The sequence below is a fragment of the Acinonyx jubatus genome, chromosome B2 (assembly GCF_027475565.1).
Source record: "Acinonyx jubatus isolate Ajub_Pintada_27869175 chromosome B2, VMU_Ajub_asm_v1.0, whole genome shotgun sequence".
In the NCBI taxonomy this organism is placed as follows: domain Eukaryota; kingdom Metazoa; phylum Chordata; class Mammalia; order Carnivora; family Felidae; genus Acinonyx; species Acinonyx jubatus.
Genome location: NC_069385.1, coordinates 14,067,698 through 14,356,055, shown reverse-complemented (window position 1 = coordinate 14,356,055; position 288,358 = coordinate 14,067,698). Strand labels below are relative to the sequence as shown.

General features: G+C 38.2%; 3 protein-coding genes and 2 long non-coding RNA genes across 11 annotated transcripts; 1 reads left to right on the top strand and 4 right to left on the bottom strand.

The window, feature by feature from the left end:
• Positions 1–19,106: 19,106 nt before the first annotated feature.
• LOC128315799 (uncharacterized) lies at positions 19,107–24,568 on the bottom strand. The gene is made up of 3 exons (XR_008298873.1): positions 24,234–24,568; positions 22,448–22,622; positions 19,107–21,065 (listed from the first exon to the last, which is right to left on the bottom strand). It is a non-coding gene; the product is annotated as an uncharacterized LOC128315799 (long non-coding RNA).
• Positions 24,569–31,538: 6,970 nt separating this feature from the next.
• On the bottom strand, positions 31,539–42,679 carry FBXO5 (F-box protein 5). 3 transcript variants are annotated; one of them, XM_027056595.2, is made up of 5 exons: positions 42,541–42,679; positions 36,240–36,960; positions 34,965–35,055; positions 33,594–33,776; positions 31,539–32,472 (listed from the first exon to the last, which is right to left on the bottom strand). In XM_027056595.2, exons 1-5 carry the CDS (start codon positions 42,641–42,643, stop codon positions 32,221–32,223), a joined length of 1,350 nt encoding a protein of 449 aa, XP_026912396.1. In that variant the 5' UTR covers positions 42,644–42,679; the 3' UTR covers positions 31,539–32,220. The 3 variants fall into 3 exon arrangements, with proteins under 3 accessions (XP_026912396.1, XP_026912397.1, XP_053078049.1); XM_027056596.2 differs by having other exon boundaries at positions 42,498–42,623; XM_053222074.1 differs by lacking the exon at positions 33,594–33,776.
• An 8,909-nt stretch (positions 42,680–51,588) lies between these two features.
• MTRF1L (mitochondrial translation release factor 1 like) lies at positions 51,589–66,038 on the bottom strand. 4 transcript variants are annotated; one of them, XM_015073670.3, is made up of 7 exons: positions 64,876–66,015; positions 59,598–59,677; positions 57,131–57,314; positions 56,479–56,642; positions 54,655–54,772; positions 53,170–53,306; positions 51,589–51,960 (listed from the first exon to the last, which is right to left on the bottom strand). In XM_015073670.3, the coding sequence occupies exons 1-7, from the start codon at positions 65,132–65,134 to the stop codon at positions 51,763–51,765; spliced, it is 1,140 nt and encodes a 379-aa protein (XP_014929156.2). In that variant the 5' UTR covers positions 65,135–66,015; the 3' UTR covers positions 51,589–51,762. The 4 variants fall into 4 exon arrangements, with proteins under 4 accessions (XP_014929156.2, XP_014929157.1, XP_053078050.1 ...); XM_015073671.3 differs by having other exon boundaries at positions 51,670–51,960; positions 57,131–57,289; positions 64,876–65,014; XM_053222075.1 differs by lacking the exon at positions 51,589–51,960 and having other exon boundaries at positions 53,270–53,396; positions 64,876–66,038.
• Positions 66,039–66,868: 830 nt separating this feature from the next.
• RGS17 (regulator of G protein signaling 17) lies at positions 66,869–103,266 on the bottom strand. Of its 2 annotated transcripts, none has more exons than XM_015073672.3 (4): positions 103,134–103,266; positions 85,200–85,289; positions 82,623–82,857; positions 66,869–73,725 (listed from the first exon to the last, which is right to left on the bottom strand). In XM_015073672.3, exons 1-4 carry the CDS (start codon positions 103,250–103,252, stop codon positions 73,537–73,539), a joined length of 633 nt encoding a protein of 210 aa, XP_014929158.1. In that variant the 5' UTR covers positions 103,253–103,266; the 3' UTR covers positions 66,869–73,536. The 2 variants fall into 2 exon arrangements, with proteins under 2 accessions (XP_014929158.1, XP_053078051.1); XM_053222076.1 differs by lacking the exon at positions 66,869–73,725 and adding an exon at positions 76,551–79,267.
• Positions 103,257–196,820, top strand: LOC128315470 (uncharacterized). Its single transcript, XR_008298257.1, has 5 exons — positions 103,257–103,302; positions 156,340–156,441; positions 159,959–160,121; positions 193,697–193,766; positions 196,260–196,820. It is a non-coding gene; the product is annotated as an uncharacterized LOC128315470 (long non-coding RNA).
• The last annotated feature ends 91,538 nt before the right edge of the window (positions 196,821–288,358 follow it).

Genomic DNA, 288,358 nt, shown 5'->3' with positions numbered 1-288,358 from the left:
TTAGCGCTGTTAAAAATCTTACTTGCAAGAAATCTAATTTCTGCTTTTAATGACTTGCCTTTTAGATTGGTGGAGAGTTTGAGCGGCCAGCCTCTGAGGAAGAAATTGCTGACACTGTTGGAAAAATGACTCTGGAGCATTGACAGGAAGACAATGGTATGTGTCACATCTGAAGGTGAAGGTCTCTTGTGTGTGACAAAAGTGACTAGCAGTAGTCTGTCCAATTGGGATATGGAATATGCTCTTTACTTGTCTATAACTTGTAAGTTAAACTCTATATCAAATCAGATAACCAAAAAAACTCTCAGCCTGACTATACGTCTTTATTTCCTGCAGCAACATCTTCATGGAGATACAACACAATATATGATTGTATTATCAACTATTGTCAAGTATTGATTTTAGAAAAACACACTATTTAAAAAATTTTGTATATTTATTGGTATAACTACATAAGTAGTACCAGTTTTGTTTTGCATTGCACTCACAGAAAGACAAGCATGATAAATTTAGTGCCATAAAAATAAGATAATTCTCCTAAGAAAATCTTATGATTCCCCTTATTAGAGGAGAGCTCATTTATACCAGTGTTCTATTAGCCCAGGTTTTTGGGTTTTTTAAATTAATTAATTAATTTTTAAATGTTTGTTTATTTTTGAGAGCGAGAGAGCACAAGCAGGGGAGGGGCAGAGAGTGACAGAAGATCCAAAGCAGGCTCTGATCTGTCAGCACAAAGCTCCATGTAGGGCTCGAACCCACGAATCATGACATCATGACCTGAGCTGAAGTCTAACGTTCAACCAACTGAGCCACCTAGGCACACCAAGGCCAGGTTTTTCAAATATCTGCCACCACCCAATGCAAGACTCTTGTTGTTTTATCAGAATTGTAATGATTTTCTGGTCTTACTGCACTTGTCTTATTGCATCAGAGCACTTTGCTCAGATTACCTCTGCAGTACTGATCGCATGAGTTATAGTTAATTGCTAGCCTCCAGAAGGCAGTGGGCTCCTTGGGTGCAGAGAAGACCACATCCATTCTGGTATCCCCATCACATCCTGCTGAGCCAGGCACACAGAAGCTACCAATATGTTTTTACTGATTTGCTTCAGTGAATTGTTGTAAAGCTTCCTCAAGTCCTTTTTGATAGTAAGTTATATAAAATATAAGTAGTAGAATAAATATTTTACTATCATTCTTCTAGTAGAATATAGGAGCCTATACTATTTTTTATAACTAAGAATTTCATAAAGAATACTAAATGTCAATACATACTCATTCCCTCAACAAAATGTGCTGAAAATCTACTATTTATAAATGACTATTGTAAGCACTAGGGGGAAACGATAAATATGACAAAAGCTTAAGGAATAGTGAGAAAGAAATAATTGATCATATCAGGACTCTATTGATTGGCTCTGACTTTCCTGTGCCTCCTCAGAGTATGATAAATCAGAAGAATGGTAGTGAATATGGTCACATTCTTTGTCCTTTAACTGAATCTCTTCAAGCACCCAAAGGAGGCCTGGAAATAAATGCCATTTAGGTAAATAGAGGTGAAGGTTGGAGTAAAGCACAGATCTATTTCCCATAATTAAAACAACAACAACAACCTCATTTTGATAGTAAGAGGCTTATGAAACTAAAGCCAGAGTTATTAGGGATCATGTAGAAAGTCTTTATTCAGGCACTAGGTTTGACTGGCTCCAGAAAATCTAGAAGATTTCCGGGAATTCATGATTCCAGGGTTCCAGTCCATGTACCCCCCATGACCTCAGGAGAGTCACTCTTTCTTGGTATTTTATGTGAAGCTGTAGACAATGTGCAAAAGAGATTGTAAGCACTAATATTTGGTAACCCCCTTCTTCTTTCCCTACCTTACTAAATATTAAATGATTATTTCATATCCATACTTTCCTACAAAAGGTACAGATTCAATACCTGATGTTAGAAAACAGATTTACACTGAAAATAAAATACAGTAGTTTTACTCAACGTAATATTTAGTATTACTCACAAGGGAAAATTCAACGCCCAAATCATATTCTCTCTTATCTTAAAGCAATGGGAAATAGATGGAAAACACTGTCTGGGAATGGTATTTAGAAAAGATATCTAACTAGGCTCACAAGATAGCCAGATTCCTGTAGTCTTTTCAGACACAACATTTCTTTAATAGACTAAGGTATTGTTTTTAGGATACTGAATTTAGTTGGGGACAACTAAATTCTTCTACATCTAAATTTAGAATAACTTCTTTTCTATGGAAGAAAAACAACTTTTTTTTTTAAAAACCAGCCTTTGGGTTGCTATTCTCAAGTCACAGTGGTAAAGCCAACTGAAAAGCCTGCCTATCCTACTTCTTTGCCCCGCAGCCACCCTGTAGCGCTCCTCTGGGCTTGGAATTGCAGACAGGTTGCAGAGTCAGCCTCAACCACCTCACCCTTCCTTCCTCGCCTCCCCTCCTCCTCCTTACCTGTTCTCAGCACACGCAGGCCTTCTGCCTCCCAAGAGTCTCCTTTGTTTAAGCCCACCTCAGGGCCTTTGCATTTGCCATTCACCCTGCCTACACGCTTTTCTTCTAGATTTTGCACGTCTGTTTCCCTGTCATCAAGTCCCAGTGCCAATGTTGCCACCTCAGAAGAGTCATCCCTAACTTGCCAGTCTGTAGTACAAACTCCCAATGTGGCCACTTTCTTTCCATTGCTTTGTTTTGTTCCCTTCACGATACTTCCCAAGATCTGAAATTCTTAGCATATTACTTTATTTACTGTCTATTTCCCCTGCTATAATGTAAGATCTAAGAGACCGAGGATCTTGTCTATCTTGTACATTAGTTGCTTTTCAATAAATACTTGTTGAATGGATGAATGAATGAACATGATTCCATCTTACTTTAAAATATCTCCAAAAAAGGATAACATTTTAACTGTCTAGTTGCACTAATTGTAAGGAAGTTTTTTTAAAACAATTTTTTAAAGTTTGTTTATTTATTTATTTATTTATTTATTTATTTATTTATTTATTCTGAAAGAGAGAGAGAGAGAGAGCGTGCACGTGCACAAGCACGGGGAAGGGCAGAGAGAGAGGGAGAGGGAATCCCAAGCAGGCTCTGCACTATCAGCACAGAGCCTGACATGGGGCTCCAACTCATAACCTGGGATATCATGATCCCAGCCAGAACCAAGAGTCAGGCACTCAACCAGTTGGGCCACCCAGGCACCCCAGGAAGGTTTTTTTGTTTTTGTTTTTTCCCAATACCTATTTCAAAATCTTTTTAGTTATTGCTTTTTTTTTCTTATTCTGTTCTTAGAGAAAATATCACATATCTGAAAAATTTTTTCCCAGATTAAGTAATTTTAGTTTCTTTAGTCTCCTCTCTTGGGATTTATGCATTAATATTCTAACAATGCAGATGTCTGTTCTCCCCCGAATCCTATTCAAGTTTTATATCTTGCTTTAAAATTTAGAAGCCTGTAAAACTAGCCATTATATGAATAATGTTCTGACCAGTGTTGAATGCATACAAATTGTCATTTAATACACAAAAGGGGTAGACTGCTATCTAATAGCAATTTGTTTCCTTCATCTTTTTCTAGTAAAAATTAGAATTTATTACTACAGTATACTTTCATGTCAAAATATTAAAGTTGTATTCCTTATAGTAATAATTTCCTATTGTCCTCATTTTTGAAAAATAAGGAATGCTTAATATTTCCAGACTTTTAGAATATAACTAAGTAACCTTTAAAAATGTGAGTAACCATAAACAAATGTTTTCTTCAGATCCTAATTGACAATTAATCCCCTTTTGCCCTTCCTTCTTTGTCATGAGCTTCAACAATATTATGTTCAATTTGTTGAATGGTGTCTGTCATCTGGGCTGCACAAATCCAATCAACGGCATTTGACATTCTAGAGATGCTTTGTGGCAAGCTAGACTCCATATCACCTTTGGAGCACAGTCTCTTAAAGAATCCAAAAGAGATTAAAGTCTCTGTTCATGAATATGGTTAGAAAGTTATTTGCTCTGCATGTGGAAAGAATATCATCATGTAGTAACAAGACCTCTGATAGTAGCCACATTCTTTCTGATACTAAATAGATTGCATAGAAAAGAGTGAAAGGTTTTCTGAGAATGGTATTTCATTTGTCCCATTTTTTTGTTGAAAATGAGTATCTGTCCTGCCTTTTATATTTTTATCAGTCTTTACTGTATAATGCTTTTTAAGCGACCAGAATCTGAAGACTTATGGGTAAAAAGTATATAAGGCAGAGAGAAATCTTCCCATTATGCAAAAAAAAAAAAAAAAATGACTATCACCGATGCATCTTAATACGTGATTATTATTTAATGACATCTTTGCTCTTTTTCTTTGTTTACATGGAGGCTGTGTGTGTGTGTGTGTGTGTGTGTGTGTGTGTGTGTACACAGGATTTCTGAGCAGATTCAAATGAGAAAAGAGAATGGCTCCCAAATGCAATCTTCCTGGTTGTATTTATTTGAACTACCATTGCGTGATCCACCTTGTTTGAACACAGCCATCAACATTAATCCATCTCACACCCTCTGTGTCTAGCTAAACCATTTATTTACTTGGTTTCCAGAGTCTTTCATACTTGGGCCTTAAAGTATCCAAATTTAATTTTCCAATAAACTCACAATACATATTCTCCAGTAGTGTGCTGCACTCTGAGGTGGTCATTCCTATGAACATACTTCTTACTCCTTCTTTCTCCCCTGCTCTCTTATATACACTTCCCCCTCTTGCCCAGAAAATGTCTCCTTCCCATCATGGTTCCCATCCCTCAAATTCCAGACCATGTTTCATTTCTTCCCTGATTTGCATCCTTCTCACTCCTAGTAACCCAACATCCTCTATCCAGATCAAGTCCCTGTTAGTTTTCCTCTTCCTAGAATCTCAGAATAGTTTAAAATTCAGCATTTAGGTACATGTGTACTATTTGTTATTTCATACATACTATTCATATTATTCATATCCCTCAAATTTATCTATAAATTCCTAAAAATCAAAACACCATGTCTTAAACTTTTTCTCTTCCAAAACATACAACACAGGATGGCTTTTGGCCTGGAATGTGTAGAAGGGGGATCCCAAGCATCTCTCAAGCCTATTAGTACTATATAGAGAGTTGGTGGTAAAGAATGCATCTGTTGATCGATTTGTTATAAGTACATTTTAAATTATTACATTTTTAATGTTTACTTATTTTGAGAGAGTGCATGTGTAAGTGGGGGAGGGGCAGAGAGAGAGAGAAAATCCTCAACAGGCCCTACACTCAGCACAGAGCCTGATATGGGGCTCGATCCCATGAAATGTGAGATCATGACATGAGTGGAAATCAAGAGTCAGATGCTTAACCCACTGAGCCACCCAGGCACCCCTTAAATTATTATGTTTTAGGGGCACCTGGGTGGCTCAGTGGGTTGAGCGTCCTACTTCGGCTCAGGTCATGATCTCGCAGTCTGTGAGTTTGAGCCCCGCGTCGGGCTCTGTGCTGACAGCTCAGAGCCTGGAGCCTGCTTCGGATTCTGTGTCTCCCTCTCTCTCTGCCCCTCCTGTGCTCATGCTTTGTCTCTGTCTCTGTCAAAAGTAAATAAACATTAAAAAAAATTATTATGTTTTAAGTGATGAAAAGAAATGACAACAATGGTGTGGAGAGAGGGGACACAGTACTTTGGACACGGACATGGCAAAAATACAGAAGCCCAAAGTAGCAATTTTGGGGGCTTAATAATTTTTGAAAGTATTTGCAAGTATATAATGCGCTATATTATCTGTTTAGAAACATTTAGTGATTGGTATAAATCACCTCCACAAGCCATTTATAAGCCTGCAAGCCAATGGTACGTGGTTTGTCTGGCCATGAGATGAAACGTTGGATATTAGTCCTCACCAGAAGGACTAGCATCTCCTGAACACAGCCCAGCCAGAGCTTGTCACACAGTTATTGTCTAATAAGTACTTAGTGAATTAATCAACTAATGAATTTCTAAATATTTAAACTAGGAGCATTGATACTGAATTGGTGCTAGCTATTTAGGCTTAATTTTATTTATTCTTTTGTTTTATTTATTTATTTTTTAATGTTCATTTTATTTTTGAGACAGAGAGACAGAGCAAGAGTGGGGGAGGGGCAGAGAGAGCAAACAAACAAACAAAGTTTCCGTTAGAAGAAATAGTGACTCATTATCATTTAACACTGGACAACAACTTGAGCCTATGGTACTGTTACTCCAGAATGGACATGTCAATCGATAAGCCTGGGAGGCAGAACCCAAATTAAGAGATGTGTTCAAGGACAGAACGTTAAAAATGTAAGTGATATGAGCCAAGTGGTACGAGTAAAGGTAATAGCAGCTGATAAGGATAAGCTTGCAGTATATAATTGCTCCTCCAGCTACCACCATCATCAATATCATTACCACGTGGTTATCAACCATAGTGTCTATCTAAGTGGTGGACAACTGACCACTGACAGAAAACCAAGGCACTGGGAAGGTTGGGGGTCCAATTCTTCAAGTACAAACCAGGAAATCCCTTCACCAGGACTCACGGTACCAAGGACAGAGCAAGAGCCACAGCAAGATAGAGTTACTGACCCAGGGGTCCTCAATGCCCAGCACAAGGGTCCCTCCTGTAACAAATGGCATGATTAATTCTGTGGGAAGAAGGGAATGCAGACATGGGGTTGGAGGTTAAATAGGCTCAGTGGCCAAAAGTTTTAGAACTGTGAAGAATGGCAAGTTGGGCAGGCCATTGCAATAAACAAAGTTATATGGCTGAGTTTAACATTTTTAAATTATAAACCTCTTGGTTCACAATGTATAGTCTACAAATTCCATGAGGGCAGATACCACATCCATTTTGTTCACTGTGCATCCCACGCCCAGAACAATGCTAGGTACAGAGAAGACATTAAATAAATATTTGTTAAAGGAATAAATAACCAACTGTTAATAATCACTGATTAATTCAACTCTAGTTTTCTTTGTACTCATATTGCATTGGGTATCAAAAAGCTTTAAGTTTAGTATATGGTGACTGGTTACACACAGCATATGGTTGTTTTTCTGAAGCCAATGCTAACATTTCAAGTAGATCCAATTTCCAATCATCCTAGAGACGTACGTTCCTGGCATCTTTTCCTCTTAGAAGAGAAAAAAAAATTGTTTTGTTTTTTTTTTTTTTTTTTGCCTATTCTTTTGGCTTCTTTTTATTCTCATTTTTACAATAAAAAAATCTAATCTACTCTATATAAAGCAGTCAGTACAAATCTACCAAAAGAGCAAATCTAACCTCACCATTTTCCTGTTTAAACCCTTCTGTAAAAGGTTACCATTGGCATTTGAATGCATCCCATATGCAGAAACCAGAAACCCCCACCTCCCACCCCGGAAATGGAGAATGAGTGCCCAGCCTTACCTACCACTCTTGGTTCCTCTTACCATTGTGTTCTTTCTTTCCTCTGACCTTTGAACATATTCTGTCTAGACAACATTTCCTCTTTCTTTTCCATCTACCAAACTCCTATATGCTCTTCAATCTCAGATGAAGGGAAGGCCTTTCTAGACTCTCCCCTACACTAGGTTATGTCTCTATCTTAGTCTGTTTTCACTGTTATAACAAAAATACCATAGACTGGGTGGCTTGTGAACAACAGAAGTTTATTTCATACAGTTCTGGAGGTTGAAAGTCCCAAGATCGAGGAGCTGGCAGATTTGGAGTCTGGTGAGAGCCCACTCCCTGGTTTACAGACGCCTCTTCTCACATGGCAGAAGGGCCTAGGGAGCTCCCTGGGGCCTCTTTTATAAGGGCACTAATTTCATTCACAAGGACTCTGCCCTCCTGACCAAACAAACCACCTCACAAACACTCCATCTCCAAATATCATCACACTGGGGTTTAGATTCCAATATATGAATTTTAGAAGACACAAAAATTCAGTCTATAGCAGCTTCCTTGATATTTCTACTCATGGTCAGGTATGGTGGGGATAATGATCTATAAAATACATCACACTTGATTATTCTTGTTTAATTCTCTGTTTCCCCCACCGACTTGGTACTGTAGGTGCCATAAGAGGAAGGCCTCTATCTGCCTTCTTCATAGATGACTCCCCTGTGCCTAATAGAATCGGGCAACTTGTATAAAATAAACTCCTGAATAAATGAATGATTGATGTGTGACATCACTGGGGCTGCATTCTCCCAACCTCTATTCTGCCTACTTTTTCCCCAGCCCTCTGTATTTTGAAGCCAAATATTTTGTAAAGGTCAATTTGTATCAAGTTAATAATCTTCCCTGTAACCATCTAACCGGACACTCTAGTGCTTATTATTATATTTAAAGCTTTTTATGGTCTTTATCTTTTAAACTAATTTTAATATTAGAAGAACATTTCAAAACAGAAATATGTGGTCACTTCTAACAACTAGGAACATATGATTTAAAAATAAATGTATACTCAACATTCAGGAAGAAAAAAAATAACACAATTTGGTAGATTATTAGATTACTAGACTCCATCTGTTTAAATAATGCTTGTGGATAATATTTGGTCTATCTACTTATTTATTACTTTCCAATTCTGACTTTTGTGATTAATGATGTGATCTTAATGAACACTTAAAAATAATAAATGAAAGTATTTAATAATGTATTTTTGTTACTACATTATAATCATAAGAGAAAATCAGGCTAATTAAGAGTATTCTAGGATGTTAACATAATTTTATTTTTCTTTCAACTTTAATGATAACTAAAGTCTGAATTATTCAAAGATGTATTATCTCATAAGAATATGCACAGATCTCATTCATGCTTGCATTATTCAATCTGCCTGAATTAATTTGTCACTTTTAATAATATGCTCAATATTTCAGCATCTTCAATTATTTCCACCTAGTAGTCTTTTGCCCTGTAAGTTATTAAATCAATAGTGTCTTGCAGCAAAAGATTATACTAAACACATTTTGAATGAATTTTAAGAAAAACTGGGAAAGCACTTAAAAATATGAGATAGACTTAGTATAAAATGAAAATTCCAGAAAAAATGAAAAATAGACATTATTTCTCCTAAATTGACACATAGTTCTTATGTGTACATATGTGAAAAAGAGTTATCAGTATGGAAACCAATTACATGATGCTAAATCACATTTTAAAATATAATTTTATCTGACATGGCTATTTCTTTTAAAATTTTGTTAAAAAGCTATCATAAAAAATTTCTGAAGTACATTATGAAGTATTTGAAAAAGCAATAAAAAATAACTCTGTCTGCACCCTGTATTTTGATGAAAAGTAGATTATCCTAAATATAATTGTCATCTGGGAATAGATACATAATCATTTCTTCCTATGACTCACTTCTGCGTCATATGTGGCCTGAGTTCTTTTATTTTCTTTTTTCAACTGAGATGGCACTCATGGCCCCAGGAGTGGAAAGCAAAGAAACCAATAGTCTTTATTAAAGGTCAGTCTTAGTCATAGACAAAGGAGATGGACATCCGTGGGGTATGATTTCAGAGGCATCAAGCAAGGTTCCTGTTCCTAAAATATCTTCTCATCAATTCCAAAAATGTATTCCACAAGATCTATTATTTCAGTTAGGGTTAAGACCAAAAGTATGAGTTCTCCAAAGACAAGACACTTTGACTTAAATTGATGTTTACTGTCAAAGTGAACCCTTCTGGATAGATGTAGATAGTTTGTATTAGGAAAGGCAGAGAAGAGAGGGAGCAGGATATAAAGATTGTGGGTACCCAACATGGATAGAGCTGGTCGGAGGGTATCAAACCTAACAGTACTGTCTGGGAATCAGACACACCTGGGTTTAAGTGACCTAGCCTCTGTGAGTCCCAAGAAAAACATTTTTAAAATGAGAGTCAAGGGGCACCTGGGTGGCTATTTGGTTGAGCGTCCAACTTCGGCTCAGGTCATGATCTCCCAGTTTGTGAGTTCAGCTCCACATCAGGCTTGCTGCTGTCAGCCTGACAGCACAGAGCCAACTTCCCATCTTCTGTCCCCCTCTTTCTGCCCCTCCCCTGCCTGTGCTCTCCCAAAAATAAATAAATATTTTTTTAAAAAATGAGTGTCAAAAAAGTACCAGTTTTTGAGGGGCTTTTGGAGGGGAAAAGGGGGTTAAATGGTTCAAATGAGTCTATACCATGTAAAATGCTTAGTTTACTGCCTAACATACAGAAGGCACTCAGTTATGTCAGTTGCCATAATTATTCTCATTTCTTAAAGTAAAATAGAAAAATTCTCATGGCAGATACATCAGGTATAAATGACTATATACCTAGAAGAATCATGAAGGAAGGTTAATCAGACTCGAGAGCATTAAAGATTGCATCCTGTAAGAAACTCTGGTTCTATGATGATTGTTCAACTAGCTCTTCACCTGCTGATACCTCTGTTCACATATCTACTCCGCATCTATTCTGTGGAGAAAGCGACTTTTTATGTAACCTGCAGAAAGTTTTATTCTTACAGCAATTCAATTCAATGAAAGTTATGTTTGACACCAGGTATAGATTATCAGGCAGAATATGCTAGATCCCAATAAGTAGTGCTTTCATTGATAAGTCCATAGGAATAAAGCTTTTAATTAAATAAATCATACCTTAGGCTAGGATTGGGGAAATAAATCCTGAAATAACATATGTAAAGAGAACACTGAAAGACAGAAAAAATAATTCATTCTTAGAGACGCCAGTACACGTATAACTAATGTGACAGAAGCCCTCTCAGAGAGCCATAGGAAGGGAACTATACCATGAGGTAAACTGTGATACATAATGCCAATTAGTTCAGGAAATAGGCTGCATGAAATATAGGAAAATATCCAAACAATAAGAATTAGACCATTAGGTATTTTCCATGTCCATGGAAAAAGCACCCAACTTCCCAACAGTGTAAAAGCATGAATCAGGCCCTCACAGCTTAATACCAAACTTAAAATAATCACAAGCACCACCACACCCCCTCTTTTTTTAACCAAGTTCTATGCCCAGTGTGGGGCTTGAACTCACAACCTTGAGATCAAGAATCACATGCTTTACCAACTGAGCAAGCAGGTGCCCCCACAAGCACTCTTTTGATAATAATTTGGTTTCTCTAGAAGGTTTTCCTACCTTGGAGGAATGTAATAACTAAGGAAAAAAGTATTTAATTCAGTTAACAGTTTATTTTTTAAGTGAAGTGAAAATATTCACACCCAACTCACCTCAAGGAAACACATTATAAATGAAAAGAAAACAAACCACAATTTGTCTTTAGTTGAGTCTTGATTCCCCAAACCTAGACATCTATGAAGTTAACTAGACTACAAGGAAAGTACATGATTGCTACATCAGGAAACCTACATACTTAAAACCAAAATAGAGAAGACTGATACGTCTCCCACTCCCTTCTCCAGCCCAAATTCCAAACCCAAGTCTTGAAATTACCACTTTCCTACAGTAAATAAACAGGAGGAAAAGAATACGAGAAAGTAATTGCTGAGAAATAATTGTAGTCTATATAGAATCTTTTGGTTAATTCTAAGGTAAATAAGATTGTGGTGTTCACATGATAATCAATTTTTTTTTGTTCCATTCCTCTCAGGTACAATCTAGTTGAATCGGATGGTACAGTGGGTTATGGTAACATCTGAGGATTATGGTAATATCTGAGATAATGTTTTCATTGTTTTTTTCTTCTTGGATATCAGGCTCCCCAGGCAGGCATTTCACACTGTTTTCATTGTCCTTAGAGCTTCTTGAGTTGCTACAGGGTTGGTTCCCTCTACCTTGCGCCCTCCTGTACTTAACTCTAATAAAGAGAGACAGACACCTTTAAGGACAACATCATGGGGGCTTACTTAGAGGAGGAGTCTTTCTACAGAATCGTCATTAGAACTGTGTATTTTAACTATATTGGAACATATATTAGAACTAATATTAGTAATATATATGTATATATGCACAAGCATTTCATACTTATTGGTAGGATTTTCCACCTTCTCTTGAGGTGATATATATTTTTAAAACTATTCTACAAGCCTTATTTATACATCTAGAGATGCTCAACTATTGAAGTTTTCTTTTTTACCCCAAGTAATATAGCAAACAAAGAACTGGTCCATTTGTGAGGATTAAAAATAGGCACTTTTAAATAAATCTCAATATCTCGATTCTATCCCTGCACATACAGAATTTTCCAGTGTTTGTATATAACTAAATAACGAAATAATGCAACTTTAATATTTAGGTGCAAACACATTTTATCCTTTGAGATTTTAAAAGGTCTTCAAGCCATCATGAGTACCTGGACATTCATGATTTGATTCTAGTATTATTTACTGGTTCCAGAAGAGGTTACTGAGAGGTTGAAAAACTGACTAGAGATTTTGGCAAACTTAAAGAGACAGGGTCAGTAGTTGGTGCTCAAGTTCTGCGAAAGAAGCTTGGGACTTGTAGAGTCAGGGGACCTATATCCTATGTGTAAAGATAAACCAGAAATAGACGGGAATTAAGAAAAATTAACACTCAGCTTCTAATCCCATCAGTCACTAGGTGATAAAAATAAAAACAATCGGCAATAAAAGGAGACTCACAAGAAACATTGATGAGTTATAAAATTGGATTACATATTAGTCCTCAAAGCAAATCTCAAAAAAATCAGTCTCATCTCACATATGTACCTTTTCACTATATTTTCTATTGTAAAATAAAGTTAAACATGAGCAAAAAGTTAGACTCAAAATTCTATTCATTTAGAAATGTTAATGTATTTATTTGTAAATAATTTGTGGGTCTAAAAATAAATAGTAATGGGAATAATAAAACATTTAGAATGAAACAAGAGTGACAATAATATATATGAAAACTTTTGGCCTATAGCTGATGTGATAGTGAGAAGAAAATACATTGCCCTCATTGCATATGTTAAAAAAAAAAGCAAAAAAAAAGATTGAAATTTATTTCTTTATTTAACTCAAGAATATAGAACCAGAATAGTGGCAGAGATGCAAAGACATATAAGAATGGAAATTGTAAGGACAGGAGCAGAAATTAAGATAGAAATAAAAGGAAAAGCTCCCAAAGTTAAAAGCTGATTATTTGCAAAGGGTGATTAAGTGATTAAAAATTTGTTTTCAACAGGATTCTTAAAGACAAAAGGGAGTTCTCAAATAAATTATGTCAGGACTGGAAAAGAAAAAGAACCGTAGATAAAGCTTAAAAAAATTAAAAGAGCACATCATGACTCCCTTTATGACAATGAATTTTATTTTAAAGTTTATTTTTTTATTCTGAGAGAGAGAGAATGCAAGCAGGGCAGGGACAGAGAGAGAGCAAGAGAGAACCTCAAGCAGGCTCCACATTCTCAGCGTAGAACCTGACGCAAGGCTCGAAATCACGAATTGTGAGATCATGACCTGAGCCGAAATCAAGAGTCAGACACTTAACCTACTGAGCCACCCAGGCACCCCATATGACAATGGATTTTAAAACAAATAAAATACATACTATAAAATTGGTTCAAAACAATAAACTTAGAACAAATAAATATCTAAGTCCTACTGAAACCAAATCTGAGCTCAAATATCTATCCAGCAGGACTTTGATGGCAGATAATGGCACATTAGTAATTTAGATATTCTTGCCCACTGAAAACAAGTAAAAAAAGGTGCAGAAGATATTTTTGTAACCAGTTTAAAGAAATAAGACAGAATTGTCCCATTAGACTTCAGTAACAACAAGTAAATTCAAAGGTAAAATTACTAAGGATTTCAAGGGGTTGAGAACAGAGCATTAAGACATTCTAGATCTCCTGAGTGCTGAGCCCTACATGAATGCACAGATCAACAACACCCATGAACCATGTAGCCACAACTACAGAGTCCCTCTCAAGGCAATCAGTAAATTGAAACCTCCTTGAGGATGAGATCACTTTTTTTCGAAGATTTTTGTTCCTTGGGAGAATATAGCACATAATCTGATTGCTTTTTGTAAATTTCACTTTTTACACTTGGTGGAAATTTGATGCAAGTGGTAACAGAGAGTCTAGTTAAGAAGCTCTCTTTAAAAAAATTTTTTTTAAATGTTTATTTATTTTTGAGAGAGAAGGAGAGAGAGAGAGAGAGAGACAGAGTGAGAGAGGCGGAGAGGCAGAGAGAGAGGGAGAACACAGAATCTGAAACAGGCTCCAGGCTCTGAGCTGTCAGCACAGAGCCACATGTGAGGCTCAAACCCACAATCCGTGAAACCATGACCTGAGCCGAAGTTGGACGCTTAACCTACTGAGCCACGCAGGCGCCCCAAGAAGTTCTTAAAATGGTCTTACCGTTAGTGAAAATGTTCATTCTGCTCTGCTATTGATTTGAATATCATGAAAAATTTGTTACTAGAAATCCCTTGAAAATGCTTTGCTTACCAATCCTAAGAGATCAAATTCCCACAGAATATTTTTCACTGACAAAAATAACATCTAAGTGTGCCTTTTCTTGTGTTTGGTGTTCCCTTTTCTTACAGATATTGAATAATAAGATGAGCTCCTTGAATATGAATTCCATGCTTCACTGAAACCATTTTCAACTAAAATAAAACAGGAATATATTAAACATATGTATAACAGAAATATTGCTTCCTAAATATTTTCCATGGCTATTGAGGAAATGCTCCAATTTGACTACATTTCCAAATGGCTTCAGTAAGCACCAAACACTGCCAAAGATCCCTTTTAGTTTCTACGGACCCGGCATCTATAATAGTATACACGAGGGAGAGAGGAAGAGCAAATGGGCACAGCTGTCTTCATAAACAAGCACAAAACTATTTTCTGCAGAATAAAGCCCCCGCTTTATGGAAGTAAATATAAAATAGAAGGTCAAAGCCAGTATTTTTCAGGTGAACACATTGCAGCAGCTGCTGCTCTGTGTCCTTCCCTTTTCTTTTAGTAGAAGCGAAAGAGTCCTCAAGCAAACAATGAGCTAACCAATGCTGGTGTTTTATTCAATTAGATTTTGAAGGACAGAACGCTAGAGATATAAAATCTATGCTTCTGTGCAAATTCATAGAGACTTAAAGGGAAAGAAATGCTATCATTTGGGATTTGAACTCGAGGTAATTTCAGAGATATCTAATCAAAGCATTCTATATAACAAACGAGTTCATTTCACATCACAGAGGAGCTAGTGACTTATGGAAGGATAGTGATCAAGTTCATTTTTTAAAAAAGAAAGTGCTCAATTTTGCAGATGAAAAATATATGTATGGATAATTTAATGAAAGAAGTTGTTAATCATGCTTTATTACTATTACTATTCCTAGTTCATTAACAATTTTTAACAGTACTGGACTATACAGATGGTTAAATACTAAACAGGAAAAAAAATCTACCAAAATATTTCAGAGCTGTTACTGTGTTACAACTTTTTAAAGTATTTATAAAGACAAATATCTATTTTTACTATGACAAATTATTGTGCCTACAAACTTATGAAAAGATTTAAGATGATACTACAAACTTTCTAAAAACTGTCCACATTTAGTGGTGCTACATATAAAATATACTGTGTATATTAAATACCACTAAAGTGATATTTATAGATGTATACATGTATAATATATATAATATGTGCATTTGTGTATTATATAGCATACTAGGCAGAGATGTTTTTATAATATATTTACATATAGCTGAAATCTATGTATAATCACTGCAGATTTCTTTGCCTTTTCAGAAAGGCAGAAAAGTTGTATAACCTAACATGAGATACCTGTTACAAAGAATGACAGTTCCATGAATTTAAGCTTGGCTATCCATCTCTACCTTGGATTTAAGAACACATTTTGATGATTCATACGTAGAGTGTAAGCATAATATGGATGATAACGTGACTTCAGGCTATAGAAGCCCATAAATAAAAGGAAATGAAAACTTTCATAGAAGTAATCCACATAAGACATCATTTAGTAAAATTGCAGAAACTTACCCTAAATTTGTATGATGGGTACAATTCCCATAAAAGGAAAAATAAATGTTTGTAGTTTCCATTTTTTAACACATTTACACAGAGTTCTCCCTCCTTGCCTCAAAAAATATTTTGAAGTTTTATAGTGCCTGGCATAAGTTTTCTTCCAGTTCCTTGCATTTTGAAACATACTCAATAAGATGTGATTAATTAATTAGTTAATGGGAATCAATCATTTGTTTTCCACAATTAATCATATTGGCTAGAGCAACACTTCTCAAAACTTAATGTGTATATAAATCACCTGGGAATCTAATTAAAATATTGATTCTGATTCAGTAGGTCTGAACAAAGACTCTACATTTCTTTTTTTTTTTTTTTCAAATCACAAGATAACTTTTAATAGCGCTAAAGATAGGAACTGTAAGGAGACAAGGAGAAACATAAAGGCTTACATAAAATCTAATATAGGACTAGGGATAGCTGAAATATATTCTTCTAAACACTTCAGGAAAAGAAGACTTATTCCTATCTCTACAATATTCTTGTTTCACTTCCCCACCCTCCCATTTTTTAGTTTAGATACTTCCCGACTTAACAGAGGACTATGTTATAGGAGTTTCTGAGCTGGCTATTCAAAACCTTGGAATATACTTTCCAAGAGACAAAGCATCTAAATGGCACTCATGTTCCATGGCTAACCATAAACACTTGCGTGGTTTGTTTTTTAAGTGCGGCTTAAAAATAGGGCTTCATGTGCCAGCTTGAGGTCTGAGTTCTGGAGTCCATTCAATGTAGAATGAAAATGTTGAAGGACAAAGGAAATCACTTCCCATATTTCTTAATGTCAAGCTTGTCCTTGACAAACATCTCAAGAAGGAAGTGTTTGTTTGCCTTTCTGATAGGCAAAGCAAGGTTCTGCCTCTCCTTTCCCTGGGACTCAGTTTGGTGGGGTTAGTGAAGGATGTGGCTCAGACATTCACAGGCACATATAAAGACTCTACATTTCTACAAGTTTCTGGGTGCTGCTGGCCAGCAGACCACACGTGGTATACCAAGGGACTAGAATACTGAGTCATAGTTATTTGTTTCTGTTCCCTCCCACACACAGGCACTCGACAAACACAAAGTGAGCATGAACTGTGAACCAGCCACTGTGCCCTCCAAAAGGTAAATTTAAGTATAAATTCAGCATTTACAAATTTCTTGCAGCATTATTTAGGATAGACAAGGCACGGAAGCAACCAAAGTGTTTATCAATGAGTATATTTCTTCATAAAGAAATATAAAGAATATATATAAAAAATAAAGAAATTATAGGTACAATGAAACATATGTATAAAATGCAATATTATTCAGCCATGAAAGGAAGGAAATCTTCCCATTAGCCTCAACATGGATTAAACCTGAGGGCATTATGTTATGTGAAATAAACCAGGGGGAGAAAGATACATATTATATAATCTCACTTCTATGTGGAATCTTAAAAAACAACAACAACAACAAAACCAAAAAAACCCAAAACAAAACAAAGAAAAAACACACAAAAACCAAAACCAAAACCAGAAACAAGCTTTAGATACAGAGAAGAGATTGGTGGTTGCCAGAGGTAGACAGGAAGGGTGTGGAAAAAATGGGGGAAGGGGATTAAAAGGCACAAATTTCTTGGGGCACCTAGATGGCTCAGTCAGTTGAGCATCCGACTTCAGCTCAGGTCAGATCTCACAGTTTGGGGGTTCGAGCCCTGACAGCTCAGAGCCTGGAGCCTGCTTTGGATTCTGTGTCTCCCTCTCTCTCTGCCCCTCCTCTGCTCATGTTCTCTCTCTCTCTCAAAAAAGAAATAAACATTAAAAAAATTTTTTTAAATGCCCAAACCTCCAGTTATAAAATAAATAAGTCATGGGGATGTACTGTACAGCATGGTGACCATAATTAATAGTACTGTATTGTATATTTAAAAGTTGTTAAGAGGGTAAATCTTAAAAGTTCTCCTCACAAGAAAAAAAACTGCAACTGTGGTGATGGAAGTTAACTAGACCTACTGTGGGTGATCACTGTGCAATATATACAGACATCGAATCATGTTGTACACATGAAACTAATATAATGACATGTCAATTATATCTCAATAAAAGAAATAACGATTTTTATAGTAAAATTTAAGTGTAATCAGGCTTTTGAAGTTCTTTTTCCTTTGTATTTTGTTTATTCTATATCAGTTATGGAAAATAGGTTGAAAATGCCTTAGGGAAAACATGACTTAGGAATATTTGCTAGATGTGCTTGGGAATAAGTAATGGTCGGTAAGTTGACTTTTTGCTAAGCACCATTTAAATTCTGGAGGAAACAATCCTCATAAAGTGTTACTAAAAGGAATGTCTTCCATTTTCCCTGCTAAAACGGTATAAAAGCACAGCCTGGCAGTTCAGTTATGATATTCCACCAAAGTTCATTTTCCTCAAGACTTGAATCCTCTCATCTTTCCTTAAAGAAAACCCCATGGAAAGAGGATAGGCTTTGGATAGAATTGGGGTTTATATACATATCCCACTTACTTGTGTGATGGTAGAGGATGTACATCAACTCCTGAGGCTGGTTTCTTACCTATGATCATGGGGTAACAAAAATATCTTGCACTCATTTAAAACCTATGTATCGAACACCTCCAATGTGCAGGCACTGTTGTAGCCCTGGGAGTGGATCACTGAACAAATGGACATAGACTTCTCCTTCATTTGTCTGTTGGGTGGAAATAATGCATATAAGTAGGGCCTGGCACACACGACCTGACACTCTAAAATGGGAATAGTTAGCTTTATTTAGTTACCGTCTAGAGCTCTCTAGGAGCTCTAGATCAGGAGAGCTTCCATTTGCATACATTTTCCTAGTATCTGTCACTTCCATAACACTTAACCAAAGCCAGGCAGGGTGCTGAGTGCTTTATGCAGGTGTCTATACTCACGTAATCCTCACCACAAGCCTGTGAGGCAGGCTGCTCTCACTTTACAAGGATGAGAACCCTGACGTTTAGAGAGGAAATGAAGGCATTTCCCAGGCCCCAGAGCTGGTAAATGGCAGGACTGGGATCTGAACTCAGAGAGTTTGGTTGCAGAGACCCTACTCTTCACCACAATGCCTTAGAGTAATGAAATTAGAGCCATTTAAAACTAATTCAAAAGTTTCACTTCATGCATTAAACACGCCTATGTCTGGCTGTGTATTCGATAGGTTTATTATGCCCTCTGGCGGAAGACCAAAGAAAGGAAAGAAAAGGAGCATTAAGTGCTGCAGGAGGAGAAAGTAGCAAGTTTACTGACATTCTTGGCTCTTGAAAAGTTTACAGGCTTATGAAAATGGCAAGAAAATCTTCTAGGAACAAGACAAGAATGCTGAGTAAGACTCTGAGTAGTGAACACGATGCAGATCCCTCCCATCCTGGCTACACACAAATAAGTCTCCAGAGTGACAAGTGTCCAAAAAAATTGGGAGATAAAATTTCAAGAGATAAACAGCAGAATTATCAATTTTACTAGAAATAATTTCAGTTAAAAAAAGTATTTGTAGACAGGTCAAAAAACATGAACCTGAGGCTATTGCACACTATCTTGTCAGGAATGAATTGCTAATGGGAAATGTGGCATTTCCTTTACTGGACCACTAGAATTTTCAGTATTTGTGAATTCCTGGGTCATGGTCTCCTCAGGTGCCTCAAGGCTGCCTTTGCATCCCATACCCTTCATTCCCCAAGCAAATGCAGGTGCAGAATACATGTTATTTCTTTGCTTATCAGACTATACACTCAAGTAGTCAAAGCCAATAGGCCTTAAACGTAAGCTGACTGATGCAAATTGCCAACCACATGGCATTTTATATGCAGTCAGAGATGTTGACACCTTTGCTGTGCTCAGGCAGCAGAAGAGGGTGGGGAGTGTCGCCCTCTTATTCTCTCTTCCTTCAGTCCCAGCAGCGATAAGCACCTTGTTGCTGGAGGCCAGGAGATGCTCAGAAAGACTCTTAATTCCTGGTATTCTCTGGAGTGGTGAGAAACCACCGCCCTCAACCATGCTCTCTGCTCCTTACAGTTTCTCTCAGGAAGAAGGTGATGGTATTAAATGAGTAATTGTGCGTCCACATTCTGAGAATCTGGGACTTTGCGTGGATATTAATTTATCTAGAGAGAGAGAATATGATCTAATATGCTCTAAGACTAAAAAATTGATCCTTTTGTAGGCTGACCCACTGACATTACCGTTATCTACCCTTTTTATTTTCCTATGATCCATTTACCTCTCACTTAGAGAGCTTTTAACTCCTCCTCTGGGAAGAAAAAGAAATCGTTCTTAAATATCCTGAAGTATTTTTACTCAAAATTAAAAAAAAAAAGTTTACTTAAAAAAATAATAACTTAGTACTATTCCTTAAAAATAATGTGTCGTGAACTTAGGACAACAAAGCACGTGCTTTTTCGAGTTGTCAAAATCACTAATATCACTTCGTACTCTCCTCTTTTGCCGCCCTATTCTGACGTCTTTAAAAAACAGCTTCTAGAGCACCTGGGTGGCTCAGTCGGTTGAGCCAACATCTGACTTTGGCTCAGCTCAGGTCAGGATCTCACGGTTCTGGAGTTCCAGTCCCGATTCGGGTGAGCATGACTCCCGTTTCACGTGAGCTTGAGCCCCACATCCGGTGAACAGGAGCCCGGCTTGAGCCCCGCTTCTCTCTCTCTCTCTCTCTCTCTCTCTCTCTGTCTCTGTCTCTCTCTGCCACTGGCTCAACTTGGGCCCTCTACCTCCCTCTCAAAAACAAAACAAAGAAAAAAAAACAAAAACAAAATAACAGCTTCCACCGGATTTTTCCCAGCTCTATCACTTTTTCCTATTGTGTGAAGAGAACGGGGGATAAGGGTGACTTTATAGTAAAGGGACTTCTAAGGCTGTCCCGCATTCCCGCTTGGAATCCATACAGTGATTTGTTATTGTACCTCTCCTACAGAGCTTACCTCTGCTCCTGCATAAGCCCCGTGACCAGTTCTTTTCTGAATTCATCACAGGGCATGGCAAATACTTTCACCTTTTCACCTTTGGAAAAAGAAAAGGGGGGAAGGGAGGAACAAGAAAAAAAAGGTAATTCTTATTATCATCCAAGAGTTTTTCAGTATTTCCTTTGTTCTGATGCTTTTGTTAGAAGTAATTTTCCTTCCATTCTCTTGCTATATTTTGCTTACTTTGTATTTTTTTGTTTCAACTATAGTTAATTTAGTATTTCTTTTTCTTCTTACCCCTTTGACTTTCTCAACTGGACTTTGTGTTGTAGTCACAGAACATGAATTATTTGAGTGATTATTTTCTTAATTTCTACAAGGAAGATTCATACATAACTGGTGCCATTCTAAATGCCTAGGAGGAATGTTAATTTATTATATACAATAGATGCCTTAGGTTATTAAAACTCAATTCTCCCCTGGAACCCTAGTTGAGAAAGACTGAATTTGACCTCACCCAGCATACTGCCTTGCACATAGAAGGTACTCAATAAATGTTTTTTAATAAACAAGTAAATGAATAACTGTAAACTTCTGTGAGCTTTGAAGTCATATGAAATTTTATTCAATCCATGCTTTAACAAAATTATTTTCTACCAATAAGGTGACTTTGTCTGCTTATCTACTGAAGACAAAAGAAACCTAAATTCTCAAGAGTAAAAACTATAGGTGATGGAAAATTTAACATGAGATTATTCTCACCTTATCAAAATTATAGAATGATTTAGGAAGGACCTTCTTTATTTAGACTATCATAAACATCCAGTATTAATATTTTGGCCCAAATAAAAAAAACTACATTTGGCCCAAATTACAACTACATTTATTTATTATGTACCAGATATTGTATTAGAACTTTAACTACATTCTCTAATGTAATCATTATGTTAACAATATCAGGTAAGCATTATTACCTCTCTATAAATATGAAAACTAAAGCTCATAGATGTTAAAAACTTGCCCAATGTTAAAAGTAAGTGGAGAGTCAGGATTCTAAACCAAAAATGTCTGTTATTGTGCTTTCCACATTTTGGGACACAGCTATCCCATGGGTGCTTTGGACAAATAAAAGTTCAGGTTTATCTACTATATGACAATGTGGCCTCTTCTGCTTATAGGTGGAGCTTTCTTCTGCATACTGGCAGCATAGAAAGAACTATAGTAACAAAATACAGTGGGTGTTCAGCCATCAGCTGAAAGGGGATGGTTCCTTCCTTTCCACTTTTACCTGAATGACAGTAACTTCTTTTCACTGTCTATTCTATAATCCTTTTGAAATCCAATGACAAGGTACAGCTGGACTCTTGTGCTCTTTTTTTCATTCTCATCTGTGTCCAATATGTAAAGGGATTTGGGGCCAAAAAATAAACCCCAATAACCAAAACAAAAAAGGCATTAGCAGAATAGTATTTTACAAACCTCAGAGGATAGGTCCTGTCAAAGTTCAGGGAGAAAGGAAAAGCTTTGTCCTGAGGAAAGTGAGCAGGGACGCTTCTGAAAAGGGTCACCGCAGGTGCTACTGTTGATGTGGAGGCAAAGTACAAGTTCCACAGCATTCCCTTGACTAAGTCAGCCTGAATCCATCCAGTGGTTCCTGCAATGCATCCATTCCACAAATATGAATTTAGCGTTTTCTGGGTGATGGGAATACAAAGATCTGACCTGTGCTGGCACCTGACAGGTAACCAGGTACTTGGGAGTAAGGATGGGGACAGAGGTTGAGATGAGGAGCAACTTACCACAAACCCATGAGTGGAAGGCATTCTAAAAAAAATGATCCATGTCGATTTAGACCTCTAGTCTTTCTTTTTCTAGTAAATGCCCTCTCATCTCCATATCTAGAACTTAACTTACTAGAATGTATGGTGGATCTGGGTATTAGGTGACCTGTTTAGGTCATGGGCCAGAAAAGACTCCTCTGATACTTATTTGTTATGTGATCTTAGAGCAACACTGTTCAATAGAAATGTATTGAGAGCCACATATGTCATTTAAAATGTTCTAGATGCCACACTAAACATTTCTTTTCACAGAATTTTATTTAACCCAGTGTGTCCAATATATCATTATTTCAGTAAGTAGTCAAAGTAAAAATTATTAAGGAGATTTTGCTTTTCCTCATACCAAGTTGTCAATATCTGGTGAATATTCTACATTTACAGTAAATCTCAATTTGGATTTGGATGGGCCACATTTCAGTGTTCAATAGCCACACATTGCTACTGCACTGAACAGTACTGATCTAGGCTTTCGATATCAACAATGGATAAAGATGCTGAAGATAAGCAAGACCTGTTCTTACGACTCGAGACCAAAAAGTAAAGAGTTTATATCCACCTATCCTTGCTTAACACTATGTTGTGGACTTTATTTTTTAATTTGACAATACAAATTGCATAGAAGGACAGTCATATTATTTCATGCATTTTTATATTAAACTTCACGTGAATGAACAAACTCAAAAGTGTGATGTTGAAAGAGCACCATCTTGTGGCGGTGTGTTGTTTACGTTGTTGAAACAGAATCTGGGGAAAAGGAACAGTACCAAACAATCTGGGTAAGATTATGAATTTCAGAAACTACTCGGTGATAGTCAAGGAACTATCATTATTTCCTCTCGTATGCAGTCTTTTTGGCAGGTCCTCAAGATATGTGAACTGGGCATAACAGACTTCCCAGTCAGAGGACTTAGAAGTGCTAAACGCTGGGTGCCACATCAGTGCAACATGAACCTTGGCTAAAGGCAAGCTAGGATTCAGTGCTGATGTGCTATATATATCACAATATCACAATGTGTATATCACAATATATCACAATATATCACAATGTGTATATATACATATATCACAATAACCATGAAAATACTACATATTAAAGTGTGTTCATTCTCCCTTTTGTAGCAGACTTACAATAGTCCATTTTTGTGATCATACCAGTCCCAAACCTATTTTGGCCTGAGAGCATGGCTTCCTTCCTTAGGGAATATTCTACACAGCTGCAAGGTGGCCTATCATCCTATGTTTGAACCAGTATTGATTTTAGACCACGTAATTACATGTCTAAAAAAGGGTGTGAGAAAAGACTTTTTTTCATCTTTCTCTTGCCCAGTGCTCCTAAAAGGGTTTGCCCACTCCCTATAGTTATCTATGACTACATAACAAATCATCCCCAATTTTACAGGCATAAAACAACAAACATTTCTTACCCCACAGTTTGGGGGGGAGTCAAGAACTTGGGAGAAGTTTAGTACATGATTCAGGTTGCACTCAGCATGTTGGCAGGGACTAAAGTTGTCTGAAGGCTTGATTGGAACCGGAGGACTTGCTTTCAAGAAGACTCAACCTTAACAATTGGCAGGAAGCCTCAGTTCTTCACTTGGGACTTTCCAAAGACCTAAGTGTCTCAGAGTGTGGGCCTTTATGGAAGCTGCTCGCACTTGACCTTCCCCTAGTGAGTGACCTGAGAGAGAGAGAGAGAGAGAGAGAGAGAGAGGTAAAAAAATCACAATGTCTTTTACAACCTAGTCTCAGAAGTGACATGCCATCTCTTCTGCTGTTTTCTATTAGTCACAGTGACAAAACCTGATCCAGTACAGTAAAGCAAAGGTGCAAATATCAAGAAGCTGGAATCACTGGGGAACATTTTAGGGCTGACTAAAACAGTCCCATCCATTTTACATGAAAATTAACACTTAGTCCTCTCCACAAACTCTCAAAAATCTATTATGGCTTCAGCTGAAAATCCAGAATCTTATTACCTAACTCTGGTCTTGGTGTAGATGAGGCCCCTTAGGCATATTCCTGAAATACAGTATAGTTTTTCTTTTTCAATCTAAGCATCTGTGAACTAAAGGGATAACTTATCTGTCTCCTAAACCCCCAGTACAGAATGGTGACACAGGGAGAGGAATGTCTTCAGTTCATGAAGAAGTCAAAGAGGTCCATTTTTGTTATTTCTATTCAACACTGCACTGGAGATTCTAGCCACGGCAATTAGACAAGAAAAATGAATAGAAATCACCCAGACTATAGAAAAAAAAAGAATTAGTTCCTTCATCTATTGCTGGTGGGAATTTACAATCATGCAGCCAGCTGTTACGAAAAATAGTTTGGCAGTTCTTTAAAAAAATTAGACACAGGGGGTACCTGAGTGGCTCAGTCGGTTTAGGTGCCTGACTCTTGATTCCAGCTCACGTCAAGATCTCACAGTTTCTGAGATGGAGCCCCCACATCGGGTTCCACACTGACAGCATGGAACCCACTTGGGATTCTCACTCTCCCCCCCTCTCTCTGCTTCTCCCCTACTTGTGCTCTCTGTTTCTCAAAAATAAATAAATAAACTTAAAAAAAGTCTTAAAAAATTAGATACAGAGTTACCATGTGATTCAGCAATTCCAACCCTAAGTAAACCCAAGGTAATCAAAAACATATGTTCAGATAAAAACTTATATATAAATGTTCATAGAAGCACTATTCATAATAGCCAAAAAGTGAAAACAACCCAAATGTCTATCAATTGGTGAATGGATAAACAAAATGTGGTATATCCTTATAGTGGAATATTAAACAAAATATAATTATAGCTAATTAAGTAACAAGTTGGGATAAAATAAAATCATAAACATACTCAACCCAAAAGAAAGCAGAAAAATATAAACAAAGAACAGATGAGAAAAATAGAAAACAAATATCAAACTGGTAAAATCTAACCATATCATAATCACATTAAATGAAAATGGTCTAATTATTCCAATTAAAAGGCAGAGATTATTGATTTCTTAAAAAACTAATACTTGATTATATGATGCCCAGAAGAAACATACTTCAAATACAAAGACAAAAATAAGTTAAAGTACATGGATAGAAAAGATATACTAGACCAACATTAGTTAAAACAACAACAGCAACAAAAATCTGGAGTGCCTATTTAATACTAGACAATGTAGACTCCACAGTAAAGATATTACCAAGGATTTAAAAAGTCATTTTAAAATGAAAAGGGGAGTATACATTTTTTCTTATTTATTTATTTATTTATTTATTTACTTACTTACTTACTTACTTATTTTTGAGAGAGATAGTGCACAAGCAGGGGAGGGGCAGAGAGAGAGAGAGAGAAAAGCACAGAATCTGAAGCAGGCTCCAGGCTCTGAGTTAGCACAGAGCCTGACGTGGGGCTCAAACCCATGAACCAGGAGATCATGACCTGAGCCGAAGTCGAATGCTCAACCGACTGAGCCACACAGGTGCCCCAGGGAATATTTTTTAAATTTAATTTATAGATATATATTTTTAATTTAATATATACTTATATTTTCAATATATTCCCAGGTGCCCCAGGGAATATATTTTTTTATGTTTATTTATTTTGAGAGAGAGAAAGAGAGAGTGGATGCTAGCAGGGGAGGGTCAGAGACACAGGGAGACAATTCCAAGCAATCTCTGCACTATCAGTGCAGAGCCTGGAATGGGGCTTGAACCCGTAAGCCTTGAGATCATGACCTGAGCTGAAACCAGGTGCCTTAACCTTAATCAACTGAGCCACTCAGGTGCTCCAGCAAAGGGAGTATTTTACCAAGAAGGCATACCAATTCTAAGTGTCTATGTAGCTAATCAGAAAGCTGCAAAATACATAAAGAAAAAAAAAAGATAGATTTGCAAAAAGAAATAGACAAATCCACAATTACAATTGGAGATTTCAATACCCATCTCTCAATAATAGTACAAGTAAATAGAAATCAGAAAGGATATATAAAATAGAAAAACACTGATTGACATTTATAAGACATTACACCAGAGGCGCTTGGGTAGCTCTTGGTTTTGGCTCAGGTCATGATCTCATGGTTTGTGGGTGCAAGCCCTGTGTCAGGCTCCCTGCTGACAGTGCAGAGCCCGCTTGGGATCCTCAATCTCTGCTCCAGAGCCTACTTAGGATCCTCTCTCTCTGCTCCTCCCCTGCTCATGTGCGCACATGCTCTCTCTCAAAATAAATACACTTAAAAAAGAAATTAAGGCATTATACCAAAGAACAGCAAATTTTATCATCTTTTCAAATAGACATGAAACATTTACCTAGACAGAGCATATTCTAGGCCATGTTTGCCAATAAATTAAGGATTCAAGTTAAATAAAGTAACTTTGACCACAATGAAATCAGAAATCAATAAAAGAAAGATATCTAGAAAATTCTAAAATATTAAGTAAACAGCACACTTTTAAATAACCTGTGGATCAAAAAAATAAATAAAAAAGAAAATTATAATGCATTTATAAATGAACAAAAATAACATGTCCAAATTTGTGATATGTTGCTCAAACAAAACTTAGAGGGAAATTCATAGCACTAAACACCTGTATAAGAAAAGATCGTATCAATGGCCTTAGCTGCCATCTTAAGAATCTAGCAAATTAAGAGTAAATTAATTACTACTTACAGAACAAAGTAAACAAAAACAAATGAACAAGAAACAATGATATGGAAAGGAGAGAGAGAAATCTATGAAATAAAAAACTGATTATCTGAGGGGCACTTGTGTGGCTCAGTCAGGTAAGCATCTGACTTTGGCTTAGTCATGATCTCACAATTCATGAGTGAGAGCCCTGCTTCAAGTGAGTTCGAGTCCCACTTCAGGTGAGCTAGAGCCCTGCCTCAGGCTCCACACACTCTATCTCTGTACCTCATGGTATTCCCTCTCTCTCTCTGCCCCTCACTCACTCCTGTTCTCTTTTTTTCTCAAAATAAATTAAAAAAAAATTTTTTTTAAACCTGATTATTTGAAAAGATCAATCTAAGTGATAAACCTCTCATTAAACTGATGAGTAAAAGGAATAAGACACAACCAATATCAGCAATGAAAGAAATGGACATCACTACATATTTTACAAATAGTAAAGGATAATATGGTAATATTGTGACCAATTTATTCCAATAAATTCAGTAAATTAGATTAATAGGAAAATTCCTTGAAAGACATAAATTTCTAAAGCTCATCCAGGAAGAAATGGATAAACTGAATAGTCCTACATCTACTGAAAAAATTATATTTTAAACACCTTCCCATAAAAAAAACAAAAAACACCTACGGACTCAGATTGCTTCCTTGGAGAATTCTAGCAAACAGTAAAAGAAGAAATAGCATGAAATTTACACAAACATCCAGAAAATTGAAAAACAGAGAATATATCCCAAAGACATTGTAAGAAAACTACAGCTCAACATCCCTCATGAATATAATGCAAAAACTATTAATATGTAGTAAACTGATTCCAACAATATCTAAAAAGGATAACACACCATGAACAAGTGAAGTTAATTGCAGGAATGCATGGTTGCTTTAACAATTGAAAATCAATCAGTAAAATTCATGTTAAGAAACTCAAAAAGAATAACGATATGAGCATATCAATAGGTGGAGGAAAAACATTTGGCAAAATCCAACATCCAATCTTCCTAAAAACTTTCAACAAATTAGGAATAGAAAGGAACTTCCTCAACTTACTAAGGAAGATCTATAAAAACCCTACAACTAACATCAGTCTGAATGAATGCTTTTCCCCTAACATCTGGAACAAGGTTAAGGATGTCTCCTTTTTTATTTCTATTGAGTATTTTACTGGAGGTTTTAGCCAATATAATATAATATGGCAAGAAAAAGAAATAAAAAACCTATAGATTATAATGGAAGTCTATAGTACAGACTATATTCAGAAGCCAAAATCATCTACATTGCAAATCTAATGGACTCTCAGTTATAACTGAGTTTATCAAGGTTGTAGGCTACAAAATCAACCAACTGCATCTCAATATATTAACAATGAACAACTGAAAACTGAAATTAAAAATACCACTTACAGGGCTCCTGGGTGGCTCAGTCGGTTAAGTGTCTGATTTTTTATTTTGGCTCAGGTCATGATCTCAGTTCATGAAGACTGAGACCTGCTGTCAGTACAGAGCCTGCTTGGGATTCTCTCTCTCTGCTCCTCCCCTGCTCTCTCTCAAAATAAGTAAATAAACTTAAAAAACAAATACTCATAATAGTATTAAAATATAAAATACTCAGGAATAAATATGACACAAGATGTGAAAGACATATATAATTAAAAGATAAAACACTGCTAAGAGAGGTTTTTAAAGATACAAATAGTACTATGTTCAAGGGCTGAAAAACTCCATGTTAAGATGTCAATTCTCTCCTTATCTAACCCAATAGAATAATATTCATTACAATCCCAGTAAAAATTCCATTAGGTATTTTTGTAGAAACTGGCAAGCTAATTATAAAATATATGTAGGAATGCAAAGGACCCTAGAATAGACAACTTAAAAATTAATTTTTTTTGAAAAAGAAAAAAACGTCACTACCTGATTTCAAACTTATTTTAAAACTAGTTATCAAGGCAGTGTGGATTGGAACTCAAAAGACAAAGCTCAATTAAACAGAAGAGAGTCCTGAAATAGTTCATATTTATGTAAAATGGATTGTTACCAAGATGTAAGGCATTTCAGTAGAGAAAGGGTAGTCTTGTCAACAAATGGATACTTACTTTGGTCCATACCTCTTATACCATATTCAAAATTTAACTTCAAGTGGATCATAGACCTAAATGTGAAATTAAAAACTATAAACTTTTAGAAGAAAGTATAGGAGATCTGTATGCTCTTAGGTTAGGCAGGTTTTAGATATAACACTGAAAATATGATCCATAAAAGACAAATAATTGGTAACTTGGACTTCATCAAAATAAAAACTCTAAGACACAGCTAAGAAAATGAAAGATAAGCTATAACCTGATATAGCACTCCTATCCAGAATATATACCCTCAAATACCAATATTAAAACAAACTCAAGTCATTTGTTTACCAAAGAAAATTTATGGTTAGCAAACAACATGAAAAGATGTTAAACATAGTTATGAGGGAAATGTAAATTAAAACCATGATATACTACTACACTTGTATTACAATGGCTGAATGGCTAAAGCTACAAAGACTGATTATACCAAGTATTACTGAGAACATGAAATAAATGGAACTCCCATACACTGCTGGTGAAGGTAAAATGCTATAGCTACTTTGGAAAGCATTCTGATATTTTCTTAAAAAGTTGAACATACACTTACTTATATAATCCAAGCATTTCACTATTTAATAAAAGCATACTACCTATCTTACAAAGACTTGTATACTGTTTACAAGATCTTTAATGTTTATTTTTGAGAGAGAGACAGAGAGTATGAGCAGGGGAGGGGCAGAGAGAGGGAGACACAGAAACCAAAGCAGGCTCCAGGCTCTGAGCTGTTGTCACACAGCCCGACGCGGGGCTGGAATTCATGAACTGCGAGATCATGACCTGAGCAGAAGTCGGATGCTTAACCGACTGAGCCACCCAGGGGCCCCAAGATCTTCATTTCTAATAGCAAAAAAACAAGGGGGTGGGGGGTGGTTGGAAGCTAATGTCCATTAAAAGGTGAATATATGAACAACCTGGTATATCCAACAGGATACTGCTTAGTAAGAAAAATGAATTAACTACTGGTACACACGAAATGGATGAATCTCTAATGTCTGGTGAAATTAGAGTACACACTTTGACTCCATTTATAAAATGCTAGGAAAGGCAAACTAATCAACATTGACAGATCAGCGATTACCTGGGGACTGACAGGAGGGATTACAAATGTGCAGAAAGGGGGTGCCTAGTGGCTCAGTTGGTTAAGCATCTGACCTCAGCTCAGGTCATGATCTCAGGGCTCATTTCCGACGAGATCGGGCACATTCAGGATGGTATTCCGTAGACTCTCAAGGTTCATTTTGACCCTTGCCTTGGGCTCTGTGCTGACAGATCAGAGCCTAGAGCCTGCTTCAGATTCTGTCTCCTGTCTCTGCCCCTCCCCTGCTTGTGCTCTCTCAAAACATGAACATTAAAAAAAAAAATGGGCAGAAATTTGGTTATACTTACATTCATTAATTGTGGTGATGGCTTCATGTGTGTATAGACATGTCAAATATATGTATATACATACACACACATTTATATACATATCAAAAGGTCAAATTATACTTTGAATGTTGTCTATTTTGTCAATTTTCCTCAATAAAGCTGCTTAAGTCACTGCTAATTTCATTGGAGGCTTTATTTTATTAGAGAAGACACACCCATAAACCCATTTAAGATAAATCCTCTACCTTAGGCTTCTGCAGAGATGGAAGGCAAAGGCCTTGAGGGTCTTTGAAGCTCTATTGAGAATCTGAGGCCCACCCTTAAATCTTTAGGACTTTTTGTCCGAGTTCAAACTCCTAGATTTCATCATATCCATAACTGAAACCAAAATATATTCAACTTTAGAATTAAGGAATAAAAAAATATGTATCTTTATCCTGGGCTCTTATTAGAACAAGTGTTCTGAATGCAGTCAAAGATAACATTTTTACTTTACAATGCAGTCTCCTATAGCTTCCTAATTTAGCTGTTTCTAAGATTAAAATGTTTATCAAAATAAAAGGTTCACATTATTTATTAAGCTTATAACAGTTTTATTCATAACAGGTACAAAATTTACATTTAGATGTATATGTATACAAAAGAGATCTTTATTTTTTTACTTTGACATAAAAAATACAGAAATATTTACATTATGTACAAAAATATTAAAACATACAGACTTCACAAATAGGAAAAAGCAAGATTTCACAAAGGGTACTTTTTTGGGAAATGTACACACTGAAAAAGAGGTTAAAGAAAGATGACAAAACACTTAAATTAACAGACTCCAGAAGTTACTGCAATAGGAATTAATTTGGTAGGGCAAATAAAATGTCTCAAATGCTAATAGATGGTAAACAAGATATCTATTTAAGATTATCTAGGTAAAATTACATGGTCTTCCTTTACCATAAAATTGAATCAATTTTATTTTATCCCTGAATTACAAACATCAGATAGCCACTTTTCCTTTTTTCTTAAAATATTTAAATTTTCTGATTTATACTGATAATTTTAAACTTTTTCAAATTAAATTGTAAAATATTTTAAGTTGTATATTGTCTTTACTCAAGGGGAGAAAAATCCCACGTACTACATTGATTTCAACACAAAATTGGAAATTACAATACATTTTACTTTTCTTAAATTAAAACCTAACATTTTCTAACTAACCTTCATAATCAGGTACAACTGATTGTTAACAAGAGATCACAATCGTCGTAAATTCTTCTTGCTTGTTTTGGTACCGGGCAGAGGACCTGTTTTATAATTGGCTTTTAGGGGTTTGCCATTTGAACATTCGTTGGTGGTATGATAGTTACACAGACACCTTGTACAATAATCAAACCCACAGCCTTCTCGTTTGCAGATTGCCCGTTGTAAATAGCAATCATATTTCGCAGGTGAATTACAGCGAATGCAGGCTTTGAGGCTTTCATTCTCTTTCAAAGTTTTGGCAACCTAGAAAGAAGAAAATCCATAAACAAATTTTAGTTAAGAATTGAATGTAATTTAGTTGGTCAAAACAAGAAGGGCATTTCTGAGGCTTCCCCAAAACATGAATAAAGGACCAATGTCACACATAAGTCAATTCCTGCCTTTAAGGAGCTCACTGTTCAATGAATGAGATAATATCACTTGTCAACTGGTCCAGTGGCTATTTCCTAATCCTACCTTTAAACATGTTCTTTTATTTCATGAATGCTACTTACATGTCAATGCCTGACTTAAATGTCACCTTTATTGTGAAGTCTTTCTAGTGTTACTAGGAGGTGGTTGCTCTTTCACTTCTAGCTTTTTTAAGGCACCCATCATGTTATATGGCATTTATTTTTATGTAGCCATTTTCCATTCTAGATTACAAGGCTATGAAGGGTACCATGTTTTCTTATCCATGGATTACCTGATAGCAGATGCTCAATAACTGCTGTTTGAATCGTTACAGGTTGTATTAGTCATTATGTAACGAACACTTAGAAAATAAAACTTAACTATAATTTATACTTATTGACCAGCATGAAGGCAGTCAACATTTCAAAGATGCACTTAGGTGACGTTATGTTTTTTTAAATTAAACTTGCCAAATTTTCCATGTGTTCAGTAGAACTTACAATACACATTACCCAATGATTTGAAGGTACAATAGGAGGGCTTCAATTTCTGAAAGCTGGCCTTTTCCAGTTTAGTTCTGGTCCATAGATATAAAAGGCAGCAATTGCAAAATGTAGTATTGAACAAGTTTGGTAAGAAATTTAAAAATCAAGGTTTCCTTAGCATTTCCAAGTTAGATCTCAACATCACTGAGTGGTCATAAACAATGTCAAATGGTAGCTATTATTTTTTGCATAGAAAGACATCTCTGTGTACTTTCCTAACTTGATTACTTGAGTTATAAATTGTTTCAGTTTCTAACATTTTTGAGACCAGAATGAAGGGGGACAGAAGATAACATCTCCATTAATAATTCCCTAGTAGTTCTACTTATGCTATAATTAAATTTAAAGTTCTCCATTTCCTACTCTAAATCCTTTTAACAATAAAGGCCCCATAAGTTTCTAGTTTATTGACAAACAAAAAATTACCTCAGAGAATTCATTGTGTCGACTGTAAGTAGAACCTTTCTGATCACCTGGATGGTTTAACTTGGTTTGAGCATCTTTTTTGGGGTGAGCCTGGGCTGCTGATTTTTGAACAGAAGCTAAAGCGGTTCTGAACATAACATATTCTCTGGTTGAAGCATGTGGTGAAAACTTAATGTTCTTTTCCTAATTAAAAAAAATATTTTAATAGGACTTAAAAATATCCTCCTATATTCTTAACAATCAGGCATTTTTATTGTTTGTACATGTAAAAAAAGGGCAAATGAGAATGTAAAAGATTTATCCCTATACCCAATTTACCTGCATATGCTTAAATATAGCCACATACAACTATTCACACAGATAATACTGACAGAAACTGCAAACCAGAAATTGTGAGAAAGCACTAAATACTTAGAGTCTATATAACATTTAATACATGATGTATTTAATTTTTTTTAATGTTTATTTTTGAGCGAGAGAGCATGCGAGCTAGTGAGCAGGGGAGGGGAAGAGAGAAGGGGAGATACAGAATCTGGAGCAGGCTCTAGGCTCTGAGTTGTCAGCACACAGACTGATGACTTGGGGCTGGAACTCATGAACCGCGAGATCATGGCCTGAGCCAAGGTCAGACACTTGAACGACTGCGCCACCCAGGTACCCCAGATACATGATTTATAAAGTACTGATGCCAAAACAAAAAGTCATTGCTTTTATCTTATCATCAATAAATGACAATAGTCATGTTTAAGTATCACTTCAATGTCATGCATGGTCAAAACAACCTTTTAGATTAGAAAACTTCTCATTAATACTAATCTTATCAATAAAGAAACTGAACTTGGAGAATTTAAGCAATACTTGTCTAAAGTTATACAGCTAGTAAGTAGCAGCACCAAAATTTAGACCCAAGTCTGCCAACTGCTAGGCCTGAAATTTCAATCATGTACAGATATTCTCAGAAACATCTTGAAATTTACCAAGTATTTTGGAAGGCAGATAAATTCTCTTCTGCATTAAGAATGTTTAATATGTTGATAACTGAAAAAATACAAATGGCAATGAAAATTAGCTATATGGTCAACTCTCATTAGAGAACTGACCAATTTTCCCTTTTGTACTTTTGGACATTCCATTTCTAGAAAGAATCCAAGAAATAATGGCTTACGTGGAATTCCTTTCCCCTTGTCTTTGAATTTTGCTTAATGAGTTCTAGTGAAAAGCTGAAATGCCTTGTGAATGTAAAGGATTTCCAGATTACCTGTTATCTGTCCTATTTCCCCCATTTGTAAAGGTAAAGAGCACGAGCTTTTATATTTTAATGTAATGTTCTAAGATATTTTTAAAATGAAAACATCAACTGCAAAGACTTACATTAACTCTCTCTATGGCTTTATTGTACAACTGCAATGCTCTCTTATCATCATCTAGGATCTTCTTCCAAGTTGTGCTCACTTTAGACACACTGGAAAAGTAAAAGGTTATAAAGGAAACAAGGCTTCACAAAGAGGTAAGAGGAATGAACATACTACAGAAATACTAACAGTGCAAAAAAGAAATTTCTATTAGCAGTGCTTCTCAAACTTGGTTATACATTAGAATTGCCTACAGCACTTAAGATTTAAGGATGTCCCATGCCTAGGCATTTGGGTTTAACTGGCTTAAAATGGGGGCCAGAGTCCTGTTTTTAAAAGCTCCCTATCAAGTCATTCTAAGTACATCTGGGCTTAAGAACCATTGCAATCATTCCTTGATACTTCATTTTTTCACAATATCTGCAAACATCAAATAAGTAGCCCCTAGTATATATATATGACACTATGTTAGCTATTCGATATCAATAAAAGTTGTAGACAAATTTCAAAGTATTCTAGGACATACTGCTATTAGTAGACATCAATTTCAAAAATCCATTTTTGTTAACAAAGAAGCTGTGATGCCAATTATCCCTCAAGAAGGTAGCCAACTATAAAAATTAATACTTCTATTTTGCTTTAGCTATTTTTCATAAAGACCAGTGATAAGTACCTCTAACAACTTTTCCAAAAATGCCAAAAACACACCTGTTTGAGTGGGATCTAATCCAATAGTCTATATTATAATTATCTTAATTCTGTCACCTCATCCTAACTCATATTTGGTAGAATGAGGAAGAAAGGGAAATACCAGGTTTCTAAGGAAACAGTAACAATCAGATGTGGGTTTCCCTATTTTTATCACTGTCAAACCTAGGGGAGCCCTACATTAAAAATGGCCTAAAAACATCAGGAAATATTTCATACTTTCAAGTGTGACAGAACTCATAAAGCCTACTGGACCTATACACCAGAACTAGGCTGTTGTTTTATAGTTAAGTAGGTATGATGTAGCTTAAGTATTAGTAATTTTCAGAAACAAAAATCCCAATTTAACAAAAATAGTTTGCTAATAGTATAAATATGAAATTTGAAATAACTGGATTAAATGCTTACTTTAAAAATCTTCTTTCATCTTAGTGGCATACAAGTGGTCAAATACCAGCTATCAGGCAGTCATTACCTCAAACAACGTAAAAGACTTCCCTCTGTCTTTGTATGAGCTGGTAGTGCTGAGCCATCTTAACAAAAATGTTCAGTGGATTATGCTAACACTCAAAGCAACCATACTTACTTGATTAAGTCCATATCATTGAGCTGTGTTAAAATGTTTGCTAGGAGATGTCTGAGTCCCCTTCGAAAGAGTTCACTGAGAATATCTACATATTCTAGGCCCATTTTCCTTCCAATTATATTCTGCAGTCCAAAATTTCCACTGAATATAAATTCTTTCAGTTTCTCCCAATCTATTTTAGGATTTCGTTTGGCATTCTTTTTTAACGTTGAACAAACCATTTTGGCAAAGTGAAGAGCCGGCAGCAAGTTTTTGCTGGGATATTGCTCTGGGCTTTGCATCTGAAGCAGGCAGGACTGTGGACTGTCACTGAAATTTTCCAAGGGAAGGCTATTCTCTTCATGTTCATTGAAGCCACTTTGCTGGGAAAATGAAGTATAGCCACTGTCTTCATAAGGTCCACTGGTCTCTAGTTCTTCGATCTCATTTGAACTATCAAGGATTTGTTGCACATGCTGATTTTCCTTGTTATGAAAGAGCTTGTTTTCGTTTTCAGATTCAAGTTCTACAATCCTGGGGCTCACGATTGGTGACCCAATATCTGATAACCTCACATAGTCTTTAATGCAATCTTTATAAGAACCTTCCAAATATGCAGGAGTACAGGAACCTTGTCTTCCACTATCATCAGGCTTCACTAACTTAAGTCCAGAATGAATATGGTTATAGCTAAAATCACATTTCATTTTGACAGAAAGAGTGGAACTTTCTTCTTTACAACCTATAAGAAACAAAACAAAGCACTTACTAAATGACAAAAATTTCATACATTTCTACTTCTTATATTGGGATATACAGAGGTTTAATTACTTTGCATTCTCTCAGCACTATATACCTGTGAAAGAATCCAAGTTTAATTACTGAGATGTGACAATGAATACTACTTAAATCTTTTAGTAAGTACATGTATTTTATTCTTAAAAGGGTACCTCGGAAGACTGCTAAAAGCAGTATAATTGTACAACTGTGTAATTGTAATATTTGGCTTTTCGAGTCTGTTATCTGAGTAAAAAATACTGGAAAAGGGGACTATTTATTTAATAGGTATCTGTGCTTATGGAACAAATAAGGAAATGTGATGCATTGAGTGGGGTCTGAAGTCAGAGAAATCCTTATAGTAATCACAAACACTTCTACAATCCCTGAACTTGAAATGGCATTAAAATCAGCTCTGACTTAAGCATAACCCAAACCAATGACAGTAAATATGTTTAAGACCAATGGAGAGGGGAAGTGTGTAAGAATCAAAATAATTTTATATAAGAGTGAAACACTAGCAATTATTATAAGCCTTACAATAATTACTCAAGAAAGAACTAAAGTCAATAAATTTAAATACCCTTAAGTTAAAATCTCCTTGAAGTCCCAGAGCTCTCATCTCTTAAGTTTTATTTGGATCAGTGGTAAGGGTGACAGTCTGATATATTTAAGATGTTTGTCTGCCCTACTGGATAGTGAACTCACGCACAGGGACATCTCCCTTTATCTTGCCTAGTATGTGCTAGAGACTGCAATCTTCAATTATTGAATGAAGATTTCTCATAACTAATTAACCAAAGAGTCAGAAGAATTAATAGTTCAGCTACCAATCAGAAGATCTGGTAAGTAAGAGTGACACTATAATTGGCGTAAGACAAGATATAAGAATGTGAGGGTGGTAGGGAACCAGGTGTGCATTACTGTTCAGCTGTCTTAAATAACTGGAGAAGATAATGTGCTTGTTATTTATAAGTAGCATAAGGGAAAAACAACAAATTATGATACTATTAACAAACTATGCAATTAGTTCAACTAATTGTTCAACTAAGAAATCAGCTAAGCTACAAATGAACAGGCAGCACTTAATATCTTTACATCAGCATTTCTCAATCTCTGCATTACTAACATTTTGGATTGGATAGTTCTGTTGTTGGGGGCTGCCCTCTACATTTTAGGATGTTTAGCAGGCTTTACCCATTTGATGTCATTAGCAGCCTCTACTCCCTGTGGCACAATAAAAAATGTCTCCAATCACCAGTTGCTGACAAATATTGGGTGGGGAGAGGCAGTGGTGTCAAAATGTCTGATTTCTCAGTTGAGAACTACTGCTTTAAAGGATAGCTAGGATTCTGTCAGGCAGTAGAGGCTGGAGAAAGCATTCACTGAAGGTAACCTAAACAAAAGCACAATTCTGGGAAGGAATACAGTAGATTGATTCAGGAACATTACTTAACATTATTGAAGGCTGAGTATATGAATAGTATTATGCTTCAAATGTATTCTACACCTACTATTACCCCTGCAAACCAATCATAGGTAGGTAACAATCTATCTTTTAAGTGTATGTACCAGTCAGATTGTTTAGTCTGTACTAAGTATTGGTAATCTGTCCATGTTAAATTTTACAGTTTTTATTTAGAGCAAAACCTTTAAGTACTAAAAGAACACCTGTAGGGAGGTAGTCTCTTGAAATTCCCAATGTTTAACACAGTGAAGGACACACAGTATATACTTCAGAACACCACTAAAACTTGGACTTGCCCTAAAAACTCATTTCAAACTAAGTTCAAGTATACAAAAGCAAATAAAGAACAAACAACATTTGCTAACACCAACATTAATCATAATGCTAGAATAAATTGAGGGGTTCTCTTTCACCTGGAAGATTAAAATATTCCAAGACAGACTGTTTTAATTTTTGCCTCAAGAATGAAGTATGATTTACATATGACCACATTTTATCTGAGGGCAAAGACACCTACAAAGACAAACCTTTTATTTTGTTTAGCTGCCTAAAAGGAAGAGGCATGAAAAACATACTTCAGAAACTCTTAATTCTTTTCAAAAGCATTCTTCCTCTGTTCATTTTAGTTAGCACAGTTGTTACTGAACTATCCCATAGAACCCTTCATTCAACACCACTGTTTGAACATGAAGTTCTTTAAAATTTAGAGCTAATGATGATTCACTCATCTTCTAATTGTTTTAATTTTTTTTAAGTTTATTTACTTGAGAGAGAAGAGAGAATCCCAAGCAGGCTGCAAGCTATCAGCGCAAAGCCCGATGTGGGGCTACATGGGGCGAAAACGCACAAACTGTGAGATCATGACCTAAGCCAAAACAAAGAGCCAGATGCTCAAGTGACTGAGCCACCCAGGCACTCCAATTGTTTTTAAATGCTTATTTACTTTTGAGAGAGCCCAAGTGGGGGAAGGGAAATGAGAGAGAATCCAAAGCAGGCTCTGCGCTGTCAGCCCAAAGCTGGACATGGGACTTGAACTCAGGAACCATGAGATCATGATCCAAGCCAAAGTCTCAGGCTCAACTGACTGAGCCACCCAGGTACCAAGCATCTTATAGTTGTTTAGAAGTTTACAATTCCAATTTGTTTTCAAACATTCGATCCTCACAACCTTCTGATGTAGGGTGAAGAGGTTATTATCTTAGTTTTACAAATAAGGACAACTGAAGCTCAGCTAAGTAGCTTGCCCACAATTTCACAGGTAGTTAAGAGAGACAGATTACCATTCCTGACTATAAATTTAGTGTCCATTCCATTACCTTATCCTGGAAAGTGAGATAAAAGTGTGTGTGTGTATATAAATAAAGTATACATATAGGCTCATAGTCTTTGGGTTATAATCCAATACTACATTAGGTTATTGCTCAAATTGTTTCAGCTTTCACCACTGTGTAAGTTCATACCCACTTGAAATACTTCCATTAGTTTGTTTTTGGAGCATTTCTTACTTTCTGGCACAAGATGCTCCAGGCTTATCTTCTATTTTCCCTGTTCCAGCCATAGAATCACTTGTTTCTCCATGGAACTCTAGTTCCTTTTATTGGTTCCAAAATCTGGATGCTGGTTGTAGGTTTAGTTTTAAAATGTGAAATTGTATAATATACTGTAAGGTTGGGAGAGTAGAATGGCCTGTACGATTTTAGGGCAGACCGGATCTTATTCATTGTGTAATAAAGAGCACTGAGGGGTTCTGAGTTCAGATATCTGGTTTACATTGTCAAAAGACTTGCAGCTGTAGAGAATGGACTGTAGGAAGGTACAAGCGGAAAGAGGAAAGCTAGTTAGAAGTGTAGATCACAGGAGTCCAGGCAGTTTGGGTAACTGATACTGGGATGACTGCAGTGGAAATGAAGATAATTGGGTGGATGTGAGATGTATTTAGGAGAATACAGTCAACAGAAATTATGGATGCTTTGGATGTGAATGAAGGAAAGTGTAGTAAAAAAGTACCCTGGGTTTAAGTCTTGAGCATCTAAGCTATAAAGTATCATTTGCTGAATTGGTGAAAAGGGAGGCAGTTAACTTCTAAAGCCTCTGTATTCTCATCTATAAAATGGGGTTAAGAATTAAAACTGGACTACATGTATGGCAGAGTCCCATCACATATGGTATTCTTATCACATTTTTAAGCCAAATCCCTTTGTAATCCTTTTATTGAAAATCATGAATGTTTTAAAAATAGCAAAATACGTTCCACACTATGTATTACAGATTACATACTTTTCCTAGGAATCAGATCCATCTTCAAGTAAAAATACCTCCTCAGCCTTGACTAGATTTGTGACATTTCATTTTTTTCTAAAATGGAGGTACTAATATCTGCCTCATGTCGTTGAAGACTCGATATACTGCATTTTTTAAACATCATTTACTCACTCACTGTCCAATCGTGCAAAGGTGGTATTGTAGTTAACTGCACAAAGTTTGACCTTCCGTTTTAACTTTCTAAGGCAGAAGTGACACTCCATACGAAAATACTATAAATAGGCTACAATGCTTAAAAAGTTTTACAACTATCCCAACGTTAAATGATTAAGTTCTACAATCCCAATACCTAGAAAATAATCACACGTGCGCGATGTTAAGCATGGCTATTCCTTAAGAATCTGAGACCCCCAAGGCTTGCAGCCACAAACGGGGAATCAGCCGTAATCTCTAAAAGAAAATTTTAGAAAAGCCTGCCTTCAAAAATACTTGGCTGCGTTAAATTTTTAATCTCATTTTCTCAAATCTGTAAACAGGAGATCAAACTCTTGGAGACGGCAAATATTCTGAGGAGCCAAGTGATAATACCAGGCAAACTGGAAGTAACAAAAAAACACTTCTTAAAGCCATCAAGCTTCAGAAGTTCACAGGGAGACGGAGGAGGGAGGATCTTCTAGAAATAGACCTAACCCTGTTAAAAGCCAGGTATTATTTTTTCTTCCAGTCTTCTAAGTTCCTTTTCTAATGAAAGCGGCATCTTGCAGGGATTGCCCAATCTCACAAAGTCGAACCAATTAAAAAAAAAATTGGGGGTAATTTCTGAGGCAAAAATAAATGCCTTTGGATCTCTTTTCAGATAGCCACAAAGAGGGTAAAAATAACCGTTCGAGGGCCTTCCACTCTATCCGAATTTTGGAATCAAGGGCTGTCCAGGGCTTCAGGAGCGCAGGAAAAAAAAGAAAAAATAACCAATTCTTCATTTCTCAGGTAATCAGGTACCGGAGGGCAAATTCACGGTTTTGCAGTAAAAAGTGCTTCCCGCCCGGACCCCAGCCAGGCCTGGGGAACGGGTTACCGGGCAGAGGGGAAAACCGAGACAAAAAGAAAAAGGTTTTGTTCGGACGTCCCGGTACAGCCCGGCCCGGCGAGGGGGTCCCTCCATTTGGCGGGAGCGGGCAGGGGGGAAGCCCAGGCGAAGCCTTGGGGGGTCGGGGAGGTGGCCCCTCAGGGCGCGGGCCGTGCGGAGGCGGGAGATAAGCCAGCAGGATCTCCCGCGCCCGCCAGCAAGGGTGAGGCGGCGAAAATCCGGGGCACTGGACTGCGGCCCCGAGGCTGCGGGCTGAATACGGAAAAGGGGCGCAGGAAGTGGGGCTGAGGCGCCCGGCCAGACCCCGGGGGCCGCCGGCTCGCGAGCCCTGTCAGAGCCCCCCGGGCCCCGGGCCCCGGGGTGGGGGAGGGGAGGGGCATTTGGCGCCTCTTCATGCCGGGTGGGGACAAGGATAGGTAGATCCTGCAAGAGGAGAAGGGCGCCCTCAAAGGCCGAGACCTTCACCTCCCTGGGCGCTGGCGTCCAGGAAGGCGGGACCCGGGCCCGCCACCCGCCTCGGCACATCTGGCCTCCCTTCCCCGAGCCCCAGGCTTCTTTCCCCGGGGCCGCAGGAACCGCCGCCTCCGCCCGCCCCGGCCGGGCCCGGCCCGGCCCGGCGTGAGGCGCACGCTAGGACTCGGGAGGGTGTCGGGTTCGGAAGCAGCCGCCCCCTAACCCCGCATACCCTTCCTGGAAGGCGGGCTCCCGCACCCTCTCCTCACACTCACTGTCTGAGGGCCGAGGGCGCCCGGCGGCTGTCAGGTCGCTGTAGCTGCAGCGGCAGGAGCTGGAGGGGGGCCGTGGAGAGCAGCGGCAGGGGCGCTGGCTCATGCCAGTGGAAGTCGGGGGCCTGCCTCAGGTGAGGGAACAGCTGCCGCAGGAGAGGACCAGGCCGTCCGCTTCACAGAGCTGTATCTCCTAAAAGGCGCCAGCTGGTACTTTTAAAATCTTTGAATTTGGTGCCCAAATCCGTACGGCCCAATGGGGTGCGTTGCTCGCACGCGCGCTCCAATAGGAAGGCGGTGGGAGGGGGCGCCCTCACCCACGCCCAATTAGAGGCGGCAGAGGCGGGGCCGAGCTCCGAGGTCCAACCTTCCTCCTTCCAGCCGGCTCCGCGCGTCCGGAAAGATGCTCCCGCAGGGGCCGGGCTTGGGGGCGGGGCCTCTGAGCGCGGGGAGGCCCCGGCCCGGCCGCACGTGGAGGTAGCCTACCACGCATGCGTGCACCCGCCACGCTTCCTTCCGTCTTGCGAGCGGGTCTTCTCCGAGTCCTAATTTCATCTTGAAGGCAGCTCCGGCTTCTGTCCGAAGATTTCCCATGGTTATATAGCGTGGCCGACTTTCTTCGAGCAGCACACAAGTGGGTGTTTGGTGAGCGGCGACTCCGGTCGTCCGGGAATCCAGACTTTCCGGAAGACAAGCCCTGCCCCCAGCCCTCCGTAGCCGCTTAGCCCGCCTCTCTAGGATTTAGGCGCGCTCCTCTCTCCCTCTCACTTTCGCCCCTCCCTCTGCCCTCAGCGTTTGCGCAGGCGCCTTTGGCGGGCGGTAGCTGCAGAGTTGGCGGGTTGGCGCCTGCGCGATTCTCTCAGGCGCAGGGGCGGGCCGCGGTGGCGCGCGCACTGTGGGTTTCGCACCTGCCCTGGCTGAAGACCTGGGGCTGCGTGTCCTCGTGGCCTTGCCGCGGTGGGACAGTCGCTTCTTTCTTGTAAGCGTATTTATTTGTCTTTTCTACCAGAGTTCTCCAGCCACCGCTACTTTGTACGGACGTTAAGTTTATTAGACTTGTATCTACGCTTTCCTGGGTTTTTGTTTATTTACCTCAGGGGCCAAGCGCGAGAGACAGCAGTCCTGCTCCAAAAATAAATGTTTATAAAACGTCTTGCCGTGAGAGCTTCAGTCCCCACACTCTAGAGCTGGAAGCCTCGGGCCAAGGGAATGATTTTCTAGTGATGTCAGGAATGGGTCGAAGTATTTATTAAGCTTTCGTTGACAACTGGCACCACAGTATTAGCCCTGCTGAACTTTTCAGCCCGAGTGTGCATTTAACTGGTGACAGTGCGTGCCTTGCCGTCAGCCTTTTGGCCACAGCGCGGTGAAGCTACAGGGTGTAAGCTCCAAAAAGTCCAATTCCTTGTCTTCTGGTTCTTCTGGGTTCTCCCTCTTGCTTTTCTGCAGCTTTAGAGAGAGTTAATACTCGATTTACGGTAATCGCTCAGTTATATCGGTGGCAAGTCCTAGTGAGGCAGGGCGGGGACTGGGGTGAATTTTGCACATGCTGGTTGGATCCCGTCGTTATGCATAATTATGATAGTTCGTCATGGTGTTTTACATTACTTTTCATCTTTAAGAATGTTGCTTTAAATTCATATTTTTCTGGGTTACTGGCATTTGGGCATCCTCTTAAATTTTGCATCTGAGTGATGTGTCCCACTCGCCTGCCTTAGCCCCGTCTTGGAGCTAGGTCCTGGAGATACATGGTTGGAAAAACAAAAGCCCTGATTTTCAAAGAGTTTTCATGCTAATGGGAAAGAAACTGACAGTTAACAATTGTAGTTCAGGAAAGAGCAATATAAAACTAGATTATGGGGCAGGGAGTGGGCAGTAGGGGCATAGATTAATGACTCTGGGTGGTCAGGAGGGTTTGGGAGGCTTTGGACCAAGATCTGTTGGGTGGGCACTGCAAAGATCGGCTTAATAAGCAGAGGGTAGAGATGGAAAGTGCGTGGCTTGTTCCAAGGAGATAAGGATGTCTAGAGCACATTTAGCAAGTGCTAGAGGAGATTAGGTCAGAGAGGTGGCAGCCAGATACTGTAGGATTTTGTAGGTTTACATGTGGACTTTAGAGTTTCTTCCGATTGCAGTGGTAGTTGTTGGAGGGATTTCAGCAGGGGAGTGAGTTATTTGTTGAATGGATGTTAAAACTATAGTAGCTTTTTGTCTTCTAGGCATTTTGTAAATGTTAGTCTTTAATTCTCACAATAACCTTGGCACTATTTAATTTTTCGGAAGTGGAAGTTAATTCTCAGAGAACTACACAGCTCATAAGCAAAAATTCCAATCCTGTTCTTTTTCTGTCTTCTTTCAATGTTTATTTTTCAGAAGGCACAAGTGGAGCAGGGGTAGAGAGAAGGGGATAGAGAATCAGAAGTGGACTCTTGGCTGACAACAGCTAGCCCGATGAGTTTGAACTCATGAACCGTGAGGTCATGACCTGAGCCGAATTCAGACCCTCAACCAGCTGAACCACTGAGGTGCCCCTGCAATCCTGTTCTGCTGGATAAGTCCTTGTACTTTACTCCTTTGCTGGGTAGGCCTGATTTTATAGTACATTTTCACATTACTTCCCCATTTGACCTTTGAGATCTTTACTCTTTTATTTCAGATGTGGACAAATGTATGAAATTTGAGGGGAGAAAGGGTTTTTATTAAACTAATTGAGCACCTGTACTATATTGGACCTTAACTACTGTTTAAAAGGTATTCTCCAGCAGTTACTGATCTTTTTAGGAAAAGGCTAAGATCTGTTATTAGGAAAATTAAAATTACTGTAGCAATAAAAAGCAATATACATAGCTAAGCATATTTTATTGTGTACTGGAATAGTTTATCACATTCTTTCTCAGCCTATTATTTAATGTTGATTTTAACTATTAGACTACTACTGAAATATTGATTATTTTGAAATATTTTTAACTGACAAATAATTTGTTCAGTAGGTTCATGAGCATCTGTTAATTTCATTTTTAGTGAGAAACTTAGGAAGGGCCATTTTGAATTTTACTAGATATCAACAGATGTATGTACCTCTTTCTTCCTGCACTTCAATTTCAGAATTATTGAGGTTTTAGGTACAAAATGAAGCATAGAGAGAGTTGCCCTCTTTCAGCAAATTTTTTTTTTTTTAAGTTTATTTGATAGAGAGCATGTGCATGCACATGGGGGAGGGACAGAGAGAGGGGGAGAGAGAGAGAGAGAGAGAGAGAGAGAGATAATATGAATCCCAAGCAGGCTCCACACTGTCAGCACAGAGCCCAGTGTGGGGCTTGAACTCAAGAACCATTAGATCATGACCTGAGCTGAAGCTTAACCAACTGAGCCACTGAGGTGCCCCTCAGCAAATTCTTATTTGCAGACCTACAACATGCAAGATATTATGGAGTATCTGGAAATAATTGGGACATGGTACCTGCCCTGTTCTTATTATCTGGGCCTGCCACCTAATAGACATAACAGATGCTCAGTAAATGATTAAAAGCATCATGAGCATGGAGGGAAGGAGATAAGGTGTATAAGATATAGCTATAATGCAACACTGGATAAGTCAGAGACATCTGGTTACACTGAGAATTTTTAGAGGACAGAGAATTTACTTTTATATACTAGGATAAGGGAATAATCTGTTAGACAGGTTTCTCAACCTCAGCGCTGTTTACTTTTTGGCCCAGGTACTTATTTCTTGGGGGCTGTCCTGTGCACTGTAGCATCTTTAGCCTCCAAATATTGCCAAATGTCCGCTATGGGCAAGCTTGCCTCTAGATGAAAACCACTGCTGCTGGGGATGTCTTTTGAAGGACTGGGGAGGAGGGTGGCCTGGCTTATAAAGAACATGATGGGGGAAAAATTAAATGCAAGTGCAGTTATCAGAAAAAATGAATTTGATGTGACCTAATGGGGGTAGTGAGTAAAACAGACCAATATGAAATAACGCTGGATGTGGATATGGATGTATTGTATGCACACTTAAGACATGGAGTTTTATTTGGAAGGCAGTAGGAACTTACTAAGTTCCTGCTTAATAAGCAAAAGCAGTGCATTTGAGCCAAAGAGTGACAAAATCAGAGCCTTGTTTTTTAGGAAGATGAATCTGGCTGTTGTGTTACCTGAACTAGAGAGCAGCTAGGATGGAGGGAGAAGTCAGGGGACCATAAAAGTAGTCCAGGAGAAAAGTAATTGTGGGCAAGAGCAGTGGTAATAAAATCTGTGAGGATTAGAGTGTTGAGGAGAGTAGGATTTAGCAATGAAGTGTATGTGAGGAAGAGGAATCAAAGATGACTACATTTTAAATTTGAGAGAGAGGGAGAATGGTAGTGCCATTAAAAAAAACAGAAATGGGTTATGGAGGAATATGACGTTGAATTTTAAACATAGTGATTGGTTATGCATCTTCAAAATTGCTATTACAGCTGAGTAAGTTTTGATTAACTGCTGTTCTGGGCCACTCTGAAATTGTTTTTTTCTGAATAACACATCAGATTTCTGGACAAATATTTTCGCTATAACTGCCTTTTACACACCTGTTTCGTGCCTGTTGTAGCATAATGTTTGGTCCTGAGGAGACAAGAATGAAGAAAACATATTTTTGTCCATTCCTGAGACAATGTGAGAGGTCTAGCGACACATGCTTATTCTAGTCCCTGACCCACTCTTTCCCGTTTCCTTATTAAACACAGTCCTGAGACTGGTGTTACCTTGCCATAAATGTTGTCATCCTGGGATGGTAAAGTACTGTGGAATTGCCAATGAAGGGCAGTTAATTCTGCCTAGAGGCTAAGGTGCCCTTTAGGTTGGACTTAGAAATCTTTCTGCTGAGGTAAGCCAAGAGTCTGTTCCAGGTGGAGAGCACAGCACATGCAAAGGGAGTGGGAGCAACAAAATGCATGGTTTATAGTGAAGATAGCTGTATAGATGCATTGTTTATACGAACAGCTACAGATTTGGAAGCCCTTAAATATTAGACTTAGGGTTCCAGTTGGCCTCATGCCACGACTGTTGCTCTACCCTGATCCTTCCCTGGGTTCCAAAAATTACACTTGTTATTCTGGTAGTAGCTATATTAGTGAGTGAAGTGGAAGCCAGTGTCCATTCATACCAGAATTTGTCAATTAATCTGCATGTGTTTATAATACACCTACTGATGCATGTGTTAAGCTTAACATTGTTAGAATTACCTAGGTATTATGATTTCTTCTCTAACCAACCAACCGTGATGTTCTAATGGACAGGAAGTTTAAAAATTGATCAAAAGTTCTTTTCCACCTTCATTAATACAGCTATCAGACCTTTTCCCATGGGGCAGGGAGTGAGGAAGTGGAGTGGGTTGGGGGGGTGCGGATAACTAAACTTTTAAGAGCTTCTCTTGTTTACAGAATGAAATTCAATAGTCAAGACTCTTCACAATCTCAGTCCAACTTTTCTAATTATCGCCTATTAGAAGAGGTAAAGAGAAATTAAGTAATAATATGTTGTAATATTCAGTTAACATAGATATATCCCTTTCATTCAAAAAGGAAACCCGAAAGACCTAAAAGACACAAACTGGGAAACACATCTTACATGGACCTTATGCAGCATTGCCTATGGTCTAATTAACAAGTCTTGGTGTATTCTTGAGTTGCATAGGTCATGGAAAGCTATTTTCATCAAATGTGCTTGTGAAGGTAGAGTGTCCTTCATGAACAGAATGTTACAAGGGAAATTCAAATTCTCTGATGTATTTGATAACCTTTGGCCAGTTTTAAAATTAATACCTGTCTTTACTGAGTTTTCTCAGTAAATAGTAAACCTGCTATTTCTTAAAGAATAAGGTGAAACAAATTACTCTGAAGGTTAGTACAAGCTAGGGCTCTAGAGGAAATTTGGCTAATACAGGTTGACTTAAGAAAGAGGAAACACATTACCTCACAATGATATACTTTTAAATTTGTGTAGAACATATGCTTATAAGAATTTAGATTACTGTAGGTTCAACAAATAGAGAAAAGCATGCAGTTTGGGAATTAATGGAATGTCTTCTAATTCTTTAACCCTTTCATCATATAACCTTAATAATTAAGTCATTTTATTTCTCTGGAAATTCTACTTTGTTGTAACTACTATAAAATTAACATTATCTACTAGATAGAGCTATTCTCATAATTGTAGTCCTTAGTTAATTTCATGTTTTCAAAAACTAGAATCAGCATTTCCAGCCTTTCTCTCTTTATGGGTAACTGACCTTTCCTGTAGTTCTTTCCCCTCCCCTACTCTCCCTTCCACTCCTTGTAGTTAAACACATTGAATTTACTACTCTTCCTTGCAGTAAGCAGCACATACACCATGGAAGAACCATGAGGATGTCTTCTGTTTTTTGTTTTTTTTTAATGTTTATTTTTCAGGGAGAGAGTGAGCATGTGCACACAAGAGAGAGGGAGGGAGACAAAGAATCTGAAGCAGGCTCCAGGCTCCACACTGTCAGCACAGAGCCCGACACACAGAGCTTGAACCCACGAACTGTGGGATCATGACCTGAGCTGAAGTCAGCTTAACCTACTGAGTCACTCAGGCGCCCCTCCTGTTTGTTTGTTTGTTTGTTTGTTTCTTTTTTTTAACATTTATTTATATTTGAGACAGAGAAAGAGCATGAGCTGGGGAGGGGTAGAGAGAGGGAGAGATACAGAATGTGAACTGTCAGCACAGAGCTCAATGTGGGGCTTGAACCTACGAACTGTGAGATATAATGACCTGAGCCGAAGTGAGACGCTTAACCGACCGAGCCACCCAGGCACCCCTCGTATTTCTTTATCAAGCACAGTAAGCACTTTTTAATCTCTGTTGCCCTCAACACCAAGAGGTCTTTCACAGCTGTGTAGCCTCAAGCAGACATTCCCAGGCTTTCTTCCCTTTTAGACCCCAATTCTCTGGAGTCTGTCTTCTCAGAAAAGAGCTGATCATAACCAGGACTCCTATGGAAAATAAGAGCCACTAAACTTCTTTTAAATCTTATGATGAAAAAATACTGATAAAGAACCTACTGATTTAGGGACACCTGGGTGGCTCAGTCGGTTGAGCATTGGACTGTTTGGCTCACATCATGATCTCCTGGTTCTTGAGATCGAGCCTCAAGAGTCAGGCTGACAGCACGGAGCCTGCTTGGGATTCTCTCTCTCCTTCTTTCTCTGCCCCTCCCCTGCTTGCACATGTGCTCACTCACAGTAAATAAACTTTAATTATAAAAAAAAATATTATACTGATTTAGCTTTAAGCTCACTTTCAACAATAAATTCTTCTCCTTTCACAAGGGTGAAGTCATTTTTCTCATCTGTGCATGTGTTTTAGAGAATCAAATACATCTCAGCACATCAGAGCATTCAAACTTGGCTTATTTGGTATATATTTTAATGACAAAAATGCTAAATCAGAGGAAAGGGAGAGAGTATGCAAAACTAGCTGAGTGTTAAGCTCCAACTTCCAGTTTGTAGGAAATACTGTGACTTGAGGAATTAAATGACACTGTAGTAGCCTGATCTTCTCAAATGCAAATTCATTGCAATGTCATGGAAAAAAGAGGGGGCAGCAGTTGGCAGGGCTATTCTAAACTTACACAATGTAACCAGCAGATTCCATGTGGGATCCTTAGTTGGATCCTGGTCTGAAGAAGCCAGTTAAGGCATTTGGGGGAGAATTGGGAGGATGTGTATTGGGTATTTGAAGATTTTAGGGAACTACTGAGAATTTTGTTACATGTGATAATAAATGATTAAGTAGAATATATTATAGAATACATATTAATAATAGAATATAATATCCTTATTTTTAACAATGCAAGTGGAAATATTTAACAATGTAACAATACTTGTAACTTCTAACACCAAGAATATATGAAAACGTATCTATTATTGAAACTAGGTAATGCATATGGGTATTTAGGTCAGTTACCAAATTGTTGCCTCTCAGCAACAAATTTACCCTTCATCACCCCACTTCCGAATACTGCAGCTGGACCTGTTTGGTACCAAGTTTTGTCAGTAGGGGGTGGTGGAGGGACAGGCTTCTCTCGTTTCTCATCTAGGGCACAGCTGCGGGGGGCGGGGGAGGAGGGTGCTCTTGGCCCATGTGTCAACAGGGTGCCAGGATACTTAGTCCACATTACCCTGGGTTTCTGTAAGGTGTTTTTACATGAAATTAACATTTAAATCAATGAACTTTGAGCAAAGCAGAATGTCCTCCATAAGGTGGATGGCTTCATCCAATCAGTTGAAGGCCTGAAAAGAAAAAAAAGACTGGCCTCCCTTGGGCAAGAGAGACTTCTCCAGCGGACTGCTTTTGGACTGGAACACAGCATCAGTTCCTGTGGCTGTCTCCAGCCTGCTAGGTCACATTGCAGGTTTTGGACTTGCCACCTGCCGTAATCACATGAGCCAGTTCCTCCTAATAAATCTCCCACATCCTACTGGTTCGGTTTCTCTGGAGAACCCTGACTAATGCAGACACAAACTGGTACTTAACCGTCCAACAAGTTTCTCTGACACCTTGGTGGGAGACTGCTTGTTTATCATTCCAGAGGGTTTGAGGTCCTGTTTGCAAGGCCTGATCCACCACCACCTGCAGACCAGCTCTGGCTCAGGGCAGCCCAGGGAACCTTTCTGTCATCAAGTAGGCCAAAGCTATGCTCTCTCCAGTAGTCCTGACTCTACCCTGGGGGAAGGGAAGCTCCTTCGAAGGGTGTTCTTTCCTTGGGGACTCTCTCTCATTCACAGTGCATGAGTTCTCGCTTATCCCCTTATAGCTTATCCTATTACCAGTTAAAAATTCTTTGTACCCAAATTATCCCTGTTCAAATTCATGGTCTGTTTTCTGTCTCTTGACTGGACTTTGACTAATACAATATTTATTGTATTTCTTTTATGTTTGATCATTTGCTAAACATTTTACAGTAAAGAAAACAAAATACTGTTTTTGCTTTGTTTGTATACTTCACATAAGAGTCCAAAATATATAAGCAGAGTCATGATTGTATTGTACATTTTTTTTACTAATATATTGAGAGATTTATATAAATTATGTCTTTAAAATACACACATTACTTCCAAATGTATTAACTCATGTTTTTTAAGAGAATACTAGTATTTACACACAATGTAATCTGCTGTGGTAGAATTTTTATAAGCTATAAGTCTTTAATAATAAATTAATTTATGTTCTGGAAATAATTTCTACTAAAGATTCATAATCAGCGTAGTCCTTCAATGACCGTACAAGTTCATCCAGTAGATATTCCCCTTGCATGAAAGTTTCAAGATCATGAAGTGACTTATTTATTCTGTGATCTGTGACCCGGTTCTGTGGAAAATTATATGTTCTTATTTTCTCTGACCTTCCTTTGGTTCCAACCTATACAGATATATATGAAGACATAAGATACAGTTAGATTCAAAGCAACTAAACCTACAAATTTAAGTTACCTGGAGATTAAGCTCTTTGTTTATAATCTGAAACACAATATAAGAACCAAGTTTCAAACATTTTGAATCCTCAAATAACATGGGACGTAATAGAAAAAGAAGAGTACTGGCTTTAAAGTGAGACAGATTTATAGCATTTGATCTTCTCTCTGCCATTTCAATGCTCTACAACTTCAGACATTTATTTAAACTTTAAACTTTAGTTTCCCCATCTATAAAATACAAATAATACCTACAACACAGTGATGACATAAACATACAGCCTAGCACAGAATTAGCATTCAAATGGTAGCCATATATATCTGTGAATTAATCTGGTCATTTTCAATGAGGACAGTGATGAATTCCCAGAAAAAGGAATTAATAAAGGGCAAGGTGGTTGTAAAATTAAATGCCAAACAGGAAGAAAATAAATTCAGTTTGCTTTCCAACTCCCATAATTTTCAAAGGATTCAAAATGGGGATTCCATATATCCTCTTTTAGTAACTTTGGTTAAAAATCTGAGAAAAACAGGGGCGCCTGGGTAGGTGGCTCAGTCATTTAAGTGTCTGACTTCGGCTCAGGTCATGATCTTGCAGTTCGTGAGTTCGAGCCCCAGGTCACGCTCTGTGCTGACAGCTCAGGGCCTAGAGCCTGCTTCAGATTCTGTGTTTTCCTCTCTCTTCGCCCCTCCCCCACTCTCACTCTGTCTCTCTCAAAAATAAATAATAAAACATTAAAAAAAAATCTGAGGAAACAAAGCCCTTGAATATAGAAACGAGGGCAGAGGTTTAAGATTATTATGAAACACCTATAACCCTCTGTTGAGCTACTTGAATTCTTTCCTTATTTTAACAAATACACTGAAATAATTTCAGCATATATAAAAACTGGGTTATCTTATTTTTATATTTTTATCCTTCAGAGCATTTTTTAAATTATTTTAGAGAGGGAGAGCACATGAGAGTGTGCAAGCGGGGAAGGGGCAAGAGGCAGAGGGAGAGAGAATCCGAAGCAGGCTCCAAGCTCAGTGCAGAGCTCGACACAGGGCTCAATCCCAAAACCCTGGGTTCATGACCTGAGCCTAAATCAAGAGACGCTCAATAGACTGAGCCACCTAGGCACCCCCTTCAGAGCATGTTTTAAATTAAGTTTTACCTGAATCTTTCTAGCACTGTATCTTTTATTTGTTTCTTCTTCTAGATGCATGCTGTACAGTTTTGCACGTAGCTTTTTCATAGCCATCTCTCTATTTTTCAGTTGAGATCTCTCTTGTTGGCATTCAGAAATAACACCTGAATAGTGTCATGAGAATTGAACAGTTTTAATAGGAAAATCTTCTTCATTTATTATCAAGAAATACTTTTTCCTTCTTTTTCTTCTTCCTTTATGAGGAAAAAAACAATTCTAATAAAGGAAGACTATAAACTAAACAAATAACTTTTACAGAGTTCTCAGAAAACTAAAAATTGAAGCTTGAGCTATAGTGCAAATACATTCATATTGAAGGCACACATACTAAACAAAAATCATTACTCATTTAATAAGGATTGTTTTTCCATACCCTTAACTAGCAACCATATATTTTTTTAAGTAGCTATTTGTCATCACCAAAACAAAAAAAAAGTTAGTCCTAATAGAGATAGGCACAATTAATATTTTTGTGAGGAGTTTCATCTAGTTTTTCTATTCCTGTTTATATAGTATATATTATATAAGACATCATCTTAAAGTTTAACTTGAGGCCTTCCTCAAATTTTAAAAAGGAAAAACCTACCAATCACTCCTGTTCAACACTACTGATCCATGGGAATTATGCCTATTTGAGATCAGTCACAGTGTATTCTTTCTAGGTATCTGAAGTTTGCTATCCATCTGCTCTTTATCACATGTAAATCACTGCAGTAATAATTGTAAATCACATTTAGTTCCACTTAAGAGTATATTGAAGACTTAAGAAGTATTTAGACATAGTTCCCCTGTGTATCTCCAGTAGAACTGCTGGAGGTTTGTGGATGGACTTCATGGAGCAGCAGCCCTGGAAGTTATGGGCAGAACTCTGCATATGAGCATGTTTCTGAGAAAGCAAGTCCAAGCTTTCATTTTCGCAAGGAAGTCCATGTCCTCCTCTCTTCAAAGAAAGCTAGGAACTAGTGATTTTGAGCATTTTCTGATAAAGAAGAACCCATGATAGTGACTTCATTCTGAGGATTTTTTTTATTTATTTAAATTTAAAAAATTTTAAAATAGGCTCCACACCCAATATGGGGCTTGAACACATGACCCTGCTATCAAGAGTCGCATGCTCTACAGATGGAGCCAGCCAAGCACCCTGGATTTTCTTTTAATAGTGACATTTACCAAGTATGAAGTTGAGGAAGCTACCTGCAAGACTGTCCACACCTTTTCCTCATCGTCACCTGTACGGAAATTCTCTGGGCTTAGGTCCCTCCGTCTTCCTGGCTTTTGCAATTATCCTGCAGAGTTTCATCTAAGGATTCTAATCTAAATAAAGTATTTAATAATAATCTTGAGTAGTATATATTCTGGTAACTGAGGATCTATTACAATGGAAAATCAGTCAAGTTAATCAGAATTTGTTTTCTTTCTTCAAAGTTTTATGTTGAAGAAATAAGGACATACCTGTTGGAAGATGAACTATCCGGACAGCACTGTCCGTGGTATTTACATGCTGTCCTCCAGCTCCACTGGCTCGTTTAGTATCAATTCTCAAATCTTTGGGATTAATTACCAGATTGATCTATACATAAGAGGCAAAGTTGGGATTTAAAAATATCACATGTATGTGAACTGTTCAAGGGCAAGAACTATCCACTTATGTGTATAATTACATGTCATAGAATTATAAGATTGAGAAGTTTTAATTTTAAGGATAGAAAAGTTGGAAGGATACCATTTTTTAAAACATCTCTTTTTTGGAAAAGTAGATCAAAATATAATACAAAACAAAAACAAACCCTCCCTAATCCTCAAAAACTGGACTTCTCTGTTAATTACCCTCTTCCTTAATACATGAACAGAAGAACTTAGCTAATACTAGAAATGTGAATATAAGGAATTAAAGTGAGCTTTTGTGGGTTATTTCTGAGTTAAAAAAGACTTTAACACAGGAAAAAAAAACCACTGCTAGCTTAAGAATTATGGGAAGGCTTATTTTGTTTAATTTTAAATAAAGGGGGACTTAGGACAGGCAGATGGAAACAGCAAAAGGCAAAAAAGCCAAGAAGTCATACATAGCTGGGATCTGACATCAGCATAATGCTCTGTCCTGGAAGTTGCCATTAGAAGCACCAGATTTTAAAAAGCTCTATTTCATGAACTACTACGGACCATTCTGCAACAGGTCACACCCTGACAACAGGACTCCTACTATTCACAGGCCCTCTGTGTCTCCCTATGTGCTCCTTGTATGGTTGCTAGAAGCATTAAATACGGACTTCAGTCCATCTTTTCCTGAACTACTCCTTCTGTCTTCAAAATACTTAAACCAAAGCAACTAATATCAGGCTCTTCCTAAACTGTTCTGTGCCTCATCTAGGCTTCATGTATAAATTAGATTAAAGAAAGGAACTTAAAGAGTCAACTAGCACCTTCCTCCAAGTTAAAAGAAACCTCAATTAAACTTTCTCCTCCTCAAATCATTCATACTTCATCCTGAAAAACAAGTCATATATTTCCTATCACTTTCATCAAAAGGGATGTAATTTATTTATTTTACAAATACCATATAGACTGAGAATTTGCTTGTGAGAATAAAGTATACTCATTATGAGCAATGTTACTCATAGCAATATTGAAGTAACAATATACTTCCATCTTTTTGAAGTTTATTTATTTTGAGAGCACGGAGGAGGGGCAGAGAAAAAGGGGAGAGAATCCTGAGCAGCTCTGTGCTGTTAGTGCAGAGCCCGACACTGGGCTCAAACCCATGAACCATGAGATCATGAGCTGAGCTGAAATCCAGAGCTGGATGCTTAATGCTTGACCGACTGAGCCACCGAGGCACCCGATGTATTTGCATTTTAATGCAACTGGGTTATGAAGTAGCAGTTCTGTTAACCCTTGTTAAAATAGAATTCTTCTATTTACACTCTGGGAAAGTCAGACAAAACAAAAATCATTATGAAGGGTAATCAGTATTAAATCCTATTTAAAGTAGGGTAATACTGTTTCTCCTACTGAGATGGTCTTAAAATAACTAAACTTAGTGGTGGACAAAAATTAATAAATAGTGCAACATTAGATCATTTATATATCTTTAACCGTTACTATCTATTGTAAGATATTTTTTTGGACTGAGATAAGAGATTATTAAACCCTCAAAATACATGATAAAGGCCAAAGATGAGCAAAGGAGTTATTCAGTTCAGTGAAGTGAGTTGTTACTCTGGGGGCAAGGCACTGTGCTGAGTGCAGGATTCCAAGGAGAGGAGACTGATGCCTTACCTCGGTCGGTTGGGGTAAGATTGCCACAGTCATGGTGCTGGTATGGATGCGACCTTGCTTCTCTGTTTTTGGCACTCTTTGTACTCTGTGTACACCACCTTCAAATTTCAGGTGCTTATAGGCCTCTACACCCCCAATGCTGGCAGACGCATGTCTAAGGCCACCTTGAAAATATTGAGTGAACAATTATTATTGCCATTTATAAACAACTGATCATCACTTCCACCATCTTGAAATATACTTAAAAGAGCTACAAACCAATATAAGCATGCAGAATATAAAAGCATTGAAATACTTTAGCAAGTCTAGATATCCAGTGTTTTAACACTTAATACCTTTATTGCTAATAATCACTAAACATAAAGTATTTATGGTATTAATGAATTGATTCAATAACGTGTAAAAGAGCACTTTTAAAAGATCATTAATCATTCAGTGGTGAGTAGTGAATGACTAGTATTTTATAGGCCCACTCAAAACAGGTATATTTACATTCAAAATTATTAAGTGAATGGTAAACATAAAATCAGGTAAGCTTCCTTAACCAATAAATTCTAAAGCTTAGTTATGGTCTCTCCAAACATCATCATATGACACATGTAGATAGATTAAATCTGTTCTTTCCCCCAAATGAATTAAACAGTGTACTTACCTATTTCACTTGGAAAATATTCCAGGGTTTCAAAATGCCATCTTTTAAATGCAGCATATTGCTGATACATATCGAACATCTCTGATGTAAACAACATTGCCTCCTGACCCCCAACTCCTGCAGTTACCTCCAGGATCAAATCATTTTTATCTGTTTCTTCTGAGGGAACCAAAAGTAAGATAATCTGTAAATACAAAAATATCACCCCTCCTATAATTAGGAATTATTTAAAACTTAAAAAAAAAAAAAAACACTAAATGATTAGATGCAGGATTTAAAAAAAATTTTTTTAATGTTTATTTTTGAGAGAGAGAGAGCATGAGCAGGGGAGGGGCAGAGAGAGAGGGAGACGCAGAATCCAAAGCAGGCTCCAGGCTCTGAGCTTTCAGCAGAGCCCGACGCAGGGCTCGAACTCCCGAACCGTGAAGTCATGACCTGAGCCAAAGTCAGATGCTCAACCGACTGAGGCACCCAGGCGCCCCAAGATGCAACAGGACTTAAATAGTGAATTACTTAAAGTTTCTCTAAACAAATATTGCTGATTACTCTTCAACCATCTTGCCAATTAGAACCATATAGTAATGCATAACTTCTAAAAAATATAATGTTACAACTATATTATAAATGCTATAAGGTCCAGATAAAACTTATGGGTCTAATTTGTTTATTTTTGGTGTTTATGTAAAACTTTATGTCAGTTCTGTCTGTTTGGTTAATAATTCAGAGCTTGTTGTGAGTAGGACACTATACTGTGTGCAGGATGCAAAAGAAGATCCTAACTCTTAGCCTAGTATGGCAGAAAAGAAAAAAAAAAGACTAAAATTGTATGTTTCTATTTTTTTAAGTTTCTTTAATTTGGAAGAGAAATTTGTAATTTTGGAACTGAAAAGGCCCTTAGAGATGATGTGTGATCTGGTCCTTTTGCATGTAAAGGAAAATGAGGCTGTAGAGACTAAATGACTTGCAAAAGAGAAAAAGGTTAGCTTCTGGCAGAGCAGGCAGAAGAACTCAAATCAAGGTGCCTAGATCAGTCCTCCCTCCCTGACAATATACCTTTCACACTTCAGTATGTACTAATTAAGAGGACGCAGAATAAAAGCTTCTTTCGTTAGGTGAGTTAAATAAGAAAAGCTACCAACATTTACTGGTCTCTTAGTATGTGACAAGCACTCTGTTAAGCACTTTATATACTTTAATTCTGAAATCAGTCTTGGGAAGATAGTATCTTGCTCTAGTTAAGATGTAAAAACTAAGTTTAAGCTTAATTTAGTTGAATAATCTCATTGCCCAAGAACATACAACTAGAAAGTGGAAGAACTAGAATTTGAACCCAGATCTGCCTGAATTGTGAAGTATCATACTTTATGTTGGTTGGGAGCTATAGTTGTTACTACTTTTCCATCTCTCTAGCCTATGCCAGTACATCATGGTCATTCAAATCTTGAGTAACTAGTTGAATTTATGTGTTTGTTAACTACTAGTCAATGAACAGAAACCTTTAATACATATGTCTTTGTATTTCACAAAAATATTAGAAAATGGGAAGAAGGCAAATTATATGAGACTTCACTTCATGGTGGAACTTTCCCTCTGGAATGGGTGGTAAGGACATTAACTTTTGACTAGAGAAGAAATGTAATCTTTAAATGAAGCACCCCCTTTTCCTGGGCTCCTTCCTCACCATAGCATGTTCTTTTACTTACATCCTCAGAGATAACTACTATAAATCTTTAAGCTCTGCTTTACAGAATCTGCATTAAAAGACTAGGTCTAATTTAAAATAATGATTACATTGGGGCGCCTGGGTGGCTCAGTTGGTTAAGCGTCCGACTTCGCTCAGGTCATGATCTCACTGTTCCCCAGTTTGAGACGGGCTCTGTGCTGACAGCTCGGAGCCTGGAGCCTGCTTCAGATTCTGTGTCTCCCTCTCTCTCTGCCCCTCACCTGCTCACACTCTGTCTCTCAAAATAAATAAACATTAAAATAATGATTACTCTTCATCTAATGCCTATATATTCTCCCATATGTAAAACCAAAGCAGTATAATTCAGTTCTAAAAGCCGAGGATCGATCCTAGGTCTGGCACTTTCATAGCGCCAAAGATAGGAAAAATATTTCTGCTGCCAAGGAGCTCACAATCTACCACCGCTCTGTAACTGTTTCTACTCACCATCTACCCCTCACCTCTTTTAAAAAACCAAAAGAGGGGAAGTAGAATACTGATATTTATCCCACTGCTTTTTGGAAAACTCGTATCAATATGGCAGTCACCTTTCTTTCCATAGCTGTCCGATCCTTTTATTATGATAAAAATAGCACCACCCGGAGTATACTTTTTCCTGCTTTAGAAAAGTTTATAACTCTAAGTACTAACAAGCTAGTTACTTCTTGAGTTGTTTTTATCAACTTACAATAAAATTCATTAGAAGTAACAGCACAAAATCTTTATTCTTTGCAGATATCATACCTGATGCTTCAGCTGAGTTATTTGTTTTTGGCATAAAGTTATTTCATTCTCTGCAAGTTTCCTTAAGTCTTCATTTTCATCTATGGAAATAAGGCAGTAGGTTAAGTTTTTCTTAATTAAGGAATTAAACAGAATTCAAGGTCTTCATTTTATTATTGTAGCCAAAGGGAAAAATGTCTTTCTTGTCGTTTTCATAACTGCCATTAATTAAAAGTAGCACTGTATGCATTAGTTTTCATTAGCATGTAGCTTAAAAGAAAAAACAACAAACTTTTTTGCTGATGACAGAAGCATAAGATTAAAAAGAATCTACAGATGGGGCGCCTGGGTGGCTCAGTCGGTTAAGCATCCGACTTCGGCTCAGGTCATGATCTCGCGGTCCGTGAGTTCAAGCCCCGCCATCAGGGTCTGTGCTGACAGCTCAGAGCCTGGAGCCTGTTTCAAATTCTGTGTCTCCCTCTCTCTCTGACCCTCCCCCGTTCATGCTCTGTCTAACGTTAAATAAACGTTAAAAAAAAAAAAATCTACAGAAAAATATAAAGAACCTATTGAACTATCCTATAATTCTACCCCCATGAAATATTCATGTTAACAAATATGGTTTTAGTTTTCCAACTTAGACTACACAACAACAAATTCACTGAGTCGTCAGACCGGAAGGGGAATTAAAGTTTCCATCAGTTAAACCAAACTGAATTAAAAAATAGAGGAGTGCCTGGGTGGCTCAGTCACTTAAGCATCCGACTTTGGCTCAGGTCATGAGCTCATGGTTCATGAGTTTGAGCCCCATGTCGGGCTCTGTGCTGACAGCTCAGAGCCTGGATGGAGCCTGCTTTGGATTCTGTGTCTCCTTCTCTCTCTTCCCTTCCCCTGCTCATGCTCTATCTCTCTCTTGAAAATAAACATTAAAAAATTGTATAAAAAAATAGAAATTTATCTCTTTACCTAATATTTCATTAATATAAAATATCCACCAAACATTTAGATCTTCCCTAATGTTTACAGAAGGTTTATATGAAGTACTCCCCCACCCAACTTGCTTTTACTTTCTTATAGTGTCTGAGTTTTCATCTTTACCTTACAAAATATATTTTCTCATTTCTCTATCCTATGGACAATATGCGACCTATAGAAAGGAGAGAAGGGAAATTTCTTTAGTTATTCCAAATAGCTTTCTTTGTTGAAAGATCAGGCTCTTCCAAAGTATCAGTTTGGAGGAACTGGAGATAATAATATGTAAGACCTGCCCTCAAGGCAGGATTTTAGATAATTTTAGTTTCTTTATATTTTTGTAGGGGAGAAAACTCACACAGAATTACAATCTAAAACACTTTGTGATTAAGTATTAAAATGGTAGCACACTAAAGGACTGTTTTTGCATTTACTTTTGGGATGGGCAGAGAAAGGAAAGAAGCATTAACTCAAGGAGAGAAAACGGCAACAGCAATAATGAGATAAGCAAGTATTCGGAGTGTTGGTGGAAAGGCAGGAAGTTATTTTGGTAGGAATTCTGCACAGAAAAATGTGGTGGAATGGCAAATGTGTTGAATTAGACAAAGGAAAAATGAATTCTAGTCCTAGTTCAACTGCTAGGATTCTCTCAGGGCAACATATCCAACTTCTCTGAATCTCTGTTATCTCAGCAACAGTGAAGGAGCTAGGCTGGATGACCTCTAAGGTAACTTTCAGTTCTGCATCTTCTGTAAGGCTAAGGGGATTAGAAATAAGGTCTTGAAGTAATTTAATTTTAATACTACATTTTATTTAACCCAGTATGTGTAAAACATTATCATTTCAACATGTACCTTAAAATATCAAAAATTATTTTTTATATTAGGTGTTTGAAATCTGTTATCCTTAACAGCATATCTCAATTCAGACTAGCTACATTACTGGTGCTTAGTAGCCTTGTGTGGCCACCGGCTACTATTACCAGACAGCATAGCTCTGGAGGGTTTAGACTGGGGTTATTCGTAGGCAGTGGAAATATACTAGTTCTTTCTGATTCACTGTTATTAATCAACATGTTCACTCGGCACCTATCACATGCCTGCCTTCTCCTCTGTCTACCAATATGTTTATGTTTTCCCTGCTGTAAAGGTTCTTGTTCTCTTCAACCCTTCAAGTGAACACTTGTCACCCCCCCGCTTTTCCGTCCCAAACTCCTGGAGATTCAATGCCAGGTTTACGATTTCTCGTGTTAATTCTCATTTAGTTCTCTAGTTGTCACACTGGATTTCATAATCATATTAATAACATCTTGTTTTTAAGTTTTATTTATTTATTTTGAGAGAGACAAAGACAGCATGAGTTGGGGAGGGGGAGAGAGAGAGAGAGAAACACAGAATCCGAAGCAGGTTCCAGGCTGTCAGTACAGAGCCTGATGCAGGGCTTGAACTCACAAACCATGAGATCATGACTTGAGCCCAAACCAAGAGTCGGACACTTAACTGACTGAGCCACCCAGGTGCCCCGACATCGTTTTTATTAAAATCACCCATGATAAAATTGCCAAACGTAAAAGCTTATTTCAGTGTGAGCTGAAAAGGTGAGCCCTTTCTAAGTCCAGTATCAACAATCCCTTGACATTTTAATTGGTGTTTACAGCTTCATTTATCTTGTTCAGGGTCCCAAAGCTCTGCCTTTTCTTTCTCGATCTTTTATAGCTTTGTCCTGCCTGCTCCTCCAATACTGTGTATTTCTACCTTTGTTAGTGTCTTGTTTCTTTCTCAACCACTTCTTCCTGAGTATTCTCATCTGCTTCTAAGGTTTACTTTGTCAAATATATGCTGAGTTCTCATACGATTATTCAGGCTCAGTTTTTCTCCTCTGCCAGTAGTGTTTTCTCTAGACCATCATCTTTATCTGAATTTCTTCATCTGAATGTCCTTACAGGTACTCCTGGCTTAATATGGCTGCCTGTTTGGCACAAAACATCTTTTTTCCTAAAATTTATCCAACTTTTATATTTTCATCTTAGTTAACAGTACCATTCATGTTCTGAACCCAGAAGCCTAAGACTTTTCTTAGAATTCTCTCCTTCACTCTTCTCGGGACGTAAGCCACCAAATCCTGACTATTGTTAGAATGTCTTGTGAGTGTGGCCCATGCCTATCACCACCTCTTTCTTGCACGGTTTCAACTACCTTCTCACTGGCCTTTCAGCCACCAGGGTCCCTGGAGAATACTCCAGTTCATTCTCAAACACTGACACCAACATTAATCTTTCAAAAGATGTCATTTCTCGCAGTGCCTGGGTGGCTCTGTCGGTTTAGCATCCCACTTCAGCTTAGGTCATGATCTTATAGTTCGTGAGTTCGAGCCCTACATCGGGCTCTGTGCTGAAAGCTTGGAGCCTGCTCAGATCCTGTGTGTCCCCCTTTCTCTCTGCCCCTCCCAACTCGTGCTGTCTCTCTCTCTCAAAAATGATTAAAAAAAAAAGTCACTTCTCTGCTTAAAAACGTGCTAACTTCTCACAGTCTGTAGGAACAAATCCAGTTTCTTTGTCATGCAGCGTTCTGAACCGTGTTTCTGGTTTCAAGTTTCTGTGACATTATCAACTCCCATACCTACTCCATGCTCCTGCTACATCATGTCTTCCAATTTGGTACTTTCTTCTTGCTGGCCACCTCTGCCTTCAATCCCCTTCTCGTACTGTTTGGCAACCTCCTGCATTCTCTTTGAAATCCACTTAAATGCCTCCTTTTGCTTTTTATAACTGCTCTTTATTGCAGAAATTAAAACGAGCACTTGTTCACATATATTTTTACTTCTTCCCTAGACTGCAAGCTCCTAAAAACTAGTTCTGTATTTTCTGGGTAATTAGTAGTGTCTGACATAAGGTAAGAATTCAGGAGTTGCTAAATGATATTTTCTATCATTAAGCTGAGTTGTGTTCTGCCAGTAACAATTTTCTAACATTCTGTTTACTTCTTTACAGCTAGGTTTTTAAAATATTTAACCCGTATATCCATTTGGTTTTTAAGCTTGGCTTAAGCTATGAAATCAATTTTATTTTTCTTGCAAAGTATTTTTCCTAGTATGGTTAAGTAATCCTTTTTTTAACCCCACTCTGGGAAGCCACATTTTCTCTTAAATCACCTGATTTAGACTCTCCTTAAGTCTCAACTAGACTTCAGTCTTCTGTTTTCCAAGCATCTGCAATCCCGTTCCAGGCTGACTTCCAGATTACCAGACAGAAAGCTTTCTAAGCAAGTAAGCCATTTCTGGCATTCACTCCCCAATCTAAAAGCTTCAGCTGGCTCCCTCTGCCAATAGGATAAAAATCAACCTTTTTAGGTTAGTATTTCATACCTTTACAAAATGTTTCAACCTGCCACTCCCCGTAACTTCTCTTCTTTCTTGGTTAACAAAGAGTACAGGGATTAAAAACATGAGATCTGGAGTCAGTCCAATCCAAACTCCATTCCTTAAAAGCTGTTTAGCCTGAGCAGTTATTTTACCTCCATGCCTCATGTTCCTTTTATGTCACATGAGGCTAACAGTACCTACTTCACAGTTTGATATGTGAACTGGGTGATTTAATACATAAAAATAGTTAAGCAAAGCCTGAAGTACGGTAAAATAATAAAGGTTAAACCATTATTAATATCCTCTAAGGGTGGAACTTTATCACTGCACAAGACCTTCCCAACAAGTTCTCCTTGCTTTCCCTAGGTGTTTATTCAGTTATCTGTTCTCACTTTTCAGCTGTAGTATTAATTTTCTCTCCTTGAATACATCTTCTCTAGAGTCAAGCTAGCCAAAGTGTGGTTCATGGGGGGGCTTGTAGAAATGCAGAAACTTAGGACCCATCCAGATTCGAATGCACACTAACCACTTGGGAAACTTGTTAAAAACGCATATTTCTAGGTCTCAGATTCTGAGTCCAAAGTCTAGTTTTAGCATGCACCTCTCTTGACACTATCCCAGTTGGTCCCTTTGAGAAACCCTGCTGTCAAGCACGTAACAGGGATGGTCCCTTATTTGTCCCTGGTAAGCTAAAGATCTTCGGCCAGTAGACAATCGATAAATTTAAATTTTGTAAAAGGGGGCGGAGCATCCTGTCCAGGGAGCACAAGGGCTCAAAAGGGAGAGGAGGGAGTCAGAGCGCACACAGTGATGCCTTGACCTCCGACCCAAGCCAAAAAGGGTTGCAACGGAGTAAAGAACTTCTAACTTGGGGAGCTATGGACACCTGACCAGCGGCTTAGTTGACGAGGCAAACTAAGAGTCAAGAATCGGCTTTGAATCCCGTTCCCCTAGGCCCGGCCCTCACCGTGTAGCAAATGCTCGGTCTCCTGCAGCTCCTGCTCCTTCTCGCTCAGCAGTTTGGCCACCGCCAGCAGCTCAGACCCCCCGAACTGCAACTGGGCTTCACACCTTGTCCGGCGCTCCAGGAAGGTCCGCAAAGGTCCGCCGGGGGCGAACAGCTCCTCCAGCGGCAGGCTGCCGCACTTTAGGTGCCGACGGGGTGGGCTAATAGCCCGGAGCGCCCGAAGACACCGGGCAGCACTAAACAGAAGCCGAGACCGCATAGCCAAGTTGCAATCACCGAGGCGGACTAGAACCGGAAGTTTCGGATAGCGAATCTCGCGACACTGCGCGAAGTTTGGAAACCCGGCGAGAACTGATCGTACCTACCCCAGCGCACGCGCCAGTTTTAAAGGGCCTCCCGAAAGCCTCGGTGGGAACTTGCAGGCAAGCGTTTAAATGTCGCCACGCGCGCGCCGGCCGGAAGGGGGCAGAGCGGGGTGCGATCGGAGTGAGTCTGGGAGACCCCTCCAAGAAGCGCGGTCGGAAATGTCGGATGTACCAGGGCGGTGTGTTGGACAGGAAGGGGATGTTGCAGGTTGCCACCCGGTTTTCTGACGTCGAGGATTTATTTTCCAAGCACTGAATGAGGATTTCGAGTACCGCAGCGGAGGGCAGTGTAGTCCGCTACCGGGGCTGAGAACACAGGCCTTTCGTCTCCAAGAGTGAATTGTAGGATGGGCATCGGTGTGTGTATGTGTGCTTACTCCTCTTCCTTCGTTTCTGCTTAATTTTCTCTTTCCGGCGGTGGGTAAAGGCTCGTATTAATGAGGACAGGACTAGTGTACTCAAAGGCAACCTGTGAAAGTGATTTCTCAAAATCTGCTTTCCTGTCCTCTATCTGCCATGTAACTTGCTTTCAAACAACTTCCTTCCTCACCCGAGTCTCCTGCCAGTCCGGTCTCACTCCTAGTTATCGCTAGCTACTTTTAAAAGAGATTGAGCGATTCTATGTTCCTATAAACCACAGCGCAGCAAAGCCTTAATAGTCCCACCTTCGGTAGCCCAGCCTCCATCTCTCTCTCCAAAAACCTTAAGATAGCGGATTGGTGCCAGGGATACTGAGGTTTATTGGCGTAATGCTCTGCATTTCTCTAAAGATCTTTCTACAACCCACCAGTGGGATGGATATGAGGGAATAAGTATAATCAAGACAGTCCTAGGGATACAAGGGCGGACTCACTGGGAACTCCCACTAACTGGCTTGCTCAGGGTCTACTGTGTTCACTGTTGAGAGAGCTGAAATACTGAAAATTGCAATTGATTTATAAAAAAACAAAAAAGGTAAATACAGGAGCCCTTGACAAGGTTAAGTCATTCTTAAGTCGTCTACTCAACACTACTGAGATGAAGTATAAAATTTTTGTAGAATGCGTTTCATTGCCTCTATTCATTCCGGAGCTCCACATACAAATATAAAGTGAAATGGAGGGATGAGATTGTCTCTCCAAATAATACAGACCAGAAATAGGTTTTGCTACTTAAAAACTCCAACTAATCATCTCAGTTATTCGTTTCACTTGGTGTATTCAAGCCACATTACTTTATAGAAGTGTTAAGATAGTGGGTTGAAACCCATTTTATTTTAATTCTGATCCGAGTATAGAACAGGACCGATCAGTTCATTTTTTAATCTTTATTAGAAATAATTATTTCCCAAATCTAAACTCAACTTTGAATTTAAAAAAAAAAAAAACACAAATGGTGGAAGCCATTTGAACTCAATGTGATAAATCTCTCAGCTGAATTCTCGAAACAAGTCATTTCAAGAATATACTTTATTATTTATAAAAGGTGAAAAAAATGTAATAAGCAATAACCTTATGGAACACTGTAAAGAATCCAGCCCGAAATTATTATATTCCCTCATAAGCATGAGCAATTTAGGTAATATAAATAAGTGTACCTTTTACTCCTATAGTGTTACACCAATGAGGAAACAGTAACTTGTCTAAGGATACATTGGTGAATTCTTTATTAATTCAAAACATTTTTAAAAAGTGTGATGCATGTGTATTTTACAATAATATCCATAGGTTTCCACTATAATAATCAAATGAAAACAGCTGTAGTTTGATTTACTTAGAAAACTCAAAAAGAAAAGGTTGAAACTTTTGAATTTTCTTACATTACTGTCATGCTCAAATTCTATTATTACATGTTGAAGATTCTAGCATTTTCAGGAAGTCTATTATTTGTACATAGGTAAAATGATAAAATAAATTCAAAGACGGGGGGAATAAAAACCCAAAACAACTTAAATTGGAGGAAAATAATCTGGATTATCTATTCAATTTATAAGTACTTACAATTATTCTGACATTGCAAAATAACCAAGTATGGTGTCTCAAGCTGCATTCATGCATTCAAAACTTCTTCATGGTCCACTAATATTAGTGAAGTACAAAATGTGGATATAAATTATTAAGTACAATGAACATGGTAGTAAAAAATTGCACACATTTGATATGATAAATTTTACAGAACCAAGCACACTGAAATTTTTTTTTATATTTAGCAAACATCCTAAAACCATATACAAGAAACTGTATGACAAATCGGTTAAAGCAAAGGGGAAAAAAATCAAGTCTTTTACAATATTTCAATAATCAGTGTTCATTATTCAACTGAGGGCAATATAGAAAAACACTCAGCAAAATGATTATTAATTTAAATTACCTCTTCTGAAGATTAAACTAAAATCTTTACTACCCAAAGATGTAGAGGATAAGGTGAAGGTAGTTCAAGGGAAAAAAAAATCACTTTCACCTCCATTAAGTGAATGTTCAAGCTAACAGTTTCAGAGTTTCATTTTTCCATTTCACTTTACAGTTTATTATAATTTCTTCATAGTATTTAATGGAACCTAATAGCAGTGCTGAAAAATCTGCTCAGAATTTTTTTTAAGCTCAGCGTTAACGTCCAGTGAAATTACCTCTAACATAACTTATTAAATAATGTATTGCTCTGTGGCAGTGAAACCTAACAAACACTACCTCAACTGAATGATCAAGGTCAATATGAACAGTGATGAGTCTTGATGATAGTAATATGGCATTTTACTTCTGTGGTCTTGCAAAAACTGGTAACACCTGTCTAATCATGGGAAAAACATCAACAAATTCCAGTTAAGGGACATTTTACAAAGTACTAGACCAGTACTCTTCACTACTGTCAAGGTCAACAACAAAAAATGTTTGAGCTTAGAGGAATTTAAGGAGACATGATAAGTAAATGGGTATATTGAATGAGATCTTGGAACAGAAAGAAGATATTAGGTAAAAGCTAAGGAAATCTGAATAAGCGTGACTGAATGCATCAATATTTCATGAGGTGTGACAAATGTCTCAATAGATGTGCAGTATATAGAACTTCTCTGTGCTATCTTTGCAACTTTTCAGTGACTCTAAAACTATTCTAGAATAAAAGGTTTAATGAAAAATTTTATGAACACACAACCATTTTTTTAATTTTCATATTTTCATGGTAAAATTAGTTACAAAATCATACTAGAATGCTTTCTATTCCAGTGACAGTATCCATGTTTTCTAATGGCCCATCTCTCATAACTTAGTTTTTAGCTTTACTTCCACATATTTATTTGGCGAATTATTTGATGTTTATATTCTTCCTGTCCTTGGGAATACTGTTTTTCCCCTTTGGAAATAAAATTTTCAAATGATTTATCTTATTTAAGCATTTATTTTAAGCATACAATTTATACACATACACACATCTATATACATATATCTGTGTATGTGTATCATTGAAAGAAACCTACTTCTTGATTGTAGATTCAGTGTGATGTTCATGAACTGAAAACTGAGCGTGAATCATACTACTGAACAAAGCAGGAACAAATTCATATAATCTTCCATCTTAAAATCAGCTTGGTTGCAGTTTTTTCTTTCTTTGTGATTTTTTTTTTTTAATGTCTACTTATTTTTGAGAGAGAGAGATAGTGCGAGCAAGGGAGGGGCAGAGAGAGGAGACACAGAATCTGAAGCAGGCTCCAGGCTCTGAGCTGTCAGCACACAGCCCGAAGCGGGGCTTAAATTCATGAACCACAAGATCATGACTTGAGCCAAAGTCGGACGCTTAACTGACTGAGCCACTCAGGCGTCCAGGTTGGTTTTTTGTGGTTTTTTTTTGGATGAATAATTAAATCAGATTTTAAAGTATGGTTTCAAAAGAATATGGGAAAAGTTCATTATAGTGGCATCTAATTCATAACATTCTTGAAATAGGAATAATTATTGAGCTGGAGAACACTGATAAAATAATAATGTCATATGTAACACTTCATTCTTTCCATGTTTACATTATTTAATTCTCATGCCTACCCTGTAAATAAAGTATTCTGTTTCTCATTTGAAGATGAGGGAACAGGCTCAGAGAGGTTCAATAGAATATTTGCCCAAAGTCATATGACACAGACATGTCACTTGAAATCAAATTTAAAATTAAAGTCTGGCATTTGGGAACAAAAAGATCAATCTGTGCACAATCGTGTGTTGCAAGGATACTATTAAGAATGTTACAGGGAGATGAGAAGTCAAGTTTTTGGTTATCAGTTTTATTGATAAATATTTGCAGTTGTAGCAAGTGAGGAATAACTAAAATTTCTACAGATTAAATACTGTTTTCTCGGAAGAATAAGCATTTTATATTGGTCAGAAATTTAAAAAGAATTGAAAAGAGCATGCAAATATAAATGCTTAATATTATTTTGAAAATTACGGTCATAAGCTGTCAATATAAATACACAGACAAGAAAATATCTTTACTACCTTTCAAAATAATTTGCCAATGTATCCAGTGCAAAGTTTTTAAAATTAATGTTTGATAGGGTTCTATATAGGCATTTTAAGATCTAAGAAACTGTAGGTGGCTTTTGAAAGAGTTATTTTCCTATTTCTGATTGTATTTAAAATTTCTTTCTTGTATATTTATTCCTCAAAGCATCTGATATGTTGTATTTTTTGCAAATATAATTTGTCACAGTTATGATATGACATTTTTTCAATATGTTAAAAGTGTGTAGAAACAAATGGGTAAGTTCAAAATTAAGAATTGGGTTTTATTTTAAATCAGCTTAATGGGGTGAAAATGTATTTTTGCCCCTAATATATAAATATTATTTACCTATTTCTATAGTCCTTTTGCAAAACTGAACTATCAGGTGAATATATGATATACATTTCATTCTGTAAGTAAGAACCTAGGCAGCATTAAAGGATACTAATAAACACCCATGCACCATGACCAAATATCAGAACTGGTCATCCTATGTACATATTTTAAGATTAAAAAAAAAAAAGAAGACCATATTATGGTCTTGAGTTTTGCGCTCCATAACGTTGATATCAAAATTGTGTTTTGCTATTGTTCATATGCCAGCGCACCCATTGTGCTTAGAGCTGCCCTCTAACTCTGTCGGGGCATCTTTATTACCTTTGGGTAACATAATAACAATTATCCAGAGTAAAGAAGAAGCATCATCTGGCCATTATTAGTGTGATCTATGTTACAAGATCCATCTCTGAAGAAGTCTGGCTCTCCAATTTAGTCACATGTATTTATATATGATCTATATCCTCTACTTTTCTTTCCATTATAGACACATCTGAATTTAGGCACTATAGAAAGAGCATTAAGCTCTTTCTGTGTGCATTAGCAGATTTTAACAGTACACAAAGATGTCCTGACGATCTGAAACACAAAGTGTACTTTCTAAAGTGCTAATTTTTCCCCTGGGAGGAATATATTCACTAGGAAAAATCAAATTCTACCATAACAAATATTGTGCTCTTGGAATGGTAGCATAGACACCAGTTGGGGGATTTTTGTTTATTATAGCTCTGTATTTAAAACAGAAGGAGTTATACCATATTTTAAAAATTGGTAGAGTTGCAAATATACATACTCTTAGATAGAAACTTTGAACGATTTGAAATTAAATGAGAAACCCTCCCCCCTCCATAGGAATTTAGCGCAGAAATGCTCACATAACATGGTTACCAATATCCAATGTGTAAATCTCGTCTAGAATCATTCTCAATGCAACTTCCTAATCAGGTTTTAAAAGGATACACTAACTTCAAAGTCTGTATTCTACAAATGCCCAGGTTAGAGATTAGGACTCTTTAGAAGGGTCCTTATCTTTTACATTTGGTAAAATATTAAAGGTATTGTCAAACAGACAATTCATCTAATAGTCCAAAGTATCTTATAAAGATAACTTATGACTAGCAGGTCACCATCATATATAGTAACAACAAGAATATAAAGTCTACATTTAAAAAGATTGACGCATGCTGTGTATCATAGTATATTACATATTTTCTAGTCATGTGCACCAATTTATTGTGCCTCAAACATAGCAACAAGTATGATATTACAACATATATGTGTATACATCATAGAAGCATAATAAACTGAATTCTAATCAAGAAAAAATTAAATAATTTAGGAACAATAGAACTTCACAATAGAAGTGATGATTCTTTTAGGTTTTTCTTCACTCTTTTGGAAAAAATAGGACTTTTTGTAAACATCTTCATAGCTATCTTTCTTTAACATATTACTGAAAACTATTCAAATAGTAAATATCTACTGACATTGATAAAGTATGTCTTAACACACTAACACTTTCAGACAAAAACAGGCATTTGTTAAAAGAAATGATTATTATAAATATTTCCTATCTTGTATTTTAACTACATTTTCATAAATAATGTATTTAAAAGTGCTGAATATGATAGGATAGTCAGCAACGCCAGTGTAAACAGAACATTTTGTTTTCTACTCTGCAAACTTTTTTTTTAATCCCATTTTGTCAAACACTGCAACAGTTAAAATATTTGCATAGGGAATAGATAATAGCCCTTTTAACCATATCTCCTGAATTCTATATAAATTAGAAAATCAAATTCACTTAAAAAAACAATTCTTGAAATGTTTTAAGTTTATGGAAAAAGAAACTTACGATGCCAGCTTTTCAAGTAAAATAAAATTTAAAAAGAAAACCCCAAACTTGTTTATTTTAAAAATGTTTAATAAATTAAAAAATGAGAGGTAGTTAAAAAATGGCAAAGAAAACCTATAATTTTAATATCATCCTTAATATAAGGCCCAGTATTCTCAGTGGATATAAATATTTTTAAAACTTTCATGTTAGGTTAATATTATATTTATTAAGTTTAAGATTAAAAAAATAGCCTCCAGGGGATATTAATATTCAAATGTAACACCTTGATATAAATATGACACTGACTTTTTGTGTGTGTGCATGATAGGATACTGTTTTCTTGAATGTCAAAAGTATAGGTCAATGTCAGGCAAGTATTTTGTCTTAAAGATTTAGTGGTACTTATAAAAAATAATATGGCAGCTAGAAGATTTGAGCACTGTCCTGCCTTTCAATTATGGATGAGTATTAATAGTTTGGTTTTAACATTTTTAAAATAAGTCATTCTGAAGATACTATGAAAACAGTTAAGGTCTGAAGTAGAGAATTATCTTCTGCGTAACCCTTACAAAACTTTTCTCAGTTAAAAACTTAGCTTTTCATTAGACTTTGCTTTCAAGGAAAATATGCCACAGGACAGATGCTACTCATCAAAATATTTTATGATGCTACATGTAGGCATTCCTTTATTAAATTTTTTTTTATATTCCAAAACTAAGTTATTGAGCTTACTATTTTTTTTCTTGCTGAAGTACATACTTTACACAACCATTTTAGAACTGGAGAGCCAGTCTTTAATAAATTAATTACAGTATTGGACATCTGATATATACATAGATTAATTGTGTTCTATTACAATTAAAAACAATTATCACTCTGATTTGTCATTGAGATAGAATATCTTCAAATTGTTTTGTGCTTTTTTCTCTTTTCTTCTTATTATTTGTTGTTTGTTGGGTTTTTTTAAATTTTGTTTTGTTTTGTTTTGTTTACATAGCAAACTATTCTGTAAAGAAAATGCCACAGTTTTGGCAGTGAACAACCAGAGGAATCCCCCATCAGGATTTCCCAACAAACATAGATAAATAGCTCTTTTTCCAAGTACAGAAATATCGGCTTCAAAATGAGTGTACTGAACACAGTATAGAGCATGTTTAATACCATTGTTACAACTAAAAAATTGGCTTTTTCTGTCTTAGATTATATTTAAAAATGCAAACCACAGCCAATTTTTTTGGCAATTATTTCTATAAGACCATATTGCACAAAAGTCCTTAAACACGGATATAAGTTATGCCATTGGATTAAATATTACAACAGCTACGTGGCAAATGAAGCAGCTCTACTTTGTACATGCAGCCTCGGGGGATACACTAGGAGACTGTTCACAGGACTACAAATACAGTTTGCTTGCAAGTAGAATGAGTGTTGAAGAAAACAAACAATTTGGCAATTCATTGTCTTATGTGGTATTTTCTCCAAACTTAACCATGGATAACCTTGATAAAAATGGAGACAAAGACCATATGGTTGTATTTTCACAGTAGCCTGAGGAATGCTAAACTGTAGTTCTCCAGGAACTCAGCTTCTGGTGTTAGTGAACTACTTTTATTTCCCATCCCAGCCCTCCAAAATGATTTTTTTTTTAAATGAAAATTAAGATTCAGAAGTAGAACTGGCAGTACTTTCAACAAATGACTTATAAATTTGAGAGTTCAAAAACCTTGGAAAAGAATCTCTGTGCATTAAGGTATATATCTGAAGTTGGGCATCTTCATACATGTGAGGATTAGGATCCAACAGATTTCTATTGATCACCTCTCTAACTCGAGAATCGAGACTGACCTAAAAAGAAATAAGAGCAGATACATTAAATAAAATTTTTTTTCAAAAGATCTCAATTAAGTAAATACAGGTGTGTGACATTTCAGAGAAACTTCAAAGAGTTAAATCTAACTACCTAAAATCTTGAGGTTACCTTCTCAAAGGCTACATCGCCTCGCATACTTTTCTTCAAAAGTTGAACTAAAACAAACAAACAAAAAACAACTTGTCTTTAAACCAGAAATTTAGTTCACAGATATCTTGGCTTACTTGGATTTATCTTTTCTATGCATTTCACTCGGGTTTTTTTTGACCATTTCTATTCATTGTTGAGGCCCTGGAGAATTCCCTAGCCAGAACAAGGATTTATCTCCTACTATGTGACTGCCGGGGGTAACTCTCTTGATGGGACAAGGTAAAAATCTGGCAGAGGGTAGTTCTCTGGCAAATATTAGCATGTATATCGAGTGCTGATTCCTGATCGTATTACATCCCAACAAGTCCTACTGTGGAAAAGTAAGAAACCCGGAATGTGGAAGGCTGTAGTGGAGCAAAACTACACCAAGTATTCTTCATGTCTTAGTGTACCTGGCAAGGCACAGGGAACTATATAGTCCTTATGTAGAAATACATCTGAAGATCTCTTTACTAAAGATTAAGTAGAACAATTGCTTGAAATAGAGTCTTTAAAAGGAGAAATACAAGTAGGAATTCGGAATACCCATACAAGTAATCAGTACAGCATTGTTTTTGAAGTGTAAATAAATTAAATTCTGCAAATGATAGTTGTTGTGGTTGTTGTTGTTATTTTTCCTCACTATATGCTGATCCTGTCTGTTGGAGCTGGTAGAATGTGCTGGAAAGGGAACTGAGGACAAATAAATGGCAATAAGGGCATGTTTGGGGAATAGAAGTAAACTCTGCTCTGAAATGACATTAGCAAAATCTGAGAGGCAAACCATCACAGACTTGTCCTGATTGGTTTCCTCAGTCCTCATAGTTGTACACGGACTAGAACATTGTGATCCATATTACTTGTCTCGTGACAAGTCTATACAAACCTTTTATAATGATATTTAAATGTTTTGTCCCAAGCATTTTGCAAAAGACTTTTTGGTCAGGCTTCTTTTCCCACCCACTCTTGGGATTAAGCCTGCGGTCTGAGATAGTCCTGGTGACTGAAGTAACTTATATTTCCATCTGGTGTCCTCAGATTCTTGAGGTCTATGGCCCATGTGAAATTGGGTTGATTGATACACCCCAAAAATGGTTGCTATGGGAGGATTTGTCAGGAAATGGTGATCCGGTATAATTTCGGTGGCATTACAGAAAAAAATTAGACATCTCTTGGCTGAACTATATTTATTGTCTTAAAGGAATTCTTAAAAAAAAAATGTTCTGGAAATGGATCATTTAGGTTTTATTCTCTGTGTTATTGCCTTCTAAGGTTATCATCAAGTACAGAGTAATAAAAAATAGATTTTTTTTCTAAGCTTTTGTTTAAAAATATTGTTGGTCTTTCTACTCAATAGTAATATGTTGACACTATTTAAACTGATCTTATACTGAAAAGTGGTGTTATGGTAAGGTGAAATCTTAACCAAATACACTCAACTGGTTTTGTAAATGTTTTTGCTCTTCCTTTCAAACTTAAGAACTTTTTGTTTCAATGGAGAGGGAAATATTAGTGATAAAGAAGATCATTTATTTCTTAAACAACAGCATAATTAAATATAGTTTGATTGCAGCTGGAAACATTAATCTTAAGACAGAGAAATAAAATACCTTGAATTATTAAAGGTCTTAAGTTTTCGTTGCATAGTTTTATTTTTTTGCAAACTGAAAACAGTAGTGAAAGATCATAGAGAAAGTAGTACCATACATTCGACATTTAGTAATCGGTAACAAAAACTCATTTGCTATTTCTATTTAAAAAATAAAATATTTACCTTGATATGTGCTTGTTTGGAAAGGTTGTCAGTCAAAAGAGGTGTAGAGAGGTCAAATAACAAGGATAAACCCCACAGGTATAACAATCTATAGTTTCATCTGGTGGCATCTTTGTGCTTCAGATTGTGGAACATCTATAATACAAGTTAGTGGAGGTGGATCCCAGCATGGGCCCGAGCCATAGTCACCCTAGGATTCAGGCACAACTGGATGGCTCGTGATCCCATCTACTCTGGGGTCCAAAGTCTAAGGGATTGAGGAGTTTCCTGTAAAGAACTCAACCTAAGGGAAGAGAAAGTTGAGTAGCACAAGACGAGAGCTACCCGAAGGCAATGGGAAGCCTTTTGTTACTCAGTCCTCACAGACTCATGTGTAGGTAGGGGAAGGAAGGGTGCAGTGCAGCAGTAATGGAGTTAAAAAGAACTACTCCTGTGGCTGGGGCACAAGACGGCACCTATGGACTTGGCGACATTCAACCAGCAGTTTTAGCTGAAACACTGGCAGTGTTGAGAGGTGGCAACTGCAGTTACAGAGGTTAGGTAACTTGGTGATAGGCCTGGGGGAACTTGGAGGCATTCGCTCGCACTGGGAGCAGGAGACAGGAAGAGGAAAAGCAAGTGGCTGGCAAACAGAAAAATGTCTGCTGGCAACTCCACAAATCAGTTGGGAGGAAAATGCCATGAGAGCTACAGGTTCAACAAGAGTGTGGAGGTAAAGCGGAGAGAGTTAAGACACAAATCTTGCTACTGTGGTCTGGGAAAACCTGGACCCAACTCAGTGATATATATATACCTGCTTAATCTTGCCAGATTTCCTACCCAGTGGAGGAGAGCATCGAGGCAGGTGAATATTGCCAGAAGATTGCATACTAACTTTTGACCCTGCCTTTCCATTCCAGACATCAAGATGCAATGGAAATTTTGACTCTGTGGAAGTTTTGGGCAGAATCATACTGAAAATGATGAATTTTCACTGAAGTCTTTTTCCCTTGCAGAGAGCCCACTTATTTCAATCAGGTTAATTCCTTGAACAGTTTTTTGGATATCATGATTAAGTTTTTTCCTCCATTTTTCCCCCCATTTTATTTTTAATTTTACCAAAGCTGCTTTATTTAGGATACTTTTCTAAGTAAAATTCTGATTTTTTTCTTTTTACCTTATAAATTCCTATTAAATTTTACCAGTGATAGCTTCTGCTACTGGAAATGTTCTTTTTAATTTTAACTAAATTTGGTTTTCTCATATCAAATTTTATAAAGAATATCTGTTTTCCCATCAGTTTTAATAAATTAATACCATGTGTACTTTTAGTCATATCATTTTGTGTTGACTGTTTCTACTGAAAATGGTTATAAGTTGCAAATAAGACTACTGGAATTTTGTTCTTGGAACAAAGATCATTGGTAGGATACAGTGTAAAAACCATATTCCTGGTAGGGCCCAAATGATAGGGAAGTTATCTTGCTTTTCTGGGGGAAAATTCAGGCATATGGTAATGGTTACTGTTTCTCATTCTGTCTCAAATTCTCTAGCTGGTTTATAGAAATCTACAGTAGTGTCATGAAGAAAATACTAAGCAATGGGACTACTAGTCAGCATATTACAGTTGAAAGGGCAACGCCTTTGGGATCAGAAGACCTTTGGGATCAGATAGATATAGTTCTGATGCCCTACAACAGTTGTTCCTCTCTTTGAGAGTCCATTTCTTTTGCTGTAAGATGGCGCCCTCTGTCCTAGGGGCTAAAGGATTCTTGTGAGACTCATTCAATTATGTATGTGAGACCATTTTGTCAATAACAAAATGTAAGCCCAATGTAAAGTGATATTAGTAATAATAATGATGGACCATATCATGACACTTTTTTGATCAGTGTCTTCAGACTTTGTATCAACTTGAATTTTACCTACTCAGAGTGACCTTACCTTACAACCCCTATTCTAAACTATACTATTGACCTCCACACCCATCATAATGTTTATTACAGTTTTTAATTACTTGCTTTTGACATGATTTGTCTGTCTTCCTAAAATGTAAGCTCCATAAATAGGACAGGCCAATGTTTTCCTCATTCACTAACATATTCCCAACATCTAGCCCAGTACCTGGCTCATAGGGAAAAGTTAAATACGTTCTGAATGATAATATTCATGCCCAAAGAAATGAATCTAGGAAAATACAAAATGAGTCCTGTTTAGAAAAACTAATTCACTGAAAAGTTCTAAATTCACATAATTTTGCTTGAAGAGGCATATACCTGCACACAGAGAAGCCACATATCTATCACATGTGCATCATTTTTAGATAATTTAGGAATTTAAATAGGTTTACTGCTTTTTTTCTCTCAGAGAGCAACTGGAAATTCAGGATGAAATCAGAAGCAGCAAATAACCCCTACCACTAGTCAGATGCCCGTGGGAGAGAGCCAGAAAGTCAGAGATTTAGCCAGTTTCTGAACTTTTTCTATGCCATTTTTCTACAAAATGAGGAAGATGAGGTCAGAGAGCACTGAAGTGAGTTGCTTAGTGTCACAAGGATGGTAAGTAGTAGCAGACCTGGATTACGGCCCAGGTTAAGGATAATGCCATCACTAAAGAGATTTGTAAAAAACTGATGGCACATAGTTTTCTTCAATTCAGATGTCTTACATGTGTTGACGATTTATAGTTATGTATTCACTCAATAGCTCAATGCTGTTTATGGTAGGTAATAGCTTTCAAATAGACTTTTAAAAAAAGATTTTATTTTTTGCGTAACCTTTACACCCAATATGGGGCTCAAACTCATAACCTCGAGATCAAGAGTTGCAGGTGTATCTACCAACTGAGCAAGCCAGGCACCCCAAATAGACTTTTTATTAAAGTTGTTTATTTTGCTGGGTTTGTCTTTTTGATGTTTAATAAATATAAGCTGCTATAAGTATCTGCAATCTGCAGCAAGGTTAATATTAAATTATTCCCTACTGCTCCCATTTATTTTTTCTTTGAGAATATCACATTAAAAATTTACTGTTGAAAAATGCTATTTACTCATTTTTTTAAATTTAAAATTTAGCCCTTTCCCCTCTTGAGATGTATGCTATACCAAGAAATGGGAGTTAAATTGTCTCCTGATTGCAAACATCTACTTAAAACATAATGCTCAAATCATTAAAATGCATAAAAATGTAATTTTTATTAAAATAAAAAATGTAATTTCAAGCACACTGGCTTAAGGAAAAAAAAAAATATATATATATATCCCCCCCACCGAAGAATGTAGATTTCTCTACATTTAACAAAGAGGAGCATGATAACTCAATCAAATTAAGGTTAAATGAGAGTCTAGTGAAGAAAAATGAGTTTCTAGTTAAGAATCGAATCCTAACAATTTTTAGTTATTTAGTCATTATTTTATAAATGATTCAAATATTCATGTTATTTAAGAATATTTTGAGGGGCGCTTGGGTGTAGCTCAGTTGGTTAAGCATCCGATTCAATTTCTGCTCAGGACATGATCTCGCGTGCCGTTCGTGAGATCGAGCCCGGCATTGAGCTCTGCGCTGATAGCATGGAGCCTGCTTGAGATTCTGTCTCCTCTGCTCCCTTCCCCCCTCACATGTGATGTCTCTCTCGCTCTCAAAATAAATAAAAAACATAGTTTGAATAAGTACAAACAGTTACAGAATTCCAGAGGTGGAACAGCCTGGTTATCTAGCCCCCAAATGGGAAATAGATCCCAACTCCAATTGGTCAGTTATGGCTGCTTTGAATATTGTGTTGAGGGGATTCTCAGGTTGAATCTGGCTTTAACAGTAAGAACCAGGATCGATTAGCCGTGTCATTTGGTGGAGAGAATGAAGTAGTGGTGTAAGAGCTTCCCAGCTGTCATTCTGGATTTGGTTTACTATTCTCTGTGTCCCTTTTTATCTTTATTTTTGTAAACAAATCAACTGATTAATGAATCATTGAAGTGAACTAATTTATCCCAGGCTGCACAATTAGGATGAAGCAGAGTCAGAACCAGAATCCCACGCACTTGAATGAGGAGTTCAGTGTCCTTACTGCTATATAGTCAGGGCTCCCTTGATGTGGCATGTGTTCTCTCCAGGGTTGGAAAACAAAACTCAAAGGGTGATAGCTCAGTATCATCAGTTATTAATGTATTGTGGCTGATTAGAGATTGAGAAGTTTTTGCACAGAAAGGTCAGTGAGACATAATAGTTTAGAAATGGCTCTGCAGTAGCTAGAAAGTGCACGTCATGCTCTAAGTGTATCAGTGACTCAGGTCATGGTTCAAGAATAAATATATCTATACCTTGGCTTGAAATATAACCTTTAAACAATTATCTTTTATAACTGCAAATACCTACTTTTGGTTTGTTTTTGCTGCTAAACAATGATCAAGTGTAATTATTATGTCGAGAGAAGAACAGTCTGTTGGCTAAACGAGGTACTGAACACTCTCCAATAATTTAGATCCTGTGTCAAGAGTCATTTAGAAGTCAACACATAAGTACCAAAATGATAAAAATTTGAATTTCGCTTCTGCCTTTCTGTGTAGTGTTTAGGGGATATTCAAGAGTGGGTAATGGCCCAAATATAGATAGACAAAGGAGAAAAAAATACATGGCTGTTATACTAAATATTAGTCCATGTAATTTAGGAAAATTATCTTGATCAGGAAATAATATTTTAATGACTTTTGTGAAACTCATATTTAAAATGAAGATATTAGGGTAAAACAAAATTCCATTATTTTTGAAAACAGAATGAAAACTGAATAGTTTATATGTGAGTAATCAACAACTAAGATAGCTTTAAACTATAGCCCAAAGAAGAATTAATTTTGTGAAAATTGTGTATTTTACAAAACTCCATTAATCAGTGACATCTGAAAATCAGGACTGTGAAGACAATGGGCAAGTGTTTCCTATAAAAATTAAAAGCTAGCCAATAGAGACTGTAAAGTAAAGGAATTACATGTACTTAATAACTGAGAATATTTTTTTCTACCAACATTATTTTAAAATAGAACACCATCGGGGGCGCCTGGGTGGGTGGCTCAGTCGGTTGAGCGTCTGACTTCGGCTCAGGTCATGATCTCACGGCTTGTGAGTTCGAGCCCCATGTTGGGCTCTGTGCTGACAGCTCGGAGCCTGGAGCCTGCTTTGGATTCTGTGTCTCCCTCTCTCTCAGCCCCTCCCCTGCTCGTGCTCTGTCTCTCTCTCTCTCTCAAAAATGAATAAATATTCAAAAAAATTTTAAACAAAAAATAGAACACCATCATAAATAGTGCAAATAATGAACCAGATAATCAAGACATTTAGCATTTTCAGATGATACATATTATATATTTTTGGGAAAGAAATGGGCTAGATAATCTTCCCAAACACTAATTACAGGCAAGAGAAGCACATTTTCAGGCACAATTGGATCCTTTGATATATCTGCCATGTAATGCAATATTAAAATAAAAATGAGAATGAAATTAATATGCTAATAAAATCCACATAGAACTGGTTAGATGCTGAGGTTCTAGATAGACCAGAAACCTGAAGAATGTACTTCTGGGATATAGAAGTATAATGGTGTTAGAACCACAATGTGGCATCAGTAATAAATGTACTGAGGCTACAGAAAAAATTCTCGCCACCTTGTTTCTCTGAATACTTTTTCTATGTTGATGCAGGAAATAAAGAAAAAAAGTAGGAAAATCTTTGTGTATCCAATTCCAGGTTCCTCATTTTGTAGAGACAATACTATTGGAGTAGTCTGGAATACCAACGGCAATTATAACCTAACTAACAAATTTTTAAAAACTGACTTAGGTATATACCTCATTAGAAGTGAAATGGTTTATACAGCACTCCAAACATAGAGATTATAAACTAGACACTGATTCATTTTATAGATTTCAAGGTGAGGAGTGGAAGGCAGGTGGGGGCCACATCCCAGGTTGGGTGAGGCATCGATAAGCACAATTTCTAGGGGACTCTATAAATGTCTGTGTGCACAGGAGAGGAGTGTGGAGCAGAAGGTACCCGGTCAGGATGTTTAAATGCACAGAGACAGAAAAGACAGAAGGTGGTGTGGAGAAAAGAAGGCCTTCTGGGAACCTCTCAATTCAAATGTGTACCTCGGAAGTCTGTCACCCCATACTCCTGAGGCCTGGCTACACTACTAACCCGTCCCTCATCAATCCCTCCCTGCTTTAAACTCTGGAAGCTGGAACATTTCTCAGGAGCAAATTGATTTTTTACAGAGTTAACGGAAAAGTGTTCATTTGGTTGCCTGAAATGTCCCCTCTATTAGGTACATTTTGGCAATGGCAAAACTAGGATAACTAGAATAAGTAAAAGAATTGCTATTACCATCTCTCCCCAAAGAATATTAAAGGGTCAAGGCCCATTCTTCAATTCTGCAACAATTCTATCATAAACATCAACAAACATGGCAGCTTTTGTTTTGTTTTGTTTTTACAGCTCCTATTACAGAAGTCTTCAAACTAGTATGCATGTGGAAAGCTTGTTAAAAGTCCAGATTCCTGGGCTCTATATCCAAAAATTCAGATTCAGTGGTCCTGGGTAGGCCTCGAGTATTTGCTTTTCAAACAAATGCTCCAGGTGATTCTCATACAGGAGATCTGGGGACCACACTTTGAGAAAGACTTCCCCACAGTAAACTCTTCTTTTCCACTTTAGCATAAGTCACTGTATAAAGCAAATTGTGTCTAACAGGCTTCCTAATGTTAGTTCTGAAAAGCAAGTAGCCTACCACACGATTCAGCCAGAGATAAATGATCAAAGCATAGAGGGGAAACCTAGTCTTCAAACCTATTCAGGTAGATTCTCAGAGTGGAATCTAAATTATGTGTCCAGGGAAGCCTTGGAGCCTGTCCACACCCCATGCATCACCCAACTTGGACAGAGGTCCCCTCGGGTTCATCCTTGGTTTTAGGAAGCCCACATCAATTATTTTCCGGATGTTTACCTCTTTTGGTGATAGTATAGAAATGTAATCTTCATATATCATTCTGGCCTTTTCTTCAATTACTTTTTTGTTCTGCTCTTTCTTTAAGTCTTCACACGCAAGCCAGAAAAGTAGGTTCTCTTCGCTGTATTCTGTTCGGAGAAACTCTCTGAAAAGGTTTCTTCCTGCTGGGGCCTTCATCATCTTGTCAAAATTTTGAGACCAGGACAACACTTCATCTGAAGTGGGGTTTTGGCTGCAAAGACAGAATTGGGCCATTATCAAAGGCAGCTTTGACCGAAGAATGCTTAGCCTAGGAAGATAGAAATTACTATTCACTTGCTGCCATCTAGTGCTCATTTCCCATCAGTTCGGCCTGGTCTGGGAATCACCCGCCAGGACCAGGCTAGTTATTTCTGGGTATTAAGAAAAATTCATTTAGGCACAAGTGTGTGTTAGGAAGCTAAGCATTCAAATAGCAAGGGGCAACACACACTATGCACATTATCATCATAAATTCCTAAGGAAGCCTGGAAATGTTCAAATCTTAATGCATTACAAATTGATAAAGACAGCCTATGTGTTACTTTGAAGGGCAAGTTGAACTTTTTGTTTGCATCTGATACAGATTTTAATTTTAAAAAGCCATAAGGTATAGTTTCTCTTTTCCTTTCTGGTAGCTACTTTTTCATTTGTCACTAAATCTAAAGTAAGAATGTATCGTGTGCACTAGTCACACATTTTCCTAAGCTTTAATAGTTACTCTATGAAATGTTATGAATGAATTATTACCATGAATGGAGTTATTAGAGTTAAAAAGGACAGGGCCTTTATAATGACACTGAGGGCTTTCTAGATATTTATATTCAAGTTTTCAGTGGCCGTGTTCATTCAGAAACCACCATTTATCACTCCTTTGGTATACATCAAAGAAATGGAAAGAAGCAGCTTGGGAGATTCTTATGGTTAACTTGATCCTGATCTTGCTTTCTTATCCATTGGTTTATTTAAGAATTTTCTAACCTCATAAAGTTAGAAATAGAACTACCCTAAGATCCAGCAATTGCACTACTAGGTATTTACCCAAAGAATACAAAAATACTAATTCAAAGGGATACATGCACCCTGATATTTATAGCAGGATTATCTACAATGGCCAAGTTATGGAAACAACCCAACTGTCCATCGCCTGAAGAACGGGTAAGGAAGATGCGGTGTGTGTGTATATATATATATAAAATGGAATATGACTCAGCCATATAAAGGATGAAATCTTGCCATTCTGCAATGACATGGACAGAGCTAGAGAGTATTATGCTAAGTGAAATAAGTCAGAGAAATATAAAAACGATATAATGCAACTCATAATATGGAATTTAAGAAACAAAACAAATGAGAAGGGGGGGGAACAGACAGGCAAACTAAGACACAGACTCTTAACTATGGAGAACGAATTGATGGTTACCAGAAGGAAGGTGGGTGGCAGGGGGATGGTTTAATTAGGTGGTGGGATTAAGGAATGAACTAATCATGATGGGCATTATATTGTATACCTGAAACTAATATTACACTATATGTTAACCAACTGGAATTTAAATAAAAACTTTAAGAAAAAAAAGAAAAAAAAAAGAATTTTCCAACCTGAAATAATTTGGTCAGAGAAGTACCTGCATTTTCTTTTTTCTTATTTTTTTCTGATCAAGTATTTTAAGTAGATTTGCTACTATTCCAAAATGTCTGAACTTCCTCTTTTATTTAAAAGAAATTTAAAGGTGGGGGCGCGCCTGGGTGGCTCAGTTGGTTGGGCATCCGACTTCGACTCAGGCCATGATCTCACAGTTCCTGGGTTTGAGCCCCGCGTCAGGCTCTGTGCTGACAGCTCAGAGCCTGGAGCCTGCTTTGGATTCTGTGTCTCTTTCTCTCTCTCTCTGACCCTCCTCCACTCATGCTTTGTGTCTCTCTCTCTCTCTCAAGAATAAATAAACATTAAAAAAAATTTTTTTTAATTTAAAGGTGTTAAAATTACCATGGAGCATCAACATTAAAATTTTCTAAGCAGAAAAAGAAAGCACCTATAATTATATGACTAATCTGCTTAGATTTTAATTTTATTCTGTAGATACTGCAATGAGAAGTTGATTCTCATTTTGGAGAAAATACTTGGTTAGAGTCTGTTCTGATGGAAATGGGACCAGGGACTAACTGGGTGCCCTTTCTGACCAACTTAGGTAGTTACATATGTTTTTGTGTCTGTTTTAGACTTTCCCCTGATAGAGAGAAAAACTTAGAAAAAATATTCGTAGAAAAGGCAGGTAAAGAATTAGGGCCAACGGGGGCTGTTGCACATTAATAATCATTACTTTTTGAAAGAGAAAGATAAACTGAGGCAGTGTGTTCACTGATAGCTTAACACTGATAATAGAAAAACCTGATTAAAAGCAATTACCATCACAAAATAAGATCTCCCAGGCTGAGATGGTGTGCATTCCACAAAACCATCTGGAGGAGTACCAGGACTCAAGAGCTCACACCTCAGCACTGAGTAGATGTGAACAGTGTACCAAAACAAGACACAATTACCAGGTGAACCCCACTCACCTTTCCTCTAGGACCTGGATGCTCTCCATTTTGGTGGTATGTGTGGGTCTTCCTGCATTTTCTCCTCTTTCTTCATTCCTAACAGTGAGGCTGCAAGGTAGTATAACACTTTAGTGTGTCTAGGGAAAACCAGTTAGTTAAAGAAAAGAAAAAAAAATTCCAGGAAAGGATTTTGCAGAAGAATTTTATCTTCAACAATGTGAGAATATATAAAGCACAAGAAGAGTGATACCATTTTGAAATGATGGGTGAGCCTATGTTGATGAAAGGAATCAAAATGATTTAATAAAATTTATTAATGATTTAATAAATTTATAATAATTTATAATAAATTTATAAATAAATTTTATAATAAATTTATAATAAATTTATAATAAATTTATAAATGATTTAACAAAATAATGAAGTAAATAATAATCTCAAAAATGGATTCTGTTCTACATTCTGACTTCATCCTTACATAATTTGAATTACTTAACATCTCTAAGGTACTCACGTGATTATATGCTTTAATATTCGATAGATATCATGATGTTACTCTTTGGAGTAACATCATTTTGACTTTTGCTTGGTTCTATTCCTAGTTTGTTTTCCATTTATTTTCCCCCACTGATAGCTAAAAATATAAAATGTTTCAGATTCTAAAACAAAATTTGCTAAAATCACATTGTCATTTTCTGCACCCCGGGTTTTCTGTCCCTGACACTGTCAATCCTCCATCCACTCAAGTTTGAACCACTGGGTTTGTATTTGACTTTGTCTTTGCCCTTTCCTCCCATTTAGTCAATCTTCAATGTCTTGGGAGGGACAGGGCAGTCACTCTGAGGGTTTGGGTCAGAGAGCACTGGGCCTCTGGGTCTCTGGGATGTCAATTTGAAAATATTGCAGGATTGCGGGAGCTAGGATAATCCCATGGGCTTTAGTAACCCAGAACAAGAGGATTCAGATAAACTGCAGCTAAGCAGCACTATAGGGTAGAACACTCAAGGTTCTCGGTGTAGACCAGACATAACAAGGGAGGTTATGGGTGATACTAAGAGGCAGGATGGTTGGGATGACTCAGTGTCCTCGGAAAGTCAACCCACTGAATTAAACTGATCCCTCTGTCTGAAACCCAGGAAGCCTCATGGGAGCCCGTTAGAGAGTAAAAGTTCAGACAACAGGTCTTTCATTTGTTCATACATTTATTCCACGAGGAGTAATGGGAACTATTATTTCCTAGTGCCTGTTATGTGCCAGGCACTGTCTTTGTCTCTTTGGTTTTATCGTCCCCATTTTATAGATGAGCAAAGTGAGCCACAGAACTGTCTCCTAGGTTGGCTCAACGTCGGACACTAAATATGTTGTATGGTTGGAATTTGAACCCAATTCCCACACACCTCTGTAATCCTTATTGAGTACCTATTAAAAACCATGCTCGGGATGCCTGCGTGGCTCAGTCGGTTAAGCGTTGTACTCTCACTCAGGTCATGATTAAGCATCCAACTTTGGCTCAGGTCATGGTCTCGCGGTTCGTGAGTTCAAGCCCCACATGGGGCTCTAAGCTGACAGCCCAGAGCCTGGAGCCTGCTTCAGATTCTGTGTCTCCCTCTCTCTCTGCCCCTCCCCCACTTGTGCTCGCTCTCGCTCTCTCTCAAAAATAAACATTTAAAAATTCTTTTAAAAAACATGCTTTCTGATAGGCACTGAGGCAATATACTACTTGTGTGAATGCAGAAAAGGGACACTAAATATGGTTGTGGTGGAAATAAGGAGGTTCGTGGGAGAAGGATTACAACAAACCGTTAGTCTTAATCTGGAAAGTCTGGTAACAGAAGTGGAGACATTGTCTCATTAATTCATTCATTCTGACCGGGCAAGGGTAAGGAAAGAGAGAATGTTGCAAAGGGCAGAATCTATGGCAGAGGGGCCAATGTGGAACTGAGAGAGACTAGATGGGAAGGGGAAAGCGGACTACCTGGAGAAAAGAGAATGCAGTGGGAACTGCAAAGGATTCTGGGGAGCAGAAACTAGAGCTGATTGTTACTTAAACACACAGCAAACTGACTAGTGCTCCGCAGGGAGGAAGCGGTTCCAGGGTGAGAACCCTCAAAGCCTTCAGTGTGGAGCAGCCATGGGGAAAACAGTGAGGTGGGAATCAGAGAGAGCGGCACAGTCATTTAGGTCTCTGCCTGTGGGATCTGTGAATGTGTCTGCAGCTTGAGGTAGCCTAGAACCCTCAGCCCTCCATGTGGCAACATGTGTAGGTCAGGGATGCATTTGAGAGGAGATCCATTAACTTCTCAAAGCATCTTTGAGGAGGAGTGCTTCTCTGGAATTTGACATATTTCTAGTAATTATGGGAAATTGGGTGGGAGGAGGTAGGAACACACTTGACAATATCCTGTGAAATTTCCTGGGAGAAATTCATGATGCCAAATATATAAAATATACAAGATTTTTGTAAATTCTAAAAAGACCATATTTAAATAGATTAATACTCATTCTGCCAAGCTTTACTGAGCTTATATGTGTATGCGTACACACAGCATAAACAGACCAGAAAATGAGCATGCTTTCACTGATTCAATAACCCACCTGAGAATGTATTTCTGTTACATTTCCACAGTGTCCCACAGAGTGTGCCACACAAATGCAGCTATACTTTACACAACATCTCAGGGGAAAAAAAAATGTTCTCCATGGTCTGTTTGCTGTAAGAGTAACAAATCTGGAATCTGCATGCATGACTCACAAGTTTCTGAACATGAATTCTGGCTCTTCTATCTGTTTCTGTGATATTTACAAACATCCCAAATGCCACCATATTAGAGTGATCATCCTGAAATATTGGGTTGTTTACATTTTTCATTTCTGCAGATGGTAAAATATGGACACACATTTGTACTAAAACTGCTTATAACAGATATTCAATAAGTGCTTAACTGTTCACCGTTTGCTCTGTTTCTTGATCTGATATCGGATACAACACTGCCCTGGAGAAAGAAACTGACATTTAGCAATTGTCAAGTGTCCTTTTAATTGACTTTGCTTTACAACCATTCTTAAAAAGTTGGCTTCAAAGTCCCAATTATCAAGAACCACTGATAATGCCACTTTATGATGAAGAGAAATGGATAAAATGATAAAGGAGCAGGTACTAGACTGTTTACCATCTATGCCTTAGGAATGACTAACGTCTGTCCTGACTTATTTGATCTTGCTCTAAGTAGCATAGTAGAGGGTTTTTTTTAAAGGTGATAAAGGACAGGAAATATTTGCTCTACATCAACATATATACATAGTACATGTGCTTGAGAAAAGCTCTAAAAGTAAATCAAGCTTAACAGTTGTGAGGGGTCATGTGGAGACATGTTTTTTTCACTTTGACAATGTTTGTAACACTCTTAACTAACATTTCAGCTTTTTAAACAACTAAAGCCATAAAGATAACAGAATGCATGTACAATGCTCACCGGGGGGGTCTTGGTCAAAGTTGAAATATTTTATAGAAGATAGTGCCAGTAATGTAGGCTAAGTATACTAAAATTAGCATTGAATTAAAAAAATTTTTTTAATGTTTATTTTTGAGAGAGACAGAGTGCAAGCAGAGGAGGGGAAGAGAGAGAGGGAGACACAGAATCCAAAGCAGGCTCCAGGCTCTGAGCTCTCAGCACAGAGACCGATGCAGGGCTGGAACTCATGATCCACAAGATCATGATCTGAGCGGAAGTCGGACACTTAACTGACTGAGCCACCCAGACACCCCACTAAAACAAGCATTTAAAATCCCATTAGAAATTTTCTAGAATGGTCATTTTTGAGAAGCGAGAAATACATGTGGTATATTTCAGAAAATAAGGATGTATACCTTCTTTGTGTGTGGGGTTTTTTTTTACAGGGGAGTTGGGCTAGTGGGGTGCAGAAAACATTACCAGCTGCCCATTATAGAGCCTACCTACTGATTCATCATCATGGATATGTGCAGGGCCTATTTTGGAAGACAGTCTACTTTTGTAAGAAAAACAATTGGTTCTTAGGGAGAGCCCTTGAAATGACTGCAAATAAGATGAAAACTTTGCAGTAGCCATGGTAACTCTAGGATAGAGGCTGATCACAAAACCACATATATTTACACAAAAACTCAACTGAGAAATCAATTTGATGCTTGAATTTAATTCACTATGACATCAAGGCTCAAGAAAGATCCAGTGTAATTGGTAACTGCAGATACTACTCAATATTTTAATATTCTTACATTAAATCCATTTTTCTTTTTTATTTAACAGCTTCTGCCTCACATTTGCCAGTGCAAAATGGAACCAATATCCTTTGGACTCTGAAAAAGAATTGGTAGGTTATTCTTTAAATGCTTCATTTTTTTTTTCTCTCTCTATAAAAATACCATGGTAAAATAATAGTACAGCTCTATTTGGGAATTAACAACAATTTATAAATATGTATGAGACAGCTGGTCCATGCAATGTTGCCTGGGTTGGAAATTCAAGGTGAATAAGACAGAGTCTCTGAAACTGAAAGGTTCTGACAGGTAAATAAGCATCACACAGCGCTGCAGTGAGAGCTAAAATAGTGGTATGCATCCACTGGTCCTTAGGTAGTTACAGTATCTGCACACTCCTGCAGGAGAGAATGGAGAGAGGCTTTGCAGAGGAGGTAATGATTAGACTGAGCTGACCAAAGAGCAGGTGTTTCAGAGGGAGACCTGGGCAAAGGGAATTAATTCCAAGCAGAGGGGGACTGTCACACCTGCGAGGCTGAGAGCTGTAAAAAAGTCATGATATGGATGAAGGGCCCAAATGGGCAGATTAGATGTTTCAGGGTGGGAGTGATAAATCAGAACAGGCAGTGAGGTGTGCTTATGGAATGGGGCAAGAAGGCAATGACGTGCTCTCTGAATGTAGACTATACCTCCTTTACAATGATTTTGGTTTTCCATGCTTTATTTTCCTTCACTCGTAATGGGGATAGGGTTAAGAGCCACTATACAAGGTTGTAGAGCAAAGACTAAAAACTTGAGACAAAAAGGCAAATTATCACACGTGCTTAATTATTAAATGGAAGGGCAAATTAGCTGCATATTAAAATGACAAACCCAAGTTTACCAAAGAGCTTTTAATTTCAACTTGAGGAAATAAAGCCTTATACTTTGCCATTATTGTAAAACACTTCCTCATACATGACCTGACTACTTCTTCCTCACAATAGTCCTGTAAGGTAAGCAGGGGATTTGTTATTAATCATTCCCATCTTATTTAAGAGCAAACAGTCCCCAGGGTTGATTTACACCATTCCCACGAGTAAGCCACATCAGGGCTGGCGTTGAACTCATGTCTTTTGACTTCTGGTCTCAGGTTCATCTTCACTATTCAATGACACTTCTCTTTATATAAAAGAATTAATTGTGGTATTTTTGCCTTTTTAGTTATTTACAAAGACTGTTTGCTCTTACGTGTTTGGAAAAGGTAAAACTCTTATCACAAACCAGTTAACTGAGTTCACACGCCTCCTCCATAAGCACCGTCCACCACTATCGGGCTGTCGGGGTTATTGCCCAGAGGGCTAAATATATGGTAGATACTGGCAGGAAGCAACTTCTCAATTCCCTGGAATTTGAGATTACCAGGAAGGAGTCGTTACAGAGCATTTTCACAGCAAAGCCTCCACGAGGAGAATCTCCATGAGGAGATTCCACTCATGACCGCGAACTAGGTTTGCTATTGCAAAGAGCCCCCTGGGGGTACACCTTGCTCACATCGGCAGAGAAACTTTGAGAAGGGAGTGCAGAGAGGAGAAGAGCAGTGATGCGTTGCTTAGAAAAGACAAGACACGGAAGAAAAAAAGGCCCCAGAAGGTGGGGAAAGCAACCATATGCCATGCCTAATTTCTCACATAGAAAAATCCAGTTAGAGTCAAACCCTTGACTTCAACCTTACCACTTTTATGTATACATTTTGATAAAACAAGTTGGTTTCTTGAATGGGTATGTGGGGATGGCAATGGTGGTTAAAAATTTGTGTCTGGCAATGTTATACAACAGTTGTCTAAAAAAACACCATTGCCTCTATAAATATCCCCCCTGCTTCTTATAATCATGTCTATAAATCCTATGACACATGAGAAATATAATCATGTGTCATAAAACAAGTATTTTATTTGGCTTAAGTTTTTCTTTCACAAACTTAAACCTCTCAAAGGTAAAATAATCAGCTGTTAAAAATCTGTCCACTAGATGGCTGTGTTGCCTTTATAAATGTAATTTTTAATCAAATCTGAATAAAAGAAAATGAAAAAAGTTTCTGGGAGTAATTACCCCTTATTTGGGAAAAAAAAAGGAGTTGATGGAGTTTTGATAATTATATATTTCTAAGGAATTGGAGAAGAGTCATTCAAGTTTTCTGGGAGTGAAATAATCAAACTTGAAGGGGATAAATTTAATCTCGGGAGGTGTGCATAATGGCACCATGTTTTCCCTTTCGGCATTTAGAAAACGTTCTGGATATTCCCCAGTCTTAAGTCATTTGACTTAGGAACACTTTAGTCTTAAAAAAAAAACAAAAAGGCAGGCATAATCCTATTAACATTATAGATATCCATCCCAATAAATTGTTTGAAACTCTAACGTCTCTTGCTGCAGTAATATGGAACTGAGGTCATACATTCCTGGAACAAATTAACGTGACAAGGTTTCTAACTAGCAACAGGCAGGAAATTTCTTTCTTTTTTTTTTTTTTTAATTTAATATTCTTTAAAGGAGCCATTGTGAGAGAAGACTCTCCGAACTATTTTATTTCAAGTTTGGGTTATATGTAAACAATCATTTCTTCTTTTGATGCATGGAAACTGAAGAGAAATCTCTTTATCTACTCATCCCCTCTCTCTTTGCTACCAATTTCTCACTATACATGCTTCTGTTTGAAAAATGGGTTTGAAAGATCCCCTTTTTCCTTTGGTATTAAATTTTTATTTCAAACTCCAAGCCAATTATTTTTAGGTTCATTGACACATCAGTTTGATTTAGAAGGCCAACTGCTGACAAGCTATTACATAGTTAAAATCTGGATCCATTACATAAAGTTTATGTTTAGCTTAAATAACCAAAGTTTCTTATTTGGTATAAACAGGTCTCTCCCCCCTCCCCCCCGCCTTAAAATTAAGAGAAGTACAGGACTGGGGCACCTGGGTAGGTCAGTAGGTTAAGCATCCAACTCTTGGTTTTGGCTCAGGTTGTGATCTCGCAGTTCATGATCAAGCCCCACATCAGGCTCTGTACTGGCAGCATGGACCCTGCTTGGAATTTTCTGTTTTCCTCTCTCTGTCCCTCCCCCACTCACACGGTCTCTGTCTCTCTTAAAATAAATAAATAAACTTCAAAAAAAAGGCACTTTCCTTTATAAAAAAATGAGAAGTACAGCACTGAATATTTAGATGTTCTTTATATAATATCTCTTCCATTTCAGTTCTCACGTTGATTGAAATCCTATTTTAAGCTCTTCCTTCCACCCACTGTAATTTTTCCTGTAAGCCATAATTAAGTTAGTTGATGCTTCTGTGGGGAAGCAAATAGTCTTGGGTGTGAAAAGGCCAAATGGACCCCTATTTAGTTAGTAGACACTGTTATTAAAATGGCACGCAGTCATCTAAGTCCTTGAAAGCATCAGTTGAGTTGGAGCTCAAGCTTCTGGTTTCAGTTAACTTGTGTGCCTGTCATCCAAAGAAGAGTGAAAGAGTTAGAACTCTAGTAGTTGCTACTCAGAAAGACATCTGATGGCTGAGAGGGTCACTTACAATCCTCCATTCATCCCTTCCCTGGTATGTTCTAGTTACTGTGTGCATGAATATGTATGGGATGAGGTGGGAAGCATGCTTGAGAACAATTATGACTGAAGGCAATAATCCTGATCTGTGGGGAAATTTAGCTCCAGAATAGAATATCCCACTGTCTGGGAATCCTATGGCTGTGTAGTGCACGCTCCAGGAATGCTGAGTTGTACCTGTGCTGGTGAATGTGAGTGACATTTGGGGAAAAAGGACCAGGGATACAGAATGCAGGAACAGGTTCTCTTATATTTGCTGACAGTATGTGAACAGAAGTCGCAAGGCATACAGCGTTCAAATCCTACAAAGTCTGTTAATTTCCTTTCAGCCTGAGACTTGCAAGGGGGACAGAAGTAAAACATATCAATAAAGGATTATTCAGGAGGCCCCTAGAACGTACCGAAACCTAAACTCACTGATTTATGTGTTATTCATTACATCTTACAGATGAAGAAACTGAGGCTCAGACAAGTCACTTGCCAAAGGTTTCACAGTTGTATGTCATGGAACCAGGACCCATCTAGGTCTAATTCCAGCATTGCTCGTTTCTTCCCTACCCCATGTGGTCCCTTGTTAGTAGGCTTTATATGAGGAAGACACGTTAGAATTTGTATGTAATCTTTAAATATGGCAAGACGACATCTGTTTAGAAAAAAACACATGGAATTATCTTTCCACTCTTACAGAATTAGTCGATTAAAATAGCCCTGTACTTTTAAATAATCTATGTTGCTTTATAGAAAAAGTAGCAATGGCAGAAATTTGCTTTCTAGTTAGGAATCCATGCTTCCAGGCATGAAGTGAACATTGATAGTGTACTGACATCTGATACAGAGATATGAATTTCATAGCATTGGAACTTATAATATTTATATAACCCAATTAAGCAGACTATGATACAATAAATTTCATATTCACAAGAAGTGGATTTTATTGTTGTATCTGACAAGGAACAAGTAATTCCTGAATGACATCCTAAAATAGCAGGCATATTTTAATAGGTCTACCATGCCCACACCATGAAAAAGTGAACCAGATCTACAAGAAATAATAAAGGGTTTTAAGGAGAGGAACAAAAATAAAGAGTGAATACTTATTTCAATCAGATGTAACAGCTACCGCATTTTGTGGATAGGGTAGGGGTAGCAAACTTGTAACTGTGTGTTTTGTATTATTGCTCTGGGGAGGCTGGAGGAGAAGTTCTTTAAAAAAATTTTTTTTAACGTTTATTTATTATTATTGAGAGACACAGAGCGTGAGCAGGGGAGGGGTAGAGAGAGGGGGAGAACAGAATCTGAAATAGGCTCCAGGCTCTTTGCTGTCAGCACAGAGCCCGACGCGGGGCTCGAACTCACAGACCGTGAGATCATGACCTGAGCCAAAGTCAGACGCCCAACCGACTGAGCCACTCAGGCGCCCCTGGAGGGGAAATTCTTAAATATTGTCCAGAGAGTTAATAAATTTTGTCTGGATTTGAAAGTGCTGAATTCCCTAATGTTTTAGAAACTGAATAATTGTGCTTTGAGTCAAGAAGGGAATCCCAGCTTCCTTCAAATTGAACCTTCACCTTGAAAGATGAGGGTGCCTCCGGGCCTTTGAAGAGGAGTGTACTCCTTTTCTCCGTCTGCAGCTCTTCTCTCTAAATCCTTCCTCCTCGTGCACCTTCAAGAGAAGCAGGATCCTCACAGAGCTCACGGACCCACTCCCAGCTGGCCAGGTGACAAGATACTCCACGATTCTTATCCCACTGGACCTCCCCAGTGTGCTGTGCATCAGCAACATCGGTCAGTGTCTTGTCTGTGCGATTCGTCTCATGGCTTCTGTGCCAGCTTAGGGCTGTGTGTTTTGTGTCACCCTCAGACAGTCTCTTCTCTGCGCTCTGTGCATGCAGAGTGCCACTGCTTTCTCTTTCAGTGTTGGAACTCCCCGAGGTGTTCCTCCTTAGCTCACGGCTTCATTCCACAGCCAACTCCTGGGGTGCCTTACACAGAGCTGGGCTTGCTCATCACATGCCCTGCCCTAACCACCCTCCTATTCTTGTGTCCTCTCATCTGATGGGGCCCCCATCAATCCAGCCCCTGGAGCAAGTGGAGTTATCTGTCCCTCCTGTTTCTCATCTATTGCAAATTCTTTTTTTTTTTATGTTTATTTATTTTTGAGAGAGAGAGAGAGAGCATGAGCAGTGGAAAGGCAGAGAGAGAGAGGGAGACACAGAATCTGAAGCAGGCTCCAGGCTCTGAGCTGTCAGCACAGAGCTCAACACGGGCCTCGAACTTGTGAATCTTGAGATCATAACTTAGGCTGTAGCTGGACACTTAACGGACTGAGTCAACCAGGTGCCCTCGTCTAGTGTAAATTCTTGGCAGTACATCCAGTGTCTCTTGAATTGGTAAGCTCTCCAGTCCTTTTACTTTATATTATTATTATTATTATTATTATCATTATCATTATTATTATTTCTGAGAGAGACAGAGAGTGCACATGCAAGTGGGGAAGGGGCAGAGGGGAGAGAGAGAATCCCAAGCAGGCTCCACATTCAACAGGGAGCCTGATGTGGGACTCCATCTCACGACCCTGAAATCATGACCTGAGCTGAAATCAAGAATCGGAGGCTGTAAGAGAAAAAGAGAGATGGTGATTCTCTTGAATACAGAGAACAAACTGAGGTTGGCTGCAAGGGTGTCGGGTGGGGGGAAGGGCTAAACTGGTGATGGACATCAAGGAGGGCACTTGTTGGGATGAGCACGGGGCTTATATATAAGGGATGAATCACTAAATTCTACCCCTGAAATCATTATTACACTATATGTTAACTAACTTGGATTTAAATAAAATTAAAAAACAAAAAAGAGTCTGAGGCTTAACCAACAGACCCACCCAGGTGTCCCTTTTTAAAATCATCTCTTTATTTTGGGCTCCCAACATCTCTCACTGAGGCTATTACAAAATCTCCTAATATTCTCCTTGGTTTTTTTGTCTTGTTCTTCCACATATTTCCACTGCCTCCGGAAGGGTATACTTAACACGTGCAATAGACTGCGTCTCCTCCTTACTTAATAAACTTCAATCACGTCTTATATCCAAAAAAGTATCAAGTCCTAACTCCTTAATATGACACTAAAGGCATTTTATTGCTTGTCACTGCCTTTCGCTTCAGCCTTCTGTTTTGTCCTCTTCACTTTAGACCCTAGGAATACTAGAGTATTCGTGCTGTTCCAGAACCCTTACCCCTCTCTACTACCAATTACTACTAGTATGCTACCACTATTACTCCTAACACACACATGCACGTGTGCAAGAGAGAATGAAGGAAAATGGTGCGTAAGAAGAAACGTGATAGAAATCTAATAAGCATTACCTGCCCCACGATTACACAAAGGCCTGAGAGATTATGCCTATAGTTTTTAAAAATAATTTTTGTGATACATTTTCATAAGTCCAAATTCAATCCTGCATTTCACATCCTAGTATTAATTAAACACCTACTATGTATCAAATAACATGCTACAAGCCAATTTATTTTTGGCTGTTTTCAAGTATGAAACAGTATATGTTTACAAAAATGTTCAGTGCCAACTGACTAATGTGAGCTTTTATGAATTCAACTATATACATCCACATAATAAATTTTAAAGTTATTAACCTAAAACAACAACAACAAAACACATGCTAAACAGGAGAATCACTAGTAGGAAAACCAGCAGAATGAGCTGGGGAGTCTACCTGGCCCTCCATGTGTTCAGCTTTGTTCAGGGCGGTGGGAGGCATGGCCATAGGTATTAACAGCACTGACCCAATGCCAAGGTCATCCCAGAAGTCTGCCACATCCTGGCCCATCCACACCCAGATGGCTCTCACCACATCACCACATACAGTGAGTCAGCTGAGATTCAAGAGATTCTCCCCGAGTCTGAACCTAAAACGACTTGAAGTCAACTGGGGTATCTGGGCCAGCGTACCCCACTCATGTCCTCGCAGGGCCCTGTCCCAGAACGCACTCCCAACCTCTGTACCTAGAGTATCTTTTCTCCTGTCAGCCCCTGGGTTTCTTCACCAGAGTGAGGCTTCTCTCTCTCTCATTCTGAGGATACTTGTTTTCTTTGGAACTTCCTTTCCATGTCCCACACACTCTTCTTCTGTAGCCCATTTCCCACAGGGCAAGACGGGGTGTAGGGAGGTGCTGGCATTCCTCTTCTGCATTCTCTGAGGTTTATGCCACCTGACTTTCCCCTTCCTCACCTGTCTGTATCCTCTTAAAAGCTCTGTGATTCCTTACCAGGCTCCTCACACCATAGACTCTCCTTCTTACTTACCCACCCCTTCAGGGAAATCATGCCACAGGTGTCCTCACAGGTGTCCCCAGCACTCAGGAGGACACTTCCTTCGTTCCTCACTGAATCGGCTATCCTTTTAAGCTGGCTCTTGCCTCCTTCTGACTTAATTTAACCTCCTTTCTCCAGCCCTTTTCTGGCTCATTCTTTCTATTCTTCTAAATGAGACTGGGCATAACATTTTCATCTATTATTTTGTCTTATACACATCCATCTTTCCACTGATGATCTAAACACTGCTATGTGATACTCAAAAAATATGCCTTTATAGTAAACACAGAGTCAAAAAGAGTACCAATGGTATGCCTTCAATGGAAAAGGATCGAGGTATTCTAATGCTGGCAGTTTTCCAATACATAGCCTTCTGGTCATATGTCCCACAGACCTGGCGGAGGCAGTTTGAATACCAAGCTTTCTAGAGGGTGACCTTCCAGGTTCAACTGCTTCTTGAGAATTTATTCTCTGTTGATGAAGAGGCAGGGAGAATGTGGCGAAAGCTAAAGAAGTACAACTGTACGGGGCAATAATAGGCATTCAATAAATTGTAAATGAGAGAATTCACAAATGTGTGACATATAGATGGTCCATGGTCCTAATGTCCACTTTTTGGGTTTTTTGTGGCTATGGCCTGGGAAACCTGGGTTCATTTTAGTAGATGTCTTTTGATGGTGCAAGTTTAAGGTTTATGTAAGTCTAGAAACTGTTGAGGAAATTCACTACGCCATGGGGAGATGGAGTTTCAAAACTGTAGAAGTGTTTGTAAGCGATACTTTGGGGACTGGTTACAAGTACTTTGGAAATCCTAGGCACATAACTCAAGCTCCCACGTACCATGAATCAGGTCTGCGAGGGTGACAAGTAAAAGTGTTTATTCACTGGTGCCTCAAATGAAATGATTCACCTTACATGTGTTAGCAGATTTATTTCCAGGGGGTGGTTTCTTTACCATGGAGCAGACATGGATTTTGTTTTTCCTTTTGAAAAATAACCTCTGGCTTTTAAAGCATGCACCGTAGTATTTTCATTGGCAGAGAGCTAACGTGTGACAGCATCAGAGTATAAAACAGGACATTATTTTTGGACCGTTCTGAATTACAGAGACTGTGGTACTAGCTAAAAATGGAGGGAGGGGCAACTGAAAACATGTTTATGAAGTGCTTAACATTTGCTTAGTTGTAGCCCACGGTCTGGGAACTCTGGGAAATCACGTGTCCAAAAGGAAGATGATTTTAGCTTTCACAGGGCTCGCTAATTTCAGTCTGAGGGACAGTTTCTCCTGAGAAGAATGAAGAGTATCTGATGCAGTGGCCCAAATCTTGTAGGCAATACATAGTAGTGCATGAGATTGTGAATTTGATTTTGACAGTAGTGCATGAGATTCTGAATGCGACTTGGAAACTAAAAAGCTTTGGAAATGGTTCATATCAAACCTGGAAATGAAACGTTTGGAAGTGTCACCTTCAAGTGGACGAAACAACAGACTGGATGTTAAATGACTTGAATTTTAGCCTTTCGTTAACTAATGAGCTTTGTGAGAGTAGGCAAGCCTTCAGTTTCCTTAAGTGGAACCTTAGAGACAGCATTATCCAGACAGTTTTTTTTTTTTTTTTAACAGCCGTTTTTTTCTTTCAAACAAAAGCTTATACCTAAGTCTAATACGTAAAAGAGCTAAAGACAGAACCATCCCCTTGGAAACTGCCAAGAGGGGAGCCCAGGGCTGTGGCCAGAAATACTGTGGCCGCCAACTCCCCTGGAGCTATCCCCTTACTTCTACCAAACAACCTGAGAAGTCATTAGGAAACTTTGGAGAGATAAGAGCTAAAGTCTCTTGAGTTCTGATTTTTTATGATTGAACATGGAAATCTGTCCTGCTTGATAGGACACCACCAGGAGCAACAAGGAATTAAAACAGGGATGGATTCACACCTAAAGACTTCTTTGCGGGGCACCTGGGTGGCTCAGTTGGTTAAGTGTCTGACTTCAGCTCAGGTCATGATCTTGCGGTCCGTGAGTTCAAGCCCAGCATCGGGCTCTGTGCTGACAGCTCAGACCCTGGAGCCTGCCTCGGATTCTGTGTCTCCCTCTCTCTCTATCTCTCCCCCACTCACACACTCTGTTTCTCTCTGTCTCTCAAAAATGAATAAATGTTAAAAAAAAAATTAAAGACTTCTTTGGAAAAAACAGTCGAGGTTATTTTACCATAACCTCTGATGTTAGGAGAGGGTTTGTGGGACAATTTGGACATTAGCTTTAAGCTCAAAATACATTTTGAAAGCTCTACCTTTCCATCTCCTTCTTGAGGCACCTTGCTTTCGTGAGCCCACAGCAGGTTGTACTTTGCAATGCACCTTCACAGGTGTTGTCTCCAGTGCACATGTGTGTGAAAGCCCTCACTGCCCCCTACTGTCCTGGAGACAGCAGTTCTGTGGGGGAGGAGCCCATATCTTTCAAAGGTTTCTTTCCCATCAAGAAAAGGGAAGAGAGTAAATGACCTCTGTCTGAATCTTGATATAAATTAAGTTTTCACAGTGGTAGCCTTGAACCTTTAGACAGGAAGTCTTGACAAAACTCTCTCTCCTCCTGGTCAGGAACAACTTAGTCCCATGCATGGAAAGACTTGCAAATTTATATGCTGTTCATTTTATGGCCAAGACTAGACGTCCATGATTCTTTATGTAACACAGCTTACATGCTCTAAACCACATTCCCTTGTTTTCTCCTCTTGCAACGTAAGGCCGTGGGGAGAGAAGGGAAACAGACTGATTTGGGGACAGAAGTGGTTTCTTAAAAGCGACAGAGAACAGATCAGCTTAACAAGTCATTATGAATTAAGTCCCAACTTTTTAGGTTTTGGAAGGAAACTGGAAATATTCATCAATGTTGTACTTGATCTCTGTATCATCCCCCAACATAAAGCACAGTGGTAATTTTATTAAGACAGGAATAAGTTTAAAAATGGGAGAGGAGCTGACACTGACATATGAAAGAGAAATACAAATTTGAGGGAAATACTGTGTTGCTTAAAAAACTCATAATATGTAAGGCTAGGGTGAGGTATTTGTATTTATTACTAGATGCAGAAATTTATTTTCCTAGCATTCTATTTCCTTAAAAGGAGGTAAAACCAGCTACATGACAACTGCTCCTATTTACAAATGACAGTTCCTTCATATTTTGATTTCTAACTTTATTTTGGTCCCTAAATTAACATTTTTTAGTGTTTCTTTCTGTTCTGCTCCTCTGACCTAGCCTGGAAATTTTGAAGAACATTTCTTTCTTTTGTTTTCCACTCTAAGAAGGCTTTAACATTTTCTTTCCTTAAACTCAAAATATAAAAATAATGATATTTTTTAAATGCACATATTAAGGAAATTCTCATTTGCAATGAGATAACATTGTCACAATTAAAACTCATAATTCAAAGCAATTTAACTTTCATTTTTTTCAAGTTGTTTATGTTAGAAATTACCTATCATTTATCACATATGGAAGACTTATAAATTTGTAGACTGTGTGTTTTATGGCTTAGACTGAGGCATCCGTGACTTATTACTCACAAACACAATTCTTGACAATTACACGTTAGTCCAGAACTCATAGAGCCTCACAGAGCGCTCATCCAATGCGCCAAGTGCATGACTTGAAATACACGTCACCTTAGAGGTGTGGAGAGTTAAGGCAGCTTCCAAAAGCTGTTTTGTTCTCCATCCATAGTCTGTGGTCTGTGACAATTTGATGTTCATAAGCTCATATTGAATGTTTTGTTATTCAATGTGCCCTTTAAGAATGAAGAAAAGCAAGTCTCACTAAATATATGTAAGCCAGAGAAAAGCAAATATAACCAAATATGTTTGACAGCAAACAAATATAGCACAACAAAACTTCAGTACTCTTATCTGTTTTGGTGTTTTAATCCTGAAACAATTCAGAAATAAGTTTTATCAGGCAAATAAAATCATATATGATTTCTAGAACACAGCATAGTATAAATAAGAAATATAAGTATAATCGTCAACACTACGTAACAATGTATTTGTGATGTCTTATGCAGAATCTACAATAAAATTCCTTTCCTTTTCCAAGATTATTTTTTATATTATATCCATAAGCTGATCTTTTAAAGACATGTATACATTATTTCAAATATTAGTCTTCCAATATGAAGTGTGCTATAACCCAGCAAGCTAATTCTTAAGCACATACTTATGTATTAGGCACTGTTCTTGGCTTGTATGTGTTTTATTTCATTCAATGTTTACAACAACCTTATGAAGTAGGGATTCTTATTACTGTAATTTGATGTATGAAGAATTTAGGACATTAATAATGTAAGTTGTTGAAGGTCAACAGATAGTGATGATGAGGATAAGATTTGAACCCAGGCAGTCTGACTTCTGAAACACCATATTAAATCACTACCCTTTACTTCATGGATTCAGGCCAGAGCTAGATGATCTCTTTAGGAGTAATAAAGGGAAAAAAAAATATTTTTTAGGAGTAATAAAGGAAAAAAATATATACAATTTTATTGAAATAGCTCCCTCCTCTAGAACTCTATTTCCTCCATCTGAAATAGTTAAGGCTTAAAAATGAAAGGGAAGGAGTCAGATAGGACTTTCCCTAACAAAGAATCATCATCTGCGAAGCAATTTTGATATTTATAAAAACTACTTTAAAACCTTCCAAATTACTGAAATGTCTGATGGTTTTCTGGAAATGAAGTTTAGTAGAGGGGACAGAGCTTTCTCAACACCATGGCTACCAGTGAAGTTTAATACATTTCATCTTCTATTTTGGCCATAATGACTGAATATTATGCCACCATATCATAACAATAACCTCAATGGATGTCAGGAAACTGTAGTAATCATACACAAGAAGATGGTACAAGCATTTGGGCATTTCTTCAGAGTTTTGAAATAAGCAGGGAGATCCAGAAGATCCACTCATAAATTGGATCTTAAGGGACCCCAAAATTTACAGTTCTATGGAAAGTTCCATTAAGTCTAGCATCCCCTGGGGAGTCTCATGTGCTTAAATCTTAGGACTCTGGGTCTTGCTGAGTTTCTTGTTTGAAGGCACTCTGAGAATTTGGAACTGGAGCAGGTGTTTTGAGGTGTCTGAATCATGGAAATTTAGCATTAGACAGGACTCTGGGAATCAGTTTGGCTAACTCTCCATCATTTTGCCAATGAAGAAACCAAAAAGCAGAAATGAAACATTTGTATGAGGTCACAGAACCTGTCAGTGATAAAATCACAAAGGAAAGCAGGTTCTCTGGCTTTTAGTTGACTGACTTAGACTTCATACTCTGTCCTGTATCAGGAGTCTGTAGTTGCGAGTGCCACACTGACTCATGGTTTTGTGGCTCTGTGAATGAATGATCAACACTCTGTGACATACCGTATAACTAAAGCACAACATCGAATATGATGTACAGTACTGCTAGATACTGTCTTAACAGTCTCGCACCTTCTGGAACACTGGAGAACATTCTTTACGGTTAAACAAATACATACCCATAATCTTATTTTTACCCACATCTTTAAGAAGCATGGATGGAAAAAAACAGGATATAAAGTAAGTTTTCATTCTTTACCTTACTATCAACTTAAGTGCAGGTTCTGGGGAAATATTCTATTTCCAGTGATGGTCTCCAGTAATCCCTACTTGTAAAGGAGGAAAAGGAGACAGACTGAGAAGTTTCTATGACACCAAGAATGAACATGTGTATCCATTCCAGTTAGGACCCAGCTCAGGGGAGTGTCATACAGAGAAAGCCACATACCAGGAGCAGCTGCAGCAACAGCACCAGCAAAAGCAACATGTGTTGTTGGGCCTCTGGTTTCCAGGCGCTTGGGACACAGCAGGTGTTCCTTCATTTTGTGACTGCTGTCTTTTTCGCATTTCAGCTGCTTTAGTACCCAACTGGCTGAAAGAAGAGAGAAGACATTAAGGTATGAAATACGTAAGAGAAAGAGAAGTTGCCTATGCTGAAGGGAACATAATTTAATTAGGGGGAGCAGATAAATTAAGGAAAGATAAAAACAGGGCGTCTGGGTGGCTCAGTTGATTAAGCATCTGACTCTTGGTTTCGGCTCAGGTCACATCTCATGGTTTGTGAGTTCGAGCCCCGCATCAGGCTTTGTGCTGGAGCCTGGCATGGAGACAGCTTGAGATTCTCTCTCTCCCTCTCTGTCTCTGCCCGTCCCCTGCTCGTGCTTGCTCTCTCTCTCTCTCTCAAAATAAATGAATAAACTCAAAAAAAAAAAAAAAAAAGAAAAGAAAAGGTAAAAATGAATAAGCTTTAGCAGTCAAAAATTCCCAAGAAAACATTTTTAAGAGAATATCTTAAACACTTTTTGGGACAAACTTCTACCCACTGTTGTCTGCTACACAAAATTATTGTCACAATGTTGCCACATAATCAAAATCAACTGGTAAGGTAAATATGATAAAGTTTGAAAATTTAACTTCTTTTTTTACTAAAGAATGATTTCATCTGCTTCCCTTCCTGAACACCTTTAAATGATTGTGGCAGGTGTACATAACTTGTTTCTCCACTGATGTTTACAGTAAGGTTAACTGAGCTTTCCAAATCAGGTTGCAGGGTTTCTAACTATCTAACATTGTGAGGAAGATCAAGTTTGTTTTTGGTCTTCTCTCAGCTTCTTCTAAAACACTGAATCTGGGGGCGGGCGCCTGGGTGGCTCAGTTGGTCAGGCAGTTAAGCATCCGACTTCAGCTCAGGTCATGATCTCACAGTCAGTGAGTTGGAGCCCTGCATCGGGCTCTCTGCTGTCAATACAGAGCCTGCTTTAGATGCTCTGTCTTCCTCTCTCTCTGACCCTCCCGTGCTTGCGCTGTCTCAAAATAAATAAATAAACTTAAAAAAAAAACAAACAGAACACTGCATCTCCTTTCCTTTTTGATACATCTGACTCACCCTGTGGGGGCCTAATCTTGATAATATTGGCAAAGTGCCTTTTTCTCTGTTAGGAGTCCATGTTGCAAAGGCAACACCACCCTTTCCTCCACCACCTAGATTTGTGTTCAGTCAGTAGAGAACTGTGGAAAGATGAAAAGTCCTCAAATCCAGGGAATTACTTTGGTGGAATGTATATATCATGTCAAATGAGAAAAACATCAGGATACAGGATGCACACTACCTGTGACCTTACAGAGCAGGCCAAATTGCTTGTCACCTATTAATAAGACCAATCCTGACCTAGCACTTTGTTGAGTATAAAAAAATAAAAAAAATAAAGCTTTGTTTTAGTAGAATAGTATCAAATATAGCATGAACTCATAGAAAAAGAAAAGATGCATGATGTTATTCATAATATGCAGTGTATGTAAATCATATACATACAATGTCATGTGTGACTGACAGCAATACTTATTAAAACCATAATGTACTTTATTTTGGCATTGTGAGCTTATGCATTCAAAATTATGTTTTCATGCATTGATTTTTTTTAAATTGGAGAATAAAATACATGTTAAAAATGTTTTTCTATGTTCATGTAAGGGGTGGAGCTAAAAAATTTTCAAGGGTCAATGCTTATGTATTCTTATAGCATTTCCAGTTAAACGGTTAACAGGTATATAATCTACTTCGGTCAGAAGAGAACAAAGTCAGAGGGAAGGAATGAAATATATAAGAAGCAATTAAGTACTGAAATTGATAAACTCTGATGTTGAATTTATTGACTATCTCAAGTAAAAAAAACCCAATGTTTCTCTGTTTAGAATAGTTAAGAACTAAATTTAAGACTATATAAACTAGGGAAATGGAAGGGTTGCTCTTCCCTCTACTAACACTGTTTTTATATGTGTAATAATGTCCCCAAATTGTTCAATCTAAGAGTCCTTTTATAATAATCTCTGGGCCTATCAGCACCTGTGACACAGCGACCACTCCATCCTCTTTGGAATGCTTTCTTCTCTTGCCTTCTTGGGTACCACACTCACCTGTTGGCTTTCTTTTTTTTTCTTTTTTTTTTTTAATTTTTTTTAACGTTTACTTATTATTGAGAGACAGAGACACAGAGTGTAAGCAGGGGAGGGGCAGAAAGAGGGGGAGACACAAAATCTGAAATAGGCTCCAGGCTCTGAGCCGTCAGCACAGAGCCCAACGCGGGGCTCGAACTCACAAACTGTGAGATCATGACCTGAGCCGAAGTCGGTCACCCAACCAACTGAGCGCCCCTCACCTGTTTGCTTTCTATCTTACTAGTCACTTCTCAGTCTATTTTGTTATTTCCTTTTCATCTCCCTCACCTCCAAATTTTGGTTGGCCACAGTATTCGGTCCCTAGAACTCTTCTCTGTCATTTTTTGGGATGAACTTTTACAGGATCTACCTGTTTCCAGTTCAGAATTCTCAAATTTACAAGTCCGTAAAGATGACTTTCCTGAATTCAGGACTCATATATCCAACTACCTACCTGATGTCTCCACTTGGTTTTCTCAGCTTGCCATCTCAGTCACAACATGTTCCAATCTGACGCCTTCCTCCCCCACCAACCTGTTCCTCCCACAATTCTCCCACTTTCAGTAAATGAAAAGATTTATCTTTCTAATTATTCAGACCAAGAGTGGGGGGGGGAACTTGTGGAATCATCCTGGACTCCTCTCTTTCATTCAGACCCCCACATCAGCAGATCAGCAAATGTAAGCACTCTTCACTGTTCCCTTCCACCCACCCCTCTTCTGTTTTTACTACTCCTCATCTTTTCTCTTCCTATTCCAATCCATTCTAGTCTCAACACAGCAGCCAAAGTGAGTCTTTCAAAACCTAAGTAGATGATTTCAGCAAGGGTTCTTCCACCTGAATCCACTCTAAATCTTTCAGTGCTTCCCATTTTACTCAGAGTAAAAGCCAGCATTTTTGCAATCTGGTCCTTCATCACTTCTCTGAGTGAATGTCCTTTTCTCTCCTCCTCACTCACTCTGTTTAACCACAATGGCCTCCTTGCTGCCCCTCAACCATGCCTGGTACAATCCTGTGTCAGGGCCTTTGCATTGGCTGTTCTGCACTCAGTGCTTAACTTCATCCTTACTCATACATTATGTTTTCAGGGGAACTTTCCTTGCTCTTTATTTAAAATTACACCTCCCTTACTCCACCCCCAGCATGACCTATCCACCTTGTTTGTCTAACTAACTAGAAAATAACTTCCAGAAAGGTAGAGATTTTTGTCTGTTTTGTTCGTTGTTGTAACAATGCCTGGCACACAGTAGATAACAGAGAAATGTTTGTTGAGTGGTGAATTTTACAAGCAATTTTATTAGTGACAAGAAAAAGACAACAACTCTATCACATCCAACACTGAAAATTATTCATTTCCTAGCCAATGCAATACAATAAGAAAAAGCAAATAAGGATTGGAAAGGAAACCACAAGTGTTAATATTTACATGTGACATGGTTGTCTACAAAGAAATTCCAAGAGATTCAACAAAGTTATTAGAGATAGTTCAAGAAGAATACCAGGTTAAGCTTCAAAAATCAATATACTTCGATTACACCACCAATAACTAAATATATCAAAGAAAGAAAGGCAACCTGCAAATGAGTTAAAAAATGAAAAAGCAACTGGTAGTATTTTTAACAAAAGTTGTGTAAGAACTTTATGAAAATATTATAAAGCCTTATCAAAAAACATAAAATAAACCTGGATACAGAGATAGGTTATTTTCTCAAGCAGGAAAATGGAATATCTTCAAAATGTTAATTGTCCCAAATTATTCTATAAATTCAATGAATGTAATACAAATTCTAATTTAATCATTCATAGAACTCAACATAGGGACTCTGAAATTTATGTGGAAGAATAAAGAGCTGAAAACAACCAAGCTATTTCTGAAAACAAGAACAAGTGGGGGTATCATATCAGTAATATAAATCAATAATAATTATGACAATATGTCATTAGCATGGGAATACATAAGTAGACCAGGAGAATGGAATGTGTACACAGCTGAGACACAGACTCAGGCATATTTGCAATCGTGGCTTCCATGATTAAAGGATGCTTCCATCACCATTCAGCAAAAAATTCAGTATGTGGTGTTGATACACTTAGATTTACATATGAAAAACAATTTCATTTCTAAGCTAGAGCACACACACACAAATAAACTTCAGATGAATAGGTGTCACACACAAAGATAAAACTATGACAAGAAAATATCAAAAATAGCTTTTATAGTTTTCAGGCCAGAAAAGGATTTCTTAGAAGACCAAGCAAAAAGGAAAACATTATTTTTGATATAGTCTAATTTATCAAAAACCTTTGAAGAAATAAGGATAACATAAGTAGAGTTAAAAATGAGAACCAGACTAGAGGATACAAAGGATTACTGTCTGTAATATGTAAGTAACATGTCACAACTGAAAAATACTAATAACCCAAGAGGAAAATGGGCAAAGGAGATGTGCCGGCAGTTTACAGAAGAGGAAAATATAAAGATCCTGAATTAGATTAACAAATGCTCAAAAGCAGTAATCAGAGAAATTCAAATAAAATTTCAATGATTCCCTAATCAATTTTCCCACAGTTAAAAAGTCACAGGGCACCAATTTTGAGAGAAGATGTGGTAAACAGAAGCTCTCATACAATCATGTTGAAGAATAATATTGGCTACAGAGCTAACAAATTCTAGTCTCACGTGAATACACTGGAGAAACTTTCACACACACATATGAAGGCATTAATTACAGTATTTTTGGTACCTTAAATGGGAAACATTCATTTTCATCTTTTCAGGAGTGAATAAAAATGGCAATCTCCTTATATGATGATCTGTAAAACCACACTTAAAATGAACAACTTAGATCTATATGATTCAACAGGGAGATGGTAAAATAACACTGAATGGAAAAAATAGCTGCAAAATATTAACATATTATTATTATGTATTATTATTAATATAACTATTATTGACATAATATTATTGACATATTATTAGCATATTTATTAATATTAACATAATTTTCATAAGTATAGAAAGCAATACCTTTTGTTTTTTTCTGGGTAACATATATAGTAAAGTAATAAAAGTATGAACTAGATCCATGACTTTGCATGGGAATGTGATTGGAAAAGAAGAGGTTTTTAATTTTATCTGATTATTTATTTTACAAAGATGTGAAGCAATAACAAAATAATATTTGTCTAACTGGAGTATTGTGCAAAAGAGTATTTATTTTATTATCTCTTGCACTTATCTATACTTAACTGTTTTCTTCAGAAACACCCCCCACACATACACACATAAACACAATACATCTTTATACCAGAGGTCCTTACCTACATCTTATCCCAAATTTACATTTAATTTAATTTAATTCTTAATTTTCTCACTGTTAAACATTTAATTTTGGAAAATTCATAGAGAAATGCCATGTTGGATGCAATGTTGTGGTTTAAAACCACTGAAAAGAGGTTCAAATATTATGTTAGATTTGCACAGCCTTTCACTGTCTTCTAAGTCCTTTGGTTCATTAGGAAAAAAAAATCACAGGTGAATGCCTTCTTTGTGCTTTTCTGAGGTAATTGTGTGTGTTGTGTCATAAACATTTTCCTTCCGGCAAAAATAAATTTCCTACTCACTGATTTCTCTTGTGTAAGCACCCGTACTATTTGGAGCAGGTGGCTTCTATTTTTTTCTGACCGGTCTGTATGTGTCCCTGAATACCAGCAGTTCGGTATTTATATTCAGTATTATATCAACTGTGTTCAGAGTCTGAACTTCTCCTGGGCTGCCTGGCATACAGCTATATATAAGAAAAACAGTCTGTTGTCATATTTTGCTACATAGCTGCATTGTTCAAAGAATTACACCACAGAGAAGGGGAAGAAAAACGATCTAGAGACCTACTTAGTGACAGGGCTCTCTCTGGGTGAACAGGCAAATAGTGACCACTCACGTCCTGGAACCCTCTCATCTACTTCCTGTGGGCCCTTCTAAACTGCGGTGCTTAAGAGAATTCCCTGGGGTTTATCTGTACATACAGAAGGGATAATCTGCATAACTGTTACATTTTTCTTTTCTAGAGTTCGCTGATTCTAGTTTTTGGGTTTTTTTTTAATGCTTATATATTTTTGAGAGACAGAGCATGAGCATGAGCAGGGGAGGGGCAGAGAGAGAGGCAGACACAGCATCTGAACCAGTCTCCAGGCTCTGAGCTGTCAGCACAGAGCCGGGACGTGGGGCTTGAACTCAGGAATGGCGAGATCATGACCTGAGCCGAAGTCAGAGGCTGAGCCACCCGGGCCCCCCGGCTGATTCTAGTTTTAAGCAAAACAAATTTTCTTAATAGCATTAAGGAAAAAAGGGAAGAAAAAGTTTTGGACAGGGAGCATAACCAAGGATGAAAACTCTCAAATACTTTTGAATATCTGGAGGCCATTTTTTTTTTTTTCCTCCACTCGACCTCCCAGGGACTGTCAAGAAACCATTTAATTTCACAGGGTAGAGGAGAATGAGGTGGGGGAAATTGGTTTCTCCTTTGCAGGGAAGCACATACCTGTGCTTGAAATTGGGACTTGAGACTGAGCTGTGAGGCCCTGGAGGGCTGGGAGCATGTACAGTGGCAGCCCAGACTGCTCCTCTCACAGTGGCCACCTCGGAAAACACTTCATTTAGTTCTTAGAGGTTCTGGGAAAGCTGTTATGAATAAAGATTAACTTTGAACATCACGCTCATGCTCCCTCAAAGCTTAGGCAAATTTGCTAGCAAGGAAAACCCATAAATCTGAGGTAGTGATGAAGGAAGGCTTTTTGAAGTTGTTGTTGGGCATTACTTGTATCTTCTAAAAACAAGGAAGAGGGGCGCCCAGGTGGTTCAGTTAGTTAAATGTCCGACTTCGGCTCAGGTCATGATCTCTCCGTTCAAGGGTTTGAGACCCGTGTCAGGCTCTGTGCCGACAGCTCAGAGGCTGCTTTAGATTCTGTGTCTCCCTCTCTCTCTGCCACTCCCCTGCTCAAGCTCTGTCTCTCTCTCTCTCTCAAAAATAAATACACATTAAAAAATTTTATAAAACAATAACAAAATAAAAAAAAAATAAAAACAAGGAGGAAATTCTGATCTCATTTCCTCCTGATCACAGTTTTACTTCATGTTGCTTTTTCCCTTTTCCAGGATCACATGCAGTGATCAAAACCATTTTTACAAAACCAAGTAAAACTCAATGAGTGGACTACATCCGACTATAAAAGCTTCTGCACAGCAATAGAAATAATCACCAAAATGAAAAGGCAACCTACAAAATGGGAGAAAATATTTGCAAACCATGTATCTGATAAGGAGTTAATTTCCAAAATATATAAAGATCTCATATAACTGAATAACAAAAAATAACAACCCAATAAAAAAATGGGCAGAGGAACTGAATAGGCATTTTTCCTAAGAAGAGATTCATTTGAATGCCAGCAGGTACATGAAAAGATACTCAACATCACTAATTATCAGGGAAATGTAATCTTAACCACAATGAGGTATCACCTCACAACTGTTAGACTGTCTATTAACAAAAGGACAAGAAAATAACAACTATTGTTGAGGATGTGGAGAAAAGGGAACACTCATGTACTGTAGGTGGGAATGTAACTGGTTTAGCCACTATGGAAAACAGTGTGGAGGTTCCTCAAGAAATTAAAAATAGAATTACCATATGATCCAGCAATCTCCCTTCTGAGTATATGTCCAAAGCAAATAAAAAAAGGATATAGGAAAGATATATGAACTCCCATGGTCACTGTAGTTGCATTATTCACACTAGCCAAGATATGGAAACAATCTATGTGTCAACAAATGAATGGATAAAGGAGCTGTGGTTTATATATAAAATGGAATGTTATTCAGCCATGAGAAAGAAGGAAATCCTGCCATTTGCAACAGCATGGATGGACCTCAAGGGCAACATAAGTGAGACAAGGCAGACAGAGAAAGACAAATATTGTATTCTGTCACTTATATGTGGAATCTAAAAAGCTGAACTTGTAGAAACACCGTAGAGTGGTGGTTCAGGGGCTGAGGCTGGAGGGACAGGGGAGATGCTAGTCAAAGATAAAACCTGCAGTTAGAAGATGAATAAAATCTGGAGGCTACCGTGTTGTGCTAACAGTTAACAACACTGTATTATATACTTTAAAGTCGCTAAGACACTAGACCTTAAATATTCTCATCATATAAAAGAAATGATAATTGTGTGACATGATGCAGGTGATAGCTAATGCCATGGTGCTAATCATAGTACAGTATGTAAATATATCAAACCAACACTTGTACACTTTAAAATTACACAATGTATATACACCAATTATAGCTCAATGGAAAAAAAATCTTTACAATTTGAGCAATGAACAAAATAAAACAAGATGGAATTTAAAAGGTAAATATAAGGATACGAACTTGGATATAGAAAAACTTCGTAAGACTAGGAGGGAAGAAACATGGCTTAAAAGGAGCTTATGAAAAATTCCAGGTGATTTCAACTGGACAATAAATTCGGTATTAATCAACAGTACTAGGTAAACAAAATAGTTAATGAAAACTTAGAATGCATTGACAGAAACATGCTTTCTAAAACAAGCTGGTGACAGGTCTTCTCTGGGCTGGTTAAATAGTTATGTTTAATTCTGATCAACACAAGTTAAGAAAGAAATTGAAATATGCTCAGAAGACTAGAAAGAGGACAGAAATAAAAACCCTCATAAATGTCTCAAAGAATACTACTTTTAGAGCAAAGGTGTTTGCTCTAATGAAGAAAAGACCATCAGAATCACACTTTTCGAATATCCGAAGTGACGTCATGTGGGAAAGAATATAGATCTGCTTTGTAAGATCCCAAATGTTAGAAGATGGACTGACGAATACGAGCAATTAAGAGACTCTTGCTTCCATATATGGAAAGTCTGTCTGATGGTCAGATGAGACCTTCATTTACTTGTGAGGTTAAGTATCAAGCCAAGTATTCTTCAGCATTCAAATGGAGGCTGGAGAACCCTTTGAAAGAGGTTGCTTTACAGAGGCTTCAATTTTACCTGGATGGTTAGACAGAAGATATCTTAATTATGAGATTATTGTTCCTGAAATGGGCTGCCCATGCTAACTACTCTCTTCAAAATACATTTGGGAAAGAGGGGAGCCCTTGTTGTTATCAATTTCTACACTCTTATAGATCCTACTGTCCGTGAGCATTGATTAATTTTATATTATATTAATATTATTCTTCATGTTTTTAATTTATATATTGTTTCCCTTTAGAATTGTAAAACTCTTAAGAGGAAAGAGAAAAAAAATATCTCATATATATTGGTTTCCCGGGAATCTAGCGGTAATTTCTATCCATAGTACATGCAAAATATTGCATATTTTGATGGTGAATATGGGAGACTCCTCAGATTAAAAAAATATTTTTCCCAAAGCAGAGATTTCACATTTTTACATACAATTCGTATAGCTCTAAGACATACTGTCATGCTTGAACAGTGCTCTTTATCCTTTCACATAGTATCCCTTCGGGATCGACAATAATAGAATAGTATATCATTATTACTGTAAAGGTCAAACAGATTGACTATGTAAAATAACTTGGGACAAATTTTTATACATATAGCCAGCACTCAATAAGTGACAGATACTCTCAAGATAATACTGGAGAGGGCTGTTCCAGTGTTGCCAGAGAGCTGGTGTGGTATGATGTTTTCAGGCTACAGATGTTGACGATTTCCATCACTATCTTCTTGCTGAGAGATCATTTCTTACAGGGTGGGTGGTAAAGTTTTTGTATCCATTGGGTAGAATCTTCCTATCTCAGGGATCTGCATAAAGGCTTACTCAGTGAAGAAAGAAGACGAATAGTCTAGTTTTCCATTTCACCATTAACACTGTAATTTTTATCACATGTAAATGAACGGAGTCTCAAGTGACTCAGAGTCCCCACAATCAACTCCTTATCCAACAATCAAACTTCATTATAATTGCAGCCATCTTCTCATGTTTAGTGAAAGCATTCAGATTTGCCATATAGTTGTTGATTCAGTGTTTAGCCCCAAAAAGGTATTTGCTAAATAAGCCAAAGTTATGAGGCCTTCTTTAGCACTGGGGTGGACAAGGAAGCAATTCAACATGGACAGACATTTATTCCTGGTTGTGATGTATTTTCCCCATGAAGGAAAACAACTCACTCTTCAATTTAAAATTTCTGATAACCACTCTGCTTCAGCTAAGCCTACATTTATTTGTGTGATGGAGCAAGCTTTCAAAGTCATTTCTCGTCTCATGACATGTTTATCTAAAAGGAGTTGCATCCAAACTAGTTTTTGCCTTTTGGGGGGGGGGGGGAGGGAGGCTATTTTTTAGCATGCTGTTTTCAAAAACACCGTTTTTATGATTACATCAAAACTACGAAGAACTCAAGAAATAATGTCTGTGCACTCAGAATGAATAATGCTAAGAATGTGATTCTGGTGCATCCTTGGAATGGTTAGGTCTGAGTCCATCAGCGAATATGTCCATGTGTTTCTTTTCCTAGGTGATATATAAAGCTTGCTAAAATGTCACTGTGTTGAGGCTGCATTCTCTCTTCACGTTGGTAATATTTGCATGCATATTTATAAGTATATAAATATGTAAGACTAAAATACAATTACTGCTGTGTCTTCCTCTACCTTTAAAGTATAGAAGCAGATCAGAGTCAGGGCCTCTTTTTGCTCTGGCTCATGTGCACCCACTGGACGCATGTGAAAGCATTATTTAACAGGGCTGTTTGATAAGGGCACCGTGGACAGTTTGCTGCTAGTTTCTGTCCTCAGAGCATTCTGCCGTTTTATTCCACAGAACATCACAATTTCTCTTATGATTCTGCTCTTCTACCAACTTTCCACTTTTCAGTTCTCACGTTAAGAGTTAAAACTCAGGGGGCTCCTGGGTGGCTCAGTTGGTTAAGCATCCGACTTCAGCTCAGGTCACTGTTTCGCGGTCCGCGAGTTCGAGCCCCACGTCGGGCTCCGTGCTGACAGCTCGGAGCCTGGAGCCTGCTTCGGATTCTGTGTCTCCCTTGCTCTCTGCCCCTCTCCACTCACACTCTGTCTCTCTCTTTCTCTCAAAAATAAATAAACATTAAAAAAAATTTAAAAGAGTTAAAACTCAGGCCTTTGCCATTCACAGTGTGGTGCATGGACCAGCAGAACCACATCCCCTGGGAGGTCTTTAGAAATGAGGATCTCAGGCTCCACCTCAGACTCACTGGATCTGATTTTGCATTTTAACAAGATTCCTGGGTTATCTGCATAACTAGCAAAGTCTGAGAAACACTGGCTCAGGCCACACTAAGTTGTGAACGTGGGGCATTGTGACTGGCATGTAAAGGAGCTATGTCCACGAGTCAGAAAGACGTGGTACGTTCTAGTTAACTACCAAGTGGGAGGAAAGAATCACAAAGAGCTTGTTGAAGTTCTACCCCTTTGGTGCTCACCTTGCTTATGCCCCCTGCCTTCTACCTCCTTGGGGCAGAAATAAGCACTCCCCTCTCAGTGCTGACACAGTACTGTGAACCTACCCCTCTGACTTGTAATTTGTGCCCAAGTCTGGTACATTACTGGACTCTGACACCCTCAAGAGTCTCATTCCCTTCAGGTGTCACTAGCCCCTCGCAGAGGAGCTTCCTAAACTTGGCCGTCTTTGCCCGACCAGCCTACGGGAAAGTACCTAGTGTAGCTCAGATTTCATACTGTTTTATAGTTTTGCCTTTTGTGAGTTTTTCCTACGGGAGTATGAGCTCTTTGAGGGCAGAGGCCGGGCCACTCATCTTAGTAATTTCGAAACACACGAAACAGTAATTATGTGTCTCAATTAAGCTCCCACCAAGAACTGAAATTTTGTGAGCGGGAGAAAGTTATTCCAACCATTCCAACCATTTCTTTTGGTCAGAGGAGAAAAGTTAATGTAAGGAGGAAAAATGTCTCATAAAGTTTATCCCCTTTTTTTTCCTTCTTAAAATGTTGGTGTCTACTAATGTTTGTGTGTTATGGAATCTAATATAAGCCAGTATTTAACTTTACACACAAATTTAAAAATTATTTCAATGTTAACATCATCAGAATGATATGTGGTGAAAAGCACCATGTCTTCCAGGAACTGCATCACATATGAATAAGCTTGAGAACCAGGGAGCTCAGTCAGCGTGTGTCAAGTAAGTGACACAAGACAAGGAGAAGGTGTCTTTCTAGCATAGGTGAGCAGACAGGTTCCCCAACAGAAACCAGATTTGCTCTGTTAAGGTGAAGAGGAAGGTCATTCAATTACCTGGCAATATCAGAAAGCTAAAATACCAATACAGTAAAGTAGAGCCTTAAAAAAAACTCCACTCTTTACCTGATGTATTCAGGCTTGGCTTTAGTTTAGAACAACAGCATCAGCTTAGGGTGAATGTTTTAGAAATGGAACTAAATCTTTGCCCTAAACACCACATGGTGACAAGGAGAATCCTTCGCATGGTTCTATTACTTTCATCGTGCCATTCTAGAAAATTCCACCGATTAATATGGAATCATCATGTGTTGACTTAGGGAAGTAAAGACAGCACTTTAATGTATGTGACATATTCATTTTGAGAATCACTGAACTGCTTTCCAGAGAGCAGATATACTTATTATTTCAATTCAGATAAAAAAGCAAGTTAACATAAGAAAAAAAAAAAGACAAACTGTAAATAGGGAAAAAAGGTCAGTAGAGAAAACAAAACCACAACATTTGAAAAAGGGTATGCCAGAGACCGTTTCTCCTAACTGTAATTATTCAAATGATTATTTGAGATAGTTCCACAAACAGGGATAATTGTTATGGAAATTCAATACAGATCAATGTCTATATAAACACATTAAACGGGAACAAAGGGATTAATATTATGTGCCAGCATCTCCAGAAGACAGCTACAACGCAAAATATACCCCATCCACATTTGTGTTTAATGTAATATCCCTATAGGCTACTCAAATCTTTTTTCTACAACTAAGCCAGTGTAGGTTGCCTCTGATTCTCTCTTGCATTTCCCAATACTTTCTATATTGTATAACAGCTTAACTCTGCCACATCCTCAGATATATTCAGAATATGAGGTAATATCCTATCTATTCTTTCCAAAGTTACATTCAGTATATTGTCTCACACTAATAGACATCTAAACAAAGAACATTTAAAGACACAATATAGGGGCACCCGAGTGGCTCAGCTGGTGAAGCATCGACTCCTGGTTTCCACTCAGGTCATGATCTCATGGTTCATGAGTTTGAGTCTCACCTTGAGTTGCCGCTGACATTATAGAGCCTACATGGGATTCTCTCTCTCTCTCTCTCTCTCTCGCTGCCTCTCCCCGACTCATGCTGTCTCTCAAAATAAATAAATAAAACTTAAAAAAAAAAAAGACACAATCTAGTAACCAGGAAATGTTCAAAAGCCCGTGTGTTTTCTACTCTGCCTTTAATGTAACCATTTTCAGCAAACTGGTCCCATTATAAAGTTCATACCACCTCAATCTTCTTGTTTTGTTTTTTTATGAAGTCTTTTTAACATTTATTTATTCTTGAGAGGGACAGAGAGTCAGAGCGCGAGCATAATCCGAAGCAGGTTCCAGGCTCTGAGAACCTGTCAGCACAGGGAGAGAGAGCACAGGGAGAGCTGTCAGCACAGAGCCCCATGTGGGGCTCGAACTCGGGAACGGTGAGATCATGACCTGAGCCGAAGTCAGACACTCGACTAACTGAGCCACCCAGGTGCCCTGGTTTTGTTTTTTTAACAAATACACCAAACTCCAGGAAGTACACGAGTGATGGAATCAATTCAGTCAGCACCGTTCACTCACACAGCAGAACATTCTTACTCATTCCAGGAAGAGTGAGTAGCAGCTACTAGAAAAGCTAAGCATGGTGAAGGAATACATGCTCTTCTGAAGCCCTTGACACAGCTCCTTCCAATCTCCCACTAAGTACCCCCTGAAATATAGAAAAGAGATAGAACAAAAGTGATTGGTTTTACTTTTAGGGGGACAGGAGAGGTGGGGAAGCATAATTATTCTCCATCCTCATATATTCACAGAAGAGCACTGGTAATGAAAGGAACTCCATTCATTTGGTTTTAGCTAAGAATAACTTGGGGGAGAAGCAGATGTTAGCAGTAATATCCAGAACATAATCAAGTAAAATGGCCATGGTAGATATCTACTTCCATGTTTTAGGGTTGTTGTGCAGGTATTAAATGAGAACTCTCTCTGTACAAAGAAATATATGCATGTACCTATATATGGTACTGTGTGTGCATACTTATACATGTATGCATATATATGTTTACACACAGGTATGTATATATCACATGTATGGCATACATGTGGTTTATATGGTTTGTGTGCGTATGTAGCGTGGAGAGAGAGAGAAACGAACCACAATCTTTGGCACCTAATAAGTACTCAATTATCATTAGCTGTTCTCACTGTCATCATAATTTCTACTTCATGTCTGATCCTTTCCCATGCCACTAATCCTCTGGATTAGAAAAGTGACTCACACTATTGGTAGCGAAGGACTAGGGTGCTGTTGTTTTATTTTTTGGTTTGTAACGTTCCAATCAGCCATGGAGCAGTACTTTGGTCAAATACAATAAAAATAAATAATAAGATGGAGAAAAGATGCAATACAAAACACCAATTAGTTTTTACTATTAGATTTAATAGACATAAAAATCACTCTGTCAAATTTGCTGTAAACATTTGTAAAAGCTTACTCTCGATTTCATTATTTAGCTTGTTATGGACCGATAAGAAAGGTTTTCACACACAATCACACATCGAGTAGCAATGTTTGAACACTTAACTGTCTGTACCCGATGTCAGAATTAGCATTGTCAGGGAATATATACTCTACGGCAGTAGCTGAAAATTCAGATTACTGCTCTCTTACTGTATGAGCAAGTTACCTAACTGTTTTGACCTCTAGGTCACACAACTATGAAATCAATAACATTACCTAATAATTTACCAAAAGGTGTGAGATTAAATGAAAAGATCTTTGTAATAAGCAAAGTGCTGGGCACACGGTGAGCATTCAATTTACAGTACTTGAACTGATTTGTATGCTTTTGTATCCTTTCTATATGAATGTTTTGAAGATAAGGGAACTGCCAAATTATTATATGTATCTTCAGCATCTAAGGCAGTGCTCGACTGTCACTAGCTGCTCAGGTAATACTGATGATAATGATTCGTCGTGTAGGAACAGAAAATATTAGTATACTTAGGAGTGTGAAAAGTAGAAGCAATTCACATACTGTTGGGAAAAAAAATGCTCCTACACTGCTCTATTCCATACAATTCATAAGGCATTAAAATACTAAAAAAACAAAACAAAACAAAACACACATTTCAGGTCTCAGCAAAAGTCAGCCTCATGAAACAGGGCTTCTGACATTGTGTTACTGACTTAGGGAGAAATGGATCATATGATTAGATAGAAGTGGGATGAGACAATTTTTTTTTTTTAATTTGCTAGACGACTATTTTTTTGAGAGGAGTTTTAGGTTTACAACAGAACTGAGAGGGAGGTACAGAGACTTCCCAAATACCACCACTCCCAATACACATGCACATCTTTCCCACCATCATCATCCACCAGAATGATGAACTTACACTGACAACACATCATGGTTACTCAAAGTCCACTGTTTACCTTCAGGGTTTACTCTCTGTGTTGCACATTCTATGGATTTGGACAGATGTGTAATGACATATATCCATCATTGTAATATCGTAAGAGAATTTTCATTACCCTAAAAATCCTCTGTGCTTTGCCTATTCATCTCTCCCCTCACCCCCCGCCTCTGGCAACCTCTACTCTTCTTATCGTCTCCATAGTTTTGCCTCTTGCAGTACGTTTTATAGTGCAAATCATACAGTGTGTAGTCTTTTCAGATTGGCTTCTTTGACTTAGTGATACGCGTTTAAGGTTCCTCCATGTCTTTTCATGGCTTAATGGCTCATTTCTTTTTAGAGCTGAATAATATTCCATTGTCTGGATTTATCCATTCACCTACTGAATGGATAGGTGAATGTTTATCCATTCACCTACTGAAGGACATCTCAGTTGCTTCCAAGTTTTGGCAATTATGAATAAAGCTACTCTAAACATTGTGCACAGGTTTTTACATATATATATAAGTTTTCAACTCCTTTGGATAAATACCAAGTGTGATTGCTGCACCATGGGGTAAGAATATGTTTAGTTTACTTAGAAGCTGCTGAAGGGGGCGCCTGGGTGGCGCAGTCGGTTAAGCGTCCGACTTCAGCCAGGTCACGATGAAGGGGGCGCCTGGGTGGCACAGTCGGTTAAGCGTCTGACTTCAGCCAGGTCATGATCTCGCGGTCCGTGAGTTCGAGCCCCGCGTCAGGCTCTGGGCTGATGGCTCGGAGCCTGGAGCCTGTTTCTGATTCTGTGTCTCCCTCTCTCTCTGCCCCTCCCCCGTTCATTCTCTGTCTCTCTCTGTCCCAAAAATAAATAAAAACAAACAAACAAACAAAAAAAACGTTGAGAAGCTGCTGAAGTATCTTCCAAAATGGCTGTGCCATCATACACTCAATCAGATCATTATTTTTGAGCTTTTACGTACATTCTCATGCAACCCTCACAATAAACCTATGATGTAGATACTGCCATTTTATATATAGGGAAACTGAAACCAGAGAGATTAGCCCCTGGTATCCACCTAATACTCAGTAAAGGTCTAAACTTAAGACTGCCTATCTCCAGAGTCTTTCCTTCTTTCTCTGTTAATAATTCCTGGCAATGTGCTCTAGCACAGACTTCTAGGGCAAAGCTCTGATAGGACCCAAGAAGTGATCATAACCTGCAGTAGTAGCCCTCATGCCAATCTCTCTGCCAGGCTATGGCATGCGCATATCCCAGATGTTCCAGAAAGGCTGGATAGCTCAGTCCATCCATGATGCATGATTTTGTCAATCTCTTGTCATCATCTCGACTTCTGTTTTTTCCCCATTAACTTGAAATAATCAGTTTTATTCAGTGAGAAAGCCTATAAAAGCCAGCATTTATTTTAAATATCAGTTGGGAATACGGTTCATTATATAAATACATTTATAATACTTGGTTTCCATTTCATGTGAGCTGTGAAATATTTGATTCAAAATTTAAAATATAAAGATTATTGGGGCACCTGGGTGGCTCAGTCGATTAAGCATCCAACTCTTGATTTCAGCTCTGGTCATGACCTTACGGTTTGTGAGATCGAGCCCCTCGTTGGGCTCAGTGCTGACAGCATGGAGCCTGCTTAGGTCTCTTTCTCTCTCTCTCTTTCTCTCTCTCTGCCTCTCCCCTACTTGCACACATTCTCTCTCTCTCTCTCTCTCAATTTCAAATAAATAAACATTTAAAATATATAAAATTGTGATTTGCAACTGAACGTTTACAAATCCAGAAAAATCAATGAACATGCATACATTACATTCCTATTATGTACAGCTCCTGTTATGTATCAGTCTAAAGATAAGTGTCTTGTTTTTCATCTTAATGGCCCATCAGTTTTCATTATATTGGTTTGCAGTGAAAGTTTGTAGGTTGGTTTGCAATAAAAGGGCATCCCCTTCACTGCAAATACATCGCCCAAGGGGCTTCTAAAATACTTCACTAAAATGTTACTAGAATTACCATAAGTAAAGGTATCGCTAGTCTCCTATGCAACCATCTCCTTCTGCTCCAGACCTCTTTTCCAGTTCCTCCTCAAGCCCTGCCCAGAAAAGGCAGTGACGTGCTTTTTATCCAAACAGGCTCACTCCCCTTAAGAAAGTCTTATTAGCATCTGCTACTTTTCCAGACTTAGCTTGAGGTGCCCCAGGCATGTCTGTGACAGTTTGAGGATATTCCATAAAATTTTCAAAGAGGCTTTAGAAGTCAGGGTCCCGGGAGGTAACTGATGGCACAGTCAGGTTTAAAGAGTGTTTCACAATGGGCTGTTTAAAAAGGGTGTGGGGGAAAGTGGGGAAGCCCCAAGGCACGAGGCAGCACCCTAAGGAACAGGTGATAGGTGTAGGTATTACAGGTGATGCTACCTCTCCTAGTCATGCAGGGACAAGGAGAGAAAATGGTCATCAGGATGTAGGGACACAGGGGGTTATGTGGGGAGAGGTCTTCTGAGCAAAGCTGTGATCTGAGGCAGACCCAGAGAGGCAGGCAGCTCAAGTAACTGTGCAGGAAGCAAATATCCCAATCACCCCCTCTGCCCTCCTGCCATGCTCCATGTTGGCCAAACTCATCAATGTAGGCCAAACAGATCAGTCTCTTGGGACAAAGAGGCTAAAGAAGAGAGAAGAATATTCTAGAGGGACAAATGGTGGTCATCCAGCATCGAGGGCTATTCTCTTGCTCCGTGTTCATGTGTGTTCTGTGTACTCCCTGATTGACGACAACAGGTACTGAAAGGCATTCCGTTCAATGACCCTTACTGAACATTGCTAAGGACATTCAGACCTAAACTAAGACAGAGATGAAACTCAGACCCACCTCAAGGTGAGTCAGAATTGAGATATATTAAAATATAGCTTAAAAGATTATTCAGATGAGTGTTTCTTGTCACTCCTGAAATATAAACAGAAGGACTTTTTTTTCAACATTTAAAAGAATTCTTAAGGAGGAAATGAATGTTATTATCCTTAAGAAAAGAGCTGTCCCTGTTTGTGATGCAAATTTACACAATCTCTTCCATTTCCCAAACGATCATGTTTTCTGGGGCTTGTTGGATAATAACTAACTTTTGGCGGTTCATTCACACACAAGTCAGCACAACCAGAAGTCAGCAGTGTTCCGCTGGTCTCAAGTCAGTGTTTCTGAGTTTTAACAGGCAGACAAAATTGATTCCACATGAGCATTTCTCCTGGTAACCCATCCCCTTCATTGTGTTTGGCTCTACACCCCTTGTTTTAACTGGTCACATAAAATAGGTTATTCAGAACACTATTCATTTTCAACAGCTTCCTCATTACAGAAGTCCCTGTCAAAGCAGAATGGATTACAGAAATATTTGGAACTCTCCAGTTACCATTTTGAAATGACTGTAGAGTAGAATGGAACAAAAAAAAATGTTTCCTTAGTTCTGTAATTGGCAGGAAAAAGGCTGCCTTCCCAGTCTAGGTGTATAGATGTTACAAACAGGATACAATTTATTAGAAATTCCTCCTTAGCCTTAGTTAATTGGATGTTGTCAGCAATTTATAGTCTTATCACTAATTGGGTTGGTGATACTTTAAAAAGGATTTTTGTATATACAGCAATCCATGGCTGGTATCAAAGATAGATTGTTTACTAGTTGATTGATTGTTTGCCTTTCATAAGGAAACCTCAGTTTGGGAAAAGAACTAAAATCCATTCTTTGAGCTTTCCTTTTGAAGTACAGTTAAGAGAGAAGAAGCCTGGCGAGGTAGGGGCCATCATCTGATCCCACATTAGTGGGAAACCACGTCCTGTCCTGACCTGGGTGCTGAACAGAATACAGAGCAAAACTGGGCTGATTATTTCAACAACATGAACTTACAAAATGATGAATAAGTAACAATATAAATAAGTGAGTTCATACATTTTATTCTGTGCTGTATTTAAATTTTTTTTTTAATGTTTTTTTTTGAGAGAGAAAGACAGAGCACAAGCAGGGGAGGGGCAGAGAGAGAGGGAGACACAGAATCTGAAGCAGGCTCCAGGCTCTGGGCTGTCAGCACAGAGCCCGACGCGGGGCTCGAACTCACAAACTGTGAGATCATGACCTGAGCCGAAAGTCAGCCTCTTAACGGACTCAGCCACTCAGGCACCCCTGTGCTGTATTAAAAATTATTTACGTAGTTCCAAAAAAACAAAAAAATTATTTACACAGTTCAAAAAAAAAATCCAAAAGTTATTTACATAGTTCAAATTAGGTAACCTAGCTTTAAATAAACTGAAAATAATTTGACTCCTTATTTTGCAAATTCCATTCTTCTTTGATGAACCTATTCAATATTGATACTATTTACAGAGGAGAAGAATGGAAATTTAGTACAGAATAAACATGAAAAGTTAGTGTTATAAGAAATGAATAGTTATTTAGAAAGGGATAATATTCCTCGAATCTTCCAATTATACATCAGAATATACTCTAAACACATTCCAGACATAGAAGCAAATGTTGAAAATATACAAGTATTACAGGACAATGTGGGTGGATTTCTTTATCACCTGGGAGAAGGGTAAATCTTGCCAGCCACGATCAACTTTTAGAAAAAAATAAATGACTTTGCATGGCGAGAAACAGAACAAAAGAAAAATAACAATCATAATCAATAAGCATAAGCAGAGTCAATAGACAAATGTTTAGACAAATGTTTAAGCAAATGCTAAACGTTAGAGGGTTAATTTCCACAGGAAGGTACAACTGTACCAAGAGGACATGTAAGGTACAAATACTGAGTTGTGAGGATGATCCGAGTATTCAGTCTGGGCAAGGCTACAGTTTGCTGATCTAAAGAGCTCTTTTAAACAGAAGAAAAAACCAAAAACCTAATAAAAAATGGACAAAAAATGTATACAGATTCACTAAAAGGAAACACGTAATTGCACTTTAAGAAGACGTTTAACCTTATGCATAAATAAGTCCAAATTACATTACATTGATATACCATCATTCAAGTATCAGATTTATGAATCAAAAGCTTGACAACATATCCTGTCAGAAAAGCTGTGGAGAAAGAGCTACTTTCCATATACTACTGGAAGGGAAACAAAATTGTTCACCCATGATGCAGGGGAATTTGGCAATATCTAATAGAAGTATATAGGTATTTTGGGATCTAGCCAATCTCACTTCCAAGTATCTACCATGAAGATTCAGCTCTGCAAATATGCAATGGTATGTGCACATGGTTATACAGTAACACATAATTTATAGTAAGAAAAAATTGGGCATGACCCAAACATCCATGAATGTGGGGGATGGTTAACTGAAGTAATTCAAGCCAAGGAAGAAAGAGAAGACAAATAACCAATATGAAGAATGAAAAAAAGGGGTACCCTGACAGGTCCTATAGACATTAAAAGAATAAGGGAATGTTAGCAACAACTTTGTGCCAATGATGGACAGCTCAGGTCAAATGGACTAATTCCTCAAAAGAACAAGAAACAGGAAATCTAAATGTTCCCATAATTATGAAAGCATGGAATTCATAACTTTATTTTTTACTTTTTTTTTTTTTAAAGATTCTTTATTTATTTTGAGAGAGAGAGAGAGAGGGGGAGGGAGGGAGGGAGGAGGGAGGGGCAGAGAGAAGGAAAGAGAGAATCCCAAGCAGGCTCCAAGCTGTCAGCACAGAGCCTGGTGCGGCTTGATCTCACCAACCCTGAGAACATGACCTGAGCCAAAATCAAGAGTAGGACACCTAACTGACTGAGCTACCTAAGTGCCCCTGAATTTATAACTTTAAAACTGCTCCCAAATAAGGCCCAAATAGCTGCTTAATCCACTCACATATTTAAATAAGAAATTTTGTTTTCTTCTCTTAATGGTAGTTGGACCTTGTTCTGGCAGGCCACTGAGCCACCTGCAGACTAGCATGATCCGTTTAAAGCCCTTTTTCAAGCTTTGCTAGTGTGGGTCTAGAGTAGCCATCACTCCAAATGCAGTCCAGCTCTCCTACTAGGGCCTGACCCCACCAGGATCCCCACTAGATGCACCAGGTGATTACCATGGACTATCCATCTACTCTGGCTAGTTGGAGCTTGAATGGTTCCTGCCTAACTATGAGCCCTGGGAACTGTTTCGCATACTGCTCTTGCCTTCTTCTTTGCTTGACTTTGTGGAATTTTACATTATGCATTCATGGCCTAGCATCTAGCAAAAATTCAAGTAGATCCTGTGCAGATTTCCGCAGCTCTTTATCTGAAAACTTACCTCCTCTCTAGACTCTCCCCCACAAATTCCGTCTCCATCTTCTCCAAGATAAGGACTGTATCTCTAATTAAATGTTTATGTGAATTCTGGTGGTGAGGAAATATCTTGTCTCATTTATAGTGAGTATCTCATGAAACTAAGAAAGCTAGTTTTGTTCATCAGTTTTTAGAGCATAGATTAAAAAGTAGTCATTATAGCTTTCATTACAGATTTTTACAAAATTTATCTTTTAGGAAAATACTGAAACACATTAAGGCCTAGGTCATAGATTTATGGAAGACAAACATTTTCTAGTTTATTTTAAATTGTTAACTAATGGATCATTTCCTACAAGCAAGCTTGCAGAAGAAAAAGCTGGCAGAGTGGTGAGTCTGTTTTTATGGAAATAAGATCATTAGTACTAATCTTTGATGGACACGATTCATTAATTCTTGGACAATACTGATCGGGGAGCAGAGAAGGGGAAACAAACAAGAAACAGAACCAGTAAATATTACTCTAGGGCTAGATCTTGGAATTGAAATGTAAGAACTGCTACAACATAAATTGAATTTAAGCCCAAAGGGCTGCATTTCAACAAAAACCTAAAGACTTCTAAGCTAACACTGTAAGATCCTAAGTTATAATTGCTTGAATTTGTTAATGCTACAAACTATAAAATGGCACGCTCTTCTTTTTTTTAAATTTTTTCAAAACTTTTTTTTAAATGTTTATTTATTTTTGAGATAGAGAGAGAGCTTGTGTGGGGAAGGGCAGAGAGACAGGGAGACACAGAATCCAAAGCAGGCTCCAGGCTCTGAGCTGTCAGCACAGAGCCTGACATGGGGCTCGAACACATCAACTGTGAGATCATGACCTGAGCCAAAGTCGGACGCTTAACTGAATGAGCCATCCAGGCGCCCCTGGCATGCTTTTCTTGAGGAGACAATGTTAGCTTTCCCATAACTAAAAACTAGAAGATAGCTTTCCAGATTAAGGGGTTACTTTTAAAGACACACACACATGCAAATATTGAAAATATCACTGTAAACCTCATTATCATGAAATAGGAATGTTGATAATATTGATGTATGACATTCAGGTATGGTATATGATCTTAGGTTGTGGGAATGTAGTGATGAATAACTCATTGGAATTTAGATGAATGACAGATTTATTTACGTATAAGAGGGAAAAGAGGGCCACATTGCAGAGAGTAAGTTTTCTGCATGTCAGGTGGGAGGAGCGTTTGGCTATTCATGGAGGGGAGCAGCAGAGGTTCTGTCATCCAGCCCAGAGTCTTATCAAGGCTGACCAGAAGCAGCAATGATATTTTCTCTCCAGCTGCCCCAGGTGAGCCTTGCTCCTCGACATTTAGCCACCGAGCCTGTCTCACGGGCACTCTTAGAGTTCTGTGAGCTATGTAAGACCCCTTAGCCAATTTGTTTTCTGTTTTATTGTAGAGTGGATTCTGTATCTGATTGACACAGAAATCAAGAAAATTTACTGGATTTAAATACATGGGGGTCAAGGACCATCAGAAGATGGTCATATATATAGTCTAAGACATCAGACTGATCGGAAGGGGTGAGGTTCAAAGGAGAGACAAGAAGGCCAACTAGCTCCAACAACTCTTTCAAAAGTTTGGTTGTGAAAGGGAGAGGAATGGTAAAGAAGTGCTGGAAAAGGGTGTAGGGTCAAGGGAGGAAACTTTCATTTTTAAAGACAGAAGTGATTTAAGGTTCCTGAGAAGACTGGAAGGTAATACAAAGGACAGGTGGAGAATGCTTTAGCTAGAAGCTATGCCGCTTTTAATGTAATAGAAGGTTACGTAGGTACTGTCCAATGAACAGCTTCTTTGACTCTAGACTGGCTGGAAGTATGCAAATATTTGCACTGGAAGAGCCTTGCCTGGTGTAGGAAGAAGGAACTGAGAAATGCCATAGGATGGATATCCCAAATGGTGGAAACAGAGCAGTTACATTCATTAAGGAATATAGGAAAAGACCCAAAATTGGAGGTGTACTCTGTTGAACTGAATACATTTGTATGCTATTTCTTCACTTCTATTTGTGAAGGATATAACCATGTTATCAAAATTTAGGTAACAGAGAAAGAAATACCTAGGCTTCAGAGTTTCCCAATGCTTTAATTTTTTTTAAAATAATGCTCACCCTTTTTTGTGTATGTTTTTACATAGTTGAAATACAGTATATTTGCAAATACTATAGGGCGGACTGTTTCACTTTTCATAATCATGTTATCTTACACAGCATTCACAGACACCATTTTAATAGTATAATTTTTAATTGCCATTATTTACCTAGCCTTTTCTCTATACTCAAACTCAATCACTGCATAAATTTGAATTACATCTCTGACAAGGAGCTCAGGGATTATCGGTGCCACATCCTTCACAAAGAGGGCAAAACCCAGAGGCAAAACAGCTAAGTGAATCCCATCAGAATCACATAGTAGATGAGCAGCAGAGTCCAGACCACGCACCTAGGCCATGACACAGGCAGCAGGCTAGCAGAACTGACTGGAACTACTACTCTAGCTGACTGCTTCTCAAAATTCTAGTCTCAAATGTTTATTACCGGTCCACACTGAGACAAGGTTTTGCAAAAGAATAAGGAAAACAGTGCGCTGATTTATATTCTCTGACTGATCAGTAGTTTCAGCTCACCTATTGGCATCAGTCCACAGGTTATGCTTTGAGTAGTACCGCTCTAACTGAAAGAAAAAAAAATCACTCACAAAATGTCTGGTTCTCTCTCTACCTATCAATGGCATTAGTATATTTACTATATTATTAGTATGTTGGATTTTCATAGCCATATTTACTTCACTACTCTTACATTTCCTTCTCTAACAAAATCACGTAAGTGCCCAGGAGATCGACCTTCTGAAAAAAGGCACTCATACTGAATCTGCAAGCATGAGAATTATATGCTTACTGTGCAGGTTTACATGACTTTATTTAGAGGGATTCACACATGAAAATGGAGAGTAAAGGAGGTGGGCTGTCCTTTTCATCTGGTCAATTTTATTGTTTGATAATCCGGTAGAGCTCTTGGGATCCATGTTCTCCTGCATTGGTCTAAGAGATTCAACCCCTGAAGGATAATTATATGCCTGCTAACTCACAGCCTTTAGTTGTTCCTGACCACTACACGAAAATAATTGTTTCAAGAATTCTTTGATGGATTTAATCACTAAATGCACCATGGCAATAGGATTGTGCTACTCCCCACCCCCACTTCCAAAAAGGAGGAAATGACTATGTATATATAATATGACAGCACGATGTCATGATTCATCATATTCAGTATGGATTGATTTTCAGAACAAATGACAAATTTGGACATAGTGCTTTAAAAAATACACTATAATTTACAAGCTATCTGAAAGTTAATCCTAAGTATGAGAAAAATGGCCACTGAATCAACAGGGTAAAACAGAACACTAGCGGTCGCTGATTTTATTTCTCACTTTGCAAAAATCAGCCTGCACATCAATTATGCTGAAATTATGAATCCTGTTTTCAAGGAGCTCTAGAAGAAGCGGCGATGCCACATTCACTGTGATGGATACCATATTTGTAGCTGCCCTGAAGGAGGGTGAACTCCTAGAATGCCCCTTCCAGAATAATTTAGAATGCTTCAGCATTCTTATTACCACAGTTAATGCCTGCAGGCAATATGCTAAACACACTAAATATGTGAAATCATTTCATTGGGAGGCAGGCACTATTTATTATTTAGGTGGTAGGTAGGTTTCTAGAAGAAGAAAAGTCTACCAGTGTTGAAGTGACTACATCTTAAAAAACTAATTTAGAAAGTGCACCCAAAATATTTTTAGTCAGTACCTGAAGTAATAAAGAAGTAACTCAGAACTCTGAGAGTAAAATCAGCAAGAGTTCAAACATAAAGGTGCTCATCATTTGCAAGAATGACCCCCCAGGTTTTTTTTTTTTATAAATACAGAGATAAAGTGGTTTGGGAGACTTAATACAAATGCAACTGTGTTTTAAAAGACTGAAATCCAAGCTGCTGAATTGTACTCCGTGTGGAAAACTGGGATAACAGAAGAGGGATGATCTTTTCACACCACAGAAGCAGGTTTGAAAGGCAAACCCGGCTCAGCTCAAGTCCATGTATCACCTGACAGACGGACTCAGTGTCACCGTTTGTACCACAGTGGAAACACCGATCAACAGACAGCGTGCGGATGTAGTTACTCATTTTATCTTTTGCTCCGATTGAGTGTTCACCAAGCAACCCTCTCATTCTGACTTAGCTTTTGCTAGCTACTATTTCTTAACATGAATTAATAAACTGGCAATGTGATTTATACATTTTGCGTCTTGTGTTCTGGTAGTAAAAGTGAATTCATTAGATTACCTTTGGGTATTGAATTAAGTGATTTTCTTCCATGCTTAAAAACGTTTTATGTGTGTGTGTCTGTTACAAAAATTGAAGATGTTTACTGTAGAAAATTTAGGAAACACAGATATTCACAGTAACGAAAAATATTCCATAACCTAGAAACAACTCTTAACTATTTTTGTGTGTGTCCACACATACGCGTATCCGCTAGTCTTTCATAATGTAAACATTCACACATGCTACTCAGCAGCAAACACATGCTACCTTTCAAAGAAAAGGAAAGATGACCCAGATGCGGAGCTGAGAGGCACGGGGAATTAGTCCTAGCCCTTGAGACTTCAGCAAAAACTACCAACATTTTCCCAGCTTCCAACATTTTCCAGAATTTCTGTGTAGCAGGGACTTTTTCAGTTTCCCATTCCCCACCACCTTTTGAGGAGAGATGTCTACAGGGTTCTCCTTTGCCTGTCCCACCACTGGATGTTGGATGTACGGGAGATAGGTAACCTGTCTCTTCAGCTTACAGATGGAGTACTCAGTGAGCTCTAATTAAGGAACTATGCCTAAGCAGCACCACACCTGGATCTGGTTTAGAGGAGATTCTGAGCTTTGAGCCTATGATGTGAGGGGAGGACACTTTTGAGAATCCTAAGATGGCCCCCAATGAGCCCTCCCTCCCTATAGTCACACAAACGTGCAATTCTCTCTTCTGGAATATGGGTTGGACTCACTGACTCACCGTTAAGGAAGAGAATAAGGCAACAGTGATGAGGTGTCACTTCTGAGATTAGGTTATGAAAAGACTGTGGCTTGTCTTGGCCCTCTCTCTCATCCCTCACTCTACCATTTGTGGCACACCCATGTGGTAAGGAACTGATGTGTCCAGCCAACAGCCAGAAAAGACTAGAAGGCTTCTGCCAACACCCACATGACTGACTTTGGAAGTAGATTTTTCCCAAGCTGAGCCTTGAGATGACTGAAGCCCCAGGTGGCCCCCTCTTTGCAGCCTTGTGAGAGCATTTACGCCAGAAACATTCAGATAAACTGTGCCCAGATTCCTGACCTCCAGAAACTATGAGATAATACGTGCTGGTTGCACTCCTTACTAAGTTTTGGGGAGAGAAGTTTTACGTAACAATAAATAACTAGTACAGATGCCTAGTACAACATAAAACTAAATTCATGTTTTATTGTTTTCAGTAAACATTTCATATGTATTAAACCTGACCTATCATTCTTATTAAGTTTATAAGTAAAGGTATTTTTTATTTCCAATGTCTAATTGTTTCCTTTTCATCCATTTATTTTTATTTTATGAATATTTCATGTCGTATATGAACTCCTGAGGACATCATTATTTTTATTTTAAAGTTTTTACTTTGTTTTCTCAGTTGTTAGGCCTTCAATTTTGGCATTATTGAATTTCTTTCATGATATCTGTCTTTCTTGGTCTTCCTTGGCTGTCTACTCATCTTGGTAGGTGAGACTCCCATCTGCTTGCCCATCTGGAGGTGCGTCTGCTGACTGTGGGGTGCAGAGGGTGCCATGCTGGGGTAAGGTGCCTGCAGGTAGCTTCTCTTTGGAGTATGTGGCTTACCCATTTATATTTCAGATTATAAGCCATCTGGGATAGTACCATGTCTTTGTAAGCCATATTTGCTACTTTAGCCTGGGGTAAAAACTGCAGCTGCCCACAGATTACTGTGAGGGGAAAAAGAACGAGGAATAATTCAACCGTTCCACACATGGTTCCCACTGCTCATCCAGTGATTTCCCAGAAACATGTACTACCTTATATATTTTGACTATGTATTTACAGAATCTCTAGAACTACTTCCACCTATAAGAGAGTTTTCTTTAATTTTTTTTTTAATGTGTATTGATTTTTGAGGGAGAGAAAGAGACAGGGCGTGAGCCAGGGAGGGGCAGAGAGAGACACACACACACAGAATCCAAAGCAGGCTCCAGGCTCTGAGCCGTCAGCACAGAGCCCGACGCGGGGCTCGCACCCACGAGCCATGAGATCAGGACCTGAACCGAAGTCGGACGCTTCACAGACTGAACCACCCAGGCGCCCCTAGAAAGAGTTTTCTCAAACATTTTTTGGATTGTGATTTCCTCTTGTCTTGTTTCCTTCAGGAATGCCTCAAAATCAGAGATCTGGCCAATTGTCTCCTTTTTTTCCCCCTCCCTCATTATTGTTAAGGATGTATCATAAAACACATATTTATATTTAAATATGCATACATCTATTTCTTTCTTAAGGGATCTGGGTAGGCAGAAATAGATTTATGTGCTCATCTTGCCAACTGAATCCAATTAGCAAAAACATTTATATTCTCGAAATTAGAATTCTAAATAAGGTTTCATCTAGAAACAGAAAGTCCATTTTTAATAAAACTGAAAATAATGGGTCTAAACTAACTATAATGTTGTGATTAAGTGGTTGAAAGGAACAGTTTGGAAATGGTCCAGCCATTTGGTGAATGTTGATTCTGCCATCAACACATTAAAGAGGTATGGTACCTTTGTGTAAAAAAGTGATATTAAGAAAATCTGGGTAGATGCATACAAAAAGGTGTGATTTTGAAACTGATACAGATGATTACACCATCTTTTTTTCAAGGCAATTACCCACATTAATGATCTGTTTAAACTTTGTTTTTCTTTTGCTGTCCATTCTACAGTCTGCTAAAGAAAAAAGTCTCAGTATTTTATATATATGTATAATTTTATATATGTATAATTATATATATGTATATATAATTCAAGCATTCATTTTATAATTTTTATATCATTCTGGTTAATATATCTAGGCTGAGTCTATTAAATGTGTGATGAAACCCTTTTTTCAGGTAAAAGATAAAGTGTTAATAAATCTTTTCCAGATATCAATATATAGTCCACACAATCTTTTTTTTTTAATGTTTATTTTGAGAGTCAGAGAGAGAGGGAGGGAGGGAGGGAGGGGGGCTGAAAGAGTGTGCATGAGGGGCAGAGAGAGAGAGAGAGAGAGAGGAGACAGAGAATCCCAAGGAGACTCTGCACTATCAGCACAGAGCCCAATGCAGGGCTTGATCTCACAAACCTCAAGATGATGGCCTGAGCCGAAATCAAGAGTCCGATGCCTCATTAGGCACCCAGGTTGCCCCCATAGAATCTTTAATAGAAGATTGTCTTGGCAGGTACAATCCTATCACTGACCTACTTTTCTTTAAGAATGGAAAAGTATATGAAGCTTTCAGAATAATCATGTTATTTCTAGTTTAAATTTTCCTTTTCACAAATATTATTTGTTCTATAGTGCAAGAGAAATCAATTTAGGTAAAAGAAAAATTATTATCAATTTATAAAAAGGGAAAAACCGGGATGCTGAAAACTTCATTATTAAGGGTATTTACTCTACAATAGACAGAGGTAAAAATAAACATTTCACCCCCAAGTTGCTATTGCCTACAGTAACACCATTTAACAAGTAATACAATAATAAATACAAGATTTAGGCAAGGATAAAAGAATTTATGAAGATTAAATAATGTAAACATTTTTAAAATATTTTAAAGATACTTCAGTATTTATAATTACCTAATTCTATAAATCAGAAAGATATAAGGAAAAAGGAGCTTGGTTTAGAAACAGCATGAAAATAATCTAATTAGTTATTCACATGTTGAGGCTGCCTAGTAATACAGCTGTCTAAAAGCACAACTGATTGTAAATGTCTCCTACTGGTGTATTGAGATACTGAATTTATCTCTTCAACATGAAAAATGTGGCTATTCTGGAGAACTGTCTCATATAACTTTGTCAAGTGTAAACCCTTGAATATTTTACAGGAAATATATTAATGGTTGTTGAGCTAATGTTCCCATAGGTATGTATGCTGCAAAGATACAACACTTAAAATCCATAATTTAAGTATAACGTTTGTAGTACAAATATTTGAGTCCAAAATACTGTTTCCACTGAATAATATTCTGTAAATTTGGGGAAATTAAAAACCTGAATCACTTTTCAATAGGTATTTGGCAAAACACATATTTAGATCAAACCATGAGCTTCTTACATGAAAAACAGTACATGAGGGAAATTGATGGAAATATAATGTCCAGATTCAGCTGGGAATATCATGAGACCGATATTTGCCACTCCATGAAAATCTTAATTTAAACACTTTTCAAAAGATTACTGAATTTACCTTTTTGTCCTCTTTTCTTTTAAAAAATGTAGACATACTTCATCTTTTAGCCCATCTATATAAGCTCTATGTTAGAATTTTACAAGGTTTATGACTGTCCACTTTGGAGAAGTCTTCTCTGCCTGAAGAAAGTGCTGTTTTGTTGATATACCTAAATACTGAGGTGCAATTTTAACCTCATAATGTTCATGGCAAGCAGTTGAAGACGTAGGTAGCATTTCTTTAGGACAGCCAAAATGTTCTTGAGGTTTGGTTTTTGACGCTAAAGCTTTTATCAGTATCTGTTTTATTAAGATCTCTCTAGGAAACCAGAATATTTTGGTATCTGTATTCTAAAAATTAATATCCATTAATTTGGTTCTGTTTTGTCATACAGCGTTTCTTGTCTTCACCCACCTCCAACTCTCCATCTTTAGTTGCTCTGCCTTTGGAATAAAGAATGTACAATTATACATGGCTTGGAGCAGAATGGACTTGGGAATCACAAAATTAAAGTGACACAGTCTGCTTAAAAAAAAAAAATACCCCTAAGCTACAAAGTCAAGTGGGACTTGGAAATGCTAGAGGTCAGAACATTGCTCACAAATTATCCCAGTACAATTTAGCTTATGAATGTTTTGGAATTATACAAACAGCATTTGATGACTCATAGAACTTGTACCTTAACTGTGTTTTGCTGTTGTGCACTCCTTTTAGTCCAAGTACCCCCTGAGGAACTAAGTGTTGCAGAAGCAGTTATAGTTTCAATTTCCTTCTATGATTTGCTTTCATTTGAAAAGCAGTAAAAGGGGGGACATGGACTGACTAATTCCTGACATTATCAGGGCTTCAGAATACTAAATTTTCATTCTCCTATGAAGATGTTACTCAGGAAATGTTGTCATCAGCAGCAATTAATTAGTCTCACAACCAGGTACTGTGTACTTGAAACTTTTTTTTTTAATTTAAAAAAATATTGCACATGTGGTGTCTTATTTGATTCCAGATTTTATTTATTTATTTTTTTTAATTTAACATTTACTTATTTATAAGAGACAGAGACAGAGTGTGACCGGGGTAGGAAGAGAGAGGGAGACACAGAATCCGAAGCAGGCTCTAGGCTCTGAGCTGTCAGCACAGAGACTGATGTGGGTCATGAACTCACAAACTGTGAGATCATGACCTGAGCCAAAGCTGGACGCTTAACCGACTGAGCTACCCAGGTGCCTCTTGATTCCAGATTTTAGCCTGGTGTTGTTCAACATGGGTATTTTTAATGGTACATTCATGCTGTCTACAGGCAGATGAACTGCATTTTGGATCACAGGGTAATTCGACCTGATTCTTTCTGTGCCTCTGAAACTCCCTGTTTTCCAGGGATCTCTTTTCACTGGTACCTAATACTGTGATCATTTCTGTAAGTCAGTGAAGCACTTGTGACTTTAGTATTGGTTTGGTTCATCTTTCTTTTTTCCACAAGGAGAAAGCTCACTTTATTTTCCACAAACCCCTTAACTACCAGCAAGGGACCTAACTCTTGATTAATCATGACCATTCCTTGCCTCCTTCAAGGATGAGGAGTAAACAAGGGGACAGGTGATGAGGATACTGCAACACATCTGGGTAAGATAATTAAATGATAGGATAAATGCTACATATTCTTTAGAGTCCACAGAGATAGGGAGAACAGAGAGAGGCCCAAAAGTGCACCTACTCGGGATGCCTGGGTGGCTCAGTTGGTCGAGCATCCGACTTTGGCTCAGGTCATGATCTCACGGTTTGTGACTCTGAGCCCTGCTTCGGGCTCTGTGTCGGCAGCTCAGAGCCTGGAGCCTGCTTCAGATATCTGTGTCTCCCTCTCTCTATGCCTTCCCCTGCTCTGTCTCTCTGTCTCTCTCAAAAACAAATAAACATTAAAAGGGCACCTACTCAACACAATCTGGTTCTAATAGATAAGAGGATAAATATACAACATGTTTCCATTTAGCTTTCTGGAGACAAACTCAAAGTGTTCTAGCAAAAAGATCAGTACTCTTGGGGCACCTGGGTGGCTCAATTGGTTAAGAGTCCAACTCTTGATTTCAGCTCAGTTTATGATCTCACAATCTGTGAGTTCGATCCCTCCAATGGGCTCTGCACCGACAGGGAACCTGCTTCAGATTCTCTCTCTCCCTCTCCCTCTCTCTCTCTCTCTCTCTCTCCCTCTCTCTCTCTCTCTCTCTCTCTCTCTCTCACACACACACACACACACAAAATAAATAAATAAACTTACAAAAAATATTGGTCAGTATCAATATTAAAAAAAATTAACTACAGAAAATTCAGAGCACTGAACAATTTTAGAAGTCTGGTTCTGTATCATGAGGAAATAGATGAGCTTCAACTTAATAATTTTAATTCTCAGGTTGGTTTTCTTGTAGTTTTTTGAGATGTTTTCAATATATCGATAAACTGAAAACTGCACAAGCAAACAAATGGGAGAAGGACAAAAGTCTCAAAATAATTTTCCAGCCCCTTCTCTTTTCCCCTCCTCATCCATCCCCAGGCATATATTTTCAGTGGAGAAGTTTTATACCTTCTTCCAAATGGAATATCCCGTTTTGCTATCAGTTTAATCTCCATAAAACATTTATGAATTAGAATGTTCAATTTAAAAAAAATAATTTTTTATAATTACCATATTCAAAAGGTAATTTTTATAGTTACTACATTCATGTATAATCTTGTAGCTAACATAATCTTCATAAACTAAATAAGATAAACACTTATATCCAAAAAACAATTTTAATAATAATGCAAAACCTCAGATGCATCCGTTAAGAGTTTAATATTTGTTAGGTCTGGTTTGTGAAAATTTCTGAAAGAGTCATTATATTTTTCTAGAATATGCCTATCATTTTTATTCATCATGGATATGCTATTTTTTTGTGTGTATGGATTTCTACATTCATATTAATATGTCTGTCATGGAGCGTGAAAATAATTATTTTTGATTACACTATGATCGAAGAGCTAAGTTGAAAGCTGGATCAATTACTCAATAAATACATCGAGTTAATGATGCCAGTACTGAAATTAGAGCACCATGCTCTTGAATTGTTTTGGATGGATTTCTGACAAACTTTTGGTAAAATTTCATTGAACTCTTATTTCATTCACATTAACATTTTTTTCCAGGATAAAAAGACTTTGAGGTGACTATCATAACTTTTATTTTCTAAAATTTTACTGTGATAAAATATACAAACATAAAAATTTACCATTCTAAACCTTTGTTTTTAAATGTTTCTTTTTGAGAGAGGGTGAGTAGCGGTAGGGCAGAGAGAGGGAAACAGAGAATCCCAAGCGGGCTTTGTGTTATCAGCGCAGCAGAGCCCAAAGTGGGGTTTGAACTCACAAACCGTGAAATCAAGACCTGAGCTGAAATCAAAGGCTGCTTGCTTGGGGCGCCTGGGTGGCTGAGTTAAGCGCCCAACTCTTGGTTGTGGCTCAGTCTGTGCAATCACAGTTCATGAGTTTGAGCCCTGCATTGGGCTCCACACTGATAGTATGGAGCCTGCTTGGGATTCTCTCTCTCCCTCTTTCTCTGCCCCTCCCCACTCACTCTCTCTCGAAATCAGTACACGAACTTAAAATAGTTGGATGCTTAACCGACTGAGCTACCCAGGCAACCCTAAACCATTTTTCCAAGTGTAGAGTTCAGTGGTATGAAATACATGCAGGATGTGCTGCCCTCACCACCATCCATCTCTAGAACTATTTTCACCTCGTAAACCTGCAACTCTATGCCCATTAAATAACAACGCCCGATTCTACCTTTCCTCCCAGGCCCTGACAACCACCACCCCACTGTCGGCCTCTCTGATCCTGGCTACTAGTAAACCTCATATATATATTTGTTTTTAGGGAAAATTAAAATAATTTGGGGAATGGGCGCCTGGGTGGCTCAGTCGGTTAAGCGTCTGACTTCAGCTCAGGTCATGATCTTGCAGTTTGTGAGTTCGAGCCCCATGCTGGGCTCTGTGCTGACAGCTCAGGGCCTGGAGCCTGCTTCCGATTCTGTGTCTCCTTCTCTCTCTGCCCCTCCCCTGCTCACACTCTGTCAAAAATGAATAAACATTAAAAAAATTAAAAAGATAATTTGGGGAAAATACAAATTTAAGTGCCATTTTCTAAGGGTACATAAACAATATTTTCAAAATTCAGCTTTGTCCAATCACTGGCAAATCAAAGATTCTGAGTAGCAGAGAGAGAAAATCATTATGTTTCATAATGAAATATACTTTGACATTAAAGAGAGTCTGTTAAAAGTAATTTAAGGGCGTACATCTTGGCCACCATGTGACAGATAAAAAAAAAAAAAAAGCAGCAGCAAAGGGAATACAAGAATAAAACAGGAGAAACATTTCTGAAGGGGTCATGTTCTGTTCACAATTTTAAATATTTCTACTTTGTGTTTTGGTAGAATGCTGCAATTTAATAAATTATTTTGAAATTGAATGCCAGATGTATTTACTCTAGGAAAATCTATCCATTTAATCATTGAATTTGAGGTACAGCAGGGTTTTAAATTATATATGCTATTCTATAGAGACACAGAATTCTATTTCTAAAAGTACTTCACAAACAATTCTCAAATAAATATTTTAAGAGGAAGGCATGTACCAGAATGCCATTTCTCCAAGTTTTGGCAGATTATGAAAAAATGATCTAATTCTATATTATTCATATTGGCTGAATCATAAAAGGGATGCATAACTCTCCATATGGGAAGGCACTTGATTACTTACAGCCTGTAAGAAATAGTTGTAGCTTGGTTCGCAAATAATTACAAATAATACTTAGGTGCCACACTGTTTTCAGCTCTGAAAATGTGAATGTATCCGTTTCAGTTCTCTACAACACAGAGTCTGTCTTATAATATAGTCATCCAACTAACACTTGATAAGCATCTTCCATGTCCTGGATAAGTCTAAGAAATGTAAAGGAAAAATAAGACAGTCTTCAGGGAGGTAACATCGTATGGGAAGAAGGATGGGAATAGATCCTTCATAATGTTACAATATAAGGACTTTGATGGGGGAATGAACAAAGCGTTCCTGGAATCCAGAAGACAGGGTTGGAGTGGCTCCCAAAGTTGTGACATTTCTGTTGTCTGTTAAGAATGGGGAAGAAGTCTGACAGGTAAGGGAGGCATCATAAGCGAAGGCATAGGGTAGGAAAGGCCATTAAGTGTTGGGGAAAGGTGATTCAATGAGGCTGAAGACAGGCTCTGAGTCTTACTTGCTGTGTAATGTAGAAATATTACTTAGCCTCTCTGGACAGTTTCCTCGTCTGAAAAAAAAGAAAAATAAGGAATGATAATACGACTTCCCTCACTTCCTTATTGTGAGGATCTGTGATGCATGTAAAAGGCCTGGCAGTGTGTTTGCTCCACTCTGAAATGCTCAGTAAGCAAGAGCTGCTGCAAAACAGAGATCCTGGGTGCCAAGCTGGGATCGTTTCCTTATCACAGTAAGGCAGCCGTTTAATCTCACTGAGTTTGCTCTCCCTTTTCCCTAATAGGAGGAGGATCAAACTAGACAGTGATCTCAAGTCTCTTTCAGCTTACAGATTATATTATAGCTATATGGCCACTGCCACATAAATAATAGTTCATATTCACCTCTAAAATGTAGGGTATTTTTTCTCCATAAGGAAAATGTCCCATTAAAAAACTTGAGCTGTCAAATTTGATGAACAAAGGGGTCACAGAACTGGCCTTCGTGTCATCAGGTTGAATGCCTCATTTAAAACTGAAAATATCAGGGTGCCTGGGTGGCTCGGTCAGTTAAGCATCTGACATTGGTTTCAGCTCAGGTCATGATCCCAGGGTTGTGGGATCGAGCCCTGTTTGGCGTGGAGCCTACTTGGGATTCTCTTTCTCCTTCTGTACCTCTCCTTTGCTCATGCTCCCTCAATCTCAATCTCAATCTCTCTCTCAAAATAAAAATAAAATTAAAAATAAACTGATAATCTCTGATTTTCATGTTTGTTTCAGATAAATTAACTCTTCTTGAAGGTTTTCAGAAAGATGGTAGAAAGCATATAAAAAACATGGCCAAAGGTAGAGACTGCCCCTTCTTCAATGTTTATTTCTGAGGGACAGAGAGAGACAGAGCGTGAATGGGGGAGGGGCAGAGAGAGAGGGAGACACAGAATCTGAAGCGGGCTCCAGGCTCTGAGCCTGATGCAGGGCTCGAAGTCTGGAATGGAGACATCATGATCTAGGCCAAAGTCGGACACTTAACTGACTGCCACCCAGGTGCCCCCAAGAGACTGCCCCTTCTTTATAAAAGGACCTCTTCCTCTAAAAATAACATTGGTGATAGTGGAACCACCTAGAACCTATTTGTTTTATGGATGTTTTAACTCAGTGTCTTGTTAGATTGTAACTTGAGAATGAGGGGCGCCTGGGTGGCGCAGTCGGTTAAGCGTCCGACTTCAGCCAGGTCACGATCTCGCGGTCTGTGAGTTCGAGCCCCGCGTCAGGGTCTGGGCTGATGGCTCAGAGCCTGGAGCCTGTTTCCGATTCTGTGTCTCCCTCTCTCTCTGCTCCTCCCCTGTTCATGCTCTGTCTCTCTCTGTCCCAAAAATAAATAAACGTTGAAAAAAAATTAAAAAAAAAAAGAATGAAATGTAATAGCTTAAGCACTTTGACTTATTTGTTCCTTGACAAATAATGGAAAAAGCAGTGAACTAGTCAGCTGTTATTTGTGGCTCTTGATAAAATATGTAGTGCGACTGCATGAGAAAATGGGCAAATATTTCTTAAGAATAAAAGGAAAAAGGACCTGTGGGTTTAAACATTCATTACACACATTTATTCTTTAATCCAACAAATTTTTATTGAACAACTATTATGCCTAGAAGGGTGTAGACAATAGCAATCTGGAAATCTTTTAAAAAGTTTTCACATCCAGGAATAAGAGGACATCAAGGGGATGAGGGACAGTTAATGGAGTTTAGGTCCCTGAGTGGTCAAAGGATTGCTGAAGTCTGGGAATAATGGCTTAAGTATTAATATACATACTAGAGATTATTGCTAGATGTTTTAATTTACCCTAGTTTATTCTTTAGAATTCTGTCAGGTAAATATCCTCTCACAGTACAAGTAAAAACCCAAGTTTTCAATAATTTAAGCAATTGCTTATACTCTAAGCATTGGAATTAAGATTTGAACCTAATCTGATAGACTTCAAAGTTCACAATCATTCTACTACTCCATATTCTATTAGTGACCACATTATATGCTATTGATTCAAAGCTACGACAGATACCTTTTCTGTTTAAAGGAGAATTCCTTCATAAAATGAAAATGGAGGCTGGTAGGATTGACCTTGTCAGTTAACAGTATATGCTACCCTGGGTGACTATGTTAGGTGGTTATGCAGTGGTACCTACCACCAAGATATCAGATTCATTGCCTGGCATTCCATCAGATGTAGCCACCTGTCTCTGTACTTCAAAGGCATTTTTGCTCCTTCACAGCCTTCTATTAAGGAAAGTGATAAGCCTTTATCACTCACTCTATCCATAAGTCCAAACAGCAGACACCAGGTGATGCTGTGACAGTCAGATGGGACCCCAGTAGGAAGGACAGGACAAGCAGCCTGCCTTTGTCCTTTGTCTTTGGTTTTCTCTAGGGGTAAAACTGGCAAAACTCATACATCTTTCAAGTTAAGTAAAATCATGGATAGAACGTGTATATGTACACAAACATATGGGAACATACAGAAAGACTAGTTCTAGAGTCCTTATATTCCCAGAAATGTGATTTGGACTAGAAAGGAATAGAATAATTCTCTGTCCTAGAACTTCTTTTTGATATAAATCTTTAGTCTTTGTAAAGAAAAAAAAAATGTTTCTAAGTTTCCATACTGAAGTCATAGCCACATCACTCTGTAACCTATTTTCAGTTTTATTTTGGATTGAAGCATACCTAAATGGAAGCTAACATTCTCATTTTTTAATGTGCAGATCAAAGGGAAAAAAGAATCGAAGAATTAGTTGGCATAGGCTCATGAGTTCGAAGAATTTCTTACATGCCAATCTGGTTAATCAATTCTTCAGAGAAGGAAAAAATGAGGGTAGCTGAATGACACAGGCCTTACAACCCAATGAACTGAATCACATGTACCTTAGTCTAAGAAACGCAGACACAGAATGTAATAGACATATACTGGAGTCAGACTTTGTCCAGAACCCACCAAGCAGATAATGAAAACTGGTAGGAGAGACTACTATCTGAATTTTCTTAAAATTATCCAGGGATAGTTCACTGGCTTTTGTCAGCCCACCTCATTGTGGCTGCAACATAGACAATGGCATAGGCAGGGGTGGTTACTGAGAGTTCCTCCAGGCCCCCTGTGCATATGGAGAAATCTTATCTGAGGGCTGGCCTATGTGGATGGATCCAGAAATGTTTTTCTCAATTTTACTTTCTTTCAAATGCTAATGAGGGCTAAACCTCAAACATTTTGGTGCCTTCCTCAAAGAAAGCAAAAGCACAATGCAAACGTTAGGCATTCTATTTTCATTGTGCACGTGTCTTGCTTTATGCATTCTATCTTAAAATATTTATTTTTGGCCGCTGCCCTGACACTCAGTGGCTGGCCCTTGGTAGAATCTCAGCCACAATTGCTGAATGAATAAAACGAACTGTGCCATGAGCTTCCTCACTGCAAGTCATTGTGGAAGCGTATGCCCATCTCAGAATTGTTACAGTCCGGAGAACCAGGGGCGTGGTTAGCGTGTGTAGAGTTTCTTGCAGTACATGCACGTAGGACTCGGCAGTTATTCTCTTCCAGTGCTGTAAACTGAAAGCCAGGGCATTACAACAAACCACAAAACAGACAGGAGGCTATGCCATCTGAGGAATGACCTACTGTCAGTCAGAACACTGCGTTAGTAGTCTCATGTTAACAGGAGAATGTGTTAGGAGTAATGGGCTGAAATATGGCAGTGCTTTACGACAGCATCTTTACTGGCTATAACTTTTTTTATTCCCTTTGGGTTTACATTTTATTTAAAACAGGTCATAAAATATTACCACTCGTTGAAGGAGGGCCTGACAGGACAGTTGTATTTCCACGCCTTCCTGAAGAAGGCAGGGGGAAGAAGGCTGCTTCAGCTGTTGGCGTATGCCATAGCCTACTGGCTCCTACAGGCCAGCAACACCACACGTCCTGTCCTCTCAAGTGCTGCTACTACCCTCTTCTCCTAGCAACCGTATTATGTTAAAGTACGGTTGCTGAGGTTGCCAGGATATTCTTCTATTCTTGTTCTCCATGACCAAACCAAAGGGAGGACAACGCGTAAACCAAACTAACGGTGAAGATACGGGTGAGAGGGGCCCAGAAAAACAAACATAAAATGATAAATATGCAGTTTATTTTCTTTTGGGTAAAATCAGAAAAAAAAATAACAGATTTTAAAGACAACCTGCAAAATAATGGCCACCAAACATTTTAAGACAAAATTCACTGCTTTATCATTATTCACTGAAAGCCACTTCTTCCCAGTAAGGGAAGAGAGACAAATATTTTAAAATTGTCAGAGTGACCTAAACTATTCTGAACTATAATTACCATCCTGTTTAACATATAAGAGTTTTCAAGTAGATGCCACATTTCACTGAACCTAAGACATCACTGATTATAAAATGCATACTGGGTTCTGAAAATGTTAAAATACGAAAAACAAAAAACCCACCAGTATATAGAACTGTTGAAACATTGTATATTACTTCATTTGGTATTTCAATCAATTCTGAGATAAAATATCCTCCTTATTCACAGAAAAGGAAGTAAAGTTTCTTGGAATCATAGCTAATAAGCGGTAGAGACAGACGTCAAATCTACATCTGTTTGACTATTCATTATGCTGGGTTGCCTCTTAAGTTCCTTGCATAGATAATAAATAAAAATAACAACATGCTTATGGAACTTCATAGCTGTTGAAGTGTTTGTCATACTTCTGGTAATTCACTAGGTGTCATTAGCCCTGTTTTACAAATGAGAAAAACCAGACCCAGAAAGATGGAATGACTCACTCAAGGTCACATAATTAGTAAGTGGCAGAGCCAGGCGTGAAACCTAAGATAAATGCCTCTTAACCCAGAACGTGTTTGACTAAGATCAGACATTAACCAACTACTGGACCTGAAATTAGTTCATGGACATGAAGATTATTCAAAGAGAAATGTACAAGAAGAGCTGTCACACATGTTAGATGGATGCATTGATTTATTCAACAAATATTTATTGAATGGCTACTTTGAGCTAGGCTCTGTTTTAGTACCGGGAATACTGAAATGAATAAAAGGCATAAAAATCACATAAGACTTCTAAGTGCTATTGAGAAAAACAAGGTGGAGGGTAACAAGGGAGGGGGAGCCTGCAATTTTAAATAGTGGTCAAGGAAGGTGTCCTTGAAAAGGTGACATCTGACAAGGATAAGGGAGATAAAGAAGTGAGCCATATGGATATCTGTGGGAAGATGATTCCAGGCAGGAGGAACAAAGGGCTTCAGTTAAGAGTGTTCTGAAGAGGCTGTATGGCTGGGGCATAGTAGCAAGGGGGGAGTGTAGGTGATGAGTTCAGAGGGGTATGAGGGACAGAAGGTGGAGAGGGGACCGTGGACACATCACATAGGTCCTGCAGGGCATTTTAGGGACTTGGGATTTTACTCAGAGCAAAATGATAACCTGAGTCAGAGTAGCCTCGCGGAATCTGGAGTCTGGTCAATTTCAAGGACTCTGTCTGAGGCATCCCAAGTATGTCCTGGGCTACCTGGCAAACAGATGTCACTCTGGCTCCATCTTATATTATAGAGCATTGCCTATCCTACAGAGTGTTGACAGATAAGATTTCAGCTTTATGGATAGCTAATAAATAGATATTTATTAGAGACCTATTATCTGTGCTGGGCATTTAAAGAAAAGCTCTCCTCACCTCCTCCTTTCTAACCCCGACAAAAAATTAGTCCCCACTTTCAGTAAGCTTAGCGCTATGCTGTGAGATGATTCAAGTCTATACCAAGTGTTCACTTATGGAGGAGCAAGCTTGGAATTATGCCAGGGATAGCCAGAGACAGTTTTACTGAAAGCAGTGTGTAAGGTGAGGTTTTCTAAATAAAGGCAGGTAAAACATTTTGTACAGAGGTAACAACCTGAGCAAAAACAAGGAGGCTTATAATAGCATGGCTTATTTTTTAAGGATTCATTCATTCATTCATCCATCCACCTATTCATTCATCCAGTGTGACTGGGGAATAAGGTACCTGAGAACTAACAGCAATTGGGGAAAGACAGGCCAGAAGGAATCATGGAGAGGGCCATGCGTAGCATTTGGATTTTATCCGTAGGTGATGGGGAGACATGGCATGCTTTCTGCACGTGACGTAGCAACGGAAGGCCTATGTTGGTCATCCTGGCACCATTGTGCAGGACTGTGGAATGATATGAGAATGCAGACAGGAGGCTACTGCAATAGTCCAGGCAAGATGGTGATGGTGAATGGGGAGAATAGAAATAGAGAAATGGGACACAGGTAGGAAGCCCTCGAGGTAAATTAAGCCTAGCTTGAGGCCAGATTAGTCATGAGCAGGGTGTAAGAGGGGGTTCAAGGTCAACTCCTGCTGTACCAGCATGAATGACTGTGTAGATGCCACACTCTGATAAGAATATGGGAAGGAGGGGTGCTTGGTGGCTCTGTCAGTTAAGCATCTGACTCTTGATTTTGGCTTAGGTCATGATCTCACGGTCATGAGATAGAGCCCTGCACCGGGTCCTGCACTGGGCATGGAGCCTGCTTAAGATTCTCTCTCTCCCTCTCCCTCTGCCCCTCCCACACCTGCTTGCACGCTCTCTCTCAAAAAAAAAAAAAAAAAAAAAAAAAAGAATATGGGAAGGAAAAAGGTTTGTTCATGGAGAAGATAAGAATACAAGTGTCACTGTTACGATGCAGGCAGTTTCAGTGGAGAGACAAGTCACTACGAGGTGGCCAGAGAAGGATTCATGAAGGTCTCAGGACTTTAGCTTAGACCTTAACAGATGGTCAGGATTTAGTAAAGTGGAGGGAAACATGTACAGACCTTAGAAGATGGTCAGGGTTTAGTAAAATGGAGGGAAACACGGACAGCATTCCAGACAGAAAAAAGTCAGAGCAAAGGCACAGAAGTGGCAACATAGGCCTTTTTCTGCAGGTTAAGTATACTGGTCTTTGCGAGTAGAAGAATGGTAAGAGAAAGGGGAGGAAAAGGTGGGTCTTCAAATGATGTGGAGTCTGCATCCGAAATTCTCCTTTCAGGGGAGAGAATTTACTATTGTGAGAGACATCCGGGTCCACAGTGGATGAGCAATCCTAGATGATTAACGGTAGCCACCAGAAACACCGTGATGATACCGATGGCGGTCCTACATGAACGTGACAATTCTTTGTCATGCTAGGATTCATGAGCTCACTGAGCCCCTATGTAGCTCTAGTTAGAACTTGGCTCTCCTGAATCCCATCTAAAGATTAAATGGACATTGTAGCAATTTATGGTTCGGAGTCACGGGTGCCATGTTTTCCTCCTAACACCTGATATTATAATTATATTTGAAGTGTCAATAGCAAGTTTAACACTTTATTTAAATTGATTTCATTTCACCATGAAGCCTTTAATTGTTCTTTGAAGTGAAACTAAATAAATTCTATAATGAATTTTTCGTCCTATTTGCATAAGCCAAATTACAAGTACAAAATAAGCTTCCTAAAGTCTATATTTTCTATCATCAGGCACTAGGATAATCAAATTTTCATCCCATCCAGACAACACATAACTTTAAAAAAATATTTTTAAAGTCTCAGCTGTAAAAATATCACTTGCTTTGTTTAGCCTTAAATTATCACAAGTGGAATATTCATAATGTCTCCACAAGTCCATCATTGAAATACAAATAAAATAGCAATCAGAGCATTAGCTACACTTACTTATTCTTCCAGGAACACATTCAGACTTCTTTCCTTCGTTTCCCCCTGACAACAATCAAATCCCTAACAGCTCTTGATAATTCATCATTTCTTGCTTCAGTGCCATCCTTGAAAACAAAGCCATCCTGTGATTCTGTATATGTCATTATGAACTGAGACAAATCACAGGCACTCATTGCTCCAGACCATTTCTTCTAGGAAATACTGCTTCTCCTATAACATAACTGGAAACTTTGAGTCCATGTCAGTCATAGGATAACACCTATCCAGAGGACAAAAAAAAAAAAGGACCACATCCTTCCTTAAAATTTTAAGCTGCCTCCGCCTTTTCTCTTTTACAGCTTTATTCATTTTCATTCATTTCACTCCCATCCTGGCTCTACACATTATACAGCTTCCATACATAATTTTTCCAAGAGCTTGACACAATAAAACTGCATTCCTATCTTATTGCCTAAATATGATTTCAGGAACGTATTCCTTTTGGCTTTCCACCTCTGTTAAATGTGATCTGAATTTTCTGACGTACCTCAGAATTCTTCTACTTCAGTTAATTAAGCTCTAAAGTCTCTGAAATGTACCTCAGAGCATAGAACATTGGGAAGCAACTTTGGCAGACAAATGCAAGGACCAGCTAAGGGATGAAGACAAAACTGGCAGCTCATTCCTGGGAAAATCCTGGAGGGAAGTCAGATTGATAGTCTAAGAAAAATGAGCTCACTTCTCCCCCTTGTGCCAGAACTTTGGATGCTATCAGTTCTATCATATACTACCTTGGATGAGAGAAGCCAAGAGAACGCGATCTCCTTCCTCTGACCTCTCGTTCCAGTATTTTCTGACCTGCGATGATGACGTTTGTAGTGGTACAATATACTGGTTTGAAATAAACTGATATCAAGTCATGTTAATTTTCAAAAGAATTAAGGTCTAGAAAATTCACATTATATTCCCATCTTTGGTACACCCCCATTTAGCCTCAAGCATTTGCACAGAATAGAGGAGTTAAGAACATATATGTAGAGAATATATACATATATAAGGAATATATACATGTAAAGAAAATACATATATATTTCTTGATAGCCCTGCTTTATAAAGGATCCCAAGTGCTTTACAAATGATTCCCTCTGAGTCTATTAAAAAAAAAAAATCAAAGATCAAACATATATGGCTCATGGAGGTAGGCAGTTTTTTGTATGCTTTGTTCTCTAACAAATCTGAATCTCCCAGAACAGTACCTGGAACACAGTATGTGCTCAGTAAGTATTTGTTAAGAGAAACTTTACTGGGTGGCGTCATGCACAAAATTTGTTTCTCAATCATTCACGATATATTTTTACTTACAACCTTTTCCCCAAATCACTTATTCTTCATTCTCAGATTATTCCTATAAAAGCCAAAATGCAGGGGTGCCTGGGTGGCTCCATTGGTTGAGTATCTGGCTCTTGATCAGCTCAGGTGATGATCTCAGGGTCCTGAGACCAAGCCCTGTGTAAGATTCTCCCTCTCTCCCTCTGCCCCTCCCCCATGCACCCACACACTCTCTCTCTTTAAAATTAAAACAAATTATATAAAAAAAATAAAAAGCCAAATGCAGTGCAGTGTTACAAACAATAATATATTTCAGATTATGAATATAGCTGCTGCTTTGTAGTTTGAAAGGTTTGCAGTTAAACAATGATTTCTTCCTTTCATTTTTATTATCTGAGCTTCAATTTCCTGTTTATTCCCTACTTTTGAATGACAGTTCACTGTTCTGCCTTCAAATAAAAGAATGCACATATATGAAAACCCACCTTATTTCATTTTGCATTCAAAAGACTAGCTTTCCCAACGAGGTTTTGAGGTGATTATTTTTTTTTAACACTAATTTCATTTTTTAAACTTGCATTCTTACTCAGTTGAAACTATGAGAATTTACTTTTGCTCATTACCCAAAGGCAATACTAACTAGACTGGACATCCCCACATGGAATGATTTAACAAATAATAATTAGGAAAGTCTGTTTACTTGCTTGTTTTAACAACCAAACATTTCATTAATTGACTAAGTAATACACAATATTACGATTAAAACTCCCCATTCAGCATAGAAGGAAAACTAGATGGAGAATTTTTTATTCTAGGCTGCAAACATTTTTTTTTTTTTTGTCATTTTGGATGCCTCCAGTAAAGCCATTAGAGAAAACCCAATTTGTAAGCGTTGTCCCACAACATCTTTCTTCTGGCTACGAGTTAAAATATTAGTGATGAGGAGACGGGAAAAAGAACCCATTAATTCTGTAGACTCAGGTGGTTTCAAGGTGACTTTTGAGCTTATGATGCTTCACGGTTCTAAAATCCCTTGCCTGCCCATAACCTTGGGGAAATTCCACTATACCTTCAAACTACTAACTTTACCTTGGATTCTGGAGGCAAAGCTCAAAATAGGGCTAAATAATCAAAATTTCTTCCAACCGCCATAGTTGATCTTGAATGAATAAATAATATTATATATTTGTTTTTATTTTGATATAGAAATATTTTAAATTTCTCAAGAACGAATGAAATTAGTGCTCCAGAAAAGTCTATGGCCTTTTCCCTCAAACTTCTCCATTGATGGGGCACCTGGGTGGCTCAGTCGGTTAAGCATCCGACTTCGGCTCAGGTCATGATCTTGCAGTCTGTGAGTTTGAGCCTCGCGTCGGGCTCTGTGCTGACAGCTCAGAGCCTGGAGCCTGTTTCAGATTCTGTGTCTCCCTCTCTTTCTGACCCTCCCCCATTCATGCTCTGTCTCTCTCTGTCTGAAAAATAAATAAATGTTTAAAAAAAAAACTTCTCCATTGATAATTTTGCTTCTCACTGCCAACAAATGTAGTCCTCTCCATAGCCAAAATAAATGTTGGCTCAGCTTCCCACCTGAGGCTGCTCCCCTCCCCCACTTAGTCCTCTCCACAGTTCTCTCAAACAACTAGTTCTTACTGGAAGCATTCTCTGCTCCCCTCCTATGCTGTTTCCAGTCTCCCAAGACTTGCTTCCAATTTCCTCCCCAATACTAAGGGTCTTCTCTCACTGGGCACCTCTACTTTTCTATTTGTGTGTCAGTGACTTGATTTACGTTTTAGACAATTTTGATGCATTCTTTTCTGCCACACACACCATGCATTCCTTACACACGTGCACACACACACATTTAACACGATAGCTGTCAGAAGGGATCATGGAAGGAATTGTACCTAATAGCTAATTACTCTTTGAAAGACTCCTGCTACACTATTTATGCTAACATAGCATCAGACACTTTTGGAACACACTCTTCATAATGTAAATGGGTAACAATAAATAATCTTATCCAAAGAGAGAGAAAAGGGAATTATCCACAACTCTGCGTTCTTCCCTCTTAGGCTCCACCTCTTAGAAACCTGATCAATGAATTTCCCCATCCACAAAACATTCATCCCTTCAACATGCTGAGCACCTGTTCTGTTACTGGCATTGTTCAGGGTACTAGTTTAGATTCTGCCATATGGGACGAAGGAGACTGATAATTTATGAGAGCAGTAACATCAGGCAGAGTCCAGAAAAGGTCTCCTTGGAGAGGTGACCTGTGAACTGAAACCTAAATGATGGGAAGGATCAGGGGAGAGTTTTTCAGGCAGAGGGAATGGCAAATGCAAAGGACGTGAGGTTGTAAGGCGCTTAGTGCCCTCTTTGCCCTCACGTCCCCAGAACTACTCTGCTTCCCCTCATCTAGGATGTCCTCCTCTAGAATGCTGTCCTAAATGCTGTTTTCAGACCCAGGAGTATTTAGATGCCCAACTAGTCTTTCACAGACATAATGCTATCTATGTGACCTTCAAGGGTTTAAAAGAGAAACAGCAATTCAAAGCAAGCCTGCATCATCTTTGAGCAGAAACACTGATGACCTCATAGTGAAGTGTGTCACTTTTCCTTATCTAAGAATATACTCTTCGTACAATATACTCTTCATTGTGGAATATATACCCTTCGTAGGATTTAATGCCAGGAAATAAAACTTCTTCCGAATAATGGTTTCCTTTCATTAAGCAATGAATTATAGGTAACCTGTCCTTCAACCCTTTCGTTTTGGCTGCTGGAATCTCAGAGGTAAAACCTAGTGTCCCTGTTACAATAACAGCCCTGTCCGTGTTTTGTGGCATGTTCACCCCCTCCCCCATTTATTTCTCTTTGTGGCCTCCTATCTTTATTTTGTTTCATTTTCGTTCCCCTTCGTGAAAGTGCTTTTATTTAAGCTGCCTCAGACCCTTTGGAAATAGATGATGTATAAGTTATTAATCACCAGTGCCTTCTGGACACTCACAAGCAACTTCCTCATTGCAAAATCTCACGTGTTGCCTTGGTCCTAGTCTTACCGTCTCTGCCACAAGACATAACCCAGTTGCTCGTCCCTTATGAACCTGTCTCCCTTTTCCAATCTCTTTTGGGAAGATTACTATAAATATGAAGAAAGTTGGTTAAAAGCAACTCTACTTCCTTGGTTTCCTGGCAGACTACAGTGTCTTCATTTTCCTTTTAACACATTTTTTTTTATTCTGACCATCTTATGTATGAATGTGTGTGTGTGCATGTGTGCATGTGTATGTATGTTCATGTGTGTGTACATGTGTGTGCACTTCACTTTCCTCCTTTTCCCTCCTGCCCACTCAATGCAGATATACTTCAGGATTCTCTTCCAGGCTTTCACTCCTGTCTACACTTTTTTTCTTGGCAATCACCTACCACTGCTGCTTCTAAGTAAAAGATTTTCAAATTGTACTTCTAGCCTCAGCCTCTCTCCTGAGTTCACATTCCAAACTCCCTGGAACCACTTGAACATCGGAGTCAGAATGAGGCCCTGTAGTTCTTTTACCCTCCCAACCCTTAAATCTCCTCCATAACACCTAGGCCAAGTGCGCCACCTTTGGCAAGATTTGTCATCTTTGCAAATACTTCCACCAAGCATTTGATGGCAACCTTATCGCCTTTCAAAGCAGCCCATCTAACTAAGCCGGTTTTGACCATTAAAAAGTTGTTTCCAAGGGACGCCTGGGTGGCTTGGTCAGTTGAGCGTCCGACTCTTGGTTTCAGCTCAGGTCATGATCTGACAGTTCCTGAGTTCAAGCCCTGCTCTGGGCTCCACACTGACAATGCAGAGCCTGCTTGGATTCTCTCTCCCTCTCTCTCTGCCCCTCTCCTGCTCTCTCTCTGTCTCTCTCAAAATAAATAAACATAAAAAAATTTTTTTATTGTTTCCAGTAGGGTGGAAAAATCTATTTCTATGACATGTGCCTGCTGGTTCTAATACTATTCTTTATTTTAAATTTACTCATTTTGAGGGAGAGAGAGAGAGAGTACGCACAAGTGGGGGAGGAACAGAAAGAGACAGGGAGAGAGCAAATCCCAAGCAGGCTCTGCACTGAGAGCCCAATGAGAGGCTCAAACTCATGAACTGTGAGATCATGACCTGAGCTGAAACCAAGAGTCAGAAGCTCAGCAGACCGAGCCATCCAGGTGCCCCTCTGATGCCACTCTTAAGTGTAACATTAAGAGCTAAGATGGACTGAATACCAAACATGTGCCAGGGCCACTGCACATATTATCTCTTTACAACTCTGCCATGTGGCTTTATTATTCACATTATATCACTGGGGCAATTTTTAATTAATCTAATTATTCACATGAGTCTCCTCCAAATGGTGACATACACACATTCTCTAGGGGAGCTACTCTGTTTCAGGTTCAGAAAGTAAAAGTGCCTCCAATCACTTTAAGTTTATTCATTTATTTTGAGGGAGGGAGAGGGTGAGGGAGAGGGAGAGGGAGAGCGAGAGCGAGAGAGAGGAGAGAGAATTCCAAGCAGGCTCCACAATGCAGAGCCCGACATAGGGCTTGAACTCATGAGCCGTGAGGTTGTGGCCTGAGCCAAAGTTGGATGCTTAACTGACTAAGCCACCCAGGCTTTTTAAGTGTATTTATTTTTATACACTTTTTAAGTGTATTTATTTATTATAAATAAATTATTTATTTATTTATTTATTTTGAGAGAGAAAGAGAGAGAGAGGGAGAGAAAGAGAAAGAATGAGCAGGGAGGGGCAGAGAGAGAGAATCCCAAGCAACCTCCATACTCTGTGCTGAGCCCAATGTAGGGTTTGATCTCATGACCCTGAGATCAAGACCTGAGCTGAAACCAAGAGTCAGATGCTTAACCAACTAAGCTACCCAGGTGCCCCTCCTCCAATCACTTCTCACATGAACAACGGATTTTGTTAATTTTACCATCTGTATTGCAAACCTTTAACTATGGTGTCCAGAGGAAAGAAATTCAAAATAACATTCCAGTTGTGGTTTGAATATGCAGAACTGTTACCAGCTTCATTCTAGATACTATGAGCCTGTGCTGACCTAGCCTAAGAGGAGACCTACCTACAGAATCAACCAGGCTTTTAACCAACAGCCTACTCAACAGCTCCTAGAATTCTGATGGGTACAACAAACTATTTCTTAATTGTACCTGTACTACCCAGACACATAGGCTCAAATCCTTCACGTTGGCCTTGAGGTTCCTTTTACATCTTCTAAATATCATTGGTGACCAAGTCGTGAAGGCTCGGAGTTGAACATGTTCTCACAATGTCATCTTCCTACTGCCTCAGGCTGGGCCTTTCTCTGTTTCCCAGTCTAGGTTCAGCTTTTCTCACCTGGATAGCTGCTTCCCTCCAGCTCCCCACTGTGTAGACCTGATGAAGACAGCTCTTACCCTGCACTCCTCCCCACACTGATGTCAATGCCCACCAGTGTCTGTCTCCTTTCTGGCCTTATCATCCTATGATTTCCTGCATGTACTATATACTTCTGGGAAACTGTGCCACAAAGTATTTTTCAAGTTCTGCACCTTTATTTACATTGTCTCTGAGCCTGGAAGGCCTTTGTTTGCTTGTTAGAATTCTATCTTTCAGTAACTTGAGAAAATGTCACAACCTCTATGAAACTTGTGCCAGATCCTGGGTCTGTCCATCAAAAGTTAGTCTAAAGTTCCTGAGTTCTCATGCACTTTGTGTCTCTCCTAGAATAGAAGAGGAATAGCAATATGCATACATATTTCTTTTTTCAACTGCTCTTTAAGCTCCTTACATCTTAGCTATGGCTTATTTCATTTTACTATTCCCAGATACAGAATAGGGCTCTAATTTAGTTGCAGTAATTACAAATGAGGAGGCAGGAAACAACAACAACAAAAACTGAAACTAATGACTAGCTGAACCTGAAGAAAACTTGGCAATTTAATGCAAACACTTGGAAAATCAGACCCACACCCGTCACATTTACAGATGCCCCAAAAGAGCAGTCTCCATTATTCCCGCCTGCCTCTGATTACATTTTTCAAATTGTGGGCTCTACCCTCAAGCACAAGAACTCTTTCCTCTTCCCTGAGATTTAACCAGGCTAGAATTCCCAGGGCTGGTGGTCAGAGGCCAGCACACTAAGTGTCAAAGTTGATTTTCTTTGTAACCAGCAGCATCACTGATCACCTTTGGTGATCCTACTAAACCATAAAAAAATCTACATTCCTTTAAAAATAATTGCAATGATAATGAGCAGAGAATCTTCTCCAAGCACACTTGCCACTCCCTTCAAGATCTTAATAAATAGTTTGGTCATGAAGTCATTGCATTGCCCTACTGCTCAATAAAACAAAGCTGAACATGTGTATTTCTTCATTGCTGGTATTTTCAATCAAAATGCAAAGGTCTCTTTATATCATAAAAATAAAACTGATTTTATATAAGATGGACTTAGGAGTAGTTATATTTAAAAAGAAAAATCTGGAGATTTTTTTTTTTTTATAAATGTGAGTGAATTTTGGTATTACCTAGAAGAATTTTTAACTATTCAACATAACCTCTTATCAGGTCAAGAAAAGTGCTTCACATTTTTTCCTTCCTGGAATTAACATTTATTTAATGAAATTCTACATCATAAAACACCACTTGCATTACTCAGATGTTCAGTCAATGAAATTACTGAATTAATGAAAAAAAATTACCTTCTTAAGATCAGGTCATATGAATTCACAAAATTGGAAGTGGTTATATAATATAGCGGAATTACATAATAATGTATTGAATGGTATTATACTTTAAGATATAATGAGTTTTTAGCTAATAGTCTTGTTTGTTGAGCCCAGTCTTCCTTTTACCTGACTTTCCTTCTTATCTCATTGGTTCTTCCCTTGGTATTCTACAGTGTGCATATTTTCTTCCTAAATGCCTGGCTATGATTACAAAGGCATCAGGTCCATTGTTTTCTCATATCAACCCACAGACAAAAAGAGGAAATACACACATACAGTCAGACACTGACACAGAAAGTTACCTCTTCAAAATATTAAACTGTGAAGACAATACCAGTGTGTAAGGATTCTCTACCTCTTGGTTATTGGCATTAAAAAATGATATATAAGTATACCTTCAACTAAATCCAGCATTTATACAACCTAGTTGGGTCATTAGGCATTGGATTTACTAAAGATAATTTAGTCTAAAATATTTCTTCAACAGCAAAAACTCAGATTACTGGACATGAGCAGTTTAAAACATGGGCTCTAGTGGCTTGAATCAAAATTGCCAATATTATTTACTCATAAACTTACAGAGATATGAAAATCAGGCCAGTTTATTCCTGACTACCAGGAGAGAATAAAACATCAGGGTGGCTTTATTTTATTTTCCTGACAGATTTAATATTTGAGTGCTTGCTAGGTCTTAAGTTTCAGGCAAAAATTATGTAACTATCCTAAAATTATATAAAATAACATACACACCTATTTTCTATAAAATGTTAGGTGTACAAAAAGAATTGCTACTCCTTTCTCTTCAATTTATCTATTTAGAAATACTACTTATATTACCAATCATACCAATTATAATAAAAAGAGAGAAAAAGGGAAGTCAAACGTCACGTTTCACCCACACAGTAGGTAGGGAAAAAAATAATACTGCAATTCACACTGGAATATCTAATACTCTAATTTACATCAGAGTATTTAATACTCCAATTCAAAATATAGCATTTAGTTGGGGATAAATTTGTGAGTTATATAGGTCACTGTATTGCTTTATACCATGTCTCTGCCTTAATACCCTCATAAAGAGCACTGGATTTTCCTTTGCTTTTAGGTAAGTCTTGATCATCTAAACTCATAGGGCACAGGAAAATTGTGTATGGTATGGTAGTGCTGAGTAGAAATAAATTGAGAGAGAAATAAGTTCAAATCTCAAATTATCACATATAGTTACTTATTAGCAGCCCAGATGAAGGTTTAGTGACAAGCAAGTTAAATTCAGTGGCTGAAATGAGGGTTTAGCTTACCTTCAAGTTAATTCATCATAATGTTAATGTCTTTCACTACTGTGCATAGGCAAGTTAACTGTCTTTTCATCTTTTTCTAGGGAGGATTTGAAGTCTCTACCCCGATCTTATAAATGATATCAAATCTTCCTAGATCAGGATACATCTAGTTGCTAGATGAAGAGATTACCCTAATAATTTCAGTAAGTAGGTGTTGAAGATGGTTTTCTTTCTCCAAAATCAAATGTAACTTTTTATTTTAATCTGAAAAGAGTGTTCTGGATTTCATTTCAATTAACTATGTTATAAAAATATTATCAAAGAAGGAATGTCAATAGTATGAGGAGAAATTTTATGATATTTTTATTGCACAGGAAATATGGATCTGTGGTATCACTCTCTCTGATTCCCTTTTCTCACCCCTCCCCCAACATTTTAATATACTTAATTTATATTTTGATGATCATCCAGGGTAATTTTTAAGTGAGGAGGGGAAAAGGCACAGTATAGATGTGTATAGACATTTTTTTATGTTAATGAGGGAGAAATGGGAGTTGGGGTGGATTCACAAAGAGTATTAAGCTTCCAGTCTTTTGTTGTTTGGATTGTGGAGGTGGTGGTTACATCATCCACCAGCCAGAACCACTTCCTGCTTTCTCTTCCCCTTATCTGAGTCTCTGCTTTCATTAGGGGTAGAGAAATCTTCACTTTGAGGTCAATTAGCCTAAAACTGCTAAATCCTAAGGAGATCCTTACTCATTACTTCCACCTTGTATTTAGTTGTGCCTTGTAAACACAATGGTCAGTGCTCACTAGATAGAAGCAAAACAGTAAGCTGAAGAATTTTATATGTGAAGTCCTTATAGAAAGGGGCCACGTTTAATTAATTTCTGCATACAAAAATCTTATCACAGAGTGTGGCATGTAGTAGGTACTCAACAGTGTTTATGAATGAATATGGATGTTCATTTAACCGGTTGGTTAAACAATCTGGTCAGGAAAGGATAACACAGCAAACACAGAGAATAACTTCAAGATTAATAAGGATCCCAGTAGTTAAGACAAATACTGGCAAGAAATTAAAATCCCTTCAAGTACTCATCATCTACATGATGCTTCTTGGATTAGTTTAAATTATCTAACTCTAGTACAATGTCTAACACTTGCATAGTCATTGCCAACATTGGAAACGTTTTTACAGACATTATTTCACTTAATACTTCCACATTTTTGAGGTATATACTATCAGGTCTTCAATTTTATAGATGATGATACCAAGGCTCAACAAGGTTAAGGCTAAATCTCTGGTTATTTGAATCCCAAATCCGGGCTCATTCCAAAAAGAATTACCTTCTCTGCTTTAAACAAGTCTCTTTCTTTCAAGGGCAAGTTTCCACATGCTTTTTTACATCTTCTAAATTAAATCACACAGATTAGCACTTTTCAGATAGCAGACTTTCAAATATTTGTTGATTTTGACTAACTGAAGCCTGAAAAAGTGGAAGACATGAGAGAAATGGGGTGGAGACATGGGTTGGTTTTCCTAGAACCAAAACTGACTCCTAAAATCTCCAGATCAGATAGCCTTCCATAATTTACCAAAACCAAGCCCCAGCCTCTCATTGAGACTAGAAACAGAGACAGTGCTGTCAACTTTGACAGAAGGGTTTTCACTGGATTTAACTCACAATACCATTTGGAAGACCTGAGAAAATTGAAGAAATGAAATCAATACTTACCTGCTCATTTCATTTATGTCATAATTTCCCCTGGGTGGTGTCTGTTTTATTGTAATGTCATGGCTCTTGAATTCTAACCTTTGTATTTCAATAGACAATCAGCGGTACTATGAAAAGCCTGTGACCTAATACAAGGAAGTAAATATTTGCTTTGTGAACTACATTCATTGTCTGTAATAAAATTGTATTTATTGACACAGATATTTTTTTAAAAATCTCAAACACAAAGTTTAAGAAATTCAGAGAGATTTTAGGTGTTTATTACTCATGCTAGAATTTCAAGTATGAAACATTTATATAATTTCATGAAAAAACTTGCACATCTAGTAAAGAGTAGAGCAAGAATTCAAATCTAGTTTTATTTGAAACAAGATTTCCTGTTCTACCACAACTTACTGCTTTTCCTATTGGGGCCTCCCATTCTATAAATTCCAAGTTTGTTGAATCTTTTTTACTGAGGTTTTACTATATTTGATGAAGGGGCACCAGCAGTAACATAAAAGTTTACCCTTTTCAGGTAGTTTCATATCTAAGGGACTTCACAGATTTTTCAAGCTAACTACTCAGGTTTTTGAAACCAAATTTGTCAAAAGTCATAGGATTTAAAAAGTCAAAACCAGGAGCTCAGTAGAGCACTGAATCTTGTGAAACACTATATAGAACTCATTAAGAGACTAGATTAGATTCTCACCTTTTAAATATTTAAATTTTACCTCCAGCTGAAAATTTGAGATAAGATTCCAATCTGATATGGTCATATAATTCAACTTAATTGATTTCATTTTGATGAGAAACTTCAATTAATGCCCTGTATGACCTCCAGCTACGCTTATATTTCCCTTTAATTTCCTTTATCTCGGGAAAACTCAAAAGTTCTACAGCATTGGCAACTGACAAAAACAATCCATGAAAATCCAGGAACTTATCATGTAGTAAGGTGTGTGTACGTGCATGTGTGTGTGTCTGTGTGCGTGCGCGCGTGCATAGCGCCCAAGCAGAAAAACAGCAGATCCTAACTATTAAGTGATTCTGGGCTTCTGAAAGGGACTGTACACTTTGGAAAGCCCAGGTTCAGTGGCAGGTGACCGTACATTATGGACACCACAGCAGCCCGAATCCTGTGGCTGATCCATCTCCAGATTTTGGTGATGTCTCCTCCACTCAAGCTGAGTTGGAGTCTGGTTCAGCCTCAACCATCTCAGCAGTCTTTGCCAAATGTCCTCTGGGTTACTAAGCACTTCCTTTTTTGTGTGTGTTTCTGCCACATTTAAAAATTAACATTAGCACTCAAATGAATAACAAAAATGTACCAGAATACCAAGAGAAAAAACGGGCAAAAGACTTGAACAAGCTATCCTTAAAGACCAAAAGAAAAAAATAATTTCTTTTTGACATGTTAAAAAAGTTATTAGCATTATTAGTAACAAAAGAAATAAAAGTTTGAAAAATATTTTCATTTATCAAGTTAGCAAAGATTTTTCAAAAGACGACAGTATGTTGGTAATAGTATGTTGTTGCTCTAAGCATCAAGCCTAGACAAAAAAAAAAAATGCTACACAGATATACAGACAAAATCCAGGCATAAGGATGTACTTCAGTTACAACAATAAAATATGGGAAATAACATAAAAATCTAAAAGTAAAACAATGACTAAATAAATTAAAACATCCATAAGTTGAATTATTTTGCAGTCACTAAATTGTATTAAAAATACCAGTGTTTTTTTTTTTAAAAATACCATTTTTAATTTCCTGGGAAACACCAAAGTAATATTATTTTTTTTTTAAGTAAGTATGAAGTTCTACAATGTGATTCTATTTCTTTAAAAAATAGTACACATTATGCCTAGTGATAAACTACTGCGTATTTTCAACAGCAATTCTTTAGGCATTGGGATAATTATAAGTTCTTACTACATGCCAGGCATATGTTTAGCACCTTATATACAATGCAATAAATTTATGCTTGCAAAAATTTTAGGAGATGGGTTTTATCCCTGTTGTATATCTGAGGAAACCGAGACCCCGATCAGGTAAGCAACTTTACCACAATGACAAAGCTCTTCCGTGGAGAAACCAGAACATAAACTAAGGTCAGCTTGACCCAAAGTTCCTGCTCACCATGTCCATGTCTCTGCCCACAGGTAATTTTAATTTTGTTTCATATATTTTTATGTGTTCTAGGGGATCTAAAATAAGCATATAATGCTTTTATAATCTGAAAATAAATCCATAGTTTAACTGCTGTATTAAAAAGATGCAGATTCACAAATGACGATTCTAAAAATTGCTTCCTCCCAAGATGTGGGACCATGAACAGGATCTTTAGGAACTCAAACTAATGGGGTAATGACCATGAGCACTCCTTTTAATAAGTGTAATCCCAAAGACTTTTGTGAGCCATCTCAATTCTGCAAAATTTATTCATTTAAGAAATACTTGCTTAACACCTACCTTTTGCCAGGTATTGTGCTAGATATTGGCACAATAGTAGGAGGACCAGTCTGAAGGACTTTCTTTGGATATTGGGAAAGTCTTTGGGGGGATAAGTAGAGATGAGAAGAGATAGAGAAGGTGGCAAGACTGTCAATTTAACACTGGAAGTCCTGGCTACATACATCTAAGGTTTTTGTTTTTTTTTAATCTTTCCCTAAAAAGATATAGGATTCCTGAGGATCCAGGACACCCCCGTAAATGTCATAAAATGTGAAGGCTCTACAATGCATTCATACTTTTACTCTAATTATACTAGTCAGATAAGCTAAAATGTTTTATATATATACATATATAGTTTTTAATGTTTATTTATTTTTGAAAAAGAGAGAGACAGAGTGTGAGTGGGGGAGGGGCAGACACACACACACACACACACACACACACACACACACACACAGAATCCGAAGCAGGCTCCAGGCTCCAAGCTGTCAGCACAGAGCCCAACGCGGGGCTCGAACTCACAAACCTCGAGATCGTGACCTGAGCCGAAGTCGGACGCTCAACCGACTGAGCCACCCAGGCGCCCCTGAACTAAAATGTTTTTAATATCACATAGCACTATTCTCATCCACAGGCTATACACTCGTCCTCACATTTGCCCTTCTGGGTGGTACAGTATTTTCATTGTTAAGGAAGCAGAGTTGGACCATCAGAAGGATTCTTAGCAGAAATGCAGTTGGATGGATTTCCATCCTCTTGGCTCCATACTTCTTTGTCCATGTCCACCTTCCATTTTTCAGGAAAAGCGAATGTCTTTCAGCAAATGGACTTCTAATGTGAAGGCCACTGTCTCTACAGTTGTAGATTAACAGGCAAATGTTTTCTGACTTTTTAATTTATGAGTCAATCAGAATTTTTACCGATATAGACTTAGGTTATTTACTTTTATGTGGCTGTTATAATAAGATCAAACGAGTAAGAATACATATATTATAATTAAATACATATATCTCCTTGTCTACAAAGTCCCAAGCCCTAGTGGTAGGAAATGTTAAGGAATGTCATTAAGCAAAAGTATAGGAAGTCCATAGGAATGACAATAATTGAGATTTTCAACACTGAGTTCAAATAAATTTAGACCCCATACCAAGATCCCTAAAAGAAAAGAGATACCTATTTGCGAAGGAAAACCTGGGATGCCTTAGAATTGAACACAGACAGCAAATTAAATCTCCTTGTTAATTCTCTTCCATGGGGATTAAACACCAAGGAATCATTGAGAAACCAGAGTAAAAAAGGTCTAAGTTGGTACAATAGATTCCTTATGTTGTTTGTATATTAGGTGGTTTTCTTAATCTTTCAGACTACAAATTTAGGAGGAAGGATAAGGGTCCATAGTTCTGAGATCAGCTGTCACTGCCATGGAGATTCATCCTATTTAATACATGATACCATCCAATCTTTTCATAATAATAAACACTTGTTTTATCATCTCCACAAATCGTAAACTACCCTTCCATGGTTTCTCTAACTACAGTTTTTCAAGATTACAAAAATACTGAGTAAATCTACTCTCCAGTGAGTGTACTAATTACTGTTTTAGTTCATGCTAACAGAAGAAATGGCTTAATAACAGTAACTTAACTGAAGGAGGTCGAACTGCTCATTCATTTAAACTGAGTACAAATCATCTTTGTGTTAGATATCAGTGCTATAATGTATATTTCATGGATACCTGCTATTATTACTTACAGACTTTAGCAACACAATTTAAAGTGTTTCAGTTTCCAAAATTATTTAATACCCATAATGCGACCAGGAGGAAAACATTATTTTCCACTACAACAGTAAAAATTGTTTCTCTTTTCTCCAATTAAATGATTTCAGAAGGATGCATTACCCGGAAAACCGGTATGTATGAACGCCGGAAATGCAGATGATATCTAGTCTCAGAAATGTTTATTCTAAACGGGAACTAAACTATTAGATTTCTCTCTATTATTTATGATAGGCTTCCCATGATGGAAATAATCTCCCTGTAAAATAATCCAAAAGGAAACTGGAAAAAACAACAACAACAACAACTATGGGAAGGATGCAAAGTTCCCTAGACAAACCTTTCCAGAGACTCTTTTAGAAGGAGGCATTTTTCGAAGGGTCAGGGAGGTTTAGGAAAACTCTGCCAAGGAGCCAGGGTCAGTCTCCCCGGAGCGACTAAGATTGTCCCAGGTGAGCAGCGTCCGGGACTCCGGATGCAGGCAGAGGACGCAGGGCGGCTCCCCGCACAGCGGGCATCTTTTCGGCCAGGCGACCCCCGCTCAGTCTCCAGGACCCCAGCGACTCCCGAGGCTGGCGCGGGCAGCCCGGGACGCACTGCCAAGAGCCTCCCGCTCCCGGGGAGCATCCCCCCTTCCTCGGCTTCCGAGGCCAGCTCTGTCCCTCCGCCATCCTCCAGTCCTCCGACATTTTTCACGGAGACCCGGAGGTAGGGAGAAGAGGAAACGGCCGAGTGTCTGCATCCAGTCTCTGCCGCAGCACCAGAAGAGGAGAGGAGGACGGAGGCTGGCGAGAAGATAGCTATTAAACTGTGATTCCATCCCCCCAAAAAAGAATCACCATCACCCCCAGCAGGGGAGTCTCGGATACACCCACCCGGACACAGGCGAAGGGGTTGGTGGGCGTTCCTCCTCCTGGTCCCCTCGGTGCCTGTGAAATCTACCCTAAACCGTGCACACAAGAACTCCCTTTCCTACGACTAACGGGAGGGGAGGAACAAAAGAGACCCCCACGCCCTATACACACACACACACACACACACACACACACACCACTCAGATATCTGACCGACGCTCAAGGTATGCATTTTTGCAATCCCTTAGGCTTACACCTTCCCCACCTGGTTAGTGCATTTACCCAAAGAAAGGAAAAAAAAAAAAAAAACCCACCCCGAGGTGATCGGTCGAACGGGCACTGTTAATTTCACATTCGGTTTTCTAACAAACGACCACAAAAATCCCGCAGGATCTCGCGCCCCCGCGGGGTCTCTGCCGCCCCCGGCCCTCTCTGCCGGCTCCCCGAAGGCGCCCAGCCCTCCGCTGCGGACCCGACCGAGGCTTCCCCGGGCGGGCCGGACGCTCGCCCAGCCCCTCCGCAGCAGCTGGAGGGCGGCGAGCGGACCGCGCGGTGGCAGCAACGCGGGATTCAACTTCCCAAACCTGCGGCGCGGCCCCCGCTCCCTCCCGCGGCGCCACGGCCGGCGCCGAGACCCCCGCGCCCGCAGCCACCCCCGCCGGGGCTCCGGCGGTTGCACTCGCCGCCCCCTCTTACCTTCACCTCCCCCAGCCACCACCTTTTAAAACATTCATCCCTCGGTGCAAAGCAGACATTTTGATGTCATTTACTTAGCACCGCTCGGTTTCAGAAGCAACATCTTACCCCGTCGCCTGGAGGGGTGGGCAGCGCACCGATGGGTCCGGGGGCGCAAGGCTGGGCTGCTCGGTCCTCTAGCGGAGCGGGTTTGCTGCCATCCGCCCAACTTCAGCACCCAGCGGGCGAGGAGAGAGGGAGAGAGGCGAGGATGGAGGGGAGAGGGGAAGGGGAGGAGGGAGGGTGGGCGGGGAGGGAGCGGGCGCCGCTCGGCAGCGCGCATGCGCCCCGCGGGCGGGCGCAGCCCCTCGCCCGGCTCGGCCCGAGGTGCCGCTTCTTCCCCCGGCGCGCGGCCGCGTGAGTCACGGCCCCGCCCCTCCCGGCGGCCCGGCCCCCGCGCGCTCGCCTCGGCGCCGCGCCCACGGTGCGGGGGTCTGCGCGGAGCTTCGCCGGAGCCTCGAGGACCTGGGAGCCTTCCTTGATTGGAGAGGCTCAGCCTCCTGGGCTCCCTCAACTTCACGTTCGCCTGCAGCCCGCGTTATTTTCTCGTGCGCTTTAGGAGACTGCTGGAAACCAGAAGCGTGTCCTTTAGGAGGGGGAAAAAGCGCTGCAACGGTGGGGTCCCAGGGGAAGCAGTCCCTGCGGGAGGGCTCAAGAAAGTGGGGGGTTAAGCAAGTTTTGCGCCCCAAAGGACTCGACTGTATGAAGAGTTCTTTGTTGACATCGGCACCCAGAAATCTGACCCTTTTGCCTTTAAGAATTATTTCAGATCTGGTCTGGGGCATGCATTCTGTCTCGGGCGTCTGGACCACTGGAGCCAGAGTTTTGAGTGAGAGAAGGCGATGACAAGGCAAGAGTCGTGAATTACTAACAGAGGTGTTGGTGCTAGGGGCTTGGAATATCCTTTGGGGACAGCTAGGTAGCTATCAGGTCTGATAATTGTTCCATTCGCTAGCGGAGCCCAGCTCGGTAGTGAAGAAGCATTGGATGCTTATGAGCGCTGGATTGCATCTCTGATGATTAAATTGAAGTGTTTGTGAGGGTGAATTAGGGAAGCTGGTGTCTCTCTTGAGATGTGACATCTGTGGGAAGAGGAGTGAGTTCCTGGCTGGAATGATTAGGCTTTTTTCTTATACCTACTTAAAACTGATTACTTGTAAATATATATGATTTCCCATTGCTTGTGTTCTCCTACATTCAAACAGTGTTAGCGTTATTTCAAGCTCCCATACTGAACACCCTCCTGGCCTCCTCCCTCCTCACCTCTACAGGAGTTAAATAGGTCTCAGGGTTTGCTCCCGGGCCTCCTTTCTCTAGCTACATCATAGCTTTGAGTGTTAGTGCTCTTCAAAGTGTATTCCCTCCACTGGGGTTGGTCTGCAAACTGTTCCTTATTGGTCTGTAATGAGAGAGGAGTATAGAAATCGAGAGTTACATTTAGAAACTTTCACAATAATTTGACATTGCCTTGGCATCCAAGCATATTAGTCCGTTGTACCTTTGTGTCTGATTTTATCTGTAAAGTAATTCATTTTTGTTGGATTTTACAAAAGTATTGGTCCACGATGCAAAAGATAAATGCAAAGTTGTTTTCAAAACAAAAGTTGAAAAAAATAAAGTGTCATGGTTTGAGCAGCCCCAAATTCTATGTCCCTCCCAGATTTATATCTTCAGTCCTGATCTTGCGGAACTCTGTTATGTTCTTAACTACCTTTATGGCTCCATTTGAAGAATAATTATACTAGTTTATATTTATTGAACCATTACTGTGTGTTAAGTTCTGACCTAAATGTTTTACATACGCTTCTTATTTTCTCTACAAGGTAGATGCTATTATTATGTTTAACAGACATCTTAGAAGCAGAACTCCAGATATTGACCCCCTCCAAACCTGTACCTAATTGTTCTACCTAGTTACTCTTGTCAAAAAATTAGAAGTTATCTTTGTTTTGTCTCTTTTACCCCACATCTAATTAATTAGCAAGTCGCCTCGTCTCGACCTCCAAAATATATCCCCAATTCATCCACATCGCTCCCTCTCCTTTGCTACAACCATGGTCCAAGCTTCTATCGTCTCTCACAGGAACTACCACAAAAGCCACCAATTAGTTCCTCCTCCACAACCCAAAACAACACATTCTCTGAACAACAGACGAGTGATCTTTTAAAAACATAATCCCATCATGCCATGCTTCTGCTTAAAACTCTCCAACAAGTTTTCATTGCACTTTAAATACAATCTCTAACCCTGACCACTGCCGAGAAGGCTTTATGTAATCTGTCCCAGCCTAGTTCTCTCAGACCATGTTCCCATACACCACAGCTATGTGTGGCGTAGCCACATCAGCCTATTTCTTTTACTTTCTTGAATAAGTTTAGCTTATAGTACTTGCTGTTCTTTCTGCTGAAATCCTCTGCCCCCAAATCTTTAGAGTAGACTCCTTAATATCCTGCAGGTCTCTGTTTAGGTATCACCTACTCAGGCTTTACCTAGCCACTCAATGTAATCTTCCCCAGAGTTCTTCTCTCTTGTATCTTCTTGCTTTATTTTCTTCCAAATACTTTTCGTTATCTGAGTCAGCTTGCATATGTTGACTTGTTTATTATCTCCTTCTCCCCCCTCTAGAATAATGTACCTCAAGAGCTTTGCCTGCACTTTTCACTCTTTTATCTCTAGTGCTCAGAACAAGATTTGGCACATTGTATATGCTCAGGATTTAGCGGATGAATTCATGATTGAATGAATAAATAACACGCTTAAAAAAAAGCATTCTTTATTTTTTTTCTGATGCTTCTTTTTCTTGGATCCTCATTGCTGCGTATGAGAATCTGTTGTTTCCCCCGAGTGCACAGTCTACCTTGTTTCCTCTGCCCGCTCTATCAAAGATCACTCCTTGCAATGTCACACATGTAAACTAGATGCCAGAGGAGTGTCCTCAGAACCAACTTTATAACAAGCTCAACAACAACAACAAAAAGAGAGAGAGAGAGAGAGAGCGATCTTTTCCTTCCATGAACTTCTCTAAAATGTAATAATGGCTGTTTGGGAAATTTTTTGCACCTGTGACCAGCTGGCTATTCAGTCAGTAATTTACTTGCTGAAGTCAAATGTAACTTCTTGGTGACTTTCTTTCACAGTTGCAGTTTATTGTGCAATCCTTTACGCATTAGCCAGAATCTTCAATGACGGTGTTTTAGGAACTGGATGTGTTGCCTATGCTCTGAATGTTGAAGAGATGGGTGGAAGTGACCACAGGTTTAATGACCTTCACCTCACAGAGTTTCACCACTTGCAGTCTATGTGCATATCTGGGTCTTAGGAAATACCTGCAACACCAATGCATCAAATAATGACTAGGAGAATAATTCAATTCAATAAACTTTATTAATGTCTGCTATATGCCTGGTATTATGTCAAGTGTTTTTTTTGCAAAAAATGTAAATGTTATATAAAATTATTATATATGAGTCAGAAATGGATTGCAGTTTATTTTAGCCATGGGGATGCCTTCTCTTTGTGCAGAATTTCAGAACTCCTTGAGCTTATCATTATCAAGCAGCTGTGTGGTAACTATGAAAAGCACTTTTTGATCATGATCATTTCCATACCATTACGAATGCATTTTTCAAGTAGAATCTGGATACAGCAGCAGATTTTGGTATAATGACTTCATAGTAAGGGAGACAGGAGATTTGCAAGTAAGATATTTGCAGACAGAAGATATTGGAAAAGGACAGAGCATCAAAATGTTTATAGTACATTTATTCATAATTAGGGGTACTTGTCATCATTAGGAGAGTTGAAATATACCTCAGTGAGTTTGGTAACCTTAGAAGGTTATTTCAGTAAGAAATTATGTAGCATATTTACATTTTATTCTCTCTTTTCCAACATGATCATTTATTTAACATCAACTGTTCTACCTTTGAAAAGCAGATGGAAAAGGAAGAAATTTGCTTGGATCTAGGAAACACTGACTGCTCCATCTAGGCAAACTTCTCCAGAGTAGAGCTGGAAAGAGAGTTAAAATATGACTCCTTAAACACAGTTTTGTCTTTTTGGTAAACAGAACTTACCATGTTTCTCCAATTGATTCTAATCAATCCTCAGAGACAGGTTCTTCTCAGGGAACTTATTTAGATGGAAGCAGTCTGATTCCCAAATATGTAAAATGAGATATAATTAACAGTTTTACATTTTATATGTACTTTTTTGAACATAAATCATGAGTTACTCAAATTTCTTTAATTGTTTAACTTATCAGAATTAAGCTTTACAAGGCTCAATTTTATTGTTAGAATGGCATTCGTGCATTTACACCTCAACATAATTGGATGGGTCTGTGGAAGCAGATATAAAGACCATTTTTTATTAGTTATGCTCAATTTTGTATATCATAAATTCACTCAACATAGAGTCAAGTGTCAGTCACCCCAAGTACTTTACAAGTGCTCATTTGATGGGCCCTGCATGTTCAGATTGTTTGGTTCAACGGGTCACTCATATAATGTTGGACAATATTACTCTGCCTTACATGGAAAAATAACAAAATGTTTATTTCACCTAGAGAGCACAATAATGGTCCATTATTACAGTCAGATTCTTTGTGGATGGAGAAAAAGTTCAGAATTTAGTGGTCTATGTTATATTATCTTGAGATCTTTCAGGGCTCCTAGGTGATGGTAGCTGGATTGTGGAACAGACTTTTGCTTTGTCAGACCTATCTCCAGGGTCTGACGGAAGTCAGGGGGAGAGAGACAGTGGTTTGATTTCACGGTAGTTTCTCAGGTCTTTACTATGTTCTGGTTTATGGCAGAGCAAGTTCAGAGATGCAGAAAGTTAATGAAGATCTTTGTGTATATGAGTATTACGTATACAATCTAGAAGGGCCCAGGTGACTAATTTTTGAGTTCCATATTGCAACATACTTAAATTGCAAATCAGAAACCTGTACTCACATTGTCAAATTTTTGCTAAAGGCTCTATGGTTTCTTGATTTCCTGTGAACTAGTTTCACAGTATACACAAGTCTTCCACGGTGTCACCTTAAGTCTTCACATTTGAATTTAAGTAGAATTTACCTAATACTGTGCATGATTGCCCATTCAGTCTCATCCATCTATTAATTCATTTACCCACTCATTTAAAGGGCTCTTAGGAAATGTCTGTCCTGGCATTGTGGGAAATAGAAATACAGTGGAAAATAATATTCCTTTCCTTGACATGAATTTATAATCCAAGTGAGATAGGCTTTTACATACATGAAGGAACCAGAAGAAATCAATGAGAACACTTGAGATAATGTGGTATTATTATTTTATTTCTTTCCAGGAGGTAGGGCAGAGAATGATGAAAAAAGAAATTGCATGTTTTATAATCAGAACTCTCAACTGCACAACATAGAAATTGCAGATGATCAAAGTGGCCCGTTGAAGTACACACTGAAAACTTTCTTTGTATTACATGGAACTAATTTTGAATGGCTTTGCAGATTTGAAATAGGAATTCAAGGAAGGAGGGATTTAAAATACAATATTCAAATAGGAAGTTACTTGTTAAACTTTAAGTTGACAGCCACTTAGAAAATACTAAGCACCTTCAATGTGCACGGCATTGTACAGGGCTCTGGGGAGATTGCAAAATGAGTCAGAACATAAGGAATAAAGTAGTGAGTAGCGCAGAGTCTAGAGAGATCATGCTCAGCTCAGTGGTTATAGCTGACTGTGGCTCTTTGGGTGATTGGCAAAGAATGAGAGCCATTTGTGTATCTACACTGAGATGTGTGGAAGGACATTTGGGTTGCAAATCAATATGGCATCATGATTGTGTGTTGTTTCAGAATAACAGGTTATGTATGGGAAAACTTGATTAGTATTGCTTACTTATATAAAGTTACTAAGTTTTAAATGTAGATCGAGGCTACATTGTGGTGTGTGGGGAGGGGGTAAGATGTTGGGTGTGGTAGACTGGTTTCATCTCCAAGTCTAGTCACTTGCTACTAATGTGTTGCACGGGATTCTGAGGCCAAATCTGAGATAAGCAAGAAAGATGATTGTAATTTTCAACACTGTCTGATATGCTGTTGGTACATTTATCTAGTATTTGAAACCTCTATCTAGTTAATAAGGAGTCAAATGATTTTGAAAAAGAGGAGTTGTATATAGTCAGGATAATAGTTCTTGAAGAACCCTAAAACTGTTATTTTTTCTCCAAAATTGGTATTCAGAGAACAATGAATTCACTTGGTCAATAAACTGGGATAATGGAAATTGATCTGTAAATTTCTTCCTTGGGATTTGATAAATACACTGGCATACTGAAGGCTCTGTAAAGCTCCTGGATTACAAAAAGCTAAAATGGTGACTAAACACATGAGAAGATTCTCTTTCTTTTTCACAGCTCCCCCCCACACATGTTATTTACACACATACACACATACATGTGGTATCAGTCATCTCAACTTTATTGATTCTCTGATCTAAAATTTAAATAAAGTTAACTTTAGTTTTAGTTCTAGTTAGTCATAAAGTCTTAATCAGGACCTTTTCCACACATAAATGTACCTAACTTCTATTTATTTTTTTAATTCATTTGGCCAATATATACTGGGCATCTATTATGTGGCTATCTGGCAAGCTGTGTTCTAGGCACTGGAGATACAGCAAGAAACAAAATGAACAGAAATCCCTAGCCATTGGGGGCCTATAGTCTAGTGATGGAGACAAATATCAAAGTAAATAAGTAAAATATAGTAAATTAGGTCATTATAAGGGCTAAGGGGAAAAACTAAGTCAGGAAAAGGGGATAGTATGTGTGCTTGTGAGCTGGAAGGGGTTCTGAAATTATACATAGGGTAGGAAAGAAGGCCTCACTGAGAAGGTGAGTCAATCTGTGAAGGAAGCAAGAGGTTGAGTTCATGGCTATCCGGAGACAGAACATTCCAGCAGAGGAAAAGATAGTGCATGGGCAGGGCCCTCAGTGAGAGCAAGTCATGGGAACAAATGGACATCAGTGAACAAATGGAGGGAGTTGTAAGAGATGACGTGAGAGAGAGGAGAGAAGGTACTCATGCATTGCCTTGCAGCTCAGGATGTTGGTGTGCACTCTGGGTGAATCAGAGAGCCATTGGAAGGTTTTGAACAGAGTGACATGGAAGACAAGCTCTAGTCTTTGAGAAGGTTATTTGCAATGATTATAAAGGACTGCTAAAGATCGCTAAGAAAAAGACGACAACCAAATAGGCCCATTCTGGCTACTCAGCTGAGGATACACCAAGCGGGGGGCAGAACAGAAGCCAGGAGTGGGATTTGGAGGCCACTGCTGTTAGCCAGGAGGAAGGATGACTGGGGTGTGGAGCAGAGTCACAGCAGTGAGAGTATGAACGAGCAGGAAGATGCTTGATACGTCTTCAAAGTAGAGTTTACAGGATTTGCTGACTGTTTGGATGTGTGGTATAAAAGAATTTGAGAAATCAGGGATGTCTCCACTGGTTTTGGCCTGATCACAGAAACTTTCCTTTAATAATGATGTGCTTGACTTCCTGCTTCCAGAGCCCGCCTATCCCCACAGCTGAGACTAATAAATTACTATAAACAGACTTAACCAACAGTTTGGGCAGGGCCTCTTGGTCCAAAAAACAAGAGGGATTCCAGAAAGGGGCAGTGCAGAGAGATCGACCAGCCTCTTAACGCTGGTGCAGCTCTAACCTTCAATCCTGAACCTATGCTTCAGAACTCCTCCTTTTTTTTAATTCCCTTTGCCCCTGAATGCCTCCTTTTGTTGTCCCTCTATTACTCAAGTGTGATGAGGTCCTGCTTCAGTGCTGCACTATCCGGTACCCACTTCCCAAATCTTTGATGCCCACCACGTGCCCATCGGGTTTTCAGTCTCTTTCCTGTTGCCGAATCTATTGATGACAGAGATCTGCCCGGTGGCCAGGACATCTGCCCGTTGCCGTGGGTTGGACCTCTCTAATGCTAACAACTTGCCACCTTGGCCTGGCCTTTTTCTTGTTACCGGCTGTCATCAACCCCGAGAGCTCTGTGACCTTTCCTATGTGTTTGGTTCTTTCCAGCTCCTAAGATAATTCATTCATTTAAAGACTCGTTCATTCTTATCTGCATTAATGCATTCAAATGAACATTTACTGGGTGCTAATTTTGAGTCATCTATCTGAGACTGTAGATAAAAGGTGAATAATATGTAGACTCTATTCTCCATGTCCTAGAGAAGCTCCTAGAATCTGGGAAAGGACATGGGCTAATGAGGGACACAGACATGGAAACAATATTTACAGCGAGTTGTGATAATTGCTCTCAATCGCTAATCATCTTTTCAAAATGGAGACATTTTACGGCTAGACAAAAAGCATGGTGCAGTGTTTTTACAGACTGGAAGTGGAATTAATCTGATCGAGGCTGGAGTTTCTGTTCTCCCACTCACTGGCTGAGTGACATTGGCAAGTGAATTTACCTCTGATACTTCAGTTTCTTCGTCTTTGAAATGGGAATAACAACTAGATGTCTTATAGGGTTGTTGTGAGGGCTACATGAGATATTCATCTAAAGTGCTTTATCATTGCTGCTGACACATACCAAGGCGTAATGTTTTAGCACGTCTTCATTTTCTTCTCTTCCTCCTCCTTCCTCCCTGGCAGTCTAAGTGGGTGCAACAGGAACACAGGAGGAGAATCCTTGGCATGAGGGGGAAACTTTTCTGATCCCAGGGGCCCGGGTCAGAGTCCAGGGCTCTCAGAGCCCCTGCACGGATTTGAGTCATAACATCGTTTAATAATTGCCTAGGTATTGGATCATCGCCCCACATGAGAATTATCTCTTGTGGGTGGGGACTTTGCCTGCTCACCCTGCAGCCCCAGCATCTTACACAGTGCTGTGTAGGAAGAAGTGCCCAATAAATATTAAAAAAAGAAGAAGAAGAAGAAGAAGAAGAAGAAGAAGAAGAAGAAGAAGAAGAAGAAGAAGAAGAAGAATGACATGGCTTCCCAGTGGTGGTGCCTATTAAATTAAACTTGAAAGGAGGAATTCATCACATGAAGGAAGAATAAGACCGTTCCCAGTATTCAGGAAAGTGTGAGCAGTGTGCTGAGACATAAGACCTTTAATGTATTCAGGAAGCCTCAGGTCTTTTGGCGTCATCTATCTGCCTGTCTATGCACCGCATGAGCTCTTGAATTCTGAAAGGTGGGCAGGAGCTAGATCAAAAAGGACTTTGTATGTATAATAACTCAAGAGTTCAGACCTTTCTCTGGGATGCAGAGCACAGAATGCTATGAGGTAGGGCACTCGAGGCTTTTCACGATCGGGTCCTTACCCCCCTTTTCAGACTTCTCTCCTTGACTAACAATTTACACTCCAGCAGCACCAAAATGTTTTGCACCCCACCCCTCTCCCACCCCTCCAACATCACATGCTTCTGTTTCTTACTTTCTTTGCTTATGCTGTGTCACCGTCTAGAATGTTCCCATCCCCTCTTGTTACCAAAGCCCTCACTGGCCCCCCGTCTCCTATTATTCATGCTGTGGCCCAAGAGTCACCAACTCCAGAAAGTCTTCTGGCTTGCAGGATGCTTCCCCAGTCATTAAAGTTCACATCCAATGAGTTCACATCCAATGGGTGTCAAGCACCCTGTTCCCTTTGTATCTATAATTTGATTTAATCCTTACAAGAACCCTATAAAATAGGTACTGTTATCCTTTTTTAAATTGAGCAAACAGATATACTTTCTTATTTTGGGTTTATTTTACATTTTGTAGATGAGCAAACTAAAGCTTAAATGATCCAGGGTTAAAGACTGGCTGAGATATGACACCTAATGTAAGGGCTACAATCCCCACTATCTTTGAACTTGAACATTAATTACACTTCACTGCTTAGACAGGGTCCTATGACCCTTCCTTGTCTATGTAACTCTTTTTTTTTCTTTTTTTAGCAGTATCAATCTGATAGAATATTAAATTACACAGTTTTCATGTTTCAGTTACAGTTTGAAATCTTTCTGTGTCAAATCTCTTTTTCCCATTCCTTGATGATATCTTGGGCAGATTCCATAATTATTTGGTCACATTCCATTATTAAACTCACTTCAGCCCAGTTTAAATTATTTATTTATTTATTTATTTATTTATTTATTTATTTACTTATTCAAAATTCTTTTTCTTTCCATTGCAGGACAGGCTCTTGGCACAAGGGGCTTGGAATGAAGATTGGGCACACTCTGTTAACTCATTCCCCCAACTCCTCTAGCCAGGCCCCGGATCCACTGGGTCAGAGGGAGCCGGGGAGGAGAAATGTAGAGAAAAGGGCAAATCTCTTTTTATTTAACTGGTTTTGGCCACAGTTATTTCCTCATTGGCTGTTTGTGCTTTGGAAACAGACACTAAATGGACTGGCGTTTTCATTTGTATGGCACCCATCCAGATGCTGGCTGTCGGTGAGCGCACGCACACATGGGTTCTTAGCATGGCTGTGCAGGGACTCCCACTGTATGGCCTCTTATACCTGAGATCCAGCTACTGCCCCAGCACTGTGGTCACACTGGTTTCTGTCACTGGCGGTCTCACCACAGACGCTTGTTGCTAAAGTCTTCTCAATAAGTGGGCAGCCCTTTTGGCTGGGACTCCAGCGAGTTGGCTCCAACACAGGTTAAATTTCATGATTTCTCACATAGTCATGAGAAAGTCACAGAACCTTGCTATCCCAGAGGGTAGAAAGTGCAGGAGACTATCCTGACACCCATATCTCTCTGCCCTGCCATCCATCCACCCACCCATCCATCCATCCATCGATCCATCCATCCATCCATCCACCCATCCTTCCATCGACCCAGTCATGGCACTGATAAGTAAATCTACAACTCAAATGGATGCCTATTCAGGGTACTGAAGGAGATGCTCCTCTTATAGCAAGCATCCTTAGTCTATTGCTTTTGTCTTAAAAATATTTTATATATAAAATATTCATAATGAAGAGTGTACATACAGTTTAATGAACACTAATTAAAAGTAACAACCAGGTATTTGTCATTTTGAGAATGAAACATTTCCCAGTACCTAGGAAATCCCTGAGTATACTCCAACTCTGGATTATGTGTGAATTTATTCTTATACATTAAAAAACAGAATTTTAGTGCATGCATATTGTATTCATTTTCCATTACTGACATAATAAATTACCACAATCTTGTGGCTTAAAACAATACAAATGAATTATTCTTACAGTTCTGTGGGTTTGAAGTCTGACGCGGGTGTCACTGAGCTATAAAATCAAGGTGATGACAGGGCTACATTCCTTTCTAGATGCTCTCAGGGAGAGCCCATTTCTTACATTTTCTAGTTTCCAGAGGCCACTCACACTCCTTGGCTCACGGTTTTCCATCTTTAAAGCTAGCAATGTTGCATTTATTTGACCCTTCTTTTTTATTTTTATTTTTAATGCTTATTTACTTATTTTGAGAGAGCAAGTGAGGGAGGGGCAGAGAGGGAGGGAAAGAGAGGATCCCTTGAACCCACTAACAGTGAGATCATGACCCGAGCTGAAATCAAGAGTTGGACGCTTAACTGACTGAGCTACCCAGCACTTCCCCCCACCCCCACACATCTCTGACCCTTCTTTTTTGGTCACACTTTGTCTTCTTCTAAGGGACTTTGTCAGTTTCCCTCTGGTCACAGCTGGAAGAGATTCTGCCTTTAAGGATCCATGTAATTAGATTGGACCCACCTGGATAGTCTTTCTATCCCAAGGTCCGTGATGACATCCTCAAAGTTTGTGTGTGTGTGTGTGTGTGTGTGTGTGTGTGTGTGTTCATGTGTGTGCATGCGCATGTGTGTGCTTGCCATGTAAGGTAACATATTCACAGGGTCTGAGGATTACAATGTGGACATCTTTGGAGGGAGCATTATTCTACCTAACACATAGATGTATTGCTAAAAATATTTTCTATACCTTTGCTCGCTTTCACATTTTACATAAACAGAATTAAATAGTATGCATTCTTTTTGTGAACTGCTTTTTTTCACTTACTATTAGATTTTGGATTTATCCATATTGATGCATGAGCTGTATTTATTTTCATCACTACCATAGTATTCTATTGTATGAATATACTGTGCCGTGATATAATGAATAAATATACCATTTAGAGATATTCTCACTATTTATAGACATTTTGGACATTGCAAGTTTGGGGCTATTAAGAACATTGCTGATATGAATATTCTTGTCAATGCTTCCTCTGATTTGTGTGAGCACATATTTCTTTAGGTTATATTTCAATGTGATATTGAAGGTATTTCATATATTTCATTCTCCACGTTTGCTCCTGAGAAGTCAGTTTTCAATCTAGTAATTATTTTTCTTTTATGTTACTTATCTTTTCTGTCTGAGTCCTTTTAAGCTGTTCTTCCTATCTTTGTTTTCCTGCAATTTCACTACAATACTGATTTGATACTGATTTCTTTTTATTTACATGCTTGGAATTTGTTGAATTAATGAAGCTGAGAAAGACTGAGAACAGTTATCTTAATTATTTCCTCAAAAAGTTAGGGAAAGAAAACCCAACAAGATAATCCGAAGACAAGCAGAGGAAGAAATTACTAAAGATGTAAGCAGAATGAATTTGAGAGAGAATAAATAAAATGGTAAAATAGAACAATTAAAAAGTTGATAAAAGAAACAAACCATCAGTAAAATTAATAAATATAAATAAAGTGCAAATGCTCAAAATAAGGAATAACAAGGAGGAAATATCCAACAAAACAGAGGGATTGTAAACTCACAAAAGATTAACTTCTATTCTTTCTTTAAATTTTTCTCCCTTCATTTTTTCCCAAGTCTCCTGAAAACTCAATTTCATGTATGTAAAATTAGTGAACATTGTTTACATTTTCTTTTAGTTTCTTTGATTCTTTTATTTCCTCTATCATTATCCCGGATAATTTATGTCAGTCAATCTGTCTGTAAATTCACTATTTTTTCTGCAGTGTTCATTAGGCTATTAAGCCTATGTAATGTACTTTTGATTTCAAATAGTGTATGTTTCAGCTCCAGAATTTCCATTTGTATCTTTTTTCTTGTAGTTTCCACTTACTTGCTGAGATTTACCATATCTTTACCCGTTCTTTACCTTTTACTATAATTTATATGTATTAGCTTTTTCAAGGTCTCTGTCTGCTAGATACAGTATTTTGATATTGTGGGTTCTTTTTCCTCACTTCCTTGTAACTTTCATATTTAATTTCATATCAGAAGTATTTAAGATAATAGTGGAGATTAAGTTATACTGTTTTCTGATACTACTTTTTCCAGACAGTGAGAGCTCTTTCCTATATCTGGCAGATGAAGTGAGGGGATAGCCAACTTTGCTTTTTTTTTAATATTTTAAAAATCTTTTTTAAATTTTACTTTTATTAATTTACATCCAAATTAGTTAGCATATAGTGCAACAATGATTTCAGGAGTAGATTCCTTAATGCCCCTTACCCATTTAGCATTTGGCCCATCCGCCCTCCCACAACCCCTCCAGTAACCCTCTGTTTGTTCTCCCTATTTAAGAGTCTTTTATGTTTTGTCCCCCTCCCTGTTTTTATATTATTTTTGTTTCCCTTCCCTTATGTTCATCTGTTTTGTCTCTTAAAGTCCTCATATGAGTGAAGTCATATGATTTTTGTCTTTCTCTGACCTAATAATTTCACTTAGCATAATACCCTCCAGTTCCATCCATGTAGTTGCAAATGGCATGATTTCATTCTTTATGATTGCCGAGTAATACCCCATTGTGTGTGTGTGTGTGTGTGTGTGTGTGTGTGTGTGTGTGTGTATACCACCTTTTCTTTATCCATTCATCCATTGATGGACACTTGGGCTCTTTCCATACTTTGGCTATTGTTGATAGTGCTGCTATACATAAACATGGGGGTGCATATGTCCCTTCAAAACAGCACACCTGTATCCCTTGGATAAATGCCTAGTAGTGCAATAGCTGGGTCTAGGGTAGTTCTATTTTTAGTTTTTGAGGAACCTCCATACTGTTTTCCAGGGTGGCTGCACCAGTTTGCATTCCCACCAACAATGCAAAAGAGATCCTCTTTCTCTGCATCCTTGCCAACATCTGTTGCTGCCTGAGTTGTTAATGTTAGCCATTCTGACAGGAGTAAGGTGGTATCTCATTGTGGTTTTGATTTGTATTTTCCTGATGATGAGATGATGAGTGACATTGAGCATTTTTTCATATGTCAGTTGGCCATCTGGGTGTCTTCTTTGAAGAAGAGTCTATTCATGTCTTTTGCCCATTTCTTCACTGGATTATTTGTTTTTTGGGTGTTGAGTTTGAGAAGTTCTTTATAGAATTTGGATGCCAACCCTTTATGTGATAGGTCATTTGCAAATATCTTCTCCCATTCTGTCGGTTGCCTTTTAGCTTTGCTGATAGTTTCCTTTGCTGTGCAGAAGACTTTTATTTTATTGAGGTCCCAGTAGTTCATTTTTGCTTTTGTTTCCCTTGCTTCCTGAGACGTGTTGAGTAAGAAGTTGCTGCGGGCAAGATCAAAGAGGTTTTTGCCTGCTTTCTCCTCAAGGATTTTGATGGCTTCCTATCTTACATTGAAGTCTTTCACCCACTTTGATTTTATTTTTGTGTCTGGTGTAAGAAAGTGGTCCAGGTTCATTCTTCTGCATGTCGCTGTCGAGTTTGCCCAGCACCACTTGCTGAAGAGACTGTGTTTATTCCATTGGATATTGTTTCCTGCTTTGTCAAAGATTAGTTGGCCATATGTTTGTGGGTCCATTTCTGGGTTCTCTATTCTGTTCCATTGATCTGAGTGTCTGTTCTTGTGCCAGTATCATACCATCTTGATGATTACAGCTTTGTAGTATAGTTTGAAGTCTGGGATTGTGATGCCTCCTGCTTTGGTTTTCTTTCTCAAGATTGCTTTGGCTATACGGGGTCTTTTCTGGTTCCATACAAATTTTAGGATTGTTTGTGCTAGCTCTGTGAAGAATGCTGGTGTTATTTTGATAGGGATTGCATTGAATATGTAGATTGCTTTGGGTAGTATCGACATTTTAACAATATTTGTTAATCCTACCCAGGAGCATGGAATCTTTTTCCACTTTTTTGGGGTCTTCTTCAATTTCTTTCATAAGCTTTCTATAGTTTTCAGTGTATAGATTTTCCACCTCTTTGGTTAGATTTATTCCTAGGTATTTTATGGTTTTTTTGTGCCACTGTAAATGGGATCGATTCCTTGATTTCTCTTTCTTTCTGTTGCTTCATTGTTGGTGAATAGGAATGCAATTGATTTCTGTGCATTGATTTTATATCCTGCAACTTTGCTGAATTCATGAATCAGTTCTAGCAGTTTTTTGGTGGGATCTTTTGGGTTTTCCATATAGAGTATCATATCATCTGCAAAGAGTGAAAGTTTGACCTCCTCCTGGCTGATTTGGATGCCTTTTATTTCTTTGTGCTGCCTGATTGCAGAGGCTAAGACTTCCAATAGTATGTTGAATAACAGTTGCGAGAGTAGACATCCCTGTCTTGTTCCTGACCTTAGGGGGAAAACTCTCTGTTTTTCCCCCATGGAGAATGATATTAGTGTTGGGTCATTCATGTATGGCTTTTATGATCTCAAGGTATGCTCCTTCTATCCCTACTTTCTTGAGGGTTTTTATCAAGAAAGGATGCTGTATTTTGTCAAATGCTTTCTCTGTCTGCATCTTTTGAGAGGATCATATAGTTCTTGTCCTTTCTTTTATTGATGTGATGAATCACGTTAATTGTTTTGGGGATATTGAACCAGCCCTGCATCCCAGGTATAAATCCCACTTGGTCGTGGTGAATAATTTTTTTTAATGTATTGTTGGAGCCGGTTGGCTAATATCTTGTTGAGGATTTTTGCATCCATGTTCATTGGGGAAATTTGTCTATAGTTCTCCTTTTTAGTGGGGTCTGTGTCTGGTTTTGGAATCAAGGTAATGCTGGCCTCATAGAAAGAGTTTAGAAGTTTTCCCTCCATTTCTATTATATGGAACAGCTTCAAGAGAATAGGTGTTAACTGTTACTTAAATGTTTGGTAGAATTCCCCTGGAAAGCCATCTGGCCCTGGACTCTTGTCTTTTGGCAGATTTTTGATTACTAATTCGATTTCCTTACTGATTATGGGTCTATTCAAATTTTCTATTTCTTCCTGTTTCAGTTTTGGTAGTGTATATGTTTCTAGGAATTTGTCCATTTCTTCTAGATTGCCCATTTTATTGGCATATAATTGCTCATAATATTCTCTTATTGTTTTTATATCTGTTGTGTTGGTTGTGATATCTCCTCTTTCACTCTTGATTTTATTTATTTGGGTCCTTACCTTTTTATTCTTGATCAAACTGGCTAGTGGTTTATCAATTTTATTAATTCTTTCAAAGAACCAACTTCTGGTTTCATTGATCTGTTCTACTGGGTTTTTTTTTTTGGTTTCGATAGCATTAATTTCTGCTCTAATCTTTATTATTTCCTGTATTCTGCTGGTTTTGGGTTTTATTTGCTGTTCTTTTTCCAGCTTCGTAAGGCATAAGAGTAGATTGTGTATCTGAGATCTTTCTTCCTTCTTTAGGAAGGCCTGGATTGCTATATACTTCCCTCTTATGACCGCCTTTACTGCATTCCGGAGGTTTTGGGTTGTGGTGATATCATTTTCATTGGCTTCCTTATACTTTTTTAATTTCCTCTTTAATTTCTTGGTTGGCCCATTCATTCTTTAGTAGGATGTTCTTTAGTTTCCACGTATTTGTTACCTTTCCAAATTTTTTCTTGTGGTTGATTTCGAGTTTCATAACATCGCGGTCTGAAAATATGCACGGTAGGATCTCGATCTTTTTGTACTTGCTGAGGCCTGATTTGTGTCCCAGTATGTGGTCTATTCTGGAGAACATTCCATGTGCACTGGGGAAGAATGTATATTCTGCTGCTTTAGGATGAAATGTTCTGAACGTACCTGTTAAGTCCATCTTGTTCAGTGTGTCATTCAAAGCCATTGTTTCCTTGTTGATTTTTTGATTAGATGATCTGTCCATTGCTGTGAGTGGGGTGTTGAAGTCTCCTACTATTATGGTATTACTATGGATGAGTTTCTTTTTGTTTGTGATTAATTGATTTATATATTTGGGTTCTCCCACATTTGGTACATAAATGTTTACAATTGTTAGGGCTTCTTGGTGGATAGACCCCTTGATATAATGCCCTTCTGCATCTCTTGATGCATCTCTTTATTCTTAAGTCTAGATGGTCTGATATAAGTATGACTACTCTGGCTATCTTTTGTTGACCATTAGCATGATAGATGGTTCTCTATCCCCTTGTTTTCAATCTGAAGGTGTCTTTATGTCTAAAGTGGGTCTCTTGTAAACACCACATAGATGGATCTTGTTTTCTTATCCATTCTGTTACCCTATGTCATTTGATTGGAGCATTGAGTCCATTGAGGTTTAGAGTGACTAATGAAAGATATGAATTTATTGCCTTTATCATGCTTGTAGAGTTGGAGTTTCTGGTGGTGTTCTCTGGTCCTCTCTAGTCTTTGTTGCTTTTGATATTTATTTATTTACTTACTTATTTTTTCATCTTTTCTCCCCCCAGAGAGTGTACCTTAAAATTTCTTGCAGGGCTGGTTTAGTGGTCACAAACTCCCTTAAGTTTTGTTTGTCTGGGAAACTTTTTATCTCTCCTTCTATTTTGAATGACAGCGTTGCTGGATAAAGAATTCTTGGCTGCATATTTTTCTGATTCAGTATATTGAATATATCCTGCCACTGCTTTCTTGCCTGCCAAGTTTCTGTGGATAGGTCTGCTCCAAACCTGATCTGTCTTCTCTTGTAGGTTAGGGGCTTTTTTTCCCCTTGCTGTTTTCATGATTCTCTCCTTGCCTGAGTACTTTGTGAATTTGACTCTGATATACCTTGTTGGTATGGTAAGTTCTTGTTGAATCTAATGGGAGTCCTCTGTACTTCCTGGATTTTGATGTCTGTGTCTCCCGAGGTTAGGAAAGTTTTCCTCTATGATTTGCTCACATAATCCTTCTACCCATATTTCTCTCTCTTCCTCTTCTGGGACCCCTATGATTCTGATGTTGTTCCTTTTTAATGAGTCACTGATTTCTCTAATTCTTAAATCGTGCTCTTTTGCCTTAATCTCCCTCTTTTTTTCCATTTCATTATTCTCCATAAGTTTGTCCTCTGTATCACTGTTTCTCTGTTCTGCCTCATCCATCCTTGCTGCCATGGCCTCCATCCGTGATTGCAGCTCAGTTATAGCATTTTTTTATTTCATTCTGACTAGTTTTTACTTCTTTTATCTCTGCAGAAAGGGATTCTAGTCTGTTTTCGACTCTAGCTAGTATTTTATTATCGTGATTCTAAATTCTGGTTCAGACTACTTGCTTGTATCTGTGTTGGTTAAGTCCCTGACTGTCATTTCTCTGTGTCTTTCTTTTGGGGTGAATTCTTTTGTTTTGTCATTTTGAAGGGAGAAAATGAATTAATGAGGTGGAAAAATTAAAATTAAACAATTTAAAGTTAAAAAATATTAAAATTAAAAATTAAACACACACACACACACACACAAATGAATAAATGATGCTAGATCCTAGGTGCGTTTGGTCTGTGTTGAAAGTGGCTTGATAGATTGTAGAAAAAAGGGGGAAAAAAGGAAATCATTTGAAAATTTGAAAAAATGTATACACTGAAGTAGACTAAAATGAAATGATGGAAGTAAAATAGAGTTTGAAAAAATTTACACAAAAGTAAAAAATATAGTAGAAAAAATAAAGACAAATATTTTTAATAAAAATTAAAAATAAAAATGAATTTTTCTATTTCTGTTTTCAAGAAAAAGAAATGAAAAAGAGAAAAAAAATAAGGAAAGAAAATGGAATAGATGGACTGGCTAACAGACTGAAATTACTAGTTTTTCTCTAGAAGTCAGACTATGAAGTGCTTAATAGTACCTAAATTAAGTAGGCAGTGAGAATTATGTTCTTGAAGAGTGAGGTTGTTCCACTTGGGCGGGGCATAGTGTAACATTTCTGTTCTCCACTAGATGGCGCTTCTAGCCTACTGGGGTGGATTGTTGCGCTTGTAGGTGCGTATGCGCATGTGTAGGAGCAGTGAAAATGGCATCACTCAGCTACCCAGTCTCTCGTATGGGAACTCTCTTCTCCCTGATCAGCAATTGCACACCCATCCTTCCTCTTGGGCTTCAGTCCACTCCCTGCTTCCACACTGTCCATGACCAAGCCCCAAGCAGCACCACCCTCCTGAGTTTTGTCTCAGATGTGGCTGCCTTCCCTGGCCCCCCACTTCTGAGGGACTGCGGCTTTGACCCACTCTTCCCCTTTGTAGAGGGTCTCACTGAGCAATGGCTGGGTGCCAGCTGCACCCAGGAACACTTGCAGGGACGTGCTGCTGCTGATGCCCAGAGACAATGACCAGGTGCCAGTCTGCTCCAGAAAAAGTTTGCGAGACAGTGTAGAAGCACTGCTTCTGGAAATGTGGAAAATCACAACACATCTGGCACCAGCCTTCATTCCCAATGACCTTGTTCCAGCACGAGCAAATGTAGCCATTCTCTGGGGTCTGCTGGGCACAGGTGGCCTCACAGCCTGTACCAAATGTCCTTCCAGCAGTGGAACCGCTTCTCCCTGTGTGGCCCGAGAACCTCCCAGACCCCACTCTGCTCCTGGGGATTTGCCCTTCCCACTAGAGTACCGCCAGGTATTGAGCTGCAGAGTTTCAGACTCTGTGCTTCCCCTCTTTACAGTCTTAATGGAATTTAAACCCTCTCCTTTCTCCTTTCTCCCTTTTTAGTTCGGTCCCTGTGGCTGTTTCCAATTTTCCACTTTCTATCTAGCTGATTTTGGGTGGGGTGCTTTTACCATATTCTCCCCCCACCTGTCTCCACATGCAAAAGCACCGCCCTGCCCTCTGCAGCTTCTCTCTCCCCATGTTCACCTCTCCATGCCATGTACCTGCTGAATTCTGTGGTTCAGGTTGTGCAGATTGTTGTGTTAATCCTCAGATCAGGTGTGCAGGATGGTTTAGTGTTGGTATGGTTGTATTTCATGTATGTGAGACACACAAAAAACTTCCATGTTGTTCCGCCATCTTGGCTCCTCCCAGGGATAGCTAACTTTAATAACATTGGAATTATCTCCTGTTAGCCCAATCCCTACCCTCCACCAAAGGCAAATCTCGCTGATTTTGTCCTAATTCAGAGTCATTTGGCCCACACTCTGGTGCTGCACTGCTCAAGTTTCCAGACTTTGTGAAAATGTCTAGAGTTGCATGTGTTCTTTCAGCATTTCAGGCCTAGCTTTCCCCCCTCCTTTGTCATCAGGAAGAATTGGCAGGTTAAGAAAATTATTAAGAAAAAAATATAATTTAAAATCAATGAAATAAGCTTCTCCCTTAAAAAGCTAGAAAAAGAAGAGTAAAATAAACCAAAAGCAAGGAGAAAAGAAATAATAAAGTTTAAAGAGGAAATCTAGGAAAGAGAAAACAAATAAAGAAGACCTACAAAGACAAGTATTTTGAATTCATCAAAAATATTGATAAACCTCTACTATCAAGTCTCAACAAGGAAAACTGAGAAGAAACACAGTAACAAAAATTAAGATAGAAAGCAGGGATAGCATTTCAGATCCTACAGAAATTAAAAGTATAATGAGAGAATAATATGAATGATTTTTTTTCCAATAAATTTGATAGCTTAGATAAAATAGACAAAATCATTGAAAGGCACAAAATATCTAATCATGCATAAGAAGAAATAGAAAATCTGAGTCTTCCAATATTATATGAAGAAATTTAATTTGTAATTAAAACATTTCCCATAAGAAAATCTCTTTGCCCAGATGGCTCATTGGGAAATTTTATAAACATTAAAAAAAATTCCAAACTTGTATTAGTGCTATCAGAAAATAGAGGAAGACAGAGCACTTCCCACCTATTTTTATGAGGCTAGAATAATGCTGTTTTCCACACAAAAGAAAAATTATATTAAAAAGAATTGTATATCAATAGCACTCATTTAAACATAAATAAAATTCTTAAAAATGTAACTAATATATCTAACCCATGAACACATAAAAGGATTGCACACATTATAAATATTGGGTTTGGGGTGCCCGGGTGGCTCAGTCAAACATCTGACTTTGCTCAGGTCATGATCTCACAGTTTGCAAGTTCGAGCCCCGCGTCGGGCTCTGTGCTAACAGTTCAGAGCCTGGAGCCTGCTTCCGATTCTGTGTCTCCCTCTCTTTCTGCCCCTCCCCTACTCACACTCACTCAAAAATAAATAAACGCTAAAAAAATGGTTTTTTTTGTAAATATATGTTGGGTTTATCTCAGGAATGCAAGTTTGGTTTAGCATCAGAAAAATAAATATAGGGAAGCCTGGGTGGCTCAGTTTAGCATCTGACTCTTGATTTTAGTTCAGGTCATGATCTCATGGTTCATGGGTTTGAGCCCCACATCAGGCTTGTGATGATGGCTCAGAGCCTGCTTGGGATTCTCTGTCTCCTGCTCTCCTTTCCCCTCCCCCATGTTCTCTCTCTCTCTCTCTCTCTCTCTCTCTCTGTCTCTCAAAAATAAATATTAAAAAAATAAAAATAAATATATTTCACCATATTATCAGAATAAAGAAGAATAAAACCAAATAATCAGCTAAAAAAGTTGGGAAAAAGTATTTGGCAAAATATAACACCTGTTCATGATCAAAACTTAGCAAACAAGAAAAATAAAGTACTTCCTCAACTTGGTAAAGAGAGTCTATGACAAACACTGTGAATATTATATGTAATGATGAAATATTAAATGCTTTCCCCTAAGACTAGGAATAAAGTGAGGAATTTCACTCCTACCAGTTCTAGTCATTATTACACTAGAGGTTCTACTTAGGGCAATAAATGATTTAAAAAAAAACTAAAGGCAGGAGGGTTGGAAAGAAAAAACAATACTATGTTTATTTGCTGATGACATGATTGTATAGGTGGTAAATCTAGAGGAAAAAAAGTAAAAACCTACTAGAATTAATAAGCATGTTTAGCAAGGTGTGAGTATACAAAGTCACTTTTGGAAAAGTAACTGCATTGTGAGTGCAATTTTTATAAATTTCATATGGAAACACAGAGAACCTAGAATAGACAAACCAATCTTGAAAAACAAGAGTTAGAAGATTTCTAATACCTGATTTAAAACTTTTTGTAAAGATATAATAATCAAGACAGTGTGCTATTTGCTTAAACATAGTCAACACTCAATGACACAGAACGAACAATCAAAAACAGATCCACATTTTTACAGTCAAACAATTTTCAACAGAATTGCCAACGCAATTCAGTAGGGGGGGAAGGGATATTTTTTAATATGTGGTGCCAAGTATTCATATTGAACAAAAATAATATTTACCACCATATCACTCCATATTTTAAAAAATTACTTGAAATAGATTTAGAATTATACAATTGCTAGAATTTAATGAATTTATAAAACTTAATAATATTTTATATGAAAAAAGAAATTATAAATTGATGGACATCCTCAAAACTTTTTATCAAAAGTCACAGTTAAAAAAATGAAAATTCAAGCTACAGTTGGGAAGAAAATATTTAAATACATATATCTGGCACAGATTTATATCTAGAATCTATTAAAAACTCCTACAAATCTATGGTAAAAAGAACAACTCAATTAAAATGGGCAAATTAAGGGTGCCTGGGTGGCTCAGTCGGTTAAACGGCCGACTTTGGCTCAGGTCATGATCTCGCGGTCCGTGAGTTCGAGCCCCGCGTCGGGCTCTGTGCTGACAGCTCAGAGCCTGGAGCCTGTTTCCGATTCTGTGTCTCCCTCTCTCTCTGCCCCTCCCCCATTCATGCTCTGTCTCTCTCTGTCTCAAAAATAAATAAACGTTAAACAAATTTTAAAATAAAAAAGGGCAAGTTATTTGAATAAAATCTTCACAAAGAAATATTACAAATGTCAGTAAGCAAATGAAAATGTGCTCAATGTCAATAGTCACCTGGAAAATGCAAATTGAAACCACAACGAGAGGGTTTACAATACAAAGCACAGTGTAAACCACCATGCAACCATTGCTAAGGTAAAATAGACAACTCTGAAACTATCTAATTTTGAAGAGGATTTTGACTAATAGGGACGCTCATACATTGTTTGTATGTAAAATGGTACAACCAGTTTGGAAAACTGACAGTTCTTCGTAAAGTTAAACAGACTTCTTCCCTATGACCCAACAATTCCATATTGGGTATTTACCCAGGGGAAATAAAAACGTGATCACAAGGAGTTTCATGAATGCAATAGCATAATTATTCATAATGATCCCAACTGGAAAAAATATTTCCTCAATAGAAAAGTGGATAAATTGTATATTCATAGACTAGAACACTAATAAATTAAGTACAAAACACCAATACATACAACACCATACAACTCCAAAAGTATCATATCAAATGAAAGAAGCCAGACTCATGTGATTATATTTTTGTGAATTTCCAGAACAGTGGTTACCTCTGAAGCAAATTGGAAAATTTTGAAGATTGTGTTTTTTGAGTAGATACATATTAGTGTTATGCTCTTTTTTGAAATGTAGCTTTTCACATTATAAATTGGCCTTTATTTGACTCGTTTAATATTTTTTTTTTACTTAATTCTACCTCAAGATATTATTCTTGGCATTATTTTGTATTGCTTTGCATATCTTTGTTTATTCTTCAATATTTAACTTTACCAAATCCCTCTGTTTCAGGTATGACAAAGAATTGGGTTTTGCTATATAAGCAATCTGAATTTTTTAGTAAGTGATTTAAGTGCATTAACATTTACTTAACTGATATTTTGGTTTCAGTTTGCTATCTTGTCTATTTTCTGTATGGCTCAACATTTCAATTGAAAATTATTTCAATTAAGTGTCCTTTTAAACCTTTTCTGTTGATAATTCTTTTGGTATTTAGGAAGTTTTGACTCTTCAATCTAGTAGTTTTATTTGCACTATTTTTTAAATTTCTTTTTAATGTTTATTTATTTTTGAGACAGAGACAGAGTGTGAGCACAGGGAGGGGCAGAGAGAGAGGGAGACACAAAATCCAAAGCAGCCTCCAGGCTCTGAGCTGTCAGCACAGAGCCCAATGAGGGGCTCGAACCCACGAACTGTGAGATCATGACCTGAGCCAAAGTCGGACGCTTGACCGACTGAGCCACCCAGGAGCCCCTTATTTACACTATTTTTTTTTATATTACTCTTAATCTTCTCTTCTTTTAGATACTATTTGTTGATTTTCTACCACAAATGAGACTAAAGTTACTCTCTCCCTTGCCCTTACCTTCTAAATTTGATCCCTAGCATTATTTTAGTGTTAATCTTTACTTCCTAAATTACTTAAGCTTCAACCACCTTATTTATTATTCTAAATATACTGTTGAGTCTTAGATATATTTCAAGTCTTCAATACACTTGAACCTTCTACTACTTCAGTTGTTAGCTTCAGGTAATATAATTAATTCATCTGTGGTAATCCACAGGCTTATTTCATTGTCCACTATTCCTAACTTGTAAGGTGGTGTTGATATTAATGTCTGAACATGTGAAAACTACTATTATTTTTCACCCTTTTCCCTGTCTTTCAACCTTAGTTCCACCAACTTAAATATTTGCCAAACTTTCTACAAACATTTTGTTTGAAGCTCATTCTTTGGTAGATTTGTCACAAAGCGATTAGGGAATGATACTCCTTGAGGTCTTCCATATTTTTAGTTGCTTGTCTGTGGCTTTTATGTTGAAGACAAGTTTGGCTGTCCATAAAATTCTTCTCACATTTTCTCTTCTTTAACATCTTTTAAAAAGTTGCTACATGCTTTTTCTAACGTAGATGTTGCTTTGAAGGATCCTCATACTAATTTGATAGTTGTTATAAATGATTTTGCCTTCTTGTCTGTAAACTAAAGGGAATCCCCCCCCATTATTAAAAAAAATAGTAATTTTGGCTTAGAATATGGCCTAAGGCCGGGGGTCTGAGTGGCTCAGTTAAGTGTCCAACTCTTGGTTTTGGGTCAGGTCATGATTTCATGGTTTGTGGGTTTGAGTCTGATGTGGGGACATCAGACTCCACTCCAATGTTGCAGAGCCTACCTGAGATTCTCTCTCTCTCTCTCTCTCAAAAATAAATAACCTTAAAAAAATAGAATATGGCCCAAGGCTGATCATTTCTGGTCAATTTTCCCAGATACACAGTGTGATCTGCTCTTTACTATTCTATTTCAGGAAATATTTTCCAATCATGTTTTTAAGTATTTTTCTTTTTCCATTACTTTGGTTTTCTTCTTTGAAGATTTCGAAGATATATGTGTGGTTTTCTCACTTTACATCTTCAATGTCTATCACATTTTCTTTATCAGTTTCCTATGGTAGCTATAACAATTTTTTAAAATATTTGTTACCACAAATTTTATCAATTAAAACTACACAAATTTATTGTCTTAGAGTACTGGAAGTCAGAGGTCAAGGTTGGTTGGTTTGTGTTCTATCTGGAAGCTATAAAAGAGAATCTATTTCCATGCCTTTTCCAGCCTCTGGAAGCTGTCTGGATTCTATGGCTCATGGTCCCGCATCCCTGTGACCTCTGTTTCTGTTGTCACACATCCTCTGACTCTGACTATTACCTCAGTCCTATAATTACCTTTGCGATTGTATTGTACCCATCTGAGTAATCCAGGATAATCTCCCCATTTCGACATCCTGAACTTAATCACACCTGCAGAATCTTTTTAGTAGGCAAGGCAATATTTTCACAGGTTTCTGGGATTAGGTTGGTAGGAGGCATTTTTCTGCCTCCTGCACACACATTTCTCAAGTCCTTTTTAAAAATAGTTGACTTTATTTCTGTTTGATTTCCCCCCGATTTTCTTCTTTCTTATTCCTGTTTCCCTGTGTCCTTATAGTGTCTCTTTACTCCTGTGTTCTTCTTACTTAGTGTTCTTATATACTTTGTTTTCTTAATTCTTTACTGATATCTATTCTGAGCTTTTCTATTTCTCATTTGTGGTGTTCTTATCAAGGCATTAATTGTTGTCTACTATTGAAACTTACATTGCAGCCTTTATCTGCTCTGTGACCTCATTTTTCTGGTGAGATCTCATTGTTTATCTTAATTTGTTAAGATCTCATTTATGTTTTGATTGTAATGATTTTGTACGATGTTAGAAAGCTTTTCTGTTCGTGTTATTCCCCATGTTTGAATGAGGAACAAAATAAGATGAGATTTCCTGGGATATTAGGAGAAGGGCCGGCCAGGGTGGCTTTCTCTGAATCACAGTCTAAGAATTTCTTTCTGTTTTTACCAGCAAAGATTAAATATATACCCTCTCTGTTAGCCACTTGTTTGTTTCTCACAGCTATGTCTGGTTTAGAAAGATTTTGTGCTTCTTGTCCCTGAGGTCCACAGGCCTTGTTTTCCAAAATACTTCATATTTCTTGGGTTTTCCTTTCTCTGAGTCCCTCAAAAATCCCTCCCTCCCACTGCCCACCTCTCTCTCTTTGATTCACATGATTCTTTCCTTGCTCAATTTGGTTGTTTCCAGCAGAATGAGGCACTGTATTTTTGGAGGAGGGAAGTATTTTCTGGATATTTGTGGAGTTTTATTGAATCCTCACATCCATTTTAGTTTTTTCCACCTGTGTGGCTTTGGCACTTACCTGCAACTCTGAGCCAGTGAGGACTTTTCTTCTCTCTCTTTTATTTTTTTCTGTTTTTTTAAATGTTTATTTAGTTTTTGAGAGAGAGAGATAGAGACAGAGCACAAGCAGGGGAGGGGCAGAGACAGAGAGGGAGACACAGAATCCAAAACAGGCTCCAGGATCTAAGCTGTCAGCACAGAGCCCAAAGCAGGTCTTGAGCTGGAGAACAGTGAGATCATGACCTGAGCTGTAGTAGGACGCTTAAATGACTGAACCACCCAGGCTCCCTGGGACTTTTCTTGATTTCACGTATTGTTCCCATCTTTCCCATCCCACATTCCCTCAGGATACATCCTTCCCTTTTGGGGAAGGTATGTATCTATGACTTTTAAGCTATTTAGTTGTCTTGAGCGTCTTGCTCCTTTTACACAGCTATCTTGTGCCTGTCCAGCCACCGCTGTGGGCTGGCTTGTTCCCAGCTTCTGTCCATTTTCTGGGTCTCTCATCCCCATTGTCTTTAGTTGTCTTTAGTTGGTGTTTCTATCCAGTTTTCTGGAGGTGTTTGGGAAGTTTAAAGCAGCTGCACGGCCGACACCATGTCACGGAAAATCCTGAGGAGCAGTTCCAAGAGAACCACTATAGTTACTGTGTTGCACAGAGTTACTAGACTCTCAGAGAATGATAAGGACGCAGGGAGAGTAATTTCTCGACCACTGCAGTAACCCACGTGATAGATGAAGATCACTTGGGTGGTGATTATCAAAGTTCAATTCTGGATGTTTTCTGAAGGCAGAGCCGTGAGATCCACTGATAGGTTGGATATTGGGTGTTAAAAAGGGGAGGTCGGATATTTTGAGGGATGTAGTTGTCATTGACTGGGATGGAGAAATCGTGGCTACAGCGGACTGAGTGTCACATTAGTCAGGTTAGGGCTAGTCTATGCTGCAGTAATAAGCCTTGAACTCTCCATTTCTTCCATAATGATTAACATGGTAACAAGCGGACTTCCTTCATCCTGTAGTCCTGCCATCAGGAGTATTTTACCTTCACTTCTGTCCGAGTTGGGGGGAAGAGAGGACCACACAGGGTGGTGACAGGTGCTGTTGCCTGCCCTTTTCTTTTCCTCGCTGCCTTTCCTTTTCTTCCACTGCTTCTTTTCCTCCTCCTTCTCCGTTTCATTTTCTTTTTGTTCCCTAGCATCGAAAGTGTCATCCATCACTTCTCTTCACATCGTATTTGCCAAAACTCAGTTACACGGACCCAACACAAATGCAGATGAGCTGCAAGATTCATTTGCTGCCCACGTGATTTTTCTTTCAGTGAATCCCTGTTTGAACACTTTACTGTGGGCTCACTGTTTTTTGTGTAGAAATTCTTTATACACTCTAGTAATTTTTTGTATGCTCTATATGTTTCAAATGTCTCCACAGTCCATTGCTTGCTTTTTAACCTTGTTTATAGTTACTTTTGTCATATGAGATATATTAATTTTGTAGTGTATTTTTCTTTATGATTTGAGCTTTCTACATCCTGTTTAAGAAATTTCTTCTCGGGGGTACCTGGGTCGCTCAGTTGGTTGAGTGTCCAACTCTTGATTTGGGCTCAGGCCATGATCCCAGGTTTGTGGGACTGAGACCTGGGTCAGGCTCTGTGCTGAGCATGGAGCCTGCTTAAGATTCTCTCTCTTTATCTCTGCCCCTCTCCCCCACTCCCACTCTTCTTTCTTTCTCTCTAAAAAAAAAAAAAATCTTCTGGTCTTGATATCCTAAAGATATTCTCTTATATTTCTTTCAAGGAGTTTTTAAGTATTTACTTTGCTTTTTTTATACTTGCTTATTTAAATTCATTAGGTATCATATTATTTATTTTTCTACCTGATCTAATTTGTGATGCCACTTCTGTCATATATGAAGTTTCCCTTTATGTGCATATTTACTTCTTTGTCGGTTGGTTCTTATTGTTTCCAGAGCTATCTCCACTGATATACTTGTTTAGTTGCCATAGTTTCAAAATAACCCCTGATTCCTCATTTTTTTGTTTATCCTTTAATTTCTTGGTTATTTTCATATGTCGACTTTTAAATATGCATTCAAATGCAAATCAAATGCTTGTCAATTTTTAGCAAAAACCTTATTGGTACACTGACTTGAATTACACTGATTTACAGACAAATTTGGAGAGACGTGAAATATATGCCATATTGGATCTTCTCTTTTAGGACATTTGTATATCTTTCTGTTTGTATTTTCTCCTTATAAGTGTTATTCATTATTAATTTGGTTATTCCTAGTCTACTTGTACATTTATTTCTACTGGAACTAGACTTTTTTATTTCATATTTTGTCTTTAGATTCCAATATTTATAGGACCATTATTTTAAATATATCTTTTTAATGTTTATTATTTTTGAGAGAGAGAGACAGACAGAGTGCGACACAAGGGAGAGGCGTAGAGAGAGGGAGACACAGAATCCAAAGCAGGCTCTAGGCTCTGAGCTGTCAGCACAGCCCCGATGCGGGGCTCGACCTCACAGACTGCAAGATCATGACCTGAGCCGAAGTCAGCAGCTTAACCGACTGAGACACCCAGGTGCCCCTACAGGACCATTATTTTATTGTGTATGTGTGTATGCATGTATCTAACTACTTGCTGAACTGTTAAAAATTGTAATATTTTATCCAAAGTATTTATTTTTTGGTAAAGAATATAATTTTTGCTAATAACTTCTTTATTAAGTTACTTTTTGTAAATAAACAACTTAGAAAAGTGCCTGATACAGTAAGGGCTTAATAAGTGTTAGATATATTGTAGGATTTTTTTGTTACTTTTTTTTTTTTTTTTGGTACACAAATGTATTATCTGCAAACAATGACACATTTTTCTGTTTTACTTCCTTTTTATATTTCATTTGTTTTTTCTTTTTATTGTGTTAGCTTGGAGCATCATAAGTGATAGTGGAAATGCACATATATTTCAATATGAGATGACTGTTGCTACCATGGCTGGCAAATTCTTTTATCTGGTTAAGGGAATCACCTTTTATTTCTTGTTGTTAAGAGCTTTGAAACAATCATGAATACAAGCTGATTTTTATAGAATGTTACTTTGCATCTATTGAAATAATGTTTCTCTTCCTTTGGTATGTTAATATACAACTTTCACTTCCAGACACTGTAGTGCAGGAAGATACCCTCAAGCAGGGTGGAGCGGGGCTGGAATTCATGTTGTGTGAGCCTGTGTAAGTTCTCTCCCTGGTTCACCCCTTTGGCTTTTCAACATTCACCTCTCCCCATCTTTTGATTTTTAAAGTTCCACATAACCTCATAGTAACTTCAAAGTGCTGCTGTCTAACATAATGGATCCATTCCTGCACAAACAAAAACAACCTTCTCTCTGAAAGCAATAGCATAAAGTCTCATCAGTTTCTGCATTAACTTCTGATTTATGTTCATTCTTCTTTTAGTTCATAACTCAGCAGCATCTTGATATCCTATAATCTCTGCACTAAGATATCATTACCCACACATCCTGTATAATATCACTGGTGAGAGTGGAGAGTGGAAAGAAAAAACAGAATCCGATACAAATACAAATATAATAGTACGATGGAAAAATGTGGGTGATCACTAGCCCTCGTTTATAAACCTGTTCACAAGGTCATATATGATATATAATAATTTCTTTCTTAACTGCTCATTTTACATGTCCTTTGCTTTTAACCAATACCTTCACTGGATGGTTTCTTTAGTTGACGGGTGACTTGAACTTTGTTCCTGGGAGATTGAACTCTTGATGATCCTGCTTGTACTAGGTTGCTGAATTATTTCTTTCTCTTGTTCAACCACGTGTGGGTGCAATAGGAGGGATCCAGCAGGATTCCCTAAATAAAATGCATACTTCTCCTTGTCCCCAACCATACATCAGCACTCTGATCTCCCTCTGATAGTAAGAATCACACACCTGAGACAACACAACAATGAATATGTTGCTCGAAATTTTTCCCACCCGGAGGATGAGTTTTCATTCCCACTGTCCTTCAGGACCACCTTTAGTGGAAAACGTAGAGCCATAATAATCCAATTTTGTGTGACGTCAGGATATCGTGAGGAACCATCTGTAAACCAGGCTTAGGGTTTTTCCTTCTCAGTTTTCAAGTCAGAAGGAATTCTGAATGAGACCCAGGTCTTTGCTGAGGCTAAGTGATGTGTAGCAGAACAGGCATCCTGGGATGTGAATCCCCTGCCATGTTACTAACTGTGTCCTTGAGACCTGCCTATGCCTGATAAAGTATAGACCTCTTCTGCTTGGCATGTCTGTTGGGCATGACTTTCTTCAGCTGGTGGGTCAGATGTCACTCACTTGATGATGTTCTGCTCGGGTCTCTTGATTACTTGGTGTCCCATATTCATGTGGTCAGTCTCTATCAGAGCTTAGCAGCAAGCCCCAAACTGTTTCTCAAAAAGTGAACAGTTACTTGTTAGGAGGGGCATGGTTTTGCCCATTGTGATTTTTACATTTAAGGCCTACGGTAAGATTGGTTCAGCAATCTGTTCAGTCACAGATAATCTGAGTACTGTTGGATCCATGATTGCCGTAGGTTAAAGATGGCTGTATATTTTTTTACTACACTTCCTGAAAAGCGTTCTAATCCTTTACTCTTGAATCTGTAACTTGGTTGATCAATAACCTATGACGGAAGTGACACACAGCCTACTCTGAGCTTTGCCTCTTGGAGGCCTCACAGATTCTACTTGGAACCCTGAGCAGGCATGTATGAAATTTGGCCACCCCAGATCTGCCATGCTGTGGGGGAAGGTCAGGCTACATAGAATGATTCTATAAAGAGGCCGCACGGAGAGATCACCTGGCGAGTCCTCAGATGTTCTAATCCCGCAGCCATTCCAGGCATGTCAGCTTAGGCCTGGACATTGAAGAAGAGAGATGCGTTATCTCTATGGAGTCCTGCTCAAATTTTACATGTGTGAGTTAAATAAACGATCGCTGTGATTGTACAAATTTGACTTGGGATGGTTGGTTATGCCATAATAGGTTAATGGACAATGACGCGTAAAGACCATTTAGAAGCCTGACCAGAAGCCTGACCCAGCTGAATCCAGTTCTAGGGTTTTCATCTGCACTGACTCCACTCCACATGGCCAGCTCTATGGGTTACTTGGCAAACGTAGCAGGGCAGGCCACCAAATTGCAGTGCCTGTTTCTTCCAAAGTCCAAAGAGGCCACCAACGGTTGGGACTCTCTTAGTGGTAGGAGATAAAAGATAAAAGCAGCATGTATTGCATTTTGGACCCAAAAGAAGTATTGCAAACATTGGACACCTAGAAACCTGTGGTGGCAGATCCCTAAATTTTCCTAGACTTTATCATGTATCCTCTGGCATGCGTATCTCTTTCTAAGCTATTGAGGGGGTGTATGCTTCTTCCTCCCATCAGCTGATGCCATAACTAGAGAGGACCACGGTGATTTTCATAGCCATTATGTTGTTACTATTTAATGTTAATTCAGCCTTCACTAAGGACAGAGGTCTTGGACAATTCCCTTTTCTGAACTAAATCCAGAGGGAAGCCTGAGGCAGCACAGCTTTTAATTCAATTCATTTATTTATTTATTTATTTATTTATTTTTAGCCTCTCCAGCTCAGCCTCCCGAACACACAGTCTCATTGTTTTTTAAAATTTAAAAATTTTTAGTTTTTTTCTTAATTTAATTCTAGGGTCGCCTGGGTGGCTCCGTTGGTTAAGTATACGACTTCGGCTCCAGTCATGATCTCACGGTTTGTGAGTTTGAGCCCCGCGTTGGGCTCTGTGCTGACAGCTCAGAGCCTGGAGCCTGCTTCGGATTCTGTGTCTCCCTCATTCTCTGCCTCTCCCCTACTCATGCTCTGTCTCCCTCTCCCACTCTCAAAAAAATAAACATGAAAATTTTTTAAAAATTTAATTCCAGTGTATCTACCATACAGGGTTATATTAATTTCAAGTGTACACTATTAATTCCATTTTTAATGATTATCAGGCATTTGTTTAGTGTTCCCTGGGCCATTCTTCTCTGAGTTTTGAGGTCACTGACTCTGCTAGAGGATCAGATTAATAAGGTTTTGTTAAAACTGCAGCCTTATTTTAACTGTGCGCTGAAGAATTAAGAGAGCCGTTTATGATCAATGGAAATGCAAGAATCTGAAAAAAGTTATGTTGAGACACCGTGAGGAGCTGAGAAACCTGCCGCTGTGACTAAGCAACCATCTCAAGCGAGAATCACCACAAAGACCAACGTGAGATTTTTCTTTTGGGTCCCAGGAAGTCTGGATTCCTAGTAGAAGTATCACATTTCCTGTCCTGATGGGAAAGGAGCGTTGACACATTTTTCATTTATATTTATATTTATTATTATTATTATTATTTTAGAGAGCCATTGCAAGAGCGGGGAAGGGGCAGAGAGAGAGATAATCTTTTTTTTTTTTTAATGTTTGTGTGTGTGTGTGTGTGTATGTGTGTGTGTGTGTAAGAAAGAGAGAGAGAGAGACAGAGAGAGAGAGAGAGAGAGAGAGAGAGGAGAGCATGCGCACAAGCGGGGGAGGACAGAGAGAAGGAGACAGAGAATCCGAAGCAGGTTCCGAGACATCACCGCAGAGCATGAGGGGCTGGACCCCCACCAACCCTGACCTGAGCAGAAGTCTGAGGCTTGACCAACTGAGCCACACAGCCGCCCCAAGAGAGTTAATCTTAAGCAGGTTCCATGCTCATTGTAGCCCAATGCAAGACTCGATCCTACACCCTGGGATCGTGACCCGAGCCGAAATCAAGAGTTGGATGCTCAGCCGACTGAGCCACCCGGGAGCCGACTTTATTTATATTTTAAAGAGGGGGGGGGTTCTTTCCAAGAAGCTGGAGAAGCTGGATGAAAACAAATCCTTGAATAGTAGGTCCAGGAGTATTTATATGAAATATCAAATAATAAAATTAAATAGGATACAGTAAAAGATATAGCTTAGCACATTCATTACCACTCATGTTGTGTCTAAAAAACCCCAACAATACATTTAGGTACATTCCTGTTCAATATACCTATGCCCATTTATCAAGAGAAGATACAAGTATCTGTGTATGATGGATGCTTAGAAACAGCATTATTCTGACTTTCTTTATGGCCAGTGAGAACTCCAGGAGATGTCCTATGATTGATCAAAAAAAAAAAAAAATCCAAGCACTCCTCTTTGCAGAGAATGGTTTAGACATTTAGCAGTCAGCCCACTCCTTATCACAGCCACTTGCTGTCAGATATGCTTTTGAAGGATGTGTGGTGTGTGTGTGTGTGTGTGTGTGTGTGCACGCATAACCCCATATTCCTTACGATTTCTCCGATACCCACCGCACTTGGCTGAGGAGCAGAATCCCTTTATCACTTAAACGCTTTCTTCTTTGCAGCTAGCAGGCAGTAAATTATGAAGAGCTCTTGCTTGAGAGGTTCCTGCTTTTGCTCTGCAGGGCTTGTGGTCACACTTCACAGAGAGAATTGAGATGGAGCTTCCTGGCTGCGAACACCCTTTCCTGAGTGTCAGTTAGAGGTCAATTAGGTGTTACAGTTTTCCTGGGCACAGTTAGGTACATTCCACTCTGCTTCATGCGCTCAGACTTTAAAAGAACCCAAAGAGCTGGTTGTAGATTGTTTTGTCATTCCTTTTGGTGGATGAGGTCCCTCAGATCCAGACGTGATTTAACCATTTCTTTTAGGCAAACATTACTCAAAGTTCATGTTTTTTGTGGTTGTTTATTTACATTGTTGTTAATAAGACCATACCTGTTATCCAGGGACTCAAAAGTTTGCGTAGCCTCAAGACATCTTTCTCCTCTTTTGTAGAAATAAGCCTGGTTGACACAAAATCACAATGCTTGCCCCTATTTTATTCTTTAGGTCAGCTATTTACACTTATTTTTTTTCTTTATGGTGAATGTGCTTTCAGTTACTTCCCCTTATTCCTTGAAGAATTGTTCGTCAAGGGCATTATTAAGATCCCCTGGACAAGGAATGCTTACAACCTACTGATAACTGATTATGTTTTAGACTATTCTGTTAGCAGTTAAGACTCCCTCGCCCCTTTTTTGAAGTTAGAGCTGTTCAAGAATCCCTCCCGCTGTTATTCCAGTGACTTATGTGTGAGTGTGTTTTGGAAAATGAGATTTTTCTCTGTGTGTTTTGCAGGATTAGTATCAGTTTGATCCTCCAGAAGGAGACAGAAATGAAGCAGCCCACTCCTGTTTCCGTATCGCAGACATACATCCTTTTCACATCTTCAGCCTATTTCCATGCTTCTGAGTGGGAGACGTTTGTTGGTGAGCATGTCTGTGGGAAACAGATAAGAGAAAAAAACTTAAAGTGGCGATCCTTTGTCTAAGTGACGCTCATTTTAAGAAGAAAAAACAGAACAGCTTCCATTGCTCCTTATTTTAGACTGTTTCTTGAACTGAAGTATAGGTGACACCAAAAGTTATGCTAGTTACATAGTGATTTGACAACTCCATACATTAATTCTAGGATATTTAATAGAATGATATTGAAAGGAGAAATATTTGTGTAAGTCTTTGAACTATTGAATATAATTTAGTCATAGTGTATTTATACATGAGTTATTTTTCTCTCTATACTAGTATGAATTATTAAATTAGGAAATACCAAACTGATATATACTTTTATGAAGAATAAATTATGAAAATAAAAAATTCTTTGGAAGGAGTTTTACCTATTAGGAACAGGTAATCTGCATGTCAAACAATGTACAGAATTTAATACATTTAATGCTTTAAAACCACTGGATGTCTAACTTATGGCTTAATTACCAACTACTATACATATCATACTTTTAGAGCACTGCACTTATGTTTAAAGTATGATAATTAATTCTTGTCATGTCCAACAGCTCTTAAAAATTAAATGCCAAGTTTTACACTTTGAGAAGAATAAAATAATAATATGAAAACAGGCACAAGCTTGAACAAGAACTAAATATTAAGATAGACAAATGTTTTTATTTGTATCTTACAGAGTCATGTGGATCAGATGATATTCGTAAGGTATTTTAAAGCAGAGCTACATTTTTAATAAGCAGGCATGTACTTGATCAAGAAGGCAATACACAGAGAAAGTAATTTATATAATCTTTTAAAGAGTCTCTCATAGAACTAGAAGAGTGTTTTAGATTATTTAAATTAGATGAATAAGAAGTTTTTATTAAATTGCTTAGCAGGGGTACCCGGGTGGTTCAATCTGTTAAGCATCTGACTCTTGATCTCGGCTCAGGTCATGATTTCCGGTTCGTAAGATCAAGCCCCCAGTTGGGCTCTGCACTGACAGCATGGGGCCTGCTTGGGATTCTCTCCTTCCCTCTCTCCCTGCCATCCCCTGCTCTCTTTCGTTAAAAAAATAGAGCTTCGTAATATCTGGACATTGATTGTATTCTCTGCTGCTACCAGTTTGGTTTGGAATGCTCCATGAATATTTGCACACCTAGAAAAATTAAAACAGGGGCCCTGGGTGGCTCAGTCTGTTAAGCCTCTGAATCTTAATTTTGGCTTAGGTCATGATCTCATGGTATGTGAGTTTGAACCCTGAATGGAGTTATGTGTTGACGCCATGGGGCCTGCTTGGGATTCTCTGTCTCCCTCTCTCTCTGCCCCTCCCCTGCTTTCTTTCTATCTCTCTGTCTCTAAAAATAAGTAAATAAACATCAAGAAATATTAAAATCATACATTTTCATCAAAACATTGTTGAATTTAGCTCTAGAATGTATTACAAATGGAAAAAAATGCAAATAAATTTATTCTTTCCTATAAAGAAAATTTAAAAAATTGATCTAAGGATACAAAGTTTTACAGATCACTTTAGAAAATAAAAGACCCGAAATGAGCATTTAGAAACAGAAATGCTAACACTTTTACTTAATGTGGCTTTTACAAATAAATCGGCATTAGTCATTAGGGAATTGCGTATCAAAATCATAATGAAACACTACACAAAATAGGATGAGTAAGTAATAGTAAATAAATAGACTAACAAGCATTGATAAGTATATAAAGAAATTGGAACCCACATACATTGTTAATGGGAATAAAAAATGAGGCAGCCACTATGGAAACATTTGATGGTTCCTCAAAAAGTTAAATATAGAATTATCAAATGACCCAGCAATTCCACTTGTGTGTATATACCCCAAAGATTTGAAAACAAGGGCTCAGAAACTCGTATGACAACATAATTTGCAGCATTATTCACAAAAGCCAGAAGGTGGAAACAGGCCAAGTGTCTCTTAATAGATGAATGGGTAAACAAAATTTTAGTACATACATAGGGTGGAATATTATCCAGTCATAAAAATGAATGAAATTTTGATACATTCTGCAACATGGGTGAATCTTGGAAACATTATACTAAGTGAAATAAACCAGACCCAAAATGACAAAATATTGTCTGATTCCATTTATATGAAATATCTAGATTGGGCAACTGCATAGAGACAGAAAGTACATTAGAAGTTACTAGGGGTTGGAGGAGGAAAGCATAGGGATTATTGTTTAATGAGTACTATATGGAGTGACAGAAAAGTTCTGGGAACAGTAGATAGTGGTGATGGTTACACAACATTGTGAAAGTAATTAATGCCACTGAACTGTACGTTTAAAAATGGTTAGAATGGCGAATATTATGCTATATTTTACTACTATATATATGCATATATATATATTCTACCTTTATGTTTACAATGTTTCTGTAAATGTTAATTTTTATTTATTATTTATTTATTTTTAATTTTTTTATGTTTATTTATTTTTGAGAGACAGACAGTGTGAGCCAGGGAGGGGCAGAGAGAGAGGGAGAAACAGAATCTGAAACAGGCTCCAGGCTCTGAGCTGTCAACACAGAACCTGACAGGAGGCTCGAACCCACAAACTGTGAGATCAATGCCTGAGCCAGTCATCAGTTGGACACCTAACCAACTGAACCACCTAGACACCTCACTGTAAATGTTAATTTTTTTGGGGCGCCTGGGTGGCGCAGTCGGTTAAGCGTCCGACTTCAGCCAGGTCACGATCTCGCGGTCCGGGAGTTCGAGCCCCGCGTCAGGCTCTGGGCTAATGGCTCAGAGCCTGGAGCCTGTTTCCGATTCTGTGTCTCCCTCTCTCTCTGCCCCTCCCCCGTTCATGCTCTGTCTCTCTCTGTCCCAAAAATAAATAAACGTTGAAAAAAAAATTTAAATGTTAATTTTTTAACTTTATTTTTTAAAATTTACATCCAAATTAGTTAGTATATACTGAAGCAATGATTTCAGTCGAGTCCTTAATGCCCCTTACCAATTTAGCCCATCCCCCCCACCCACAACTCCTCCAGCAACCCTGTTTGTTCTCCACATTTATGTCTCTTCTGTTTTGTCCCCCTCCCTGTTTTTATATTATTTTTGTTTCCCTTCCCTTATGTTCATCTGTTTTGTCTCTTAAAGTTCTCATATGAGTGAAGTCATATGATATTTGTCTTTCTCTGACTGACTAATTTCACTTAGCATAATACCCTCCGGTTCCATCCATGTAGTTGCAAATGGCAAGATTTCATTCTTTTTGATTGCCGAGTAATACTCCATAGTGTGATACTCCATTGTGTATGTATGTATGTATATATGTATGTGTATATATATATATATATATATATATATATATATTACACATTTTCTTTATCCATTCATCCACTGATGGACACTTGGGCTCTTTCCATACTTTGGAAATTGTTGATAGTTCTGCTATAAACATGGGGTGCATGTATCACTTCGAAACAGCATACCTGTATCCCTTGGATAAATGCCTAGTAGTGCAATTGCTGGGTCATAGGGTAGTTCTATTTTTAGTTTTTGAGGAACCTCCATACTGTTTTCCAGGGTGGCTGCACCAGTTTGCATTCCCACCAACAATGCAAAAGAGATCCTCTTTCTCTGCATCCTCTCCAAGATCTGTTGTTGCCTGAATTGTTAACGTTAGCCATTCTGACAGGTGTGAGGTGGTATCTCATTGTGATTTTGATTTGTATTTTCCTGATGATGAGATTATGAGTGATGTGGAGCCTTTTTTCATGTGTCAGTTGGCCATCTGGATGTCTTCTTTGGAGAAGTGTCTTTTCATGTCTTTTGCCCATTTCTTCACTGGATTATTTGTTTTTTGGGTGTTGAGTTTGATAAGTTCTTTATAGATTTGGATACTAACCCTTTATCTGATAGGTCATTTGCAAATATCTTCTCCCATTCTGTCGGTTGCCTTTTAGCTTTGCTGATTGTTTCCTTCGCTGTGCAGAAGACTTTTATTTTGATGAGGTCCCAATAGTTCATTTTTGCTTTTGTTTCCCTTGCCTCTGGAGACGTGCTGAGTAAGAAATTGCTGCGGGCAAGATCAAAGAGGTTTTTGCCTGCTTTCTCCTCAAGGATTTTGATGGCTTCCTATCTTACATTGAAGTCTTTCATCCATTTTGAGTTTCTTTTTGTGTCTGGTGTAAGAAAGTGGTCCAGGTTCATTCTTCTGCATGTCGTTGTCCAGTTTGCCCAGCACCACTTGCTGAAGAGACTGTCTTTATTCCATTGGATATTGTTTCCTGCTTTGTCAAAGATTAGTTGGCCATATGTTTGTGGGTCCATTTCTGGGTTCTCTATTCTGTTCCATTGATCTGAGTGTCTGTTCTTGTGCCAGTAGCATACTGTCTTGATGATTACAGCTTTGTAGTATAGTTTGAAGTCTGGGATTGTGATGCCTCCTGCTTTGGTTTTCTTTTTGAAGACTGCTTTGGTTATTTGGGGTCTTTTCTGGTTCCATACAAATTTTAGGATTGTTTGTGCTAACTCTGTGAAGAATGCTGGTGTTACTTTGATAGGGATCGCGTCGTATATGTAGATTGCTTTCGGTAGTATTGACATTTTAACAATATTTGTTCTTCCTATCCAGGAGCATGGAATCATTTTTCCATTTTTTTGTGTGTGTCTTCTTCAATTTCTTTCATAAGCTTTCTATAGTTTTCAGTGTATAGATTTTCCACCTCTTTGGTTAGATTTATTCCTAGGTATTTTATGTTTTTTTTTGTGCCACTGTAAATGGGATCGATTCCTTGATTTCTCTTTCTGTTGCTTCATTGTTGGTGTATAGGAACGCAACCGATTTCTGTGCACTGATTTTATATCCTGCAACTTTGCTGAATTCATGAATCAGTTCTAGCAGTTTTTTGGTGGAATCTTTTGGGTTTTCCATATAGAGTATCATGTCATCTGTGAAGAGTGAAAGTTTGACCTCCTCCTGGCTGATTTGGATGCCTTTTATTTCTTTGTGCTGTCTGATTGCAGAGGCTAAGACTTCCAGTACTATGTTGAATAACAGTGGCGAGAGTGAACATCCCTGTCTTGTTCCTGACCTTAGGGGGAAAGCTCTCAGTTTTTCCCCATTGAGGATATGATATTAGCATTGGGTCGCTCGTATATGGCTGTTATCATCTCAAGGTATGCTCCTTCTATCCTTATGTTCTTGAGGGTTTTTATCAAGAAAGGATGCTGTATGTTTGTCAAATGCTTTCCTGCATCTATTGAGAGGATATTATGGTTCTTGTCCTTTTTTTTATTGATGTGATGAATCACGTTAATTGTTTTCTGGATATTGAACCAGCCCTGCATCCCAGGTATAAATCCCACTTGGTCGTGGTGAATAATTTTTTTTAATGTATTGTTGGAGCCGGTTGGCTAATATCTTGTTGAGGATTTTTGCATCCATGTTCATTGGGGAAATTTGTCTATAGTTTCCTTTTTAGTGGGGTTTCTGTCTGGTTTTGGAATCAAGGTAATGCTGGCTTCATAGAAAGAGTTTGGAAGTTTTCCTTCCATTTCTATTTTTTGGAACAGCTTCAAGAGAATAAGTGATAACTCTTCCTTAAATGTTTGGTAGAATTCCCCTGGAAAGCCATCTGGCCCTGGACTCTTGTCTTTTGGAAGATTTTTGATTACTAATTCGATTTCCTTACAGGTTATGGGTCTGTTCAAATATTCTGTTTCTTCCTGTTTCAGTTTTGGTAGTGTGTATGTTTCTAGGAATTTGTCCGTTTCTTCCAGATAGCCCATTTTGTTGGCATATAATTGCTCATAATATTCTCTTATTATTGTTTTCATTTCTGCTCTGTTGGTTGTGATATCTCCTCTTTCACTCTTGATTTTATTTATTTGGGTCCTTTCCTTTTTCTTTTTGATCAAACTGGCTAGTGATTTATCAATTTTGTTAATTCTTTCAAAGAACCAGCTTCTGGTTTCATTGATCTGTTCTACTGGTTTTTTTTTTTGTTTGTTTGTTTGTTTGTTTGTTTCGATGGCATTAATTTCTGCTCTAATCTTTATTATTTCCTGTCTTCTGCTGTTTTTGGGTTTTATTTGCTGTTCTTTTTCCAGCTTCTTAAGGTGTAAGGTTAGGTTGTGTCTCTGAGATCTTTCTTCCTTCTTTAGGAAGGCCTGGATTGCTATATACTTTCCTCTTATGACTGCCTTTACTGTGTCCCAGAGGTTTTGGGTTGTGGTGCTATCATTTTCATTGACTTCCATATACTTTTTAATTTCTTCTTTAACTGCTTCGTTAGCCCATTCATTCTCTTTTTTTAAAAAATATTTTTTTTAACATTTATTTATTTTTGAGACAGAGAGAGACAGAGCATGAATAGGGGAGGGTCAGAGAGAGGGAGACACAGAATCCAAAACAGGCTCCAGGCTTGAGCTGTCAGCACAGAGCCCGACGCGGGGCTCGAACTCACGGACCGCGAGATAATGACCTGAGCCGAAGTTGGCCGCTTAACCGACTGAGCCACCCAGGCGCCCCAGCCCATTCATTCTTTAGTAGGATGTTCTTCAGTCTACAAGTATTTGTTACCTTTCCAAATTTTTGTGGTTGATTTCGAGTTTCATAGCATTGTGTTCTGAAAATATGCATGGTATGATCTCGATCTTTTTGTACTTACTTTAGGGCTGATTTGTGTCCCAGCCCTAGAATATGGTCTATTCTGGAGAACACTCCCTGTGCACTGAAGAAGAATGTATATTCTGCTGCTTTAGGATGAAATGTTCTGAATATATCTGTTAAGTCCATCTGGTCCAATGTGTCATTCAAAGCCATTGTTTCCCTGTTGATTTTTTGATTAGATGATCTGTCGATTGCTGTGAGTGGGGTGTTGAAGTCTCCTACTATTATGGTATTACTATGGATGAATTTCTTTATGTTTGTGATTAATTGATTTATATATTTGGGTTCTCCCACATTTGGCACATAAATGTTTACAATTGTTAGGTCTTCTTGGTGGATAGAGCCCTTGATTATGATATAATGCCCTTCTGCATCTCTTGATACAGTCTTTATTTTAAAGTCTAGATTGTCTGATATAAGGTATGGCTACTCCAGCTTTCTTTAGTTGACCATTAGCATGATAGATGGTTGTCTATCCCCTTATTTTCAATCTGAAGGTGTCTTTAGGTCTAAAGTGGGTCTCTTGTAAATAGCATATAGATGGGTCTTGTTTTCTTATCCATTCTGTTACCCTATGTCATTTGATTGGAGCATTGAGCCCATTGAGGTTTAGAGTGAGTACTGAAAGATTTGAATTCATTGCCTGTAGAGTTGGAGTTTCTGGTGGTGTTCTCTGGTCCTTTCTAATTTTTTGTTGCTTTTGGTATTTATATATATATATATATATATATATATATATATATATATATATATTATTTTTTTTCATCTTTTGTCCCCTCAGAGAGTCCCACTTAATATTTCTTGCAGGGCTGGTTTAGTGGTCGCAAACTCCTTTAATTTTTGTTTGTCTGGGAAACTTTTTATCTCCTCTTCTATTTTGAATGACAGGCTTGCTGGATAAAGAATTCTTGGCTGCATAATTTTCTGATTCAGCACTCTGAATATATTCTGCCACTCCTTTCTGGCCTGCCAGGTTTCTGTGGATAGGTCTGCTCCAAACCTGATCTGTCTTCCCTTGTAAGTTAGGGCCTTTTTTTTCCCTTGCTCTTTTCATGATTCTCTCCTTGCCTGAGTATTTTGTGAATTTGAGTATGATATGCCTTGTTGGTATGGTCAGTTTTTGTTGAATCTAATGGGGGTCCTCTGTGCTTCCTGGATTTTGATGTCTGTGTCTTTACCCAGGTTAGGAAAATTTTCCGCTATGATTTGCTTACATAACCCTTCTACCCCTATTTCCCTCTCTTCCTCCTCTGGGACCCCTATGATTCTGATGTTGTTCCTTTTTAATGAGTCACTGATTTATCTAATTCTTAAATTGTGCTCTTTTGCCTTAACCTCCCTTTTTTTTTCTGCTTCATTGTTCTCTATAAGTTTGTCCTCTATATCACTGATTCTCTGTTCTGCCTCACCCATTCTTGCTGTCACTGCATCCATCCGTGATTGCAGCTCAGTTATAGCATTTTTAATTTCATTCTATTTTTTACTTCTTTTATCTCTGCAGAAAGGGATTCTAATCTATTTTCGACTCCAGCCAGTATTCTTATTATCATGATTCTAAATTCTGGTTCAGACATCTTGCTTGTGTCTGTGTTGGTTAAATCCCTGGCTGTCGTTTCTTCATGCTCTTTTTTGGGGGGGTGAATTCCTTTGTTTTGTCATTTTGAAGGGAGAAAAGGAATTAATGTGGTAGAAAAATTGAAATTAAAAAAACTAAAATTAAAAAATATTTAAAAATTAAAAACACACCCACACAAAAATCGAATAGATGATGCTAGATCCTAGGTGTGTTTTGGTCTGGGTGTAGACAGTGGTTTGACAGATTAGAGAAACAAACAAAACAAAAGGTGGGGGAGAAAAAAAAGGAAATCGTGTGACAATTGGAAAAAATGAATACGCTAAAGTAGACTAAAATACACAAAAGTAGAGAATATAGTAGAAAAAATTATAGAAAAATATTTTAAATAAAAACTAAAAAGAAATGTGAATTTTTTCATTTTCTGTATTTAAGAAAAAAGAAAAAAATGAAAAAGAGGAAACAGATAAAAAAAGAAAAAAGGAAAAGACAAAAAAAAGAAATCGTTTGAAAATTTGAAAAAGTGAATACACTGTAGTAGACTGAAACAAAATGATGGGAGTAAGATAGAATTTTGGAAAATTTACATAAAGCAAAAAATATAGTAATAAAAATTGAATAAAAATATTTTTAAAAGAAATTGAAAGTAAAAATGAAGTTTTTCTCTTTCTGCATTCAAGAAAAAGAAATGAAAAAGAGAAAAAAGAAAAAGAATAAAAGGAAATTGTTTGAAAATTTGAAAAGGTGAGTACACTGAATTAGACTAAAATAAAATGATGGAAGTAAAGTAGAATTTGCAAACATTTACACAAAAGTAAAAAATACAGTAATAAAAATTAAAGACAGATATTTTAAATAAAAATTGAAAATACAAATGAGTGTTTTCTCTTCCTGTATTCAAGAAAAAGAAAAGAATTGTAAAAGGGAGAAAGAGAGAAAAAAAAATTGAATAGATGAACCTGCTAACAGTTTGAAGTAGGACTGAAATTGCTTTGTTTTCCCCTAAAGGTCAGTCCCTGTAGCTCTTTATAGTCCATAGATTAAGCCGTCAGTGAGGTTTGTGTTCTTGAAGAGCGAAGTTGGCCCGGTTGGGCAGGGCTCGCTGTCACAGCTCCGCTGTCCCCTAGATGGCGCTGCTAGCCTACTGGGGTGGATTGTTGCGGTGCTCGTGGGAGCGCTTGCGCAGGCGCGGCTGCGGTGAAAAATGGCACCACCCAGCCACCCAGTCTGTTCGCCCGGATCAGCAGTCGCGCACCGTTCCTCCGTCTTCAGCTCTCGTCCACTCCCCGCTTTTCCGCTCCCTGTGATCAGGCCCCAGGCAATACCTCTCTCCCGAGTTTTGTCTCAGATGCAGCTGTTTTCCCAGGCCCCTCACTCCCGAAGGACTGCGGCTTTGACCGGCTCCGCCCCTCTGCAGGAGCCTCTCGCTGAGCAATGGCCAAATGCCGACTGCACCCAGGAAGGCCCGCTGGATCCTGCTGTTGCCGGTGCCCTGAGACTGCAGCCAGTGCCAGCCCGCCGCCAACCCCCCCCCCCCCGCCCCAAAATCATGAGACAGTGTAGCCTGAGCGTTTCAGGGACCATGGAAAATTGCAACACACCTCTGACACCAGGCTTCACCCCTAACGACCTTGTTCCAGCACCAGCGAATGTGGCTGCCTTCTGGGGTCTGCTGGGACTGGGTGGCTTCAACAGTCTCTACCAAATGTCCTTCCAGCAATGGAACCGCTTTTCCCCGTGTGGCCCGAGAACCTCCCGGAACCCACTCTGTTCCTGGGGATTCGCCCTTCCCACCAGAGCACTGCCAGGTACGGAACTATGGAGTTGCAGCCTTTGCGCTCCCCTTGTTTACAGTCTTAATGGAATTTAAACCCTCTCCTTTCTCCTTTCTCCATTCTCCATTTTTAGTTTAGTCCCTGTGGCTATTTCCAATTTTCCACTTTCTCTCCAGCTGCTTTTGGGGAGGGGTGCTTTTCCCGTATTCTTCCCACCCCCCCCATCCCCCCCGACCACCCCCCCCCCCCACCGCCAGTCTCTGTCCTCTGTCCGCCTGCAAAAGCAGCTCCCTGCACGCCACTGGCTTCTCTCTCCCCAAGTTCACCTCTGAGCGCCGCGTACCTGCTGAATTCTGTGGTTCAGATTGTGCAGATTGTTGTGTTAATCCTCCAATCAGTTTTCTAGGTGTGTAGGATGGTTTAGTGTTGGTCTGGCTGTATTTCATGGACGCGAGACACACAAAAAACTTCCATGCTGTTCCACCATCTTGGCTCCCCTCCTATTACTATTATTATTAATCTGTCGATGTGCTTACCATCGACAAGTGGCTTAAACAGAGCCACTTTCTTTCCTGCTTCTAACGTATTATACTGAAGAGTTATGTAGAAATGCAGGTTATTATAAATCCACAACTAGTATCAACTCTGCTAAACTTATCCTCATTTCTATCTTCTACTTATTGGACAATCAATGTAAATAGAGCAGGACAAGAGGAAGGTCTTAAATTTTAGGAGGATTTCATGTTATAACCCTGAAGACTTGATTTTAATAAAAATCATTTGCTTTGTACATACTTGTATGCTTTCCAGAGAAGAGACTCAAATAAGGCTACTAAAATGTATACATGTCTTTTTGTAACACGAAGATTTCTGAAATGATTCACTTGGTTTTCGACATCTGTTGTCACTTTTTAAAAATGTTTATCTATTTTGAGAGAGAGAGAGAGAAATAGAGCATTAGTGGGTGAGGGGCAGAGAGAGAAAGACTGAGAGAGAGAATCCCAAGCAGGCTCCACACAGTCAGCACAGAGCCTGGCATGGGGCTCAATCCTGCAAACTGTGAGATCATGACCTGAGCTAAGATTAAGAATCGGATGCTAACCTGACTGAGCCACCCAGGTGCCGCATCTGTTGTCATTTTTAGCTTTCTCCTTCCAGAGTAGGTCTCTTCTACTAACTGTGAGATCTGTAGAGACATTGAAGGCTGCTAAGCTTTCCCCGGTGTACTTTTTAGAAAAGAGGCAGTCTCTTTTGGTTATCACAAAAATATGTGGCCTAACTTTGCCTAATACAGTTGGTCCTTGAACAACATGGGTTTGAACTTAGCAAGTTCACCTTATGTGAAGCACCCCTTAGCACCGCTTATGTGTGGAGTTTTTCAATAAATACAGCACTGGAAATGTATTTCTCTTCCTTATGACTTTCTTAATAACATTTTCTTTTCTATAGCTTACTTTATTGTAAGAATACAGTATACAATATATATCACATCCACAATATGTATTAATCAACTGTTTATATTATCGACAAAGCTTTCTGTCAACAGTAGGCTATTAGGTGGTTAAGTTCAAAAGTTATACACAGATTTTTGAGTATGTATTGCAGGGGTCGGCCCCCCTAACTCCCACATCATTCAAGGGTCAGAATCCTATTACAATATGGCACTGACTGTGTTCTCTGTTCTTAAGCCTCAGTTCCCCCAAAAGGGATCGGTTACTTCACTTTCTGTTCTTTTGCACGGCACCCTAAGGAAATAGGGTTGGTCTCTGTTCTCAAGTAGTATTTTATTTATAAAATTTGTATTTGTGATTTATGTAGATAGTATTATAATTTTTGGATTATTTAAAAACTAATCCATGGTCTCTTGGCTTCACTGGTTAGAACCCTTTTTTTTAAAAAATGTTTTATTTATTTTTGCGAGAGAGAGCATGAGCAGGGGAGGGGCAGAGAGAGAGGGATACAGAGGATCTGAAGCGGCTCTGTGCTGACAGCAGTGAGCCTCATGCAGGGCTTGAACTCATGAACCGTGAGATCATGACCTGAGCTGAAGTCGATGCTCAACCAACTGAGCCACCCAGCTGCCTTGAATAGGTTGCTTTTAACAGGAAACCATGCAACCTAATGAGAAGAAAGCTTTGTATGCCCATACTCTCTCTAAGTGTGCAGCAGAGTTGAAAAATATTTTTTGCTTCCTGTCTTGTGGAATGAAGCAGAAAAGAAAAAAAAAAACCTGTATGGCCCAGAATAGATTGGGAATATCAGTAAAATGACCCCAGTGACTGGTAATACAAAATTGTCTTTTAAGACTGCTGGTGACTTAGTGTCCCTGCTGAGCGGCTGGAGAGTCTTTAGTGACTAGGGCTGAAAAATATTGATGGCTTCGATCATTTTGTGGAGAAAATCTGTACATATTTAAAGGAGATGGCTTAGAAATTATAGTGACCTGATACATTGTTGATTTTTATGAATATTATACATTAATATAAATATCTTGTGCTGTATGTTTGTTTTGCTGGTATGCACTTGTTGAAAATAAAGCACTTAGTCACAGAAACATCCGGGCAAGAGCATGGATGACTGAGGACAAACTCATCACCATCGTTGAAATTTAAAGAGCATGGCTTCCTGATAATGAGTCATGAACATCGTATTCTTACACAAAGCGCAGAGGTCTCAACCACTTCTCTACCCTCTCGCCCATCCACTGAGTCTCAGCCCTCCCCGTATTATCTGGATTAATTTACAGACTTCACTTGTAAAGAAAAAAGAAGGCCATTTATCTTTTTTTTTTTTTTGCTTGCAGTAATGTTTAACAACTTTATGCATTGTATATACTTTTTACACAGAATACACTATTCATTTTACAGATGAAACGGTAAATTCATGAAATAAGAAAATCATGAGTAATAACATGGAATAGTCATTTTGGATTATTGCTCCCCCCAGAAATTCAAGAAAAAAACTGAGAAGGATCAGGCGTTTTCATTTAAGCTAAATCCTAATTATTAAGCTTGTTCATCTCAACAAAAATAAATGAAAAGCTGTTGCTACCATTTCTAAGCCACAGTTTTCATATTGATGATTAATATTTAAAATAAGATTACATGCATTCTTTTTGGATTAAATAAAATAAGAGATTGTATAAATATGTCTTTTAGAAACTCTTGCCTTAAATATGTTTTTAATTATATGGTACCTCTGGGTTTACAGTGTTCAGGCCACATGTTTAAATCAAAGAGTTGCTAGTAAAGGATTACAGCACTTATATTCCAAAGAGTGCTGGGTTTTTCTTTTCTTTTCTTTTTAAGGTTGTCACTATTTGGCCCAGTCTGAACCTTTGATGCACATATAAGGTTTCATTTCCACTTTAATGTTTTAGTTTATGATCTGTTTTGTAGATTGAGGATGGCATTCTGAGGTTGAAAATGGTGACTTTTTTTTCTAGAAAGAAAAAATTCTCCAGCCTGGAGCAGCACTTGGAAATTATTTAATCACTCTGAGGATAACCTTAAAAACATCAGGTTATTTTTCAAATGGTATTCCCAGAAGTAAGCAGCCCATTTCCCATTAAGAATAACCATTGTAGGATTGACATTGCTTCAGTATCAGAAACACAAAGTCCTATTGAGCCGTGGCTACTGAGCCCGTTCCCATTAACCAATGATTTTGGAGAAATCTAAGTAGTTTTCCATGTGTTGTCTGGTGCTGGGAAGGTTGGCTGCTGTGTGTCTATAAAATTCGACTGTGTCCAGATTGAAATATTAAGTGTGTTAAGCCAATTTAACCTTGTCTCTGAATTCTAGCAAAATAGTGTACTGTTAAGGCCTTAAAAATATAAGAAAAATAGAAATAAAAATGTAAGGAAAGTTGGACCTTTGACAAGCCTACTATTGAAAGTATAAGAAATTAGTTTGGTCTGAATTTTGAAAATTATAATATATTAAAAAATTAAACATGAAAGAAATTGCAGGTGAATTTTGCACATGGTCATACTTTATTGGCAAATAAAAATATTATGCATGTATAACTATTACAGTAATTCCCTAGCATGTACTGGGGACTGATTATATACTCTCTACTGTAGTGCTTTCCTTTGCTAGTATAATTTCCCTTTCATTTAGTACTGGGAGATAGATCCTGCCAGTGGGTCTGCATATTTTTATCTTGTTCTCTACTTTTTGTTCCCTAGTGGATGAATGCAAGTGTTTCCTGGTTCTCACCTAAGGATGCTTGGGAAGTAGCATCTCCGTGACCTGGGACACATGGATCATAGGTTTACACCCTGAGATCTTGTTTGCATTTTGGGTTTCAGTGTCCACTTTTCAAATTATTATGGCTTTTGACCAACTGATCCAACTGATGATGACCCCTGGCGTATTAAAAACATCAATCCAGATTAACTAAGGAAAAAGCCACCGTTGAACTTCAGGATTTGAAATGTAATAGCTATTATTTTTGTGACAATATAAAGAAATTATATAATCCATTAATTCATCAAACATTTATTTTATACTATGGTGTCCAACACTGTGTTACACAGTGGACATACAGAAACAAGCATTAACAAACATGGTCTCTGCCATCACGGAGCATAATGTTGCAGGGTGGGGAGAATGAAGAGGACAGAAAGAGACATAATTCAAACAACCACACATCCTAATAAAAAAATGCACCTCTGACAAATATCAGATGGAGTTATCCACAGTACCATGAGAATTTTAATCATGGGATGTGACCTAGTTAGCAGGGACAAGGAAGGATGCATTGGGAAATGATGTTTGAACTCAGGTCTATAGGGAGATTATGCATTACCTGGGCAAAACGTGGGACAAATTCAAAGAGATGAACATGTACAAAGGTCCTGTGGCATGAAGTAGCATGGCAAGTAGGAGGAATTAAAAGAAGGCTGGAGTAAATAGCTACAGAAGGGAGTCTGGAACAACTCCATGATGGGATTTTAGGTGGGATCCAAATACGGCAAGTCTTCCCAGCTCAAGATAAAACATTTTGTCTTGGTCTTAAAAATAATAGCTATTACAATGGAAAGGTTTTAGTTAGATAAGGGAGTGTGGCATGGTTAGATATACTTTTTTTACAAGATCACATTTGAGAGAGACCAAAGTGGATGCAGTAGACCTGTCCGCGATTTAGTATATTGGTCTAGTTGAAAAATGGTGGTAGTTTTTACATCTAGTTAATGAAAGGTCTATGCTTCATTAAGCACAGATATGAACTATAGCAGTTTTGTTTTCTCCTCTTATGCTCTTCAAATATACCCCATCAGATCTTGTTTTTCCACCCTTTAGTGACATCTGAACAGACCCATATCTGCTGGACCCTTTCAGTCACTTGTTCTAGTTCACACTGGGTCCATTTAAAACTTCCCTCTCACATCGCTCTTTCAGACTCTTCCTCCTTCCTCTCAGATTGGTCCAGGCTTTGACCTGAAGAAACTTCAGTAATGACGGGGTGTGGCCTGTGCTTCCATGCCTTCTCTCCTTTCTGCGATCCCCTCTTCCTTTGGTATATTGAGATCTGGAGAGGAGATAGAGAGAAAAGGGATCAAATACCTTTCCTTTTATTTGGTGACCTTGCCCTTCTCTCTTGACCATCGTTATTTGGTGAATTTCAGCAGGCTGAAGACATTCCTTTTGTGGCAGACTTCTAACTGCCACTGTCATTGGTGGATGTGGCTTTTTTACATGGCCTTTGAAGGGTCTCTTCATGCCCAGTTGCTTCTTTACCCTTACCCCACCTCCCACGTCCCACTCCTTCCTTCTTGCTGCTGACTTGTCCTTGCCCTGCTTCCAGTATCCCTGCATCAGGTGCTGGCTGGATGACTCACCCAAGTAACTTCCATGGTGTATGCTGGACCCATGGGACACTTACTCATCCTTACTCAAACACATGCAGGAATTCAAAACAAATGTGGCTGCATCTCTGAAGTGACATCTCTTTCCCGTTTTTTGGTTTTTTTTTTCCCACTCAAATAGTCACAAGCAACAGATAAACAAGTCTATCAGAAAAAAATGAAGCCAATGAGAAGCCATTCTCTAGTCTCTTCACCTGACTTTCTGGGGATAATGATGGTGCCGTGGTAGGGGGCATGATCTATGGTTCCCCAAACTACAGAACTCTCCTCTAGTTGTAATTTCTACTATTCTCCCGACCCCTCTTCCTTCATGGCTAACTATATGCTTTTATAGACTGGAGGGATACAGTAGGATCTGGGCTGGAGGCTCCAGGAGTTTTTAATGCTTCTTAACAAGTCCTGAGGAGGTATCTGGACACTCCATGTTTCTGGCGCCTTTAGAATGTAAGGTAGGCTTCACTTTATATTGCTCACTTAGTTCCTGCGTTGACCTACTGCAAGGAGAAATATCATACTTGGAATGCTCTATGGCTTGGACTGTAGTGGTAGTTAAGGGGGTGGAGATGATGTGCTAGTCCAGAAACATGCAGGATAAAATACACAGGATTGGGTGATAGATTGGACATTCAGGGTGAAGGAGAAGGAGGGGAAAACGGTGACTCACATTTCTATTTTGTACTGCTCGGTGCATGGTGGTGAGAGCAAAAACATGTGAAAAGGACCAAGGCTCCTCTTAAGCCCACCTTGTCCCATGGGAGGGGGAAGCAAGATGATAAAATCATGTGTGTTCAGCTTGAGAAGATATCAAATGGACAGGGCCAGAGTTCAGAGATGTCTGGGCTGGACACATACCTGTGAGTCCCCTTTTATGAGTGATAATGGAAGCCATGAGTGTGGATGGAATTTTCAGAGAGAATTTATGGTGAGGAAAGTACAGTTCGCATATATGCACATGTATGTATACTCATACCCACATATGCAGAGGAGGCATGTGAACATAAACATCTGGAGAAACACACAGAAATTAGATGATTTTTAGTGAAGTTTGTAAATTGCTGTCATATGTCAGAGTGACATCTGCTATCATTCTCTACCTCTCTGTCTCTAACAAATGTGATATGGTTTGTCCTATAAACCCAAGCAACCTGGCGATGAGCCTGTGGTGCCTATAGAACCAAAGGCACATTGCTTCATTTGACAACAAGCAATTTCAGCTTGATTACTTGCTTTTAAATTCAATGTTCACAGTAGAAAGTCAGTGGGGAGGAGAACCGTTGGCCTTATAAAATAAGGCTGGATCATAAATCTAGCTTTCTAGGATGCCAAGCTGCAGATGGTGGGAGAAGGCATTCACACCCTCCTCAGCCCAGGGCTCTGGTAGGAGCACAACTTTGTCTGACTCGGGTGTGAATGGGAATATTAGGACCCAGCGGTCCCTCCAGGAGGGTGAAGTCCCATGGCAGAGAAGGTGGGAGGGGGAGGGGGAGGCAGAAGCTGTGGCTGCAGCAGGTGAGGTGTTGAACAAGACTGGGGACCCTGATGGTGAACTTGGGGCAGAAGAATCAGGGATTTTGGTAGAGGTAGTCCAGAATGGGGAATGTTCTGACAACAGAATTTTGGCTGTTGCAACTATACCTTTCTCTCTTAAATTAATTATTATTATTTTTTAAAAATCAGGGTTGAATCCCTGAAAGCACCTATTAAAGGTATAAGAAAAGGTGTCATGGTGAATGTTAATGACAGCAACGCACGCAATCAATACTGTTTTATTCACATCTTCTCATACCAAGTGCAAGTTTCCCTCTCGGCACTTAACGGGTGGAGGATGAACTTCCCACACAGATGTCTCGCAGATGGCTGACTCACAGTCCACTGACTCTGGACAACCTCTGTTGAGGAGCCACACCTGTGATCTATCAGGAGGCCTGCACTTGCTCATGTGCTAAAATGTCAATCCAAATGGCTCCAAGCACAGCCAAGTACAGAAACTGTATCTCGAAAGCCTGGACTGTCCAGAGGGTGTTTCTTGCTGCATTATTAATAATCCTCTTACTTTGGTAAAGAAGCATCTTACTTTAATTTAATCAGTATTGTGCTCAGGTCATCTGAGGCTCTAATAAAGCAGTGTGTTTTGCTTTAGGAACACACTTGCATTTTCATTTGCATGTTTAAGTGATTTTAGGACTCCTCAGACATGGCTGACTCCCTATTAGACATCTATCCTCTCTCTCCCTTAGTGTTAAGAAAGCACTCAAGATTAGAAAATACTTACCAGTGGTTTTCAGTTTTTCATGAAGAGAAGCTTCTGGAAGAGGTCAGTTAAGTGTTTTGCCCAAAATATCCAAACTAATGGCACAGATACATTTTTGAAGCCATCAGTCTTTCTTCTGTCTTTGTGATATTTTACACTGTTAGGAAATGATTTTATTTTGGCACGCTCTAGTCTCTTTAAGAGCAGTGTATCCTCTTATAACGTATGGCTTAATTCTCCTGGCCTCTCTTTTATTCAGTCATGAGAACACTCTGCCATTATAAAGGGCCCTTAAATGTCCATAAGGGAGATGTGGGCAGGAATGTGCCTGAGTCTCAGTAGGGTTAGATTCTCAGGTGTGACAGTTTTCTAGGGGGATTTGGTTCCCCAGGTGACAAAGAAAGACACGAATTGTCAACAGTCCTCCATTACTGCCCTTGCCATTCAGACTGTGTAACGTAGGATTGAAATGAAGTTCTGGCTCTCTACCTTCAACGTTGCTTTGGGTCACAAAACATTAAAAATCCTTCCAGAGAGTACATTTTCCCATTTCACACAAAATAAGTGGGGACAAATTATTTTTGTTTCCAAGTGGTTAAGAATGAGCTTCTAAGTAGAAAGCACTGCCAAGACATTTTTCTCTCATTCATTCCACCCTCCCCCCAAATAATAGTGATAACAATAATTGTAATAGTTACCACTTAGTGACCACTTAGTATATGCCAGGCTCAGTGCTAGATCCTTGACGTGCATTATCTCTGCTCTTTACAACGGCCTTGGAAAACAGGTATTATTATTTATTGCTGTTGTTACCATTATTTTATTTCACAGAAGAGGGATTTGAGACTCAAGGGGATTGGGTGATTTTTCAAAAAAGTTGCACAGTGGTTGTATGTAGAACTAGGATTCAAAGCCAATCCCACATAGAATGTAACACACACCTTTTATATATGGAAAGATGGCACACCCTAGTACGGTGTTTCTTAAACAAATCTGTTCAGAAATGAAGAGATGAGATGATGAGGGCTGGATGGTTTTTTGTTAAAAGAAAAAAGGAAACAGAATAATCAATCCTACCCTAAGATGACTGTCATACAACTATTGGGTATCCATGGAAATAAGCTATGTTTAAGATAGTTTTGGTGGAGAAATGACGTTTAAGGAAGGGGTGATCATAGAAAAAAATAAGTACACCTGTATCCCATGGATAGTTGTGTACTTATTTTTTTCTATGATCACCCTTCCTTAAACATCGCTTCATTTCTCCACCAAAACTATCAGTTTATCCCATAGAAACCTAGGCATATGCTCATTCACAGTTGCCTGTTGTATGCTCAGATCAATAATATATTATTGAGTTGATCTTACGGGATCAACTTGCTTGCTCAATTCTTGTATAGTCAACAAATATTTACTGAGCATCTACTACGGGCAGGTATTGCTCTAAGTTCTGGGACACAGCAACTAACGAAAGAGACAAAAATTACTGCTCTTGTGGGATCTGTATTGCAGCGGTCATAAATGGATAACAAACACATTAATAAATTTTTTTTTCAACATTTATTTATTTTTGGGACAGAGAGAGACAGAGCATGAATGGGGGAGGGGCAGAGAGAGAGGGAGACACAGAATCGGAAACAGGCTCCAGGCTCTGAGCCATCAGCCCAGAGCCCGACGCGGGGCTCGAACTCCCGGACTGCGAGATCGTGACCTGGCTGAAGTCGGACGCTTAACCAACTGTGCCACCCAGGTGCCCCAACAAACACATTAATAAATAAGACATATGGTGTTTCAGGTGGTAGTAAGTATGAAGAAGAGAAATAAGTAAGGAGTATTCTTGTGGAAGGTGCAATTTTAAATATGCTGTTTATAGAAGCTCTCCCTGGGAAGGTGACCTTTGAGCAAAGATGTGAGGGAAGAATAAGCCATGTAGTGTTACCACACTCCCTCCTTCTCTTTTGGTGATATTAATGTAAAAGGACATTATCTATCAGGAAAAGTGACAATAGTTAGTTCCTGGGATATAGGGTGACATAGATTGATATGAAATGAACAATGAACCACTTAGGAAGGAAGAAAAGCATCAGCATTTGGTGCTAAATATTAAGGTTGGTGCTACGGGTATAGGAAGCCATGAACAAGACCGTAGCCCTACTTTTTCTTACAGGGCGGCCACTAAGAAAATCGACCGGTATGCTATGGAAAGAGTGTCATGATGGGGGTGACTCCCCAGGTAGTCAGAGCAGTGGCATCTTGCTGAAAGGGGATTGCTGACTAGGTAAAGGGATGGGGGGAAAAGAGGGAAGGGCATTTTAGGTTGTGTGAATATCACACACAAAGACCAGAGGTGAAGAAAGGAAGGTACATTTGGAGGAATAGAAATACATCAGCATGTGTGGGACTCAGAGGTAAGGAGAAGAGAGAGGACTACTTTACGTAAATCAGCATTTGCCACGCTGCATTCTATGAAATACTGTGCCCCTTTCACATGTGTAAAGATGTTTCACGGGAGGCAGAGGTAAACACTTGACCACAAAGATCAACGCCCCAGTGGGTCAGCAGGAACTAAGCAATGTCCCCACTCTTTTTTTTTTTTTTAACCCTTTTAGTAGTTTAGGCCTATTACTACTTGCACAAATTTGAAAGTGTGCAAATGAGGTAAGTGGAAGATTTACGTTTGGTTAGGAATCTTTCAATGATTTTTTAAAAAGGGAAATATCCTATTAAAACATAATCTCAAATATTAATTATGAATCCCAAGAACATTCTCTATGGCAGACAGGCAGTGCTCATCAGTCATACTGATATGCTGTGAATGCATTATTCGTGTCCTGAGATACCCACTTCTGTTCTCAAGAGAGGCCAGGTGGGATATAGGGACTCTCCAGCTGCAAACTTCCAGGCTGTGGTGCACACACACTATTGTGCTGTGCAAATACTATCATTTTCTCTGAATGTCACAACATGAAATGGATGGGAAGCACTAGGCTGAGGTGCTCGTCTTGGCTTTATTGTCAGTGTTTTTTCTCATTATCTCTGAAATTTTGATCTTCAGATACCAATGTGTCTTCTACTCAAGAGAGACTATACTCACTCCATCTAGAAAGCCAGTCCCTACTTCTAACACATATGTATTTTAGCAAGCCATTATAAAAAATTTCATTATTAGTGATAGCTGTTTCATGAAGACTTAAGAGGAATTATTGCACAATCACACAATTAGATAATTATCACATAATTATTGAACCTACATTATGTTTCAGGCTCCTGATGATCTATGGGGTTGGCATATTAATCACTACAGAGGACACACAAATTGGTGTGAAGAGAAAGTTTAAATTCTAGAATTATCACTCACCAGCTGTGTGATCTTGGCAAGTTACTTAACATCCCTGTGCCTCAGTTTCCTAATCTATGAAATAGGGGATAATTATCATATGTACCTTCTTAGCTGGTTGGCAAAAATAAACAACCTTTTTAGTTAATTGATAAAATAAGAACAACCCCATGTGTTTGTTGCAAGGATTAAATGTGTTATTGCCTGTGGGGTTCAGAATAGTACCGGTCATAAAATAAATGCTATAAAAATATTAGCTATTATTTTTATTTTCAGGGATTCCCAAGGTAGGTGGAGAGGCGAAGTTGATCAGATATTTCTGCTTGGGGAGGAACTCAGTGGTGCAGGGGATTTGTCTGAAATGATTCCCTGCTTCTGAAATGTTTATGGCACAGTTTCCAGTGATGTCTTGAGTAGAATGTTCCTGTTCATTATTTCACCTTCCCTAATGGTTGATCATTTTAGGAGCCTATAATGGGCTAGTTACTCTTTGGGCTTTGAGCAATCCAATAACATTTGAATACATTCTTTTTCTGTGTAAGTTAGTCTGAGTTTGTCTTTGTTTGTAAACCAAAACTCTGACTAGCATATCCCCATTTGGATGTTTAGGAAAAAGGTTCAGAAGGATTATGGGTCTTGCTTACATTCTTGAAGCTAGTGAACAGTAGAGAAGACATTCAGCATAGAACATCCTTGCTCTATGGCTTTGTTAAGTCTTCTATCAAATGATCAATAAATTCGTTTAATAAATGTTTTGGTATTTGAAAGGAAAGTTTAAATTTTTTTTTTAGAACAACATAGGCCATTGCCAGTTGAATCCTGAAATATTTAATGGCATGGGTAAATGCTCATTGGTAAATGCTCTGCCTAATATTATGATCTTGATGTTTCTCATTGTTCATCTGGAATGCCCACTGTTGTGCGAAGCTCGATGTGAAACAAATTAATTTTGAACTACATTATAATGTGTACAATTAGGGTTAAGTGGTGAAGTGTAAATGATGGCACTTTACAGTATTGATTTAGTTAAGTGATAAAAATAAGCTATGATTTAAATATTTAACAGTAAGTTCTAGAGAAAATTATTATAGAATATAGCATAAATAGAGGCAAACTATTGAAATACCCTTCAGAGAATGATGAATGCTATGAATTTAATGGCCCAGGTTCCTGACCATGTGATATTTCTTTAATCTGAACTACCAAAGTTATTGTGTTGATTCACTAACTTCAGCGAGTGACATTAGAATTTCTCCAGGCTTGTATGGTATCTTGTAGAAGTGATTTGGTCTATAGGCTTGGATGATGATGGTGGGGTTATCAAAGCAGTTTAGGGTCCAAAATGCCAAACCAAACCATAAATTCAGGGAGTAAGTAGGAATTACAATTGAATCATTAAGCCAGAGATGCTAGCCACAGTTGAGTGTAAAGTCAGGAATGAAGGAGCCACAGTCTTGTATCAAGAAGAAATGAGAACTGGGGAGATCAAAGGCAGGACGACGGGGGGGGAGAGTAGTGGATAAGACAACAGTAGAGGCAGGGAGGTGTGTATCTGGGCCTTCTCCATCCCTGGATGCCAAAGATGGCGATTCTCTGCTTTGGGACACACATTAACTACTTTGGGACAATCCCTGTGAGATTCTGACAAGGAGTTTCTGGGTAGACATATCCAGCCCTTTCTGTGTGCGTAAAGACTACTTAGCCAATCTGATGACATCTGCACTAGTTGAGAAACTAATTCAATAAGTTATGGGACATGACCTCTAAACCCTGGAAGTGAGAGAAAATAATTCTTTTTTGCACTAATCTCCAGCTTTGATTTTTAAAATTAATTTATGTACCCAGATAAAAAATGGAAGGGAACAGAAAGGCTTATCATGGAAAACATTAGTCCCCTGTACACTGTCCATATGCCCAGTTTCATTTGCCAGAAGAAGTGAATCGAAATGCTTTCGGTATTTATTTGTTCTGTGATTACTTATATTACTTTATTTATTGATACATCTACTCACATAGATTTAAAAGAATAGGATTTAATTGACACTGTACTCTCTTTTCCTATCCTTTTGTCATAATTTTTGATGCTGTTCTTCTGTTAGTTACCTTTACGTCTTTAAGGGATATGTTCTTTCTTACTCCTTCCAATGTGAGCACTTTCTCTTAATGGGCTCTGTCACCGTGAAAGATGCTGCTGCTGACACCTCTACTCATGCCTTTGTCCCTACTTCTCACCCCTCGCACCTTGTGTCTGTTCCTCCTTTTCTTTTACATTCTTAACATTATAATGTTTATATTGTGTCCTGCAACCGCAAGAAAGATTGCATACGTGTACATAGGTTGATTCAAAAAAGTTTAAAATCTACCAGTGAGTCTGTTCTGTTCATTTCTTTGGAGGTTTTCTTTAATCTGCTGTTTTTCTACACATGTCTGGTGATCTTCAGTTGTTTGTTCATGTTTATGAATTGACGATTGAAGAAAACTAGTCTATGCTTCTCTGTTGTGTGTGTAAGGCATTTTCCCACTAGGTCTTTTCACTGAGTAGGATGTATTACTCTGAGCTTTCTGTTTGGAAAGGGCTTACCAACTGCCCTTATCAACTTGAGGATGAGAAAGACAGAGGCTAGTTTTTAAATTAAGGTCCCCAACATACAGAACGGGGAAGGCTTTCTTCTGGAGTTCCAAAAGCCACCCCGTCAGCCCTCCATTTCCACAGTAGTTTGGTCAATTTATTTAAAGTTCTCCGATGTTTGCCAGCTTCCTGGGAGTAGAGAATGAAGGACATTTGAGGCTTAAAACATTTCTTTTTTATAGAAACAGAAAGTAGAAAAGTGGTTGCTGAGGAAGGTGGCACAGGAACTAGGAAGAGGCTGGTAAAAGGTACAAAGTTCTGGTTACAAATCGGTAAGGTCTGAGGATCAAGTGTAACATAGTGACCATAGTTGATAAGATTGTGTTGTATAATTAAAATTGCTAAGACAGTAGAACTTAAATGTTCTCACCCAAACAAACAAACAAACAAACAAACAAAACCCCAGTAAAAATGTGAAGTGATTGTTGTGTTAACTCCATGGAAGAATCCTTTTACAATGTATATGCGTATCAGATCATCACATTGAACGCTTTAAATATCTTATACTTTTTGTCAATTATATGTCAATTAAACAAAAAAAGAAATACATCAGTTCTGAAGATATTTCCATGCCCTACTCCTTTCTCTATCTTGCCCTGGCCAATCTTGAGTCTGGAAGCTCTCCGAAGCCTGGCTTGAAAGATAAATCCCCCGCATATTTTGCACTGCTGGTTTTAATGTGTCAACAGGCTTCCATTCTGTTTCTGTTGTTTGGAAATTTGTTAAAAATCTCTTATCTTTGGATGGACCATTTTCTCAGATGTAATGGTTTTATTTATGTATCATCGTTTCATTGGGGATATTGGGAAGGGCAGAGATGAACACTGGATTAGGTCTGTATTCCTTAATCAGAAAACCGACAATGACTTTTTGGCACCTCTTTGGTAAGATCTCACAAACTCTCCTCAAATTAAAAAGAAAAGAAGTGAGGTTGCTATATTTATAGTGCTTTGAAATATGCATGAAGCTACTTACATTTTTAATATTCTTCATCAAGGACATAGAACAAGATCCTAGCCTGATGTAATTAAGGCATCCGTTTTCTCTGACACGTGAATCCCTGCAAGTTTCTGGAAGATCAGAGTAAGAGGGACATTTAGATCCTATAGTAAAGTCTGATATTTCCCATGGGCAAATCCAAGGTTGTTTTTGTTTGCTCGATAGTTTCTGTCTGTGCAGTGGTGGCGGTGGGGGGAGAGAATAATTGAGAAAACCTAAAAAAAATTCAAAACATCAAAGTCAGCCTCGAAGAAAATATCTCGCTGGAAATCTTGAAAATGCAGCTTCTCCTGCTTCTCTGCTGCCTGATTTTGAGAGGAGGACAAGTCTCTGAGAGCGGTCATGTGACCATGAGTTGCGAATGGAGCCCAGGCTACCACCTCAGTTTACATGGTGAGGAAGAGGGAGCAGGGCTTCAGCAACAAAAGGTTTAAAATGAGTGTGAACGCAAAGATTTCTAAAAAATACAAATTAGGGATGGACTCATAGGTGCGAAACAAAATATGGAGGTTCAGGATTATAGTCATTATTGAATAAACCAAGTGCAGATTTCATGTTTCTAAATAATGTGGAGATGTGGGTCAAAACTGAAAATTATTCCTTGAGAGTTGATTTGTTAATTTACTTATTTAATCCATTTATTAATTCCACGATTCCATTATTAAATAATTAAATAATTATTAAGTTAATAATCATTAAATTATTAAATAATTCCACTATTTATTGGGTAACTATAAAGCTGCTTACACTGAGAATTCGGGGGATCTAATGGGGGAAAATTCAGATTTAGGTTTTGTTCATAGAGACATTACGATCTAAGTAGATCCCGACAACTAAAAAGGCAATAGTTTTTCCCAAAATTTAGTTACAGCCAAAGCAAATCAAGGTAAGTCAGCAGAGTTTTGCCATGACTAGTGTTTCCATCCAGGCCAATTAAAGTTAAGTAATTTATGAGATTTTAAAAACACAAATATTGGCATTCCTGAAATAAATACATTAGAATATGGTAAGTCTAAACCATCAATTAGAAATTAGCTCAGTAATATACCATTCTCAGCAAGATTCAGGTATAAATAACGTTGGTTCTCTAAATTTTGCAACGAGAAACTACCATTAATTTTTGAAGGCTTAGTGGTACCAAGGAGTTTGATGGGATACATAAACTTCTTTTCATTTCCAGCTGAGAAAATAGAAATGTGGCCATTGTTCCAGAATCAATGTGTGGTCAGATTCCAGAATCAACGTGTGGATTTTGGTCAACACTTGCAGGCCCCTTTTCCCTTCTGATCGTTACCTGAATGTCTGCTTGTAATTATGGGATTTGATAAGGCAAGTGGAAGAGCTAGTGTAGAACCTAAAAATACTCTCTACCTTTAGAAATCAACCCGAGAACAAAATTTGATGAAAAGGAGTGGACTGAGCACAAGTGTAACAAGTTAAAGCTACATCAAAGGGATAGAAAGAAATCACCTGGTAATAAAAATGTTACTTCGATTGAAACTGGGCAAAAAGCCATAGGTACTGGACAGAGACTCTTAAACATACTGAATTGTTTCTGGACCAAACATTCATATATCTAGGGTAAAAAGTGAATTTTTTTTTTCTAGTAAATTGTGAGGCTACCTCAAAATGGGTCTCCTGCTGAGCTCCAGCGTTGAGCCATTGTTTATGAAGTTTCTTTCTTTCTGATTAAAGAATAGATATAGCTACATGTGTTCACGTAAAATGGATCGATCAAATGTTATCCATGTACAAGAATTTCTCAACAGAAATTCTGAAAAAAAGTTGCAGGTTTGTTCCTTCACACAATTTTCTTTGATTACAAAAAAGTCATTTAACAGATTTCACTGAAATGCTTATTAAAACAATTAAGCATTCTTAGGATGTAACAGTATCTATACTTAATACACTGAAACTAATAACCTATTGTGTTATATCTCAGGCTATTGCGTTCATTGCTTTGTCAACATTGAGGATTGATTAAGATCTGTTTCCTTATTATACCGGAGAATGCTGACACAGGAAATAGGATTGTTTTGTCAGAACTGATATGTAATGGGGAGGTACAGTAAAATTTTATCAAATGAAGTTACCAAACATTGGGATATATTGAGAAAACTAGTTTGTGACTTGGTATTATTCCTATAGATAGTAATGGTTTGTGTGTAAGTAGCAGACAATTTATACAAGTCAGGAAATTTTTGTAAAATTTTTTTTAGTGTTTATTTTTGAGAGAGAGAGAGAGACAGAGTGGAAGTAGGGGAGGGACGGAGAGAGAAGGAGACAGAATCCGAAGCAGGCTCCAGGTTCTGAGCCTTCAGCACAGAGTCTGATATGGGACCTTAACCCATGAACCATGAGATCATGACCTGAGCCTGATTCGGACGCTCAACTGACCGAGCCACCCAGGAGCCCCAATTCAGGAAATTTTTGTATGGTGCTACAAGTTCACAAGCATGTATATTAGAGATAAAACGATGAAACTCCAGTAAGCCAGAGCTGAGCGCAGATTCAGATCGTTGGAGTCTTAGAGATATGAGCACCCACAGGACAGGAAAACTTTCTCCTGGGGAGGCTGAATTCCAGATAGCCTGACACTTTATCAGAGGAGAACCATGATAACCCTGAATCCATAGCCACATAGTATATTGAAAGCTCCAAAGAACAGGGAGCAAGGAGATTCAGTGGAGGGAAGGGCTAGATAAAAATTAGCTTTACTTACAGATATGTCTGCATTCTGCAGCCCAAGCGATAACACCTAAGGAAATAGAGAAAATAAAATTCTGGTGTGAGAATTAAAGGGAACAGAGTGAAACATGGCTTCTGCAGAGTTTCCAAAAAAAAAAAAAAATCATCCTTGGTAACATATGGATGCCAGGGCCAGTTAACAACAACAGCCACAACAATAGATAACATTTTTTGAGTGCTTACTCTTTGAGGATACTCTATTAAATAGTCTGCATGCATTAGCTATTTCTGTCCTCACAAATTCTTTCAGATATGTGCTGTTATTTGATACATTTTACAGATGAGAAAACTGTAGGTAAGACAAGCCAAGTGCACCAGGAAGTAGAATGAGTACTCAGACTCAGGCTACTTGGCTCCAAATCTCATGTCCTTGACCTCTGAGTAACAGTGCCTCATATCTGAGAAGTCTGAGCAGTATTAAGGGAGCTACAGCAGAATCACACCTTGGGGAATTTGTCTGGCAGAGTGGGGAGCTTTCTGGGGAAAGCCAGTAAACCAGTAAATGTTCATTAAGAACAGGAATTTATGGGGAGAGTGTAGCTTGATCCTCTTGTAGATACTTAATACTCTGCCTTCTCCTGGGCGTCAATTAGGGCAGAAGGACACTTCTGTGGGGACAGCTGGGTGGCTCAGTCAGTTAAGCATCTGGCTCTTGGTTTTGCCTCAGGTCATGAACTCACGGTTCATGAGTTTGAGCCCTGCATCAGGCTCCGCACTGAGAGTGTGGAGCTTACTTGGGATTCTTTCTCCTCTTCTCTCTCTCTGCCCCTCCCCTACTCAGTCTCTAAACAAGCAAACAAACAAACAAACAAACTTAAAATAACTAAAAAAAAAAGGACACTTCTGATGAGTAAAGAAAGTGGTACCATTATAAATACCAGATCCATTACTTATTGCCCTAGGACCCTGATAATCAATTGGTGTAGCCAGAACCATGGTTTACTTGTCACTCTTCAGTATACACAATATGCTACTGTATCAAATCTTTTTTTTTTTCAATTTTATAAGTATGCCAAAAACAAGACAGGGAGGTTGTGTTGAGTATAGTTGTAATTGTTTGAAGATATTCAGCTTACTAAAGAATTTAATAAATTTTTATTCAGTGCTTATTGTGTTCAGACACTGATCTAAGTGCTTGAGGGAGATGAGAAACAAAAAGACATATATTCCTACATATTTGGAACCTGTCTTCTGATAGGTACAGGCAATAAATAACATGTGTAATAACTTCATAAATCATACAGGCTATTAGTAGGTGCTGTGAAAAGAATCAGAGTAAGGATGAGTGTAGGATTGGAAAGTGCATTTTAAGTAGCTTGGTCAGGCTAGAACTCATAGAAAAATGATGTTATTTGACCAATAATTTGAAGGAGGGGAGTAAGTTAGCCATGGAGGTGTCTGGGGGAAGAGGACTTCTTCAGTGGGAATATCCAATGCAAAGTCTCAGGTGTTCTATGTGTTTTATATTTGTTCTTCATATGTGCCATGTAAGCTTGAGGGCTGAAGGGGTACTGAGTGTCTGTGGATGTTTTTTTTTTCCGATTGCTTATATTTCCCAGTGAAACAAGAAACAGAGTCATCAACTGAAAGCGAGAACATGAAAAAGGACAAGGAGGCTTGACGAACAATGGGAGTGGGTAGAATAGTCATGTTGGTGTGAGAAAGTAAAAGGAGGGATTGGTTTGGTAGAGCTTCCATAAAAAAGTGTCACAGACTCGGGGTTTAAAAAACACACATGTATTGTCTCACAGCTCTGGGGTCTAGAAGTCTGAGATCTAAGTGTTGATAGGGTTGGTTTCTTCTGAGGTCTCTCTGCTTGACTTGGAGATGCCTGTTTTCTCCCTGGTCTTTCCTCTATACCATCTGTATCTAAATTTCCTCTTTTATTTCATTTTATTTTTGAGAGAGAGGGAGAGAGGGAGAGAGATAGAGAGACAGAGAGAGCACACAAGTGGGGGAGGGGCAGAGAGAAAGAGAGAGAGACAGAGAGACAGAGAGAGACAGAATCTGAAGCAGGCTCCAGGCTATGAGCAGTCAGCAGAGCCTGACATGGGACTCGAACTCATGAACTGTGAGATCATGATCTGAGCCAGGATCGAGAGTTGGATTCTTAGCCAAATGAGCCACCCAGGTGCCCCCAAATTTCATCTTTTTATATTGACTCCAGAAATATTACATTAGGGCCACTCTTAATGACTCCATTTTAACTTAGTCACCCCTGTAAAGACCCCATTTCCAAATATTCTGGATACTTGGGGTTAGGACATCAACATACACATTTTGGGGGGACACAATTCCACCCAGAGAAATGGACTAGAGAAATATGGTATAATATGCTGCCAGAAGAGTCAGGGGTTAAGAGTTTGAGGATTTATATTTAAGCTTTAAATGACCTCTACTTTGCAGTTCCCAATATAGCATCTCTCAGTTTCTTACCACTATCTGAGAAGACACAGACAAATACAAAAACTGAAACAATGTGAAAAACTAACCTAACAATCAAGAAGACCAAGAGGAGAAAAGAAGACACAAAAGGCACCCTGGAGGACCCCTAGCAACAATGGGTTTTGGATGTGGACTTTTTCAACTCAGAGAAACCAGACTTGGGGGGAAGAAAGGAATCAATCCCAGTGAAGCAAAATTGCACCAGAATAATTACCACTGGAGAGTGGATATGGGATTCTGCACAGTAATCTGCTCTCTAGATATAAATGCAATCAAGTAATTGGACCATCATCCATGCACCACTGGGAGCATCGTGGACAAATCACAAAAAAGGGTCTGCTGGACGACATCCATCTCTATATGTTCTGCCTCATTCAAGTAGGAGAAGAGGAATGGGGTCATGGGGACAAACAGTGCAGGACAAGGAAAAGGAGCATCATCATGAAAACGTGGAGAAGATAAATCTGGAAGTTATTAAGTCATTGAAAAGAAAACCTCACAGAGAATGAAAAAAAAATCTCGTTAAAAATCAAGAAGACATCATTCCAACGAAATAGGATCAGAAAGTCCTAAAGAGAGACTAGGCAGTCGTTACATAAGATATGATTAAAGAGACAGTTGAGACAAAGAAGGATGGCGAGATGGTTCAAAGTAAAATAGTTGATTAATAATTCACCCTGAATTGAGCAAGGGTCAGAGCTGAAAGGGTAGGGAACAGGATTAGGGATCTGAGGAGAAAATTCAGAGGTTCTTTGAGAATGCAAGGATAAATGATAAGAAGATGGAAACGAAAGAACGAAATCTCATTGCTGAATACAAGATACCAAAAATTAATAGGAGACAATAATCAAAACCCAAATCAATTATAACTACCTTGCATGTGCAGATTGGAAGACACCACATTTCAGGCACTGAGATTATATTATATCTTAACATATCCTGGGTCCGCCAAAAGGAAACAACAACAAAATAAAATGGACAACTCCCTCCAGTACCACAAGTCTTTTGTAAACAGCCACTCGGGAAAAAGGACATCATCTACCAAAATATCTAACACAACACAAAGCACCAAAGATATTCAACATATTTTGCATGATGTTAATTTGGTGTGATTCTTGTATAATCAGCCAATTTGTCTTTGGTTTGTAAAGGGAGATAAAAAGATATTGAAATACAGAAATGATTCTTTAAAAATGACCCCTCTATAATATTCTTGAGAAAAAAAGAATCCCTCAGTAGCACACCAGTTGACAGACATGAGATAAAGTCATAAGCTGAATGACAGGTCGAGGAGATAAAAAAGACTAAAAGTAAGTAAATTGTAATATTAGGTGGAATGAGGAAGAATATGGAAGCAGAATAATGTAAAAATATTTTCTATTCAAAAATAAAAACAAAGGCATTTAAAATATGTCATATTAAAGATCACATAACAATTGCTGTATAATATCTCAGATATATTGAAAAAGACCAGTATATTAAATGAGAAAACTTGAAAACTTAAAAGGTTGGCACTAGTAAATGGAATATATGTCTTCTAACATACTTCAGATTATGTAAGTAAAATACAAGTTTTTAAAAAGTCCATAGTTAAGATAGCAAAGGAAACAGCAAGAACATAATATGATAGAAACCAGACCAAACCTTGCAGCTCTAATTGAGATGAGAAAAAAGATTTGTATATGCTGTTTGAGACAAATCAGCCTTTACAAGCAGCATCATTAAATGACATTGCTCTAGATATTTTGTGGCAATTAAACTTTTTTTTGTAATGTTTATTTATTTTTGAGAGAGAGAGAGAGAGAGAGAGAGAGAGAGAGAGAGAGAGAAAGGGGCAGAGAGAGAGAGAGGAGGGAGACATGGACTCCTAAGCAGGCTCCAGGCTCTGAGCTGTTAGGACAGAGCCCAATGCAAGTCTCAAACTCACAATCAGTGACATCATGACCTGAGCTGAAGTCGTACGCGTAACAGACTGAGCCACCCAGGCACCCCTTGTGGCAATTTTTGAAGTAACAAAGATCACGAAAAAAAAATCTGAAAACCATATAAAACTGAGAAGGGAAGTTTTAATTTAAAAATGGAGCTCCTGGGGGCACCTGGGTGGCTCAGTTGGTTAAGTGTCTGACTTCAACTCAGGTCATGTCTCATGGTTTGTGAGTTCGAGCCCCGCAACAAGCTCCGTGTTGACGGCTTACTCAGAGCCTGGAGCCTGGAGCCTGCTCAGGATTCAGTCTCCCTTTCTCTCTGCCCCTCCCCTGCTCACACTCTGTCTCTGTCTCTCTCAAAAATAAATAAACATTAAAAAAAAAAAGTTTAAAAATGGAACTCCTGGGTGAGGTAAGACAAAAATCAAGTTTATTAAAAACATGCCATATAAAAACATATAAAATCAGTTCAAATAAAAAAACAGGCAGTTTTACTAGGGAAATGGAGGAGTTATAATATTGGAATCATATATGTAGAATTCCAGGTAAAAAGCATTAAATGGCTGGAAAGCATTAGATGGGACAAGGAAAAATTAAAGACTTTAACATAGAAATAAAAGTGTAAAGTACTAAAATAAAATTTTAGACAATTATGTAATGGGGGCAATGCCTCTCTAGGCCTGTGGCAAAGACAAAAACCTTAAAGGAAAAACTAGATTGATCATTAAGGCTCAGAATTTCAACCCTCTACATGTCTGAAGAGATAGACAAATAAATCAACAATACAATTAAAAGGTGACAGCCAGGGGCACCTGGCTGGCTCAGTTGTTTGAGCATCAGACTTCGGCTCAGGCCATGATCTCACCGTCTGCGAGTTCGAGCCCTGCATCAGGCTCTGTGCTGATAGTTCAGAGCCTGGAGCCTGCTTCAGATTCTGCGTCTCCCTCTCTCTCCATCCCTTTCCAGCTCGCGCTGTGTCTCTCTCAAGAATAAGATAAAAACATTAAAAAAAATTAAAAAAAAAAAGGTAACAGCCAATCTCGGGAAATATTCGCAATGTTAATGACAGACAAATGATGGAAGCATCTTAAACTCTTAAAAATATTAAACTCTTACAATAATAATTTTAAATTAATTTAAATTAATAAAAATATTAAACTCTTAAAAGTAATAAAAATAATTGTACAACTCAAGGGAAAAATCCATAAAATGAGGCAAAGAATAAGAGAAATAGAAGCAGCACATAAATATGAGAAAGTTTAACCCAATTAGGGATCAAAGAAATGCAAAGTAAAATAACCATGGATTTTCACCTACTAAATTGACAAGTAGTCTTTTTTTTTTTCCATTTTGTTTTAAAAATAATAATGACATCTTTAAGTTTGCTGGTAATTGAAAATTCTCATACTTTGTTGACTGGCATATAAATTAGCAATCTTTCTGGCATCTAAATTAGCCATCTTTCTTGAAGGCAATGTGTTAACTTGTATCAAAAGCCTTAAAATATTCATTTCCTTTGATTCAATAATTTCACTCCTGAGAATTTATTCTAGGGGAAAAAGTATTCACAAAACAATGTGTTATGAGGGTTTGGCACAGATGTACTTATGCTCTAAAATTATTTTTTCCTGTCGTATTTTACTAAAGACAAATCTTAGAGTGGAATACTTTGCAGACATTAAAGTTAACATTTATGAAATACATCTAATGACAGAAAATTCCCATGTTACAATATTAAATAGCAGGTTAATAAAGTTTCTTTACTCAAATTCTATTTTTTAAAAGTATATTTATGAAAATAAAAGAGAACAAAAGGAAAAAATAGCAATAGTATTTTGGGATGGTAGACTTATCAGTGATTTTCAGTTTACTGTTTTATATATTTTCAAAATTAACTATAGTAATACGTTAATTGTGTAATAAAATATGATATAAAATATGCACTGTTGGAAGAAAAGTAATTTGGGAATTTTTCCCCTTTAGCTTGAATCATGTGAATATTTTTCTACTTCAAAATTTTATTTCTGATTCCCCAGAGGAATTATGTATCCTTCTTTTGTGACATCCATAAAATAAATATATTAAAATTTTTGTAAACATGTTTTTTTTAATCTCTTGCACTATAAGCCCCTCAGTTATAGGTATCCTATTTTATTAACAGTAAAAACATAAAATGCCTAGCTAGTAAGGTATTTTTAACATATTGATAATACTTATTGAATATCTATTGAATGGATTTACTCTAGTTTGATTATAGAGATGGAAACTTACAGAAAGAGTAGGAAGTGGTTTACAAAATTATCCAATAATAAAAAACACTTTGAATGTGTATGTTTTAATTTCGTATCTTTTTAACTTGACAACTTGAATATTCATGTGTTTAAGAAATTTGCTCTGATCTTGTTAATCTTCTTTTATGTTTCATAGCCACTGATATATTTCTTAATAGCCAACAGGAAACCTTTTATAAACACATTTTAAATAAATACAAGATTTAGAATACATTTATAACACTTAACAAATACTGCGGGCACATATTTCAAATCCCAGCATGCTTGGGTTGAGGACTGTTCTGACAGAATCTGTAATGAATGAATTTCCGCAAATTAAAGTGTCTACAGTCAGTACATCTTACTAGTTTTCATATATATTGCATTCCTCCTTTCCATAAAGAAATTATCTTCTCCCTTTGAAATTCTAAGAGCGGGGACATAATAGGATAGTGTGTATTATAGAAACTGGTTGAGTAACACTGTGGTATCCTTGAGACATAGGGACACATATGGCAGGTATGCCTAGGGCAGTGTATTATAGACATGAACTAGATTAAAACCGCCTGAAGGGGCTTTGTAGTTATAATTAGTGAATCCTCTACATGAAGAGTCTTTTATTTATTATTTTACTATGGTCAATCAAGTGATTTTTTAAAAAGCTTTTTTGGTACTGTGTTGTGGTACATGTAGATTTAAAATCGAACTGAGGACAGCAGATCCTTAAATACAGAGAACAAACTGATGGTTGCCAGAGGGGAGGGGGGTAGGGGATGGGCAAAAGAGGTGAAGGAAAGTGGGAGGCGTAGGCTTCCAGTTATGAAAGGAACAAGTCATGGGGATGAAAGATACAACATGGCGAATATAGCCAGCGGTATTGTAATAGAGTCCTATGGTGACAGATGGTAGCTACAGCTGCACTGAGCATAGCATAACACATAGACTTGTCGAATGAGTCTGTTGTACATCGGAAACTAATGTAACATTCTGTGTCAACTATACTTCAATTAGAAAAAAAAAGGAAAAAAATCTAATTGAGCGGAATAAATAAATAAAAAGTGTTGAAAATAACTGAATGCACGATGACCATATGGTTCATGCCCAGTTGCCTGGAGTAATTATTAGTAGCATTTCTTCCAGTTCTCTAGTGTTGAAGATAGTTTTTATCATTGCCCTCCCTACAAGGCACTTTGAAAATGTCAAATGAGTGATAAATATGTGGAAAAACCTGAAGGACTTAAAACCCCTGAGTTTTCCCCTATGGTCTTCACATGCACTTGTCCTTGGCACTGTTCCACCCACTCTTGCGAATGACATAGTCCCAAACTATCCCTCTTCATTCTTTAGATAAAATCCAGGCTGTCCAAACAATGGCTGCTAATCAATGTGAAAAATCCCTCTCTTCCCATTTCCAGAACTAGCTGAACTTTGACAAACCTCTTTCCTCCTGCTAAAGCCTCATAAGACATGCCACCCCTTTCCCCAATTTAGAATTTCCTTAACTCCTTCAGAGCCTACTCATGCTAGGCATTTTCAAATAGTCTCATCCAGATAGTGCTCTGGTTGATTTTCTTCCTCAAGTAAGAAATAAACTCTTGGAATTTAGAGGTAAGGTAGGAGAGACTATTTCTACCTCTTCTGGTCAATGGAGACTAATGGAGTGGGGAAATATTTGAACTGAGCTTAAATGAGTGAATTGTTTACAGATTGAGGAATAAATTTTACATACTTACATACTTATCAGATATCAGTTTTCACCTAGGTGTTTCTATATGTAGCAAGGCTAAAAAATATTGTAAGACAAAATTGGAAGCTGGATAACTCCTTGTGAGGGTAAATATATGAGTAAGTGTCCAATTACAGTGTAAATAAAGCCAGCAAGTGTGGAAAGTCTCATTCTAGAAAGGACTTTAGTTTGCTCCAAAGCTTTTTTGAGTATGAGTATAGATTTCTAAAGCCTACATTCATTCTAATCCATGTAGTCACAAAATTTTACTTCAGAAAGAATCTTTAAGCTAAAAATAATTTTCTTTGTATAACAACAGAACCAGAAATTTCAAAGAAATATTTCAAAAACCCTTTGACTTATTATAATGTTGCAAGGACATTACCACAAACAACAAATAGAAATATTCTCCTAAGGTGTAGATACAAAAATAATATAATCATCAAAGTATTTATGTTGAACTCTAAACTGCTCTTAGATTGCTTTTAGCAATCAGGTTGAGTACATGTTCATCACTGCAAATTTATTTGACTCCCAAATGCATCCTTCTGCTCCCTTTAGTATGTGTTTTAGTGCTCGGAGTATAGTTCTTTTCAGATATGAAAGACGTAAAGTGATATCTATTTCTCTGTCTTTCAAGTCTGGGATTTGAGTGCAGTTACAGAGTATTGAGTCTGCCTGGTCTAAGCTTTGGGTGATATCTGAGATAAAAGACACCAAAATCTCATTATTGACCAGTGGTGTGCTGGCAGTGTTTAACAACCAGCTCTTTTGGAAAAAAAGAAAAAAAGTGTGTGGGGGGGAGGGTAGGAATTGATTTGTAGTGTTTGCAAATTCCCATGTTATAAATACTACCACCATGGACATTTCATGTGACCAATGTGGAGCTACTGAAAGCAGCATGTTTAGTAGCACACCATTTATAGTATTCTCATTATATAGTCATAACAGATGTGAACAACCTCCAGAGCATGGATAAAAACTAATGATGAAGTGGTGAATTTTAGATATTTATTTTTCCTTTATTTTACTTATGTATTTATTTATTTTTGAAATGTTTATTTATTTTTTTAAATGTTTATTTATTCGAGACAGAGAGAGAGAACATAAGTAGGGGAGGAGCAAAGAAAGAGGGAGAGAGAGAATCCCAAGCAGAGAGAGAGGGAGAGAGAGAATCTTCACTGACAGTGCAGAGCCCGACACGGGGCTTGATCTCACCAACTGTGAGATCATAACCTGAGCTGAGATCAAGAGTTGGATGCTTAACTGGCTGAGCCACCCAGGAGCCCAAAGTATAATTTTTTAAAATTATTTATTTACTTTGAGAGAGAGAGCAATAGAGAGAGAGAGAGAGAGAGAGAGAGAGAGAGAGAGAGAGGCAGAGAGAGGGGAGAGAGAGAGAATCCCAAGCAGGCTCCACGGTATCTGTGCTGAGCCCCATGCAGAGCCTGATCTCACAACCGTGAGATCATGACCTGAGCTGAAATCAAGAGTCCCAGGCATAACCAACGGAGCCACCCAGGGGCACCTAGTATAGTTTATTTAATTGAAAATCTCCATAATTTAACAATGGTTATGTTAGTAACTGGCTTGCAAAATTCCTCGGAATGTAACAATGGGCTCCCATGAGCTGGTGAGAGCAGGCTCCAGCACAGCATTTTTTTTTGTGTATTTATTTCTTTGTTTTAAAAATATGGTCCCATGGATTGGCATTCTATCCACATCACCTTGGGACTTGTTAGAAATGAAGTCTCCGGTCCCATCCCAGGCCTACCAACTCAAATTATTTATTTTAACAAGATCATTGGGTAAATTGTACTCAAGTTAAAGATTGGGAAGGTGTGGCTGGGTGGCTTGGTCAGTTAAGCATCTGACTCTTAATTTCGGCTCAGGTCATGATCTCACAGTTTGTGAGATCGAGCCCCAGCTCAAGCCCCATGTCAGGCTCTGCCAGTGTGGAGCCTGCTTGGGATTCTGTCTCTCCCTCTTTCTCCACCTCTCCTCTGCTCACGTCCTCTCTCTCTCAAAATAAATAAATAAACATTTAAAAAAAAGTTTGGGAAGTACTAGAAATTCTACTCTAACTCCGGGCCAGCCCCAGGGTTGGGAAAGCGATTAACAGATGAGTATATTGCTGGCACAATGTTTAAAGTTAGGGAGAGTACCACGTGACTGGAAAACTCAATTTGATTATAAATCTTGAAAGCTAAGGAGAAAGTGGAATTGGGATAAAGATGAAAATAGTGGTGTGTGTGTATATATATACATACATACATACATATACATATACATACCTATGTATACATACATATAAAATAATTCACATAACTTTAGATACACAATTAAAAAGGTACATACTCAATGATTATAGGCATAGGAAATGCCTAATAATGTGTCATGCGTTTATGGTTTTTCTTTTCCCACAATGGAGAAATTGAATTTTAAGTTGGGCAACCACAATAAAATTATTCTTCTTACAAATAGTTATTCTCCTCTATTCGCACTTAGCAAACAGGTCTGCTCTTTGAAAATAGAAACATTTGAAATGATAGAAGTGCACAAAGATGGTCCAAAGGTACTACCGAGGTAGCATTCTAGAATTGAGGTAAAGTTGGAATCCTGAATTTTGCAGAGAACTTTGGAGAAGCTAGCTCTAATAGTTTCAATAATCAGATGGATAAAATGACCATTAGGTAGAGACCAGTCAGCCTCTTTCCCAACGCCCGGTGCTTGTTCAGTGGCTCCAGAACAGAGTAACCATGATGGTAAGGATTGAGGCTTTTTATGAACTCTGCACCTTGGGCTCCCCTCCTCCCCCTTATCATAAGATGATCTGCTGCTGCTTGTTGCTTAGTACCCAACCTCCCAACAACAGACAACAACTCTGTTTCCAGTGTGGCACTAATGCTTGGAGGGACCAGCCAGAGGCAATGGCGGCTGATTGGTTACATCAAACTATTTCCATCACAGGGTGAGGCAAAGAGTCACTTTCACTGAATAAGACGTTTTCTCGATATGAATTTGTCTTCCCTGCCTGTGATGCTACTGCTGGCACTATGATCTGTAGACTCACAAAATGCTTTCTCTATAGTTCTGATATCCCACACAGCATTGCTTCTGATCAAAGAGCTCGTTTTGTAGCAAAGGGTGAAGTGAAGTAGTTGGCTCACACAGAAGGAATTAACTGGTCTGATGACACACCCCCCTTACCTAGAAGTGGCTGGTCTATTTCAAAAATGGAAAGGCTAATTGAGGTGTTAGTTACAGTATTACTTAGAAGAACACACCTTGAAAAAAAGAAACTTCTATTTTACAGGAGACAGTGTGTAGTTTCAATGGGAGAACATCATGTCATGTTTTCTCCCACAGTCAGAACACATGGGTCTCAGAATCAAGATGTATGGCTCAGTCCATTAAGCCTCTGACTCTTGGTTTCTGCTAAGGTCATGATCTCACAGCTCGTAAGAGTGAGCCCCGCTTTGGGATCTGTACTGACCGCACAGAGCCTGCTTGGATTTTCTTTATCCTTCTCTCTCTCTACTCTCCCCTGTTCATGCTCGTGCCTGCACACACATGCCCTCTCTCTCTCTCAAAATAAATACAGTTAAAAAACATAGTGGAATAGCTGTATAACATATATTACATTGACCAGTACATGAATATACAGATTACATTGAACAATATATGAATTACATATTATCTGAGTCTGTTCAGGCTAAGGTAAAAATACTATAGACTGGGTGGCTTCAACAACAAATATTTACTTCCTGCAGTTTGAGAAGCTGGAAAGTCCAAGATCAAGGTACTGGCAGATGTGGTATCTTCCTGGTTCATAAATGGCCAACTTCTTCTGTCCTCACATAGTGGAAAGGGCAAGAGAGCTCTCTGGGATCTTTCTTACGTAAAATCACTAATCCCATTCATGAGAGCTCTATTGTCATGACTTAATTATCTCCCAAAGACTCCACATTTTAATAGTATCACACTGGGGATTAGGTTTTAACATATGAATAAGGGGGACACACATGAATATAGCATATATATTGAATATATATGATCTTATATATTTTAATATTTATGTTCCTGACACTTTTATATATTTTATGAATATATAGCAAAGTTCCACTAGATGACACAATAATGGTTCAACTGAATTGGAAGGTGAGATTGCCATCATCATAGGCTCCTCAGCTCAGTGAAACAACAGGCAAAATAAGGAGGGTGGGTCCTCTAATGTCCAAAGTTATTAATTTCAATTATCAAGGGGAAAGAAAATCTATTTATTACTATAGAGTAGAGGCAAAGAGGATGATATCTAGAAATCAAGGAATTTTCTGGGGTTCTTATTTCTTTTAGATTTTTAAAAAATGTTTTATTTATATTTGAGAGACAGAGTGTGAGCGGGGGGAGGGGCAGAGAGGGAGAGGGAGACACAGAATCCGAAGCAGGCTCCAGGTTCTGAGGTGTCAGTACAGAGCCCGACGAGGGGCTCGAACTCATGAAGTGCAAGATCATGGCCCGAGTGAGCCAAAGTCAGACGCTTAACTGCCACAGACAAAACAAGAAAGGCTGGCTGAGGCTCAAATCCTTTAAATGAACTTTGTGGTTACTCCTCTGGGTAAGGAACCTAGAACAGCTTAGGACTGACTAAGGGCAAAATAAAGATGGACTGGGTAATGACATGAAGACCTCATGGCTATCAACTATGGCCATAGGGCCATACAAAAGGAAAGACTGCCTACCCTTTTTATGTTCTGAGAGGATGACAAGCCCTTCCACCGAGGAATAGATTCTGCCTGTATGTCACCTACATGGCCTGTGCAGAACAGATGCAAGGTTTCCAGGACACGGACACGGACAAGTTGCCTTACAGAATTGGGGCTCAAGAAACTTGTGCAAACATGTTGATATCTGGCTACTGCTATTGCTACAGTAGTAAGCTTTTCTTCTTTGGAAAAAAAAAGAGAGACTGTAGTAGCATTGCATATTTTCTCCTTGCTTGTTATGTGCATCTATTTATACATAGTGCCTATTTTTTGTCTGTCTCCTTCTTCACGGTGTTGTAAAGAATTTTCTTGGAAGTGAACTTTACAATGTGGTCTTTAGGTAATAGAATATTTAATGTAACTGTAACTAAATTTGTAGAATGATCAGAATAGCCAATGATGAGACTGGGTATACTTCCATTTTGGGGAGACAGTGAAAGCTTCCTTACTAGTATGAAAGAAATTTCCATCTTGTTAGGTAGAAAGGAAGTGTGTTATTGTATGGAGGCTCAAAGTTGGGTTGAACTATGTGTATGATTACTGAATGGCCAAAGGGATGGACTGTGCCAGCTATTAATTTATTGCTTCTCAGCTCCAAACACACCCTTGTTTGCCCTGCTTTGTGATGATGGAATTAGGCTCTGCAAGTTATATGTACCCTTTGTCAGCTGGCTTGATATTAGGTTCCCCTGAAAAGACACTGGACGGACACTGTCGGACTGAAGAATAGGAAGAGACTTGCTGCCTCTGTGTTCCATTTTCCACAGGGCACTGAGAAGACTGGTATGAGGTGGGCACAGAAATGTGTTCCACAGCTGAATGCCTTTTGCCTCTGACTGAGGGCACCTCTCAGCAAGCTTGTTTATGACCATGGACTGCTTGTACAGTCCAGTGGTGGCATCCTCCAGCAAGCTTCTTGGTCACCACAATGAGAAGCTAGTCTGGTGGTTTCCCTGTTTCACGATGAGTGACCTCATCGCAGTGGCAGGTGGCATGCAGCAACTACACCATCCACTCCCCCAGCTCTGAATCTCAGCCCTGCAGCCCCCTCAAGTCCCTGAGTTCTTCCCTCATTGCCTTCTCCTGCAACCATCCCGTAGATGCTATCCTTGTATGCCTTAGTAGCCACATTTTAACTAGTTAGAAAGTCTGCTTCCCCAATTCAAATTTGAATGAGTCTTTGGTCTCCTAACTTGTGTCCTGGCTGATGCATATAACTTCATTACTTTTTAAAAAAATGTTTCTTTGTATAAGAACTTCACACAATAGTTTATATCATTTATTATTTATTAAGTTAAAGTTTAGGACTAAATGAAGCTCTCTTGCTACTCTCTGGGCTTACACAATTTCAACTAATCCTTTTGGAAAGTTGAAGAACTACAGTGTACATTGTTACACACATCTATTTGTGGCACTATTTATTATCATTACCGTTTTACACTTTTTCCTATGGTACCCATTTTCTAGGGTTGCCGTAACAGTTTACACCCAGGTGACTTAAAACAGCATTGGGGCGCCTGGGTGGCTCAGTTGGTTAAGCGTGTGATGTTGGCTCAGGTCATAATCTCACGGCTCATGGGTTTGAGCCCTGCATCAGGCTTTGTACTGATGGCTCAGAGCCTGGAGCCTGCTTCGGATTCTGTGTCTCCCTCTCTCTCTGCCCCTCCCCTGCTCGTGCTCAGTCCCTCTCTCTCTCTCTCAAAAATAAATAAGCAAATTAAAAACAATTTAAAAAATTACCCCCAAAACAGGAGTTTATGCTCTCATAGTTCTAGAGGCTAAAAGTCTGAAATTGAGGTGTTGGCAGGTCCATGCTCTCTGACAAATCTGCAGTGGAGTCTTCCTTGCTTCCTCCTGGCTTCTGGTGGTTTGTCAGAAATCATTGGTGTTCTTTGACTTGTGATAGTATTACTCTTATCTCTGCCTTCCTCATCACATGATGTGTCTCTGTTCACGGGGCCATCTTCTTATAAGGATGCCAGTCACATCAGGTTAGGGGCCCACCCTACTCCAATATGCCTTCATTGAATCAGTTACATCTACAAGAACTCTATTTACAAATAAGGTCACATTCAGAGGATTAGTGGGTTAGAACTTGAACTGTTTTTTGAGGCGGGTTGGGGGACAACTCAGTTCAACTCCTAACACATCCATATCCTGAAATATTAGCCATTAAATTTTTTGACGTTTTATGTTCCTGATATACTACCAAATAAGAAACTAGGTTAAAAAATGTGCATAATGTCATTTTTCTAAAAGAAAATAAATATACATATTTTTATAAAGAGAAATATCTATCAGGATATGCTTCAGAATGATAATAGTAGGTATCTCTGGGTGGAAGAAGAGTAAGATTTTTAAAAATTTGCCTATCTAAAAAAATTGCCTATCTGTATTTTCTAATTTTTCTAAGGCAAGTTTGGAATAGTTCTGTGACAGAATATTTTTACTTAAAATTAAATTACAATTAAAACCATTGTAATAAACAATGCATTTGTAGAAAAGCCTGTTTTCTAGCTTTTAGAAACATTTTGCATTTTTTTAATCCAATGTTTCAGGCAATGTACCGGTAACTATAGGTAGTTGTTGAATGGGAAAAGAGATATTGGCTTGGTTGTAGATATGTGTATTCAGTTCAGTCTGTGAGATAAGTTACTGGGCTGTGGGGATGAACAATAGTCCAGATTCTTGGTGGGAGTGGGGGTCAGGGTGGAATTGCTGATATGTTTTCTTGTGCCACATGACTCAACTGTATAAATATGATTGTGGCAAAATTGCTATTGTATGTGCCAAAATGATTCTTCAGGGTGACTGAATTAGACCTGCATAATTAGACATGAAGAGGTAGCTGAAATCCAAATCCTCGTGATTTTCAACCATAAAAAGTTTATGAATTTGTGTCTCTTTATTGCAACATTTCAAGAAAAAAATTATTATCAATGAAGTTGTTCCAAAGTGTTATAAGAGTCAAGGTCAATGAAGATAATTACTTTTCAATTTCTGGATTCTATATTTATATGCCTTCTGATTTGCATAGATCACTGGATTTCAGTAAACCTGATAAATCAGGTTTATCTATACTAAGACACCATACTTGACTAAATCCTCATTGGGAAAGAATTTCTGTCCTTCTAAATGATTCCCTCTGAATAAGGGAAGGGTTGGAGAAGAGTTGTTTGACTATGAAGTAGGAGATAATACTATGACTCTAAGTATGAAATTCAATGTGAATGAGCTTAATCCCGATAGCTGGAGTATTTGGCAAGAGTTCGCTAAGATTTAACATAAGTAGTTTTCAGGCATTAAGCAAAGGACTCTTAGGTGGAGTCTTCAACATTTCACCATAAGGAGTTTGGTTATGGAGTTTAGCTAAAAAAGACTGAGACAAATTGGACAAGTAAAAATTTAGATCACATCTCCATATGATGATTAGTTTGGCAGAATCCAGAATCCATAAAGCTTCTTGATGCTCTAGGGAAACATCAGGGGCTGTTGTTTAATTGCTTTTGATATTCTTTCATAAAGATTGGACCTTAATATTGTTGGAGGGTATCATCAAAAGGATGTGACCACTGGTTGACCTGTGAGCTGGACCCAGATAATTGGAGGTTCTTCACTCCCTCCCCTGTCCTTGGAATATACATTCTGCCCACGACATTAGAATTCATTTCAAGAATGCAGCCTTGAGAAAGTAATGTGTTGTTGGGACCATCCGGACTGTGTATGTGACTGAACCCTGGTAAAGCATCTATATAAAATTTAAGATTCTAAGATTTTAAGTAGATTTAAGATCTACTCATGTTGCAGCTAACCAAAACAAGCCTCATAATGTAAGTTCTCTTGGCTTCTTAAAACTTCCATCTACTGATCTGGAGTTATCTGCCTCTTTGTCTCTTTTTGCCCTCAATGTATGGGGGCCAGTTTTGAATTTCACCCAAGGAACTCCTGAGGCTGCTATCTGACAAATATGTCCGAAAATAAAGTAGTAAATTAAAGTTGGCACATTTGGATGATATCTATTCAGTTCATTTCTTTCTGGGGACTTACCTCTTTCACCCATCCACAAAGTCAAAAGTTTATCGCTTAGAAGACCAGTAAGACGATGTATCAGTCTACTCCCTTATCCATGATAGACTAAACTATTTGAATACCTGGTCAAGTTGGACAGAGTCTATTTAGCAGAAATCTGGATTGCTCAATAAGAGATTCTAGTCTTTGCTAGTCTCTACAAAGTTTTGAAGTCATTTCAGGTATCAGAAACAAATAATGAGGAAATGTTTTCTTCCACATAACAGTAGTTAGGGACCAAAATTCCAGGCAGTCAATTCAAACAGAATCGAGTCACCTTTTAAAATAAGATTTTATTTTTAAGTAATCTTTACGCCCAACATGGGGCTGGAACTCACAACCCGAGATCAAGAGTCGCACACTCTACTGACTGAGCCAGTCGGACACCCCAAAACGAATTCACTTTGAGATGGATTTCTTCAGGTAATTAAGTATACAGACTGTTACTAGGGACTTTTACATATTTTCCTAGCACCTTTTATATAAGATATGGTAAGCTCAACCTTAGATTAAATACTCATTGTATTATTTATGCACAGACATTAAATATTTCAAGGCAAATATTCTCATCTGTAGCCACCGGTTTTTCTTTCTTTGCTGGAATGAGAAGGATGGATAGAAAATGCCCTATATTTGCACTTTTATCATTCAAGGACTCCCTGCATCTTGTGCGTTTAAGCTTCAGTCAAGTGGAATTGTCATCTCCTCTCTTTACCGGGGTTGATCCAGCCTCCAGGGCAAGCCACAGAGTAGCTGCTGTCCTCTGTGCCCACCACCCACATGAGGTATGCTACCGAGACCTTCTGCAGTGCACCATCTCAGAACTGAATTACTTCTGCTGATGTTTCCCAACCTTCGTTAAGCAAATGAGCCCTGAATGCTGTTCTGTGCCAGATACTGTCCGTGAAACTGAGACTGTGGTAGAGGCAAGACAGACACTGTGCTGCCCTCATTGAACTCACAGCTCAGAGGATAGAAACATTAACTGAATATTTAAATCAGTTTTTTTAAACCCATTCAGTAAATATTCACTGAATATTTACTATGTATCCATTACTGTTTAGGCGCCAGTGATAAACCAGTGAAAGAAAAAACGGTAATATCCCTGTCTCAAGATTGATTTCTAGTTGATATAAAATTACAAAAACAGACACATACTAGGAGAAAAATTGTCGAGTCCAATGACCACATGTATCAGGGAAATGTTAGCTAGGCTCATAGTTCAAGATCTGCCATGTCATGGCTAGGCGGGGCCATGAAAGATAAAGAGTAAACCAAGAAAACAGCATGAGCAGAAGAAAACATTTCAGGTAAAGAAAACACACTTTAAGAACCTGGGCTAATTACCATATAATTGTGGGAAAAAGCCCTGAAATATGAAAATTCAAAAGTAATTAGAAGTCCTAGCAATTAATTCTAAGTCCCTGACCAATTAAAATTAATTAAATGACCATGAAGCTAATTTCTCTTGGGGCTTTTTCCAACATTCAATTTATGCTAAAAAACAATTACTGTATTCAAAACTGAGTATTCATTAGGGAATTCTGATCAAGGATAAGAAAGTGAAGAAGTTTATATTAAGGATAAACTCAGTGCTAACAAATTCTATATATGCAGTCATAATTATACAATACTTTTAAGTAAAAATGTAATTTAGTATTTTTACATTTTAATTCTGAATACAAAAGAAAGGGAAATTTTTCATTATTTGTAGGTGTACAGAGCTAAAAAAGAATTTTATTATTTTTTTCTAATGCAACTGAAATATATGTTCATGTGTAAAATTTGAAAAGTGGACAAAATTATAAAAAAATAAAGGGAAATTAGCAATTATCCCACATCCAAAGTTTATATCAATTTATGTTATGGTTGATTTAAATTTTCAAATTAAAAATCACATATTTTTATATATAACTATGCTAAATTTGTATTGCTCAGACATAAATTAAGCCAATAGACTACATAGTTCTGAAGTTATTGTATTTAGGATATTTATAATGTACTATTTATATATTTTACATAAGAAAATAGCAGCATTGTTAGGTTTCTAAAATTGTTTCTATCATCATTGGGCTTAAACAATGATTGAATTTTGGAAAGTCAGAAGATTTTATATCCTAAGAAATTATATTTTAAACCTATAATTTTATTTTGTTGAAAACGTATACATTCATATGAATTTTCACGGTGTAAATGCTTATGAAATAAAATAAATTTTCTAGTATTCTGATTATTCTTGAGGATAATGTAAAACATAATGTTAGCCTAATATAAAATATGCATACTGCATTACAGCAGATAGGGGGCTTAATAGAATTAGCTAAGTAATAAGAACATTAATAATCATTGATTAAAAAACATGTTTGATGATCCTCTCAGTGTTTATTATAGTCTAGTTTTAAATTTTCTTTTCTCTTAAGTTTATTTATTTATTTGGAGAGATAGAGAGAGAGAGTTTGGGAGGGCAGCCAGAGAGGGGAGAGAGAGAGAGAATCCCAAGCAGGTTCCATGCTGTCAGTGCAGAGCCCAACGTGGGGCCTGATCCCACAACTATGAGATCATGACCTGAGCCAAAATCAAGAATCGGATGCCCAGCCAACTGAACCACCCAGGCACCCTTAAAATTTTCTATATTAGTTTCACCATAGTGGTTTGTTTTCCTCTAAATACATTTGTTCATCTTTTTCCCTAAAAATACGTAATGGCCTAGGAGATACAAAATAATATGTAAAATAGAGATACAATAATCTATAAGGTGGCAACTAAAATATTCCATAAAGAGGACATTGCAGAGCATCATTTACTAAGTTATAATCATCCGTAATGTACTAACAACTCTACCAGTGGATTTGTGCCTTGAGTCTGGCCAATTACAGTGCCCAACTTACTTTTCTACGGTGATTGTATAGGTGATTGGTGTATCCTTCAAACAAGACCAATAACTGTTACTACATGTATATATATGAAATTAGGCTCATTTTTTTCTTTATGGTTGTAAGATCAAAGTCTAGAGCCTCTGTTGGTCGTATATTCTAGTATGTGAATTAAATGTGCCTAAAAGTAATCACAAGAGAAAGTAGACCTGAGGAGTGAAGAAAGGCATAGAGTCTTACAGACAACATTTGAGCACCTAAAGCCAGCAGAGTGTGAAACCAATATGTAACCCTAAACTTGTCAGTTCTCCAAGCCAACACTGCTTTTTGTCTGTATATTTTTAATCTAGTTTAGATTTGGCTTCTGATAATTAAAAGAACACTGAAAAAAATTGGTAGGTGAGATCCTTTAAATTTAATTTTATTTTATTTTAATTTAATTTAATTTAATTTAATTTTAGAGAGAGAAACAGAGAACATGAAGCAGGGTCCATACTCAGCATGGAGCCTGATGGGGGCCTGGATCCCATGACTCTGGAATCATGACCTGAGCAGAAATCAAGAATCAGATGCTCACCTGACTGAGCTACCCAAGTGTCCCAGATCCTCCAAATTGTAAAGAAATAGATCATTTTTATACTATTTAAACACTTAAGAGGAAATAGAAATCTTCCCAATTCGATTTAATACCAAAAGTTCTACAGTTTTCCCCAAATATAAACCATATTACAGATGAGTCCCACTTATGAATATAGGCAAAAGTATTAAATGTTAGTAAATCAAACACTTCTAATAGATTTTTTCAGTAATTTCATACTTCAAAGCTTATTAACATAGTTCATCATACTCATATCTAAGGGGAAAGTTTTCAATCATCTTGATAAACTAAGCTATGTCAAATACAACTGCATTCTGAATGAGCAAAAAACTTTATTAAATAGACTGAGAAAATCTCCACATTATAAGAAATAGGTATCTTGAATTAATGGATACTCTTATATTTAGTGTATGATATCTAGAAGCTGCTTACATTCAATTTTGGAACAAGAGATGTTTTTACAAATTATAGCACATTGAATTAGACAAGGAAACAAAACCAGAATAGAAAAGATGAGAATAAGTATGGTTAGTTTCAGAGAACATAGTAACATAGATGGAAAGTACAAAATAACCAAACCAAAAAAAATACTGATTGATTGGAAAAGGGATATATATAAAAGAAAATACAATTGACCCTTGGACAACATGGGGGTTGGGGACTGAACCCTTATGCCCCGGCACAGTCAAAAATCCATGTAAAACTTTCAAGTTCCCCAAACTAATAGGCTACTGTTGACAGAAGCCTTATTGATAAACAGTTCAAAAACACCTATTTTGTATGCTACATGTCTCATATGCCATGATCTTAAAGTAAGCTAGAGAAAATGCTATTAAGAAAAATCATAAGGCAGAGAAAATACCGTACTGTATTTATTGAAAACAATCTGCATATAAGTGAACCCACACAGTTCAAACCCATGCTGTTCAAAGGCCAACTGTAGACAATATTAAACGGTAAAAATGTGGAATGAAGAAAGAGATGGTGTTCACAATACAATCTATTTTATATATTTCTTAGAAATAAAAGTTTTAAGAAGTTTGTACTAGGTTGAAATTTGTCTACTCTTGGGGTGCCTGGGTGGCTCAGTCGGTTAAGCGTCCGACTTCAGCTCAGGTCATGATCTTACAGTTCGTGGGTTCGAGCCCCACATCGGGCTCTGTTCTGACAGCTCGGAGCCTGGAGCCTGTTTCACATTCTGTGTCTCCCTCCCTGTCTCTGCCCCTCCCCTGTTCATGCTCTGTCTCTGTCTCAAAAATAAAAAATAAACAGTAAAAAAAAAATTAAAAGAAATTTGTCTACTCTTTATTAAACTGCTTATAGCGCTTTCATCACTGAATACAGATTGTGGTAGACAGATTTCAAGAATGGCTCCTATCAATGGCTTCGCCGTATCTACATTGTATTTTGCACCATAATTTAGTAGTCCCCTGCGTACCTGATTCTTGGCTCAGCCATATGTCTCATTTCAGCCAATAAGAAGTTAGCCAATGTGATACACTAGCACAGACTCAGGAGGCTCTTACATGAGGACTTGCCCTCTTGAATCACTACTCTGTCTCTGTTGCTTCTCTGTGATTGCTATGAACACATCCATCGGCCAGCATGAATGATGTGAGACATATGCATGTGAGCGACAACTGGAAGAGCACAATTGTCCCAACAAAGGCCACACCAAACCATTCTAGAGCCACCTGACCCCAAATATGTGAGAGTGTCCAGCTACAATCCCAGTCTTCTACCACTTAGAAGCTAACTATGGCAGCATGACTGAGCTCAGCCACAACCAGAAAGCAATGTATCTGACCTGAAGACTTGTAAGGAATAATCGTTTCTTAGTGTTATAGGTTACTGAGTTTGGGGTATTTACTCATACAACAAGGGCTATTTTAAACATGGATTAATATATTAGAAAAGACACAACTTTAGGTCTTTGTGGTGGGGGGGGGAGATTGATTATTTAATGTGTGATAACAGATTGATGATGCAAATAAAGAGGCAATCCAATCAATCAAATTAGAAGCACATCTCCCGTTAGAAACTATATTAAATTTGAGATGAAGCAAATATGTTGGAACTTCAGAGAACATTCTTTGTAAGTGCAACCTTACAGTGGGATAGTGAGTAAAAGTAAATTATACAGTAGTATAATGAGAAAGATTATGTTTGACTAAGTAATGAAATGAAAAATCTTTTACTGTATAAAATTCTCCTTAGGAAAAAACTTATCTTTGCTTGGAGGGTGCTCTGAAGTCCTTTCTCTGTTGAGCCTGCATAGTGAGACTAATAGGCTCCTGACGGTGGAAGAAGCCTGAAAGACTGTACAACAAATGTTAATGGATTATTTTTGGATGATGGGATTAAGAGTGTTTTTCTTCACATCTCTATTTCTAAACTGTTTTATAAGGAGCATGTTTTGCTTTTTACTACATCCTCCTGTTTTGAATATATACCACTTTCAGTGTTGTTCAGTTCTAAATATTTTGTGCTGTATATTGTTATTTTCTCTTTAACCCACACATTCTTTTTTTTCTTTCCTTTCCTTTCCTTTCCTTTCCTTTCCTTTCCTTTCCTTTCCTTTCCTTTCCTTTCCATTCCTTTCCTTTCCTTTTCTTTTTTAGTTTGGGATGTTTTTGGAGGAGGAAGTGGCTTATTGTTAACTTCTAATTTTCTTTGGATGGGTCAGAGAACAATCTATATGATAATAATTATTGGGCCTTGCTGAGACATTATTAGCAACCTTGCATGTCAATGAGTTGAAGTACTTTTTTGGCGGGGTTATGGCATAGGAGGCTCTCTATACCTATTGGGTTAATAGATACCAATTATTAGTTATTAATAGTGTTGCTCAAATCTTTGTTACTCTCACCACTTTTGTCTGATTGTTCTATCAGTTTCTGAGAGCGGTGTGCCAATACCTCTGATAACAGCACAGCTGTGGAGTTGTTAAACTCTCATTCTCATTGAGATTATATCCATTTTAGCCATATTTTTAGGTACATATGTATGGATGGTTGTTATACAGTCGACTTTCAACTATGCAACACTTTATTCCTCTTTAGTTAACTCTTGAATACCTACTTTCTCATTCACAGATGATAGTTTACTGAGAAATTAGAGACAATCAGAAGAGAGTTTCCACATTCTTTCTCCATCATATATGCCAAACAACCTGCTATGGTACCCACCTTCCCTCTTGTCCCAGTGAATGATAACTCATCTTTCTTTTTTTAGTAATTTTTTTTAACATTTATTTTTGAGAGACATAGAGAGACAGAGCACAAGCAGGGGAGGGTCAGAGAGAGGGAGACACAGAATCTGAAGTAGGCTCCAGGCTCCGAGCTGTCAGCACAGAGCCCAACACGGGGCTTGAACTCACAAATCACGAGATCATGACCTGAGCTGGAGTTACACGCTCAACCGACTGAGCCACCCAGGCACCCCAATAACTCATCTTTCTAAAAGCTGATAGTCATCACATTAAAGAACACAGATTTGTCCACACAAATGTCTCTTTCCTTCATCATTAACTTCTTCCTGTATACTGGGTCATTCCCATAAATCTGATATGCTCCTTCTAAATTAAAAAAGCCTTCTTGGGGCACCTGGGTGGTTCAGTTGGTTGAGCATCTGACTTCAGCTTATGTCATGATCTTGTGGTTTGTGAGTTAGAGCCTGGCATCGGGCTCTGTGCTGACAGCTCAGAGGCTGGAGCCTGCTTTGGATTCTGTGTCTCCCTCTCTCTCTCTGCCACTCCCCCCGTTTGTGCTCTGTGTCTCTCTCTTTCAAAAATAAATAAACTAAAAAAATTAAAAATAAATAAATAATTAAAAACCCTTCTTAATCTTAGACTCCCTTAATTAAACATTGTATTTTACCTGTTACCTTTCACAGCAAAATGCCATGAAAATATATCACTTCTCAGTCTCAAAGCTTGCACTGGGATTTAAGACTGCTCAAATCATAAAGTGTCTGCCAAAGGAGGAGGCCTGAAATGAACACAGATACCAACCAGCAATGCCCAACACACTCATCAATATCCCTTTAGTCCTGTCTTAACAACCTTGATAGGAATTCTATCCGGTCTCAGGAAATCCAGGAGTCCTTAAATGCTACTGAGTAGGTAATTCTCCTCTTCTCCAGGGCTCACTACTCCACTTAAGAGGATTTCATATCCATAGTTTGACCTCCAAAAAGGAGTGGGTGCTTAAAGATTCTCCCCTTTCTAAACTTAAAAACAAGTTAAAAGAAGGGGTGTCTGGGTGGCACAGTTAAGCATCTGACTCTTGATTTCAGCTCAGGTCATGATCTCACAGTTTGTGAGTTTAAGCCCTGAGGGTGTGGAGCCTGCTTGGGATTCTGTCTCTCCTTCCCTCTGGCCCTACCCTGCTTGTGTCCTCTCTCTCTCTCTCTCTGTCTCCCAAAATAAGTAAATAAACTTAAAAAAAAAAGAGATTCTCCCTTTTTTACCTGTTTCTCAGTTAAAAACTAAATTCCAGCCTAAAAGTCACATGGCTGTGGATGGGGCGGAGGTGAGGTCCATAGAAACTGAGATAATGTTCAAAATACTCCAAGTTCTGTTTTCTTCATAACCACCACTATCTTGTTATTTCTAAAGTGAGTTATCTTCATTGAAATGAAATCAGTATGGTAGGCTCCCACTTTTGTTACCATTTTGGGCTAGATATAATAGGGTCTTCCTTTTTACTGATTCATAGGACTGGGGTAGCTTGAGTTCTGATCTCCTGGAAAGGGGGAAAGGTGTAAACCCATGGGTGGTTCCTCTCTTACTGACTGTTTACTTTCAGTTATTCAGTGGCTATGTTTCCTCCTGAAATACAGAAAGGCAGCACACTTTGTTAACACAAGAATTCATTTTCTTTCAAAGACTGCCGAATCCATATTCTTTCTGTTAATATATATTTCCTGCAAAGATGACAAAGCTCACCTTGCTCTGTAAATACACATTTTTCTTTTCCTGTCTTGATTTTCATTAAAAAGGCTTATTACCTTGATCAATGAAGACATCACTGCAACAAAGGCAAGTTTCCTTCTGGAACATGCATTTCTTTCCTAATAAAGGAGTGGTATATGCATATGTGGGGCTGGGGGCAGGGTGGAAGAAGAGAGGTGGGGAATTTTCAGCTTATTTTGTCCTAACAGTAGGTACAGGTCTGTCAATTCCTGAAACATTCAAGCTGCGTTCAAAGGCTCATCAAAATTGTTCGTCATCTTTCCCATTTCAAAGACCATGGTCATTGCTGGCTTTCTCTGTTCTCACTGATGGCAAAGAAATAGAAGGACCATCAATCCGATGGGCTTTCTGGGGTTCACTGGGCTCTCCTAGGGATCTTGGTGAGGTGTCATGACGGAACATAACTTTAGGAGTCGTGCATAACTGCGTTAAAAATTTGATTTCTCCACTGCCTGTCTGTATGATCCGAGTAAAAGATTTCATGTCTATCTCTGTTTGTAAATCTGGTAGACTGTGGGAGAATTACAGCTTATAGGGTTTTTGTAAGGGATTACATGAATAGCAGATATATGGTAGCTAACACGTGCTCATCACATAATAATTACTACATAAACATTATTTCACTTTTCTCCTGTGTACTTCCAGAGGCAAGTCCGGTAGGGACTCCTACCGGATTATGGTAAGACCATAGAGAAGACTTAAAGAGTCTCCTGGCTCTTTTCTTTTTATTACACCCTTTGCTTTTCATGTTTCCTCTCACAAGTGATCCAGTCAAGGGATGTCTGGGAGAAGCCAGACTTTTGCACTGTACACGGAAAGTCGACAACTTTATTCTAGTCCTCAAGCTAGCAGGCTAGGAAATACGTGTGATACCCCAGCCAGCACTAGGACATCTCTTTAAGACACTCCCTTGAGTAGAGCAATCTTCAAGACTGCACTAAGGAAGGAAGCTCTGTTTTGCATTGTTCCCAAGGGGACTCTGTGGTGGCATCATTTACAGGATGTTCTGTATCCAAATTGGCACAGAATACATTTCCGGGAAATTCAAATTTTCTTTTCATTCTTTTACGGCAGGCTAATTTATCCCAACTCTCATAGGCTTAGTAAACACTTGACAACTCACAAGCCTAGAGAGACACCTGCGTGTCGTCCTTGCGTATTATCACTCAGCATCTGAGAGAGCCTCTCTGTGCAGCTGAGAGCTCTGTCCTAGCCAACCCGGCACCAGGGCAGCACAGCCCTGTCCCCCACCAAGTGTAGGACTGGAGCTGTCATTCTTATTTCCTTGCCCTAGACAGGATTGCTTATCTGCAAACCAGAAATGAAAGGTAAAGTGTCTTCACTCCATCTTAGACAAAAAATTCCTTCTTTCTCAATATTCTTCCATTCTTGCTTTGGAAGTAGTTACTTGCTCCAGTAGTTACCCTAGAGGGAATATCGTAATGATATTGTTGGGACCATCACTGCCTTTTAGAGATGTGTGCGATGATTTCTAGCTTTAGGAATTAGCAGTCTTCCTTTCTGACAATATCTGTAGGTAGTAATCAAAAAGAGATTCTGATTAGTTACGGTATGTTCATGTTCTTATCTTGGGTCTCCCAGCACATGATGAAATATATATTTTATGCCTGTTTGAAAAATAAGGGTGTTTTTATGTTTTAATTTTCCTTGGTGTATTACTTTCCTGTGAATATTATAACAAATTCCCATGGATTTGGTGCTTAGAACAATAGAAATGTATCCTTTCATGGTTTTGGAAGCCAGAAGTATGAGAGCAAGGCATCAGTTGGGCTGTACTTCCTTCAGAGCTTCCAGGGGAGGATCCTTCTTGTCTCTTCCAGCTCTGGTGGCTTCTGGCATTCCTTAGCTGTGTCACTGCGATCTCGGTTTCCATCTTCACGTGGCTGTGTGTGTGTGTGTGTGTGTGTGTGTGAGAGAGAGAGAGAGAGAGAGAGAGAGAGAGAGATCTTCCTATGACTCTCTTTTATAAAGATACATGTGATGGTATTTAGGGCTCACTTGGGTAACCCACGATAGCTTCCCCATCTCAACACCCTCAACTTAATCACATCTGTGAGGCCCACTTTTCCAGAAATGGTGCCACCATTCACAGGTTCCAGAGAGTAGGACCTGATGTCTTTGGGGCTGCTGTTCTGCCCACTGCCCATCGTAAGTAGCGATGTGAAGTAACAGTAAATACAACACTCAAGATTTTAAAGACAGTGTATGAAAAAAAAAAAAAGAGAGAGTAAATAAATTAAATATGTTCCATGGTAAACAGCAAAAATGTGCATGAGGCCACAGAAAAATAGGTTTGTGAATGAGGTTGTGATAATGGCAAGGGAGGCAGAGAGAGGAGATAGAAGCAAACAGATTGGCTTCTGAAAGCATTCGAATCATTCCCATTGCTAAGGAAACCACTTCACAAATTCCTGCCTCTATCTCAGCTCTGAACAGCTGCTTTACTTATCATTTGGCTTCCCTGAAGGACTTTAATTGCTAGGTGAAGAAAAGCCAAAGTACCAAAGTCGGAATGGAAAGAAAAATTAACGGTGATGTAAAATAACATAAAAACAAATTATTTAGGATGATGAGTGAAGGTGCTTTTAAAAAGGAGGCTATTGCCTCTCTGTCTCTCTCAAGGTACCCTAACGATGGTAGCAAAGATGTTTTAAAGCGACTGCTTAAAATGGGTGCTTAGTTTTCTATGCATGAAGAAGAATCTATTAGGCAACTCAGCCAGAAATGTCAAATGGACATTCTGTTTCTCAACCTTCTTTTCCTTCTGTTACATCTTTCACTAAAGGAAGTAAAAATGAATGTGTTGCTAAGCACTCTCAAGTGCCAGTCTGAATGGAAGGAAATCATCAAAGTGTGCCTGTAGCTAGACGTTCACTAGTTCTGTAGGAATGTGCTTTCACCTTGAGCTTCATACGTAGAGTTCTATCAAAAGAACCTTTTCTGCCCCTCTACCTTCTCGTTTTCCTTTCCTACAGCCTCTAACCCTGCTAGCGTCTCTTTTCCATCTTCTCTTTTCTGCCAAAACATCAATTTTGGTCCTTTTAAAATAGTTTTTACAAAGTATGGAATAGTTATAGAAAGTAATGATTACAAGCTATTTAAAGCTTTCCTTTTGTGCATATATAATATTAGACAAAAAGAGCTACAATTGCTCTTTTATTGAGTGGAAACTCAAGATTCTCTGGAGGAAACAACCGCACAATTCTTTCAGCAATAACCTTAAAATGTGTCTAACTCAGCACCATCCAGTATAACTTTCTGCAGTGATGAGACATTTATTCGCTTACGGTACTGTTTAATATGATAGCTACTAGCTATTGGTTGCTATTAAGTGCTTAAAATGAGGCCGGTGTGACTAAGGAACTGAATTTTAAATTTTATTTAATTTTAACTAACTTAGGAGTGCCTGGGTGGCTCAGTCAGTTAAGTGTCTGACTTCGGCTCAGGTCATGATCTCACGGTTCGTGAGTTCAAGCCCCGTGTTGGGCTCTGTGCAGACAGCTCAGAGCCTGGAGCCTGCTTTAGATTCTGTGTCTCCCTCTTCTCTCTGCTCCTTCCCTGCTCATGCTCTGTCTCTCTTTCTCAAAAATAAATAAGAAAACATTAAAAAAATTATGGATGGACCACATTGGTATTATTTTGTTCATTCTTCTTCCACAGTATTTCTAGTAATGTTGCCAGTTTTTACCCATTGAAAGTAAGGTAGGCAAAAGTAGCTTTTTGTATTTAAAGCGCGCACACACACACACACACACACACACACACACACACACCCACCAAGCCTGAAAAAGACTCAAAATGCATTTGGAAGGGGATCGAGGAGAGTGCAGTGCATGTAGCCTGACTTTTAGAGTTACTTATGTAACAGGTAAATGGTAGGAAAGTAGTTTCAACAGTATAATAGAAATGATGTTACCATTTATTTAAATCAATATCTGCCTACCCCTATACGACTAAAACAACTAAAATGCCCTGATGATTAAACTTTGCTTTTCAGTTTCTGAAGTTTCCCCTTAACTCTGTTCCCCGCATAAAGCCCCCAGAAAAGGACAGATACAGGCTAAGCACACAGTCTGAGTCATGCTCTTGAGTCCAGTGTAGGATACTACTAAGGTTCTAGAACATTTGAGAAATCACCTGCTCTAGAAAAACATGGCTCTATCCCATCATTTCAAGAGCTTCTGTAATCTTACTCTCCTTGCAAAACCTGCCTGGATCTATTGGAAATCCACACAATGAGTATGTCCACTCCACCTGTCCCCCCTGGTCCTCAGCTCCTAGTCCCTCTCTGGATCTGATTGGGACTTGTTCCCCTTCAGGTTGCTAAAACTGTCTAATGTGAGTATGTTGTTGTTTTTCTGGGATTATGTTCTTATCCTGTTGTTCTTTGCAAATGGAGCAGGAGGGTCTATGATAGATTATAAATGTCTAAAGGGGAGGGGTTTTGCCTGCCTAACCAGTTAAATTCATTGTCAACTTGGCATCATAAAAATTTTACACCCGAAACACCTCTCTTGTTCCTGTTGCTGTTGCATAGGAGAGTGGAGCTCTGAGCTACGGCAGAAGGAGCATTTCTTCTTTCAAAATTGACATCCGTTAACTTATCATGTCCAACGTTACTTGGAGAGGTTTAAATATTTTGCAGATTCAGAGTGAGGAAAATAAAGGCAGGGATCTGGTGCTTAGTAACGAATACAGCTGCTTCTGCAAACATGCTGAGTCTGGAAAGGGTAGCGCTCTGCAGGGAGAGGCGAGCGTCAAAGGCCCTGTGGCTCCTGCCACGATTCCCTCGGAGGTTATCTTCCTGATAAGCAATCCAAAAATCAAATATTCCCAATCGGAATTTATTGGTCTACTGTTTATTCCTCTCTGGTTCATTTTCACTGTATATTATAACATCGACACCATATGTTGTTTATTTTAAATTGTGAATATGAGGGGTCAAAAATAAAAACAGAAATAAAGCGTTTTTAAATGAACTGGTACCCACTTTTTTCTGTTTAGTAAATTACCTGAGGTTTCCATCCTGCATCCTCTGTGTTGGAATCATCCGCTGTTTCCCCTCAACAATCCTGCGATTTGGAGGGGGCTTTCCTCAGATACCTGGGTAACTGAGTTTTGGAAATTGGCTGTTGGCTCCCACTTTAGGATCAATAAAAGAAGTGAAAATGAATGTTAACTTCTACTCCATTTAAGACTTCTGAGAGTAATTTATAAAATAGTCTTTTCCTTAAGAAATACCATGAGACTACCAAATAATTTTGTGAAAGACCTAAAGAGGCTGTTGTATTATTTTTTGATCTGTTTTGTCCAGAGAATGAAGGGTAATTGACATTTTGACATTTTAAAAAGTTTACTTATTTATTCTGACAGAGAGAATGTGAGTGGGGAAGGGGCAGAAAGAGAGAGAGAGGCAGAGAGACAGAAAGGGAGAGAGAGAGAATTCCAAGCAGACTTTGCACTGTTAGCACAGAGCCCAATGTGGGGCTTAAACTCACGAATTGTGAGATCATGAACTGAGCTGAAATCAAGAAATGGACTCTTAACTAATTGAGCCATCCAGGTTCCCCAAGGGTAAATGACCTTTAAAACTCAGCGTTTGTGTGAGGAAAAGAAAAACAATGATAATAACCTGCGTTTTATTTTAAAAGTAAAGAACTCTAGGAACCAAGTGGATTAACATAAATCTTATAGTAATGTTGATTGCCAACTATTACTGTAGAGAAAAGCCACAAAATCCAATTAAATCCCTCTTTCAGTTTTCCATTACTACATATATATGTATACATATGTACACAAAGACACACATGTATAATATGTATTATATTATATATGGTTATTGGGGCACCTGGGTGGCTCAGTCGGTCAAGCATCCGACTTTGGCTCAGGTCATGATCTCGCGGTTCATGAGTTCGAGCCCCATGTCGGGCTCTGTGCTGACGGCTCAGAGCCTGGAGCCTGCTTCGGATTCTGTGTCTCCCTCTCTCTCTGACCCTCCCCTGCTCATGCTCTGTCTCTCTCTCTCAAAACTAAATAAATAAATTTAAAAAAATAAATTAATTAATTAAAAAAAATTTTAAGACTTGTATTATTGTTATATTTATTTATATAATACATAATATAAATATAGATATTATACTATATATATTATACATATAATACCATATAATACAAATTAGTTTGCTAGGACTGCCATCAAAAAGTACCACAGACTTGGTGACTCAAACAACAGAAATTGATGTTCTCAAAGGTCTGGAGGTTGGCAGTCTGAGATCAAAGCGTCAGCAGGATTGGTCTCTTGAGACCTTCTTCCTGGGCTTACAGACGTCTGTCTCCTCCCTGGTTCTTCATGTGGCCTTCCCTCTTGTCCCAACCTCTTCTTATGGGGACCTCAGTCATAAGTGGCTCAAACTAATGACCTCATTTTAACTTAATTATCTTTTTAAAGAAACTATCTCCAGATGTAGTCGTGTTTTGAGGTACGGGGAGTTAAGACTCCGGGCACGTGAATTTGGAGAGGGACAAAAACTTAGCTTATGATGTATATTTCCTTAAAATTTCCTTAGCTTGAATTTTTTTTTTTACTTCTTTAGGAGTTTACTTACATTTTTATAATGGCCAATATAAATAAATGGGACAAAAAATTAAAATGTCTTGTTTCTTTCTATTGTAGTCAATCATCACTCATTACCAGCTGTCACTGTTACCAGTTGCTTATTTTCCCAGAGAGGTAGTCTATATATTTATATGTATATATGTATATGTATGCATGTGTGTGTGTATATATGTATGCGTGTATGCATGTAGGTATATGTGCATGTGTATATGCATGTATATATGCATATGTGTACGTATATGCGTATATGTGTGTATGTTTGTATATGTGTTTGTGTGTATGTATATATGTATGTGTGTATGCATGTGTGTATGTGTGTATGTGTATATGTGTGTATATGTATATATGCATGTGTGTATTATATGTGTATACGTATGTTTATGTGTATTTGTGTGTTTATATATGCATGCATGTATGTATATATGTATGTATGTATATGTATGTAATTAAATGAAAACAAGTAGAATGCAGGGTAGTGTGCATGGTATGTTTCCATTGTATTTGAAAAATGTAATATACACACATATATATGAATATATATATATACATAAAATAATTTGCCATGATTTTATCACTTAAAAATATTTAAATATTTGATATATTTGGAATTCATTTCCAGGTTGGGATCTCATTGTCCCACCTTGTACTGTGTTTTGAGTAACCTGTCTTTCCTCCATCATTTGGGATCTTATCTTTACCATTTACTAAATTCTCAAGCTGATTTTGTTCTTCTTATTATGTTTGTCTTCTGCCCATTTGCTGGGAAAGGATTGTCCCTGATTGTCCCTGGTAGCTTTCTCCACATTCTCTGACACTCTAGCTAGGACACATGGCTTCCCTTCCTCCTAGGGAAGAGGGTCCCTCAAGGTCTTCAGGTGCTTCCAGTACTAAGGCACAGCTCTCTGGGCAGGTGGTCTCTAATTAACCCTATAACAACAGGGAGCAGCAGGGTGGCTCTGTCCCACTCCTGGGATATGTTTCCATGAGAAAATGTACCTGTGCCCAGTCCATGAGGTAGGGAGAGATTGTGAACCTGTGCCTTCTTCCTGTGGGTTCCCCTTCACACTTGATGATGACCACAGCCATCACGCAGCCCTTCTCCTGACCCCCTTGTAGACAGACCTGAGGATTTTGTTATTGTAGCTATGCAATATGCTTTAATATGTGCTATACTTGGCCTTGCCTTATTATTCTTTCCTCAGATTTTCCTTTCTAGTTTTGCTTATTTTCTTCTACAAATCCAAGAACATGTCTCGAGTTGCAAGCATGTTGTTATTTTTGAATTTGTTTTTGCTTTATAGACTACTTTAGATGTTTATTCTCTCTGGAGATGGGGCAGCTTAAGGACTTGGGGCTGACTCCTAGTAGGAGAAAAATAAAAATGAGAGGCTGTGGCTGGAGCTGCCCTGCTCGCTAGTGAGGTGAAGAGCCTATATTCAGAGCCCTGTGCACTTCTGTACAGAACAGCACAAAGATATGGGTGTCTGGGGATCAGGTGTGGACCTGTGAAGGGATCATAGCATGGACTCATCCTACAAGGGATCTCAGTGAACAGTGTTGCTTACAGGGGGAGTATGGCCATAAGAGGGGCTGGTCGCCAGACCCCAAATCCCAAGGTAGTGGTCTTCAGTTGCCAGACAGAAATGAGGCACTGCCCTCAGTGAGGTAAAGTGTCTGCAGTGGAGGTTTTCTGTTTTCTCACTTCAAGTCCATTTTCATGTCCTTAACTTCAGATCTTATGTGCTTTACGCTTGCATTGGAGCAAAATAGTACCACCTTACAGTGTTTGTGGACTTGAATTTCAGGATTGGTGCCCTGTCAAGTCACTTTTACGTGGGATATTCTTGCAAGTTCATAGAAACTCCTCTGATGGGAGCATTTGTCTGGTGTTCCGTATTTCCAGACAAGAGGCAGACACCACGCTTTACCATTTTTCAAGGGGATGCTGAAATACCAATAGGAGGATAAGGAAAATGGGCAAGTATGGTCATAATCTAAGCGTTAGTAGCCTTTATGTTGGAAACTTCCAAACACTGGTAATTGTGGTCTTCAACTCTTTATCTTTTAAAACTTGACTGTTTGATTTATTGATTAGTAAGAACTATATTAAAGTATAGTGGATTATGTTGGGCTTGTTGAGTTAGCATTGCATTTTGCAATGCAAAAGATATGGAAGATACACAAAGTATAAAGAGACTGCTTATTATAGAAAAATTATTTTTGCAAAAGAGCAGTAAAGCTGATGATTGCAATGTTTTAAAAATTATCCTGGAGATGGAAACAACAATTAACATTTCAAAATCTTTCTATAACAGTAGAAAACACTGACACCAAAACTAAATAGAAGGGAAACATGAAATAAAACTATGTCCAGTTTAACTAAAAATCTTAATGAAAAAAACCCCTAAATATTTGCAAAATATGCATCAACATATTGGAAGTGTATTAAAACATGAATACATCTGTGATAGAACTGACAAGACAGTGAAACATCTAGAAATCTATCAGTAAATTTCATGTTACTATGTCAAAATAAAACCAGAGATATAGGAGTTAAAATTTACCAAAATGGGAAGAAATACTTCTTAGCGTGATTATTCATACTTTTTAAAAATTGTATTTCTATCTATCACCTAAATTTGTATTTGTTTTGTAGTTTGCTGAATGGACTAAACAAAAAATGTTTTTAACTGCCAGGTGCTTTGAAGTTTACAAAAGAGGACTGATTATAGATCAAAAATAATTTCAAAATTTGGAAAATATTTTGAACTAAATGAAACCAAAAATATTATGTATCAAAGCATATTGATGCAGCTAAAGCGGTGCTTATAGGGAACTTATAGTCTTAACTATTTATTTTAGGAAAAGCCTTCTTAAAGACAGAAATGCAAAAGAAATAATGATGATAAAGTTATAACTGAGAATCAAAAAAGACAAAAGAATACTTCAGAGAGAAGTTTTCCATAAGCTTTTGGCAAGATTGATCTCAATACCAAGAGAGAAGTCAGAAATAATTATTGTTGGGGCACCTGGGTAGCTCAGTGAGTTAAGCATCTGACTCTTGATTTTGGCTCAGGTCATGATCTCATGATTTTGTGAGTTCAAGACCCACATTGGGTTCTGCACTGACAGCACAGAGCCTGCTATGGATTCTCTCTCCCTCTCTCTCTGCCCCGCTCCTGTTCACAGTCTCTCTCTCTCTCTCAAAAACAAAATAAATAAACATTAAAAAACGAAATAATCATTGTTTTTTTAAGGAGTGATTAAAAAAGGTCATAGTTTATTTTATTTATTGATTTCTATTTTTTTAATGTTTATTTCCTTTTGAGAGACAGACAGAGCATGAGAGGGGGAGGGGCAGAGAGAGAGGGAGACACAGAATCTGAAGCAGGCTCCAGGCTCTGAGCTGTCAGCACAGAGCCCGATGAGCAGCTTGAACTCACGAACCCTCAAGATCATGACCTGAGCCGAAGTTGGATGCTCAACCCACTGAGCCACCCAGGCACCCCAAAAAGCTCATAGTTTAGAAGTGGTGCATACCGAAAGGATAATATAGAATGTCATAATAGCTTTAATGGCTGAAATTTGAAAACTTAGAATAAGTAAATTTCTACCAAAGCTGAATCAGGAGGAAATAGAAAGCTGAATTATCATATATCATTACAGAAATGAAATTATTAATTAAAATCTTCACATTCACACACATGGGCACAAACAAGGCAAAGATGATACATGGCAAAGACAGTTTGACACATAAATTATTCCAAAATTTCAAGGAATAGATACTTGCAATATTAAAACACTGCAATTATAAGAAAAGTGACATGGTATTGTTAGTTTTAAATCAGGCATGGTGGGTGTGTTTACACTACAGAAGCAGGCAAATGTTATAAGTCAGGGCTTCGAAGTCAGTTGGTTACTAATTATTTACCAAACATCCCACTAGGTGGACTCTTCTTACTATGTATTTTATTATAATCAAAACAATATGATATTCACATGCAAATTAACAAGTAGATCAATAACATAGTGTATAGAGACCAGTGGTGAATATAAATATATGTGAGAAATCACAGGTTTAAATACAAATATATATGAGAAATTAAAATGTGACAAAGTTGGTATTGCAATTCAGTTGCAAAAAAAGGGCTTATGATGTTAACGTAATGTCCTTTCTCTGGGGAAATCAGAGATAGACTCTAATACCACATACTAAAATAAATCTGACTTGGAAATTTGCATTTACAAAATAAAATGATAAAAATGTCAGAAGAAAAATTTTAGGAGTACTTGTCTATGATTTGGTTGGATGAGAAAAAGAATTCAAGAAGAAAAGATCTGACCCCCAATTTTTGAGTTTATATGGCAAAAGTCAGCTCAGCAAAGTTAAGAAAAAAGGATAACTTAGAAAAAAACATTTGTAACACAAAGGCTTGTTATCCTTAGCATAAACACCTCCCGGAAATGTATAAATAAGAGACAAAACCAATCCTATAGTAAAAAGCGAATAGATTACGTAAATAGGCAAGTAACAAAAGAAAAAAAATACAAATATCTGGTGAAGTCATGAAAATGTACATAATTCAAATGCAGTTCACAGAAATACAATTAACGTAACTTGTAAATATCATTTTCAAACTTTCAACCGAAACTGAAGGGACTTAGAAGGTCAAGGTTAGTGGGATGTGAGGGAATTAGTTTCTGCAAATATTATAGGAGGTAAATATCTTCAGCTTATTTTCAAAAGTAATTTGAAAATAGTTACTAAAAGTGAATATACACAAGCCTTTTTATGGGTCTCTTGTGTTTCTGTACTTTTTGAAAGCAGGGGCACTGATGCCCTTTGTTCCAAACTGTGTTTTTTCCCATTAGTGTTATGGAGAAATGATTGACATACATCACTGTATAAGTTTAAGGCATAGAGCACATTGACTTACATATATTGTGAAATGATTACTGCAGTAGGTTCAGAAAACACCCATTTTCTCATACATGAGAAGAAAAGAAAGAATAAAAGGGAAAATTTTTTCTCCTTGTGATACAAACTGTTAGGATTTACCATCTTAACAACTTTCCTGTATATCCTACAGCAGTGTTAGCTGTAGTCATCATGCAGTACCTTACATCCCCAGTACTTATGTTTCTTATAACTGGAAGTTTGTACCTTTTGATCACCTTCCTCCGATCCCCCCTGCCCACAACCCTGCCTCTGGTAACATGTCTGATCTTTTTTTTCTATGATTTTTTTCTTTTCTTTTCATTCTTCTTTTTAAATTTAGACTACACATATAAAGTGAGATCATACAATATTTGTCTTTCTCTGACTTATTTCACTTAACATAATGCCTTCGAGGTCCATCCACGCTGTCACAAATGGCAAGAGTTCATTCCCTTTTTATGGCTGAACAACATTCTACAATATACATATACCACAAGATCTTTATCCATTTATCCACCAGTGGGCATTTAGGTTGCTCCCACGTCTTAGGCTATTGTAAATAATCTGCAGTGAACACAGGGGTGCAGATATATCTTCACATCAGTGTTTTTGTTTCCTTTGGATATATTCCCAGAAGCGGAATTTTTTTCATGGACCTGTGGGCCTTCTGTATATCTTCTTTGGAAAAATGTCTATTCAGACCCTTTGCCCATTTTTTAAATTGGGTTATTTGTATCTTTGCTCTTGAGTTAAAATAATTCCTTCATATATTTTGGATGTTAGCTCCTTGTCAGATCAATGGTTTGCAAATATTTTTTTTCCCATTCTGTAGGTTGTCTTTTCACCTTGTTGATGTTTTTTATAGCTTTTCACTTTGTTGATGTTTTGAAGCTTTTTAGTCTGACGTAGTCCCCCTTGCTTATTTTTAATTTTGGTGAGTGTGTGTGTGTGTGTGTGTGTGTGTGTGTGTGTGTGCTTTAAGTATCACATTCAAACTGTCTTTTCAAGGATGACATCATACATAGAAAAGAAGCCAGGGATGTATTGACTACCTGTTATGAGATTTGAGTTCCTTAAGATTAGATACATCGATTGTAACCTACCTCACTGTGGGTGCTTGACTCTCTTTCCATCACTCTATGGGAGTTGGAACTTGGGACACCGGTGTGCCTATAGGTTGTAAGGCTACTTATATTGCTACAAGTAATAAAGTGTCCTTTGTCTCTTCTCTTACCTACGAGTCTTATGTCCTTTGTCAGCAGTCATGAAAATGTGGCAGACTATTTTTGTTAAGTTGGAAGTAGGGTAAAAATCTCAGACTCTTCACAGTTCTTGACACCTCTGCAGCTTAGCAATCACATTTTTAAGAATCTATGCTATAAAAATAAAAGTAATAACACGTAATTACCGAAAAAAAAAACTGGCAAAGGTTTGAAACGATCTAGATATTCAGCCGTATTGAGATTTATGCTCTAGTCATTATATATGAAGCATTAAGAATGAAGTTGAATCTATATCTTTTGAAATGAAGAGAAATTTTCCTGCAGGAAAAAGCACATTGCAAAGCAATGAGTATGATCCCATTTTTCATAACTCAGAATGAAGTGAAACCTGTGTTTGAACATGGGAAGACGTAACCCTTTGTGATCCTTGCTGACAGAGGGGCCAGGACTTGAGGGGACTCTGAACTCATTCTTCTTTCATTTAGTTTTTAGAATCACCTTCCTTTTCTCCTCTGCACCCATTGAATAAAGACCAGAATTGCACACTAATGTCCCATGTTTTCATAGCTTATATTCTTCTGGGCTTGTAATACTATTTTTAAAGTCCTTAGGGGGCCCCTAGGTGGCTCAGTCAGTTAAGCATCTGACTCTTGATTTCTGCTCAGGTCATGATCTCACGGTTTTGTGGGTTCAACTCCTGCATTGGGCTCTGCGCCGACTGCGTGGAGCCTGCTAGAGATTCTGTGTCTTCCTCTCTTTCTTTGCTTCTCCCCCGCTCACTCTCTATCTCTCTCAAAAGAAATAAACAAACATTAAAAAAAAATAAAGTGTTTAGGCAGAAACTACTAGTGTTTGTTTTATTTTTTTTACACCAATATTCTTTTCTACCTTCTTCTTTGCTGACATAATTCCAATAACGGAATAAAAATGTGCCAGAAAATAATGCATTCTTTTCTTTCTTCCTTTCTTTCTTTATATTATTTTTTTGCTTTTCCCTGCAGCTAGATGTAGCCTTTGAACTAAGGTAAATGAGAGCCAAGTAAAAGGGTGTGTCATAGGGCTAGCATTGCCACACTTTTTCGTCCCTCCCTCTGCTCTGCTGAACAACAAGAAGTCTGAGGTGACCATTCCTGAAGTTACTATGAAACAACCAGTTTTAGCCTAGCTTTAGATTTCCTGACATGAGAAAGAAATAAAATCAGATCTTATATAAGTCAATATTATATTCTCAAAAAAATTTCTTTTTGCTTTGTGTACTCAAATCTCACCCCACTACAAAGCCCTGGCAGACAGCATGCAGTGGTTCTTCCGAAGCCAGAATATTGCTTGTTCCCTGGGTCATGGCGTTTACTTTTGAGGTTAGCATCTCTGTTGCAGTTGTGGTCCCTGTCACAACTTATTTTTTCTTGGGAAGACCCTAACAGAAACATCCACCCCCATGGCTTTGAATCCAGGAAGAATTATTTTTTTTAGTGCAAAGCTTTATAAGCTATTATAAGATTATGATTTTTCATCCCTCTGTTGTCTCTGTGATAGCATTTAACTTGGTGTCAAAGTCCTTCTTTTTATTATGCCAATTATTCCCCAAGAATGTTTTAATTTTCTGCAAAGTTGCAAGTAGCTTGTCTTAGGGTGTCCAGACTGGGTGGCCTTAGTCAAGGTCATGTCCCCGAGGTTGTATCGCATGGAGCCAGGCCAAACCTTTGTACCAGCCCCAGTAGGTCTGACATCTTGGTAAGAATTTGGTGTCCACTTAAGAGTCCAGTGCCTGGCCAGTATTCATGAGGAAGCTATAAAACATTTTTTCAATTTAGTCAACTGGCATAACATTATACAAGTCTGGTTTTCTGCCCAGAGCATCAAGTACCAATCCATGCATTCCCCCCAAATTGAAATTCCAATCCCAGTGTGGTCTCCCCGAGATCCCTTTTACTTTCTGGTGGTAGTCCAAAAACCACTGTTGTTCACGCTGGGTCCAGATTTTCCCTCTATTCCTTTCTATAGAATCTAAGGAGTCTTACTGAAAATGCACATGTGGCTCAGATCGAAGGTGATGATTTAAATCTGAAATCCAGCTGAGTAAAACATCTTGGCTTCAAAACTCCAATTTTACTCCCATTACCACCATCAAATATAACACTTGGAAACATTGACCTGGGTGACTCAACCCCGCTGCTGAAAAAAGAATGTCTTGGAAAGCAAGAGTAATTCCAAAATAATGCACAAAGGGAACACTCAGTCCCCAATAAAATCCCCTTTGTTTCTTTTCCCATATACCTCACTCATACCAAAGTTGCTTCTCTTCCCAGCATGCTCCAGTCCTAGATTTTTCTGCAACAATCACCTTTGGGCATGTCACAGTTTATTCAGACCCTCTTACCTTCCTCCAATTCTCTCTTACAAAAATCAACATATCTGGTCTGATAAGAAAGGCTCCTGCATACAACAGAGTGGGGAGAAAAGAGTCCCAGATGGAACAGGGCAGAATCCCATTTCGGGAGTAGGGAGAAAGAAGTCTGGGAACATTTACAGGTTCATAATTTTTATCTTTACATGGAACCAACTTGGTATTCATCTTTCTCACATTAGATCAAGAATGTATTTATTTCATCGATCTTGAACTCTGTGGATTTGAAGGTACTAGCAGTTTCCTTGATTAGCTAACCATCCATGACCACCATTTACCTAAACTGCAGAAACTATGCTTCTATATGCAGAGCCAAAGAAACCATTTCTTCCACAAAGAAGCTAGAGTCAAGGCTATGGACATACAGTTATAAATGTTTATTACCCATATTCTTTCTTTAAAACATGTTGGATGAATAGATTCTTAAGCCTCAGTTCCCACTGATACAATGTAGGTGTTGACAGTATATGTTTTCTTACGTACGTTTTTGGAAAGAAAAATAACTAGACTATTTCTGACTTCAGGAATAAACCCCGATGATCATAATCAGACAATCAAACACTAGAAATCACCAGGTCCTTTCTCAGTTCTTCAGTTTCACACTCAATAAAAGATTGTAAAGTGCTAAAATTTTCATTAGAGTCAGCCATGTCAACCAGACCCCCAGTCAGAGGGCCCAGGAGAACTCTGCAAGAGACCAGATGCGTAGTGAAGGGAACCGTGGAGAATTCATAGAGCTTGATTCTATTTATTAATCAATGCTAGAAATGGACACTGAGTAGTTTTCCACTTGCTGAAAGATAAGTCAATCGATTGGATAAAGAGCAGCAGGAAAGCCAACCAAAGGGATGTGCTGGAGAGATGCTGTGAAATAAAAGGTAAAACTTATGGCAGGGAAAGGGCATTCTTTAGAAAAAAATTTAGTTGTACTATTTAGAAGTGCCGTTCTTCCCCCATCAGCTAAATTCAGGAGAACATAAGCTACACGAAATAAGAAAAGGAGGGCCAGATGATGAACTCATGGATGAAAAGGGGCTAAGAGGTGCATATGAATTTAAAAAGAGAAAAGGTGAGGTGAGCAAGTATTTGTGTGCAAACAAATAAACTCAGAGTTTACATATGTACATTGTTATGGACTGAATTGTGTTCTCTCAAATTCTTATGCTGATGCCCTACCCCCAATGTGACTGCCATTTTGGAAAAAGCCCCTTAAGGAGGCACCTGAGGTTGAATGAGGTCATCATGGTGGGGCCCTGATCCCATAGGACTGGTGTCCCTATAATAAGAGGAGACACAAGGAGTGTATGTGCACAGAGGAAAGGCCACATGAGGATATAGTGTGGAGGTAGCTGTCTGCAAGCCAGAAAGAAATTTTAAAAATATTTAAGGAGTACATATAAACTGTAAAGTTTACTGATAAAAAAAGGCTCCTCATTAGCCAAAAGAGTTAATTACTCTTAATTACCAACATTTCATTTAGTATCATAATATTGTCCAATTTCAAGATTAAAGCAGGAATCCTTGAAACCCGTGGTTCCCAAACTTTGTGCCAGGGTGCCTTGGGGAACCACCATAAACTCACAGGCCACAGTGGGGATATTTTACATTTTTAAATGAAACTGGGATACCAGACATCTTTCAAAGGCTGTTTAAATTACTTACTCTAGGTGGTTCCTAATTTCAGTTTTGGGTTGTACAACATTCCTTTTTATGGCATCATGTCTATGCGAAGCTGGATTTTTAGTGGGTGCCTTCATAAAAAGCACATACCATGGGAAAATCAATGTGGAACAAGAAATGAGGCTGGTGGTATCCAATCTGGTTGGGAGGCTTGAGAAGATGTGTTGTAATCAACAGGCACACACATTCTTTTATTAATTAATTGTGGCTATTAAATCATTTAGGGATGGTTATCAAGTCATATTAAATTATTTAAGGGTCCCATGAACCAAGGAAGTTTGGGAGCCTCTAATCAAGCGGAAAGGCATTTGAGCAGGAAAGAAAGAAAAACACAAAATGGTTTATTATAAAAATAATACAAATCGGCTGTCTCAGATTTCTTCCACAAAAGTAAACTCCAGATGGCTAAAGAAGTCTGTATTAACATGCAGCCAAATTAATCTCATTCATCTCCAAATATTTTGGTTCATTGTATATATTTTCTTAGTTCTTGAGTGTCTGCTGTTATTATTTAGTTGAAAAGAATTACTAAAAGATATTAACAGAATATGTATTTAAACTAAATGGGAAATATATCAAAATTACTAAGAGGTAAGGAGATAATCAGATAAATGTACTGAAAAATATGAAAAGTACAGTTTTTTGTACATATGGTTTCAAATCTATTTGAAGGACAAACACATTATTTTTAAAAGTAGGTAAAAAAATTTTAAATGTTTCAAAAATAAAAAGCTATAATTATAAACCTACTTTTTCAGGTGATAGAAACTAATGTAAATAATACAAATATTTTATCTATTAAATGTCTATTAAAATATATTTTTCATGCTTTGTTGGGAGAGTACAATATGACACTGCTTCTGAGGTGTTGAACCAGTTTTCCAATGTATGAAGACTTCCTGCGACATTTTATTTGCACTCTAACCTATTAAGGAAGTGAAGTTTTAGAACCTATATAAAAGCAATTTTCAGTGCCATTAATATGTAAATCATTATAAATTGAAATAAAACAAATCCAAATGAATGAGATTTCATCTGGTTTTTGAGATTCCAAAGCCAAGCAGGTAGCAGAACAATATATAAACACTTGACTTTCATTCTTTTAGTGTTGATTTTAGTAACAGAAATTTACGGAAAAAAGAATGAAATCTTGTCATTTATAATGACGTGGATGCAGCTGGAGAGTATTTTGCTAAGTGAAATAAGTCAGTCAGAAACACAAATGCCAGATGATTTCACTCATCTGTGGAATTTAAATTTAAGAATTTAAACAAAACTAATGAACATAGTGGGGGGAAAAGGAGAGAAAACAAAGGAACAGATTCTTAACTATAGAGAACAAACTGATTACCAGAAGGGAGGTGGGCGAGGTGATGGGGATTAAGGTGGGCACTTCTTGTGATGAGCACCGGGTGATGTATGGAAATGTTAAATCACTAAATTCTATACCTAACTGCTTGAATAATGCCCAGTACATGGCAAGCACTCACTAAATATTAGATAACTTGAGTGTTTTCTCAAGTCAACTAAAAAAAAGAAATTTATGGAATAAAGATATTAACAGAAATGCAAGTAAAAATTAACATTCATCCTAGCTACTTTAAAGTGCTGGACTTTTCCAGCCATATTTATAACATATTTTAATGATTCTATGAATACCAAATTGTAACTAGTTAAGCATATACACTTGACTTTGATTCTTATCAAGCTCACTGATTTGTTTTCTTGAGATTTCTAGGTTATTATTCTGTATGTTTCACTCAGAATGTATCATGAACTAAAACAAGTTAATCTGGGCTGTACAAATTTGTTTTAAACTTAATAACACAAACGTCAAAAACTATCACAATGCAAAAAACTAGAAAAAATATTAAGATAATAATAATGCCTTCTTACTCATGTTATTTTTTGGAAGCAGGCACAAATGAAATCATTCTAGCGGGTATGAATGCTTTTATTCACGTTTGGAAATAATACAGTCTCGCTCATAGTAGAGGAATGTCAGCACCCCCTCAGAGCCTTTTCCTATCACCACTTAATTTATGAGCAATTTGGCTACTCTGATGGACAAATCAGGCTCCCAAACAAAAAAATCTTTAGAACCATGAATAGCATGAGTGCAGATTCAGGCAGATTTCCTTGACAGAGAAAGGTTTTGCAGAATAGATATATTCAAATGTCTTTCTAAAATATGATGGTTTAGTGAAGCTCGGTTTCATGACAAACGTCTTGCTAATGTTTGGGGATATTTTATGGACAAATAAAAACTATAGGTTTATATGTATTTTGCTGCATCAACACGTGTACTATTGAATCAAGCCCATGGTTTTACAGAGTGCTATAAATATATTTGCAGATATTTCTAAGGGACTTTATTTTATTTTTGAAGGCAAATGGTATAAATCTTGTATTATAAGAAAGGCATATATATATGTGTGTGTGTGTGTGTATATATATATATATGTATATATATATATATTACAAAGAACTGTATACTGACTGAATATATTTAAAAGAAAATGAACAGATGCCTGGGTAGCTCAGTCAGTTGAGTGTCTGATTCTTGATTTTGGTTCTGGTCATGATGCCAGGGTCAGGGGATTGAGCCCCTGTGTCCGGCTCCACACTGCTTGCGATTCTCTATCTCCCTCTGCCCCTCTCCCCCTGCTTGTGCTCTCTTTCTTTCGGAAATAAAATTTTAAAATAAATAAATAAATAATTTTAAAAATGGTATTTTGAACCTGTCCTGCCTGGTAGCTTTCAAATTAAGCTATTTTTTATGCATGATAAATTTTTCTTTAAATTTATTAAAATTTATTTCTGTACAGTAACATCTTAATAAAATGCTTAAGCAATGACCCCAGCATGGTCCCCAGGACTTTCATGCTTTGTCACTGAAATACTGTTCCTTCCTGTCAGAGTTGCTGACAGTTACAGGCTCAGCCACACCCCCAGGCTGGAAACCATTTACCCAGGAGCTCAATCCTTAGACTCAAACCTTAGTTGAGGTCTCTAGTCCTGATGATTACTTTCTTCATGATGAGTTTATTATCAATTTTGTTGGTTGCAACCTTCACACCAATTTTTGGCCAATTCACAACAAAAGAGAACACGATGGAAGGGAAGTGGCCAGAGGCTGGCCTGCCAGGCTGGGAGCAGGCAGGGAAGCAGTGAGCAAGCAGGAGAACAGTCCACTGAGCAGAAACCATCTGTCTAGAGCACCATCAACATTGTTGATTTTGCTGCTATAATGAGGACCACAAACTATATTCCTTTGCCCTCAGGTCACTTACTCAAGGTTCAAAGTCCAGGAGGAAGCACCAATCTGATTAACTTAACACTACAAGCCAGAGTTTATTTGGACAGGAAGGAGGAGGGGGCCTCTGACAAACACGATCCATAAGGATGGGGAGGTAAACAGGTTGCCATGTGATAGGCCTTGATGCGGGGTAACCAAAAATGACAGTGCTGACTGGGGGCCATTGTGGTGCTTCAGTGGTTCTGCTCACGGATTGCACCATGTCCGTCCGTCGGAGGGTTTCCGATTGTACCGACCCTCAGGAAGGGGGACATGGATTCACTACTGCTTCCTTCAGGAGGCTTTTATGCAACTTATCCACCAGGAGGAGCGACCATTTGTAAGATGAAAAGTAGAAGTTTGCTGGTGACACATTTTTTTTCCAGTAGTTGGTATTAGTTCTACCAGAAAATAATGTACCCTATGTAAGTTAAGCTGGCTACTTTCCAATGGCAATTTCTCTCACAAACTATTTTGATCTTTCTTCTAACCAAAATCCAAATGAAATGTAATTTAAAACTAAGATATATAAAGATTTACTCATAAATTTTAAAAGCGTGTTTGGAAATAATTTTGTTTCTGAGTGGCTAACATGTAGACCAGTGCTTTTCAAACTTTAATGTACCCAAGAATTATTGAAGGAATTAGTTAAGATGTAGATTCTAGTGCAGTACATCTGGGTAATTCAATAGATGCTATTATTCCACGGACCTTAAGAAGCAAGGAGGTAGGGGGCACCTGGGTGGCTCAGTCAGTGAAGTGTCAGACTTCAGCTCAGGTCATGATCTCGCAGTTCATGAGTTTGAGCCCCACGTCGAGCTCTGTGCTGACAGTTCAGAGCCTGGAGCCTCCTTTGGATTCTGTGTCTCCCTCTCTCTCTGCCCCTCCCCTGCTCACACTCTGTCTCTCTTTCTCTTTCTCTCTTTCAAGAATAAATAAACATTAAAAATGAATAACAAAAAAAGCAATGATGTAGACAAAGTCAGAAAGATGACCAAATTCAAGGTGACTGAAAATAAGGAGGTAGAGATGAAGAGCCTTCTGAACCACTGTGAGAGCTCCTAACTCCATCTTGAAGACTCTAGCAATCCGACTACTGTGATCAGATTTTTATTTTAGAAAAATCAGTCTAGAAATTGTTTGGAGTATGAATGAGGGGGGGAGGGGAAATTGGTGACTAATGTCACCCGGGATGAGTGAAAAAGAATTCGAAGTAAAATGTAATTCCAAAGAAGTAAAAAATGCAGTGTACACTCAGAAAATATAGTAAATATAATAAATCCTTTTTGAACACAAAGAAAGAGATGATTTTCATTAATATAAATTAGCTTCTGCTAACACAAATTCAAGGTTGAACTCCTATTTAAAGAGTATTTGCTTGAATGGCCTTGCATTAGCACTCATAGGATGTTCATAGGTGAGATTTTTGAATACATTGATAAGAAGAAAGGAAATGATGAAATAAATCAGGTAATAAAACAGATAACTTAGTCTTCATTACATGGGTAAGGGTAATGGGTAGAACACCATATAGCATGTGCATAAGTAGGAGTCCCTAGAAAATACTTCTACTTCAATAGAGACAACTTTAGAAATAACTTTGGATGCTTGTTTCTTCTTGGTGATGTGATTCTTCTCCTTGTGTACTTCCCACTATTTTTAGTCCTAATGAAAAATGTGTGATGTGTGTGTGTGTGTGTGTGTGTGAACGATCCTGGAGTAGAAAGAAATTATGATGGAAGGAAAGTTACATCATTCAGAAAGAGAATGTAGAAATCTTTCATTGGAAAATGGAAGGGTGGAGGGAAGCCATACAGCTGATATTAAGGCCCTGTACTTGGAGTCACAATTGGGAATGTGGGGAGAGATCAGTACACTGTGTGCAATAGGGCAACTCCTGTAGTTGAAGAGTGGAGATAGTTTTTCAGACAAGAGGTCTTCCGTGCCCGTTCTTTATAAGCTCCCAGGTGGCCTAGGAGGGGTTGAGAAATTTTCAGTGGAGTAGGGACCTTGAATTTGGAACCTGTAGAGCTATTATAAGTGCTCTGTTTAGACAAGAACCAAACAGGTGATATGGCCAAAACCATGGTGGTCTGAGTCAGGAAGGGGCCACTAGACTCTGAGCTTACTGAAAGAGCACACCAGTAGATGTATTCATGAGTGGATGCCAGCAGGATGCCAATGACCAGGAATAAAAGGATATTGTGTTAACAGGGCAAGCAGGGACCCAGAGCACAGGACAACATCCTGCACACGGATCCAAGAGCCATGCTCCCTTCTGCCATGGTTAGGTACAAGCATTCCCATTTAATCAGATGCCATCTTGAAATGGGACCTAATTTAAGGCTTAATTACTTTAAGGAACTGGTTGCATCTTAAAGGTAGCTATGCTGTACATTATTTTAAATAAGAACTTGGTAATTTCTTTGAGTTTTACTTCATGTGACATCTTAGGTTCCAATCCAAGAAGCTTTGCTTTATAACCTTTGAATTAAAAAGAAGTTCAATTTAAATTCCAGCTGCTCATCAGAGAAAGCTAAGAAGGGATCTTCCCTAGCATGATGGTGGCTATATTGTTATGATTATACCTACTTTACCTGGTAAAGACAAATTATACTTGTGAAATAAGATATAATGCTTAGAGATATAAAATTTTTCATGCTTCTCAAATTTGTGAATGACTGGATTCTAGGTAAAGCTGCCGCCTGTAATTATTTTCTTTCTGCAGCATGTTGGCTTGGATAATTTTTACATTATGAAGGGTCTTAAATGTTTTAAAGTATTTTTCAGGAGAAATTTGTTGCTTGTAACCTGTACCTTTCTCTGTGTGTAGGACTTCAATGTTTACATGGGTATGGATGGTCCTAATGATACATGAGAAGGGTGTATAAATGACTCTCTTTCGGGGGTTTTATAAGGCTACCTCTTAGCACACTGGAAAAACTCATTTGCTAAATGGACCCTCACTGTACTAGAAGATGTTTACTATCCTCTTTCATGTAAGTTCAGCTTGCTTAGTTCCAGGGTTAACCTGATTTTTGTCATCTCTCCTAATCTTTCTTGGCATAGCATAAAAATCTTCATTAGAATTCTGTGGAAGGACAAGTTAAACTACTTTCATGTTCTTTATATTTTAGTATTTTATGTTCAAAGCTGATCTTTTGAGATTCCTTTTTCTTTTCTCCAAAAATAGGAGTTACCCCACGGAAAAATAAACAATGAGTGAAGTAGTTCTGCCCCCTTTCAGGAAAACATGAATCATATTTTGTTGAAAAAAAAATCTGAAATGTAAAAAAAACACTCAGAGAAATTGGGGGTGTTCTCTAAATTTACTTAGCTAGTATAGTTGTAGATAGAGTATGCTATACACTGCCTTTGTTCAAAATCTCTTCCTGGAGAGAAACGGTGAGGACATCTACTATAAATTGAAGGATACAGAATTTAAAAGGCTATTGTTGAGATTTTGTTTTCTTTCAATAATTAATAAATATGCTTTTCCATTGAGGTGTCTTTGCCAATTACAATGGGAGGTTTCTTGCAGATGTGAAAGAGATCAGCCCATGCTGTGCATTACAAACACAGCGTAAATGATGGCAACTGCGCTTCTAGGCACCAACACCAGACGGCGCCAAAACACTGCAGTTCAGCTCTGCCTGCCAGAGGAGATGGTGTGGTGTTCACAGCCTGCCCTGAGCCTGTTGCTATCCTGAGGGATTGGCACGAAAGGGTACATTATGATGACATTTGATTGTAGGTAACGTTGAAATACGGGGTACTTGCTGTTTTCTTTCTGTGCATGACAGAGGGCACTTCACAAGTGAGCTCAAGAATGTAGTTCATTACCTTTTGTCTCTGATTCTGGATGGCAAAAATTTGTTTTTGGGTGCCTGTGTTGGAAGGAAAGAAATAACTGGCCGTTTCTGTTTAAATTAATCATTGGTCGTAAACATTAGGAAAGTGACAGGGAAGGAACGATCCTCAGGCAGTAGTAGCTTAGGGATCATTTAGGGAGGGCAGTGGGTGAGGACACTCATTTTTTAACTCCTCCCCTCCCCAAATATAAGAACTATTTTTCTCATTTTTCTGATGTTATTTTTTCTCTTTCAAAGTGATAACATGGTGAATTTTGGGGTTTGCCTATTAGGACAAATACAAAAGTTTTCCAAAAAAGCCCATACTCTTATTTCATGCTGCATCTTGAGTTACAAAGAGTGAGGGCTCATTTCTGTGCTATGGATGAAAAAGGTGTGATGGAAAGCAATCATGAAGTGAGTCATAACTCCATAATTGCTTTAAAAAATTTTATAGATGTATTTATTAGTAAGACAACACTCAGCAGAGTATTTCTGTTTGAAATTATGCAAAAAATTCTCTATACAGTCATGAGCAATACCAAAAAAATTTTTTTTGCTTCTGACACTAAGTGAGGCACTGTCATTGAAGGTAAATCAAAAGAACTCAGTGTCGCCAATCACTGATGTTGATGGCCTACGCCCAGGCCCTGTAGAGCTGGGCTCTCTGTTCTCTGAGCTTATCTAGAATTCAGCAGTCATATGATTTTATGACAGTGAAAATCATTTGATAACAGTACTGAAGAAGTCATCAGGGATATTGACTCATGTAACAGTCTTAAGATGTGAACACCTAGAAGTAGATTTATTTCTTTTTCTAATTGTTTTTTAATTGTTTTTTAATGTTTGTTTTTGAGAGAGAGAGAGAGAGGGAGAGAGAGAGCACAAGCAGGAGAGGGGCAGAGACAGCAAGAGGGAGACACAGAATCTGAAGCAGGCTCCACGCTCTGAGCTGTCAGTGCAGAGCCCGATGTGGGGCTTGAACCCACCAACTGTGAGATCATGACCTGAGCCAAAGTCGGTCACTTAACCGACTGAGTCACCCAGGTGACCCTAAATTTATTTCCTAATGACTGTATTGTATTGGACAATCTCAGAAAAAGTTTGTTAAAGGACAAAATGAATTATAAAACTTCATAAAATGTATTATATTTTCTGTTTATTAGATAAAATAGGAAATGTAAAAACAAATTTGTTACGTCAAGATTAAATCAATGTATTTAATCAAGTGTTTCTTTAAAAATTAAATAATTTAGAATCTCAAAGAAAACTATACACAACAGATGATATATTTTAGATCACCCTTGTAAAAGATTCTAATACCTATCACTTCCATATTTATTACACATAAATGTGTTCACATTTATCACTAATGATCTGAAAAAAATAACACTTAAATTTGGAGTCTTTCAGAATTCCAACAAATAATCATAGAAAAAAATTAAAACAACCTATTTAATTAAAAACAAGAAACATTGTTTTTCAGCAACATGTGCTTCTGCAAATTTCCTAGAGAAACTAATTGCTGACAGCACTCAAATTACTTTTGTTAAGATTAAAACAACACAATTGCTAATTGATAGTACAGGTATTCAAATTTATTTCTCACTTCTTTTTTCTGAAAATGAAAACTTTGTATAACTACTTAACATTTTGCCAGTTTTCAGGACCCATGTTTTGCTATACCACTGATAAAGACAGAAGAACATTCTCAGTATTTTTTTTTAATCTATTTTGGGGGGGGGATGCAATTTCTAATAACAATGCTTTGAAAAGACCGAGGTTTTCAAAATGGGCCCAAGTTCATCAACTTGTATTATTCTTGTAAAAACATATAGAAATGTGAAAGTAAATAACCAAATTAAATTTGCACAATTGCAATATTTTGAATTACTTATTCTCTTATATTGAATATTATTTTAATAATTTTATGTTTATATTTAGTAATTTTATATGTAGGTTTAAAGCTGTATTTAGTAGTTTTATATATAGATTTAAGAGCTTTATAAGTATATAAATTGTGGAAAATACATTTTGTTCTCATAAGCCAAGAAGAGAGAATTTCAGGGCCAATTATAAGGGTGCCAAAATAAGCATCCTTTATGTTTTATTTCTCCTTATTATTGTTCCATATAACATCTTCATGATTTAAAATATCCTGATATTTTATACCATTATCAGAACATTTATTACCACAGATCTATACATCCTTATCCTTACAGTGTGCTAGTATGACAAAGAAGACATTGACAAGTATCTGGGGTTGTTTCATTGTTGAAATCTCTAGAAGATAGAGTTTTGAGAAAGTCACAATAGACAATAAAACTTGTGCATGGGTATTGTAAACAGGGAGATTGAAATGGTGACTTCTAAATGAAAGGCTAACACTATCTAAACAGAGGATTAAATATCTAATCTGTATTTTAAGACTCTTTTCTTAATTTAAATAAGTGATTTGAGAATAGCCTATGGACTATAAACATGGATGTTAACAGCAGAGGATTGTTGGGGAAAGATAAATAATTTAACACACAAGGAAAATTTGAAAAACAATCCGAGATTTGTGATGGAATTCTACAGGACTGGGCCTCCCAGATGGGCTAGAATTGTTGTCAGATCCATTTTTGCTAACTCTGCTAAGGAATCTGAAGCAAATACATGTTGATGAAAAGCTGGCAAAAAATAAAGCTAAATATATGACCACATCTCAAATAATCTCATTCCTTTTAACCCAAGGTTAGTTAACCAATGGTTGTAAAGACGCCCTTTGGTGAAAGCTTGACCACAAAATAAAAAATATTAGAAACCACAAGTAACAAACACAAATTGAAATACCCATAATTTTCAACACTACCAGTGTTTCACATTACTCTTTGTGTTTTTCACTTGTGACAAGCCACAAAACACACTTCCTAGAGCAGAGTCAGAACGAAGTTGACAGTTGATATAGAGCACTTATATTTTCAGTACTAGCTCCCTTAACCTGTTTCTGTGAAACTTTCATCAATGTCTGCTACAGCAATGGGGCCGTGATAGGTACTCGATAAGGTCATCTCCAACCATTATGCTTCCTTTCTCATATTTCCACGAGTGACTTAAAATCACTAAATCAATATATGTGTAAATAAATAAAGTAACAGCTCCGATCTCCATAATTTACACAACAAATTCAGTAATATGCTGACATTAAATCACATTTTATAAATTTTACCCATCTATGCAAAAATGTCCTTTTACACAGCCCTTCATTAGTTTTCAGTAATTTGCAAACTTTAACACTTTGAAATTGAAATTCATTTACTTTAACGTGGCATCCCTTTGGTTGCCATGCAACACTTAGAACCATTAATTCTTCTGCGTTGGGTTAGTCGACAATATGTTGATAATGAGTTTGGGGTTCTCATCTTATTATTAACAAAGAGAAATGTAGTATCTGTCTTGGTATCTGAAGTAAAAAAAGTCAGAGTTAAAAAGCTAAGATTTATAATCTGTTATGCAATTTATTGCATAAGAAGAGAATTTTGAATTTTCCTGTTTGCCCTTGCGGCCTTACATTATAATCTCAATATACTCCTTTTTACACCAAGGTTGAGTCACACTGCTCCTCTTCATGAAACCTTCCTTCAAAAGACTTCCCACATCTCACTCAGTGAAGTAAAGAGTTCTCATGGTCACCTACAAAACACACGGGATCTCTGAGCATTTGCTGGCATCTACGGCTTTTTCTTACTGACTCCACTGAGCTCACGCTGGTCGTGTTACCACATGCCCACGTCCAGCAAACTCCTGCTTGAGTTCTTGCCCGAAACCTCCCACTGCCTGAGACACTTTTCCTCAGACATCTATGCAGCTGTCTCCCTATGATCTTTAAGTCTTTGCTCTGACTACTGTTTCTGTGTAAGGCCTTTTGTGACCATCCTATACATGACCCCAAGCCCCCTTCTGCCATCACCCTCATCTGCTTTATTTTTCTTTGTAGAACTTTTTGCCACCGGACTGAACACTCTGTTTTCTATGCTTGTTTTATTAATGATCTCTCCCACTAGAATGTAAGTTCCATATATTTTTCCATATATTGTTTGAGGCTCTCTCCCAGTACCTAGAATCATGCCAGGCACACAGAGGATATTGAAAACATATTTATTAAGGGTCAAAGCCTCCTACGTTATTCAAAATTGCTTTAGCTATTCTAGTTCCCTTGCTGTTCCATATAAATTTTAGAATTTTGTCAATATATACAAACAATTTTGCTGGGATTTTGACAGGAATTGTGTTAAACCAATTTGGAGAGAATTGATATCACTACTGTGTTGAGTTTTCCAATCCGTAACGATGGTGTGTATTTCCTTTTTAGTTCGACCTTTGGTTTCCTTCATTAGTATTGTGTAATTTTGAACAGGTAAATGTCAGGTAAATGTCTTGTTAGATTTAAACCTAAACATTTAATTTTTTCAAACAATTGCAAATGGTATTGCATTTCTAATTTTGGTGTGTAATTGCTTATATAGAGAATTATAATAGATTCTTTTAAATGTTTATGTTGTATTCTGGGAATTGATTGAGCTCATTTAATTCCAGAGGTTTACTTAAAATTCTTCAGGAATTTCTGTGTAGACAATGATGTTATCTGCAAATAGGAACAGTTCTATTTTTTTTTCTTTCTGATTGCTTTGTCTTTGTTTCCTTTTCTTGCCTATTGCACTGACTAGAACATTCAGTACAAATCTCCAGAGTGAAGAATGCAGCCATTCCCCATTAAGTATAATGTTATCCGTAAGTTTCTTTGTTGATGTTCTTATTATTTTGAGAAAAGTTTTCCTTCATTCCTATTTCTCTGCAAGTTTTTATCACAGATGAGTGTTGAATTTTGTCAAATGCTTTTTTTCTTTTTCTTTTTGGCATCGATTGATATGATCATGTGATTTTTTTTCTTTAGTTACTAATATAGTGGATTACATTGCTTGATTTTCAAATATTGAATCATCATTACATTCATGGAATAAACTCTACATGGTCATTGCATGTAAACGTTTTGTGTATTGATGAAACCTATTTGCTAATATTTTGTTGAAGATTTCTGTGTCTATATGCATGAGGGATATTGGCCTTCACTTTTATTCTCTTTTGGTACTTTTTTGGTCTCACTTTGGATCAGTGTAATAGCAGTTTCATAAAATGAATTAGGAAGTGTTCTCTCTTCTATATTTTTTGAAGAGATTGTGTAGAATTGGTCTTAATTCCTCTTTGGTAAAATTATCCAGTAAAACCATCTGAGTCTGGAAATTTCTTTCTTGGAAAATTTTTAATTATGAAAATAACCTTCTTAATATTCTAAGGTTATACAAATTATTATTTTTTATTTGACCTACTGTAATAGTATCTTTGAAGAATTTTGTCAAAGATGTGAAATTTGTGTGTCTAGTTTTCACAGAGTTTCATTCTCTTTGAAGTTTATTTATTTTGAGAGAGAGAGAACAGGGGAGGGGCAGAGAGAGAGGGAGGGAGAGAGAGAATCTCATGCAGGCTCTATGCTGTCAGCACAGAGCCCAATGTGGGGCTTGAACCCATGAACCGTGAGGTCATGACCTGAGCCAAAATCAAGAGTCAGACGCTTAACTGACTGAGCCACCCAGGTGCCCCCATTATTCTTTTTCTAATGGCTGCAGTCTATACTGATATTCCTTTTCACTCCACATATTGAAGATCTGTATCTTCTCCCTTATTTTTCTTTAGTAGTCTTGTTAGAAGGTTGACAATTTTATTGATCTTCTCAAAGAAATTGTTATTTGTTACATTTATTTTCCTATTGATTTTCTATTTTAATTTCATTCTTTTCTTACTTTTATTGTTTCCTTCCTTTTGCTTACTCTGAGTTTATTTTGCTCTTTTTTCCCTAGGGTCTTGAGGTGGGAGCTTAGATTATTTCTTTGAGACATCTCTTGTTTTCAAATGTATGCATTTACTCCCAGCCTACTGTTAGCTGTGCCCTACAAATTTTATAAGTCACATTTTCATTCCATTCTGTTTAATGTACTTTTAAAATTTCCCTTGAGACCTTTTCTTTGACCCATGAATTATTTAGAAATGTATTGTTTAGGTTTCAAGTCTTGGTAGATTTTCCTATGATCTTTATGTTATTGATTTCTAGTTAGCGTCCGTTGTAGTCAAAGAAAATGCTCTGTACAATTTTAATTATTTTAAAATGTTGAAGTTTTCTTATGGCTTACAATATATAATCTGTAGAGATGTAGATCTAAAAGTAGATACATGTATACATGTGTGTTCCATTGGCACTTGAAAAAAGTGTATATTCTGTTATTGATGGGCAAAATATTCTATAATGTTCCTGAGATTCTGTTTATTGATGGTGGTTTCTATCTAATCTCTGGTATATTCTGTATGTTGCTCACTTTATAGCTAGTTGTGGAAGTCTATGACTATAATTGTGGATTTGTCTGTTTCTTCTTTAATTTTTTTTTAGTTTTTGCTTCACATATTTTGCACCTCTGTTGGTGCCTACATATATAAGATAGCTAAGCCTTGCTAGTGTATTGACCCTTTTTTCATTGTATAATGCCTCCTCTCTCCTTGGGAATTTTTTTTTGCTCTAAAGTCTACTTGATCTGATGTTCGTTCAGCCATCTCAGATTAATGTTTGCATGATACATCCTTTTCCATTTTTTCACATTCAGCTTGCTTCTTGTTATATTTGAAGCAAGTTTCCTGTAGACAGCATATAGTTTGGTCTCATTTTTTTGATTTACTCTGCCAGTCTTTGTCTTTTAATTTGTGTGGTTAGACCATTTCTGTTTATTATAGTTATCAGTATGCTAAGACTTAAGTCTGCCATTCTACTTTTTGTTTTCTGTTCTCTGTTTCATTTTTATGCATTTCCCCCCTAATTTCCTAATGGTTACATGAACATTTTTTTAAGAAATCCATTTTGATTTATCTATAGTGCCTTAGATATCTTTAATACCTATTTGTCTAGCTTCTTAAGTGAATGTTCTAAGTTATATCAATAACTAAGTCTATATATCACAGTTTATAAGTGTTGTCACATTACTAGTTCAAATAACATAGAGTAAGCTTACCTTCCTTTATGTCACTTTATCATTTCCCCTTTATAATATATTTGTCTTCAATGTTTTCTCTACAAAACCCTGACATGGTGTTATAATTTTTCCTTTCAAGGTCAAACATAATTTAGAAAACTCGAGAAGAAATCTATTGCATTTACCCATATGTTTACACATCCTCGTCTTCCTGATGCTCCCAAGTTCCCTATTTTGTCATTTCCTTTTTGCTTAGATAATTTCCTTTAGCCATTCTTTTAGGCTAGGTTAATTGGTGACAATTCTCTTCATTCTCTTCACCTGAGAGCGTCTTAATTTCCCTCTCCATTTCTGAAGGATATTTTCATTGCAAACAGGATTTCGAGTCGATAATTCTTTTCTTTCAGCACTTGAAAACTATTTGTCACCTTCTATTTCCCATGGTTTCTGATGAGAAACCACTGTCATTCTTTTTGTTTTTAAATGTTTATTTGTTTATTTTGAAAGAGAGAGAGAGAGATCGCATGTGTGCAAGCAAGCCAGGGACAAAGAGAGAGGGAGTGAGAGAATCTCAGGCAGGCTCTGCACTGTCAGCAGAGAGACTGATGCAGGGCTTGGTCCCATGAACCATGAGACCATGACCTCAGCTGAAATCACAAGCTGGAAGCCCAGCCCTACTGGGCTACCCAGGTACTCCGAGAAACCACTGCCATTCTAATTGATTCTAATTGTTTTCCTTCCAAAGGCAGAGTGTCATTTTTCTCCAACTGCTTTCAACATTTTTAAAAATTACAATGTGTCTTAGCATAGATTTCTTTGGGTGTATCCTTTGGGTTTTGCTCCACTTCTTGAATCTGTAGGCTTATGTCTCTTGCCAAATCTGAGAAGGTTCGATCATAATTTCTTTGACTACTTTTTCAGAACTGGTCTCTTTCTCCTTTCTCTGTGGAACTCCAATGATGTAGATGTTATATCTTTTGTTATAGCCCCACATGTCCCTTGGACTCTGCTCATTGGTTTGAATCTAATCTTTCCCTATTTTTCAGGTTGTATAATTTCCGTTGTTTTAAAAACAGAAGTTGACTGTTTTCCCGTCACCTATGTTCTTAGTCTGGTTGATTCACTCTGTTATATTGGTTATTGTATTTTTAAGGTTTAAAATTGTCATGTAATTCTTGTCAAAAATTCAGAAACAGTAAAAATGAAAGCCATATGAATAAAATAGTATTTAGTAAAAGTTTACTGTGCATATAAGGACAGTTCATGATCTGGGAGCTTTCAAATTCAAAACTGATATGAACCTTGGAGGCACAATGACACAGGATGACTTATGAAAAGAAAGTGACAAAGCTGTTTACAATGATTGGTTATTACAATAAGGGTTTCCCAACAGCGGAGAATTGGTTAAAAATGATTATCTTATACTATTTGTAGAAAGATGACCTAAATTTCTTTTATGATTATCGGAGGCATTTGCAAAAAATAACCTGGTAAGTTTTGCTTGTGTTAATGAAATAAGCTGGATTTCATTCTGCCTTTGTGGCTTAAATATCTTTATCTGTTTGGGGATTTTCAAACCTGCTCTTCATTTTATTTCTTTTTAACATTCTTCTTTATAGTTCTATTTCTTTGCTAAAATGTATTTATTTATTTGTTATTCGTTTCAAGAGTTTTCGCAATTGCTTATCAAAAAATTTTTTAACATTTATTCATTTTTGAGAGATAGAAAGAGACAGAGCATGAATGGGGAGGGGCAGAGAGAGAGGGAGACACAGAATCTGAAGGAGGCTCCAGGCTCTGAGCTGTCAGCACAGAGCCTGATGTGGGGCTCGAACTCACGGACCGCAGGATCATGACCTGAGCTGAAGGCAGACACTTAACCGACTGAGGCACCTGGGCTGCAATTGCTTATTGATGCATCTTTATCGTGGTGGCTTTGATGTCCTTGTAAGATAATTCTAACATCTCTGTCATCTCAATATTAATATTTACTGGTTGTCCTTTTCCATTGTTTGAGATCTTTCTGGTTCTTGGTAGGATGGAGTTTTAAAATTGAAATCTGGACATGTTTGTATTATATTTTGAGACTGGATCTTTTTAAACTTGCATTTTAACTGTCTTTTTCTGACACTGCTTTGTCAGGAGATGGTTTGAGGTAGGAGTCCGAATTCTCTACCTGTATACTCCTTGTTACTGCTGGCCAGTGTGAGTGTTCCATCACGGGATCCCACTGACACTGTGGTAAGGTAGCCCAGTCACCGCGGGCAGTGGTCATAGTTCTGACTCTCATCAGGCTTCCTCTGACAACACCCCAACTGGGAGGGGCCTCATCACCTAGGTAGGGGGCAGAAGTCCAAGCTTGCTACTTGCTTTGTAGTGATACTGTGAAGAGGGCCTCATAACCAGCCAGTGGGGTGGATGGTCCTGGCCCTCTGGTGGTCTCTTTGACTGACACAGCTCTGGCAGGAGTGTTGAGGTTTCCCCTTACAGGTTCACAAGGATGGAAGTCTAGGCCTCTTAGTGGGTCTTTGCTACCTGAGTTGGGGAGGCAAAGATGTTTCTGGGTCTCTTGGCTGAAGTAGAGTGGATTTGGTCTAGTTTTCTGTCTTTGTAGGCTCCATCAGCTCTGGATATTAAAAAAAACCCACAGAACTCATAAGTATGTCATTTTTTGGGTCCTGAGATCTCTGGCCTGTTTTTTCTCCATCTTTCAGAGAGTGTTCTTGTTTTACATATAACATGCAGGGTTTTCAGTTGTACTTAACAGCAGGAATAGAAGAAAGTATGTTTGCTCTGCATTCCCAGAAGTTCAAGTCTGTCTCAAACACACCTTTGTTTTTCTGTGTAACTGCTTTGTTAGGGGAAATTTGGGGTTCTACCTCTTTAACTAGCTGTTTCATTTTCCTGACAGATATTACTAATAGGTAAAATATTTATGGTACTTCCTTAAAGCAACCAAACCAACAAAAACAATGCAAACTAATATTTCCTGAGATCACTCCTCTCTTTTCAGTTTTCTTTTTTTGTTTTTAAAGTTTATTTTGAGAGAGAAAGAGAGTGGGGGGGGGGGAGAAAGAGGGTAGAGGATGGGCAGAGAGAGAGAGGGAGAGAGAGAATCCCAAGCAGGCTCTGTGCTGTCAGTACAGAGCCTGATGTGGGGATTGATCCCACAGACCATGAGATCATGACCTGAGCAGAAAGCAAGATTGGGTGTTTACTTAACTGACTAAGCCACCCAGGCACTCTCTCTTTTCGGTTGTCTTGAACATGTTATTTCTAAGTGCACAGCCCTTTTCAGACCCTGAAGTGTGCACCCAGGAAGAAGTTTGCCCATTTGTGTTAGTGACTACGATGTCCCTCAAATCACTGACTTGGCTACAACTATTTTATCCTAAATTCTCCAGTCAGGATATGGGTGATAGACTGTGGTTCCCAAGGTGGCGGGGGGGCTATTTGCCCCCAGATGGGCATTTGGAAATTCCTGGAGAAATCTTTTGTTTTCACAACTGAGAGAGGGACATTCTACTAGCACCTAGTAGGTAGAGGTTGGAGATGCTTCTAGACATTCCAAAGTGCCCAGGACACACCCCCTCCATAAAGTATTTTATAGTTCAAAATGTTAATAGTGATGAGGTCAAGAGACCCTGCTGTCACCTGCTCCCTCACTGGATCAACTAGTACCTATTTTTCAGCAAATAATAGCTGGGGGTCCACGTCTGAGAGAGCTACCCTGGGAGATAGAGTAGCTTTCAATTCAGAAGGGAGAATCAGTAGAAGCACTGGAGTTATGAGAACCAGCATTGAAAATATGATTGCATGAGAGGAAGCAAGAGCCTAATTATGGAGATTGCATGAAGAAATCACATGCACAACGGGTCAGGCTGCGTAACAAAGGGGATTCTCACCTGCTGCCAGTGGGAATGCAAATTGGTACAAGCACTTTGGAAAATTGCCTGACAGTATCTAATAAAGTCAAGGATGAATGTATCTTAGAATTCAAGGCCTAAGAAGAAAGCTTAGGATCTCTTGCACATTGGTATCAGAAGACTCACGTATGATGCGCACGGCAGCACTTTTTCATAAGGATGAAAAACCAAGGACAACAAAATCTCCATCAATAATAGAATGTACACAAGTTTATGGTCTATTCATACATATGAATGTTGTAGAAAAATGAAAATAAATGAATTATAGCCGCATGTATTGTCATTGAAAATTTCATAAGCCTCATAGTGAGGGAAAGAACGTTATGTATGGTATGATTCTATTTATAAGAAATCCAAAAGCTAAAATATATTGTATAGTAGTAAGCAAAGATTTGGTAAAATTGAAAAAAAAAAGGTGAAGAAATAATCATTGTAATGTCAGGATAGTGGTTTCCTAAGAGACAGAGGAATACAGTAAAGAGGGAGATAGAGATAGTCTAGGGTACGTGCAATGTTTATTTTTTAATCTGTATGTTGTTTCCAAGACTATTCACTTTATTTTTATAATATATAAAATCACAAAATCTTACATATACATTTGGTACATTACATATGAAATGTATCCAACTATTTAAAGATGTTATATAAAGAATCAATGTAAAGAATATGTGATATTAAGGAATAGTTATTTGTCAGGCCATGTATTTTAAAAAAAAAGTACTGGGGCGCCTGGGTGGCTTAGTCGGTTGAGTGGCCGACTTCCGCTCAGGTCATGATCTCGCGGCCCGTGAGTTCGAGCCCCGCGTCGGGCTCTGTGCTGACAGCTCAGAGCCTGGAGCCTGTTTCGGATTCTGTGTCTCCCTCTCTCTGACCCTCCCCCATTCATGCTCTGTCTCTTTCTGTCTCAAAGATGAATAAACGTTAAAAAAAAAAATTAAAAAAAATACAAAAAAAAAGTATT

Bases quoted from the DNA above. Each gene is read 5' to 3' on its own strand.
- MTRF1L (XM_015073670.3), bottom strand. From the start codon at position 65,134: ATGCGGTCTCGGCTTCTGTTTAGTGCTGCCCGGTGTCTTCGGGCGCTC. The intron at 57,315-59,597 runs GTATGATATCTG...TTGTATTTACAG, and splicing joins TAACTCAGCTGAAGCATCAG to ATTATCTTACTTTTGGTTCC. The intron at 56,643-57,130 runs GTAAGTACACTG...AATATTTTCAAG, and splicing joins ATATTTTCCAAGTGAAATAG to GTGGCCTTAGACATGCGTCT.
- RGS17 (XM_053222076.1), bottom strand. From the start codon at position 103,252: ATGCGAAAAAGACAGCAGTCACAAAATGAAGGAACACCTGCTGTGTCC. The intron at 82,858-85,199 runs GTGAGTGGGGTT...CTGTCTTTGCAG, and splicing joins ATCCAGGTCCTAGAGGAAAG to CCAAAACCCCACTTCAGATG. The intron at 79,268-82,622 runs GTAAACATCCGG...ATTTATTTTGAG, and splicing joins CTATACTATCACCAAAAGAG to AGCGAGAGAGACATCACATG.
- FBXO5 (XM_027056595.2), bottom strand. From the start codon at position 42,643: ATGAGCCAGCGCCCCTGCCGCTGCTCTCCACGGCCCCCCTCCAGCTCC. The intron at 36,961-42,540 runs GTGAGTGTGAGG...TGTTTCTTATAG, and splicing joins GCGCCCTCGGCCCTCAGACA to GTTGTAAAGAAGAAAGTTCC. The intron at 33,777-34,964 runs GTAAGTCTTTGC...TTTTTTAATTAG, and splicing joins AAGCCATAGAGAGAGTTAAT to GAAAAGAACATTAAGTTTTC.